We start from the raw sequence: 244,461 nt of genomic DNA, 5'->3' as shown, positions 1-244,461 counted from the left end.
GCAGGATCCTCACTGCCTCAACAACCCCCCCACCCCAACCCCGGCTCCAGCCTTTGGGAAACGTCTGCAGGGCATCGCAGGAGCTGCATCTCCCACCGCCTCTGTGAAGAGCCCCCACCCAGCATGCCCTCCCTCCCTTTGCTTGGCTGTTCCCTACATATCCTTTACGACTCTGAGCTGTCATTCCCTTGTGTAGGAGGTGTCCCTGAACGCCCCCAAATCCTGCTCCATACCCTCAGTGCACAGGCAGGGCCAAACCCCTCTCCCTGGACACAACATTGCCCAGCAGAAGCTGGCCACCCAGAGGGCCCGGTGGACCCCTGCTGGGGGAGCAAGATAGCCATTCACAGTCTGTAGAGCCCTTTCCAGCTCCCCACCCTGTCTCCCCAGTGCCAGCTCCTAGGTTTGGTCTGGACATCACCTCTGTGAGGATTCTAGACTGGAAGACCTTTGCAAGCATCTGGTCCAATCCAGGAGACCCTCAGAAAATCCCGTTACTGGCCTGAAGGGTCCTAAACCTTCACTTCGCACTCAATGACTTCTTTCTCCCTCTTAAGTTAAATCTGACCAAGATCAGCAGGTGCCTTTCACAAAAAGATAAGTTCCACATTGCAGCAACAGGAGAGGTTCCACTGCAAACTGCCACGAAAAATCTCTGTTCGACAGCGAGTCCACCTGGCTACGCGAGACAGCTCACGGGACCCACTTCAGACGAGCCACCCTGCACCCAGGAGCCTGGCCGCCCTGAGCCCCTCAGGAAGTGCATTCACTCCCGCGACAACCCCCGAGCCTGGGGTGCAGGCTGGACACTGGGGTCCAGGGAGACCACCCTCCACCCCCGTCACCCAGGAGGAGAAACAGGGTGTGGCCCAGGTCCCCAGCACATCACCATCTACCACAGCCCCCATCCGTCTTCCCAGCCAGGCACCCACACGGGACCTGCGAAGTGGCCAGAGCTCCACCAGCCCTTGAAGGGAAAGCCAGAGGGCCTGTCTCTTGCTGCCCAGACACGCGGAGAAGCACGAACATTACGGCTGAGGGGGTGGGAATCGCCAGGGTATGACGCTCTCTGAGCAGAAAAGCAAGGGGAACGGGTGGGGGAGGCAGGGGAGGGTGTAGCTCAGTGGTAGAGCGTGTGCTTAGCATGCATGAGATGCTGGGTTCAATCCCTCGTACCTCCATTAAATAAAAAAAAAGAAAGAGGAACCAGACAGACCCAGGGAGTTTGGGACTTTGGTGGCAACAGCGTGGGGAAAGCAGCCAGTGGACGTCCCACAGTGGGGCTGGGCCTGGGGTGGGTGGTCAGCAGGAGGTAAAACTCTTGGACAGCTGCAGAGGGACCAGCACAAACTTAGAGGCTCAGGTAGTAGGGATTAATACCTGATGGTTCTGGAGGTCAGACGTGCAAAACGGGCCCCACTGGGCTCAAAGCAAGACCTGGGAGGGGGCTGGTCCCTTCCTGAAGCTACAGAGGAGGCCCAGCCCTGCCCAGTCGAGTGATGGCAGCAGTCAGTCCCTCGCGATGGTGTGACAGGCCCCGAGTCCTCGCTGGCTGTCAGCGAGGGCTCGTCCCGGCTCCGGAGTCCCCACACTGCTTGGCCCGTGGTCCCTTCCCCCCTCTTCCCTCTCCTGTTCCGCCTCCTGCCTTGTTGTCACCTCTCTGAGCACAGCTGGGGGAGGGTCTCAGCTTTGAAGGACCCACAGGACTAAAGTGGGCCCAGCTCCGGGTCTGACTCCCTCCTGCTGCGAGGGGTCAGGCTCCCCGGTCCTGGGGTTAGGGTGCTGACCACTTCGGGGCCGTCATCCTCTATCACACTCACCTCACACCACACACACAGTCAACTCTAAATGAGTTCAGGATGTGAAGGCCAAAACAAAACTTTAAAACTTACAGGGGGAAAAAAATTAGGGTAGCCACCTCTCTGCCCTTGGGGTAGGAAAGGGTTTTTTTAAACAGGACACAAGTGGGACTCATAAGTGATAATTTTAACTTTTAGTTCCTTTGCTCATCAAAAGACAATAAAACGAAAAATCTAGACACATGTGCAAACACAGACACATAGATCAATGGAACAGGACAGAGTCGAGAAATAAACCCACAGACTTACGGTCGATTAATCTTTGACAAAGGAGGCAAGAATATACAATGGAGAAAACACAGTCCCTTCAGTAAGTGATGCTGGGAAAACTGGACAGCAGCATGTAAATCAGTGATGTTAGGATACTCCCTCACACCACACACAAAAATAAACTCAAAACGGCTTGAAGACTTAAACACAAGACAAGACACTGTAAACCTCCTAGAAGAAAATACAGGCAAAACATTCTCTGACATAAATTGTAGCAATGTTTTCCTAGGTCAGTCTACCCAAGCAATCGAAACAAAAGGAAAAATAAAACAAATAGGACCTAATTAAACATAGAAGCTTATGCACAGCAAATGAAACTATAAGTAAAACTAAAAACCTACGGAATGGGAGAATATATTTACAAATAGTATGACTGATAAGGGCTTAATATCCAACATACATAAACAGCTCATACAACTCGACATCAAAAACAAAACCAAAAACAAATGACTCTATTAAAAATGAGCAGAAGGCCTGAATATGCACTTCTCCAAAAAAGACATTCAGACAGCCAACAAGCACATGAAAAGATGCTCAACATTGCTAATCATCAAAGAAATGCAAATTAAAACCACCATGAGATACCACCTCGCACCTGTCAACGTTTATCATCACAAAGAACACAAATAACAAATGCTGATGAGAATGTGGAGAAGACGGAACCCTCATACACCTCACTCGACGTGGCATTTTTAACATCTCTGTTGTCTTACGAGCCCATTAGAATATTGGCCCCCCTAGGGCGGGATGGGGCCTGCACGCCAGGCACCTGGAACAGAGCCCCGGCCGCGCGGGGAGGAAACTGCAGTAGCGCGTGGCGGACACGAGGTGTCGCCGCTCTCAAGCGCATGTTGGTCCCTCCGCCGGGGCGTTACATTGGGACCAAGGGCTTCCGGGGCATCACCTCCTTGAAGCGCCCTCAATACGCGCGCGCGCACACACACACGCACGCACACACACACACACACACACACACTCCGTCCTGAGAGGCGGGTTTCATTATCATCACCCCGTTTTGCTTTCACCCAGGAGGAAACAGGCTCAGAGAGGCAAAGTCATAGCCCAAAGTTGAACAGGACTCAAACCCAAGTCAGATCCTGACAGAACCTACAGCCATTCAGTGAGAGGCTGCCTCCAGTGGTGACTTCAGCTGGGGCCGCATTTGCAAAATTCAGTGGTGATGGGAAATGCCCTTGACCAAAGATTACTGGATGAGCAGGGACCTTCCTGGGTCTAAATTAATCTCCCTGGAAAACAGTTGCAGCTATTCCCTCACTCAGCAACCTTCTGTGGTTCCCACCTTCTACAAGAATGTCTCCCAAAGCAGGCACACGGAAGGTGCCTTTAGGTGGGACACAGTCCCAAGTTAAATAACGTCAAATAAGGTGGTAAGAAATTACCCCCCTTTCCCTTTTACAGCCCTTTTGGGAAACTCAAGAGGGAAGTTTCAGTTTGGATCTAACAAAAGTCGAACCTCCTCCAGGTGCATAAGGCCCTTTAGCAAAGGGAGAGCAGGCCCAAGCCTGTGACGGGCCGTAAAAGCTGGAACTTAATAACTTCATTCTGCGTGTCCTCCTCCAGCCGACCTTCCTCTGCTCGCCAGACTGTGGGCTTCCCAGTGGCAGCTCCCAGGCAGGGTGTGGAGGTTTGTGACTCACTCGTAAGGGGACTTAGGGGTCACCGCGGGGACCAGCCTGGCACCTGTCATGTGAGTCTTCCGCAGGGGCTGCAACAAATCATCCTGAGCACAGTGGTTTAAAGCCTCACACTGGTTGCAGTGAGGGCTGGGCAGGGCTGGTCCCTACAGGAGGCTGCAGGGGAGAGTCTATTCCCGTAGGTCTGAGAAGCCAGACAGGGGAGGGGACAACTCAGATTCCCTGCACCAAAAGCCACTACTACCAGGAAGCAGAGGCCACCTGGTAGAAGCTGGAGCCCCAGGGTGATGTCCTGTAAAGCCAGGAGGAAGCAAGAGGGAGAAGCATCCCAGCTTCTATCCCAGGACCCCCAGAGCCTCCCACTGGTGGAAGCCAGGGGGCAGGGGACACTGGGAGCTGTAGTTTTCTGCAGCAGCAAGCAGGGCGGGCGGGGGGCTGAGCACAGACGGGCTGGTGACACCCCCTTAGCAAACCCATTCCCACCCTCTGACCTGTAGACCGGAACCAACTCTGAGCAACACTAAAATCCTCTGTCCTTTTGTGTGCTGTGTGGTTGCATTTGGCTGCGATAGTTGAATTCGTCCACCACCAGGCATCTATTACAGAACTGTATGACCATGGGAAACAGGCGGCACAAAGACCTCAATTCTTCACCCTCTCCTCGACCCACGCCCTTTGTCCCGTGACTTTGGAGACTTCCCTCTAAAGCAAAATATAATTCTCCACCCCGAGATTGGCTTAGACAGACAGGATGAGCTGGAAGAGAGGGGGTGCCTGTGCCCACTCATGTATTTCCTTGGCTGTGGCTGCGAAACCCCGTCCAGAAGGTGAGACTGGGCACCAGGGAGGCACTGACGCCGGCTGGGCTGCCAAGGCTGGGCCCGCTGCTCAGATGACAGGTCCTGGAGTCGAAGGTGCCGGTTCTGAAAGCAGCACCCCAGGGAGAGTGGCTGCCTGGCCCAGTTTTGTGACAGAAGCTGAGGGACCCGCCACCCTTCCTGCCTCTGGGTGGTTGGATCGTGGGCTACCTGTCACCAGGGGAGAGGACGCCACAGAGGAAGCAGAAACTAAGCCTCTCAGTCCCATGCCCTCCACCTCTGAATGTCAAAGCCCTGTCCGGTTCCTGCGGAGACGCAAGCAGTGAAGCCACATGACCAGCAAAGCATCCCCGTGCCCCTGCCCACCGCCCAGACGGAATTAGTTTCTCCCAGATGGGAGGGAAGCCATCTGGGCAGGAGTCCACGTGGGGCTTCAGGAAAGGCAGTCTGTGGGCCCAGCCCACCTACTCCTGCTCAGGGGTCATGCAGACGACCGAGGTCCAGCGAGGCTGCGGGGCCTGAGAGTGGGACAGACAGTGACCTGCTTCCAGAGGAGCCTGAGGGGGTGACGGGGGCCCCTCTATCTGCTGCATGTTTTATTAACACATAGCAGGGTCCCCCTCGGCACTGTGGACTTCTGGATTGTCCTCTGGGGAGCCGTCCCCGGCACGGTGGGGCGTGGAGCGGCATGCCTGGTCCCCCCTACTCAGTGCTGGGAGCCCCCCAGTCGTGATGACCACAGATGTCCCCCAGGCACCACCCAGTGTCCTCGGGGGCAGCACTGCCCAAGGGAGAATGACTGGTATGTAGGTGAGGGCCAGTGTGGTGCGTCCAAGTAGCAGGACAGTAGGATGAACCGCACACCATCTGCTCTCATCTAAAATAGAGAAACATCCTTCACTCGTATTTAAGAAACTTCAGCCCTGAAAAGGACACTGCTCTTGGCTTGATTTCTGTTTTTCTCTTGCAGTGGAAGAGCCCAGAAATGAGGTCTGGCTAAGGGTTTAGTCAGAAAGCTCAAACCAGTGCCCACAGACGCCCCTGCACACCAGCTAGTTATGGTTACATTTCCTGCATGTCTGGAAGGGGCCCTGAAGTCAGCAGGGAGAAAGCCAGGCCTCAACAGACAGCCTCTGGACTCTGGTTTCACGGGGGCAGCAAAGACCCAGAAAGAAAGTCTGGTTTATCAAAGTCGAAGCTGACTTCCTCCCGGCGGACATCTGGGTGTGTGCAGCCCATGCCCAGCTCAAGACAGAGTGGGGAGGAGGAGCCATGCCCTTCCTCTTGGTACCTTTCCTACTCTTCAGTGCCGCATAGCATCTCCCCTAAGTGTGGAGCTTGAAGAACGTTCACGGCAGACCGGGCCAAAGGAACAGCCCCAGGACCCCCTCGGACCCCTTCCCACCCTCCGCAGGACTGACTTCAGCAGCACGCACCAGCATTGACCTGCTCTGGACAATACACACGCGGTGAGGCGGGAAGCCCAATAAAAAGACCGGCAGGACCCCCAGGCAAGGCCACTACTCTCCTGCCAGCACCATCCGGTTCCCTGGCCCAGAGCCTCTATCTTCACCTTTTGCCTCTGAAACGGCTTAATTACTCCTAAAATTCTACTGGTTCCCTGAGCTCACTTCTGATTGGTTATTTCCTTCACTCCTGATTGGTTATTAATCCCACTTCTGATTGGTTATTTCCTTCACTCCTGATTGGTTATTAATCCCACTTCTGATTGGTTATTTCTCTCACTCCTGATTGGCCTATTTCTACAAAGCTTGTTCCTAGTTGGTCAACTTCTGTTATACTTTATTTGCATATGATGTTGCAAAGTGTAAAACTGGCAGCCTATAAAAGGCCTGTGTAAACGTAAAGACAGGGTCCAGAGCTTGGAGTGTTAACTTTTCTGGACCTGGTGGCGTAATAACCCTGAGTTCTCCAGCTCTCGGAGTGAAGCTTGGTCTCTCGCCTGGATCCAGGTTGCTGTAACACATTTTTCTGCAATAGCGGGATTTCTGTTCTTCTCAGTCTGGCTCAGAACTGTGCCTGTGAGATTCGTGCGCGTTTGTTCGCATCACCGCGGACCTACCGTGTAGGTGCCCGGCCGCTCCGCTGTGGATGGGAATTTGGGGTGTTTCCAGGGCTCGTGCTCCCGACTTCCAGAGGCCCAAAGACCCCTGCTCATATCCCTTTGATGGAACTTAAGTCACATGGCCACACCTGGCTGCAAGGGCTGCTGGGAAATGTACTCTTTTTTTGAGACAGACACTCCCACCCAGATGAAGGCCGGAGTTCTGTTTTCAGGGCATTCTAGGGGCAGCTAGAATTCTCCTCTGTCCATGCTTTCAGCAGTAAGCAACAGATTTTTCCACTTAAGCAGTGAGGCAACATGTTTGTCCTCCAAAAAGAGGCTTTGGGACTTCTCTCAGGAGGCCTCCCTACTCAGAGCCTCCTGGCTCTGCTGCTCTGGTTCTCTTGGCTCTGCCTGCCTTTGTGGTGTATTCATCCTCAGATGGGCACCAGTATGGCTGCAGCTGCTCCAGACATCTCATCATGAAGATGCAATGGCCGCAGACATAAAGGCACAATTCTCCTGAGCCTCCCTTATAGAGCAAGAAAACTTTCTACAGTCAGCAGAATAACAGCCCCCAATATATCCATATCCAAATCCCCAGAACCTGTGGCTATGTCATGTTGGACAACAAGAAGGAGTGCAGGTTGCAGGTGGAACTAAGCTCTCTAGCCTGCTGGCTTTGAGATGGGGAGAGGATCCTGGATTATCTGGTTGGGCTCAATGTAATCATAAGGCCCCTTAGAAGCTGCCCCACCAACCTCCCTCACATCTCATTCGCCAGAAGGGGATCCCATATCCACACAAGCCAATCCCCAGCAGAGGGGTGGAACACCTATGAGGATTTTTGCCAGCACCCAGGTAGGGTGGGGAGTGGACGCCCAGACAGTAGCCAGGCTTGTCCACAAGGACAGAAAAGGCTGGCAGGCACACGCCCCAGGAGCATGGGGAACTGGCAGGAGGGGAGGAATTGTCATGTGCTGGGAGCAACAGCGGGGGGCCTGCAGGGTGAGGGACAGCTTGGAGATGTCCACCGTGGACTGATTAGAACTGAGAATGAGATGTCCCTGCCTTGCTCCAACAACACCTTGGCTAACACCCAAACCACATGCCCCCAGGAATTGAGGCTCTACTTATACTGGGTTGAATTGTGTTTCTCCCAAAAAAACATGTTCAAGTCCTACCACCACCCCCCACCCCGTGATCTGAGGGGACCAAGAGGAGCTCACCGTGTGTGATCCCCAAGGCTCTATTAACTCTCACCCCACGGCCAGTACCATCCCCAAGCTTGTGGGGGGGCCATCCCCAAGCTTGTGGGGGGGCCCTCCCCTCCCCCAGCCAAGGCTGGCTTCCCCGGAGGCCCAGCCCAGGCTCCTCAGAGCTGTTGCCTGCTGACCTAGCTGCCAGCATCTGTTGCCCCGGCAACCTGCTCAGGTACCAAGGCCCCCCATTAGGGCGTCATTGGAGCAGCTGGTCATATTTGAATATGGAAAGTGGGCTAGATATGAGTATTGTATTGATGTGAAATTTCCCAATCCTGACAACTGCACTGGGTTATAGAAGAGAATTCTGGTTTCTGGAAAGTATACAGTGACATGTTTATGGGTAAAGGAGCATCCCACTTCCAGGGTAGTCTTACATGGTTCACGAAAATGCTTGTAAACATCCGTTTAAGCACGCAGATATTAGACGTAGACACACCTGTAGGTACTTAGGACACAGACTGTGACAAAGCAAGTGGGGCAAAATGCAACCAATTGGTGAATGTGGGCAGAGTCTATAGGAGTTCCTGGCACTAATCTTGAAATTTTCTGTAGTCTGAAAGTATATCAAAGTTCAGTGTTATGAAAACAGTATCTGAAGTGCAGCGTTCTGGACCCCCAAGACTTGACTGCAGATCTAGATGGGCTCAAAATGCAGTTTAACCAGGGGCTAAGGACCAGAAGGGTCGTGGTTGAATTGTGCCCCTCAAACAGACATGTTCACGTCCCAACTTGCCGCTCCTGTGAATGGGACCTTATTTAAAAACAGGGAGTTTGAAACTCAATTAAATTAAGACAAGATCACACTGGAATATGGTGATCCCTAAATCCAGGGTCTGGTGTTCTTATAAGAAGAGACAAATTGGACATAGACATGGAGGAGAAGGTCATGGAGGACACAGGTGGTGGTTGGAGCCCATTGTCTCAAGCCGAGGATCACCTAGGAAGCCAGCACCACCAGAATCCGGGTGAGAGCACAGGACAGATTCTCCCCCAGGACCCCCAAAAGGAACCAGCCCACCGCCACCTTGATTTCGGACATCTGGCCTCCAGAATGTGAGAGAGTATGCTTCTGTTGTTGAAGCCCCCGGGGTTTGGTCACTTGGTCCTGCAACCCAGGAGGCCAGTCCAGAGGGCATCTCAGGCAGGGAGGTGGTGCTGAGGGTCCCTCACCCTCTTGGGGGGCACGGGATCCAGATCCAGACACTTGCAGGAAGAGGGGCCATGGGCCTGGATGTCAGCAGCCCACAAACCCCTGGGGCACACATGGGGCACCTGCTTTGCACACACCTGGATGTGCAGAGTGTTAGGAAGGGAGGACGCCAGCAGGGATGCGAGGTGATGTGGGGGGCAGGTTAAATAAGGTGGCTCCGGGAGCCTTACTATGAAGAGGACTTTGCACAGAGACTGAAGGAGGTCAGGGGCAGTTGCGGGGTGTGGAGGGACAGCCCCGGCAGGGGCACAGTGAGGGTAGGGTATGTTGGAGTGTGGAGGACGCCTGCGATCAGGGAGGCCAGAGAGGTGGTAGGGGCGCGGAGAGGAGGGCAGAGGAGACCCACCTGCACTGGGGCTGTGACTTTGCAGGCCACCCTCCGCCTGCGTGTGGGCAGATCCGTCGCCCGGGCAGCCACCCACCCACCCGCTCCCTGGACTGGCGCCCGGAAGTCTCCCCCTCCCCCGGCAGAGGGCGTGTGCGCGAGGGTGGGCACGTGAAGGACCACGAGAGCCAGGCGGCCCCCACAGATCGGCCGCATGTGCGGTGTAATTTTAGGTTTCCTCACTCATGGCCCGCCCTCATTATCGTGCAATTAAAACACCCGAGTCAGACGATCACGCAGTAAAAAACAGCTCTTCCCGGTCAGCCAGAGAGAGCTTCCCAGTGTGAGTGTGAGCGGGGTTTGCAGCTGCCTCTGAAGGTGGGAGGGGCCTGGCGCCGCCCTGCCCTGCTGGCTTCTCCAAAAATGCAGCATCTTAGCATCTGGATGGTCACTCGCTGGGTCGTGCACTTAGCAGATACTGTGGAGCACCTGTGTGCCCAGCAGGGAGGTAGTCCTGACCCTCCTGGGGGCCTAGGGAGAAAAATAAAGGGTGGAGGGGGCATCTTGGATGGATAGCCTGGGAGGCCCTTTCTGCGGTGAGGGTCCTGTGGCAACCTGGGGAGACTGCACACCTGGCGGGGGGCACCGCCAGTGCAAAGGCCCTGAGTCGGGACTGTCTAGCGAGTGGGAGGAACCGCTGGGAAGCCCGTGTTGGTTGGGGTGGAATAAGTGATGGGGAGAGAGGGAGGAGGTGAAGGCGAGGAGGTGACGGAGTGAGCCAGGCCGTCCAGGGCTTTGGGGCGTGGGAGGGCTTGGACTCACCACCGGCGACGCGAGAGTCCTAGTGGGCGGTGGGCAGAGCTGGGACGCGCCCCATCGGTGCTCACAGGCGCCCTCTGGTGGCTTCAGGGAGAACAAGCCGTGGGCAGCGCCGGGAGACCAGGCGGGGGTTGGGGGTGAGACCGCGGTGGTGGGGAGGGAGGCAGGGGCATGGTGGAAAGGGCTGATGGGGTGGACGTGGGGGCAACGGCTGGGGAGACAATGCAGTGAGGAGGTCTGGGTGATAAGGTCGTGGGAGAGTGGGGGTGGATAGGGGACCCTGACTTGGGCAGGGGCTAGAGGGAGCAAGAAATGGACAGTTTCTGGGAAATTGTTTTTCATATGTTTTCTAATGAAATATAGCTTATGTGCGGTAAATGCACAAAGTGTAAGTGTATCAGGTTGGGTTAAGTTTTTTAAAAAGAAGTCACATAATTCTACTATTACAGAATACTAAAGTGAAAAATTCAGTGTCATTTAGTACAGTCACAATGTGCAACCATCACCTCTAATTCCAGAACATTCTCATCACCCCAAAAAGAAGCCCCATTCCCACCAACAGTCACTTCTTACCCCCCCCCCAGCCCCTGACAACCAAGAACCCACTCCCTGTGTCTGTGGACTGGCCTGTTCTGCACGTTTCACGTCCGTGGACTCACACACTGTGTGTCCTTACTGTGTCTGCTCTTCTCACTGAGTATCGTGTTCTCAGGGTCCATCCACATGGTAGCAAGTGTCAGGGCTTCTCCCTTTTTCACGGCTGAATCATATTCCTGTGTGTGGGATTACACGGTGCGTTCATCCATTCATCTGTTGATGGGCATTTGGGCTGTTTCCACCTCTTGGCTGTTGTGAATATTAATGTATAAGTTTTTGTTTGAGGAACAGTTTTCAATTCTTTTGAGCTGCAGGGAATTGTCATATGGTAGGCGTCATATGGTAATTCCATCTGTAACTTTTTGAGGAAATGCCTGTCTTTTCCACAGCAGCTGAGCTTTGAGCACTTTCCATCCTCAGAGCCACGCAGCTCTTCTCCTGCCCAAACTGTCCTGTGTCTCCTCCTCCAGGAAGCTCCCCAAGGCCAGGAATTCCAGTTACCCAACCCCAAACCAGCATGTGAAAGACAATTTCTTACAGCTGTGGTGAGGTCAGGGAGGCCAGCTGGAGACTGGAAGCCAAGCACTCACTGGCTTGGCATCTGGAGCTGTCATTGGGACCATCAGCAGGACCCCTGCTCAGGCCTCTCTGTTGGCCCAGACTTCCTCCCAGCATGGCACTGGGTCCCAAGCATGGGCGGCGTGAGAGAGCCAGCCAGGCAGACCCTGTCCCCTCCTCACGGCCTGGTCACAGAAGTCACACGGCATCTTTCCAGCCACGTTCTATTGCTCCGAGCAGACAGAAGCCCACCCAAGTTTGAGGGGAGGACACTCCCACACAGCCTCTTGCTGGAGACAGGCAGGCTCTGGCAGGGCACATGGACTGGAAGTGCCCCCCCCCCAATCCCCCATTAGGAACCATGGTCTCCCACAGCAGGAATCCTGTCTGCAAGGCTCTCTGGGGGACCCATGGCCCAGCTCCGGGCTTGGCAGGGCACAGGACCTTGGTCCCCCACACTAGGCCCTGTGCATGCCTGGTGTCACATCAGCCTCATGTTAGGAAAAATTACCCAGAACTTGGAAAGGGGAAAAGCATCCTTCCACACCCCTTCAGTATTGACCAGGTCTCCCCACCAGCACCAAGCTGACAACACTGCTGACTTTGGGACAGGTCATTCTCACAGAGGGGTCCTGGGCACTGCCCCCACCCACTTGATGCCGGGAGTCCCCCAGTCATGATAACCCCAAATGTCCCCAGATGTGACCCAGTGTCCCCTGAGAGGTGAATCACCCCGGTGAGAACCACCTGCAAGCTTCGTGCAGCCAGAATCACCTAACACCCAGTGAGGCGCCTGGTCTTTACTCCTGACTTGCCGATGCCCCAGCCTGCGGGGTGAGAGGCCAACCTGACAAGCTGTGCGGGGATGAGTCCTGCCCTCAGGGCTGCAGGTGACCTCGCCCTGGAAGGCATGAACTCGTTTCACTGAGCCTTGAACTCAGAATTTGAAGTCCCGCTGTCCCTCCGAACTTAGACCAAACTTGGACACATGCAGCTGCTGGAGGTTTGAATGAGGTGACGTTCTGAAGACTGGACCATGCCACCACCCAGCCCCAGAGAGGAGCCGGAGCTGAGCTTCTCCTCTTACACGTGGGGAAACTGAGGCTGGCGGGGGGGCCTGCCCGGTGGTCTCTGTACGGCGTAATCATTATCCAAGTTGGAGTGGGCTGCAGGGGGCTGGGCACCTCTGGACCACCCAGGCCCCAGGCACAGGGGGCCTTATCCAGGAATCTGGGGACTAGGGAGATGAGAAGGAGGGGAAGACAAGTTGCGGGGGGTGCCTTCTGCATCACCATAGCAACCCAGGCCTGAGCACCGAGGGAGGAAGGGGTCCTAGGGTAGGGTGCCCCCGGTTAGCCAAGGTGAAAAGATCAGAGGGCAGAGTCTCCACTTCTCACACCAACTGCAAGTTCAGGGTCCCCAAAACCACTCTCAGGTTTGAGAATTCTCTGGAAAGGATTCCCAGAGCTCACAGGAGGCACTGGGAGAGGAGACAGGTTCCCAAGAGATGAGCACGTGGGTGAGTCGGGAGAAATTGGCAGGCAGCCTGGCATCTCCACGGTCCACACGTGCCCCTCCCGGCCTCACAAGTCTCACACGGGGTCCCCGCAGGTGTGACACATGCGCTGCCCACCAGCTGGCCTCAGTCTCCAGGTCCACTGACTCCATCACCCAAAGCCCACCCTAAACCCCAAGGCTGGTCTTCCTGGCGTGATCCTGTCAGGATCCTGTCAGGTCACCTCCCAGAGAGCTCTGGGCAAGGCTAACTCCTCTACCAGCCCAAGGGTATAAAGCAGAGCCTCACCTGGCAGCCCTGCCCAGCCCACGGCTCTCCCAGCGCTGTGTCTGGGCCAGGTCTGCCCCTGCAGCCCCCACCAGCCGAGGCAGGAGATAGGGGACTGGGGAGGAAACGGAGTCCCAGAGAAGAGTATTCAAACGCGTGGCCCAGGTGAGGCCCGGAGGGCTCTCAGAGGGAGGCGGAAACTTTGGGCACCTGGGAAGTGGGGCGTGGTTGAGGGCTTGGGGTCTGCACCCCACACTGGTTGGAACTGTGTCCTGTGCCCTGGCAGCTGGGTGACTTTGGGCAGCCACTTTCCCTCCCTGTGCCTTGGTTTCCCCGGGAAGGCGCAGGGCCGGCTGTATGCGGAGGGTGCCAAAGTCTTCCCTTTCACCCAGTGCGGGCTTCACAAACGGGCCCGGCTCCGTGTGTGCGGATCTTACCTGACCCTGGAGGGGCTGCTTCTACCGGCCCCGCTGCACAGGGCGGTAAACGGCTGGAGAGCCGCGCCAGCCTGTGCGCAGTGGAGCCAGGACTCTGGCCTCGGGGAGGCTGCTGCGCAGAGAGGGGTGCGCATCCCAGGTCTGCTCCCGGCTCCGAGGTTCCTTTTTTATTGAAGTCATTTCTCTCCTCCCGTCAGCGGAGCCGGCTGCGAGCAGCCTCTCCTCACCCGCAGAGTTGCTGAGAAGAAAACAAAAGCTTAATTGAATCCCACAGTGGGGAAAGGCGGGGCAGGTGGGACAGGAGAGGCCCCAGGCATAGGGAGGCCGAGGGAGCCCAGGCCTCGGTGGCTGTGGTGGCAGCCTGTCATTACCATCTAATGGGATTATGTTAATACCATCGCCACCTTGCGCCTGCTGCCGGGGACCGCGCCTGGGCGCGAAGCTCTTTCCACACGTGAGCCTGGGCCTCATCGCAGCAGAAGCGTCCGCCTGGGGAGCCCGAGAACCAGACAGGCCGTGTGACAGTCCCTGGGCCACAGCGCGACGGGAAGATCGAAGTCTTGAATTCCACCGTGGAACGCGCCCTGCACATATCAGGCTTCAGATCCAGACCCCCAGAAGTGGAATGCCTGGGAGGTGGGCGTGCTGGGCCGGGGGGGGGGGGGGGGGGAGGCAGCAGTGCACAGCCGGAAACGCTGCCGCTGCCGGCTTCCAGAGTGGCGCCGTGGGGGCAGGTCTCCAATGCCAAAGTGTGGGGCCACAGGAACCATGGAGTTTCAGAGCCCAGGCAGCGGGTGAAGGCAGGGGGCAGACTGGGGTGAGGCGTGCAGTCTGGGCTGTGGTGGGGTGGGATGGAGGCCCGGGTGGGCTGGTTTCCAAAGCCCCTTCCCTCTGGCTCTGGAATGTCTCTGCTCCTTCCCTTTTTCAGAGTCTGCTCTCCTCCAAAGCCTTCCTTGATTGATGCCCTGATGGAAGCTCACTCCCTGACTCCAGGGCCACCTTCTCCAGCTCTGTGGGACATACAAATCCCAGGCCTTCCAGATTCTGCCTTCTTTCTCTACTTTCCTTTCCTGTGTCAGACTGGGGCACCCTTCTGTCAGTGCTGTTCCTCCTTCCTTGGACTGGAAATGCTGTATCAGTGTTCTTTGGTTGCAAATTCAAAAAAAGAAAAAGTCAAATTGGCTTAAGCAAAGAAGGGACTTTATTAGCCCTCTGAACTAAAATGGTGCACAGTAATGGACTTCAGGCACAGCTGGATCAAGGCGCTCACTATGTTGCCAGGCATGAGTCCTCATGTTTTGCTCTGCTGTCCCCTTTGTTGGCTCCAGCCTGAGAAAAGGGCACCGCTTTGTGATTTGTACCCAATTGTGGGCCTACTGCTAGTGGTGGCCCTGAAGGTCCACAGCCGTCTGGAGAGTAGGAAGATGCAGGATGGTGGCCAGGCTGGAAGGAGAGAATGCTGACACCTCCTTCATCTGCACCTTGGCCTGAGCACTGGGATGCTACAGGTGCAAACACCAGATCATTCTGATCAGATCAATGACAAGGCCGTGTATGACACTAGCAAGGAACGTAAAAGGGGATCTGACCTCCTTGGGGTGGGGGCTGCCCTGAGGAAGAGGCAGTGCTTCGAGACCTCAAGGCAGAGTGCAAGAACATGGGCGAGGGCGTTCCCAGTGAGGGGCCAGCATGGGGAGGGAGGGGGTCTTCTCAAGTTCCGTTGCGTCCTTTAGGGCATCCCGAGGCACAGAGCGGCCACAGCACGGACACATGCACACATGCACACACAGGTGCACAGCCACACTGGACACAGCAGCACTCACGCACACACATGGTTCCATACATGTACCCAGGTGCACACAGAGAAACACATGCACAGTCCATGTAAACATTCCAGCACACACACACACGCATGCTAACACACATGGCTACACTTTCATGCATACATGCACTCACGTGTTTAGGCTCACACGGTGCTACGTGTGCACACACGACTGCACTCTCGCACGTGACCTCACGCACAGAGTTACACACGTGCACACATACATTACGCACATATGTGTGCACTCCAGCTGCCCATCCATGAGTTGCTGGTGGGGATGAGGTAAGAAGTGCCCGGTTGCCCTGGCAACACATCCTGGAACAGACTAGGCCTCGTTATCGTTAACGCAGCTCATCTGGCAGGTTGTCAGCAGGTGGGGGCTGCTCAGCACCCCAACCCCACACAAAGGCTCCTGGTGGCTTTCCGCTGGCCCTGACAGTCTGGGCCCCGTGGTGGTAGGGGGGAGGAGAGGGAGCCAGGCCTGGGTCAAAGCAGGAGACAGGGCCCTGAACTGGAGGATCTGTGGGGACAGACACACACTGCCCTGGGGTGCATGCGGGGGAGACATCACTCAGTCCTGGGGTCTGTAGGGGATGACAGGCCTGCCTGAGAATCCCAGAGGAACCGGCTCTGGTGTAGGGGTCCGTGGGGGCTCCCTGCTCTGAGGCAGCCGTCGTAGGGGTGCCTAGCCTGAGCCTAGGCCAAGCTCCGGTCCTACCTACATGGGTTCGAAGTCAGCTCCTTGCGGGGACCGCCCTGCACCCTTGTCTCCCTGGCTATGTCGGGGATGCACACAGAGGAACGGTGAGAAAGAAACCAGTGGATAACTGTAGGCACATCCCGGGCAGCAGCTGTGCACAGTGGGGCCACATCCCCACTCTCCTGCCCGGGCTCCTGGTTTCTCCCCCTGCAACAGGGCGGGGGCTTCCTAGCCAGGCTTTTGTGAGGCTCACCAAGGGGTCTTGTTTCCAGTATACAGCAGGAGGTCAATAAATGCCTCTTGGCAGAGGGACTGTGAGCTCAGAAGTGTTTTCTCTTTCTCCCTGCAGCCACAGCAGCTCTACAAGGACGGTGCTGGCAGAGCCGGGCAGGGGCCCAGCTCTGAAGATGACAGGGTGACTGGGACGCTGGGCCTCACCCCTCCTGGAACCAGCTCACTGACTCCTGCAGGTCTCCCGGCCTGTGGCTCAGATGCCCCCTCCTCCCAACTCTGTCCCCCCTCCCCAGAAAGATGAACTGATTCTGTCCTGATTCCCCTAAGCCCCCGAGTGCTCTGTCTTGGAGACCTGGACTCCTCGTTGCCTGGGCACAGCTGAGGCTCCAGCTTTGCCTGATCCACCTCTCACCCCGAGAGCAGCACCAAGCAGGAAGCACACACGCCTGCTGGAAGAGTCAGCGAAGGCACAGCTGGTCTGACTGTGTTTCCCAGGCCTCAGTTTCCCTGCCTGTCGAATGGAGTAAACGCAGTTCCCAGCCACACTGGCTGGAGCTCCCACACTCCTGCCCTCACCACTGCATTTCTGACCCCCAGGCTTCTGGATGGGAGGCCCTGCCCCCGTGGTCCCCAGTTCAAGGACTTCCCCTCATTCCCTCACTCCCTCACCGGGACAGAAGTTCTCTGCATGTCTCGCCAAAGCAGCCCTTCCACTGAGGGAAGACACTAGAAATAGCGGGCGGCTCCACAGGGGAGAGCAAGCCCGCCACTGCCAGCTTCCCAGCTCCCCAGCTCCCCCCAGCTCCCCTGCAGCCCTGCAGGAGCCCAGAGACCAGGTCAGGCGAGGGCTTTCCATGTATTCATGCACGGGTGGAGGGCCTCCCAGGGGCCGGCACAGAGTTGCAGCTGGACTTGCCGGCCCTGGAGTTGGAGACAGACAAGCCCAGACAGCACGTGAGCTGAGGTGGGATGGGGAACACACAGCACAGAGGACTCAGAAGGCTTCCTGGAGGAGGTGCCACCTCAGCTAGAGCCTGAAAGTGGAGGAGCTAGTGGATGGGAAGCATTCCAAGCAGAGGGAACAGCCTGTGCAAAGGCACAGGTGTGAACAGCCTGGAGCCAGCTCCCCTACTGCTCCTGGCCCAGGGGAGCCCCAGATTGTGTGACAGGGGTGGGGCTGGCCTCCTTTGGGTTCCTGTCTGGGGGAGCGGGGACAGTCCATATGAGATGAAGGGCATATCAGTGGGGGCGCTCCTGCTTTGGCAGCTGATGGCATCCTGAGGGCTCCCATCAGTGACGGCCCCAAATGTCCAGTCTCTGTCCCCAAGTGGGTAGAGCCTGGAAGAGGCCACCTCTGGCATCCCTCTCCCTGGTGGCCGCACTGAGGGCAAGGGTTCAACTCTCATTAGCTAGGCTGCCTTGGGTGAGTTACTGAGCCGCTAGGTCCCCATACCTGTGAGATGCAATGCTAGTCCTGGAGGGCCAGAGCCATGCCCCACACAGACCCAGGTCCCCGGAGTGTCACCCTGCTGCATCCCTGCTTCCCTGCCTCCACCCCAAGCAGGAGAGCCCTGGAGGGTCTGAAAGGGTGGGGAGGACATCACTGATCCTGGAGGCTCCCGCCATCCACCCTGGAATTCAAGGCAAAATTCCTTTCCTGCTATTAAACAGCGAAGCAAGCAGATCTCCACCCCCGAATCTCCCGAAACACCTTTATTGCACTAAAAACAGCATTTATAAACAAACACATTTGGGGGAGGATGTCTTAAAGATGTACCCACAGTCAACTTCAAACACAAAGATACCAGTGCAGGAGCATAAAGATGGGGGCCTCCAGAGGGAAACCAGGGGCGGGAGAGTTCAGGGTCAGAGAGGAGGGAGGTATGAGCTCCAAGCATCTAACTCCATGCAGGGCCCTCTGTCTGCCTCCTCCACCCACAGACCCAGCCCAGAGTGGTGCCCCCAGGTTCCGGAGAGAAGGAGGAGGCCCTATGACCCCAAGAGCAGGGTGCGTGAGGGAGCAGGCCCAGGACAGAGGCTGGAGGGGGCACAGCAAGAGACCCCAGCGCCAAGGGCCCCCACTATCAGTCTCAGGCGTGCACTGGTATGTGCAGATGTACAGAAAGGAACACGTTCTTCCCCCCACCCACCCCCACCCCGGCTCCGGGGGGTGAAATCTGCTCTTTAACCTCTCCCCTGGTGCGCTCTGGGAGCCCAGTCAGGAGGGACAATGTCTGGGCTGAGAGGGGCACCCCAGGATCCCCAAAGACTGCCCTGGTCCACCCAGGGGAGGCCAAGGGACAGAGCTGGCCTTGCCTGGCCCCTGCTTCAAACTGTATCATTTCTGTTCTGTTGAGCTGGAAACCTCCACAAAAATCATCCAAGGACCCATGTACTGACATAACAATTAAACCCATGCAGCTGCCTTTAGCAGTATGAAAAGCCACAAGCAGAGTCTCCCCACCCCACCCCTTTGTCCTTCTGTCCGCCCCCACCCTAACCACAACCTATGTACATGCAAGGGAAAAACAGCCAAGGCCACCGGTCACTGAGTATCACTTCCTGGGGTCCGGCTGCCAAGGTCGCCGCTCAGGGAGGCAGGGGCAGCACCTCTAGCCGCAGGGGAGAGGGAGGAGCAGGGGACACAAGCTGGCACTGTGCTCTGGGCACCTTCTGAGCGACCCCTTCCAAGGAAAGGAGGCGGCAGTCACTCCCACATGGCTGCAGGGTCCGGAGCAGAGAAGGTGGTGGAGGAAAACAGCCAACAGGAGGGACAGGAGGAGCCATCGCCCCGTTTTCATATTCTGGCGCTGTCCACTGCTGCCTGTCTGCCAGGAAGTGGCTCTCCACCCTCTGATTGGCTCTTGCCTCTGGAACCTGAGAGGACCGAGGGCTGCCCAGAGCCAGCCTAACCCAGCAGGGGGTCCTCCCGCAGTCCCATGGGGTCCGCTGGTGGAACCTGGGCCTGGCACTTCTCCTGGGGGGAGGAGGACACTCCCACAGCAAGGAGCCGATTCCGCTGGGCCTCAGGACCGGTGGCCTCGGGGTCTGTGAGGTGCCTCAGCTGCTTTCCGGCCCAGGTTCCAGAACTCCTAAAGGTGGGAGGTGGAGGTGGGGGCATGGAACTTGGGGCCCAGGGGGGCGCAGGCTGCAGAGTGGGCTTTCTTTTCCCCAGAGCCCCCTTCTTCTCCCCTGGACAGATGGTCACCCCACCACAGGCTGCAGCACCAGGGCCCCGCCCAGCCTGAGGTGAAGGCCACCTACCCCGCGGCTCCCTTCCGGTCGGGGCGGCGTCTCCCCGCACGTGGGCGTGGGCGCGGCAGCCCTTCACAGGCAGGGGAGCAGAGAGGTGAGCGGCAGCTCCTCCTCCCCGAGCAGCGTGTCCCGCTTGAGGCTGCCGCCTTTGTTCACCACCTTGATCCGGAGGGCCAGCTTGCGCACGCTGGCGGGCCCCAGGCCGTCGAAGAAGAAGTCCTCATTGAAGACGGGGTGGCGGCTGCTCTTGATGATGGTGCTGCGCTGCTTCTGCAACTTGCCGGGCACCAGGCACAGGCCGACGCAGCAGTTGATGCTGCGGGCGTCGCACAGGCGGTCGTAGAGGCCCTCGGCGGCCAGCAGGCGCACGCGCAGGCGGGCCTGGGCCGCCTCGTACTCGGCCAACAGCCGCACGCTGCCCCGCAGCCCCAGGCGCACGGCGTGCTCCGCGCGGGGCGCCGGGCTGGGCTCGGGGCCGGACTCCGGGGTGGCCCGGCGGTGCAGGCGGCGCCGCGCCCCGGGGCTGGTGTCCGGCGTGCTGTCGTCGGCCGACAGGGAGCCATGGCGGCCCACCGACTGCTTGAGCTGGCTCACCTTGGCCTGGCTGTCCTGGGCGAAGCCTTTGAGCAGCGACATGGAGCGGGACAGCAGAGGGGACCCGAATGGGGAGGACTCGGCTGAGGACCCTGTGTCGCTCTCCCCACCACTGACACAGCGGCTGGGGCTCATGAGGGCCCCGCCGGCCTCCCTGGACGCCCCTTCGCCCCCGTTGGCCTTGGTGCCCCACCGACGGCGTCCGGTGCCTGGAGAGCCCACCTGGGCCAGAGCTCCGTGCTCGCTGTGGAACAGAGACTCCTTGCGCCGCGTGTGGGGGCTCTCAGCCAGCGTGGTGAAGCCGTAGGACGTCTGGGCCTTGGGCACTGAGGGCAGCGCCATGGCGCCCTGGGCCTGGGGGTCTGCGTTGGTGGCAGCCTCCTCCGGCGACCAGTCCTCGGCGCTCTCGATCTGGATCACGTGCCGGGAGGCCGCCTTCAGCAGGCTCCTGCTCTCGGCAGCCAGCTTGGCGGGCAGCCGGGGGCTCCGCGGGGCTCTGCGCGGCGCAGCGGAGGCTAGGTTCTGCTCCGAGGTGGAGGGCCCCAGCTCAGCCTGCCCCTCCGGCTCCGCCGGGCCGGCAGGCAGCTTAGGGGGAATGAAGAAGTCGGGGATCTTGTCCGGAGTGAGCACGTTGCTGTACAGGGGCCCCTTGGCAGCCTTGTCCCCACCCTCGCCCCCCGCGGCTCCATTTTCCCCCGACCCCCGAAACCGCTCCAAGAACCACATGTTGGTTTTCTTCATGGGGCCGCGGATAGGAGGCCAGAAAGGGTCCGCAGAGTCTGCAAAGAGAGGCAGGTGTCAGGAGCTGCAGGCCCCCGTGCACTGGGGCTGGAAGAGGGGCTCTCCTGCAGGGGGCCAGCAGGGTCACCCAGGCGCTGCAGCCCAGGACGGTGCGGGAAGGGGGTTCGCCCCTCTTCCCTCCCCAGAGGAATCGCGCCTAACTTCCAAGCTCTGAAGCCGAGCCGAACGAGGTGGGGGCGGCGCTCCACTCTTGGGAAGCTCCCAGGGGACAACCCCGCTCCACTCTCGCACCCCTCCCCCCTATTTTGAGGATCTCAAAGCGCTTTCTAAAGGATTCCGGGCTCAGTCCACAGAGAAGACACCCCAGGATATGAGGTGGACCCTGGGGTGTCCCAGCTCCGCCCTTCCTCAAGCTCTCACCCACCTGTAGCTTCTCCCTGGGCTGAGGGTCTAGGCATTCGGGGGAGGGGGGAGATGAGTCTGGGGGCCGACAGCTCGGCGAACTGCCCCCTCCCCTCCTTCCCTCATACCCACCACCCGCGGGACCCGGCTTGGGGTGGGGGTGGGGTCCTAGCAGCCCCCGCGGAGCGTGGCGGGGCCCTGAACTCACCGGCCCGGGGCTGGTGGCTGAGGCTGGCTGTCCTGCGGACACGCCGGGGTCTCGGCGCGGAGGCTGGCGGGGCGCGAGGGACGCGGGCGCAGCCTGGGTCGGGCGGCGGCGGCGGCGGCGGCGGCAGCAGCGCAGTCGGACTCATTCACCCGCGGCGGCGGCGGGAAACCGCCCAGCCGGCCGCCGCGCCGCCGTATTCCTCCTAGTACGGCCGCCCTCCGCCCCCGCCTCGCTCGCCCCCGGGACCGGAGCGAGCCGTCTGCCGCAGACCCTGCGGGTGGGCGGGTCGCACTGGGGAGCCTCGTCGGGACCCGGGGGACTGAGGGCGGACAGGGAGGGAAGCAAGTGGCCGCGGTTTGCTGACGGATTGGCGGCGTCGTGCACCCCAGGAAACCCCAAGCCCCAGCCTCAGTTCGTCTGTGAGCCATTTCTCTGGTGAGCAGCTTTCCCGACTTACGATGACGAGTTAAATAATAGCAATAACAACCGCAGCCGAATTTATTACTGGGCACTTTCTCAGCGCCAGGCTCTTAACGTCTGTCGTTTCCGCAACTGATTCTCACAGCGACCGGTGGGCAGGTCCTATGGCTACGTCCAGTTTGCAGAGGAGGAAGGTGAAGGTTTCCTTCCAGAAATAAGGAACTAGCAGCTGAGATGCGGTCCCCCTGTAAATGGGGATCCACTCAGTTGTAGCCACCCCAGAAGCCGGCAGGGGGCTACTCCTTTACTTCATGGCGGAAAGTGTACTGCGCACTTACTGGACTCTGGACAGTGATCTGGGCGCTGGGGACACAGCTGTGACTGGGGCGGGGTGGGGGGAGGAGGGGATGCAGCTCCCACCTTTGTGATGCATCCCAGTGGGAAGGACTCCAGTGGAGGGAGGCACACAGGTAATGATAACTGTAGGTTCAGTGGCTCCCCTGACAAAATGTAACAGGAAAATAAGAGAGGAGAGAGAGCCCCTTGCAGTGCTCATATGGAGAGACCCAGCAAGGGCAAGACCAGGAGGTCCCAGGCCTGGCAGCTCCAAGACCACGGTGTCCCTCGGGAGTGCACCCTATGCCTTGTGACCTGCCGGCCCCACCCTCCCTGCTCCTTCACTCCTTGCCCTCCCTCCCAGCCTCAGTTTCCTCTTCTGGAACCCAAGCCTGACCAGTCCCGAGTCCAGCAAGACACTGTATTGCCAGGACCAACACAGAGCAGGGGATGCCTGGACTTTACTAAATTATGATTGTTCAGGAGCCTCCTGTTTTCCAGGAATGTCCCCGACATCACCGTGGCTGGAGCTGGGATGGGGGTGGGTCTGGAGTGACTGCAGAGGGCAAGCAGGAGCTGGACAGAGGCCCCTCCAACACTTTCACTTGACCTTGGAGTGAGGTGGGGTTTAGAGTCCCACTGTCCAGGTGGGGAGATCGAGCCCTGTTTCAGCTGCTCACCCAGCAAACACTGAGCCCCGCTTTGTGCTGGGGTCAATACTGGCCTGGCCACACAGTCTGACAAAGGAGGCAGATCCTAATGCATGGATCACTTCACCGCTGCCTCCAGGAAGTCTGCCCTGCCTGCCAGCCTGGTCCGAATCAGACCCCCAGAACCCCAACTTCAGCTCTCATGAAGAATGCCCTAGAGCAATTCCTGGGTTGATGTCTGTTGCCACCGTGGGGCCTGGAGCTGCCAGAAGAAAAGGTCTCTGCAGTGTCCCCAGGTTGCCAGAGTCTCTAATGAGTATCTGCCAGACAAGTGGATCAGTAAGTGCTACATCCTGCGGGGGCCATGAGCCACCTCCCTCCAGGGCCCGGACCAGGACAGTGGGCTGAGGAAGGGGACGTGACCGACTAGCTCAGGTCTCCTGTTGACGGCCTGGGCTGAGTACTTGGGGCTACACACCCCTCATGCCCTTGCCTTGCTGTGGGCAGTGCTCCTCCTCCCAGCTGGGTTGGGGGAGGAGGCAGTGAGTTTATTCTATGCCAGTTTCTGTGCCAAGACCTCAGAACACTAATCTGGGGCCACTTGATTGAGGTTCAAATCCTGGTGCCAGCACTTCCTGCTGTGTGACTTCTGGCAAGCATCCAGATCTCTCTGTGCCTGTGTCCTCAGCAGTCCATGGGCGTAACACCTGACCCTGAATCCCAGTGTCAGAGAGAAGATTCGACAGAGTGAGGTACTATTTGCAAAGTGCTTAGAACAAGGCCTGGAACGTGTAAGTTAGCTACCACCTTTTCAAGCACAGACCTGTTACCGGTGAGAGGGACTTGGCAGGGGAAAGAGCCCCAGAATCCTGGCCCCGCTGCAGCTGAGCTCAGCCAGAAGCCCCGTCATGTTTGGGGGCTGGGGAAGCTGAGGTACAGGGGTGGGGGTGGGGGTGAAGGTACCTGGAGACAGGTCCTGAAAGGCTGCCCCATGGCCCACTGCAGGCCCCACCCACCTGCCAGCTGGTTAGCTCAGCTCTGAACCTGGCTCCGTGTCCCTTTCCATAGGATCAGCAGAACCCCTCTGCTTCCTCTGCAGATCCCCGTGGCTGACGAGTGGGGCAGGCCCCCAAGGGCGCCCCCCAACCAGCTGCAGCCTCTTTGGAATCAGAGATGCAGAGGCTGCAGGCTTCAGGCCCAAGCTGGGGAGGGGCCCCGGCTGTGTGACCAGCCTGTCAGCCGCTCTGTCCTGAGTCCTGCTACCTCGTGCTGGGTGGGTGGGTCTTCAACACCCCCACCTGAGGACACTGTATGGAGAGAGAGAAGTGGAAGGTCTGGGGGGGGGGCAGATGGGGGATGCTGTCCCCTAAGCAGACCTGGCTTGGAGGAAGCTCAGGCAGGTGGCTCCAAGGGCCTGAGCTCTGAGCTCCAACCCTGAGGGCACCGTGTACCCATGTGGCTCTGGACAAGCAGCTGGCCCTGTGAGCTCTGTCTCCTTCCCTGGAAAAGGGGAGCAGAGGCCTGCCTGTGAGCTCCCAGGAGGACCTGGTCCCAACAAGGACCAGGTTAAATGGCCTTCGGGAAGGACCATCAGCCCCAGTTTACAGATTAGGAAACTGGGGCCTGAGGGGGCATCCCAGCTCTGCAGGCACCCAGTTCGGGGAAGGGGAGCATCTGGTCCAAGCCTGCTCCGTGGAGTTTGAACCCGTGTCCCCACTGCCTCCCAACCCAAGGCTCCCTGAGGGCAAGGCTGGGGCAAGGAGTGTTTGTTGACTGAATAACTGGAGGTGGAACAGGGCAGGAGATAGGTGTACAGGACTCAGGCTCCCAGCTCCGTCACCATGAGGGCAGCCCACGCTTGGCTTTTCTGGCTCAGGGAGCAGGGTGGGGGAGGTGATGGGTTTGAACCTGGGCTCTGCCATCTCCCAGTGATGGGGCCACCACTCCCTGGCACCAAGCTTCAGTCAGCGGTGCCCCCCAGTCCACTGCACTCAGATCTCACTCCCAGACACGCTGGCCACCCTTCTGCCCCCAGAATAAGCTGTGTCCACACACCCAGGGCCTTTGCACATGCCATCCCTTCCACCAAGAACGCTGTCCTCCTCCCTCGGGGCCTCCCCTCCGGGACCCGGCCCTGTCTCATTCACACAGAAAAACCCTCCTTGATCCCCTGGGGCCTCTGAGCTCCAGGGCTCCTCCTCCTCACAGGTGTCATGATACGCTTAGCAGTGATTTGCTGACTGTTGAACTCCACCAGTGCAGGTCTGTCTGGGTCACGCTGCATCCCCATTACCCACCAGGGGTCAGGGGTCCTGGCCAGTAAGAGGAGGTCATGAAGGCACATTAAAGGATCCGAGGATAGGGGTGTGGATGGATGGACCACTGGATGGAATGGATGACAAACAGGCAGTTAGATGGATGAGAGAGCAGATGGTCAAATGTGTGATGGGTAGATGGGTGGACTGGTGATGATGGGTGGATAAATGGGTAGGGAACGGATGGACAGATGGATGGATGGGCAGATAGACAGGTGGGTGGGTGGGTAGGTAAGGTAATCAGATGGATGGATGATGGACCAGTGGCTGTCAGTCTTCAGGTCTCTGATGTAAGACATGGCACCAGAGTCCCCTTCTGGCTCTGCCTTTTGATGGCTTCACCCCTAGTTACGGGCAGACCAGAGAGGCTCTTACTCCCCACACCCTTACCAGGTCCCCCTAGGGTGCGGGGCAGGGCCTGCTGACTGCAGAGAAAGCACAGCCCCTCCCCAGAGCCAGACCCTGGGCAGGGAGGTGGCAAGACTTGGGGTGCCCCCTTGGGAGAGATGCCCCCACATTTGGAGGAGGAGGTAAAGGAGGGTCCTGGGGAGAGACAGGCGTCTCTCTGGGAAGGAGAGTCTCAAACCATGTGAGGTGAGGTCTGTGACAGAGAAGTGGGGGTGAGGGAGAAGTAGGGGCTCTCAGGCCAATGGGGGGGGTCTGTCATGGGGTCTGAGAGAACAGGTGGCATCTCAAGAAAACGGGGACGAGGCGCTGGGACACCTGAGCAGTCAGGCCATCCTTATGGATGGGTCAGGAGTGGTTTGCAGAGGCAAACAAGGAGCTTTTTGCCAGATATACTGAAGTATCTTGAAGACAGAGGTTTGTATCATTTGGGAGATACACTGGGGTGTTTCCAAAGAGAATTTGGGGGTACGTTTAACTGAGAAGTTGGTGTGTGCTTTTATCTTGGAATAAAACAGAGCTGTCTGAGAAACACTCGGGGTTCAGGGAGGGTTCGGGGAGAGACAGACTGCCTCCCACACCCTCCCCTAGGAGGGACACACCCAGGGCCTGGCTCTCTCCTCCCCACCTCCCCCAGGGAGATGGACCCTGACCCCTGACCTGAGAGGGCCTCTTAACGTGCAGGAGGGCTCAGACTCCTCAAGGTCATTCCCAGGTTTAATTACAAACAGATTCCAAATGTCCATCCAGGTTGACAGCAGGGAGGGCGGGGCCTCACAGCCACCTCCGCCAGGGGCCACTGTCCAGGATTTGCCAGGATGCCTCCCTCATCCCAGGCGAGCCACAAGGCTGCCCCTTCAACATTCCCCATCAACACATCCACACCAGCACTCGGCCTGGGCTGAGGACCCAAAGCACCTCGATTCCTCCCCAGAAAGACAACTGTGCACGGATTTTTCAGGAGGAAAGACTGAGCCCAGCCAAGCCAGGAATCCCTCTCCATGCCAGGGAGGTGAGCTGATGTCCAGCCCTGTCAGGGACCTTGGCCAGGGCTCCCAGGTACGTGGCTGCTTTTTGATATATTTTCCTTAAAGGCGAGAAAAGGTTCTGTCTTTGGTATATGCACCCTCACTCCAGGTGAAAGGTGCAGGCAGGTGGGGGCTCAGCAGGAGAAAGGGGTCTGGGGCCCCGTCTCCTGGCCCAGTTGACCCAGCTCAGGGCCACCTGGAGAAGGAAGATTCCAGAGACCCACGCAGAGGAAGGAGAGACAGCGGTGGTTCAGGCCCAACCAGGGTCCAGACAAAGGCTGAGGAGCCCCTAAGGCCACGACAGGGGCATCGGGGAGCAGGGCCAGGACCCGCGGGCTGAGAATCACCACCTGGGGGAGACAGTGAAGGAGAGGCCAGGGTCAGCAGAGACAGCATCAGAGCCCTGGGTTCAGGTGTCAGAGTCCTCAGTTACAGGGCAGCAGAGTGACCCAGCGACAAGCCTCAGACTGGGAAGGGCCAGGGCTCAAGTCCCGGCTCCTCCATGTACTTGCTGTGTGACCTAGGAAGGTCCCTTAAGCTCTCTGTGCTGCTGCTGCTTCTGCAAAGTGAGAAGCTATTAACAGTACCTGTCTCAGAGCTGCGTGGGAGTCAGCACGTAAGTATGTGGGGAGGAGCACAGTGCCTGGACATAGCAACTTCTGCATTAGCCGCTATTATTACTGCCATCAGTGTTGTTTCTCGGGTCACAGACAACTTAGGGGGTAGAGGGAAAGCAGGTCGTACCCTAGCGCCTGCACCCACAGCCCCGTGGCATCGCAGATCACTTCCGGTGTTCCCTAGGCCCGCCCCAACCCCTGAAGCCCTTTCCTGGACTGGGAATCCCTTCTCTGCCTGCAGCCGAGGCCTGGCTGAGGGCAGAGAGGAGGCCAGCCCAGTGGGGGAGGAGGCAGGAAGGAGGCTGTTGTCATGGGGACAGGAGAACAGCCCAACCTGGCCCAGAAGCCTCTGGCCTTTGGGGAAATTCCACAGCCCCTTTCCCTGCCGGAGCTGGGTCCCCAGCTCCCAGCTTTCCTCCTCCCCAGAGTTGGCTCGCCCACCCCCTTACCCCCCTGCACCCAGCTCAGCAGCAGCCTCCCTGGCCTAGAGGGCCCCCACCTCATCCCAGACCCTCCCTCTGAGCAGAGAGACCCTGGAATCACCTGGACCTTCCTGTCCTTCCCCGATTCAAAACTTTCAGGGGCTCCCAAAGTGGCAGGCGCAAGGTGCACCTTCTCCCCCATCCACCTCTCATCCCACACCGGCCCCCCTACCCCGGACTCAGCCATCCTGGGCCCTCCTCCGGCGTAGCCAAACGCCGCCTCCTCCTAGAGATTTTTACCACCAGTTCAGTTCAACCCAGAGTTACCACAACAACTCAGGGAGCGACTGCTGATGGGGACGGGGTTTCCTTGTGGAGTGATGGAATTTTCTGGAATTAGATGGGGAAGGCTGCACAGCACTGTGAAGTTACTAAAACCCTCTGCATTATGCCCTCTGAACGGATGACCTGTGTAGTATGTGCATTCGTCTCAGTCTTTAAAATGAGGAAAACCTGGCACACGGGGGCATGCTGGGAGCCCACGTGGACGTGCGCACCTGGCTCAGGGCTCCCGCTTGACCGCGCCGCGCAGGTGCAGCTCGCTCCCCGCGGCCACGATGGGCTGCCCGTGCTGCAGGTGGTAGTCGACCAGGTGGCTGATGCTTTCGAACAGTGCATCCTTGGTCCGCACCTGTGGGGCCGGGGCCTCTGCGTCAGCACCACCAGGAGCTGCGTTTCCCAAGCCCTCCCGGCGACTCTGACGCCTGCTCAAGTCTGAGAGCCTGGGTCAGAGACTTGCCTCATAATCCCAGAGCTACGTGTGCACCCAGGCTCCAAAACCACCAGCACTCCAGGGCCACGCTTCCTATAGCGGGTTGAACAGTAGCCCCGGAAAGACACATCCACATTTAACCCCTGTGAATGGGCTCTTATCTGAAAAAAGCGTCTTTGCAGATGCGGTTAAGTGGAGGGTCTGGAGATGAGGTCATCTTGGATTACTCAGATGGCTCCAATCCAACAAATGGTGTCCTCATCACAGAGACGCAGAGAGAAGCCACCAGAACACGGAGGCAGTGACTGCGGTGATGTGTCAATGAGCCAGGGAACCACAAGAGTTTGTAGCAACCACAGGAAGCAGGGGGAGAGGCCTGACCTGGACCCCACCTCAGAACCTCAGAAGGAACCAGCCGGGCCAACACCTGGGTCTCGGACTTCAAAACAGGGAGAGAACACATCTCTGTGGTGCTAAGCTGCCCAGTTTGCGGTCATTTGGGAGAACAGCCCTAAGAAATGAACACACCCTTGGAACCTTGTAGACATACCTCCGAACACCAGAATCACCAAATACAAAACCACCCTGCATCTCAGAATGGGAAAGTCTGAACATCCCGGGGTGCAGACCTGATGCAACACAGAGACCCTCTGGCCCTCTACTGCCCAACTTTCCTAGGTGGGGCCAGGCTCACAGGACACAGACCACCTGGGAGTGGGCTTCCAACGCACAGGCTGGGCCTACGGCAAACCACCTGTCTCCACGGTACTGGGGTCAGGGCCCTGGAACCTGCATGTTAACCAAGAATGCGAGGGGGTTCTGAAGCCTCTCTCCTCCTGGAGGTCTATTTAACAGAAAGGGCATCATGCCAGGCAGAGATCAAGGCTGTGAGCAGTGCGATCAGACATGGGGGAGGAGGTGGCTCCAGGAACTGAAAGAACCGGCCAGGAACCACGGCCCCACCTGGGCCAGGCCACACACCCCAGCAAAGTTTGCCCTCTGTGGGGACAAGGAGCACAGGTAGCCACCAGGGCGATGCCCAGGATTCAGGTGGACACAGTTGAAGCACATGGTAAACCCTGAGAAGCCCCTGAACACCCTAAGCACCTGTCACCTGGGAAACAACCTCTAAAGCCCGAGGCCCTTGGATACTGGCAAATGCATCAAAACCCTAGAACTCCTTGTAAATTATAAAGTGCTTTGTGGACCCGAAAATGCTTCAGGAGCTGTTGAGTGCCAAACTGCATGGACTCACAGCCACTGTAAGATGCACCCCTATTTTATCTACCACAGGAGAGGATAAAACTTCCACGTAAAATAATGGTAAAAGGTCAAAGATGCAATTTATGGTTAAAAAAAAAATCCAGACTTGAGATGTCAAAATGAGAGAAAGAAAAGTGTATTAGAGGACTGAAGCAATTTGGTAACTTGCACACCCTAAAACTCCTTTGAAAATGAAATGTGCTTTGTGAACCCTAAAATACATTATAAATGGAAACTACCATATTTATCATTCAAAGACATCACATTTGTAAGACGCACTAGTGATGACAGAACGTGGGGGGAGGGTGCATCTTACAATGGGTGAAATTTGTAAGCCCTGAAAGGCCTTGAAATTGGAAAAGCTTTTATAACCCCCCAAATGCTTTATAGACTGGGAAACCCTTTGTAAACCTAAAAGTCTTCTTAAACTGGAAAATACTTTGTAATTCTAAAGTACCTGGTAATGGGGAATAGAATCTGTAAACAAAAAGCGTTCTGTAATGCGGATAGTACTGCATCAAACCTATAGGGAGCTTGGAAGGGGGAGCCCTGGGCCTCCTGCAGAGAGGAGGAGGGGCCCTCCCCCAGCACCACCCTCCCCACACTGGCTCTGGGCCCTTCTTCACCCCTCAAACCCCTCCCCCCACCCTCAACCCCCTTCCCGCCCCTCCCTTGCACCACACCTGCCCCCCCTCCCCCGCCGCACTCCCCCCACACCTGCTCCTGGCCCTTCTTCACCCCTCAGACTCCTTCCCCCACCCTCAGCCCCCCCCCCCCCCCCCCGCGCCCTGGGCCTCCTGCGGAGAGGAGGCGGGGCCCCTCCCCCGCGCCCACCTTACCACGCCCTCAGGGTCCACCAGCAGCAGGTGCTTGGGCTGCCCCGCGTGCATGCCAGTGAGGACGTACTGTCCGGGGTTGGTGACACTGTCGCGCACGAGGAAGTCCCCGTCGGCTCGAAGCAGTTTCTCGGCCGCCCGACGGCTCATCTGGCCGTGGTACCAGGGCTCCTGCCGCAGCTGCTCCTCGGTGGGGGCGATGGGGGCTCGGCGGGTCGGGGGGCTGGGCCACTGGTCCTCCACCGGGAGGGGGGCTGCCGCAGTGCCCGCCGCAACGGAGCACTCATGCAGCCTCAGGGCGTCCTCAAAGGGTCCTGCGGGCGAGGAACGTGCGGGAGGCCAGGCGGGCAGCTGCCTCCTCGGGGAGAGAGGGGCCTGGGCTGGGGGCTCTGCTCCAGGAGTCTGCCCAGGACTCACCCTCTGAACTGGGCAGCACTGACCGAGCACCTAAGGGGCATCAGATCAGACCTTGTCATGTCACTACTGCAGTGCCAAGATATCGAGCTGTCAGATGGTGGGCAAGGGGCTTTGCACTCTTGCTGAAGGAAGAGGTTTCCAGCTGGCCTGGGAGCTCCTCGGGGACCTCCACCTAGGGAGGTGTCCTGGGGGAGGGAGATGACCCTGCCTGGGCCAGCACAGAGCCAACACACCCACGGTGCTTGTGGAAGGGGACGGAATTGGTGTTGTGGGAAAGAAGGAGCGAATTTTGTTGTTGTTTTTTCTTGAATGGAGGTACCAGGGATTGAACCTAGGACCTCATGCATACTAAGCACGCACTCTACCACTGAGCTATACCCGCCCCTCAGAAGGAGCGCATTTTGGACACAAGCCTCCTCCGCTCGGCCTCTGGCTGGGGCATCCCAGAGGGAAGGAGGAGGGGGCTCCACCCTCAGCTGGTCGCGCTTTCAAGACGCGTGTCAGGCCTCCCTCCTCAGGCGGGGGGACCCCCAGAGAGCAAATGGTCCCTCCCCCACGAGACTGCGCTTCATCGGAAGGGGCTGGGGCCTCCTCCCCAGACCATGGAGTCACATGAGCAGGGAGTTTACATTCCCTCATCAGACTGGGAAGACCTAGAGATGGGGGGGTGGGCGACCCCCACCCCTAAGACTGAGGCGTCCCACAGAGAAGAGAAGCCTGAATCGCCCCCGCTACACAGCCGCTCTTTCAAGGTATGAACTGGGCCCCTCCAGTCACACTGGGGACGCCCACAGAGAGGAAGCTGGGTTACCCCCAACCCCCGCCCCCGACTAGAGGGTCCCCCGGAGGAGGAGCCGCCAAGACTTCCCTATCCTACCGGGGAGTCCACCGGAAACAGGCTCCCCCCACCCCCACCCCGCGACCCCATAACTTCTCCCAGGGGAGAGGGCTGGGTGGGCACCGCCCCTCAGGCTGGCTGGCCCCCACGTACGCATGTCGAACAGGTCCCTCTGGGGGCTGTCCTCGGGCTGCAGCGGCTCGGGGCCGTCCAGACCCTGCGTGTTGACGTACAGGTGGTCCTCGTAGTCTCGGGGGCCCCGGGCGTCCGCCTGCACGTAGCCGTCCCCAGGCGAGGCTGGCGCTGAGGAGCGGGAGGCGCTGGGGGTCAGCCGGGGAGCCCAGGGGAGGGGCCCTGGAGGGGAGCCCCGCCCACACCCGGCTCCCCGCCCACCTCCCCGACCGAAGGAAGCCACGCCCTTTCCGCGCGGCGCCCTCAGGGGTGTAAAACCCCATGAAGGCCCAGCCGCTGGCCGTTGGGGCGCGGAGGTCCACACCAAGGGAGGGGGCAGCTGCCCCCCAGCCCTCCACCGTCCCTCTGCCAGGCAGGAAGGTGGCCCTGGGGCCAGAGCTCCCAGTTTGAAGAGAAGCCAGAAACCCGATGTTTACGTTAAATCTCCGCATTTAAAAAATAGTAACAGTAAAACTCTGTTCTCCCTGCAGTTATGTTATCAACATGACACATAGGTCATTGGTTTGCTTGTGCTCTGTTTTAGGGTTTGCTCACTCTTCTTTCTTTCTTTTAACTTTGTTTTTGAACGGATAAAGCATTTTCATGGTTCAAAGGCCAGAACTCCACTACCAGGTGCCCTTGGAGGGTCCCATTAGGATTTTGCTGGGTCAGGACCCCTGTCCAGCCCTGTTCCCAAGGCCTCACCCACGCTGTATTATCCGACTGTTGGACTTCCGCTCACCTGGTGGGTGAGAAATGGCACCCTGGGGGAACTAGATTTCCATTTCTCTTATTTGGGGGAGGGAGGGTTATTAGGTTTCTTCATTTATTTATTTGTAATGGAGGTACTGGGGATTGAACCCAGGGCCTCATGCATGCTAGGCATGCACTTTACCACTGAGATACACCCTCCCCCACCTCCATTTCTCTTATTCTGAGCAAGGTTGAGCATCTTATCCTATTTTTTCCTTAGAACTGTCCATCCATTTCTAAAGGCCTCCATTTTTACTCTTTGCAAGGGAAATAATGATTTTTTAATACACTGCATGGCCAAATCCAGCCCAAGGCCCTGGAGCTGTAATGTCTCTTCATGCCAATTGTATCATTAACCCTCACAGGCATCTGGGCTCACATGCCAACTCCACTCTCTGTGCCCGTCTCCTCCTCTACAAAATAGGGGTAGCATCTTTATAAGTAGGGGTGAAGATTAAAACCTCGGGCAACAGTTATGGTTCAACATGAATGCCAATGCTGTTCAGGCCCTGGGTGGTCAGTGGGGGCAGACGGACCTCAGCCGAGGCTTCCCAGTCTGCACAGAGGAAGCACAAATCCACCCCCCCACACACACCCACCACCCCCGCCTCTTAGAGTCAAGGTAGGGTGAGAGGGAGGAAACCGGGTTGCCTGGAGGGAACTGGAGATCGTCATTCTAAGTGAAGCCAGAAAGAGAAAGAAAAGTACCATATGATAGCACTTATATGTGGAATATAAAAGAAAAAGAATGAACTTATTCACAAAACAGAAACAGACTCACAGACCTAGAAAACAGACTTATGGTCACCAGAGGGGAAAGGAGGTGGGAAACGATAAACTGGGAGTTCAAGATTTGTAGATACTAACTACTATATAAAAAAATAGATAAACAACAAGTTTCTACTGTATAGCACAGAGAACTATATTCAATATTTTGTAGTAATCTATAATAAAAAAGAATATGAAAGGGAATATTCATATGTATATGTATGAAACATTACGCTATAAGCCAGAAATTGACACAACATTGTAAACTGACTATACTTCAGTTTTTAAAAATGGAAAAAAAGCAATCAAGCAAGAAAGAAACCTGGGTTGCAGGAGTCCAGAGAGAGAAAATTCCTGGGCATTGGAGCTGGGGCATTGATGTATCAGTAGGAGTTCTTGGTCAGAGAATTGGGAAAGGCATGACAAGAACTGATGACATCATGTGCTAAGCCTCAGGGGTAGAAAATTATAGTGAGCCCTGGGAGTCAGGGGTGAGCAGCCAGTGTCCCAGAGAAACAGTAGACTAGGGCCACATTAGAGCTGGGCACCTACTGGGTGCCCAATGCCATGAGCGTTCTTTAACCGCAGGCACTGAGAGCCAGTGAGAGTTCTGATGCTCGGCAGTGAAACACCCAGATTATTTGGGAAGACCTAAAAAAAGCTCAACACAGATTTTTGCAAGGCTGAGAGGAAACAGGCAGCCACAGCAGGGCTGGCGGCCAAACAAACCACCCAGCCACATTGGGGAGCAGTTTGGCCGCTTCCCCTACTGTGACTAAGGTGCACACTCTGCTCCACAGCTCAGTGTCCACAGGAGGGACACACAGGGGGCATCAGAGGGTGTCTACCGCCATGTATATGAGTGGAAGCCATAAAAAGGGGGCCACGTAGGAAGCAAACTCCAGGGACCGGGGAGCAGCACACAGCTGTGCAGAGGATGCGCTGATGGAGCCAGAGCCCCAGAGGGGGCCGATGGTGCCTGCAGCCTGCCTCCAGGGGCCTCACTTCTTTGCGTGCCTGTTCCTGCAAAGTCTGAAAGGAGACACAAAAGTGCCTGGAGCAGGTGGCGAACTTGGAGCTGGGGCAAAGGAGAATTTAGCCATCTCTGTCATTTTAAATATTGTAATAGAATAGGCCGAAAACCCAATCATTTTGTTAAAAGCTCAAATTAGCTGGTGGGATGTAAATTGAGAGGGTAGCTGTGTGATTTCTATGAAATGGGGCGCCAGCTGCTCTCCTGGGGATGGACTCTATTAAGACTCGTGAACACGGCTGAAGGGTGGACACCCACGGCCATTCCTCGCACCACTGCCATCACCGCAAACCCATGGAAAATACCCAGATGCCTGTGAGTAAGGGGCAGGCAAAATCAACAACGTCCTTCACATGGTGGAGTACTACACTGTGGTGAAGAAGAATGGTGGTGGCTGCTGTGCAGGGGTGTGGGGAGAATTCCAAGATGGATTGTTACCAGGGGAAAAGCAAGGTGGAAGCAAGGATACACCACCATCTAAAAAACGGAGAAAGCAGACACTACCAAAAAATAAAATTACAGGCTAATATCTTTGATGAATATAGATGCAAAAATTCTCAACAAAATATTGGCAAACCGAATCCAATAACACCTCAAAAAGATCGTACACTACAATCAAGTTGGATTCATCCCAGGGTCACAAGGATGGTTCAACATATGCAAATCAATCAATGTAATACACCACATCCACGAAAGAAAGGAAAAAAATCACATGATCATCTCCATAGATGCAAAAAAGCATTTGATAAAATTCAACACCCATTTATGATAAAAACTCTTACCAAAGTGGGTATAGAAGGGACATATCTCAACATACTAAAACCTGTTTATGACAAACCTACAGCCAACATAATACTCAACGGTGAAAATTTGAAAGCCTTCCCCTTAACATCTGGAACAAGACAAGGACGCCCACTCTCACCACTTCTAGTCAACACAGGGCTGGAAGTCCTGGCCACAGCAACCAGACAAAAGGAAGAAAGAGAAGGGGTCCAAACTGGAAGGGAAGAGGTAAAACTGTCCCTATATGCAGACGACATGATGCTATAGACAGAAAGCCCTGAAGGTGCCACGCAAAAACGACTAGAGCTAATAAAAGAATTCAGCAAGGCAGCAGGACGCAAGATTAACATAAAAAACGGGGAAAGCAGTATCTGCTTGAGTTGGCTTGAATATACATGCAAAATTCTGGAAAAGTAATGGGAACCTCAACAGTGGTCACCTGATTAGGGAGATGGATAAAGCTAATAGGGGCAGGGTGACTGCTTGTCACTGAGTATCTTTTCATACGCTGGTGTTTTGAACCACGTGATGCAGTATCAATGCCCAAAATGCAAGGAAACCAGTGTGCACAGAGAAAAAAAAAGCAGATGCTGTCAAATCTCACAAGAGCTCGGGGAGTAAACACAACTCGTCAGTGAAAGCACAGTGACACGGTGACACAAAGGGGAGAAGCATGTGAAGGGTGGTGGGGACTGGGGGGGGGGCTGGGCACCCGACAGTCCAGAGAGTGGCCCATAGGTACCTGAGGGGCCCATGTCCCACTGCAGGCCGCGGGTGTCTCTTCGAGCAGGAGATGCTGCCTGAAGAAAAGAGCAAGGGGTTCTCCTGCTGTGATTTTCAAGCACAGCCCCCCAGTCTCCCACCCAACCCTCCCCAATGGCCCGTAGCACCCCTCTTCCCAGCACAGCCCCCCAGTCTCCCACCCAACCCTCCCCAATGGCCCGTAGCACCCCTCTTCCCAGCACAGCCCCCCAGTCTCCCACCCAACCCTCCCCAATGGCCCGTAGCACCCCTCTTCCCAGCACAGCCCCCCAGTCTCCCACCCAATCCTCTTGTAAGTCAGATGTGAAGCCCAGCTCTGAACCCATCCCCCACACCCGGGTCTCAAACTGTCCTCATGGCCACCGCACAGCTCTGCTGCAGCCTCACTGGCCTTCTCCACTCAGAAGGCCTGCCCCTTGGCACAGGCTGCTCCCTGCTCCTGGATGTCTTTCTCTGCACTGCTCTCCCAGGCAACTCCTATTCACCCAGCAGAGCCCAGCCCAAAGTGTGCCCTCAGGACCATGACCATGCCCTCAGGACCTTTGACCATGGCCAAAGTCGGCCTCCTGTCGTACATTCTCCACTTTACTCGTCCATCCCCTGAGGCCCACAGAGGCTGACCTGGCCGAGGGCTCCAGGGGTCCCGAGCGGGCAGGGCTGTGTGAGGGCGAGCCTGGAGTCCACCAGACCGCCCAGGGGCGGCTCCTTCCCCGGGATGCTGTTGTAGTAGTTGTGTTCCAGCTCCTCCTCATCCCCCCAGGCCGAATCCTCCAGCCCGGTCAGCCTGCAGACAGGCAGGGGCCCCAACATGCGATGGGAGTGGGAGAAAGAGTGGGGCTCCCAAGAGGGCACCAAGGCTCCAGGCTGAACTCTGCACGGTGGAGGAGGGGGGCACAAGCCAGGTCCAGGGACCCTGAACCCGCTCCTGCCATCTGAGCCTTGGACCTGGACCTGGGTGACCTCTTCTGTCTGTCAGAGGGGGTACTGCACACGTCTGGGCTAAACTGCCACAGGTCCTCAGAGGACAGGTCCTCAGCGGGGCGAGTCCTCGCACTGTCTGCCTGTGCGGCGCTGCTCAAGTGCACAGTGGGCTTCTGACCAATCCAGGTCTTCACCACTTACACTAACACGCTCCTGTCTGCTCAGATACTCAAATAGCCAACCACAGGCCACCGCCTGGGTCTGCCCCCTCCGGAGCTGAGCAGGGCCTCCACACTTCTAAGCCTCAGAATAGTAAATGCTTAAGAAAGCACTCAGAGAACAGTTGATGACATGTCAGAGATGAAATTCAAATTTTGGTGTCTGTAAACAGCAGGCTGTTGGCACACGGCCCTCAGACATGATCACACACCCAGCTGGGCTGCTCGTGGCTGCAGCCAAGTGCCCTCTGCAGAAGTGCTGGCCGCCCAGGAGACTCGTGAAGACCCCAGGACTGCGGCCCACTGGCTCCCGAGCCCTCACCTGGCCAGGAGCGGGATGTTTTCATCCCGATTTTACAGAGGAAGAAATGGGTCCAGGGGCTGAGCCGCGAGCCACGATGGGACTCACAGTGAGGAAGGCACAAGGACCAAGCCCAGGGGGAGGGGAGGGCAGAGGTATGGGAGGATAGGGCAGGCGGGCCATACCTTTCCAGGGGCAAAACCACCTTGGGGGGGCTGTGCAGGTACTGTTTGAAGCGTAGCTCGAAGGCTTGCCCCACGGTGCTGATGACACTCTGGGCCAGGCCCTCGCAGCACTCCAGGATGTGGCAGGCTGGAGGGCCGTGATCTGGCATCAGCGGGCCGCCCCAGCCCCCGGACCCTGACCCCGAGCCCACCCCCACCCCCACCCCCACCCCGCTGCAGCCTCACCTCTCTGGTTGATGGGGTCCTTGGCCACATAGGCCACGTAATCCGCCATGTCCTGGGGAGACAGGGCAGCAGGGGAGGGTTCCCAGCACCCTCCTCCAGCACCGCAGGGCAGGGGTCTCAGGGCTGCAGGGACCAGAGGGGCCAGAGGTCCACCCCTAGTCCCTGGCCTTACCGTGTCGCCACCCGATGCGAAGGAGATGGACTGCATGTGGTGGTTGGCGATGATCTGTCCGGAGAGAGATCACCCGTCACAGGGCTGACGTTTCAAGGTCGTGGTGGGTGGGGAGTGGGGGGTCCCAGCTAGTATGAGACCAAGTCCACAGGGATGGACCAGAAGGACAGGGTTGTGGGGATGGACACGTCCCCTTGACTGGACTCCAGGATGACCAGGAGTCCAGCCGGACATGGAGCCCTGCAGCCAGGACAGGACGCAGAGACCACGTATGTGGGAGGACAAGCCCGCCCCTCCCTGGCAGACACCCTCACATGTGACACAGAAACGCACTCGTGCTAAGATCCTCACACAAACCACACTCTGGCACACATGCACAGACACACCTTGATTTGCAGATACTCAGCGTCCCACACACAGATTCCACACACCAGCGCCAGAGACACAATCACTCACACATACTCAGGCACTCTCAAGCCCACCTTCACCCCTGACACATCAGCACTGGCCCTCACACCCTCCCACACAGACACCCAGGCGTAGCACTGCCAGACACAGTCACACACTCGCCCTCAGACACACGCCCCACGCAGCCATGCAGGCATCGAGGAAACTCAAGCAAGATGCACCAGAGGCGTCTGACTCTGCCCTATCAACCCTGGCAGCGCCACCCGTATGCTCGTTTGCACGCTTATTCTCATGCTCACTTACATCCGTTCACTCATTTGCGCGCTCATTTGCATCCACTTGCTCATTTGCATGGTCATTTGCATTCATTTGCTCACTCACATGCTCATTAGCATCTATTTGCTCATTTGCATGCTTATTTACATTCATTTGCTCATTTGCATGCTCATTAGCATCCATTTGCTGCTGCCCATTGCTGTCCTGCGTGGTTGTGTCCCTCTGAGACCCAGTGAGCAGCACAGATGGCCGAGCAGGGCTGAGCCCATGCACCAGGCACCTCCCCAAGCCGGACACCTGCCCAGGAAGGGCCCCACTGGTGTCCTGGTCTGCAGACAGGCAGAGTCCATGCAGAGGTGGGGGGGGTGCATGAACGTGCTGGCAGCTCCCCTCCGCACCCACACTGCTCCCTCCCCAGGGCTGGTCCAAGCTCTCCTCCCTGGGGCCCTGGCTCCAGCTCCCCCCACCACCCCAACCTCATGCACCCACTACAGCCCACAGCCGGAGGTTATCGCTCACACCAGACTACAGTCTTCCTGCTCCAGACTTCCCAGGATCGCAGCATTCTCTGGAAGAATCCCAGTTCCTCACCATGACCCTTGCTAACCTGTCCAGCTCCACCTCCCCAGAGGGTGACCTCTGCTCAGATGTCCTCTCCACACCTCCTCACTCAGCACCAGCGTCACCAGCTCGAGAAGCCCTCCAGGACACCCAGGCTGGGTCCCAGTACCTCATGCTCACTGCCCTGGCCTGGCCTCACAATCCCACTTGGAATTTGAGGTTAGTCCCTCATTTCTGCAGTTTTATTGTGGTCATTTTTTTCCACCATAGATTCCAAGCCTCCTTGGCACTGCAGACATTGGGGCCAAGTCCTGGGCACTGTGGGGTGTGCCGTAGCCCCCCGGCCCCTGTCCACTCGATGCCAGGAGCCCCCCCCAGTGTGACACCTGTGGGCCCTGGCCCAGGGTGGGGCCCGGCACGTGTCCAGGTGAGCAGTTCACACCAACACCTGCGTATGAGTCCACAGACCTGGCCCGTGAGGGCTGGCGGAGGCTGAGGCTGGGGCGGGCGGCACTCACCTGGCGCGTGGCCGGCACCGAGAGGTTGAGGCCATCGATGGAGATGCTGACTGCAATGCTCATTCCTGCGAAGCGCAGGTTGCTCTTACCCAGGATGGAGGCCAGCGCCTTGTTGGGGGCCTGAGAATGAGGGCAGAGGGCACGGGGGAGCTGCACGGGGCAGCCTGGGCACCAGGGAGGCTCCCACCTGGGGATCTTGAGCCCCTCGCCCACCTTCTTCTTCCAGGAACCCCTGACGCCAGGCACAGCCTCATGGAGTCGGGTGATGGCTTCCCTGTGGGCGGAGGCAGGAAGGAGGCTTAGAGAGCTTGCAGGGGAGGGGCAGGAGTTCAGACAAGGGTGGGGGTCAGAGGGAGATGGGCTGAGGAAGGGGTGCAGTGGATCCCGGGATGGGGAGGGGCCGAGAGGACGCTGGGTACCTGGAGGCATGGAATGGGGGCTCCCGGGGCTCCCCGCCCCCTGCCCCACATGCACCTGGCCAGTGCCCCTGCCCTCAGCTCTGACCAGCGGATCCCCAAGCCACAGCCTGACCTGAAGTCACAGGGGTCAGATTCAGCTAACACAGCCCTCGAGCCTGAACCCCAAGTTCTGCATGGCCACAGGCTGGTCAAGATTCCCATTCGTGGCATGAGAGGATGACCTCTGCTTTGGGCCCCCAAGACAGTGGCCAGGGAACTGACCCCTCAACAGTAGGGGAGAGACCTCTGCAAAACCACTAATCTCCGAGAAGGGACTGGGACTTGAAGGTCAGATGGACGTACAACAAGCTCTCAACAATGTTGGTGTCTCGAGGAGAAACTAAGCCTTCACACTCTGCAGAGGGGAAGGTAAACGGTGCAGTAGCTCCTCAAAAAGTAATGCACAGGACCGGCACTCGGCCCAGCAACCACTCCCAGTGCACACCCTAGAGACCAGAAAACACGCTCCACCCAGAGCCTGCACACGCACATCCACAGCAGGATGACTCGCCAAAGGGTAGACACCACCCAAATGCCCATCAAGTGAGGATGGATAAACAATGTGTCCCTCCACACACTGAATGTCACTCAGCCGTGAACAGGAGAGCAGCACTGACCCTCGCTGCCACGTGGACAGACCCTGAGAGCACGACGCTCAGTGAGAGAAGCAGACACAGAAGGACACACAGTGTGTGACTCCACGGATGTGAAACGTCCAGAACAGGCCAGTCCCCAGACACAGGGAGGGGGCTCCTGGTTGTCAGGGGCTGGGGGGGGAGGGGTTATGCTAATGGGGACGGGGCTTCCTTTAGGGGAGGTCAGACTGTTCTGGAATTAGGTAGAAGTGATGTTTGCATAGCTCTGCAAAGATAGCAAAAACATCAAATTGTACGCTTTGAATGGTGAATTGTTTGATATGTGAATTTTGTCTCAGTAGAGATTTTTTTCTGTCTATAGTGAAGGGACTAAGTATTTCCGACGTGCAAGAAGATGTGGGTCCCTCCTGCCCAAGCCTGGCTGGACCACAGACTCTTGACTCGGGTCCAGGCAGCTCAGAGCATCAGGAGATCGACGTGCCTTCTCTGCAGTAGACGGGCTCCCAGCCCCTCCCAGCCCCGACCTGAGTCACCACCTGAGTCGGCCAGACCCGGCCAGTCCCACGACGAGCTGGGGTGTCTTCAGCACCCCTCGTGGGACCCACATGCTCTGGGAGGGATGGGCTGTCATCTCCACATTACGGAGAGAATACGGGGTCTGGAGAGCATGGGTGACCAGCGGTCGGTGACAGAGCTGGGACTCAGCCATGCTGGCCCTGCCCAAGACCATTCTAACCCTGCGCAGCTCTGCTCCCTGACTCGGGGAGGGAGCTGCCGCTAAGGCCGCCACCTTCGACTCCAGCACAGACTGCTACCCAGCAAAGCCATACAGCAGTTCTCTCAGCAGGCAGAGTGGAGATGCCCGGCCCCCCAACAGCCCGGTCTCAGAGGCTCACCTGGTGACCTGGGTGCGAGTGCTGAAGTCCAGGGAGCGCATGGAGCGGAGGACTTCGATGCAGCCCATGTACTGAGGGAAGAGAGGACAGGGTCAGCCCAGCAGCACCCTCCTGGGGACTGACTGTTGAACCCATGTCCTCCCTCTGGCGACATCTTCACCCTCCTCTCCAGCCATACACAGCTTGAGCCCTTGTCTCTGTCCTCATAACCCCACCCTTGTGGCCCCAGGGCCTTTGTACCTGCCATCTGCATGCGGTTCCCTTCCCCAACCTATCTGTAGACCGGTTGCCTCCCCATCTCCAGGGTCAGGGTCATCTCCCCTGGAGCCGCCCACCCTGACCCTAAGTAAGCTGCTCCACGGAGGCCAGTGGACTCCGCCAGGCTCAGTCCAGCCTGTCTGTTCATCCTCTTTCTGCTCCACTAGAACCTAAGCCCGGGAGGAGCAGATGGCGGTGGTCCTGCTCACTTCTGCATCCCCAGAGCCTGGTACAGGGCCTACAGGTGGATGGAGGCCGTCCGGCCCATGAAGCCCAAAGCATTGACTGTCTGACCCTTTACAGGACAAGTGTGCCGACTCCTGCCCAGACCACCACTCCACGGACGGTAATTCAGAGACTCCGAGAGAGGATGCGGGGCCGTGGGTGGGGGCAGAAACAGCCAGCAGAGCACCCGGGGCTCACGTGCTGCCAGGGCGAGATGAGGACTGGACAGTGGTCAGCAGTGCCCTCCCACGAGGCACCCTGCTGCAGCGGGGGGGGGGGGGCAACCTGGTGTAGCCGGTGCGGAGGGCCCTGTGGCTGTGTCTGTCATGGGAGCCAATGCATGTGAACCACCCAGAACAGGCACACCCACAGAGACAGAGAGTAGGTTCACAGTTGTCACAGGCTGGGGAGGGGGCTTCCTATTGGGGTGACGGAAGGTTCTGGAACCAGAGAGAGGTGATCGTTGCACAACCTCACGTAAGAACTAAATCCCACTAAGCTGTACACTCTGAAATGGTTAGTGGTTAATTTAGTTATGTGAAATTTTACCTCAATGTTTCAAAACCAATAAACGCACAAACGCTTTGACCCTGAAACTCCACTTTTAGGACTTTGTCCCAGATACACCAGCCAGTGGGCTATCGATGTGTGTATAAGCTGCTGTGTGCAGGGCCCACACCCCATCCTTCCCTGCAGGGCTCCACGCCCCTGGCCCCGGGGCACCTGCCACCCGCTCTGGTTCCCTATGCCCTCCCTCGGCCTGCCCGTCTCTTCCTGCTAGGACCTGCAGCACAGAAGGAATTAGCAAGAAATTGACAGCCCAAAACTCAACACATCTAGGGTTGCGAGGTCCAACACAGGATGTCAGTTAGGTTGGAATTTCCAATCAATGATGAATATTTTCTAAGTAAAATAAAGCAGGAGATGGTGCGGGGAGGTACAGCTCAGTCATAGAGCACGTGCTTAGCATGCACGAGGTCCTGGGTTCCATCCCCAGCACCTCCACTGAAAATACATACAAAAATAAATTTGAAAAGACACATGCACCTCAATGTTCACAGCAGCACTATTTACAATAGCCAAGACATGGGAACAAACCAAATGTCCATCGACAGCTGACTGGATAAAGAAGCTGTGGTATATTTATATGGAATGGAACACTACTCAGCCATAAAAAAAAAAGAATAAAACAATGCCATCTGCAGCAACATGGATGGACCTGGAGATTGTCATTCTAAATGAAGTGAGTCAGAAAGAGAAAGAAAAATACCATATGATATCACTTACATGTGGAATCAAAAAAAAAAAAAAAGGACACAAATGAACCTATTTACAAAACAGAAACAGACGCACAGAGAACAAACTTATGGTCACCAGTGGGTAAAGAGGGCGGGAAGGGGTAAATTGGGAACTCAAAAACTGCACCTCTTAAGAAGTGATGGAAGTGTTAGCTATCTTGATATTGGTGGTGGTTTCATGGGTGCGTACATCTTTCAAAATTCATCACATCGGACATCTGAAATACGTGTGGTTTACTGTACAGGAACCACACCACCATAAAGGTGTCTAAATATATATAAAACCTAATTGCCTCCCCCCCCCCCAGAAAAACCTGGACACCAAATGATGCAGGAGACATGCTTATACTGAAAATTACTTGTATTCATTGGAGCTTTAAATTTAACTGAGCAGCCTGTATTTTTGCTAAATCTAAACAAATCGTGGTACTTGGAAGAGTTTGCAGCTGTGAAAAGAAACAAATTTAATGTATTTATATGAAATTATCTCCGAAATATAGCATCAAGTGACAAGAGCAAGATGCTGACTGGAGGGCACGGTGTGTGCCTCCTGTGTGGACAAGTGGGCCAGGGAGGAGCACACGTGTGCACAACATGTGTGTACAGTGTGTGTGCACGTGCACGTGTGGGTGAGTAGCTTTAGCAGGACACAGCGGCTGCTTCTGGAGAGGGGAACCAGATGCTGTCTGCAGCCCCTAAACATGGCCACAAGTCACCCCCTCCCCCTCCAGGCCGTGGCTTGGCCATGACACATGCGAGGCCCAAAAGGCACTTGTCGCTGGAGCTGGCTCCCTTGCTGCCCTGGGGACCCGGAACCTGCTGGGCCAGCATGCGGGATGCTGAGACATGCAGCCCACCCCCACCTCCCCAGCTGACATGGAGCCACTCTCCACGTGATCTAGAAGACCATCCAGCCCCAGTCAACCCACAGAATCACAGAAATAATAGGTGTTTGTTCTTTTCATGCCCTAGGTTGTGGGATGGTTTGTTACACAGCAAAAGTTAACCAGACAGTGACTAGGGGAAGAGAGGGAGCAAGCCAAGCAAAGGTACAGGCAAAGGGAACAGCAAGTACAGGCCAGACCTGGGACCGAGCTCTAAGAGGCAGGCTCACTCCAGAATGGCTGGAGCAGAGAGGCAAGGGGTCGCCAGGGAGAAGAGGACGTGGGGCCCTGGTGCTGTGATGAGGGGTTGGGTTTCATTCTGAGCAACTTGGGGGGCCTGCTTGGAGAGTTTTAAGCAGGGGAGGGGGTGAACTGATCTGTCTCACCTTCATTGGAAGGATGATGGATGGATGGATGATGATGGATGGATGATGGTTGGATGATGGACTGATGGATGTTGGATGGATGATGGGTGGATGGATGATTGATGGATGGGTGGTGTATGGATGGATGATAGGTGGATGATGGATGGATGATGGATGGACAGATGGATGACTGATGGATGATGGATGGACAAGGGATGGGTGGACAGATGGACAGATGGATTGGCATGGATTATATGCCAGGTATGTGTTAGACGTGCGGAACCTCAAAGAGAATCAGCTGTGGTCCCTGCCCCCAAAGCAGACTCTCACACTGAGTGGACAGCTTTGGTGGGGTGCTGGCCACTCAACGAGTACCTTCCCTCTAGCCAAGCATGAGTCTAGAGGGGTGTCGGTGCTGCCAGGCCGCAGGGTGAAGGGTTCTAATCCACCCTAATTAGTGTGCAGCCCACTCTAGTGTGGCTGAAATCCTCCTTGTGCCCCCAGCCCCACTCTGGAGGAAGTGGAGGCATGACTCAACAGCACAGGACAGGAGATGCAACCGGGGCCCCCATCCTGGAGGGCAGAGCGCAGGGACTACAACGGCAGGGCAGGGAAGCAGGTGGCTGGGGCGAACACCTGGTAGTGATGACGCTAAGCCACTTGTCACAGGACAGGTTCCAAGCACGCTGCGTACACAACCTCTTTTAACCCACTCCACCCAAACCTCGTGCTACAGCGACAGTACTACCCTCAGGAAACAGAGCCCGAGGACAGCAAGCAACCTGCTGAAAGTCACAGCTGGTAGGCAGCACAGGCAGGCTCTGAACCCGCACCCTGGGCTCCGCAAGTGGTGGGGGCCTCAGCAAACTGCGCCCTCAGGGGCCAGCGGGACCCCGTGTTGCCAGAACACCCAAAATCCAGGGCTGTTTTGGGAAAGCCCCCAATTTGTAAATGATGACAAGAATTTGAATTTTTATTTTTAAATAGAAGGCAGGAAAAAAAAAAAAAGGCAGAGGTCAAATTCAGCCCAGGCCTACCCATAAGCATGACCTCTGACCTAGAATCCTGAACTCTCCAGAGGCCAGCCCAGAAGGGTCTGTCCACATCGCCACCCCCAGAACCTGTGAACAGGACCAGACACTGGAAGGGAGTCTTTGCAGACAGAATCGGGTCAAGGATGTCAAGATGAGGTCACCCTAGATTTCAGACAGATGACCTTACAGGAGGAAGGCAGACAGGGTCTGAGACACAGAGGCACAAGCAGACAGTGTGTGGAGCTACAAGCTGAGGGCTGTGGCCCCCAGAGGCTGGGAGAGAGCCTGGAACAGACCCTCCCTGGAATTTGGACTTCTAGCCTCCAGAACCAGGACAGAATACATTTCTGTAGGGTTTTTTTTTTTTTTTCTCCCAGTATTTCTCCCTTTCTTTTAAAGTATTTTTTTATGGAGGTACTGAGGATGGAACCCTGGACCTTGTGGTGATCAATCCTTAGGCACCGGAAGGTCTAGGGGCCACGTGCTCACGACCATGAAGTAGTTAATTTCTTCCATTTGGTGGTGGGTTTTAGCATCTGAAAAACTCAGGAAATCTGCATGAGACCCTGTTCTCTGGGTCCTTCAGAGAGGGGCTCCACGGAGGATCTGGGGGATGGTCTGTCCGGGGAAGGCCCCACAGGGTCCTGCTCGGTGACAGTTTTACGATATTGAATTACTTCTCAATTTTTTAAATGTGTATGAGGGAGAGAGAAAATTGCATATTGCTACCGTAAACCTCAGGTTCGATGCCTAGCAGTGTTTCCTAATAACCAATAAATAAACATACAATTATCCAACAGAAAGCGTCCATCCGGCAGGAACTGTCCGTGAACGACTGCCGGGCACCAGGCTACCTGCAGAGTCTCAAAGCCCTCCCCCAGGCCATGAAGTTCAGGGACAGGCAGAGCTGACTGTCGGGGGCTGTGGGGGGCCAGCAGGGGGGCCTGGGCAGCCTGGGGCTGGCACTTCACCGCACGATGCTGTCCCTTGGTATCAGAAGTCTCACCAAAAAAGTCCATCCCCACAGACCCATGTTAATTATAAAAGAAACAATGGGGGCCTCTACCAGGGAGAAAGGTCACCTTAACAGAGTGCATTCATCTCCTGGGGTGGTCGTAACAAAGCACCCACCCTGGGCGGATAACTGTCTCCCAGTCCTGGGGCCAGACATCCAGAATCCAGGTGTGGGCAGGGTGGTGCTCCAGCCCAAGGCCCCAGGGGAGGGTCCTTCCAGCTCTTCCGGCTCCGGGGGCGGGGGGGGGGGGGGGGGGGGAGCTGGCAGGCCTTGGCTTGCAGACACATCACTCTGGTCTCAGCCTCTGTTGTCATGGCTTCTCCCTGGGCATCTGTGTCCAAACTCCCCTCTTCCTATAAGGACACCAGTCATAGGAGGGCCCATCCTGATCTGGGGTGACCTCTTCCTAGATGACTGCACCTGCAAAGGCCCTGCTCCAAATACAGTCACATTCCAAGGTCTGATGGAACAACTGTGGGGACGCCACTCTCCTCAGGACCCCAAGTGATCAGAGTTCCAGCACCAGTGCTGGGACACAGGGCACCCCTGTCTCTGGACCAGACACCCTGAGGAAAGCAGAGCACATCTCCCCGCTCCCCACCAAAAACGCACAACCTGGACCCTATGTGTGAACACCGGCAGAGGGCCCGCTCACAAGCTGGCTGGAGTGGACTCCTGCAGACGCCAGTCCTGTCCCCAGGGACGTCAGGACACTCCGCTAGGCATTCGCATATGCAGAGCCCTTTAGGGTCACCACAACCCCAACCTAACCCCTAATTTTACACAGAACTGGAGCATTTAGGGCATTTTTGGTTTCTTTTTCTACTGTGGCAAAATATACCTAACATTAAATTTACCATCTTAACCGTTTTTAACTGCACAGCTCAGTGGCATTAAGCACATTCACGCTGTTGTGCAACCCTCCCCACCACCGTCTCCAGAGCTTCCTCATCTTCCCAAACTGAAACTGTCCCCACGAAACACTGACTCCCAGCCCCTCCCCCAGCCCCAGCCTCACCGTCCACTCTCTGTCTCTGTGGATGTGACTCCTCCAGGGACCTCCTGTGAGTGGACTCAGTGTGTGTCCTCCTGGGTCTGGTTCTCTCCCTGAGCACCACGTCCTCAATGTGGTCCACCCACGTTGGAGCAGGTGCCGGAATCTCCCCCCTTTTTAAGGCTGAGTCATAGTCCACCGTGTGGACGGACCACATTGTGTTTGTCCCTTGTGGACACTTGGGTTGTTTCCATCTTTCGGCTGTTGTGAGTGATGCTGCTGTGAACGTGGGTGTGCAAACATCTAAGTTCCTGCTCAGCTCCCATAAAAGAAAAACACTTTCTACCCTAGATGTGTGCACACACACACACACTCACCCTTGCCCAACGTTTCAATCGTACATTCTATTCCTCATTCTCTTTTGGGTGTATACAAAGGAATGGTATTTCTGGATCATATCGTAATTCTCAATACACTCAACTTTTTGGTGTGGTTTTAATATACACTGGATTTAATGAAACTATCTCGAATATTGAGAGGTGGCTTTATTTTGTGTCATTCTGACTTTACCGGGAGTTGTCCACTATTTTGGAAAATCACACTGCCTGTAGCAGCTCTAATGGTGGCACTGAAGTTGCCAGAGTAACACCCTAGATCCATGTGCAGCTGCTGTGTGAACGGCAGCCTCTGTCTGTGTCGCTGCACCTCTGAGAGAGGGAAGCCTGCACAGCTGCGCGCTGAAATATCTGCTAAGTTGCTGTGAATCGCTGTCTTTGTGTTTCTCCTTTTTATTGATGTTTTATTACATCACATTGATTTTAGGGGAAATAAATGTGCATATAGGTGTTACATATGTTTGGTGTTCATTTCAAGGTGGAGGGTTCCAAAACACTGGTTATAAATGCGTAGGGGGTTAATCCAACAGGACTGCAAACAATTGGCTTAAGCTGCCAGTTCTCAGACCTGAGTGGATGTTGGAATCACCCGGGAGGCTTGTACTACACTGGTCACTAGGCCTCCCCCCAGGGTTCCTGACTCAGCAGGCCTGAACATGTGCACTTGGGACAAGCTCCCAGATGCCTGGGCACCACACTCTGCTCATCACTGTTCAAGCCAGTTTGGTGGCCCACCTCCCCTGCCATGAATGGAGTTGTACATCTCTGGCCAGTGAGGTGTGGGGAGAATGGAAGGGAAGGTCTTCTCTTCTTCCAGTGGATGTGGTTGGATCTGCATACGACAGCTGGTGCTGCAGCCGCTATTTTGTGACCATGAGGAAAACTAAGCCAGCATGGTGAAGACAGCAGTGCAAAAAGATGGAAAGACCTGGATCTTCAGGAATAATAATTCAATAAGTCATTGAATTAATCCACCCTGGAGCCATCCTACCCCTGGCCACACCCCACCCCTCGCCTTCAAGGAATAAGCTGCATCTGCAGCTAAAAACACCTCAGCCCAGTTAACTTCCCACCATTCCCACCCCCCCAACCCCCCAGCCTTCACACCACCTCGGAGACCTGCCTTCAGGAAAGACAGGGCCCCGAGGGCAGCTCACGGGGTCTCTGTGCCTCAGTCCACATCTCCGTGGGGAGAGGACACAAGTGAGGGAACCTCGACAAATGGAAAGGGCTTGTTTAGTGGAATTTTCATACGGAAGAGCCAGGTGTGGAAGAAAACGGGATGGAGCTGTGGGCTCAGCCCAGCTCACTTGCTGGGTAACAGCCATGCGTCGCTCGGACGCCTGCCCCTTCCGACCTGGTCTGAAGACCCAGGGGACATGTCCACCTAGAGCTGATGGCCCAACAGGGGGCCACGTGCCCAGGCGGACACTTGAAATTAAAGTGAAGCAAAGTTAAAGCTGATTCCTTAGCTGCACCAGCCCCATTCAAGTGCTCGCAGCCGCACGTGTCCACCAACTGGACAGCACGCATCTAGAACATTCCACGTCACAGAGCGTCCCCCGGGCAGCACTGGTCTGGGCTGATCCCCAGGGCAGCTTAAGGAGCATCACAGGACGCAGTGGGGGAACATCCGGGAACAGCGTCCTCATTCACAAAAGATCCCGTGGGAAGAAGGCTCATTCCTGCCAGGCGAGGGGACAAGGGCACTGACGTGACACAGAAGGCTCAGCAAGGACTCCCGAAGCAGCCGTGACCACGTATCACAAACCCAGCGGCTTGAAGCAACAGAAGTCTATTCCTTCCCACTTCTGGAGGCCGGACGGATGTCTGCCACCCAGGCGTGGGCAGGGCGGGTCCTTCTGGAGGCTCCAGGGAGAAGCGGCTCCTGCCTCTTCCAGCTTCTAGAGGCGCCGCATCCCTGGCTCGCGGCCCGCCCTCCATCCTCACCGCCCGCCAGCAGCGCAGCATCTCCCAACTCTCTCTGACTCTGACCCTCACGCCTCCCTCTGATGAGGACCCTGTGATGACATAGAGCCCCTCGGGAATCCAGGGTCACCCCCATCTCAGAGGCTTTAACCCCACCTGCAGAGTCCCACTCCGCCCCATGAGGTGACAAGTTCATAGAACCTGGGACCAGGATGGGGACGTCTCTGGGATCGTTCTTCTGCCAACCACCCTGTATTTGACTGTCGGCAGAGTTTGGGTTCTGTGAGAGGGGCCTCAGCTCTGCCCCTCTCCATGCCTCGGTTTCCCCACCCCACAGAAACATGGACCGCACATCCCCTCTCGGACCCAGGATGGGGCCTTACAGGCCCTGCAGGGAATGTCTGCTCCCGCCCTGACTTCACACTTCTCTGTGAACCAGGAAAGGACTATCTGGCTCTCACAACACCTGGTGGATGTGGGTACAGGGAGGCAGAGGGTCCCAGGGGAAGGGAGCTGGGAACTGAGTCTGGTTCAGGCTCTCTGGGGCCCCGCCTCTCAACCAGCAGGAGTCAGAGCTCCTCACCCATCAGCCAGCAAGTTCCGTGGGCTCGGTCTCCAGCAGGGGCACTGTGGCCCCCTCCCCACGTTGCCTGGGCCCAGGGCTTCCCTCCTCGCTGACCATACCTAGCTTCCCCCAGGGTCTCTCCACCCCACCCCAGCCCCACTTCCACAGGGCTACAGGAAATATCCTTTCAGCATCGACTCTGCCTGGCTCCCCTGCTCAGAGCCATGCCAAGCCAAGCCTCTCGCCACAGTAAGTTCAGTGTCTGTCCTCTCTCCATCAGCTCCACCGCGAGGGTCTCCTGCTGTTCCCAGAACATGCAAGCTCACTGCTGCCAGAGGGCCTCGCACTTGCTGTGAACTCTCTCCCCAGGCGTTTCATGTCCGGGGCCTCCATGGCTTCAGATCTCAGCTTAAGTGTCATCTCCCAAGAGGCGCCTTCCCCACCAGCCCAGCTAAAGCAGCCACTGGTCTCTTGTTCTGACATCACTTGGCTTTGATTTCTGCAGAGCACCTACCAGTATCTGCCATTTCCCTGTTTGTCTCTTACTTATTTACTGTCAGTCTCTCCCTCTAGAAATCTAAGCCCCCTAAGGGCGGGTATCAGATCTTTCTCATTGCCGACCACACCGCCACTGCCTGGCAGGGATAGCCACACACTAAATCTTTGCTGCACTAATGAAAGCGTCAAGATCGTTGGAATAATCCAGCAGCCTGCACCGCGACAACGCGAGTGTCTGAACTCTGAGCACACCTAATCCCCACATCCATGGCCAATGGGTAGACATGGTTTGCCCCGGAGAGGGTGTGGTGTGAGGCCCAAGGCATCACCCACGAAACATCTTGCTACAGAATCAGTCTTGAAACCAGTGAAGCTGGGATTCAGCAAAAGAAGGGACTGAAGGTCAAGTTAGAAGGCACCAGGAGAGAAGAGATAGGTCCAGGATGCGGTGCTGTAGGCCTGGACCACACTTGTAGGAGTGAGTGTCTGGGACTCACGGAAAGTCAGGGCCACCGGGGGCCCCCATAACAAAGCACCACATACTGGGGGGGGGCGGGTCGAGGGGAGGCCCTTCCCCCTATTCCAGCCTCTAGTGGCGGTGAGCGGCCACCCTGGTGTCCCTTGGCTTGTGGCTGCACCCCTCCATTTCTCCCCTATTGTCACGTGGCCCCTCCCTGTGAGTTTGTGTGCAAACCTCCCTCTACTTACAGTGACACCAGTCACTAGGGTGGCCCTAATTCAATGTGGCCTCATCTTAATCCGATTACACCTACAAAGACTCTATTTCCAAATAAGGCCACATTCACAGGTTCAGAAAGTCGTGAATTTGGGAGGGACACTACTCAACCGAATACTGGGAGTGGGGGGAAAAAAGGTGTTGGGGCCGTTTGTAAAGGAAACAAAAATGTAACAACCAAATGCAAACACATAAACTTCCTGGATCCTGGTCCCTAGAAGCAGACTGCAGGAATGTGACAAAGACCTGTGGGTCTGTAGGGGGTCAGCCATCTGGGAGCCCGAGTGGAGATACGTCTCCGACTGGCCTCCCACGGGCCGCTTATCTCCTGATGGTTCAGCAAAAACGACACACGGGGGCAGATACACTATCCGGAACGTACAACGTTAATGGGCTGCAAGTACGGGCGATCCACTGGTCCTACTCTTCTGTAGGAAAGGTTCATTTAAGCAAAACCGGGACAAACGAAGACCCGTTTCTTTACAGCACATTCCAAGTCCCCAGAGTCTCGTATCTCGAATCCTGGGGCCTGGCGGGGCGATGGCCCTTCCCAGATACCCCTTCCCCGCGCCCCTCAAGGTCTTCGATTCTGCTGAGGGGCGCTTTCGGTGGGGGTCTAGGTCGCAGGACGCCCCCACCCGGGTCCTCACTAGCTAGACTCTCCAGCCAACCGGAATGGGGACTCTGCTTCACCTGCGCATGCGTGCCCCCCTCCCACCTGCCGCCCTCTCCCCGCTCCTCCCCACGTGACGCCGTGGGAACCTGGACCCCACCGCCCCCCTCCGGTGGGGGCTGCCAGCTGAGGGCCGGCTGGCGATGGGGGTCTGGGGCGATGGAGAGAGGAGGCGGGATGGAGAGGAGAGAGCTGGCTCTCAGGGTTCAGAGTGTCCAAGAGAAAGAAGTGGGGGATGGGAGCCCTTGTCCCCAGGCTGGGTCTCCAGCGACGATGGGATCCCAGGGGTCTCGCCGGCGCACTCACCCGCACGATGTAGGAGACCCCAGGACCCAGGACCCTGGCGTCTGGGTGTAGCCAGCCGTGCGCCGGCTTGTGGATGAAGCTGCCTTTGCGGATCCACTCGTCGGCGGCGGCGTCCGGGGGCCCGGCCGACCCCCGCGCGCCCCGCGGCCCCCGCGCCCCCCGCGCCCCAGCGGCCCGGCAGCGGCTGAGAGCAGGCAGGGGACAGGGCGCCATGCAGCGCGGCTCGCAGGCGCCCAGGACCGCGGCCGCCAGCGCAGGGACGCCGGCCGGACCAGCCGGCTCGGGCTCGGGCTCGGGCTCGGGCTCGGGCTCGGGCTCGGGCTCGAGGTCGGTGGCCCCGGCGCCCCCGGCTGCCCGCGCCGCCGCTGGGCCGCGGCCCAGGAAGCCGGAGGGGGCCGCGAACTTCCACTGCGGCATGCGCGGCAGCAGCGCGCAGAAGGTGGTGGGCGCCTCGGGCTCCGGGGGTGCGGGGGGCGCGGGGGGCGCGCGCCCGCCCGGACCCTGCGTCATGGCCGCGGCCGCCCGACCGAGCCGGACCGGGCGCTGCGCCTGGCGCGGAGGAGGCCCTCCCGCTCCCTCCCGCTCGCTCCCCGCCCCCGGCCCGGTGATGTCATCCGTCCAGCCCAGCGCGCAGCCGCGGGGGGCTGCACCCCTGGGACCCCCGTCCTTAGGCGTCCCGGCGCCCGGTAGGGAGGCTGGGGGAAACTGAGGCCCACCGGGGGCATGGGCGCCAACTCGGATCCGGCAGTCAGGGAAGCAGTGAAGTTTCGAACCCAGGACCCGGGCGGCGACCCCTTACTTCGCCCCCTACCCGTCGCCCAAGTTCCTGGAAGGACACAGGTGGGAGAGGCTTACAAATCACCTCCCTTCTTCCCTTTGTGACTCGGGAAAACTGAAGTCTGGAGAGGGGCGGAGGCGCGGTCAAGGACCTAAGGTCAGCCCCCTCCCTTCCCACTGTTCCAGCCAGGGTACTTGGAAATCACGCCGTGCTTTATTTCCTCCCAGGGAAACTGAGACTCAGAGAGGGGCGGGGGCCTGCCCGAGGGCACACAGCGCGTACTCGGACCTCTCGGTGCCAGGCTGGGCTGTCTGCGACAGCCTCTGCCGCCTTAGCCTGGGCCTCAGTTTCACCGGCTCTAAGCCGGGGCTGGGGCTGGAGGGTTACGGGCTCCTCCTGCATTTCTAGGGAGCCCTGTCCGGCATCAGTCCAACTGAACTCTTGGGCCTCAGCGTCGCAGGCCCGCCGGCTCCTCCATCAGCAGCCTCCTCGTCCCCCGCCAAGGCCTCAAGTGTTGTCGCCTCTGCACCAGGGAATGGACTGTCTCGGTCACCCCAGGACCCAGCCTCCCGGACCCGGGCTGGTCGATCCCCCTCCCCCTCCAGCCCCGCCCCAGGCAGGGCTGGCTGCTGGGAAACAAAGGGAGGGGGCCGGGCCCGGGCAGGTGGGAAAGAGGGGCGAGGCCACCCGGAGCCGGATCGATAAATCAGAGGGTGAGATCACTGCGCTGCCGCCGCCCGCAGACCCCGGGAGGAGGCGGTGATGGGGGCGGGGGGGAGGCGGGGCGCGCGCGGCCGTGATTGGCCCGCGGGCGGGGCGCGGGGCGGTGCTGCTGTCCGACGCCTCGAGCCTCAGGCCTCGGGAGCTATTGTGCCTCGGCGGTCCGGGCTGCAGAGGGCGTGGCCTTGGGGGTCAGCGGTGGGGGGTGACTTTTGTCGGGGTCTGGAGCCCCCATCTGGACTCGTGCGTGTTCTCTGTCTCTGTTGTGGGCTCCAAACATGGGGACTGTGTGTGGGTTGGGTTGTGTGTATATTGTGCGCGGATGAGACCGTGTGTGAAAGAGGAGGGAATTTCGGCTCAGCTGTGTGTGTGTGTGTGTATTTGTAGAGGTCCTGTTGTGTGTCCAGGTGTGTGTGTAGGGGGTCCCGGTGTGTGTCCAGGTGTGTGTGTAGAGGTCCTGGTGCATGTCCAGATGTGTTTGTAGGGGGTCCTGGTGTGTCCAGATGTGTGTATGTAGGGGATCCTGGTGTGTATCCACCTAGTCTGGTGAAGGGGGTGTGTCCACGTTTGGCACCCCCCAGGCTAGGGAAGAGGGCAGTAGGAGGGAGCTGACAGCCACCCAGGACCCTTCTGGGTCCCATGTGCTGTGCTGCCCCTGGGGCCATCTCCTCCAAGGAGCTGTGGCATAGTCTGTCTTTCCCAGGCTCCATGGTTAGGGCCCTTCTGGGCCTTGGGGTTTATAAGGTGTCTTCACACGAAGGGGTCCCTTATGTGACATCCTCCAGTTGTTTCCTTCCTGTCCCTGTGACAGAACAAAGGCCAGGGTTTCCATCCCAGTATCAGAAGGGCACTGGCCTTCATGGCGTGCCCTCGGACAGGCGTCCAGTCTCCCTGAGCCCTCCTTTCCCCCTCCATAGACTTGACTGCCTCTTGAGTTGCTGTGAGGCTTCGACGATCTTTATCAATATCTGGAACACAGCAGGCACCTACTGATGGCAGGCATTAGACTACATCCAATTCCTATACATCCTTCAAAGCCCAGCTTCAGTGGCCCCTCTTCCAGGAAGCCTACCTGGCAGGCTTCCCCACTCAAAGCCCTGGCTCCACCTCTGGTCTCCTCCAGCCCTGGGCCCCTTCTCTGGTCCCATCCAGATCCCTACGGACTGCAGGGTTGGGGGTCTGGATCTTGAGAGCTGCATTCAGGGTTCTCTCCTGTGACGTGAACAGACAAAGCGTGTGTGCTGTGACAGTTCTCGGTGCCGTGGAGATTTATTGGCCAGCAGCTAGAGGATGGGGCTGAGACCAGGGCTGTGCTTCCGTGAGGAGCTGGGATGAGCCCAAGTTTGGCAGAAACCCAAGCTGCGCTGAGGACCCAGGCCCTGGTGAGCGGATGCTGAGTTCTAGGACACAGGAAGCTGCATCTCCAGCCAGCAGCTGGGGAAGGCCAAAGTGTCCCTTCTTCCACCTGGCCTGGCCTGGTGTGACCCAGAGAGGAGAAACTGGGACGCTGGAAGGAGGCTCACCCTGTCGGGGCCAAGGGGTCACATCCCCCGGGGACTGGAGAAGCGGGTGGCCTAGAAGGACCTCAGACAGTTCAGAAAAGAACTGTCCCCAGTCCCCCAGCTGAAGCCAGGCCCAGGAGGGGCTGCCCACACTGCACTTCACAGCATGGAACACTGAGGCTCTCAGCCCAGAAGCAAGCCAGGCATCCTGTCCCCTGAAGGCATCAGGCTGTGGTGTCGGCGGCCATGGTGGTGGCCCGTTTGGAGTGGCGGATGCCCATGGTGAAGGCCGGGGCCCTGGCCTTGGTCACAGTGACCTGCTCGGGGCTGTGGGTGCCCGGGCCGGGCGTCTCCTCCGGGGGGCGCGGGGCTCGGGGCCGCCCCAGCATGGTGAAAGCGGGCCGGCGCTGGCGGTACATGTTGGGGTCTGGGCTGTCGTACTGGCCAGGGCCTGGCATCTCAGCAGGGTCCTGCGGGGGGCGGGCAGCGGGCATGCGGCCCACCACCGTGTAACTGGGGCTGCTGGGCTTGATGGAGATCTGGGAGCCCCAGAGGGAAGGCAGGGTGTAGGTGTTAGGGGCAGGGGTTGAGTTGTCCATGGGCTGTGGGCGGAGGCGGGAGCCCAGGGTGAAAGCTGGGGGGGTCCGCTGGCGCACAGGAGCCACCTTCTCTGGGCTGTAGGCCCCAGGGCCCGGCGTCACCTCCAGACCTGTGAGAGTCAGGCAGGAGAGTTGGCATTGGCAGAGTCCTTACCCCCTCGAAGACCTCGCACGGCTCCCATGGCCATGTGCATCGTGGAGCTCGCAGCAGCCCTGAGGTGTTTCTTCTTCCCCGACCCCTCTCTGTTCTCTTCCAAGCCTCCAGCCTTTGCCCAAGTTCAGCCCCCTGCCAGGCATGCCTCCTGTTTCCCATTCCAACCTCCCAACTTCTGCTTCTCATCCTTTAAGATGGCCCCAAAGTCCCCACCCTCTGCTGCCTTCCCCACACCCTCCTTTTGGCAGAGCCCCACAGTCCTTCCCAGGATCCCCCTGGTGTGGGTCTGTCCCCCTCTCCAGACATAGCCACACTGGGGTGGGATGGTCCCCAGTTGGGTCTAACTCCACCACTGGACTGGGGTGTCACAAAAAGCAATGACATGTCAAATCTACTTCAACTCCCAGCAGTTGGCTTGATACATGTTTGAGTGAATGGGTGAGTAGAAGGATGGGTGGTGAGTGAATGAGTAGATGATGGATTCATGAATATGTAGATGGGTTGATAGATGGATCCCGGATGGATGGATGGATGGATGGATAATGGATGGGTGGGTGGATGGATGGGTGGATGGGTGGGTGGATGGATGGATTGATGGGTGGATGGATTAATGGCTGGACTGGGTGTTGAATAGGGTAGTTTGGTAAGGGGATACATGGATGAATGGATGAATGATTGAATTGGTGGGTCCCTGGGTGATAGGTCAAAAGATGAAAGGGTGAGTGGAAATGGGAGGCTTGAATCGGGTAATTAAATCTGGTGCTTTAGGGGAATGGGCACTGCCTGGAGCCTGTGGAGGGGATTGCTGGTTTGCCACAGTCCCCAGTGCTCCCTTTGCCGAGGATGAGCCCCAGCTGCCTTCGTGGTACCATGTGTGGACAGGTCACCATCACCATGGCCCACTTCCCCCATTCAGGTACTCTCAGGGCCCTTGGCCCCTCTGCTGAGGCATTGGATTTTGTCACTCCAAAGACATGGAAGTCCTAAAGACTCGGGGATGGGAGGGGAGGAGAGGACAGAGGCACAAGAGTCGCTAAGACCCCAAAAGGGCAGATCCTGGTGGGGCAGTACAGGTCAGATACTCACCCCGAGACTTGCCCCGGCCCTGCATGGAGTAGGCAGGGGTGCAGCTTCGGCCAAAGCGGGTGACTTTCGGGTCCAGGAAGTAGACTGGCCCCGGGCTGGTCTCCTGCGGAGATACTGGGAGAGAAGCCCAGGGTCCTGAGGGCCCCACTTGGTGCCCCTGGTTAACCCTGAGGCACTTCCACCTCCCCCCCAGACACCCCCCCCCCCGCCGCCCTCTCTGGGAGGGCAGGGACTCAGCTCACTGACCTGGGGGCCCCAGGTCTCTTCTTGACTTTGTCTGGATAAGCGTTGCTCTGTCCTCACAACCCCAGCTATCCTGTGGCTCTGTCCCGCCACCCTCTCCTGTGCCAGTGGCTGGGGAACCAGCTCATGGGCCGTTAGAACTGCGCCTGGAGCTAGAGGAACCAGGCCCTGAGTAAGCGGCCAAGGAGCGCCCTTTCAGTGCTGGGGCCTGTCAGGAGTTGGGCCTCTGTGAGCCGGGTCCTTGGGCGGGCTGCATGGCATAAGCCGCCTCCTCTTCCCCACTGAAGGGGGTGGGCCAGTGGTGAACGTCATAACTGGGACCAATTACCACGACTGTCACTGCTGCTGTTTACACACACTCCAGTGCCAGTGCACACATCTGAGTCTAGGAGGTTTACGTGCTCTGTGTGTGCGTGTGCACACATGACACTGTGCACGTGCGTGAAGCAAGCTCGTGGCAAACGAGCCTACCCCAACTCATGCCACTTCCCATCTCAAGGCCTTTGTGCTGCAAGCTCTGCCTGGAGTCCCCATCTTCTCAGAGGGGCTCCACCGAACTCCTACTCATCCTACAAAGTCCAGACCTCATGACTCTACCTCCAAGAAGGCTTCACTTGGGGTTCTGCAAAGTCTACACTAACAGCCACTAACTACCCCCACCTCCCTAGGCTGTCTGTCCCTCTGTCCCAGAATAAGAAGCTAGGAACCCAGGCCAGCCTCCCCAGTGACAGTGACTGTGGTGCTGATTCCTTCATTTGTCTTCTGGGCCCCTCCCAGCTTCCCCGGTTTTCTCACAGTTTGTTTTGGGATTGTGGCTGATTCTGAAGGCGGGGAAGAGGCTGCACCTCCCAACAAGCTTCTGTCCACACAAGTCAAAGTCCTCAATAGGAAGGGCTCTTCCTGCCCCCACCCGGCCCACGGGGACCCCCGAGCACTCTGCAAAGTGGGGTGAGGAGTGCCTGGGCATCGCAGCCTGTGAGCGCCCCCCTCTTCGGCTGCATACTCCAGGCCCTCTGCTCCTGAGCCCTGACTGGAGACCAGGCACCACTAATCCTGGCTTAATGACTGTCTCTAGGCATCCACCCTGTCTTTAATTCTGACAATTTGGCAAGTATTGTGCCCTCATTGTTGACAGAAAGGGAAACTGAGACACAGCATGCCCCAGTCAAGCATCAAGCAATCTGCTAACGCACCACAAAACCACACACTGCTCTCCTTTCCCTAAGGAAACAGGGCCCAGAGAGGCACAGCCGCTTCCCTGAGGACACACAGCAGGTGTTGCCTCACATCACACATGCTCCTAGGTGGGAGAATGGAGGCTGGGAGGCCCCCTCTCCTGCCCCTCCGATCCCTCACCCACCCTGCCCCAGCCTTACCCTCGCTGGGCCTCCGGGAGAGTGAGTAGGCAGGACCTGCCACCCTGGTGCAGTCGTGGTTGACGAAGCCGATAGTGGACGGTAGGACATACAAGCCCGGCCCAGAGCCTGCGACCAAAGCCTTCAGGTCATGACCAGGGGCCACATACCCTAAGAGTTGGGGGGGATCCTGGGGCCCAGCCCCTAAGACCCCACCCAGGTACCTGGCCACCCTCTATGGCAGAAGTGGGGGAGCAGAGGCTGCCTCCCCAGAGGGGGAAAGTGAGTGGCAGGGGCATTGTGAGTCAAACTGAGTCACAGGAAGGAGCTGCTGGCCAGCAGCCTCCCCCTCCCAGGGCACATGGGGACACGATCACAGGAGGGGTCACTGAGGTTGGACACAGAGATGTGGTCATGGGGGGCGGGTACTGAGGTCTGGACACAGAGAGGCGGTCAGAGCTATGATGCTTGGTGGCCCCTGTGAGAATGTTAGTGCCACAAGGGCATAAAGCCTGCATCCAGCTGCTTTGCTGCAGACAGAGAGGTGGGCCAGAGCCCTCAGCGAGCCCCACAGTCAGTGTCGGGGGGTGCTCGGCCCCCAGGACCCCAGTCTCCCCCCTCCGCCTGCAGGCTCCCGGCGGCTCAGTGCTTTCTCTCTGAGGTCTCATCGCCACTCAGTGCTGTGAGTGGGTCTTGCCTGTCGGTCTCCCCACAGGGACCCTGCTCCTCTGTCCACTGCTGCCCCTCTGCCCTCGAGGGGCGCCTGGCCGGTGAGACCCTCAGCCCATGCTGGGTAGAGGCATCCTCAGGAGCCCATGGGAGCACCCCGGCCCTGCCCGTGCCACAGGGAGGAAGACTGAGGCTGGGGCTGGGCTCCTGCATGCAGCTGGGCTCCCCTACCTCCCCGGAGCCCAGGCCCCCTCGCCCCCCTACCGTTCTCCCAGGCGGCCAGCCTGCATGACCTCCGCAGGCCGGTGGTCTCTGGAACCTGGCACTCAGGGGCCCGCCGGCCTGCGGGTGCGGCTGTCAGCCGGGGTGTGGGGTCGCAGCTGAGGGTCCCCATGGCAGGCAGCGGCCACACCTGGTGCGGGCTCTGGGCCACAGGTCCCGGCACCGGCCCGGTCCTCATGCATCTGCCGGACTTGGCAGGGCCCTGGGCTCACCACCCCCTCCCTGGGCGTCACAGATGGCCCCTTGTCCCCCAGCCCGGCATCGTGGGGCCCTGGCCCAAGCAGGCTGGTCGGCGGTCACTGGCCTGGAAGTGGGGCCGGGATCGAGTGTCAGCCAGGTGGCTGGACGGTCTGGGAAAGAATACGGTGTCAGCAGAGCAGGTCCCTCAGGAGCCGGCCAAGCTGGGCAGTCTAGGCCAGAGTGCGCCCCAGGGAGCTGGCACTGCCAACACGGCACCCACAGCCTGGCAGCGGGAGGGACTGGGCAGGTCGCGGGCGGCGCAGCCCCATTTCCACAGCTGGGGAAACTGAGGCATAGTACAAGTCCGCCACCCAGGGAGCTGCCACTCTGGGCCAAGAAGCGTTCCTTCCTCCCCTCCTTCCTTCATCCACTAAGGACCTACTGTGTGCTAGTTTCTGTTTGGGATGGTGGGAACATGACAAGAACAGATAGAGGAGGACCTGATGTTCCAGGAGGGGAGGGAGGAAATAAACAATAAACTTCTTGATGGGCACATAGTGTCAGAAGCCCCTAAATGTCCTGCAAACACAGGGCCGGGTGGGGAGTCCAGGACAGTGGTGCAGATTCAGGTGACTGTTGGCAGGACCCCTGCAGGGGGATGGGAAGGGACCCAGGTGCAGGACAAGGGGAGGGCCTGCCAATGCAGGAGTGAGAGCGGTGCTCAGGCAGTGGGGGCCCTCCAGGAGGACCCACTGCCTCCCAGAAGCCAACAGGGATTCGCTCCATCCTCGAGGATACATGGTGGAACAGAATTCGAAGTCCTGCCTCTTCCATGTACCCTTGTTTGTTGCTGTATTATCAGGCCCCTTCCCACAGCTTTTTTTGAGTTATAATTCACACACCATACAACTCACTCCACAATGTAATTTTAATGCACGCTGTTTAAACATTTTCAATTCTTTTTTTTTTTTTTTTTGGTGGGGGAGGTAATTATTTATCTATCTATATTTGGAGGAGGGGCTGGGGATTGAACCCAGGACCTCGTGCATGCTAAGCTTGCACTCTACCACTTGAGCTATATCCTCCCCTCTATAAACTTTTAAATCAAAATGTTATCATCTGTGTAAAAGGTCATAAAACAAGTCTTAAATACTTCTATTGGAAAAGAAGAAAGATCTTAAAATCAATGACCTAAGGTTTCACCTAAAGAAACTAGAAAAACAACTAAGTGGAAAGAGTTAAAAAAAAAAAAAGTAGAATTGCATGAACTGTAAGACTGTGCAAAGAATTATCAAAGTCCCCCACCCCCAGGTGGTTCTTTAAAATGATCAACAGACTTGATAAGCCCCCAGCTGGACTGGTCAAGAAACCAGTGAGGCCAGTAAATCACAGCAGCAGCAGCGGAGGGAGGTTACCACCGCAGAGCCACATGCGCAAGGGTCGCGTGGGCCACGTGACGCCGCAGGCAGATGAAGGCCTTCTGCTGAGTATTTACTCCGCCCTGATCATTTTCTGTGCCCGCCCCGTCTTGTGTAATTGTCCCAGCGTCTCATCAGAGAGGTGCTGTCGCTAACCTGCCTCTGTGGTTACAGACAGGGAAACTGAGGACCGGGGAGGGGGGTGTTGGCACAGGATCCTCTGACTCGAGTTTTAGGTCAAAGCTGACGATCAAGGGCTTCTCCCAGGTTCCAACTCCAGCTCAGCCTTCTGAGAGTGCTGGAGCTCCTCTGTGAGTTCCCGTTACCCTAGGATAAAACCCAAGCCCTCACTGTGCCTGCCGCAAAACCCTGCCCGGCCTGGTCCCCACTTTCCCTCTGCTCTCCAATCCCCTAACCCTTGTGCATGGCACCGTGTCTTCCTACTCCTTGGGGTGGGAACCTCAGGGCCTTTACCTGCCCTCTCTCCACCTGGGATGCACTTTTCTACAGCCCAGCCCACAGCTGGCTCCATCGTCAGTCACCTGTGGGCCCTGACTCTGGACAAGCCCTTGCTTCCTTCCAGAAGGGCAGGAGGGTATAGCTCAGTGGGTGCACGAGGTCCCAGGTCACTCCCCAATGCCTCCATTAAAGTCGATAAATAACCCTAAGTACCTCCCCCCAAAACCAAAACAAAAACCAAACAAAACAGCAGAAGCAGCTCAACTCCAGATCCACGGACAGAACTGGGCACTGAGGAGCGGGTGAGAGACGGGCACCCCACCTCTGTCCTCCTGCCCGACAGCGCCTCCCAGTGACCAACGCTGCACGCAAGTGCAGGAACCTGTGACCCCAGCCTGAAGTCAACCGAGGAGGGCCCGGGGCCAGCAGAGGAAGGAGGAGGCTCAGGCCCCGACCCCTCCCCAGGCCTGAGCCCCAGCCCAGGCTGCAGCAGCCAGCCACGGAGCGAAGACAGCTGGAGACACAGGTTCCACGGCCTCATTTCCCTGTGATGTTGGAAGGAGCAGCACTAACACGGGTGGCAGTGGGCTGGAGGGACAGACTAGAGGGGCAGCCTGAGAGCTCCTCCCACCCGCCACAGCCCGCCGTTTCCTCCACTGACAGCGCAGCTTCTGCAAATCACTTTCAGGCCAGAGCTCGTCACCTCCACCCAGCGAGCGGTATGTAATGAGATGCTGATTAACTCCAAGACCATGCAAACTAGCCAAGTTTGTGATCCAGCCTGACACACTGACAGCGGAGGGCCAATGAGAGAACTAGGAAAAGGAAGCTCACTGCGGGACATGAGCAGGGGGCTTCTGGCCCAGCCACGTGAGGTCCAGCTGGAGTCCTTGCCTGGGAAGGGGCTTCGAGGCTGAGCCAATCACCCCGTCAATTCTAGCCCTTATCATAATTGTGAATTCAACCAGCATTCTGTTGTGTGCCAGGCACTACCAGGTACAGGGAAAACAAGGGTGAACAAAGCACATAAACCTCCTCCTTCACCTTCTGTTGAGAGAGACAGGCAAGTAAGTTCACAGACTTAAAGGTCAGTAGTGCCTTGGAGATTGCAGGGGAGGAAGGGGCTGGAGGTGTGGGGAGTGCATCTGGGGGACTCACTGTTCCCCTAGAGCAGACACCTGAAGGAGGTGAGGGGAGAACCCAGCCCCGGGGACAGGTGGGGAGAGGGCACACCTGGCGGGGGGCACAGCAGGGGCAAAGGCCCTGGGGCAGCACTATGCCCGGTGGGCGGGAGAAACTTCGGGGAGGCCCGTGTTGGTTGGGGTGGAATAAGTGACGGGGAAAGAGGGAGGAGGTGAGGGCGAGGAGGTGACGGTGAGTCAGGCCGTGCAGGGCCCGGGGTGCGGGAGGCCTCAGACTCACCACCAGGAACACGGAAGCCCTGGAGGGCGGTGGGCAGAGCAGGGACGAGCCCCATTGGTGCTCACAGGCGCCCTCTGGTGGCTATAGGGAGAACAGGCCTTGGGCAGCGCCGGGAGTCGGGGCAGAGGGGACTACGCGGCTCAGGGAGGGGCGAGGGGGGTGGATGGTGGCACAGGAAAGGTGGGAGGGGTGGTGGGGGGCAGATGGCAGGGAGGATGGGGACAATTGGGGGCCGAGGGGTGGTGGGGCCAGTCCAGCAGGGACGGAGGAGGGACAAGAAGCAGGTGGGTTCCGGGTGTATGTTAAAACTAGAACAGGGTTTGCAGGCAGACAACGTGGGGAGGGAGGGAACTGGAGAGTCTCCAGGATTTGGTCTGAGCCCCTGAAAGTATGGAGTTGCCCTTACCTGGGGGGAGCAGGTGCAGGAGGGGCATGCTTTAGAAGATCATGAGTTCAGTTTTGGAATCGTGGCTTTGGGGCCCCGTGGGAGATGCATGGGGACACTGCTGGTCAGCCCGCTGTAGAGGGTGGGTCATCTGTCTGCCACACAACCAACCCCCCCAAAACACGGAGGCTTAAACCACATGTGTTGATTATCGCAGTTTCCCAGGGCCCGTGCAGCTGGGGCCTCCAGCTCAGGCTGCCTCACTGGTGTTGGCCAGGGCTGGGGCTCACGGGGAGGGTCAGCTGGGGAAGGTCTGCTTCCCAGCCCCTCTCGTTGCAGGATTTACTTCCTTGTAGTTGTAGGACTGGGGGCCACTGGCTCTCAGCTCCTGGCCATGTGGCCTACCCTGGCCTAGCTCTTCACAGTCGGCTGAGGAGGACGTCAGGGTGGCAGTTATGGGGGCAGCTGTCTTCACTGAGAACCTGGCCCTTTCCCCTCTCCCGGCTTCCTCCATTTTTCCCGGATCCATCTGTTCCTTCTTCAGTTGCTGAACGGTATTACTGCTCCCAAAATTCACTGTCTCCCTTCCTGCGCTGAAGCCCATTCCGATACAACAACCAAAGAGCCTCCCAAAATCACAAGTTGCCCCCATCCTGCTCACAAAGCCCTCCCCTGGTTCCGTCTGTGCCACGAGTGAACCCACACTTCTAACTTTGCCTCTGGGTTCTGGCTACGAAGCCAGGGGCTGCACTTCTTGGGCACCTACTGTGTACCAGGCTCTGTGCTGGGGGTTGGGGACTCAGGGGCAACCAAGATGGCCCACAAGAAACAGAATGCAAGCCACGTGTGTAACTCTGAGCTTTCTGGTGGCCATGTCAAAAAAAGAAAACAAGAAAAATTAATTTTAATAATACATTTTATTTAAGCCAAAATATCCAAGATGTCATCATGTCAGCATACAAAGATTAGACACGGGGTATTTTACGTGCTTTTCTTCATGTTAAGTCTTCAAAATCAGGTTGTTCCGCATTCCCAGCACACCTCGGTCTGGACCAGCCACAGTTCAAACACTTGTGGCCGGACGTGGCCAGTGGCCGCTGTACTATACGGCGCAGATCTAGAGTGTTCTAGTCTAGAACCCATCCCCCAGTCCAGTGGTTCTCAACCTGGGCTGACTCTGCCCCCAGGGGACAATGGACAACATCCAGAGACATTTTTGGTTGCCAAGATGGGGGTGGGGAGCAGGGATGCAGTGTGGAGGAGGAATCAGCATTTCTCTTCACGGTGGGCAGAACCCCCGCAGAGCAGTTACACCCATTATGGCCATGTAGCAGCACTGAGACCCCCCCCCCAACGGCTCCCAGCCCCCAGAAGCCCCGCATACCAGCTGTCTCCTTCCCTCCACCCGTAACCACCATTCTGACTTCTAAACCAGGGCTGTTGGCCTCTCCTTTCAAACTGTGCACTGCATTCTTGAGGTCTCTTTCCCCAGCCTCGTGTGAGTCGTCCTGCTGTTGGGTGTGGTCCTAGACCCACAGTGCTGGGTGGGACATTCCATTGTGTGCAGATACCACACTTTATTTGATGAGCTTCTTCGTTTCCATTTGGGGCAACTGCAAAATAATGTTGTTGACAGCATTTTAGGTGGAGCAGGGGCAAAGGCCCTGGGGCAGGGTTGTGCCAGGTGTGTTGGAGAACAGGGAGGAGGCCTGTGTGGCTGGAGCAGAGTGAGCAGGGAGAGAGAGGTGAGGGCAGGGTCCTGTGGGCGCAGGGACACCGTGACTGTTACCCAGAGGGAGGTAGGAACCCCAGAGGGTTTGGAGCAGAGGGGAGTGGTCAGGCAAAGAGAAAGGGAGGAGTCAAGAATGGCTTTGACTTGTATCTCCTGAAGGACGGATTTGACCTCAACCCAGAAGAGGGAGCCCAGTCGTCGTGCTTGTTGGTCTGGGACACGTGCTCTAGGACACCACTGGCCTGGAGCGGCAGGTGCAGATACCCAATAAAGAAGTGGGTTGAGGGAGCTGTCGTCAACATTGCTGCACTGAGCCAAGGCCCCCCACGCTCCTCTAAATCCCCGTGGGGGCTGAAGGTGGGTCTGCACCCCCAGGAAGCTGGGTTATTGGATGGCCTGTTGTTCTCTCCCCGCACCGGGGGTCGGGGGGAGCGGCAGCAGGCCAGGTGTTCTCTGGGATGCCACCCATCCATTGTCAGCTTCCGTCTGCCCTCCCAGCCTGTGATCTGTCACTTCCCACCTCCCCAGGGCCCTCACAATTGTCCTTTGTCCGGCCGCCAGCCCCCTGATTCAGACTCACGCGCCTCCATGGCCGCCTGCCCCTTTGTCCCACGGGGACTCTAACAAGGGAGGCTTGTTCTTCCTGGAACAAGGACACAGCGAACCTGCCAGGCTCCCCTCCTGCCTCCATCCTGGAAAGAGCTGGCTCTCCACGTGGGACCAAGCCAGGCAGGGAAGGACCAGCTCTCGTGTTCTGCTGGGCACCGAGCTGCATGCCTGCCGAGGGCCATTATAATGATGAGGACACTGAGGTTCAGAGAAAGGAAGACCTCGAATTCAGAGGATTTGGGGGCTGGAGAGGGCTGTTCGGGAGCCTAGAGAGTTCTACCCGACCAGGTCCTTTTCTCCCCTCTCCCTGGCTTTATCCATCCCGCTGGTCTTGTTTCCCTGGAACACCCCAGGTAGCTCCAGCCGCAGGGCCTCTGCACCCACTGTACTTTCTACCTGGTATAGACGCTTGCTAACTCTCTCCACTTCCTCCAAGTCTCTGCTCAGACCTCCCCCTCTGAACACATCTCCCCCTGGCCACCCAACTTACTCCTACAACCTGCCCCGCTACTTCCACACTGCCAGGCTCCTTCCATCTCATTTTCTCTTCTCCCCACAGCATTTATCACCCGCAAATAGAGTATACCTTCGACCCCCTGCGCAGTGGCTGGAGCTTAAAGAGCTGACCCTTAAGTCTGCAGGAGTTTTGTAAGCTGGATGACGTCGCGTTGGCAGCTTGAAACTAGCCATGAGGGGAGTACTTACACCCCAGGAGTCAGCATGTGCTACGAAGCACAGCTTTTTGCCCTGGAGAGCCAGCACACTGCTGCCTGTTTACCTAACATTTATGCTCCCCGGTCCCCACTCTCCCCACCCCACCCCTACCCCCACGAGAATGGAAGCTCCCTGGTCTCTGCGGTCACCCGGGCACCGAGAGCAACACTTGACAACTAGTGGGCCCTCAGTAACTATTTCTTAAATTAGGGAATGACCCTCATCAGGGCTCTGGCGACTAAACGACCCTCAGCACGACCATGGCCTCTAGCACCATTACGCCGGCCCCCGGACCCAGCCTCCCACACGAGATAAAGCACTCACGGCCCGGGCACCTCGGCCCTGGGCAGACGACAGGAGCCTGGCCGCCTGGCACGCGACTCCATCCGAGCGCACGACCCCGCCCCCCGCAACTCCAGACGCGCCCGCAGCCCTCACCCAAGCCACGGTCCCCACCTCGCTCCTTCGAGCACCCAGCGGGCGCCTCCTGCGTCGACGGTCGCCGCCTCCCCGGCCTCAGGCGTCCTCGCCCGGCCCCGGCAATGCCCACGCAGCAGAACTGGACCTAAAGAGGCACGACGCCTCCGTCATTCGCCCTAAAATACGCGAAGGCAGGAGCTCCTGCCCCAGAAGCCGAGTGCGCCCCGAAGGTCGGGCGCCCTCGCCAGCGACTCGAGGGTCGGGGCTAGCGAGGCCCTGCGCCGCGCGCGGCCTTGTGGGACACGCGGCCCCGGCGGTCGCCCCGGCTCCCGCGGCATGCCGGGAGGTGCAGTCCGGCAGCGCGGTGGCCGCGGGGGATGCCAATAGTCGTGGGCGGCGGCGGCGGCGGCCTCCGAGTCGGTGTCGCTGATCGCAGCCGGAGCGGGAGCCGGAACGTCCCTGCGTTCGTGGCTGCAGCATGCGGGGCCGAACCAAGCTGGACCTCCGCGTCCTGCTGGCGAGGAAAGTCGTCACCGAGGGCGGCGGTGCGGTGAGCGCACGAGTCCCGGCCGGGCCCTGACCCTGGGTCCCCACCCCCGACCCTCAGCCCGACCCTGACCCTCTCCCTGTTGGGCACCCACAGGTTATCTGGACCAGTTGGGACTCCCAGTCTCAGCCTTGGATGCTGGACCGTGGCCCCATTCCCTACCCAGCACCCCCAAACCCAGCCTGGTCCTCCGGGAGCCCTGCTCCAGATACCTCGACACAGTCCTGCAACCCCAGTTTCCCACCTGCCCAGCAGAACTACCCCCAACTCCACCTTGACTGGGCTCTGAACTTTCGCCACCCCACCCGCCCCCATCACCCAGACCTAGCTGCCAGGCTTCCATCCTCCCCAAGCCCCCTGGTCCCATTCATGTCACAGATGCAGACCCTACCGTCAGGCCCATCCGGTTCTCCTACATCCACCCGCACAGTTTCCCTACCTCCCAGTTCTCAGCACTGCTGGCACTGGGTCCCTATGTTTCTCCGGCGGCTGTGGGGCTTTGAGCAGCACCCCGGCCCCATCCCCTCGATGCCAGGAGCCCCGAGTGTGATAACCACAGATGCCCCCGGACATTGCCCAGGGTCCCTGCCAGGTAGGAACCACTGTCCTAACCCCTTAGCAGAGCAGGGGTTCCCAGGTCTCAGCCTGGGGTCCGGCGGAGGAGTGGGTGCCATGGTGGAACATTTCTGTTCTGTACTCACCGGCACAAGCCAGTGCAAGGCCAGAGCCTCCCCACAGCTGCAATACAGTTCCAGCCGCACAGTCCGCTCCGTTCCCAGCAGCCATGCAGAAAATGCGAAAAGAAATGGGTGGTGTGAGTAACACAAATCAATTTATGAAATATGCTTTATTTAACCACATAAATCCAAAATACTACACTTTGAACCTGTAATAATAAATAGTAAGATTTTCACCTTCTTACTTCATACTAAAGTCTCGATATCCAGTGTGTATTTTACCTTTACATGTATGTTCTGCTTAATTTTCTTTTTTTAACCTTAAGATTTTTATTTTATTGTGTCTTTAGTATAGAGTTTCACAAGCTTCTGTCTTTCTAGTTAGACAAAAAGAACATTTATTGACCATCTCCTTCAACTGCTTTCCTCAGTAATAAGATGTATTTACCATGGTTGTCATTTACAGAGCACTTACTGCATGCCAGGCCCTGTGCTGTGTTCTGTTCTGCTTAATTTTCACTGGAAGTATTTAATTTCATCTGTATGTAAGATTTCCTAAAATTGTAGGTGAAAAAGTAGATTCATAAACCCAAGTTGTTCCAAACATACTTAAAAGTTTCCCAGTAACTGAGTCTTCCCACCTGCTTTTAGGCTGATACTTGAATTAAAACGTACACTGCAGGCGATGAGTGGCCACTCCTGGCTGGCACTCTGCCCGGCCTGAGTTTGTCCTATACCCCCACGTTGTCCCTTCCCCAGCCCGGCCTTCCCAGGTGGATCAGCTGGCTGGCCTACTGCATGGTTGGAATTTCACACAGCTGGCCCAGCGCTGGCTGGTGACCCACAGCAAATCCTTGGGAACTGTTTGAATTTATTGCCGGCACTTCTGCCCTGGGAAACGGCCTGCCTGCTCCTCAGAGACCCTCCAAACCTCCATCACAACACAGGGTCTGATGGAGCAGAGCTGGGCCTCCCCACTCGGCTCAGCTGGTCCCCACACCGGGGCTGCCACGGTGGGTGTGGTCAGTGCACATGAGGTTTCCAGCTGGGGGCAGATGATGCATGGAGGGATGGACAGATGGACACTGAGTGGCTGGATGAGCGGTGGATGCGTGGACGACTGGTGGCCCGGGGATGGAGGAGTTGTGATGATGGGAAGATGGACAACAGGTGGTGGACAGTGGACGAGCGGGTGGGTGTGGGCTGGACAGATCTCTGAGGTCCCTGGTCTGCACACACCTGCTAAGGTCAGTTCGGGCCTCTTCTGCCCCTGCCCTGGGGGGAGTCTGGGAGGGGTGGTGACCTCCCTGCTGTCCTGTCCCCCAGGCACAGTGCCGGGCACGAACGTGGCATCCGTGGCCTGTGTGAGGGCTGCACCCCACCCCCTCAGGGCCCTAGTGCACCTGTGCCCCATGGAGCTGAGTGAGACTGCAGCCTGGGGCCCTCTGACAAGGCACTGCCCACATCCCGACCATCCACCTTGGGGGTCAGTTGGCCCCCTGATGCCCGCTCTCTGGGCACTGGACACCATCCCCTTCAGCACCTTCCCCTCGCTCCCGGTGCTCCTGATCACCCTTTGCATCCCCCAGAACCCACGAGAGTCTCCTTGGGGTCCGTGGACCACCCCTCAGCCCTTCGGCCAGAACCCCACTGACCAGGAGCTGCCCCTGGAGGACAGCACAGCCCCGGGGCCTGAGGTCAGGAGTCACCTTTCTAGGTCCCCAGCCTTGTGGGAGTAGAGCCAGCACCCCCAAATCAGCTCTCACTCAGCAAACATGCCTGCCTGCCTGCCTGCCCTCTGGGGCAGGTGAGTGGCCCAAGGACCCTCAGAGCCCCCACCCGCACGTGTTCTGCTTTCTCCAGGTTGGCCCTGCCTGAGCCCTCCATCCAGGTCGGGGACCAGCCGCATTCTCCAGGGAGCGCACCCCCACCAGGGGCTGCTGTCCAGTCCAGTCCGTCTCATCACAGGTCGGAGCTTCCACCCTCTTGACGCTCCTGATGACTCAAACCTCAGTGCCTCAAATGGACCCAAGGGGCTCTAAAGGCCCCAAGATGGCCAGCCAGCCACCACCCAATTTGCCAAACTTGGGTTCAGCTTCAGAGAGAATCTCCAAGTGAGGCTGTCTTCACGGGCATCCCACGGTGGTTGTTTATCTGGGGACCTGGCCTCACCTTGGTGCCCTGGGTGTCAGCCCTCCATGCCCCCTCAGCCCAGCTGACCCAGGGGACTTTAGGGACCACCAGATGGACTGGAACAGCCCCATCCTGCTCTAAAATCTTCTGTGTGGCTATTTAATGAAAGACCACTCATAGCCTCCATCTCCTTCCTCCCCCACTATCCCTGAGATCCCCCCCCAAGGCAGGGGTGATCCAGAGAGGGGTGCCCAGGCTGACATCCTGGGTCTGGGATTCTCCAGGGCCAGAGCTGGGTGGGGCACCTGATGGGGGAGGGGCTCCAAACGATCCAGCCCTGCCCTCCTAACTCCAGCTCACCCCAAAGAAAAAGAGCTGTGAGGTCCCCAACTGACCAGCGGTATAGCAAGAGGAGCTGGCAGGAAGGTGTCCTTGGGGAACAGGCGTGTCCTGGGGCTGGGGCGCTGGCCTCTCTGGACACTGAGCCTCCTTGGCCCCGAGTACCCTGCAGAGCACTGATGCTGTCCTGGGAAGGTGGGCGAGGAGGCCAGGATGTGGGTCTTCGGTGGGGCTGGGACCCTTGATGGGAAGGAGGCTTCCTATGGGGACCACTGAGGGCTTCCTCCAGGCAAGGAAGATGCCGGGAAGGGGTGACCCAGAGCTAGCACTGCAGGAAGCCCAAGCTTGGAGATACAACCGTGACCTCAGCCCCCACCCAGGCTCAGTCCCCCAGGGCAAGACAGGTGGGAGATGAGGTTCAGTCCCTGCTGGAGCTGGCTCTGCCTGTCCTGGGTCCATCCAGACCCCCTCTGGGCCTTCTCCCCCCACACCTCCCTCTGTCTCTTGTCTCTCCACCCGCCTTTTCTTCTCTCCCCTCCCCGCCAGGCTCTGACTCTCCCCACCTCTGCCAGAACCTTCTTCCTGTTCAGCCCACCTGTCCCTTCCTCAGGGTGGCCTCTGCTCTCCTTAGCACTCAGCCTCTTAGAGCTGTGGGTGTCTTGAACCTGATGGTTCCTCACTGCAGCAGCAGAGTCTTAGAGCTGAGGGGCCGGCAGTTGGGGAGACCAGTCCACGCCCCGTGAGGGCGGCAGGAAGCAGGGTCAGGGGCTGGGAAGAGACCCATTCACCAGGCCCGTGGCCCCCCACCCGGGTTAAGGGCCCAGCTTCCCGAGAAGGCCCACACCTCCGGCCTGGGGAGGGCCGCACCTCAGAATGGCCTTCCTGTGCAGCCTTTCCCGGCAGGGGGTGGAGGGGGATGGGACCAAGGAAGCCAGACTTTGGGTTCCCACACCTGGGCCCTCCTCACTAGGGCCTGCTCCCCTCAAAGCCCCCCAACCACAGCTCTCCTCCTCTGCTCCAGGCCCCTCCTCGTGGGCGCCAGTTTCTGCCTCTGACAATTAAGAGGCTGAGTGAGAAGACACAAACAGCAGAGCGGGTCATGCCCAGACCCCATGGCCGGGTTGCCCCCTCTTATGAGGAGGTCGGGGAAACTGAGGCACAAGCCACACCCTGAGGTCATGGGGGCAACCGAGACCCTCCATTCTTTTCTTCCTGCATGCCTGCTGCGCATGGGGTCTGGGGTCACTGCAGGGGGCAGCAGCATTACACGGGGGATGTGACATCAGCTGCAAGACCTTGCTAAGGGCTAGGAGGAAACCGCACCAAAGGAAGTGCGGTGGGGGAGGGGCGCAGGGAGGCTGGATGGGGCGGAGAGCAGGGGAGGCACGTGCTAAGGTCCTGGGGCTCTGGCAGCCTCCAGGAGTTTGGCTTTTCCTTCTGCCACAGGCAGTCTTGGGGTGTCTACGTGCTCAGAGGGTATTTCTAAATCCACTCTGGGTGCCGGGTGGTGAACGGCCCAGAAGGAGCTGGGGACCAGGCTGAGAGGCCGGGAATGGATGGATTCAGGAGTTGGGAAGATGAGATTCTAGGACTCGCTGATGACCCCCTGGGGGCCCCTCCCAGTCTCCTGTGGACCCCAGACCCAGGCCGCTATGTGGAACAGAGCTGAGGCGGCCTCCATGCCCGGGGCTCCCAGGGTCCCATCAGGCGTGCGTCCCAGGGACCGGAGGGCCTCAGCTCCATCATCCCCCGGAGACCCCAGTGCCTCCACAAGCTCCTCATCCTTGACGGTCCCCTCTTCCAAGCGGTTCCCCCGACGAGCCACCACCCCGGAGACCCCCCCACCCACGAGCTTAGGGGAGGCTGCGCGCCGCCGCCCCCGCGCGGCCGTCGCGGGCAGTGAAGGACGAGATTTCCGCGACGGGGCGAACCTGGCGCCAACCCTGGGCCTGGCTCCGATTTCCATGCAGTTGACCTCGACAGTCACCCCTCTCCCGCCCCCATCTTCCGATCTTCCGTGTCTAAAAGTGAGACCTGGAATCGGCCCAGGCCCTCCGCCCGCCTGTTCTGACCTTGTTCTGCCCCCACCTCAACTCTGGCCCCCAGCCCCTGTCTCTCTGTCGCCTCTGGGGTCGAGGGTCAGGGTGGGAAACCCCCTCGGGAAACCCCCGGGGAGCAGCTGGGGGGAGGGGAAGCGAGGTCTCGGGGCGGCGGGAAGGAGCCCAGGGCGCCACTATTTAAGCCTCCTCCCCGCGGGCCGGGGACAGAGCAGGGGACCGAGCATGGAGCAGGGCGTCTTCCTGCCGCTTCTCCTCCTTCTGGGGCTGCTCCCGCAGGGCCGCGGTGAGTGGGGACCTGGCTCAGGAGAGAAGCGGGGCGCCGCGGAGGTTCAGGGAGGTGATGGGGGATCCTACAGCGGAGGGCCTTGGAGGAGGCACGGCTGGAGGAGGAGGAAGGGGCTGGGGCTGGGGGCGCGGGGCGGGGCTGAGAGCGCCGTCTGCCCGCAGGTGGGCCGCTGGAGGTGGAGCCCCCTGAGCCCGTGGTGGCAATGGCCGTGGGCGAGTCCCGAGAGCTCACCTGCCGCCTGGCCTGCGCAGACGGCAGGGCTGCCTCCGTGCAGTGGCGGAGCCTGGACACCAGCCTGGGCGCCGTACAGTCGGGCGCGGGCATCAGCGTCCTCTCCGTGCGCAACGCCTCGCTGTCAGCTGCGGGGACCCGCGTGTGCGTGGGCTCCTGCGGGAACCTCACCTTCCAGCAGGCCGTGCAGCTCCTGGTGTTCGGTGAGCCCCCGCCCCTCCCGTCGCCTTGGCACCCGGCAGCCCTGCTTTTCCTCTGTCCCTATGCCACCTCTTCCTTGAGGCTTCCCGGATTGCCCACCCTGCCCCAGCTCAAAGCCTGCCCTGCAGGTCCTCCTGAGCCACTCTGCAATCCACTCCCTCCTTCTCGCATTCCCCTTCCTGGCCTCTCAGACTTCACTCCCTTTCCATCCCCAAACCTCCCGCACCCAAACCTCTGCCCTTTCTGCTCTGGACACCTGTCCTGCACCTTATAATTTAGCCACACATGGTGTGGCCACTGGGTTTCCCTGTCCCTGTGCCCCAGCAGTGCCCACTCACCCCCTACCCCACCCCCACACCCCTTCCTCAGGGCCCAGCCCTGACCCTCTGGGCTCAGCCCACCCCCTCCCATCCCTCCCTCCACAGCCTTCCCGAACCAGCTGACTGTGACCCCAGAGGCCCTGGTGGCCGGGCAGGGCCGGGAGGTGGCCTGCACAGCCCACAACATCATGCCTGCTGGCCCGCCTACCAGCCCTGACACCTTCTCCATGTCCCTGCTCCTGGGGGATGGGGAACTGGAGGGGGCAGAGGCCCTGGACTGGGATGTGGAGGAGGAGCCCCAGGAGGGCGAGGACCCGCTGTTCCAAGTGACGACCCGCTGGCTGCTGCCCCCCTGGGGGGCCCCCGCCCTGCACACCCTCCACTGCCAGGCCACCCTGAGGCTGCCAGGCTTGGAGCTGAGCCACCGCCAGCCCATTCCAGGTAAGTCTGCGGGTTCCCGGCTGGGCAGCGCCTCAGTGTCCCCAGGACGCGGGTGAAGTCACAACACCCAGCTCCTAGGAGCCCTGATGGGCAGTGCCCAGCAGCTCTTCTGGAATCTTGGGAGCAACCCACTGCATCCCCATCTGGGCGGGAGCACAGTACCCACCGCAGGGGGAAAAATGCATTCAATTTTTACTCTGTCCCCTGGCGGCAGCCAGAGTGTGGCTTCTTATTCATTCGACAGCTTTCCTGAGCACCTGCCCTGTGCTGGGCCGTAACTTGCTGCCCCTCCTCTGCCCACAGCCTTCTATGGCTCCCACCTCCCTCTGGGTGGAAGCCCAAATTCTCCCTGTGCCCAGGGGCCCCTGCAGAGCTTGCCCTGCCTGTCCCACCGCCTCCCTGCCCTCTCCCCTCCTCCCTTTCCCCCTCACTCACTCTGCTGTTCCCCCAACACCCCAAGTGCGGTCCTGCCCCAGGGCCTTTGCACTGCTGTGTGTTCCACCAGCAATGCTCTTCCCCACACCCACATCTCCCCTGGCTCCCTCTCTCACCTCCCTCGGGTTACCTTCCCAGTGAGGGTTTCTCTGACCTCCCTGTCCAAGGGGTCAACCCCCGCCCCTCACACAGACACACATACGCACAACACACACTCACACACATGAGCTCCTTCTCTCCTGTTGAATGTCTGTTGAGGATCTGTTGACACCTTCTGTCAGCATCTGACATCTCATGTGCTTGCTTTGTTTTTTCCATTATCTGTAGAGACAGACCCTGTTGCCGTGGGTTTTATCCAGATAGGAACGTGTCGCTCCCATTCACAACTGTGTCTCCAGTGGCTAAAACAGTGGCCAGCACATAGTAGGTGTTCAGTACCTACATTTACAGTCTGAATGAATTAATGAATAACCGCTATCACAGTGCCTGGCGCATAGTAGGTGCTCAAGAAATGCTGAACGAACTAACAAAGACATTTAACGTGGGGTCTGGCACACAGTAGGTGCTCAGTTCATTTCATATGTTATTATTAGTTTAACCCACATGTGTCTAATCTGGGACGGGCCCTGCCCGCATCACCAGGCCCCTGGCAGGCTCTCATTAAAAAAGTACAGGTTGATTCTCTGATAGGGCACCTTGAAACTCATGTTAACACGCTGGGGTCATGGGGGCCAGGAAAGATTCTGGATCAAGAAGTAGGAAGGGGCCAGGCAGGGACACAGAGAGAGGGCCTGCAGACAGACCTCCGGGTCTGAGAGATTTCACAGCAGAGCCTACAGATCCCCTCTCGGGGCCTCAGCCTCTTGACTGCACAACAGGGCATCTCCTCATTCCATGGGGGGCACCCTCCCCTCCCGCCTCCCACCCTTTTCCCAATACCCCAAGGCCCTGTGCTCTGGGTACACGGATCGCTCTTCATGCCAGCCCCCCGGGGTAGGTGGCTGTCACCCCACCCCCATTACAGCTGAGGAAAGTGAGACTTGGGGATTTAGACGCTCACTCAGGGTGGAACGGCCACAATGGACCCCGACCCTGCTCCTATCCACCCTGAAATTCACCCAGGATGGGCTTAGAGCAGTTCTGGTCCAACCATGTGGTCCAGATGGAGAGATGCAGGCAGGAGAGGGAGCCTGGGCAGCAGTGAGAACAAATGGCTGCCATTTTCCAGTCCTGCAGGGCCTGACCTCCCCGGAGCCCCCTGCCACGCCCCCCCAAGAGCACTCTGGCACGACCCTCCCGGATCTCCATATCAGGATCCCCCCAGAGCCCCCCACTTCCCCCCGAGAGCACCCCATCACAACCCCTCTGGAGCTCCAAATCACAACCTCCCCTGAGGTCAGCCCCGAGCAGGCCTCCACCCACAGCCCAGGGAGTCCTGGCCTGGCACCTAGAAACAGCTCCACGAGGCCCTGCCACCCGGAGATCCACGAGTCGTCAGCACTGGGGGTTTTGGAGCTATTGTGTGAGGCGGCCTGCGGCCCAGGGGTGGCTGTGCGCTGGACCCAGGCCCCTGGCGGACTGGCAAGTTACGAGACGCGGGAGTCCGGGGCCCAGGCTTGGCTGAGCAGCAGGAGCGCCCTGTGGACCAAGTGCCACCCTGAGGGCTGGTTCCAGTGTCGCCTGGACCCGGGGGGCCAGGTGGCCAACCTGCACCTGGTCCCGGAAACCTGTGAGTCTGGGGTCTGGGGTGGGCACTGGGGGAGCTGGGAGGGAGGGAAATTTGTCAAGGCCTTAGACAAGGAGGCATCCTGCTGGCTTCAGTTTCCCCAGCTGTCCAGTGGGCTCCCCGGACTGCAAGATAACAGCTGCCTAAACGGTGGTGAGAACTATGTTTCCAAGACCGTGTAGATGCCACAGCACTTTGTAAACTCTAAACTACGTGGGCCACGGCAGCCTGTGGAATAGAAACAGAACTAGAACACACCTACTTGGGTAATTTCAGTTTTTCTAGTAGCCACATTCAGGAAAAAAGGAGAAATAAGTTTGATAATATATTTCATCGAACCCAATACATCTCAGGTATTATCACTTCAACATGTCATCTATGAAGAAGCATGAGTGAAATTTTTTTCTTCACATTGGTCTTCAAAATGCAATGTGTTTTACACGGACAGGGCTGTCCATTCAGAGGGGCCATATTTCACAGGCCGTCTGGCCAGTGTCCCCCTCACTGGACAGCCCAGCTCGAACTATAAGATCCTATGTACCTTTCAAAAGACTCACCTTAAAGTCTTTTGGCTATTCCAGGGATTTTTATATGACTCAAAAGATGTTTCAAACCATGAAGTCCTTTGTAAAATTTCAGAGAACTTGGTGAATTGGGGTGCCTTAGGCAGACTGCTGGGCTGCTCCCCCAAAACCTTCAGAAAGGGGTAAGTATTCCGATGTGTCTTTCTCCAGGTTCCTCGCCAACCTCTGCAGCCCTGTGGACCGGCAGCTTGGTTCTGGGGCTGCTTCTCCTGGCGTTCCTCATCTACCACCTGCAGAAACGCTGCCGGCACACCAGCTGATGGCCAAGGCCGCACTCTGGGCCCCCTGCCCTGCCTGGACCACACTGAGGGGGACTTTCCTTCCACTCAGTTGCGACTAGAGGACGTTAGCAGGGTTCTGGGCAGCAGGGGGGCTAACCGTGGGCCCTTTACCCTGATGGCCAACACATCCGGCTTCCCCAGCAGGCTGGGCTTCCCCTCAGTGGAGCCCTGGGGAGCCTCCCCCACCCCAATGGTGCATAGCTAGAGAATAAAGAGCATCTGGTCTGACCTGGGTGGTTCCTGTGATGGTATGAGGAACCTGGAACCCTCTGCTCTAGATGACTCCCCAGAGAGACAAGGAGGGACACACACCCTCACCCTCCTTGGCCAGGGTTGGGCGAGAGGCTTGCCCTCTTCCTGGTGCTTTTCCTGGATGTGGGGACACTGGAACTAAAAGAATAAGTAAAAGTCCTGAAAAGAAGCAGAGAAAAGTATTAGTTGGGAGACAGCAAGGGCAAGGACACAGAAGAGACGTGGCTTGTTAAGGGAAACTGCATCTCTTTTAGGGTAGCTGGGGACTGAGGCGGTAGGAGAGGCGAGGGCGAGGCTGGCTGTAGATTTCAGGGCCTACAGGAACTGGGGAGCTATGGGAGAGTTTACAGCTACGGAGGGTGCAGTGAAAAAGATCCTTCTATTGGTAAGGTAAGGTAACAGCCTGGGACAGGGAACTGGGGACCGTGGGTGGTCCACTCATTCCGCGAACAAGTGCAGTCGGGGGGACTAGTGGCCGCGAGGGCTCAGAGCAGACCCCCTAACCCAGCCTGGAGTGGGGGGAGCCTTTCCCAAAGAGTTGAGCTACAAACTCAGGCGGAGACTGTGTTAAGCTGAAGGCCTGGCTGAGCACAAAGGCTCCGAGGTGAAAGTCAGAAAAGGGCGGGATGGGGGGCGGCGCTTTGTCCCGGAGTATGGGTGGAGCCATCCCGCCCTCGCTCTCCAAGCTTCTTTGGTCACCAAGGATGCTGGTTGCTAGGGGACCATGCTACTAAAGGACTCGCCCACTACCAAGATGGCAACCAGTCCGGCTTCATACCAGAAACCAAGCCCTTCCTAGGGAATCCATCTTGGAGTCGGGCAAAGATTTAGGTTCCGAGCCTAAGCCAGGAAAGCGAACCGACACACGTAAAGAGGAAGCCGGAGAGAGAGTGCCAATTAGAACCAAAGGGAAATGGTGTCCTGAGCTGGTTAGTTCCCAGAGTCTTCCAGGGGGATTCAGGCGCTCTCTGCCCTTAACTAAGATGGCTGCCCCGAGGCGCCAGCGCGCTATGAAATATGGCGACACTTCCGGTCCCGCTGCCCTCAGCGAAGATGGCGACGGTGGAGAAGCGGCGGCTGGCTGTATCCCAGGCGGCCGGTTTCACAGACAGCGGCCGGCCGGGGGCGTCTCGAACGGCGGCGATGACCGAGAGTGAGGAGGACTTCCTGCGGCAGGTCGGGGTGACGGAGATGCTGCGCACGGCCCTGCTGAAAGTGCTGGAGGCGCGACCCGAGGAGCCTATCGCCTTCCTGGCGCACTACTTCGAGAACATGGGCCTGCGCTCGCCTACAAACGGCGGCGCCGGGGAGCCACCGGGCCAGCTCCTGCTGCAGCAGCAGCGACTGGGCCGCGCGCTGTGGCACCTTCGCCTGGCTCACCACTCCCAGAGGTGCGGGGCGGGGCCGGTCCTGGGCGGCTAGGGGCCGCGGCCGGACTTCAACTCCCAGCGTGCTCCGCGCGGCTCCCCCGCCCTTGGCGCCCGAGCGCGAGGCATGCTGGGAACTGTAGTCCGCTGCACATGTGGCGGGATGGGCGCAGACCTTGACGGGCTGGAGGTCCCCAGCGTGGCACCTAGCTGAGTGCTTGCGTCGATAGCTCTGGCCCACTTCGTCTTTTATGATGCCTCTTTGCAGGTGCTGAGTTCCCCCTTGCAGCCCACTCCACTTTTGAAAGTCATGGAGCCCAGAAAGGACTTAGCCCAAGGTTGCAGAGCAATTCTCTGAGCCAGGTCCCTCCTAGCAGCCTCGTTAACAGCATTGTAGCATCCCCGTCCGTTAAGCCAGAAAATGAGTATTTGTAGGTCTGGGCCGTGGAGACACAGAGAAAACCAGTCACCCAAGGCCCCTACCCTAGGAGTAGGCCCCCAGCAGGCACCGAGGAAGGGGCCTGCGCGACACACAGGGAAAGGTGTTTCAGTCACGAGGCAAGCAAGTGCACTGGCCTGGAAGCTGTAGTGCTGCCGTGAAGGACCCACTGGGGGAGGGAAGGCAGTGGATGCTTCCTGTGGCTGAAGCATGGTGGGGTGGAGGGGATGGCTTCCCCCACCCCACCCCGCCCCGCCCCGCCCATCTCTGAGCCCAGGGAAGGGGGCTGAGGAACATGCTTTGAGTGAGTGGTCCGCGTCCAGAGGATGGGAAGAAGTTGACACGCAGCATCAACCAGATAAGGTCACGGCTGGATGTGGCTGGGCTGGGTCTTAGGTTGGGGGTGGGGGTGGATTCCCAGAAGCAGGGCCTGAGGCTAGCATTCACGTGGGGGTAATTTTAAGAGGTCGCTCCCCAGAGAACCCATGGAGGAGGAGGAGGCCAAGCAAGGGAGAGTTTCAGTCTGACCCCCAGCACTCCCTGCCCACAGACCCCCCTCCCAAGAGAGTCAAGGTGCAGACCCCAAGAGAAGGGAAGCACAGAGAGGCTGGGAAGGGAGCCAGGGTGTGGAAGGGGCGTGGAGAGGAGCACCAGATCTCCACCACAAGGGGAGGGGAGAGCAGGGTGTCCAAAGTGACAGCCAGGAAAAGCTGCAGGATGGCCGGGGCCACCCCTGAGATGGGGACCTAGGGAGGGGAGTGGGCTGGTGGGTGTCCATGTGCTCAGCGCAGGCTCTGAAGGTTGAGCTGCTGGGTTTGCTGGGGCCGAGGTGGCAGGGGTTGTGCACGAACAGTCTCAGGTGGTCTGTGAGATGGGAAGTCACTGGTTTGGGGAAATTTCCAGAGTTGCTTGGGGACTATTCATTCAGGGTCTGGGTAAACCTCGCAGCAGGAAGGTGGACAGTCGGGTCTGCAACTGAGACATGTGACTGCTACAGGAGGTTTGTCACCTGGGAGGGCTAAGACCCCAGGCACTGACTTCAAGGAGCCCCAGCTCAGAAAACCCACAGAAAAGCATGAGAAGGCAGACCAGACATGAAGGAGAGAACTAGAAGAGAGTGACATTCCAGGACATCCTCCAAGGAGGAAGAAAGTCAGTGGCAGGACCACCATGTACAGTTGTTCAGGTCGCGCACTGTGCAAGCCACTCACCCCCCCCCCATAGACATCACAGACAAGAACATTTATATGAAGGCTTTTTGTAGAGCTTTTTCCCTGATTCACACAGAGACACCTTGTGGGCTGGCAGTGGCCCTGTGTCCGATGGCCCGATAGATGAGGGCTGGGAAGTGTCTGATGGATTTAGAGCCAAGGGGGCTGTTTGAGATTCCTAGAGCTGCTGTAACAAATGACCACAGACTTGGGGACTTGAAACAACAGACGTGTATCCTCCACTGTTCTGGAGGCCAGAGTCTGAAATCAAGGTGTGTCAGGGCTGTGTTCTCTCTGGAGGCTCCAGGGGAGGGTCCTTCCTGCCTCTTCCGGCCCCTGGGGGCTCCAGGTGTCCTGGGCTTGTGACTGCTTCCCTCCCATCTCTGCCTTGTCTTCCCCACGGCTTCTCCGTGTCTCTGTCCTCTCTCTTAATAGGACACTTGGCATTGGATATAGGGCCACCTCATCTCCAGATCCTGAGCTGATCACATCGGCAGAGACCCCATTTCCAAATATGGTCACACTCACAGGTGCTGGATGGACCTACATTCAGGGGATGCTGTGCACAGCACTTCAGGGGTGCTGGAGCCAGGGGCTGGTGACAGTTGGGAGAGGAGGGGCACAGAGGGTGAGTGGCAGGTGCTGGTGGCTGATGTGCCCTGGCACCTGGGCTCACCTGGTCTCCCAAGAGACAGAGCCAGTGGTGAACTCAGAAGGTGGGGTCGCAGCCAGGAGCCCCTTATCCTTGGCCGATGGGCGAGAAGCGGAAGCCAGGCCAGGTGAGTCCTGGATTTCGGAGATAGGTGGTCCCTCCGTCAGGCAGCTTTGTCCTGACGCCAAGGGGTTGGCTGGGGCGTCCTGGGGCTGTTCTTGAGAGCATCACCAGCATGAAAGATTTGGGGAGAACTCAACCAAAATGAGAGATTTGGGGAGAGCACAACCAAAATGAGGCCAGCCTCTGCTGGCATCTCAAGAAATCAAAAGCTCTGGCTGCTAGGACTGGTGATGGCAGCTTTGACATTCTACTGGCCCCCAGAGCACAAGCAGGACTGTCCCAGGACTGGCTGAGGCCACCTGGGCACTGTGGCCTGAAGGCCTCCCTCTGAGCCACTGAGTGCTCAGAGGTTCAGCAAGAGTGCGACCCCTGCAGATCCTGTGGACCCAGAAAACACGCGGAAGCACCAAAGGGTCTATGCCAGTCTCAGCTCAGAGCATCCTCTAGGGAGCATGCCGGGCACTGGGGGGTGTGGAGCCGCATCCCTGACTCCACCCACTCGATGCCAGGAGCCACCCCCAGCCGTGACAACCACAGATGTCCCCAGAGTCCCCTGGGGTCAGAATCTCCCCTGGCCAGACCCCTGGGTTAGGGATTTCACTGGCCCCAAGAGACTGCATTCATGACCCTCTGACCTCTGAGGTCCTCGGGTGCTGCACACATTTAAGTACATACCTGAGTGAGAGGGAGGCGGGGGTGACTCAGAGCTGGGAGTCACCTTGGTTTACAACGTCTGACTCAGTGGGAATTCATGCGGGTGTCTGGTGTGAGCAGGGAGAGAACCGAATTTCTTTCCAAATAGTTAACCAGGGTCTCTCCCCCTGGGCACTGCTGACATGGGGGCTGGGTCACACTCTGGGGGGGGGGGCACCCTGTGGGTGATGGGCAGCATCATCCCGGGCCTCCAGCCATCCAGTGGTGACAACCAAAACTGTCCCCAGATATCACCCAGTGTCCCCTGGGGGCGGAGTCACCCCCATTGAGAGCCCCCAGTCCACAGTGGAAAATCTCCGTGTCTGTTTCTGGACACAATCCATAAATCGGTTCCTTTTAAACAAACGCGCAGATGGTTTGCAAACTGCTGGGTGTGGGGCTGACCCGAGTGGAGCCTCAGTTGTGCCCAGGCCCCACTGCACAGACAGGGAAACTGAGGGCCAGAGCCTAGGCCGCCAGGACGGTTCAGCAGGTGGCATGGGCGCCCCCTCGTGGCTGGGAGCTGCCAGGGGGAACCCCAGGGAGGACGGATGGGAGGCGGGGCCTAGAGGTTGAGTTTGGCCTTCCTCTGGGCTGCCCGCCTGATCCTCCAGTCTCACTGGGTGTCACTGCTCCTCCATGAGTCTCCCTGCCCACGGGGCCAGAAGCCTGTGGTCACCAGCATCCAGGCAGTGGCTGAGCTGCAGCACTGGTTACAGCTAATGACAGGTACACATGGGGCCCCTCCCACATGCCAGGCACAGTCTGAAGCACTTGGCCCAAAACTTACCCTCTGCCCTCCCAAGAATCCTGAGATTCGGGGATTAGGACCCTCTTTTTCCAGATGAAGGAAGCAAAGAGCGCAGGGTCCTCAAGAGGCAGCTGATCCTTGGTGTGTCCCTCGGCCCCCAGCCGTTGCAGCCCCAGGCAGCCCGTCTGGGACTGACATGGCCATATGCCAACAAATCTTTACAGAAACAGGCAGCAGCCAGGTTTGAGCCACATCTGTGGTTCAACTCTTGGCCTGTGCGAGGAGGAAAGGTGGGCACGGTGTCTGGCCCCAGAGAGCCTGTCAGTGCAGGCATCATCAGCGGGAGGGCCGCTGGAGAGTCCGTGGGCAGGTGCCCGTTGGTTGAGTCATCAGACGATCCTCGGCCCCCTGGGCAGCGTTCTGGGCACTGGGGCTGTAACAGTGACCAACAGATAAGCCCCCTGATGTGGACTCCTGGGCAGATGTGGGAGAGAGGAAACTCCTGAGGACCCCAGACAGTGGGTCTAATGTGATGACCGCCAGGAAAAAAAGTAGAGGAAGAGGTCAGGGAGTTGGGGAGGCCCCTCTCCCCCAGAGAGGCAAAGACTGGGAGGAGCCTGGGGAGGTCTGGGGAAGCGCACTCCAGGGAGGGCATAGCTGGTGCACAGGCCCTGAGGTTGTACGGGCCTGGTGTGCTGGAGGAGGAGCTGCGGGGCAGGGGCCGAGGGTGGGGCGGGGCGGGGCGGGGCTCTGCCCGGCTGGCCCAACGTCCCGGTCCGCCCCGCAGGACAGCCTTCAACAACAACGTCGGCGTGGCCTACGAGTGCCTGAGCGCCAGCGGGCGCAAGAAGAAGCCGGGGCTGGACGGGCGCACGTACAGCGAGCTGCTGAAGCGCATCTGCCGGGACGGGGAGGCCCCTGAGGAGGTCGTGGCGCCCCTGCTGCGCAAGATCCAGTGCCGAGACCACGAGGCTGTGCCGCTGGCCGTCTTCCGCTCGGGGATGCTCACCTGCTTTGTGCTGCTGGAGTTCGTGGCGCGCGCCGGCGCCCTCTACCGGCTGCTGGAGGACCCGGGCCTGGCCACGGCCGACCGCCGCGTGGGCCAGGCGGTGCTGGACACCCTCGAGGGGGCCCTGCAGGCCAGCGACGACACCGCGCCCGCGCGCTACCTGGAGGCCGGCTCACGCCTGGGGCCCGACAGCCTGGCACTGGCCATGGACCGCGCCCTGGTGGCCCGGCGGCCCAGCGCCCCCATGACCCGGGAGGAGTTCCTGGAGAAGGCCACCGCCCTCTTCATTGCCAAGGTCAAGCCGGTGGGCTGAGCCCTTCCCTCGACTGCTGCCACCTGCGCCCAGAGCTGGGGCCCTGAAGGTCCGGCTGGCTGCTCCCGGCTGGAACATAGTCCGGGGCCAGGACTGGGATGTCCCTGCATGCCAGCGGGCTAGGGGGAGCCCCCCACCACCACCAGCTTCCTACCTGAAATGATGTCCCAGCCCCCTTCAGGCGGAGGCCAAAGCTCCCTCTCCGGACTCCCGCCAAGGCCCCTCTTATCCACAGAAATAAAGTCTGTTACCGAGGCTGACCTGGTGTGTGTGCGCGCTGCCCCAGCCCCAGCCTTGTCTCACCGCCGCCCGGAAACCCCATGGCATCCCAGGCTTTATGGGGGCTGAGGGCACTGGGCACCCAGCAGCCCAGAGACCCAGGAGGCACGGCCAGCTCCTTACGAGCGCCAAGCAGTTCCTCCCCAGCCTCTGTCCCAGAAGTCAGCTGGGCTGACAGTCACGCCCGCAATGGTGGAAACTACTGAGACACCCTAAGCCCTGCTGTGTCTGGGCTCACGCTGCCCTAGGGGGAAGGCAAACCACTGCCCACAGGTGGGGAGACCGAGGCCCAGAGGAGGGACAGTCCCAGCACCAGCAAGGGTGCCACCCAACGCAGGCCCGCACTCGGCACCCCAGACCCAACGCTGCCTCCGCCTCCACCGCTGCCGTCAGGTCCGTCAGGGGTCCAGGCGCACCTGCGAGGTTCACCAAGCACCCCACAGAGTGGCTTCCTGGAGGCAGGATGCCAAGGGAGCAGAGTCCCAGCCCAGAACAATTCCTGCTGGGTGACTTCACTCTCTTGGCCTAAGCTTCCTCCTCAGTTAAATAGGACTCAGGACAGCCCCTATTTTGATTGAGGGCGATCACATGGGGACAGAATCTAAAGCCCTTCACAAGCTGCTGAAGGCGGGACCACCTTGCCTCCCAGGTCCCAGCACCTGCCCTTGGCCTCTGGCAGGTAATCAGAGAGCCCACGGATTGCAGCTGTGTTCTCCAGTTACAGCTTTCTTTGTGTTCCCACCTGCTCTTCCAGACTCTCCCACCCCCTGCAAGGGGCTGATGAGAGGCGGGATCCGTGTCCCCCTCCTTGAACTTGATGGCTTTTGTGACAGACAGTACACAGCTTCCGCCCCGCGGGTGCTTCCAGGACATGACACCCACATTGTGAGGACGCGCAGGCCACGTGGAGGTGTTCCAACTAGCAGCTCCTGCTTTGCAGGTCTGTGAGCTGAATAAATGGTTGTTACTGTTTTCAGCCATGAAGTTTTGGGGTCATTTGTTATATAACCACAAACAGCGTACCGCTCAGTAAGCATGGTGCTCCGGAAATGCGCCTGAAGCCTCAGCCACCTGGGATGAGCATTTAGGGGCTAGACAGCCTCAGCGAACCAGAGGTGGCAAGGCCCCCGCCAAGAGCTTGCGGCCAGGCGCAGCACCTGCTTTAAGTGCAGGCCAGGAGCAGGCCACATGGCACGGTGGGCTCGCAGGCCCCAGCAGCTGCTGGTCAGTCTGTGGTCCCACTGGGGACCACTGGGGAACCTCTCCCTCCTGGCCGTCGGAAACTGGGCTGCTTAGGGTGAAGCCGGTGTCACTGGTACCACCAGACCTCCTTCCCAGCTGCCGTGGCTCACAGCTGTCCCTCCACAGAGATGGACCCCAGCCCAGGAGGCACCATCCCCCATCTCAGGCAGGAGTGGCCAATGAGTGACCACCAGCCCTAAAGCTGGTCCCCTTGCCTCAGGTGGACCTGACTCTGGGGGCAGCTCACCCTCCAGGGCCCCCAGGTCAGGCTGAGGCCAACTCCAGCAGGGGTCACCCCTTGCCCTGTCCAGTTTCCCTCACTGCCTCCCCTGAGTCGCCATCATACCTGGTCTTGGGTCCAGAAGTCCTGCTATGACCTTTGCCTGGGGAAGCTGAGCTGTCCTGCTTACCTGACCTCACAGCAGGGTGGACCCTCAGTCTCCCTGTCATCCACACCCCCGCCACTGGGGTGGTCTCTCCATAGCCCCCTGGAAGGCTGCCCCTCTTCCCCTGCTTCCCTGTGGAAGGCGCCCTCCTGCTCTCCTGGGGCCTCTCCTCTCCTCATGCTTCCTCCTCATTTGGCATCTCCTGGGCCCACGGCTTCGATTACTGCCTGGTCACCAAGGAGTCTCAAATTCACGCTTCTGGCCCCACCCTGCCCTACTGCAGCCCTGGAGAGCCAACCACCTGCTGGGTGTCTCTTCAAGGACATCCCAGGTCTGCCATGTCCAGCATGGAGCCTCTGGTCGGCCTCCCTGATCCTGGGACTCCTCTGGAGCATGTGGTCTCTGAGGAAGCCCCGGTCCTCCCAGGACAGGGGCTGGGCCTGGGTGCCTCCCCTGCCCCCTTAGCTGGCCCTTCTCTGCATCCTGTTGGTTGCACATCATAGCTTCATTCTGCCTGATCCTCCCCACACTGGTCCAGCCCACAACCTCACCCACCTGGGCAACCCCACCAGCCCCACCAGCCAGTAGGAGTGCGCCAGGCACCTTCACCTCAGTGATTGGCTCAGGAACAGCATGTGACTCCAGCTGGCCAATGAGATGCAGCCCTGGGACTTTTTCTGGGGTGGCTGAGCTCGGAGGACCTGGGCCTAGATTCTGGAGCCACCTGCTCACCACATGGCCTATAAACAAAGTGAGTTCTCAGGAAAGATGAGCCAAGACACTCCCCAGCCTCTTTTCTTGCCTCTGTCCCTCACTCTGCCCCAGGCACACTGGTCTCTAGCTGGTCCAGTGTGTCCCTACCTCAGGCCTTTACACGTGCTGGTCCTTCTCCCTCTAACACTGTTCCTCCTGACTCACTCCGTTCTGGTCTCTGCTCAAATATCACCTCCTCAGCAATGCCTCCCTGGCCTCCTAATCAAAATAACCCTCCTGCCCCCGCCCCTGTTGCTACTGCTTCACTGTGCTTCATTTTCCTCCGCAGCAATTACTGCTACCGGAAGTTGCTTACTTATTTATAGCTTGCTTAAGTCCCTTCTCCCTGCCTCTCCGAGGGCAGGAGTTTTTACTTATTTTATTCACTACTGTACCTCTGGCACCTAGATTTGTCCGTGGAAGGCCATGAACCAATTAATCAATTTTCCAGAGGAAGAACCTGACGCTCACAGAGGTGAGGGTACTCACTTCCTGTGGCTGTTGTAACAAATCACCACAAAGTCAGTGACTTAAAACAATGCAAGTTTGTGACCTTACAATTCCAGAGGTCAGAAGTCCTAAAATCCAGACATGAGAAGGGCTAGTCCCTCTGGAGGCTCCAGAGGAGATTCGGGTCCTGCCTTTTCTAGCTTCTAGAGGCACTGCATCCCCGGCTCACGGCCCCTCCCTCCACCCTCACCACCAGCAGAGCAGCATCTCCCGTCTCTCTCTGACTCTGACCCTCCCACCGCTGCGGGATTGCTCTGGGCCCACCTGGATAACCAGGACATCCCCTTCTCAAGGTTCCTTCTCTCAGGCGAGGTCGCACGTTCCCAGGCTCTGGGGTCAGGATGTGGACGTCTGCTGGGCATTATTCTCTGCCACAGTGCGTAACTGTGTCCCAGATTGCACAGCCTGAAAGAGGCAGAGCTGACCCTGAAGCCTGTTCTGTCATGTCCAGAGTACACCCACATGTAGCCTTTGTCCCCGGCTCCATGGCCCTCTCCCCCATCAGGGGCCACATTCTCTCCCAGGCACCCCTTTTCTTCACCCCTACAGCCCCTCTGTCTCCTGAGATGATGCCTGTCCTAACAGGCACAACTGCAGCAAGATGCTATTGTGCAAGTCTCCATAACATGTTCCAGCTCTATGCTAAGAGCTTTTCAAGTATTCCCTCACGTCACCCATTTTACAAATGAACAGGTCCATTTGAGGCCCACTTCCAAAGTCCTAGCAGAACCTAGATCTGAATTCAGGGCTCTCCTGTGACATGTGATGGAAGACTCAACTCAGACTGCCTTATAAGAAAAGAAGTAATTCATTAACTTGCACCATTGCAAGGGGAATCAGGCATGGCTGGATCCAGGAGCGCAAATAGGGTCATCAGCACTTTCTCACCAGTCAGCTTGGCTTTCCGGAGCCAACTTTGTTCACAGGCCTCATCGTGGTGATAAGGTGGTCCAACAGCTCCAGGCCCAGCTGAGGCACCCCAGCACTGTGTCCCCAGAAAAAGTCCCAGGCTGCAACTCATTGGATGGCTGAATCGCATGCTGTTTCTGAACTAAGCTCTGCAGCCAGGGGACTTGAAGCTCTCTAACTGGATGACCCAATTCCAACCTCAAAGACTAAGAGTGGAAGTCCCCAGGGAAAAACTGAGGTGCTATGTCCAGAGAACAGGCAAAACCCCAGATGTCCATCCCTCCAGGGTGTTTCATAGCCTGAGGTGCAGGCTTTCCTGGGGCAAGGGGGGAGGCCCCACTTGGGACCAGCTAGAGGGCCAGAAACCTGGCACCCTCCTTTACATTTCCAGGACCGCCGCCACCCACCCAATAATTCCTGCAATGTGGGGGTGTATGCAGGGAGATATCTTGGGACACCTCTGGAAGAATCATAATCAGTTCTAATTACTGTTTATCAGCGTGGCGCTGCTTGCCAACGCTACCACACCGGTGATAAGGGCAGTGTGAAGGACAGACTGGGCAAAGTGTGCTCAGCCCACTTCATACATGCAGGGCCGCACCAGGTCTCCCAGGGTGAGGGCAGAGCCCCTTGCACTGATGAGAAAGTCGTGTGAAGCTGCTGCTCGGCCGAGGGCTCTCTCCTGGACTCCTCCTATCTCCCCACCTCCCCACCTGTCTTTTCCTTCCCTAGACCCGTTTACCTGCCTGTCCTTCACTGGTACCAGCGAGGGCCAGGTACTGGCGCGCGCGGGGCAGAGAATCAGCTGAGCCTAGCCCGTGGTGTTGGTGCAGCTGTTGGCTGTCTGGGACAACTGCCAGCAAGGCCACCACAGGCCACGGTTGCCACGCCCACCCTCGTGGGGAGATGTCACCTGCGGAGGCGCAGGGATGGAAGCCAGCGCATCACATCCAACTCTCCCGACCCAGAGGTGTGTAGGAGCCCGGGCCCGGGGCGCAGCCAGGTCAGAGCTCAGGAGGGGTCCGGGTGAAGCCCAGGGTCAGGGCTCGATGGGGTCAAAGGTCAGCCTGAGATAGGGCATGGCGAGGGAGGGTCAGGGCTCTCGTGCTTCGGCCAGGACCTGAGGAGTCGGTGCTGCAGGAGTGCTGAGTGCGGAAGGGGCTGATTTCTCCCCGCTTCTCCGGGAGCGGTGGGACCCTCCCCTTCCCCCTCTCGGCTGGCCCAGGGCGGCCAGGGCCGGGGTCGCGAGTGGGGAAACTGAGGCTCAGGCCGGCCCCGCCCCGGCCCCGCCACGCGCCGGGACGTCACAAAAAGGCCCCAAAAGCGCGGCAGGCCGGGTGGGGCGGCGCAGCGCAGCCCTGGCCGCAGCCCCACGCACAGGCGTACGGGGGAGCTCTTCCGAGCTGGGGCGGCGGCGGCCTCCCAGGGGGGTCGGAAGCGCCAAGGCGCCCGCGCGCACGGACCCCGGCTCTCGGCGGCGCGCTCGGAGGCCGGGGGAGGGATAGTTTCCCGGCGTGCCCCGCGGGCGGGCGGCGCGCAGGCGCAGTCGGCGGGGGCGGGGCACGGCGGCCGAAGCCAGCGCCGGGCGGCGGCGCAGAGCGAGTGGAGCGCCCGGGGTCCCCCGGCGGCGGCGGCGGCGGCGGCGGCGGCGGCGCAGAGGAGGAAGGCGGCCCCGGTCCCGGCCCAGCCTCGCCCCCGGCCCCGGGCCCATCCGCCGCCGCCATGGCCCGGCCGCTGGTGCCCAGCTCGCAGAAGGCGCTGCTGCTGGAGCTCAAGGGGCTGCAGGAGGAGCCGGTGGAGGGCTTCCGGGTGACCCTTGTGGACGAGGGCGACCTGTACAACTGGGAGGTGGCCATCTTCGGGCCCCCCAACACCTACTACGAGGGCGGCTACTTCAAGGTGAGCCAGGGGCAGGCGGGCGCTGGCGACCCCTCCTCCGGCTCCTCGGGGCCCGTCCCCCGGCTCCCCGCCCCCTGTCCCCTGCCCTCGCCCCTCGCGGCGCCCCCTCTCTGTCTGTCCTCGCGGCGCCCCCTCCTTCTGCACGGCTGGGTCCCTCGGTCACCCCCTCTGCCACCCCCTCCTCATTGTCTGGCCCCAGGAGCCCCTCCATGGCCGCTTCTGGCCCCCAAAGGAGAGGCCCGGGACCTTCCCAGTTTCTCTAGGTGCGGGGCTCTGGTGCCCCCAGCCCCTGGTGTCCCCTCCCCTCCGCCCAACCCTGCCCTGCCCCCCACCTTCCCTGCCCGCTGCCCGCAGGAGACAAAGGGGCCTCCCCAGAACAGGCGCGCTGTTCTGGGGAGTGCCGGCCCTAGGGGAGGGAACGAGGCCGGCCGGCCTGCAGACTGGACCCTCCACTTGCTCGGGTTCCAGAAAAGGCCCGGATGGGGCCTTGGCAGCCGGAACCTGCTTGGAAAGCGGCCACCCTCACTGATAGCAGCAGGCCAGGCCCTCTGGGTTGCATCCTGAGCTTTATGTAACCTGTTCTCTCCTGCAGTCACTCCCATCCTCCACCCTGTCCCTGGGATGTGGGAGCCTCGCACAGAACAGACCCCGGCCTGGCCTCAGAATCTTGGGCTCCTCTCTGGCCCAGCTGGCCTTTCTCAGGTTCCACTGAGCGGGTGGCTGCTTGAGCCCAAACATTTGTGGGCCCTACGTGTTGGCTGGATTCTGAGCAGTTCCCACTTTTGTGGGGAGCGGGGAGATGAGTGCCTTCCCCGGGACTGGTCACATTTCTGTCTGGTGTGACGAGGACTCAGGCCAAGACTTGGGCAGCTTCCTTGACCCCCCTGATCTGAGTCTAGACGTGGCCTGGGAAGAACCTCTCCCAGACGGAAGACTGCTTTTCCAGCCTGAGAGACAAGGCAGGGGGTCTCCCTGCAAGAGAGGTGGGGCCTGAGGCCTGGGCTGGGACACCCCGTCACCGCCTGCCAGGAGCCCAACTGGCCTGCCAGGTTCTGCCTGCCTGCAGGCCTGGGGGAGGGGCGGGCTGGTGCTGGGGCAGATGTCTGTGTTTGCACATTTGGCTGACGTTTTAGCCACGCCTGCTCAGTGGCCCTGAGGAGCAGCCTGGTCTGCTGTGGGCCATGCCTGAGTTGAGGTTCCCTCACAGCTTTGGTGGGATGGGGGTATGTGTGTGGACAGCCCTGGGCTGAGTTTTGTGTCTAGAGTCCACCTTCCCCATACAGGGGAACAATTTGGGGCCGATCACCAAATGGTTTAATCAGCCCCCTCCTGCAGCCTCTTCTGTTTGCTTCTGAGAGCAGTTGGCTGTGAGGGTAAGAGCTCTGCTCACAGCTGGGAAAGCGGAGTCCCATCCTGAGGCGAGGCCGGGACTCTGAGCGAGGCTGGAAGGGTGGAGGGACGTGGGTTTCTGCCTGTTGCCGGCTGTTTGCAAGGACCCTTGTTTGGTTAGGACCCTCCAGAACGGCTCTAGTGGGGTGGTCCTGTGTTTCTGGAGAAGGATGGGCTGGGAAGGGGGCGCTGCACATCTGATCACACCTGCTGTAGGGTGTGTCCCCGAAGAGCCCGCACAGGACCCAAGGTGATCCTGCCATCTCCGATCCTCCTATCCCGACTTGGCTGGGTGAGGAGGGCCGGAGGGCCAGCGTCACTTTCCAGCCAATTCCTGCAGCCCTTCCTCCCAGCCGGCTGGCCCCCCCTTCTCCCTGTGAGCAGACAGCCCCAGGTACTCTGAGGGGTGCCACAGAGACCTTGTCAGGAGCCCCTCCAGTGCTGTGTGCCCTCAGGCAAAGTGCTCTCCTTCTCTGAGCCTCAGTTTGCATAGCGGAAAAGGCATCTCTGGAACTTCGTGGGTGCTTGGGGCGGGGCGGAGGGGCCTGTCCCCCTTGCTCCGCTGAGGAGGCCTCAGGTAGTCTTAGGCCGTCACTTAGAAACCCAGCACTGGGCTGGGGGACCACAGGGCAGGGTCTGAGGCCCAAGTTCCAGGCTGGCTCTGGGCCTCAACGTGTTCAGTCCAGGACGAAGGAACTCCCCCCAGTGCCCTCAGCGTCCCCACCCAGGAAAGCAATTCGCCAAAGACGGGCTGACGGGTCTGCAGCAGAGGTGCCCTGCACGGTCCAAGGCACTGCCAGGGTCCCAGGACTGGGCTTAAACAGGCGGAGGACAGGGCACAGCTCTCACCCGGGGGGCCCTCCCCCAGCTACCCCATGACCTCCCTGTCTGCCTTCCTGACCCCTCAGAACTGACACCTGCGGGCAGAGAGCCTGTCAGCCCAGCGCTGACTCATCCCCGCCCACGGCGCCTGCCCAGGGAGGTGTCAGGAGTGGTTGCCCAGTGAACACGGGTCTATTTTAATCCTTCCCACAGGCTGGAAACTGAGGCCGGGAGTCCAGCACAGTGCTTGGGCACCCAGCTCCCAGGACTGAGGCCCGGGCCCCTCTGCTGGCCTTTACCATGAGTACGCTCTTCTCCTTGGGGCCCAGGCTCCAATCCCTCCCACAGGCCAGGGCCGGGCAGGTGCCCATGCCCGCCAGCAGCAGACGGGGACCAGGGTCAGCTCAGATGCACCTGGCCTAGGCCTGTGAGGGGTGTGGGCAGCAGGCAGGGTCCCAGGCTGACGTCCTGCTGGTGTGTTTGTGGGCAGCCTGAGCTGGGGGCCCCTCACCCCCACCCTCTGCCCTCCCTGCCAGGCGCGCCTCAAGTTCCCCATCGACTACCCCTACTCCCCGCCGGCCTTTCGGTTCCTGACCAAGATGTGGCACCCCAACATCTACGAGGTGAGCCTGACCCTCCCGGCCCCTGTGTTGTGGAGGGGTCGCGGACAGGAGCCCCTCGGACGCTGAGCCCTCCTGCACTGCACAGACTGGGGTCTCCTGCGTTTTGGGGGAGGGGGGGTCGCGAACAGGAGCCCTGCAGATGCTGACCCTTCCTGTGCCGCACAGACTGGGGACGTGTGCATCTCCATCCTCCACCCGCCAGTTGATGACCCCCAAAGCGGGGAGCTGCCCTCGGAGCGGTGGAACCCCACACAGAACGTCAGGTGAGGCCAGTTGGGGTCCTGGCTCCCTCTCGCCGGGCTCCCTGGGGCCTGCCCAGCCCTGGGTACACTGACACAGGGAGACCCCGGTGTCATCCTCGGGGCCATGGCTCCCTACAGGGTGGCGTCTTTGGGAACCAGCTCCCTTCTGGAGTCCTACCAGCCTCTCTGCCCATTTCCCAACACTCCCTGCTCCACCCCTCTTCAGGAATGGCCTCTGGGCATCCTGTGTCCACATCTGCTTGTCCCTGGGGTCTCCCCTCCCCGTGGAACACAGCCCCCTCCATCCTCAGGGCCAGACTGCTCACCCTGAGTGGCTTGAGTGCCCTGCATTCTGGCCCATATGTCCCTGGTCCAGCCCCAGCCATAGCAGAAGTGGGTAGCAGGGGACCCACTCTCTGGGCAAGATGCTGAGGGGATGGGTCAGGCCTGCTCCGGTGGGAGGGGGAGGTCCTGGCCTCCGCTGCCCACCTGCGTCCCATCCCAGAGCCAGGCACACGGCAAAGGGTAAGAGGCGGTGGGGAGGGGGCGGGGCAGGCCCAGGGTGTGGGGCTCCCGGGCAGGCAGTACTCCAGGCAGGCTGGGCTGGGCTATGAATGCCCCCGACAACTGGCTCATGCCCCCAGGACCATCCTCCTGAGCGTCATCTCCCTCCTCAACGAACCCAACACCTTCTCTCCGGCCAACGTGGATGCCTCTGTGATGTACAGGAAGTGGAAGGAAAGCAAAGGCAAGGACCGGGAGTACACGGACATCATCCGGTGAGTGGGGCCCGGCTGGCGGGGCAGGGGGCCAGGCTCCGGCCTCAGTCCCCGTCCTGGTCCCTTCTCGTGAGTTCTGGAAAATCCAGTGCTTTTTTCTCTTGGACTCATTGTGACACCACAGTCATGCGAGTGTGTTGTCCGCTGTCTGCTGTCCTGCACAGCGGTGCCGTGCACATGGGCATCGTGGTGCGTGTGTGTGCACCTCCCACTGGGGCATCGTAGCGCAGTGTCCACCAGGTTTCAGCAGGTTTTGCCACAATTCCTTTGCTTTGCGAGTGAAAGGGCGGCAGTCCCACTGGCCTCCCTCTGCGCCCCGGTGGCCCTGTCCTGTGTGCGAGTGCTGGAGGCGGGGGTGAGCACGTGCGAGGTCTGTTTGGGGTGTGCGTGTTCCACACGCTTCTGAGACAGTGCTGCGCGTGCTCTGTCTCCCCCTCAGCGTGAGCAGCTCTTCCACTGGCGGTTGTGGGACTTGGAGTTGTTCTCCAAAGGCAGCAAATCCATCTGGCACTAGCACACGTAGGAGATCCCTTCTTTTATGGAAAATAATTTCATTTTGGTTACAAAAGCTTCAGAATTTGTCAGGTTGAAGCCCCATCTCAGTGTCATTGTCTCTGTTCTCCCATGAACGAGCAGGTGCCAGTCCCCACAGCAGGGTCTGTACAAAATCTTCTTGGGAGCATGGGCCCCGCGGGGACTGGGGTCCCCAGTAATGTCCCCAGGAGCCTGCTCTCCCCTCCCCGTTGTGTTTGTTGTGTCCTGTGAGCTGCTCTGTCACCATTGTCCTTTGTCACTTGTCCTCGTGTGGCTTGTGACTCATTTCATGGCTCTTAACCCTTCACTAAGTCTCTTCCAAATAGCTTTTCAGTTTGTCGTTTACTTCTTAGAAAAGCAAGTGAGTTAGACCTGCAGGCCCAGTGTTTCCCCAAGAAGAAAGGGCACACATCCTCACTCGGCGTCCAAGGCCCCCAGCCCCGGATCCTTCTGCCGCCTGGCTTCCTGTGCAGCCCCCCGCTGGGCTGGAGGCTCCGGTGTCAGCCAGGGGTCCCTCGGGGCTGGGACGCGGGCTGCGGGCTGTCTGCTTTCCGCTGTGACCCCGTGCCGTCCCCACGGCAAGCAGACCCAGCCCCGTGTCTCCCCAGGAAGCAGGTCCTGGGGACCAGGGTGGACGCGGAGCGGGACGGTGTGAAGGTGCCCACCACGCTGGCCGAGTACTGCGTGCAGACCAAGGCCCCAGCGCTGGACGAGGGCCCGGAGCTGCTCTACGATGACTACTACGAGGACGGCGAGGCCGAGGCCGGCAGCTGCTTTGGGGATGACGGGGACGCCGGGGATGCCTCGGGCCCTGAGGAGTCCTGACACCGCGCCCCGCCAATAAACGTACACGTTTCACCTCAGCCGCCCACCTGTGTGGCTCTGGGTGCCTCCAGGGTGCGCAGGCTCCCCCGGCCTGCCCACCGTCCACCCTGGTCCGCTCGGCTCTGGAGGGAGGGCCCCCATGTGCTGGGCGCCGCTCAGGTCCTGGGAGCGGTGGACCCCATCCTGCCCACGGCTCCCGCTGCTGGAGCCAGAGACCTGGGGTCTCGGCTCGCGAGTGGATGGGTTAACTTGGGGTCACTTCTCTCCTTTGGTTTGTTTGGAATCTAAATAAAGTGACTTTATGAGACGCCTAAGGACCCTTCTCTCCTTGGCCCCGAGGACCGTGGGGCCAGGCGGGGGCAACAGCCCGGGTGCCCATGTGCGTGTGACCTGGCTCGGGCAGGCGGCAGCTGCCCCTCCGAGCCTGCAGGGGCGGCGGGAGTCCTGAAAGCTCCTAGGCGCAGGTGCCCACGCCCCCCAGCAGGAGGCCCGTCTGGGCTCGGTGATCTGGGGAGGGGGCCACAGAGATCCAGGGTCTGGGCAGGAGGGAACCGGTTTATTAAACGAAGCCCCAGCAGCCTGGGGGTGTGGCCATAGAGGTCCTGCCCAGCCCGCAGCCCTCAGGCCTCCACACAGCTGCCTGGGGGTGCATCACACCCAGGGGTGGGAGGCAGGTGTCACCCACAGCGTGAGCTGCTCCCAGGGCTGCGTTTCCTGTTAGCCCAGAGCTGGCCAGCGGCCCCAGGGGTGTCTGCACAGGGAGACCCTGGGGTCCTCAGCTCCTAGGCCGCAGCCAGATCTGGTCACTGCCCGTCCTGTAAATAAAGCTTTATTGAAACAGCCACACCCACTTCTTCACCTACCATAGGTGGGTTTTTGAGCCGCAGCTTCAGGGCTGAGTGAGTGTGGTGCAGAGTGTTTGACCCAAAGAGCCAGAAACACTTACTGTCTGGCTGTTTACAGAAGTTTGCCAACCTCTGTCCCAGCCTGCCTGCCTCTACCCTCAGGCCTATCGGTCTGGCCCGTCTGCTCTCCCTCAGACCTGGTTCCTACACTTCTGCTGCTGTGTAACAAAGCACCCCAGACCCATCCACGCTGGGCCACCCCTGTGCACCATAAATCGAGTGCAACTTGTGCGGGTTGGAGGTCCATGGACACGGGGACTCGGCGCAGCTCCACCATCTAGGTGACTGGATCCTCGAGGCCTAGAGGTGTCTGGAGGCGTGGGGTGAGGTGTACTGAGCACCCACAGGCGCCTCCCCACGTCTCACGGGCTTCCTTGCGGCCCCAGGGCCGGGATGAGGGCCCAGGAGCCAGGCCGGTCCCCCTCAGCCTCAGGGTCACACGGCGCCACTACCACTGCGGGTCGGAACAGGAACGAGCCCCCAGACCCAAGGGGACAGGGGCTGAGGTTGGTGGCCAGCTTGTAAAACTCCACTCTGGTCCCCTGTCCCCTTCAGACTGTCCCCACACTCCACCGCAGTTACCCAAATGATACCCAAGGCCTCAGGGATCCTGGACTCCAGGCCAGTTAGGTTGCCCAGTTAGATGCAGACTGCAGGTGAACAGCAGGTGGCCCACCTGAAATCAGATACAAGCAAGCTCCCCTCACCCCACAATAGTGGAACCTACTTCCTGGGATTCTTTGGAAGATTAAACAGTGGGACACGTGGACACAATAAATACTAATTTCTCTTCAACTCGCCGCTTGCCTCCCTGGTGAAGACAGTACCGTCAAAGGGGAGGGGGTGGTAACTGGGCTCCAGGGCCCTGGTACCCGGTGAGCTCATCCACTACGGGACCCACGTTTCAGCAAAGGAGTTACTGCCAATTTTTCAGGTGTGACCATGGTAATGGGGTTTTGTCTTCGGAGAGACCATATCTTTCAGAAACACTTTCTGAAACACTTACGGGTGAGTAGAACCAGTCAGGGGCAGTGTGTGCACTGTGAGGGCAAAGCTGTGAATGTCACCTCCCCCACAGGAAGGGGAGGTGTGGGTGACGGGGCCCAGAGCCGGCACCAGGGCTGCATTCCCAGCGACATGGAGGCCCCCCTGTCCCAGCTGCTGCTGCTGGTCCTGGGAGCTCTGTGGGCAGGTGAGCATGGGGTGGGGGGGGGGGACACTGAGGCCCAGGGTCCGGGCAGGGGAAGGCAGGGCACTGGGCGTCAGAATAGAGTAATGAAACAACCCACTGTACCCAGATGGGGACCCATGGAAGAGACGTCCCCACTCCACAGAGCTGCTGTGAGTTTTTTTAAGTGAAGACCAAGGGTGAGGGTTATGGCCCTGGGGTAGAGATGAGGCCACATCAGGACAGATACTTTGAAGTCTCTGCTTTCTGACTTAATTCTGACCCGACAGAGAAGCCATGAGAACTGTGCAGATGACTCCTACCTTCTCTTCCCTAAATCCCTCAGGTGTGAGCCTTTCCCGCAGTTGCATTGTCACTGCCAGGTGTGGGTGTAAAATACAAACATGTATAGTTGTTACTATTTTTCTGAACCACTTAATGGTGACTTTTGGATGCACTTCCTTTCACCTCTCAATGCTTCAGGGTGTGTTTTCTGCAAACAAGGACATTCTTTTATGGATAGATGATGGATGGATGGATGTTGGATGGGTGATGACGGATAATGGTTGGATGATGGATGGATGGATGGATGATGGATGTTTGGATGGTGGATGGATGGATAATGGATCACCCTTGGGATTCTGAGGACGTTGTGTGCTCCTCACTCCTCACCTTCAAGCTGTATTCACAGAACATGGGGCAGATGTAGGTTGTTTGCCCCCTAGCAGCACCTAGGAGGCAGGGTGTGTTACATACATTTATATGTAACCCGAAGTTTCAGAGTGGGAAACCACAGTTCAGAGAATGAGGCAGCCCACCCAGGATAGCCCGGCTGGGAGGGATGGAGCTGAAATTTGAGCCCCAGCTGACTGCCTCCCCAAACGGTATATGCTTGGCCAGAACCGGCACCTGGGATCATGAGATGGAAGGACAGGGATGGTGGGCATCTCACTATTCTGGCCTGGATGGATGACCATTGTTCTGGGATAAATTAGGGACCCAGCAGGATGGGATCCAACCATTCATCCATCATCCTTTCTCCCTCCCTCTTTCCTTCCTGCTTTCCATCCATCCACTATCCATCCATCCATCATCTTTCTATCCATCCATCCACCCGTCCATCCATCATCCGTCTGTCCATGCATGTTTGCTGAGCACATACTGTCTTAGGCCTGTTGTAAACAAGACAGGCGCAGGGCCTGCCCTCACATCACTCACAGATTAGTGGCGATAGACAGGAAATGAGCAAGTCTGTGGGACATCAGTGTGTGACGAGTGCTCAGCAGAGAACAGAGCAGAGTAGGGGGAGCGGGGTTATACCAGGAGGCAGTCTCTGCGACTTTCGAGCTGATACCCAGTGAGAAAGCCAGACTCGGGAATGAATGCCTGGGAGAAAGGCTCTTTCCGCTGCCAGAACAGTACACCTAAATGCCCTGAGGGGGACACAAGGGCGGTGCCCTGGAGGACTAGCAGGGGCCTGAGTGCTCGAGGGGAGTGAGGGAGAGTGTGACAGAGGCGGGGTCAGCTGATGTGTGTCTTATGGGTCGTGGGGAGTTGGGACATTTAAAGCATGATGGAGAATCATAGGAAGAATTTTAGCTGATTTACACTAAAGCATTTTTTTCAATCCTTTTAAACTCATGATTGGTTTTAGAACAATTTTAATAGCTTTATTGAGATATCATTCACATACTATACAATTTACTCATTTAAAAAGAGTACAATTCAGAGAATTTTAGTACATTCAGAGCTGTGTGACCATCACCACAGTCTAGTTCCAGAACATTGCATCACCCCAAAAAGAAACCCCATCCCCATGAGCAGTCACACCCCCTCCTCCCCCCGCCCCTGGCAGCCAGGACCCCCCTCCCTGTGTCTGTGGACTGGCCTGTTCTGGACGCCTCACATCCATGGGCTCACACGCTGTGTGTCCTTCTGTGTCTGCTCCTCTCGCTGAGCGTCGTGCTCTCAGGGTCCGTCCACGGGGGAGCGGGTGTCAGGGCTGCTCTCCTGGTCACGGCTGAGCAATGTCCCTGTGTGTGGAGGGACGCGTGGTGTTCATCCATTTATCTGTCGATGGACACTTGGGCTGTCCCATTTCTGGCTGCTGTGAGTCCTGCTGCTGTGAACCCATGTGTGCACATCTCGTTTCTGTTGGAGCAAATCCCTGGATGGGGCGGTGCTTTAACCTTTGAGGAGCTGCTGGACTGTCTGCCCAGTGGCTACCTCTCTCACGTCACCACCTGGCAGGTGTGAGGGTCCAGCTTCTCCACTTTGAAAAGCTCTCTGGCTGTTAAGTAGGGGCCCGGGGGCTCAGGGAGGCTGAGAGGTCTGGAAGCAAGGGATGGGGTGCAGGTGTAGGATGGTCACTTGCTGGTGACCGGGATGTGGAGTGAGGGATGGGAGGGGTCCAGGACAGAACTGCCTATCAACCTGAACACCCCAGGTAGCAGAAGGGACTGTGTTAGGGTGATCCATCTGTTACGGGTCCAGGACCCCAGAGCTGGAGTCGCAGGGTTGTGGCTGAGGTGAGGTACCCAGCCCTAACATGACTTTTCATGTCCCCTCCTCAGGAGGCAACACATTCGAGACCCACATCATTGGGGGTCGAGAGGCTGCCCCCAACTCCCACCCATACATGGTCTCCCTGCAGAAAGCCGGCACCCACAGGTGTGGGGGGGTCCTTGTGCACCAGAAGTGGGTGTTGACCGCTGCCCACTGCCTGACCAACCGGTGAGTCACCCTGCCCTGCCCCACCCCCATCACTCTGTCTCCAAATCTATCCTGTGGTTCCTGTTCTCACCAAGAGGTGGGTCCTGAGAGATTTAAGACCCCTGTAGCATTGCAGGGGGTCCCCTTCACCGCTCCAGTGATCCTGAGGCATGCATATTGACATCGACCTCAGGCCTGTGTCTGTGACGTTAGGCTGAGAGGATTCCAGGGGACCGTTTATTTGCTACAACAAATCACCTTCCAACTGGATAGAGTTGAGACTCTTGTGACACCCAGGAATATGTCTCCCACCTGTGGCCACGGGGATAGAGCTGGCCTATGAGTGTGGCAGAGCCAACACAGAGAGGAACCTGGGTCCCTGGTGCCATTCTGAAGCCACCAAATAAACCCATCCTGGAGCTGCCCTACCTCTGGCTTGGCCAGTAATAAAGACCACAGATCAAACTGGGTGAAGTAACCAAAGGCGATCTGTTGGTTCATGTAACTGGAAATGCTAAAACGACACGGCATTCAGGCACAGCTTGATCCAGGTGCTCACTGAGGTGCTCAGAAGCCTGGGCCTGTCTCTCAACTCTGCTGTCTTGCCCCTTGGCCACATTATCAAGAAGGCGCTCCCCTGTGGTGGCAAGGATGAGCCCCCTTAAGTCCTGTAAAAAGAGTTTGTTTCTCTATAGTTTGGGCAAATGGATAAGGATAGGTACTGACAGACCCAGCCTAGGTCTTGTGCCAGCCGGCTGATGTTGAGTCATGACAGATGCCCTGGGTGAGACTGGAGCTCCTGCTGTCTGGAGCCCCTGGCTGTGGGGAGCCGGGGGGCGGTCAGCATTTTTAGACACACACAGCACATGCCTCTGGCCTGGGCTTAGCTGGAGTCAGGGGCCAGGTGGGAGCAGGGAAGGCTTCCTGAAGGACGATGGGAGAAAGCAGGTTAAACGGGAGCAGGAAGAAGCCACAGGGAGGCTGGGTGAGGGTTCCAGGACAGCAAGTGTGTGGGGTGTGTGGAGGGGTCCTGCAAGGCTGCTACTCACACCCTGACCCTGCTGCCACAGGATAGAACAGCTGAGGCTGGTGCTGGGGCTCCACGTGCTGGGAGACCCCAGCCTTACCTACCGCATCAGGAAGGTTGTCAAGCACCCTGAGTACAAGGAGGCCCCCAGTCTGCAGAATGACCTCGCGCTGCTTAAGGTGCTGTCGGTGGGAGAAATGATAGTTCCAGACCTCCCCCTACTGTCTCTCCCAGAGGGCCTCCCTCCCCCACTGCTCCTCCCTCAGTGTGCCCCCCAGGGTCCCCTCCCCCAGGGTCCCCTCCACAATTCACCTGCCACTTCCTGTCCCCATAGCTGGATGGGAAGGTGAAGCCCAGCAGGACCATCCGGCCCCTGGCCTTGCCCCAAAGGCGCCAGGCAGTGGCAGCTGGAGCACGGTGCAGTGTGGCTGGCTGGGGCCTGACCCACCAGGGTGGGCAGCTGGCCAAAGCGCTGCAGGAATTGGATGTGCACGTGCTGGATGCCAGGATGTGCAACAACAGTCGTTTCTGGAACGGGGACATCACCCCCGACATGATCTGCCTGGCAGCCAATGCTAAGAACCAGGCCCCCTGCAAGGTAAGGACACACGGTGGGGTGGGGCAGGCAGCAGCCCTGGTGGGAGGCATGGGTCAGCAGCCAGGCAACTGCACAAACCCTGACTCTCCCTGGGCCCTGGCTCTCTCCATTCGCTGGGGGTCCTAAAGGTTGGTACTAGCACAAGCCCACTTCTCACATGCAGAAACTGAGGCACAGAGAGGTTAAGCAGCTTGCCTGTGGTCACACAGGCAAGAAGCGGCAGAGCTGGGGTTTGAACTCCAGCACCGAGGAAGATCATGGCATATACAGCACACCGCAGCTTGTGCAAAGGCCCTGCGGTGGGACAGGAGCAAAGAGGGTTAAAGGGACAGGAAGGAAGGAGAGAGTGAAAGAGGTGGGGGGAGGGAGGGGCAGGGAGATAAGGGATAAGGCCTAACAGCCATAGGGCAGGGTCTCTGCCCTGGAATCAGCCTCGCGCCCCCAGGGATACTCAGGTCCCCCGGGAGCGGGCGGCGAAGGTGACCTGCGCTCCACCTCCGCAGGGGGACTCAGGTGGGCCCGTGGTATGCCGCAGAGGCCAGGTGGCTGGAATCGTGTCGTTCAGCTCCAACGTCTGCACCGACATCTTCAAGCCCTCCGTGGCCACCGCCGTGGCCCCCTATACTCCCTGGATCAAGAAGACCATCCGCCGCTAGCAGTCCCCGCTCGGGCCTGACCTCCAGAGGGTGACCCGACTCCTGCGCTCCTGCGGGATTAAGGGGGCGAGGGGGCAGGCCGACAGGGGACGCATGTCAGAAGACCAATAAACTGTAGTAAGGAAACCGTATGAGTCTATCCGGATTCCACCCCGCGTCCACCCGCGCTGGCGGTGCTCAGCCTGGGTTCCCCGCCGGTAACACAGCGGCCGCGCTTCTGAGGCTGCGCGGGGCGCTCAGCTCCGCGAGGGCGCCGGGCGACGGCAGGGGGCGGTGTTGGCCATTGCTGGGTTCCGGAGCCAGCCACTCTCTCTCTCTCTCTCTCCGTTTCTTTTTTTTTTTTTTTTTTTTTTTGGTTTCCTTTTTTACACTTTTCCTTTCTTCTTCTTTTTAATGTTTTTTAATGGGGGAGGAGAGGTAATTCAAGATTTATATATTTGTTTTATTTTTCTTTAAACAGAGGTGCTGGGGATTGAACCCAAGACCTTGCGCATGAGAAGTGTGCCCTCTACCACTGAGCTACACCCTCCCCCACCTGAAGCCAGACTCTGTCCGGCAGGGGGCGGGCCGGGCTGTGCGCCGCCGGGCGTTCGCGCAGGGTGCTGGGTGCTGGGCGGTGGCGACGTAAGGACAACCGAAGGAAGCACCCTAGAGAATCCTAGTTATTTATTTATTTATTTATTTATTTATTTATTTATTTATTTATTTATTTATTTATTTATTTAGGTACTGTGTGTATTGAGATATAATTCACATGCCACCCTTTAAAAAAATCAATTTTTTTTAATGGAGGTACTGGGGACCGAGCCCAGGACCTCCTGCATGCTAACCACGCGCTCTACCGCGGAGCTACACCCTCCCCCCAGAATTATTTTTAATAACTGTTTTTTTTGCTTTATTCTGCATTTCACATAACAGTCCCAAACCCAACACGTGGTTTTTCTTTTCTGACTTTGTTATTCTTTCAACAGACATTCTCCCAACAGCATATGCAATGTGATCTTCACCTGGTGGGTCCACGTTGACCCTCCAAGATCCTGGCTCTCCAGCAAGAGACCATGGTCCTCCCTTTCCACTGCCCCCACGTCTGTCTGTGCTCGGCTCTGCCTTGGTCCCACACCCTTGAGATGTCTTCAGGACAGGAACGCCAAACATTTTATGTGTCACCAATGAGTAAATGCGGCGGGGGGCTCCTGGGAACCTCGGGTGGAGGGTAAGAAGGTGGGCGCGTCTGGGTTCCCTCACAAAGAATGCTGCACTCGATTGGCTACTCCCACTAGATAGACTCTTCAGGAGGGGGGGTGCGGGGAGAAGGGGTCCCACGCTGGCCACGGGTGTGCACTGCATCCTTGCCTTAGGTGGTTCACCTTCGCCGGCTGCGCTGTCTCACGGGCCAGGTGGCCAAGGAGGCAGTCTGAAGGTGCGTAAGCCCCAAGCGAGAGGGAGCTTGGAGGGGCAGCCCCTGTGGGGCGCCGCAGGGGTCCACGTGCTGCAGGCCACGCTGGCATTACCTCCTTGACCTCTGGAGTTGGGCTTGTCCAAAGAGTTGGACGCCACTCAGGAGTAACAACAGCTCTCCACACACAGAAATAACCGTAATCGCTGGATAAACTTTCAAGAATGTCCAGTCCAAACTCAAGAGGTTTATCTTCCATGTGCTACCGAGAAATTAAGATAGAGGTAAAGGACGGTCTGACTTTAATCAAGTTCCAAAGTGAGGGCTCACTGCTTTGACAAGCAGCGTCCTATGGTGGTTGGGGCGGGGATGGGGGGGGGTAGCGTATTGCTTAAGTGGCAGAGCGGACGCTCAGCAGGCACAGGGTCCTGAGTTCAATCCCCAGTGCCGCCTCTAAAACTAAATAAACCTAATTACCTACCCCTCAAAAAACAAACCACTTGAAAGAAAAGAGAGAGAGAAAGGAAGAAAAGCAGCGTCTTGGAAGAAGACGCCAGGGTGTGAGTAAAAGAATGTTTCCAGAAAACACAGAAGGCACCAACATGAACCCACTGCGCCGTCAGCTCTCCTCCACGCCTCTCCACGTCCTGGGAGGGGAGGCTGCGTCGTCCAGCCGGCTCTGCGAGGCCACCGTGCCCCGTGGGCACGTCCAGGTGTCTGTTCCAGTCCTCCACTCTCTCCTTGGGGTTTTGGATGCTCTTCAAGCCCCTTTCCGTTTTGCTGGGTCTTCTCAAGGCTGCCTGAGTCGGGGCTCTCGTCTTCATTCTTTCTGCTCCTTCCTGTTCCGGGAGCTTCACCTCAGCTTTCTCCTTTTCCTTCCTCCACTTCAGCTGAGCTGTGCGATGCCTTTTAACTTTGGGGACCCTTCCGGACCTGCTCGTAGGCGCCCATTTCACAAGTCACCCTTTTAAAAAGTGAACAATTCAGTGGTTTTCAGTACATTCACAGGGCTGTGTAACCATCACCTCTGTCTAGTTCCAGAACCTCCCGTCACCCCTAAAGGAAGCCCCATCCCCATGAGAAGTCACCCCAGCCCCTGACAGCCAGGAACCCCATCTCTGTGTCTGTGCACTGGCCTGTTCTGGACGTTTCACATCCATGGACTCACACACTGCGTGTCCTTCTGTGTCCTCTTCTCTCACTGAGCATCGTGCTCTCAGGGTCCATCCACGTGGTGGCAAGTGTCAGGGCTTCTCTCCTGTTCACGGCTGAGTGATGCTCCTGTGTGTGGAGGGACACGCGTGGATCTGTCCACCTGTCAGTGGACACCTGGGTTACTTCCACTCTGGCTGCTGCAGACCTGCGTGCACAAGCGTGTGTTTTCGGTTCTCCCAAGTGTGAGAGATTGCTGGGCCAGGTGGTGACTCCATGTTTAGCAGTTTTAGGAGCTGCTGTTTTCCAGCAGAATCTCTTGATTTCATTAGGAAAATGCTCAAACGTACAGCCAAGCCGAAATCATGGCACACGGAACAGCCGGGTGCCCACTGTGCAGGCTCTGCTGTGAGCAGCTTCGTCCACATTCAGTCCATCCCTCTGTCCACTGGGCTCCGTTGCTGGTGTATTTCACAGGAGGCCGAAGCCTCCAGGCAGGTCTGCAGAGGCCGCAGTGTAGGGCCAGGGCTGGGACTGCGGCTTTATTTAGAGCCCTGTGTCTCCCACCATCTCACTCACACGGCAAAGTGCAGACATCTAACTCAGGAATGTGCTGTTGCGACAAGCAACAGATGTGTGTAATCCAAGCCCCCAGGATCCACACCAGTGACCCCTCAGCCCCACGCAGTTGGTCTTGTCTTGAACTGAGTTTTTGCATAGTGACTACTGCCCAGGGACTGTAAGTGAAAGGGACAGAAGGCCGCCCAGGGGAAGACAGTGCCCCTGATCCCGCCATCGCCCATGAAAACATTTTCCCTTAGGAGCAACTGTCACCAGTGTCTCTCGTCCTCACCCACGGCTGTTCCGAGCGGGAAAGGCTGCAGGCCCTCCACCCAGGCCTTGGACCAGCTCCTGGCCTCACCTTCACACATCTCCTCTGCGGTCCCACCCGCCACCCGGCCCGCACCCAAGGGCGTATCTGGGCTGCAGGCCCAGAAGTGGAGTTTGCCCATCAAACCCAAGTGCTTTTCCCTGTTTGGCGATGCAGCAGAATTTCTTGTCTGCCGAGCACCGACTGAGTGCCAGGCCTCCCAGGAAGCACTGGGCTGCGTTGGAAAACTCTCCCCTCAGAGCAAGAGCGAGGAGGGGGAGGCAGGGAGACTGCGCAGTCTGCCTCTCTCCTTTTCCTGTTTTTCTAATTGCTAAAGGTGCTTTATCTCTTTAAAATTTTTAACTTTTATTATTTTTTAATTGAAGCATAGTCAGGTTATAATGTTGTATCAATTTCTGCCGTACAGTGTAATGCTTCAGTCATATACGTACATATACGTACATACGTATATTCCTTTTCACTTTCTTTTATCCTTTTTTAAAATAGACTTCATTTTCTTATTTGTCTTTTTTTGCTTGTTCGTTTTTTGACAGAGATACTGGGGATTGAACCCAGGACCTCGTGCATGCTAAGCATGTGCTCTACCACTGAGCTATCCCCTCCCCTCTACCTGCAGTGGAGATTTTTCCCCAGTGTTTCTCTCATGACTGGATAACCCATCCCAAGACTGATGGGGCTGGGACGGGCAGGTGCCTTGTTAACCTTTTAACACTGTTTATTGAGGTGTCACTTGTGTACTGGACACACCCGGGCCACAGCAGCCCTGTGACGTCCCACAAAGCAAACAGGGATCTGAGTCTGTGGTTGGTCTTTGTGCTGTCCTGGCACAGAACTCCCAGACCCTCCCAGCGTCCTCAGTGCTGAGAGAGGCCAGGGATCTGCTGCTCCCCACACGCCCCCTTCAGTCACATGAGTCTGGAGTCTGTCGGTGACAGGGAGGGATGGGGCTGGAGGCCAGTGAGACCCTCTCAGGCCCACCCGCCGGCCTCTGCGAAGGGAGGGGACGGCAGACCCAGAAATTCTGGAACTAAGAGATCTGATGAGCTCAGGTCGTCCACAAGAATCCCCACGCCGGGAGGGTGGCACACCCCACCCCACGAGGACAGGGACTCCGAACCCCGCCCTACAAGTCTCTTCCTCTGTTCCTCGGTCAGGACTCCAATAAACTCACATAACTGCTTCCCTGGATTCTATGAGCTGCTCCCGAAAACTAATGGAACCCGAGGAGGAAGGCTGTGGGAGTCCCGATTTATAGCCGGTTGATCAGAAGCTCCAGTGACCCCTGGACTTGGGACCAGTGTCCGAGGTGGGAGCAGTACTGTGGGGCTGGGACCCTGCGCTGTGGGGTTGGGCCTGAGTTCACTCCTCAGGACACGGCCGGAGAGCCGCCTGTGTTGCTGGTAAACTCCCCCCTCCCAGAGCCTTGTAACCAGCGCCCAGAGGGACAGACAGAACAGGAGTGCCCCGCCCAGTGCCCTCCCCGACACGGTTCCCACCGGCGGTCCCCAGCCCCTGAGCTGGGTCCTGGGGTGCTGTGACCCTCTGCCTCTTCCCCAGCCCTTCGTGGGTGCACCGTGCAGCCGGCAGAAAGGCTGGGGGACCCTGTGGAGAACAAGTGTTCTTCCCACTGCCAGGGCCCACGGTCAGCATGGGTCTGCCCTGCCTGCGCCAGGAACTCGGGGCTGAAGGCGGTGAAGTGAGTTGTGACCCTCACCCTGTGTCACCTGCCCCTCGTCCCAGAATGAGGTCCCCCCTCTCTGTCCCCCAACGAGGACTTCACCACAACCCCCCAGGGTGCCTGGAATTCCGCTCAAATTCTGATTCCCCTGCACTTAAAAAAATCTTTTAAAAGTTGTGGCAAAATTCACTTAACACACTATTTGTCCACGTAAAGTGAGCAACTCAGTGGCATTTAGTACAATCACGATGTGCCACCATCGTCTCTAATTCCAGAACATTCCATCACCCCAAAAGGAGGGCCCGTCCCCACCAGCAGTCACCCCCAATCTTTCCCAGCCCCTGACAGCCAGGAGCCCCCTCCCCGTGTCTGGGGACTGGCCTGTTCTGGACGTCTCACATCCGTGGACTCACACACTGTGTATCCTCCTGGGTCTGCTTCTCTCACTGAGCATCGTCTTCTCGGGGTCGGTCCACGTGGGAGCGGGTGTCAGAGCTGCTCTCCTGTTCACGGATGAGTGACGTTCCCGTGTGTGGAGGGACCACGTGGTGTTCATCCACTTATCCGTCAGTGGATGTTGGGGTGTTTCCACCTTCTGCCTACCCCAGCTGGCCACTGCTCTCCTGCAGCTCAGCTCCAGTTCCACCAGCCCCGTGGCCCCTGCACTCATTCTGCCAGAAGTGGAAGTGGGTTTTTTTGTTTGTTTTTAAAAATTTTTTTTATTTTTTGGTGGGGGGAGGTAACTAGGTTTATTTATTTATTTATTCTTAGCGGAGGTACTGGGGATCTAACCAGGGACCTCATGCATGCTGAACGCACGCTCTGCAACTTGAGCTATACCCTTCCCCCCAGTTTTTATGGACCTTTGACATCCTCCAGTGAGACCCTGATTTGGGGGCCGGCCAGGGCCTGGGTGGCTCCAACTGGATGGAAATCAGTGGAGGCCCGGCTGTGGTTCCCAGGGCTGGAGCCACCCTGGGGAAGGAAGCTTATCTCTCCTCCCAGCTGTTCCTTCCCGGGGCCCCACCCTACCCACAGGGGAGCGGGAGCCTGCGCAGCTTAAAGTGACAGAGGGAGCCAGCAGCGGGAGATGCTGGGGGGCTCGGGGCACCCCAGGTAGGGTCAAAGGGCACAACCAGGTGGCGTGGCTGGGCTGGGCGGGCTGCTCTGGTCTCTGCCGGTTTCAGCAGGATGGCCATGGAGGGGGAAGGGGCTGTGCACTGAAGGAGTCTCCGGAACAGAGCCCCACAGACCTGGCCGCTCGGAACAGCTGGATCCTGTCCCAGAGTGATGGCCGCAGAAGCAGCAGGGCCGCTGAATGCCCCACAGGCCGACTGGCCCTGGGACCTAAGAAAGGCATGCCCGCAAAGGCTGAGGTCGAAGCAGCGGGAGATGTACCGGAGGGTGCAGAACCAAGGTTAATTTACAGAGACACTGGGGTGAGGCCTCAGCTGCCAGCCGTTCTGTCAGATCTTAGGGGAGAAGGTGGGTGCCCCTTCTCACTCCCAAGCAGTTCTGGGAGAAAACTGTGAGCGGGAGAGACAAGGGGAGACACAGAGACAGAGACAGAGACAGAGAGACAGAGACAGGGAGGCAGAGAGGGCGCCCACGTGGCCCACGTGCCCAGCTGGGCATCCAGGCGAAGGGGGTTACTGTCCGCACGACTTCCCTGTAGAGCCGAGGGCTTCTCAAAACAAAAGGTAGAGGAAGAAAGACCCCTCCTGTCCTTCCGCTCAGACAAGACGTCAGCAAACCGGGTGAGGGACCCTTAGCCTCCAGGAAATTGCAGGCGCTCACCACCCAAGATGTCCAGGGAGGGTTTCCGTCTGACAACCCCCCCGGGTGCTGGTGACACTGCATGTAACAGTATAGCTGCGGTGCAGGGGCAGAATCTTCCAGATTCTGCACAGTCAGCACAGCGAACCCACCCCGGACGGGGGAGAGGCTGGGCCATCCTCGTGGGACTCGGGATGGCGGGGGTGCCGGGGTGACCCTCTGCCACTTTCTGGGGAGAACACCAGTGGATTGAGGAGACGCCCGAGGAGGTGAGAGCACGGCTAGGCTGTGAACCCCGCCCTGGGCGTCTCTGCCTGTGAAGCCGGTGCCAGGTGGGCGGGTGGCTCCGGGTCCTCCCCACCCCACCTGCCTAAGCACCTCCAGCTCAAAGAACCGGCCGCCGTGTCCGCTTGTCCCACTCCAGGGCGGCTGCAGCAAAGCACCGGAAACTGGGCTCCTTACACAGAAGAACCATGTCCTTAAGGTGCTGGAGGCTACACATTAGAGACCAGAGTGTGGGCAGGGCCTTGCTCCTTCCGGAGGCTCCAGGGGAGGGTCCCCCTGCCTCTTCCAGCTTCTGGGGGCTCCAGGCATCCCTGGGCTTGTGGCTGCCTCCCTCCCACCTCTGCCTCCGTCTTCACGTGGTTTCTCCTCTGTATTTGTCTCTCCACTTCTGTCTCTTCTAAGAACTCTGTCATTGGATTCGTCTTCATGGACTACGACCACATCTCAAGGTCTGTAAAGCAGTTGCATCTGCAGAGACCTCTTCTCCACGTAAGGTCCCATTCACAGGTCTGATAGCAGCCGGAGAACCCACTGCACCATTCCGTCCCCGCCCAGGTCCACGCTCCTCGCGCCCCAGACCCACAACACACGTCAGACAATGAGGACCCTCCCTCCCTCCCTCGCTCAGATCCCTGCCAGGGCTCCCTAGTGCCCTGAGGGCAAAATCTACACTCTCACTGCCAGTCACCACCAGGGGAGCAGCTGGATTTCAAAACTCCCTCTCAGAAAAATGCACATAAAAAACTAAGCTGGAACATTTTAGCGATGGACAGATGGGTGGGACAGAGCATGAAAACTCCATGCCCTCTCCTCTCCCCTTGCCTGTGAACTTGCAAGGTTTTAGAAGAAAAAGTAGAGAGCAAACAAATCAAAACAGACACCCTGCGACGGGACAGCGGCTGGTGTCCTGAGCGCGAGGCCCCGAGACAGGACGGCTGGGGACTGTGTGGCATGGGGAAAGCACGCCAGGTGCAGCGACAGCCCAGGCAAGGGCTGGGGGCAGGGAACAAGGCCAGCGAGGCTGGAGCCAAACCCCGGGGTAGAGGGAGGGCCCGAGGCCCCAGGGGTCAGCGGGTCCAGGCCTGGGGCTGCAGGAAGAATTCGGCTTTTGCTTTGAGAGCTGCTCCTTCCCTTTCTTGTGGGGCTGCCAAGCTGGAACCATGCCTTCCCTGCCCATCAGTGTGAGGAACTCAGGGCCCCTCCCGGGAGCCTGCAGGCCTCCTCCAGTGGGGCAGGGCGGGGCGGGAAGACCCCGTGAAGCTCTTGACTCACCCACAGCCCCCAGCTGAGGGCAGATGGGAAGCAGCACCCAGCCCAGGCCCTGCTGTCTGTCTCTGCCCGCAGGCCCTGCAGACAGTGAGCCAGCAGGGAGCCTGGGATGCCCGTGAGCTCATGCAGAGTGAGTCGTTGCGGTAAGTGGAGCCGCCGAGGGTGACTGGCCCCGCTGCTCTCCGCAGCCAGGGTCAGAGGTGCCAGGCAGAGTACAGGACTGCAGGCCGGCCAGTGAGATCTGAACTTCTGAGGTACAACAGGCGATTTCAGCAGACGTATATGCCAGATACCACGTGGGACACGCTTACACTAAATCATGACTGATTTTTTAACAACGTGAAATCCGCGTGTAACTGGGTGTCCTGTGTTGTGGTCGGCTATGTCCGGCCACCCTGGAGGGGGTGATCCTGGAAGGCCTCTTCTTGACAGACGGGCACAGGACTCTCCTGCCCCGGAGTGGGGCCATGGAGTGAGCTGGGGCAGCGAAGGCTTTCCAGGGAGGGCACTGGACTACTGGTCTTCAAGGAGGCACAGCGTTGTTTAGTAAACACAGACAAAGGCTTCTTGCAGCCCTAATATTTCCCACGAGATCAGTCCCCAGCCCAGCTCTGGGAGGGCAGGGGGCGTGGAGTTCCGCCCAGGCCGGGAGGTGCTCTAAAGCCAGCTGGCCGGCTGCCTCCCTCATTCCGCACGTAGCCCTCCACCCCGCTGGGTGCAGCCTAGCAGAGCCTCGCCGCCCCAGGCTGGGGCTACGAAGTAGGCTGGGAGACTCCTAGGCCCTGCGAGCAGGTCTCCGAGGGTGGAGCCCTCCCAAAGCTCACAGCCTCCTTGTCAGTGAGTCCTGGCCCGTCTGCCACGTCTTTCCAGCCTTTGCCCACAGCGTCCCCGCAGCTGACAGGCTGCTCTCAGACTTACAGTTCACACCTTCCCTGGCTGCTACTCCCTCCTCATTCATGCGTCACCTCCAATGGCATCACATCCAAGAGGCCACCTGACCCTTGATCTACAGCAGTGCCCCCTGACCCACATCACCTCATTTTTTAAATTGAGATGATTCACTTACCGGACAACCTCCCACGGAAAGCATAAATTCAGTGGATGTTGGGACATTCACAGAGTTGAGCATTCATCACTACGATCAGTTTCAGAATGTCCTCATCACCCTGAAAAGAAGTCCGGCCCCACCAGCAGTCACCCCCACCACCTCCTCCGGCCCCTGATGACCAGGAGCCCCCTCTCTGTGTCTGTGGACTGGTCTGTTCTGGATGTTTCACATCCACGGAGTCACACGCTGTGTGTCCTTCTGTGTCTGCTTCTCTCACTGAGCACCGTGCTCTCAGGGTCCGTCCACGTGGTGGCAGGTGGCAGGGCTTCTCTCCTTTCCAAGGCTGAGTAATACTTTGGTGTGTGGACAGACACATTTTCTTTATTCTTTCAGTCATTGATGAGCATTTGGGCTGTGTCCACTTTTGGGTGTGGTGACTTGTGCTGCTGTGGACATTCCGGTGTAAGTGTCTGCGTGGATGTGAGTTCTCAGTTTTCAGACCTAGGACTGGCACTGATGAGTCAGGTAGTTGCGCAGTTTCACCTTCGCAGGAGTGGCTGCACCATTTCCCATCCTCAACAGCCCTGCACCAGGGTTTCACTTTCTCCAACTTGTGATTTTCTGCCCTTCTGATGACAGCCACCGTGGTGGGTGTGAAGCGGTGTCTTACCTTGGTTTCCGCTTGCACTCCCCTCAGTGCTTATTGTTAACTTGAATGTCTTCTGGAGGCAGGTGTATTCAGATCCTTTGTCCATTTTTCAGTTGGGTTCTTTGTCCTCTTTAAAAATTGTGCTCTACACTGGAATCTGACACAACATTGTAAAATGATTATAAATCAATAAAAAATGTTAAAAAAAATTGGGTTGTCAGAATATGAAAACGAATATATGTAAATTCAGGTATGACTGAAGCATTGTGCTATACACCAGAAATGGACACAACATTGTAAATTGACTATACTTCAAGTTAAAAAAAAATTGGGTTGTGACGGGGGAGGGATAGGTTAGCGGTAGAGTGCGTGCTTGGCATGCACAAGGTCCTGGGTTCAATCCCCAGTACTGCCATTATAAATAATTAAAAACCTAATTACCTCCCCCTACCTGCTGAAAAAGAAAATTGGGTTGTTTGTTCCTTATATATTCTAGATACAAGTCCCTTGTCAGATATGTGATTTCCCAGTATTTTCTCCTATTCTGTGCGTTGTTTTTTTTTTCACTTTCTTCTTGGTGTCCTTTGAAGCGCAAAAGTTTTTAATTCTGATGAAGTCCCGTTTATGTCTTTGTTGTTTTTGTTGCCTGCGCTTTTGCAGACACATGTGAGAAACCACTGCCTAATCCAGGGTCAAGAAGATTACGTACCCTGGTTTTGTTTGAAATTCTTTTGACATTTAAAGAAAGTATTTGTGTAAAAACACAGGGACCTCAGGGTGCGTTTTCCAGCCAAATGCAGGCCGGCCAGTTACATTCGACTTCCATTCAGATAAATGGTGAATACGTTCCTTGCACAACCGTGTCAAACCCCGCACGGGACATTTACACCAAGAACTTACTCATTCTCTACCTGAAAGTCTAACCTAACTGCCATCCAGGTATTTTTATTCGCTAAATCTGGCAGCCTCGCCCCAGGGGACACATCCCACCTGTTCACAGGGATCCCCAGGGCCTCTCTCGATGCTTTAAAAAAAATTTTTGTACGGTGGTAAAGTACACAGAAATTGAGCATTTTAACCACTTTGAGCGTTCAGTTCTGATCTCGCTTCCAACTTCGTGGAAGAAGGAAGAGAGGAGCGAGGCTCCCCGCCCGGCCTCGCAGGCCCCGCCCCCGTTTTCCCGCAACGTGGCCACGCCCCTGGGTCGAGGGCGCGGCCCGCCCCAGTGGTCACGTGGCCCCTACCAATCGGCTTCCGTAGCGCGAGCCCGCCCGGGTCCGCGCCTGCGTTCGTGCTTCCGTGCGCGTGCGCAGGCGGTGGCCGTCGCGCCGTATGTGAGCCCCGCCCCGCGACGCCGCCTGCGTGCGCGCGCCCGCCGCCTGATTCTTATATCGCCGCGGGCGGCGATCGCGCGGGGACAGCGGGACGGTGGGACGGTGGGACGGTGGGACATGGCGGCTGTGCGGCTCATGGTGCTGGGGCTCGCGCTGCTGGGCGCCCAGGGCGGCTCCGGGGAAGGTGAGGGCCCCGCGGCGTGGCCCGCTGGCGGTGGGGGCGAGGAGCCCTCTAGTGGTCCGGCCTGGCGAGGGGCGGCCCTCCGTCCGCTCCACAGGAGACCCCGGCCGTGTGGGTAGGGAGGGAGACCCCGGCTGAACGAGGGAGACTGGCCCGGGGGTCCGGGTGGGAGGCCCCGGGGCGGGAGGGAGACCGCCGGCCTGGAGCCGACCTGGTCGAGGCAGCTTAGGAGGCAACTTCCTGCTCGGTGTGCTGGGGCGGGGGGCGCAGGGGAACCCTAGGGCGCCTGGGCCCTGGCTGACATCCAGGAGGTGGGCTCTTGTCCCCAAGGGGACTCTGTCACCCAGGCATGTGACGGCTCCTGAGGCGGGCCGGAGGGATTGTCATTCTTCTCAGGATTTAGGTCCCGTGTCTTGCTCTGGCTATGCACCTGCCCTTGGGGGTCGCCCGAACGCTGAATTCCTTGTAGGAGGGCAAACGCTTCCTTTCCCTTTTGTCTGGTTTAGGGGTCTAGCAGGAGATGGCGGCTAGTCCACCCGCCTCCTTGTGTAGGGGTGGAAACTGAGGCCCCGACCGGGAGCAGAGGTATTCCAAGGTCACCGTGAGCTACCCGGTTCAGAGCAGAAAGTGCTGCGGGACGGTTTTTACGGACTCTTATTAAACAGTGTTTTCAGAGCTCTGGACGTGAGCGGCAGCCTGTTGGGTGGGCAGACGTGATTTAGAGAATGGTCACGGCAAAATGGATTAAGGTGTGTTTTTCCAGGCGAAAGCAGGATAGCCTCTTTTGCTTGAGAGTTTTTTTTTTTTTTTTTCTTGTATCGATGTAGACTTCCCCTTTGGTGCTGGGTTAACGATTTATAGTGACCTGCTTGTAGAGAACAAAGTGCAGATCAGCAGGGTCTCGGGTTCTTCCCAGGGGGGAGGTAGGAGCCAGTGAGCCCTGAGTCCCGGTGGCAGCTGTCCTGAGCCCTGATCAGGGGGCCGCTGGGGCTTGGGCAGAGCCTGGGAGGGGCCTGCTCTTGTGGAAGCTTCACCGACTTACTCCTGACCCACTTTAAGATCTGGGTCTGTCTCTTTCCTCTTCCTTATCATCAAAACAGCCATTTATGGACCACCTCTGGGCGTGGCCCGGGGCAGGCATGCTGCCCCGCTAGAAGCCCCAGCCGGCAGGGAAGGAGGGCCCTCGTCCTCATCAGAGAGCGTGGCCTGTGGGGCTGCTCTGGGGGACTCACCGTGTGGGTGGGCAGTCTTGGATTATTTATATTGTGTCAGATCCGCCTGGGGCTGTGTCTGTGCTTTGTCTTCTTCACTTTCCACCTTTCTAGGGACTCTTGAAAACATCTGAAAGTCTGGGTCACTCGTCTTTTTGGCCTGGGATGAGTGAATTACTGGCAGTGTTTGCCTCTCCTGGCCAGGTCAGTTCTCCAGAAACGCTTCCGGGGACTCTGCCTGGAGCGGGGGTCCTCGGCACCCGTGTCAGCTGCGGCCCCAGGACAACCCTCCTGCTGGGGGACTCCGGCTCTCCAGGATTGTCCAGGGTCCCAGTGTCCTGGCGGGGCTGGTGGGCCGGGCCACGGGCTTGCTAGCTGGGTCCCTCTGAGCCTCAGGTGAGGGGATTGGGAGCCCCCTCCTGGCAGGGTGCAGGGGTGAAGAGCCCTGTGCTGGCATCCTGGAAGGGGGTGTCTCCTCCCTGAGCTGCCTGCGGTGGGTGGGGAGGAGGGCGATCGTCTGCTGCCTCATCCTGGGCGCTCTGGGCTGTTTACCGCCAGGCCTGCTTGGCCCTGCGCCCCGGCCTGCCGCCGAGTGGGCATGGAGGAGGGCGGCTGTTTTTAGATGAAGGTGACTTTACTGGAGAACGTGGGTTCTGGTCACGTGGCCAGAACTGAGCTTGCGCTGTTCCGGGGTGGAGGCTTGAAGGCAGCTGCCTGTGCCCAAGGGTCCCTGTGAGTTTGGGGTGCTCCCTGTGGGGTTTGCTGTGAGTGTACTTTTCACCCTTTTTCTGTCCTCGCTCCCTGAGGAGCATTTTGAGGCATTCTTCCTAGTGGCCTGTCCCGGTGACATTAGTGTCACACATGTTATATTACTTGTGACAAGTCTCTGTGGTGGCCCTGGGAGGGCCACAGACCCCAAACTACCAAGGGGCCCTGTTGAGAATGCACGACTGGGATGTGGCAGCTCCCAAGGGGCCCCTCGGGGGATGGGCTGGCAGGTGGCCAGGTGGGGCCTGGTTCGGTCTCCTGCTGCCCACGTGGCCCCTGGGCCAGGGCAGGGGTGTCGGCCTGTGGGTCCTGGACCAGGCTGGGAACTGCACTGGCCTCTGCAGACCCCCTGTTGGGGGGCAGTTGGGGGCCCACCTTGGGCCCCTCTCTGAGAGCCCAGGCCCCGCCCTGCTCCCACCTGGAGTGGCCCATCTCCCACCACTTCTTCCCCCCCCCCAGCAGGCAGGGTGGGGCCTGGATAAGACCTGACTGGCCTTTCTCGCTGCCCTGGGTGAGGGGACAAGGGCACAGACTGAGGCTCTAGGGTGGAGACAGGCTGGCCGTGCCTGGGAGAAGGGCTGCCTCTGGCCTCACTTCCTGCCCTGACTCACCACTCCCAGCTCTGCGTGGAGCTGCCAGTTTTGCAACCTTGGAAAGTCTTGACTGGAGTGTGTGGGTTCCCAGGAGGCCATCCTTTGGGGAAAGTGGCACAAAGGTGAGCTTCCAGCTTCTCACCCTCGGGCTATAACTGCCTGGCCTGACTCAGCCTGTGGGCTGCCTGTGTAGGCCTGGCCTGGGGCCTCGAGGCCAGCAGCGGTGTGGCTCCACAGCCCGGGGCCCTGGTGCGTGAGGGCACTGCTGCAGTGTGTTCCCCGGGGCAGGCTGAGCAGCAGAGGGGCCTCCTGGCTTTCCTGCCTGACTCACCACCCTCTGGTTTGTGCTGCTTTCTCAGTCTCCTGGAGTTCTGAGACGCCGTGTCTTTTAAAGAAAGAGCCAGCAGATGGCCAGAGGTGGGGCAGTGAGGACTGGCCCCGCCTGGACTTACTCCTGTCCCTTCAAGGTGGGACAGGGTGGGGCCTGACCTCAGACACCTAAGAAGATGGTGAACTCTGCCCTTGGTCATTCCAGAAAGCAGACCAGCTGTGGCATCTGCCCATTCTAATTTACTTAGCGGTAAGAGTCCGCATGTGGATGCGGGTGTGGTCTGTGTGGAGGTCCCCCTCTCCTGCGGTTGGGACTTCTTCCCTCTGGGCTGAGGTACTGGGCATGGCACGGAGGTTTGCTGGTGTCGAGTGTCAGGTGGCCAAGATGACCATCAGACTGGCCTCACGACCTCTGATCGGGTGTTTTGTCTGTGGTGGCCCAGCTCTGCCATCACAGTCACCGTGTGATCCCAGCACGGAAGCAGGTCTGGGGGTGTCAGAGCCCACTGCCCGCCTCTCGTTTGCGTTCCTGTCGCTTCTGCTCTGGCGCTGCCTCCATACTTGGCTGAATTGTCTAGGATTCAGTCTGGTGTTCTGCTCCTTCATCTCCCCTCCCGAAGAAGGCTTCTCCCTGGGCTGGTGCACATATGCCCAAGTCCTGTGGGCATGGGCTTCTGGAAGGGCCGCCTTTGGGGTGCATAAGTGCAGGTGACGGTTCTGGGGAAACACTTTCAGATCAACTAACAATTGCGCTGACACCACTGTGCCTCGGACCTGGCTTTATAAAGTCCCCACCATCCCCATGAAGGCGGGCAGGGGATGGTGTGGGCTGGTTTGACAGGAGTTGTCCCCACAACACCTGCTCCCAGCCCTGGGATGGGGCTCTGATATGCCCAAGTGGCCTTCCTGCTCCACTGATGGTCAGCAGCTGGGGGTTCGGCCCTACCCCCAGCAGCGGGCTTCTCATTCTGGCCTGTTCTCCTGGCCCCCTGCCTGAACGCTTGGAGGTCTGGGGTCTACCACCTGGTCCCTGGAGAGAAGCTCTCCCCAGCTCAAACCCAGTCTCCCGGCTCTCCAGAACCGTCAGTGTGTTCTCAGCGTCTGACTCTCAGTGATTTCACATTTCTGTTCTTAAAGAGAACGCCCTAAGTGAATGGGGGAGGTTTGTCTGGTCGGAATTTGAGTGGAAGGTCCGCTGGCTGTTCCCAGGGCTGCTGGGAGTCCACCCCGGCATCCCGGACAGGCAGACAGAGGGTCATCTGTGTGGAGGCTCTGTGGCCTGTGTGACCTTCTGGTAAACAGGCATCTCCAGGACAGGCCGCCTGGAGCCCCCGTACCACCTCGGGTGGCCTGGCCAAGACCAACAGGAGGAGTGGTGAGGTGGGCGCTGATAGACTGTTTCTATAAGGGCATTCCGGGCCTGTGCGGGGCTGGACCCCGCTGTCTCGGTCCTTGTTCCAGGACCGGGGTGGGCGTTGCTCCTGTTCCCACACCTGAGGCCCAGCCAGTGAAGACTGTTCCCAGCAGAATCCTGCATCAGGCAGGTCCCAGCCGAGGGCCTCAGACCCTGAGGGGAGGTCTGTCCAGGAGCCCTGTGCTGTTCTTGGCTTTGTAAACCAGCCCAAGGCTTCTCTCCCACTGTGGAGCCTGTGGAGTTGGGGCCACTTGGCTGTGCCGTGGGGGCAAGTGGCAGGCCACTTGGGGTATTGGGTTCGGTCCTTTTTTCCCTGACCCTTTTCTGATGTCTTCTTTGGCTGCCCAGGGAGCAGGATCTGGACTTCCATAGACGATGTTGGCTCCAAGACACGCCTCACCTGCGCCTTGAATCAGAGCACCACTGAGATCGTGGGCCACCGCTGGGTGAAGGGGGACAAGGTGCTGAAGGAGGACACGCTGCCTGGCCTGAGGACGGAGTATGAGTGAGTGAGGCCAGAGGCCAGACCTGTCCTGGCTGCAGAGCCTCTAGTCAGCCGGAGTGAAGGCTGTATTCAGGGGGCTGGCTTTGGACAGATGGTAGAAACAGGCTCTGACAGGGGTTTGGAGGCTCAGAGGCCTGGGATCCAGGGAGGGGTCCAGTGGCTGCCAGACTTCAGCACCTCTGAGACCCTTCCGTCCTTTCTGGGGGCGGGAATCCCAGGGCGGGCTGTTCAGGCTTGGATGGTGGCCGGGTGCAGGGCTGGGGATGTGGGGTGAGCCTGCTGGCACCCCCCTCCACGTCCTGGTACCACCTTCACGGGGAGCAGGTGGTGTGCCCTCCGGCCCTGCAGGACCCGGTGGAGCCACCCCCTTCACTGCAGGGGTCTGGATGGACCTGCTTTCTGGCTCACACCTCCCCACTACGTCTGCTTGCAGGGTGGACTTGGATGACCGCTCGGGCCAGTACTCCTGCATCTTCCTCCCGGAGCACGCAGGCCGGACCAACCTAGAAGTGAAAGGTGGGGGCCACGGGGCAAGGCAGGAGGGGCGCATCCGCAGGCCCCGCCGCGGAGGAGGGCGGTGCGCGGTGGGTAGGGCAGGCTCCAATCAGCTCTTCTCCCTCTGGTAGGGCCCCCCAACGTCAAGGCTGTGAAGAAGTCGGAGCATGCCACCGAGGGGGAGACCGTGGTGCTGGGCTGCAAGTCGGACTCCTTCCCGCCCGTCACTGACTGGCTGTGGTACAAGATGAGCGACTCTGGAGACCAGGTGAGGCCTGCACCGGCGGGGGAGGATGCGGGCCCCGCCTCTGTCCCTCACAACGTCTACCTGCCCCCAGGTCATCGCCAACAGCTCCCAGAGCAAGTTCTTCGTGGTCTCCTCGGAGTCCAAGACGGAGCTGCACATCCCGAACCTGGACCTGGAGGCGGACCCCGGCAAGTACGCCTGCAACGGCACCAACACGGAGGGCACCGGCCAGGCAGTCATCATGCTGCGCGTGCGCAACCGCTTCGCCGCCCTCTGGCCCTTCCTGGGCATCGTGGCAGAGGTGCTTGTGCTGGTCACTGTCATCTTCATCTACGAGAAGCGGCGGAAGCCGGACGAGGTCCTGGATGGTGAGCCTCAGCCTCACACACCTTCTGCTCCCCTCCTGGGTGGGGGGACCCCGGGCTGGAGCCGCTTTCCAGGAGTGTGGGCCTCAGGGTCTGCTCGCCTGCACAGACTCCCTCTTCCCCAACTGGGCTGCCAGTGGGCGTCCTCCAGGGTGAGTGCCCCCTCCTGTCTCTGGCTGCTTGGGACCCAAGGCTGTGGCGCTGAGTAAGGCCCAGACCTTGGGTGGTGGGGCAGCCGGGGGCCGAGCGGGGTGCCTGCCTGCCTGCCTGCCTGCCTGCCTGCCTGCCTGCCTGCGGGCGGGTCGTGGGCACGGGCAGGGCTCCCAGGTGCCCCTCACACGGCCACCTCTGACCACTCTTTTGAGGGCGCGTGTGCCTGGAGTGTGGCGGGCTCCCCTCGGAGCCCGGCAGGACAGGGGCCGCCCTGCGGGGATCACTGCTGACAGCCCTTTCTCCTCTCTTGCATGCGGCGGTGCATCTGTTCAGATGACGACACCGGCTCTGCTCCACTGTAAGTCCCGGCCTCATCAAGGCAGGCATGCCCCTGGGCAGGGTCTTTGGGGGGTGGGTGGGCGGGCCGCTGTGCATCCTAAGGCCACAGAGCCCCTCCTGTCCGCAGGAAGAGCAGCGGGCACCACGTGAACGACAAAGGCAAGAAAGGCAAGAATGTTCGCCAGAGGAACGGCAGCTGAGGTGAGGGGGAGGAGAGAGGAGGGGAGGGGGCGGGTCCTGTTCCGCCAGCCTGCAGGTCTGAGCGCCCCCTCCCCCACAGGCTGTGAGGACCAGTCTGCACAGGCGCTGAGCCTCCGCCTGGAGGAGCCCCGAGTTTCCCGGTGTTTGCACAGCCCCTGCTCTTTCCTCTTAAGGAAAGCCACCCTGCGAAAGCAAACCAAGTTGTGCATTCAAATCACACGTTTCCTTTCCTTTTTAAAAAAATCCAAGCTGGGGTTTCTACGTGTAGAATTCTGTCCTTTAGGGGTTTGCTTTTCTGTTTTTAGACATTTCACGAGTACCCCAGGGTAGCCATGAGGTTTGTAAGGCCTCTGCTGCCCTCTCAGCCCATCCTCCGCCTCCTGCCTGTGCCCTCACTGGACCCCTGGCCTGTTCCCCCACTGCCCCCACCACCCCTCCCCTCATGTCCCCTGGGCCATTGGTCTCCTAGTCTGTCACTGGGTGGGGTGTGGAGGAAGAACAGGCTTCCCACCCCAGGTCCCTCTCCCGAGGCTGCTGGCCCATGTTGGGGCTGGAGCCAAGTCCCTGCCCTTGGTGGAAGGTCACAGGTCACGCGCAGGCCCAAGCACGCGCTGTAGGAAGCCAGCGCGTCGGTCACCGCAGGTCTGTGCTGTGGCTCTGGACGGCTCTAACGACACGGCCACCCTTGGGGGCATCTTCCTCACTGCTCCCCCTCATCCACCCACGTGGAAAGTGGGTGGTCTGGCTGACCACCTCGGAGACAGAGCTGCTGTGATGGGCCTCCTCCTCAGCTGGGCGTGAACCCCCCACCCCACCTTCCTGCTCACCAATAAATGCTGACCCCTGTCCTCTCCCGTCTCCTGTCTGCACCCGGCCTGGGTCTTACCAAGAACGCTTACGGGAGGTTCAGTGGGAGGGGCCAAGCACTGAAAGGTTCCGAGGCCCAGAGTGAGGTTGAGGTGCACAGGGGCGGGATAGACGGTGAAGGCAGGAAGTGGGCGAGCGCCTGGCAGCAGCTCTGAGAGTCAGGATGTTGAGTCACCAGCTGGTTCTCCAGGCAGTAGCACTTTTCTCTAAACCTGCTTCCAGGCTTCAGAGGACCTGGACAAAGCCAGGGCATGCTTCCCATGGGGCCCCCAGGACGGGACAGGCAGTCCCCACGCACAGCTGCCTGTCACCCACCCGTCCTGGGCAGAATGTTCCCTACGACTTGGGTGATTCAAGGGGCCTCGCTCTGATGGAGACAGGTCTGTCTGGAAGGGTTAGCTGCCACTGGGGCAGCTGTGGGGATGCCCATCTTGGGTCTCTAGCTGAGGAGGGGTGTGGCCGAGGCCCAGAGACCCCAAGAGCAGCTCCACGGTGGAGAAGGCAGCCCCTCCAGTTCCCTGGGGATGGGGGTCACCTGCTTGCCTGGCCTGCATCTCAATATATGGAGCAAAATGGGTGGGGTTTAAGGGCAGGAAGCAGGAGGTTGCAGGAGGCAGGGCCAAGCCTTGGGAGTCCTGTAGGCACCACCTAGGCCTCCCACGTGGTGCATCTGGGGAAACCAAGTTCCAGAGGGGAAAGGGCTTGTCTAGGGCCACTGTCCCCACATCTAGGGGGTGTGGTCACCCCACGTCCCCGCTCTGGACACAGGCCAGGCCTTCAGCAGGTCTGGGTGAGGGTCTCAGGCTGACTGCTGAGCAAGGTGTGGCAGGGGTCTCCAGGAGTGTTGGGCCAGCTCTTCCTAAATCTCCAGAGGAGCCAGAAATCTGGGCTTAGATGTGAAATCAGCATTTGTCAATGTTGACAAAAAAGTCCAACATACAGTGCCAGAAAAACTGAAGACACTCCTTGGCCCACCAGCCACCAGTTTCAGGCTCAGTGGGTTCTGGAATGGAACGGACAAGGCCCCTGCCCTGCAGAGCCCACAGGTCCCAGGGGTGAAACAGGCTGCTCTGTTTGCTGACCGAGTATCTGTGGGGAGAGTAGGGGGTCCTTAAAGGACCCTACTCCCTGTTTATGCTATTCCCTGAGGGGAACTGCCTGCCATTCCCAGGAAGGGGGCGCCGGTCCCAGAAACCCCAGGCCCAGGGCTGGTGGGGGTCGTGGCTGCCCGGCCCTGACCTCCAGCTACCACCAGGGGGCGCCACACGCACACTCCTTAGCGGGACCTGGGGCCCGCGAAGAGTCGGGGGAGCGTGTGTTTACCGAGGGGTGTTGGGACGGGACGCACCTGCCTGCTACTGCGTGCCCCTCGCTGGACACACCCTGGCCTTGGGCCCTTGGCCCCGGGTACCCACCACTTAAACCTCTGCTTCATCCGCATTTGCTCACTGGTCAGCGGAATGGGGCACTGACTGCCTGGGGCTGGGGATTCTGCGTGGACAGCCCAGTACGGGAGAAACCAACCCTGATGAGGTGACAAGGCTGGCCCCTCACTGGGGAGGCTGCCGGGTGCCAGGGTTCGGGTTCCACGTCGGAGGGCACGAGTGGGCGTTCTCGCTTGGGGTCTGTCACCCGCCCAGGCCGAGGCTCCGCCCATCTTGGTTCCTGCTGCGTCCCAGGCGCCCCTGCAGCGCCTGGGGCTCCAGGACAGAAGTGGTTTCCTGGCGTAGACCAGCCGACCGGCCCCTAGAAAGGGACCTTGCTCACACTTAGAGGAATCTGATTAGCAAACATGGGGCCACTTGGCAGCCGGCTCTGTTCTAAGTATTCCCGTTAGTTTTCTCAGCAAGCACTCGACGAGTGCAGGCAGTATGCGCCCTGGGCCGCTGGAGTGGTGACCCCGCTGGAGCCTGCCTCGGTTTCCCCAGGAGTGGGATGGAAAAGTCACAGCAGGGAGTCACAGGATCCAGTGAGATCATCTTTGGCAAATGCTTAGAGGGTCAGGAATGGGGGTCCGTCTTTGGGACCCAGCCCGCTGAGGCAGAGGGCAGGGCTGGAACAAGCCTGCATTCCTGGGACTGCTTGGGAAGGTCCCACCCTCTTCTCTGGGCCCTCAGGCTGGGCTGCCCCACTTCTGTGGCACACTGCCCCCTGGACTGAGAGCCCTGTGAGGGCAGGTCTGTGGTGGGGGCCTCCCTAAGCCTCAGCCTCGTCTTCCCCTACTCTGCTGCCGTGATGCTGATAGCACCTCTGCTGTATGCTGGGGGCACCCCCAAGGTCCCACAGTGGTTGACAGCAAGACAGGGATTTGGGGGGTCTCAGCAGAGGGCAGAGCTGAAAAGGAATGAGCCGGGGGGCACCAGACTCTGGTCCTCCGATGCCCTCCCTGCCCTGAACAGGGGCCCAGGGGGAGAGTGAGCCCCACAGGGAAAGGAAATTCAGGTGAATCCTGGGTCAGCAGAACTGCAGGCCCCGCCAGCGTTTTGCAGATGCCGGGGAGACTGAGGCCGGGAGGAGAGACGCTCTGCCTAAGGTCGCTCGTCAGTGGGGGCTGGACACCAGGACTCTGCCCAGCACAGTAGCATTTGTGTGGGCAGCTCAGCCCTGGACAGTGTCACCCCCATCTCTAAACCAGTGGCATCTGTGGGCCCCCAATCCTGTCACACGAGGCTGACAAGACAGTATTCTTGAGTGATTTGGTGGGTTTTCCAGGCAGCTCTCGAAGCTTAAGCTCTGGGGCCCCCTCTGGTCCGTGGCCTGCCCTGGTCTAGTTTTGTCTTCCTGGTCTTGGACTGTTTCTCACTCAGAGGGTCCCCAAACTGTGGGCTCCAGGGCTTCTGAAGTGGACCTGCCCCAGCTGAGCAGGAAGTGCGGGCTTACAGTTGAGGCTATGGAGGGGTGGATGGGGGCAGGACAGGCTCCTCAGGGCCCGACGAGCTTGGCCTGTTGGAGACTCAGTGGGCTGGAGGCCTGTGTGCCAAGTCATCCAGTGCCGGAGAGAAAGAGTGAGGGGCAAAGGGGGCAAACTGTGTGGGGAGGGACTGGGTTTCCTGCCAAAGGCACCGGGAGTCTGGCAGTCTAGGGCGACAGACCATTGTGCACTGACTTCCAGTTTCATATGTGTCTGCACAGTCTAGTCCCACCCTGCCATCTCCGCGTTCTCATCTCCAAAACCCACCCCCATGTCCTCAGTATCCCTTTTTCTCACACAAGCCAGGCACTGTCCTGCCCCAGGACCTTTGCACAGCCCATGCCGGCTGGCTGCTCTTCCCTCTCACAGATGTCCACGTAGCACAAACCCCCTGCCCAGGCCTGGATGTGGAGGATTCAGACATCACCCTTGGCAACTTCTTATCCCCCTTCCTGGCTCTGAACTGGGTAGCACTCACCACTTTCCAGCAGACAATACGATGCCCAGTAAATGTTATATCTCCTGTGCTGTTTCTTCTGCTTGCCTGTCACCATAACAGGGTTAGGGTGGCCTGTTAGGTTCACGTCTGAATCCCAGCCCCTGATCAGGTGCTCAATAAGTACTGAAAGAATGAATGAGTGAATGAATGCAAAGAAAGCTCTGGCCTGGGCCAAGTGGTGAGAGTGGGTGGAAGAGATAGGGGAGGCTGATAGCGGCCTGGTCCAGGGCAGAACCTGTGGGCTGGGGAGCAGTCTTCAGGAGAGAGGCTGGGACCCCCTAGTACTCTGTGGCTCTTCTGACTCCCCCATGGCCAGGCGTGGTGGGTCCTCAGGCCAGGCTGTGGGCCCGCCTGCTCCCCGCGCTCAGCCGAGAGTCCCAGGGCTCTGGCCATCTGCCCAGACTGACATCTCCCCAGGGCAAGCATAAAAGATTCCCCTTCAGCTGGAACACACATCTGGCTGGGGCAGGCCACAGCCTGGCACTGCCACCTCTGCTGCCCTCCCAGCCTTGGGACAGACAGCGGCCCTGCCTGTCCACCCATCTGGCTGAGTGTCGGGCAGGGTCTGGCCAAGAGCTCGGCAGAGATGGCCCCGGGGAGCTGGACCCTGCTGGTGGGGGGCCCAGAAGTCCCCAGGTCTCAGGACAACCTGGAGGGGGCTCAAGATGGTCCAGCTCAGCCCACCCCTTGTCCACATGGGCCCATTCCTCAATCACTGTTGAGTACTTACTGTCTACAGGGACATCTCTGCCCTCCTGGGCTTGACATCCTGAGACATCAGGCCTGAAAGTGCTAAGAAGGCTGGAGGGTCCCTGGGGGCCGGGGTGTTCCTCCATCCCTCCCCTGTTTCTCTAGGCCCTTCCTTATCTCTCCTCCTGTCTCTCCTTGGTGTAGGTCTCTGTCTCTCCATCACCCTAGCCTTCTCTCATGACACCTCCCCCACCCCCTGGTTGAGCTGGGGTGGAGACTGGAGGCTAAGAACAGAGGCCTAGGTCTGTGCCCCCATGTCACCTGACACCAACCTGGCTCCAGCCCCAGAGGCAGAGCTGGGGGCCTCGGGGCTGGGGGCTGGCTGGGGCCTGAGCCCAAGGGGCAAAGAAATGGGGCAGCAGGAGGGGCTCACATGGGGGCATCAGTAGGAAGGGGTGGCGGACCCTGGGTCTCCCTGTGTTCCCAGGCACTTCCCCACTTTAAAGCCCACCAGCCGTGTGGGAGATCCCAGCCCCTACTGTGCCGTAGGGCACTGTTTGAGGGTGGGGATTACAGTAGTCCTGAGTGTTTCTTCCTATTGGCCTCATCTAGCCCATTGGGCCTCAGTTCCTCATATGCAGGAGGTGGGGGCGAGGGGGCCACTGTGGGACCCGGAGACTCTTGGCCTTGACCCCACTTTGCCCCAGACCACAGGTTCCTAAGGGTCTTTGTACAGGGCCTCTAGGGACAAAGCAAGGGCTCTTGTGGCCTTTGATCATGGAAATTCTCAAACTTATAGAAAGGATAGAGGCTGGCATGGGGGCGGCCCCCCTTCTCTGAGCCCCAGCATCAGCTGTGACCGCCCTGCTGTGCCCTCTGGACAGAGGCAAACCCGAAGCGCCAGAAGAAGGCCCCTTGTCAAGGTCGCGCGCAGAGGCCCCAGCCCCGTGGCTGGGCTCTGTGACCTTGGGAACGTCCTTCTGCCCCGCGGGCCTCAGTTTCCCCTTCTGAGACTAGGCTTCATCGGGTCTCCAAGGCCTGGAGACACGTGACCTTGTGCCGTCCCCGACCCCGCCGCCTTAGTTTCCTGGGGGAAGGACCGGGGCGGGGCGCGACGCGAGTGGGCACGGGCAGAGGATGGGCTCCCGCCCCCGCCCCTCCCCCGCAGCTCCGCCCCCCACGGCTCCGCCCCGCCCTACCCCCGTCTCCCCCCCTCCCTCGGGCTCGGGCCGGCGGCGGTGGCGGCGGCTCCGCTCCGCACTGCCCGGCGCCGCCTCGCCATGGACGCGCGCGGGGGCGGCGGGCGGCCCGGGGAGAGCCCGGGCGCGACCCCAGTGCCGGGGCCGCCGCCGCCGCCGCCGCCGCCGCCGCCGCCGCCGCCGCCGCCCGCGCCCCCCCAGCAGCAGCAGCCGCCGCCGCCGCCCGCGCCCCCTCCGGGCCCCGGGCCCGCGCCCCCTCAGCAGCCGCCGCAGACCGAGGCGGCGCCCCCGGAGGCGGCGGACGAGGGCGGCCCGCGGGCCCGACTCCGCAGCCGCGACAGCTCGTGCGGCCGCCCGGGCACCCCGGGCGCGGCGAGCACGGCCAAGGGCAGCCCGAACGGCGAGTGCGGGCGCGGCGAGCCGCAGTGCAGCCCCGCGGGGCCCGAGGGCCCGGCGCGGGGGCCCAAGGTGTCGTTCTCGTGTCGCGGGGCGGCCTCAGGGCCCGCGCCGGGCCCGGGTCCCGGCCCGGGCCCGGGGCCGGCGGACGAGGCTGGCAGCGAGGAGGCTGGCCCGGCAGGGGAGCCGCGGGGGAGCCAGGCCAGCTTCATGCAGCGCCAGTTCGGCGCGCTCCTGCAGCCGGGCGTCAACAAGTTCTCGCTGCGGATGTTCGGCAGCCAGAAGGCCGTGGAGCGGGAGCAGGAGCGCGTCAAGTCGGCGGGGGCCTGGATCATCCACCCGTACAGCGACTTCAGGTACAGCCACGGGGAGCGCCGGCGGGCGGGAGCGGAGGGGCACCGCGCGCGGACGCGCGCGGGGGCCGTCCTTGGAGCGCTTGGGGAGGGCGGGGCGGCGCGCCCCGCGGATGACCTCGGGGCCCCTTGGTGACCTCCGACGCATCCGGGACCCGCCTGGGAATGACCAGGGCGCGGGAGGTTCTGCCCTTGGAAGGGCACTGGGAGGCGCACGCCGACTCCCACCGTGACCCCGGAGCGCCCCCTCCCACGCATCCTGACACTCCTTGCCCTTCGAGGTGGGCGCACGTCACGGGCCGCAGGACCAGGGTCTGAGCGCGAAGGGGCGGAGAGGACGAATAGAGGGGAACGTGGGCGCCGGGAAGGCGGCAGAGCGGAAGGAAGGAGGAAGGAAGGGCGCCCGGGAAGGACGCGCCTGAGAGAGGCTGGCAGAGAAAGGGTTAAGCTGACACGGCGGGTCCCACGGTCTCCACCTGCGCCCCACGCCACAGGGAGGCGCGTCCTGTGTCCCTGGGCCTGGGTATTGCGCGAGGAGGGGGCGCTGAGCATGCTGCGGTCCCCAGACTGTGTCTTCTCTGAGCCGCATCAGCTGAAGCTGCTGGGTGGTATGCCCAGGTGTCAGTGTTTGCGTAGATGTTGATGTGAATTAAGCCGGTTGATGAGTGGATAGGCTCCGAACAAGGCCAAGAGCAGGGTCACACCGTTTGTGTCTGCAGTTCTCTTTCTTGGGCGTGTTCTGTTGGCCTGCGAGTGTGAACGGTGCGTATCATCACTGCAGGCTGCGTCTGTGATCACAAGCATGTGACCACGAGGGGAGCAGGGGTCCTGGGGGCGTGGGCCGAGTCATCTGGGGGGTGTGTCTGCGTGGTGGATCACTGATGTGTACTGGGGAGAGATGGGCGTGTGTGTGTGCATGGTGTGTGTGTAAGGTGATGTGTCCGTGAGTGGGGTGTGTGAGCTAGGGTACAGAAAGTCTATGTGGCTCCCCAGGCCGCCTGGCTGCGGCCCTCAGGGCGGGAACTGTTTCAGCACCACGGACAGCAGTCCGGAGGCGGCCTGATCCTACGACGCCGCGGCACTCCCTTCTCCCGGCCTGAGCCCCGAAGTCGGTGGTCTCTACTTGCTCCTGGACCCCCACAGCTGAGAAAGGGGTCTTTGGAACTCTCCCTCTCCTTGGCCTTTCCTCAGCCCCTGCGCTTGACAACTGGGGAGACGGCACACAAGTCAGGGACAGGCTGGAAGAAAGTCCAGTGCTCCAACTCCTTACCCCTCAGACCTCCTGGGAGGTGCAAACAATCTTGACCAGTGGCTTGGGCTATGGGAGACGCCAGCGGTGGAGGTCCTAGGGGGGTCCAGGTGGGGTGCCTCTGGATGGTCCCTACTGCATGGGGGCTCAGCACTCCTCTGTAGATAGTTCCGGTCTGTGAACCGAATGGACTTGGCTTCTAGGGCTCCCTGGCTTGCCTGACCGGACTGTGAATGGGGAAACTAAAGCTAGCTGGCTGGAAAGGGGCATGGATGTGTGGGCAGGTGCAGGCGGCTGCAGAAATTAGCCATCCCCCATCCCCTCCAGCATGTCTGCGTGCTGCGTACCCCTGGGCTGTAGGTGCCCTGGACTTCCTCTTGGCTGCAGAAAGGGGTAGTGTGCGGCTCAGGGTGAGGGGTACTGGGAGAGGGAGCTGGGCATCCCCATCCTTGTTCCTGCTGAGCACAGTCGCCTGCAGTTCCTGCACAGGCTGAAAACTGAGGGTGAGCAGTGGGGTTGGGGGGGGAGTGACTGTGACCCATAGTTGGGATCAGATGAGCCAAAGTAAGAAACTTAAGATACCAAGCTGGGGGTGCTGCAGGGCCTCCATGACCCCCATGTTTGAAGAACCCTGCTAGACCACTCTGATTCAATGTGGAGACAAGCACAGGATCACAGCAAGGCCTTCAAGCCACCCCCCTGGGCCAGACACTGTCCCAGCACCTTAAGAATATTGATCTAGTCCTCACATCAGCTGTGGGGTGGATCCTGCTACCACAAAATTTTAGGTGGGGAAATCGGGGCACAGAGAGGTAAAGTCACTTGCCCAGAGCCACACAGCTAGTCCTGGGCAGAGCAGGGATTCATACATGGGCAGGCTGGCCCCCAAGTCCACACTTTTGACTGCCAGGCAGCCTGGCCGCTGGCCACGTCCCGTCCAGGCCAAAAAGAAGCTGGAGAGAGAAGGCCTCCTGGGGGTTATTCAGCTAAGGGGGCCTGGCCATGGGTCATCTCTGTGTTTATGTGTGTGTGTTAGTTTTAGAAAACTGTGGAGCAGCGGGGCAGGGCCTTTCTGGGTCTGCTTGTCGACACTTGCCTCCTTTGTCCTCATGACCTGATGGTACAGATATGTCCCTGGAATGAGCCCTGGACATGATTTAAAAGGAAAAGGGGGTGAGGCTCCCCCACGAGTGCCTAGGGCCTCACCCAGATCCCTGCCCAGGGCCACGGTGTCTCCACTTCCTTGAACTAAGGCTTTGTTCAAGTTGGCCCAGTACCCATCTGGCACAGAGGATGGGACAATCAGTGTTTGGTGAACTGGAACCGCCTTGGCCAGGTCTCGCTCTGCTCTGCGTGGCCCGCAAGCTTCCAGGGAGGAGGAGCATTTGCAGAGGCCTGGGGAAGGAGGCTCTGGGCCGGTGGAATCAGCCTGGGCTCGAGCTCAGGCATCCGGCCAGGCCCTGGAGGGTGCTCCAGGCGGGCCTCCTGCCAACAACCCTCAGCTTCCCCAAAGGCAAGGAGGTGGCGGCGAGAGGAAAGGGGGAGTCTGACCTTCACAGCCTGGCTGGCCTCACGTCTCACACCCTTTCTCCTCCTCATCCTTGGGGCCTTGGCACAGTCAGCCCCCACCCCGCCAGGCATGCCCTTGCCCCCATCAGTTCTTCTGACCCTTCAACTTCTGGCTCACACGCCTCCCCTGTTTGGCACATGCACCCTACCCTCCTCCACCTGTTTTGTGTCTGCATTCTGAAGTGGCGCTTTTATTCGCTACCACTTCCTGGAGGTCCGCCCCCCGCGTGGCATTCCAGGGTCTGGCACACCACGGGTGCCCAGGACAACTTTGGGACCTCACCAAGGAGCACATGTGAGGGCCAGGCAGAAGCCGGGCTGAGTGGGAGTCTTGTTTTCCGGGCCACTTTTGACGAGCCCAAACCCGTTCCGAGGGGTTTCTTCAAGGGCCCATGGGTAACACTAGAGCTGGTATGGGACACAGATGTTCCAGGAACTTCCATGGGGGGTAGGGGGTGGAGAAGCAGGATAGAGGGACGGTGGGGGGATTCAGGTTCAGGAGGGCTGATTCTCCTTCTCTGCACCCCAGGGTTCACCCTGAGTCGGAGCAAGTGTGAACAATATCACAGGGCAGAGCAGGGAGAGTGGCTGGGGGGCCGTGTGGAGGGTCACAGCCCGTGCCACTGCCTCCCTGGGGCCCTGGCAGGCTCTTCTGTTCCTTCCCACAAAATCTGTGAAAAATGAACACAGTTAATTCGGGTTCCCTTCACCTGCCCCTGCCCCTGCCCCCCGGACATGGAAACATCTGAGATGCATGAAGGAGATCTTGGAGGAGAGGGTGGTGGAGGGCAGGCATGGGGGCCCAGCTATGACTCCCATCTCCTCAACCTGGACAGACTGTTTTCTCTGCCACTTCCCTCCACTTCCTGGGATGGAGGTCACTTGGGGACCAAGGCAGCCCTGGCCGAGGAGGGGAGGCCTGTGCAGGTCTGGAGGGCAGAGGCCTCATCTCCCTGGAGAGAGAGTGTGGGCAGGTGGCTTCCTGCTGCCTTTTGGTCTATTCCAGAGTCTGTAAGTGCCTCTGAGTTCTGACTCGAGTCTCTCCTGCTGCTGAGAATTTTCAGTTCAGTGTTCCCGAATTGTCTACTGCTGGGAGGATTGGTGTGAGGGGCAAAGATAAGTGGGTCTCTTTCCTGGCCCTCAGAGCCAGGACCAGTGGATGCTGGGGTCCCCAAAGACCCAGGGTGGTGGAGGACAGACCTAAAAAGCCTGACTGGGCTGGAGGCCTTTCCCCTCCCCAGATGGCACAGTGGATCAGCGAGAGATCAGGCTGCATTAGCTCGTGAGAGTAAAGTAAACCCTGAATCATCTGGAGCTGGGGTGGGGGAGGGGTGGGGTGAGAGTTTCCCTGGTTCCGCCTCCAGCATGAAGGCACTTGGAGTGGGGGGTGGGGGACAAACCCATCTTCCATGTGGGAGGACTGAGGCCCAGGGCCCACCCGGCTGGGAGAAAAGAAGGCCCATGGTCCCTGTGTGGGGACAGGGTCCAGAGGTGGCCGAGAACACCCTCTTTTCTCCAGGAGCTTCCTGCCAGAATTTGGAATTTCTGGCCCCTGAATTCCCTGCTTGAAAAGCTTCATATCCCCAAGACCCCTGTTTCAGCATCCTGGGGCCTGGGCATGACCAAGGGGTTTAAGGGGATACTCTGGGGGTCCCTTCCTCAGCCACTCCAGCCACGCACTTGCTCAGGCCAGACCTGGCTTTATTTCCCCCATCAGCAAGCCACCCCCTCTCCTGCTGTGACGCCACACTCTGCCCCATTCCTGGCCTCCCGGCTGCCAGCAGGGGCATCTCAAGATACCCATTTGTCTTTCTTACTGGAAACCTGCCACGACCATGGCCCCCACGGCCCCGCAGAGCCTGACTCACACTCCCCTGGTCTCTTCTTACCTCTTCACGCCCCAGCTCCAGCCGCAAGAGGGGAAAGCCCATGCAGCCACAGGACCTTTGCGCTTGCTGGTCCTCTGGCTGGGATGCAGTGCCCTGCTCCCCACCTATCGGCTCCTTTTCCATCATCCACCCATATGCTGCTTCCTCTGAGAAGCCCTCCCAGCCCACCCTGGCTGAAGTAGCCCCTCTGAGGCATCCCACTCATTTATCTGTCTGTGTGGAATGCCAGGCTGGAGCCCCGAGGGAGGGGCCCCGAGGGAGGGCTGGGTCTGTGTGTCACCATGCATCCTCCAGGCCTGGCTACACAGTCAGCCAACAAATCACCCAGGAACGGGCAGCCTTCCCTTGCAGGAGTCTCCCTTTCCTGATCCCTGACACCTGCCTGGGATCTGTAACTCACATCCCAGGGCTCAGGCCCCTAATCCCCCACCCCCTGCTTGTCCTTAATCTCCGACCTCCGGCCCCTAATCCCCTTGGATTTGCCAGATATCTATAATTCCCCCACTTCCCGCCTGGGTCTTGGTTCTCAGACCCCGAAGGGAGGGAGCCGCTGCCCTCCTTCATTAAGCAGTGGCTTCAGGGCTTTGACCAAACTCCAGGGACACCCCTGCCCTTGGGTGTCGAGGCTGAGGTTCCCAGATGCTGGAGGATCTCACCCAAGTCTGGCTGCTGTCACCACGATCGTAGACCTTGGGTCCCTTCCAGCCTTTGGCTCTTGCAGACTGAGCTGCTGTGAACATCTTGTTACAAATCACTCTTTAATTTTTTTTTCTTCCTCTTGGACAATTTCCTTGGGATCAGTTCCCTGAAATGGAAGGCCTGGGTCACCCTGCAGGCGTGGTGCTATGGCCCTTACCTCGCAGCACCGCTCAGAACTGAGCCAATTCACAGTGACTCCTGAAATAGGGAGCCACTGAAGCCAAGCCAGCGCCGGGGTTTATGGCTTTCTGTTTATTTGTGCTAATTTGGGAGAGTCCCTCTAGGACACTGGGAACCTCAGTCTCTTGTTCTATCCATCCGGGAGGAGCCCGGCTTTGAGGGTCCCCCCGGCCCTGTCCTGCCCACACGTGCTGGAGCTTCTCCAAGTGGACGCGCAGGCTCTGGCCATGATGGGGAAGGCACTGGGCCTACGGGAGAGTCCTAGAAATCCTACCTTGGGGTGGCTGTCTCCCCCTGCAAAGTGACAGGCAAAAATCAAACAAATGACTCCACTCAAAATTTTAGACCCTCCTTTGTCTGAATCTGGATGGGGAGTGTGGGCTCAGACCCCTGATCTGGGGCAGCTGCTCATCACTGACACCCCCAGGCCATGAGGTTTTCTTATATACATAGGTGTGTGTGTTAACATACATAGAACATAAAATTTGGCATTTAGCCATTTAAAAGTGTACATTGTAAAAGTGTACAAATGTCGCGTGGCATTAAGTACAATTACAATGTTATCCATCTCCAGAACTTTCCCATCTTCCCAAACACATACTCCCCACCCCCTCCCCAGCCCCTGACAAACAGGAGCCCCCTCCCTGTGTCTGTGGACTGGCCTGTTCTGGACGCCTCACATCCATGGAGTCACACGCTGTGTGTCCTCCTGTGTCTGCTTCTCTCGCTGAGCGTCGTGCTCTCAGGGTCCGTCCACGTGGTAGTGAGTGTCAGTGCTTCTCTCCTTTTCGTGGCTGAGTCATGTTCCATGTGTGGGGAGGGACCACGCAATGTTTATCTGTTCATCCACCCATGGGCATTTGGGTTGTTTCCACCTCTGGCCATTGTGAATCGTGCTGCTGTGGATACAGGTATCCAAGCACCAGTTTGAGCCCCTGCTTTCAATCCTGTGGGTGTACACCTCCGAGTGGAATTGCTGGGTCACATGGTGACTACCACTTTCTCGGGAGCCAACGCATGGTTTTCCCTTGGAAGGGTTTTGATTCAAGTTTTCTCGGTTGATGCAGCTCTGGACTTTGCCGCGTCTGTCTGTCCTTCAGACGCTTTACTCAGAACTCTGTGCCTGGCCATCAGTAGATATTCCTCGAATGGATGGGCCTTTTTCTGAGAGTACTTCCCGGGTTGGGTGGGAGTTTTGAAATTGACTTTGCATCGGTCATGGGTCTATTTGGGAGAGGAAGCAACCAGTCATCACTTTTTCAAGCACACTTATCACACTGAACGTCCAGACCGTGCCCAGTCCTGTCACTCAGGTTCCTTGGCCGACCCGGCCTCCGCTCTGCTGGCCAGGCCTTGGTCTTCTTTCTCCGGGGACAGGCACCCCCCGCCTCCTCCTCAGGCGGCTTCCTGAAAGGGACACACAGCCATGCCCCCTCTTAGCCCTCCCGTGGTCCAAGGGGAAGCACAGCCAGGGTCAGGGTCCCATAGCCCTGCCCTCAAGCTGCGCATGTTTGGCTCCCAGCCTGCACCCGCAGCCCCCGAGACCACTCAGCAGGCAGACACTCCTGGCTCCCACCCCCCCCTCCTGCCCTTCCAGCTTGGGGCGGTGGGGGAGTGGAGATTGTGCCTCCGTCTCCCCACCTGGCCTGAGTGCTTTTTGGACACCAACCTTGTACCAGGCACATGGGACCTTTTGTCATGGGAAACATTTAATCAATTTTTGAGCCTCCTCTTAGGCTCTTCCCAGTCTCCTGCTTCAAGAAGAGGCTAGAGTTGGGCCAGTGGGAGGGACCTGGGCTGGGGGAGCCCAGCAGGCAGTAGGGTGTTGTCTAGGGGTTGGGAGGGCTTTTTGGAGGTGAGGTCCACACTAGCCATGACCTGGGGCCAAAGTCTCAGCTCGGGCTGAGGAGGGGAGCTCTGGGCTGGTCCGCGAAGGTGCGTGTGCGCGTGGGCATGGTGCGGAAGGTATGCTTGGTGGAGGCCCCGCTGGGGCAAAGGCTGGAGGCATGACCCACTGCGCCTCGCCCCCAGGTTCTACTGGGACTTCACCATGCTGCTCTTCATGGTGGGAAACCTGATCATCATCCCCGTGGGCATCACCTTCTTCAAGGATGAGACCACGGCCCCGTGGATTGTGTTCAATGTGGTCTCGGACACATTCTTCCTCATGGACCTGGTGCTGAACTTCCGCACGGGCATTGTGATTGAGGACAACACGGAGATCATCCTGGACCCTGAGAAGATCAAGAAGAAGTACCTGCGCACGTGGTTTGTGGTGGACTTCGTGTCCTCCATCCCTGTGGACTACATCTTCCTCATCGTGGAGAAAGGCATCGACTCTGAGGTCTACAAGACGGCGCGTGCCCTGCGCATCGTGCGCTTCACCAAGATCCTCAGCCTGCTCCGCCTGCTCCGCCTGTCGCGCCTCATCCGCTACATCCACCAGTGGGAGGAGGTGAGCGCCGCTGCGTGTGGACGCAGGGCAGGGTCTTGGGTCTGGGGCGGGGCTTAGGACGCAGAGACGAGTCGTGATGGGAGACTCTGGGCGGGGCTACCAGGGGCCAGGGGCAGGGCCACAGTGAGAAGACAAGCCTGTTACAGGCCTGGGAGTGGGGGCTGGCATTGGGTGGGGACACTGGGCAGGGGAACAGGGGCTGCATGAGGGGCCTAAGAATCTTAGGGGCAGAACCTGGGCATGTAGGGCGTGGTCACAGGGGCCTCTACCTGGTGGTGTAGTGGGGTGGAGTCAAGGAAAGCCCAGCATGGACTCTTGAGATACTCGCACCCCTTCCCTTCCTTCTGCCCTGTGAGAGGAGGACTCCATTGCCCAATGGCAGTGGGGAAACTGAAGCTCAGAGATGCAAAATCACGCCCCTCTCCCCCAAGTCGGGACTCACCTCTGGACTGAGTGTGACCTGATTCTCTCACAGCCCGTGGCCACCACGGGGGCTCAGAGTCGCCACTGTGTCTGGCAGTGTCACCCCCATATTCCAGGGCAGCGACAAGGCTCCAAGGGGGGTAGCAGGAGGGGACAGGGTTGCGGGAAGAGCAGGTGGTCCTGGGAGAGGGCGGCGGGTGGCCAACCAGACATATAGATTTGGATTTCCCGGGGAGTAGGTTGGGCGGAGGGCCATGCGATCTATTGTAGGGCGCTTCATTCTCTCCAAAGGGGACGGGCCTCCCGGGAGCGGGACCGCGGTGAGGTGGGGGCGCATCTCAGAGCTCAAGGGGCAGCGGGCAGAGGCTTCTCCCTCACGCGGTCTGCGGCGCCCGCCCTCACGTGCGCCGCGTCCCGGCCCCCAGATCTTCCACATGACCTACGACCTGGCGAGCGCGGTCATGCGCATCTGCAACCTCATCAGCATGATGCTGCTCCTGTGCCACTGGGATGGCTGCCTGCAGTTCCTGGTGCCGATGCTACAGGACTTCCCGCGCAACTGCTGGGTGTCCATCAATGGCATGGTGGTGAGCCGGCCCCGCCCCACGCTGCCTGCCGTGGCCTGCCGTGGCCCCACAGGCGCTGAGGCCCGAGAGCCAGCGTCAGGGACCAAACCCAGCACCTGTGCTCTGGGCGCATGGCGCCTGATACCCTTGTTAGCACCCCTCTGGGCTGCTGTCCGACTTGGAGCCTTCCAGACCCCAGAACCAGCGAGATCCTTGACCGTTTGAGGGCCCTGTGACAGCTTTTGTCCCCTAAGAGCGTATCATCTGCTTGTTTTCTCCATTGATTCCACTTTTTTATTCGCATGATTTTATTTAAAAGACAGTTTTATATCATACCCCTCAAGTGGAAAAGTGGTATCATGGGCCGTGAGGAATAAAAATTGGAGACTCAAGCACCTATTGCTTCCTGGCTGAAATGCTCACTGTTAAGAGTGAGTCGGGTGCTGGTAGGTGTTGGGAGTCGGCTTAGCACCACACCAAACCTCCCCCCCCGCCAGGCACGTGGGGCGCAGAGCAGGTGGGCGGGGACGGGCGGGAGCAACGGAGGGAAAACCCAGAGTGCCGGCCCGGCGCCTGGCACAGCTGCCGGGCTGAGGCAGCTCATTGTCTGGCCGGACACCCGGACATCATGCTGTCCTGTTTCCTGAACTGGGCCGACTGCCCCCTCCCTTAGCCAGGACAACTGAGGACTGGGAGGGGCGTCCTCCTGGCCCTGCCTGATGCTGCCACCCTTCCTGCCTCTCAGATTGGATTTTTTTGTGTCCCCAGCTCAGTTCCTGAGGTCCTTGGGACTTCTGCATTCTCTTGGCCTCAGAGACACTCCCATCAGAGTCTGCAAATAGTTGGGGGCTAGACTCTAGCCCCTCTGAGCCTCAGTTTCCCTAGGACTGACATGGGGAGGTGACTATATGCCTGCCCCCACTGCTGAATTGCTGTGGCACATGTGCATATCCTGAACCTGCCTGAGCCTGTTTCTCTTGGTTACCTCTGGGCACAGGGAGCTCACCACCCAGATGCCTGGGGGAGGATGGGCAGCTGGGGCCCTTGGGTCAAGGGGTGCCTTGGGGGCTGAGAGTGCCTGCCCACCCACGCCCACCCTCTGTGGCCTTGCAGAACCACTCGTGGAGCGAGCTGTACTCCTTTGCACTCTTCAAGGCTATGAGCCACATGCTCTGCATCGGGTATGGGCGGCAGGCTCCCGAGAGCATGACGGACATCTGGCTGACGATGCTGAGCATGATCGTGGGTGCCACCTGCTACGCCATGTTCATCGGCCACGCCACTGCCCTCATCCAGTCGCTGGACTCCTCACGGCGCCAGTACCAGGAAAAGGTCTGGGGGTCCACCCTGCATCTCTGCAGCTCCATGCAGTGTGCTCAGGACAGGGCCCAGAGGGGATTGTGTGTGTGTTGGGGGGCTGGGGGTCCCAGTGGGGTCTGTGGCTGTAATTAGAAGGAATGGAAGCCCCCTGGGCAGCTCCCGGAAAGACAGTGAGGAAGCTGAGGGACCTTAAGAGGAGGTCTGAAGCTTGGAGGGGGATGAGGCAGGAGAGATGGAGGGGGATATAGGCTGGGGAAGGTGACGAGAGCCGGGGTGGGGGGTCCAAACAGGATAGGGCCAGATCGTGGGGTATCAGGGAGCTCCCGGGACAGAGACTCTGGGCCATCTCAGGGGCGTCTGGGGCGGGAAGGCCGGGAGCAGGGTCCCAGAGGCCTGGGGTTGCCCAAGGACTTAGGGCAGACGTCTGGGGGAGCAAGGATGTGCTAGGACTTGGCCTCAGCGGGGCAACCTCCATGGGGCTGGTCCTAGGGCTGGGGGCTGGGAAGGACCCTTGCTGGAGGTCGGCCCCAGCCCTCACTCTGTGCCTCAGTTTCCTCTCCCTAAGCCGAAGGGTGGCCTGGTTCCCTGGACACTGCCCTGCTTACCCTGCACTGCTACCCGATGGCTGCCTTGGCTGGGCAGAGGCAACCCCCCCTCAGTGCCCAGCAGTCAGGTCGCCTGGGTCAGCTGGGCCTGGTGCCAGGCGCCCCGGCTGTCCGGAAGCCACTGGCCTCACACCCAAACATGAGCTGGTGCCGCCACCCGCCTGCCATCACGGGTTCCGCTGAGCTCAGGGCAGCTGTGGCCAGTGGGGACAGGGGGGCTGGGGCAGAAGTGGGGCAGGGGCACCCCTGGGGTGCCATCCTGGGGACAGCAAGGCCCGGCACCCCCACCTGGGGCCCACACCTGCTGCCCGGCTCAGGAGGGGCTGAGCCCGTGATTTCCAGAAAGATCCTTGGAGAGGGGAGCCAGGGCCACCGGCAGTGTCTGGCATCTCTGGGCCGGGGGCGAGTCCAGCCCTCTGTCAGGGCCTGCGGTCAAGCTGTGCACCCGTCTCTCAGGCAGGGCTGCCAGGTAACATTCAGCATGCAGGAAGAACTAGTCCCGAGTGCTGCTGGGATACCCTTACACCGAGGGATTCACACCTCACCAGGCCTCCTGTATTGTGGTTGTTGAAGCGAGGCCCCCAGGCTGAGGTGGGCCCGGAGCAGCCGCTGACTGCCACCCCCCGGCCCCGCCCCGTTACAGTACAAGCAGGTGGAGCAGTACATGTCCTTCCACAAGCTGCCCGCCGACTTCCGCCAGAAGATCCACGACTACTACGAGCACCGCTACCAGGGCAAGATGTTCGATGAGGACAGCATCCTGGGGGAGCTCAACGGGCCGCTGCGGGAGGTGAGGGGCGGGGCCGCCGGGCCCGCGGGGGCGGGGCGGGGCGGGGCGGGCTGCAGGAGGGAACTCGCCCTCCGCCAGCCTTCTCTCCTGCGTCGGCCGGCCCGGCGGCCACCGACGCCGGCTGCCCGACTGGGGTCTCGCTCAGTGGCGGCGGCAGAGAAACGGCAGATGCGCAGGCGCCCTGCCGAGCCCCAGGGCCGGGCGGGCTCCGCTGACCAGCTGCTTCCAATCCCAGCTCGGCCCCCACAGCTTGTGTGACATCAGGCCAGATCCCTGGGGCTGCCGTCATAAAGTCCCACAAGCCGGGTGGCTTTACTCTTTTTGGAGAAGTAAACAATCGTGGAGGCCAGAAGTCTGAGATCGAGGTGTCTCAGGCCCACGCTCCCTTCAGAGGCTGCAGAGGAGGGCCCGTCCTGCCCCTGCCAGCTTCTGGTGTGGCCAGGGGCCTTGGCATCCTTGGCCTGTAAATGCCCAGCTCTGATCACTGCCTCGTCTCCATGTGGCCCCTCCTTTTACGAGGACGCCTACTGTGCCATCTGGGGCGTCCTACATGATCTCCCATGACCTCATCCATCTGCAAAGACTCTTTCCCAATAAGGCCCTGTCTTCACGTACCAGGGGTCAGGACTTCAGCGTCTCTTTTGAGAAGCACAACACAATCCCCAACACTCACCAAGCAGCTATTGGGCGCCAACTGTGTGCCTTGCCCTCTGTCCTAAGGGAGGAGGGGCTGAGGGACCATGACGGTGAGTGACCAAGCTCCGGGAAGGAAGCGCATCAGGGTGGACGTTGGTGACTCCACTAGAGGCAGGGTGTGGGCACGGCTAGGAGGGAAGGAGGGACAGGACCAGGGTGGGGTGGGGAGGCTGACAAAGCCAGGGATTTCTTCTGAGGCAGGCACCTGGCTCAATCACTATATTTAATAATTTTACTCATTCATTCACTTGTAGAGATACACCTCGAAGACCACAAAATGCATAAAATTCAGGGGTTTTTAGAATATTCGCAGTTCCGCCATCATCCACACGGCCTAATCCCCAGGACACCGGGGCCCTCGCTCCCCATTTCCCTTCCCCCAGCCCCCGGCGACCTGTATTTGAGAATTTACATTTCCTCAATGTCAAATTTACAAAACCATGTATATTCAGAAACGGTCCATGTTCTGTCCAGTGCCTTACCGGTTTCCTTCTGCTCTACCCATCTGCTTTATTCTAACACAGAACAGAGGCATCCAGGTATCAGTGTTCACTGCCCGCCCTCCCTCCCCTGGCCCCCCCTCCTGACTCCCTGCGCCCCACGCTGCAGCTGGGGGCAGGGGCATGGAGGGCCAGGCCCTGTGGTTCCCTGCAGATTCTCTGAAGGCTCGCTGTCAGGGACACCTGTTCCCACTGGGAGCTGGTCCCCACTGTGCAGGTGAGAGGGGCCCCAGGGCTGCTCGCAGAGGCATTTTTCTTGTTTTGAGCAGGTTCAGGGGCCTTTCACGGCATAAGAGGCTGGTTTATTTGCGCTTCTTTTTGTGAACTGTGCATACCTGTCACTTGTTTTTCTATGGAACTTTTGGTCTTTATGCTGTTTTTTGAAGTTCTTTATAGACACACTTCAACTCCGTGATACAGGTTTCCATTCTGATGGCCATTTGTCTTTCCCTCCTCGTGGAATTTTTATGCTGTGCACAGCAGATGTACAAGCTGGCTGTACACATCCAGGTTTTCAAGGAAGCCATCCATTTTCAGCTGATCCTTGTATAGTTTCATCTTTTACATGTAGACCCTGATCCCTTTGGAATTTACCCTGGGTTACAGCATGAGGAAGGGTTCCTGGTTCATCTGCTGTGGGGCTGAAAGGTCTGGCTTGGCCCCGTGACTTTGTGAGAGGCACCTCACCTTAAACTGAAGTTCCTCCCTCTGTGCTTGGGTCTATTTCGGGGCCTTTTAGTCTGTCTCATTGGCCTGTCTACTGTGTTTGACTCAGAGGTCTAGTGTGTTTTAATGCCTTGGGCGGGGGAGGCTAGTCCCATCTCCCTGCTATTTTTGCTCGTTTGCTCCAAATGACCTTGCCTAGCTTGAGTTATGACGAAGCAGGCCGGGCGGCATTTCCACGGGGTGCGTTAAATGCAGACCCGAGCAGGGAGAATGGCTGTTGTTCATCTTTATGGAGGGTGAGCAGTGCTGTCTGAGGACATGAGGTGTTCACGGCTTCTGTGCCTTCCAGAGGTGTGTTCCCCGTTTCCTCACATAGGTCGGCACAGGCCCCGGACTTCCTGCCACGCTGTCCCCTGAGCTCTCTGTGTGGGTGGAAACGGGGTCTTCCTGCCGTTACGGCTCCTCGGGGTGGCTTTTGTCTGTATGTACAAGAGCTGTTGGTTTTCTTTTTAAGGCAAGCCTTCCTGGGTGCACTTGAGGGATGCCCCATAAGGTGAAATCCCTATGAAACCCCCAGAAGCTTCTCTGCCGAGCGTGCCTGGCGTCCTGACTTCTACCGCCATGCATTCATTCTCAGGTTCCTGGGTTTTATGTTGGTTTTTTAAACAGCTACTTGCTATTTTGACTAACTTCCCTTATTGTTACAGTTTTCCATGGACTCTTGGGTTTTCCAGGCAGTCCTATTAATAGAAACAGTAAAGAGAGTTTTATTTTTCCTTTTTCAATGTTTACGTCTCCAGTTGCTTCTGTGTCCAACTGCATTGGCCAGTACTGCCAACAGGAAGTGAGGTAATAGGGAATCGTTGGCTATCTTCTCTTGATCCTGTCTTTGGTGGCAAAACCTCCACTGTTTGCCTACTAAGATGCTGTCTTTCAGGCAAAAATGTTCAACCCCTTTCACAGAGGAAGATACCAAGGGTCTGAGAAGTGAAACGGTCCCCAAGGTAGGGTGTGATGGAAGCAAGGGCCTGATATGTGCCCTGATGTCACCGCTACAGGAGATTGTCAACTTCAACTGCCGGAAGCTGGTGGCCTCGATGCCACTGTTTGCCAACGCCGACCCCAACTTTGTCACAGCCATGCTGACCAAACTCAAGTTCGAGGTCTTCCAGCCGGGGGACTACATCATCCGCGAGGGCACCGTCGGCAAGAAGATGTACTTCATCCAGCACGGTGTGGTCAGCGTGCTCACCAAGGGCAACAAGGAGATGAAGCTGTCCGACGGCTCCTACTTCGGGGGTGAGCGGCTGCAGGGACAGGGTGCAGGGCAGGGGAGGGGATCACGGGGGAGGGAAGGCCTCGCAGCTAAGGACGCCACCCGTGGCCTCACACAGAGATCTGCCTGCTGACGCGGGGCCGGCGCACTGCGAGCGTGCGGGCGGACACCTACTGCCGCCTCTACTCGCTGAGTGTGGACAACTTCAACGAGGTGCTGGAGGAGTACCCCATGATGCGGCGGGCCTTCGAGACGGTCGCCATCGACCGCCTGGACCGCATTGGTGAGTGGGCGCAGCGGCCAATCGCGGGGTCTGGCTGAAAAGGGGGCGGGCGCAGCGGCCGAAAAGGGGGCGGCATGGCCCTGCTGATCCTCAGGGCCCCTTCCGGTCCCCAGACCAGATTCTCGGACCCACGCTCTCCCTGGGCCAAGCACACCCCACTCCCCGGGGCAGAGAGAGCGGAGGGTGTTTCCCGTTGTGCCGAATGTCTCACTCAGCAAGTACCTGAGCATCTGGTGCCAGGAGATGCAGCTGGTGGATGAGGCTGACAGGGTGGAGGGGCTTCCCTGTGATTCCAAGTGGAAACCCAGGTGAGCAGGTGTTGCCAGCAGAAAGGGAGAGGGCATCTGCTAGGAGTGGATACAGCATGTGCAAGAGCCCTCAGCTGGGAAAGAGGCCTGGAGTCCAGGGAGTCAGGGAAGCTGGGAGGAAGGGCAGAAGAGGCCGACAGGCTTTGGGGGAGGAGTCTGGACTGTACATAAGAAGCAAAAGGGAGTCATGGGTGATTCTAGCAAGGGGGGGCCTGATCAGGTTTGCCTCCCACAAGGGTGGGTAGCATACATGGGGATTCAGTAGCCTGGCCTGTGTGTGGAGGGTTCAGGGAGAGGCGAGGGGGAATCTCATAAACGGTTGTGACGCAGGCCGCAGGACTTGCTGATGACTAGATGGAGGAGTCAGGGAGATGGAGGCCCTTGGTGCCGTTTGTGAGAATAAAGACAGTGAGCAGGAAAGCAAGACTCGGGGTCGGGGGCAGAGAGGAGCGCTGTGGGAAGGAAGCCGTCCCAGAACACAGAAAGCACTCCACACGTTCGTGTACAACGGGCACTTAAGGTGTGCTGCGTATAGCAGGTACTCGGCGTGTCTGTGAGCAGCAAGTGCTCGGATGCACTTGCTGTGTGTGCGTGGCAGGCATGCAGCGTGTGGCTGTGCACAGCTCCAGGTGTGCTCTGTACCCGCGGGTGCTCAGTACCACAAGCTCACTGCGCACAGGAGGTACAGCGCGTGCTTGCTGTACAGAGTGCCTGATACCTGCGTTGTGCACCCAGGAGGCACATAACGTGTGCCGAGTGCATACAGGAAGCGTCCCATGCGTGCTGGTGGTATGCAGGCGTCTCGTGCCAGTTTTGTGTGTGAAGCAGGCACTCTACGTGCTTGTGACACAAAGGCGCTTGATTCAATTCCAGCTTCCTATTCGCCCGTCTGCCACATGCAGGAGGAGCTCTGTGCTCAGCAGGCACTCAGACACTTGCGTCCTGTAGGCAAAGGGGCTGCGCCTGTCACAAAAGCAGAAGCCTGCAGGCAGGCACCTCTGACACCCTGCCCCCTTCCCCAGGCAAGAAGAACTCGATTCTTCTGCACAAGGTGCAGCACGACCTCAACTCGGGCGTGTTCAACAACCAGGAGAACGCCATCATCCAGGAGATCGTCAAGTACGACCGTGAGATGGTGCAGCAGGCCGAGCTGGGCCAGCGCGTCGGCCTCTTCCCGCCGCCACCACCGCCGCAGGTCACCTCGGCCATCGCCACCCTGCAGCAGGCGGTGGCCATGAGCTTCTGCCCGCAGGTGGCGCGCCCGCTCGTGGGGCCTCTGGCGCTTGGCTCGCCGCGCCTCGTGCGCCGCCTGCCCTCCGGGCCCGCGCCTACCGCCAGTCCTCCGGGCGCGCCCGCCAGCCCCCGGGCGCAGCGGACCTCACCCTACGGCGCGCCGGGCTCCCCCGCTGCGCCCCCTGCCGGGCCCGCGCTGCCTGCGCGCCGCCTGAGCCGCGCCTCGCGGCCGCTGTCCGCCTCACAGCCCTCGCTGCCCCACGGTGCGCCTGGCCCCGGGCCTGCGGCCTCAGCACGCCCAGCCAGCAGCTCCACGCCGCGTCTGGGGCCCACGCCCGCTGCCCGGGCCGCAGCGCCCAGCCCGGACCGCAGGGACTCGGCCTCGCCCTCGCCGGGCGCCACCGGCGGACTCGAGCCGCTGGACTCTGCGCACTCACGCCTCTCGTCCAACTTGTGACCCTCGCGCGCCGCCCCGTGGGCCCAGGCGGGCCTGGCGGGGCTGTCATCCAGACCAAAGCCATGCCATTGCGCAGCCCAGGCCGCCCGCCCCCGAAGCCATAGAGGAGACGTAGGTAGTTGTAGTCGGACGGACGGGCGGCCTGGGCCGGCGCACAGCCCCCTCCGCCCCCTCATTGCCCTGCGCCCACCCACATCGCCCCGCCCCCTGCAGCCTGCGGGCCTGCAAGGGGGCTCCCTTCACCTCGGTGCCTCAGTTTCCCTAACTGTGAAACCGGGACCAGGGCCGGCCTGTGGCCGAGGAGATGGCTGTGGAACCCTGCCCACCTCGTCCCCGTAGGTGGCCCGCGTCCGATGAGGATTGTTTTTTAAGTGCAATACTTGGCCCGCCGGCTTCCCGCTGCCCCCGTCACGCTCACGCAATAACCAGCCCGGTCCCTGTCCACACGCGTCCGCGGTGACCTCCCTGGAGCAGCAGGCACACCTGCTCCCTCAGCACCGGAGGACCAGCAGTCCTGGCCGTGCCCGGGCGTGGGGGCGAGGCCGGGGGCCCCGCCGTCGTGATGAATGTACTGGCGAGCCGAGGCAGCAGCACCCCCACTACCCACCACGCCCCACTCACCCCCACACCCCCATTCCGCGCAATAAACAACAGCATTGGCGCCCAGCCTGCCTGCGTCTGATTGCTTGGCGCCCAGGCCCAGCAGGGCGGCAGGCCCTCCCCCGAGGCAGGCAGCAGCTCCCGAGATGGCAGATGGAGCTTTATTTACACTATGGTACAGGTGGCCTGCGAGCCGCTGGGCCCTGGGGACTGAGGTGTCCTGCGTCAGCTGAAGAAGTACGTGGAGCGCTTCACCTGCTCCAGGTCGAAGGCCCCTGCGGAGCAGAGGGTGGCCGTGGGGCGGGCCCTGAGGAAGGCCCCGCCCCCCACCCGCCTGAAGTGCCCCGCCTCCGGCCGCAGCCCTACCTGTCTTGGGCACCGACAGCAGCGTGTCCAGCAGCCGGGAGACCCAGACGCTCTTGGAGACCCTGAAGCCAAGGGCAGGGTCACAGTGAGGCTCCGGTGGGATAGGAGGGGTGGGGCCACCAAGAATGGGCTGGGGTTGGCGGAGGGGGTCATCACCTGGAGTCAGAGCAGAACCGTTTCACCAGGAACCTGGACAGGTCATGGAGGATGGGCTGGCTGTGCAGGCGGACGAACTGCTCCCTGCACACCTAGGGGGAACGGGTGTCAGAAGCCAGGAACCAGGGCCCCAGGGGCAGGGAGAGGCTGGGCTTCCCTGCTCAGGCAGGGTCATCGCCCTAATACCCGGGGTGAGCCTGGCGGCCCAGGGCCCCATGGGGTGAGGGCCACAAGACCAGGGGTGTTCACGACTATGGGGGGCAGGGCTGCACCTGGTTCATGACCGCGACATCAGCCGCGTGGGTCCAGAAGCAGTCGTGGACTGAGACGAAGGTCAGGCCCTTCCTGCAGCAGGAGGGAGGGACTCCGTGAAGATGGCCAAGCCCTGGCCCTGCTCTCACTTCAGTCCCCCTCCCCGCTCAGCTGGGGGGTGCTCACAGTCCCGGGATGCCCACCCTCCTCTTACCCCCCAACTCCTGTGGGCTCCAGCAACTGTGTGCCACATGCCCCTTCAGCAGACAGGTCAGAGGTTCGTATCTTAAGAAGCATCTCTGCTTCCTCACCCACCCCTGCCAGCTGCTGCCCAGATTCTCAGCTCCTTGTAAAGGGATGGCTCTCCCCAGGGGTCCCTGAGCCAGGAAAACTTAGTGAACCCACACCCCCCACATTAGCAACTGTTTCTAACAGAACTGTGACATCTGGCCCCGTCACCCCCTGATCCACCACCCCCAAGAGTCTCAAGAGAAACCCAGACACCTCTGCCTGCCCAGAGCAGAGCCAAACACATCAGGATGATGTTGGAGCCCCCCAGAGCAGGCCATACAGCACACCTGACCCAGTGAACGTCAGCTTCATACTCTGAGCCACGGGCCCTCCCCTACCCAGGCAGCCGCTCCCAGGCCCACCTGGCCTCCCCGGCCTGCAGCCTCTTCTGGGCACCACATCCTACAGGCCCACACGGCTGGGGTCCTCGCCTGCTGGAGGGCACTGGCCTGGCCTGCCAACCCTGTCCCTGGCTGGCAGCACCCACCTGCAGGACCCAGCCTCCCCACTGAGTGCAACCTCGGCACCTAGAACCCTACGGCTCACAGTGGGGGCTCCCCGCCTGTGGGGGCTGGGGCTGGGACTGCGGGGCGCACCTGTAGCAGTGCAGGGCCGTGAGCATCATGTGTGAGGAGTCCAGCGAGTGGATGAAGTTGGGGGGGAAGCCGTTCTTCTGCTTCAGCGTGTTGGGCTTCCTAGAGGTGGGGGCACTGAGTCAGGCATCCCAGCCCAGAGCCCTGCCCGGCCTGGCCCCTGTGCTGCCCCGCGCCGTCCTGCACTCACTGGCTGGTGTCCCCACTGCTGCTGAAGGTAAGGCTCTGGATGCCACCTTTGATCTGCAGGGTGGGGTGGGAGGAGAGGGGGACATGAGCCCTGCCCTGCCAGGGTGGGGCGGGGATGGGAGCAGGGGCTGCACATACCATGACCTTGGAGTCGCGGTGGTAGGGCTGGATGACCGGAATGCCAAGGGGAGTGACCCACTCCACAGCTGAACCCGTGTGGGAGATGAGCCGGGCACTTTCGGTCAGCCAGCGCTGAGGGAACAGGCACTGGGATCAGGGCGGGGCCGGGTCTAGGGAAGCCTGTGGGGGACCCATGTCCGCGGAGGGCACCGAGGACTGACCTGGATGGACCGGGTGCCTGAGAACATCTCCTGGAGGCTGTTGAACACCTGGCGCACCAGGTAGTGCGAGGCCTCCCACAGGAACTCCTGAGAGGGAGGGAGACTGATGGGCGGGGCCCAGGCTCCCTCCATAACCCCTGAAGGCCCTAGGCCAGTGACCTCGCAGGAATGTCCCCACACCCTTGGAGGGGGTTGGCTCGCTCCCACGGGTCCCTCTAGGGGACCCGCCGGTGTGGGGAGAAGAGCCCCTCCCTCGGAGTCGCCTGCGCCCAGAGGCCTAGCCAACTGCAGAGGTGCAGCAAGTGTGCGCCACGCACCTGGGGGAAGTCGTGGAGCTCCCGGAGGCGCTTCTCGATCTGCAGGCGGCCACCGTAGCGGGTGACCCCGTACACCACAGTCATCACCGTCTGCTTGACCACCTTGCGGCTGATGAAGCCCTCCAGCACCTGGGCCACGCGCACACCCTGCTCAGCATCCTGCCTGCGGAACACCTCCACCTGCGTGGGCGGCGGGGGTCAGTGGGCGGGGCCCCGGCCTCACCCAGTGCCCCACCCCGCCCCTCCTCTTCCTGTGGGCCTCACCATTCGCCCCTCTGACACCTCCCCTAGGAAGTCTGGTCATGACAGCTGGAGGCCACGGCTGTCAGCTCTGCAGTGCCCAGATGTTCACAAGACAGGCACCAGTAGGTTTCGGGGATAAGAATGAGTGGGGGAACCATGACACCCACCTGTGCAGCCACTCCGCTGTACACGTCCTGCGGCAGGTCCGAGGGCAGCAGGTTGACGGAGGCGGCCCCAACGCTGTCCCGGCCCAGGGCGGCGTAGTGTTGCAGGCCATTACAGGAACCATCCTGGTGGGGGACAAGGGTGGAGAGTGAGGAGTCCGGGCCAGGCCGGCGGGAGAGTCTGCAGCTCGAGCCGGAGCTCCCATGCTTCCCCAGCTCTGTTCACGGTAAGAGCTCCCTGGACCCCAATGCCAACAGGTGCGTGCGAGCCCACCACAAAGGAGAACCGAGGAGCAGAGGGCTGGGGCTGTGCTTGAACCAGCTGCGTGGCTGGATCCCAGCGGGAACTCCAGCCAGCAGAGTGGGACCTGCAGGAGCTGGACACCCACACAGTCCTGCGGGACCTTGGCCCATGTGGGCTAGGCACACTCCACACCAGGGTCCCACCAGCTCACCTGGTGAACAGGGAAGTGGGAGATGTAGGCGGCAGGGTCGGGGGCACGTGTGGCCCGAGCGATCTCCATGCAGCAGGCCAGAGCTTGCCAGGGCTCGTCCGCCTCCATCCACCACCTCCGGCCCTGTGGAGGGCAGGCGGGCTGGGTGAGGCCTGGGTATCTGGGCCTGGTGGGGTCAGAGCAGGGCATGGATGGGAGCTGGGTGGGCCCAGGGGACTTGAGGGCACAAGGAGGCCAGGATGGAGCCCCCTGGACAGCGAGGGAGGACAGGAGCTACAGACTGGGGTGGGACAGGCGGCAGCAGCCCAGGAGGAGCAGCCCCAGGCCCAGGTTGGTGGACCTGGACTGGGGGGTCCCGAGGAGCAGGAGATGGCAGAGCTGCAGACGGCCTGGGGCAGAGGGAGAGGCCAGGAAAAAGGACACCAGGGGAAGAAGTGGGGGCACAGGTGACAGATTTTGGCCTGAGAGACGCCCTGGAGGGAGTCCAAGGTGGGTGCCGAAGTGGCCAGGAGAGACAGCTGGGGAGCGGGGCGTCGGGGCCCGCCCTACCGTCATGGGCTGGTCAGCTGAGTCCAGGATGTCCTCCATCAGCTGGTCTGCAAAATCCCGGCGCGCCTGCAGCGACTCCCGCTTCTTCAGGCCGGTGAGGTTGACCAGGTGGATCTTGAGCCAGTCGAGGCCATGAGGGCCAAGAGGGCGGCCCTGGGCAAACTCCAGCAGGGCACGGGCCAGGTCGCTGCCCAGGTGGTTGAAGTGCGGTGGGCAGGGGTAGGTCCGGCCGCGGAAGTCCATGTTGTGTGGCAGCCAAAAGACACGGTGCCGCAGGTGCTGAGCCAGCGAGAGGCGGCAGAGCGCGTCAGCGCGCAGGCTCTGCATCTCCCGTGCCACCTTCAGGCGGCGGGCCAGCTCTCGCCGCATCTCCGCCTTGTCTGCCGGCGAGAGGTCGGGCAGCAGGCCACTCTTGGGGGTCTGGCGGCCCTGGGGAGGCCGGGGGGCCTCAGAGGGCGGGGCGGGAACGCCCAGGCGTGGGCAGCCCTTGTCGGTGAAGAGCTCCAGCACCAGGTCCAGCACGCGCCCGTTGACGCGCCAGGCGCAGTTGCCCAGCTGGGTCAGGGCGTCCAGGGCACCATGCAGCTGGGCAGGGGGACAGCGCTCCAGCAGGAGCTGGTGCTGCTGGGTGCCCTCCACCGAGCGCATCATCTTGGTGGGGCTCAGAAGGAAGGCGCCCGAGTGGGGCGACGTCCAGGGCAGCGGGGGGCACAGCATGGGCACCTCGGTCGACTCAAAGGTCAGCGTGCGCTCTGCCGCGGCCTCCAGCAGCTGCGTGAAGGCTGGGTGCGGCTTCAGGATCCCGATCTAGGGGCAGGGCGGGCAGAGACGGTCAGGAGGCCAGTCTCCCCCAAGGCACAAGTGGAGGAGGGCCTCAGGGTCCTGTCAGATGCCCTGACCCTAAGAGGGGCCATGGCCCACCAGGACCCCGGCAGGAGCCCGCCCCACCCCGAGCCCACAGCCGCATCCCAGGCCCCTCCACCTCGCCCACCTGGCGGAAGCTGCGGAACGAGTACACGTGGTAGAGCACCGGGATGAGTGAGCCAGGGCCCCGGGGTGCCGCCAGGCTGCCGGGCATCTGCACCGCCTGCACCAGCACCTCTGCCAGCTGCTTGCCCAGCTGCACCAGCACAGACACGGGCCAGGGCTGCTCATGCGGGGCCTCAGGCATCCCCAGCGCCTCCCACCACTGCCGTGGCAGGCAGCGTTCTGCCACCTGTGGGCAGGAGGGTGGGTCAGGGGCTGAGAGCCCAGCACAGACTGGACACCCGCCACCCCCAGGTGAGACAACTGCTCTTCCGATGTTAGATGAGGAGACTGAGGCAGAGTCTGGGGCACGCTAGGCTGCCCGAGGGAGGGGAGTGGGGACAGCAGCTCTGCTCAAGTCCTCAGGTTCTCCAGCCGAGCTCCCCAGCCACCCCCTCCCGGCCTCACCTGAGTGTCAGAGGCCAGCAGGTGCAGGTACTTGATGTAGTGCTGCTCCAGCACCTGCACCTGCTTGCTGAGCTGCTTCCTCTGCACGATGTGCCGGTTGAAGACGCGCAGACCCAGCTCATGAGCCAGGAAGAGAAGCGACTCTCCCTGCGCAGGCAGCGCCTGCAGGGTCTAGAAAGCAAGGCTGTAAGCCCCACGCACACTCTGTCCTAAGCCCCGCGCACACAGCCCCCCGTGCGCACACCTGCAGCAACAGCCCCACGAACTCCCTCTCGCTCAGCAGGCACAGGTATGGGAAGAGCGAGGGGCGGCCTTCACGGGCAGCACGGGCCTCGCTGGCCTTGGTCTCCTGTAGCTCCTGGTACAGCGCTGTCTCCCACGTGGCGCGCAGATCTGCTAAGGTCTTCCGCTGCAGGGGGTGGGGGTGGGGAGAACACACGCGGAGTCACCACAGCACCCACCCAGCCTGGCAGACAGTGAGATCCTGCCCAGGAGGTGCCCAGTTCAGCCTGGTGCGGACCACACCCCCAGCCCCTTACCGCATGCAGGACCTCCTCGGTAGGCGGCTGGGCCTTCTCCACGGATTGCACGGTGACAGTGGTGGCCAACTCCACACGGAGCTGCTGCTGGAAGAGGTCCTGCAGCTTCTTTAGGGGCAGGTGCAGCCTCGGGTAGGACACAGGGCAGCCCTGCTGGTGCCCAAGGCTCATGGTGAGGCCCATGTGTCTGACCTCTCAGCCAGGGACCCCTGGGGCAAAAGTTGTCCACACCAGAGGTCCCGAAGAGCAGCTGCCCACCCTCTGCGTCCTAGTACCACCCCCCAGCGGGCTCATCCATTTTTCCCAGTTGGGTGGTGGGGGGAGCAGGGTGCAGAACAGCATTTCAGAGACTAGGCTGGTTTAAAGGCATTTGCGTGGCCTCGCTGGGCGGGCAGGACAGCCCAGGGAGACAGTTCAGGTCCCTGGATGCTGCTGTTTTTTTTTTTTTTTTTTTTAAATTTGGAACTGTGTGTGAGACCCATCCAAAAACAGGTAAATTAAAAATAGCAAAACCCAATACACTGAGAACCGAAAGTACACATTCACACAAAGACCTGCACACAGATGTCTAGAGCAGCAGGATTCACAACGTCAAAAAACAGAAACTGAGGTGTCTGGCAACAGGTGATGGATAAACAAAGTGTCCATCCACACACGGGAGCATCGCTCAGCTGTGAACAGAAGTCCTGACGCCCGCTCCCACGTGGACATAGCCCGAGAGCACGGTGCTCAGTGAGAGGAGCAGACACAGAAGGACACACAGCGTGTGACTCCTTGGATGTGAAACGTCCAGAACAGGCCACTCCACAGGGGCAGAGAGGGGGTTCCTGGTTGTCAGGGGCTGGGGTGACTGCTGATGGGGACAAGGCTTCTTTTGGGGTGATGGAATGTTCTGAGATTACAGAGATCAATGTACTAAAAAAAGAGACTGAATTATACTTTAAATGGTGAACATAGAAGACTTATATTCCAACAAGGAACATCCGGGCGTCACTCTTCTCTGCCCTGGGAAGTGGGTGAGGGTCTCCCCAGTCCTCTGCTTCTGTCCAGTCCTAGGGCGGGGACACCAGCTCAGCCACACCCCTGAGCACTGCCTGCAGCCAAGTCTCCATGTGGAAACCCAGAACAACACAGGGCAGCCTCCCCCGTGCCTGCACCTGCCAGCCTCAAGGCCCTGCTGAGGGCCGGGCTGGCCACATCTGGCTTGCTCAGTATCTGAAGGTGGGGGGCATCCCCCCGAGGAGAGACAAGGAGAGACCTCACCACAGGCCCGGGTCTCACCTTAGCGTAGACCTCCCTAAGCAGCGGCGAGGTGTTGAGCTGGGGTGCAGGCGGCGGCGGCGGCGGCGGGGGTCTGAAGGTGGGCTCAGCCTTGCGCACGGCCCGCAAGAGCTCGGCCCGCTCCCCCTCACCCAGCGGCACGGCTGTGAAGAGCCCCTGCAGCTGCAGCCCGTCCTGGGCCATCTGCTTCAGACACCTGCGGGGACATTGGGGTGGCCCTGGGCTCAGCGCGAGGCAGCCACTGGAGCCTCCAGGGGTCCCAGCCCCACTCACCTGCGGACGGTGCTGGCATCCTGGTCCAGACGCCCCATGCACTGCAGGGCGGCCGCGTAGGACAGCAGGTCCGGGGCGAGGCCAGCATCTTTTACCATGAAGAACACATAAACCAGCTCTTTGAAGGAGCCCTGGTGGGACAGAGAGGGGTGAGGACCTGGGGGTGGCCTGGTGGGAGTGGAGGGTTGCTGGGGTGGGGGGGGGGGCTCTGCCTGCCGTCAGCCTGCTCCTCTCCTGCATTTCCTGAGGTGGGGCCGAGCCTCCCTCCTCAGCGCAGGCGTCCAGCTACCAATTTCCTTGGGTGCTGCGCTGTTTTCTCCTCCACCCACCTCCTTCCCTGGCAACCTCTCCTCTGCCCTGAGAGGTTCAGGAGTGATGCTACAGACCCCCAGAAAACCCCCGAGGTCCTCCCACACCCTCGTCTGAGAGGCACTGCCACACAGGGTCCCCAGGTGCTCGACTGCATGACCTGCGGTGGGGGGCTGCCCTGTCCAGCCGTCACCAGCCACGCACCGTCATTTAGTTAAACACTCAGTTCTTCAAGCACTCAGCAGCTCCAGGAGGCTGGTGCAGAGGAAGGACATATCCAAAGTCACAGAAAGTTCTACTGGACGCCGCTGGCCTGGAATGAGCCCAGCTACCCTATCTTTAAAACATCTGTAGTGATGTCACCACCACCACGAAGACACACATTGAACACTGTCAGGGACTCTCTGTCCCTCTCCTGAACACACACGTGGGGCTGGACACCCAAGACTCCGGGCCTCACTCCTCCGGAGCACTGAGCAGGGCTCCCACCCCCACGTCACAAATGCCGAAGCCAAGCTCAGAGGGAAGTGAGTGGTATGGCGAGGGTGAGGCAGAAGCTCAGATCCGGAGGCAGCCCAGCAACAGCCACTCAAGAAGCCAGGCAGGCCCCCCAGCTCACGTCCACCTGGGCCCTCAGAGGGTGCCCTCGTTGGGAAAGCGGGTCTTTGCAGACGTAGTTCAGACGATGCCAAGCCAGAGCAGGGCTGTGAGGCTGAGGCACGATCGGGGGCTGCGGCCACTGGAGCCCCGGGAGCTGGGGAGGCAGGAAGGCCCCTCCCCTGCAGCCTCCGAGGGAAACGGGACCCTTCCAACCCTGACCTCGGACATCTGCCCTCCGGGACTAAGAGAAAACCAACTTCTGCTGTTCTCAGCCTCCCAGGCTGTGGTCAGCAGCCCCGACCGCCCAGGAAGCTTGTCTCGTCACCTGACTGCGCACCAGGACTGCGCATCCGTTGCAGGCCTGGCTGCGGGGGAAGCTGGAGGGCCGGGCTCCTGGCAAGGGAGACTGACTCCTGGCACTGAGCACGCCTCCCGCACAACTGTCCGGCCACCTGGCTGCTCCGGGCAGCACTGCGTGTGCGAGTCAGCACAGCAGGGGCCCTGCCGCACACCCGGCCATGTGCCTCCCGTCTGTTTCACACAGCCATCGCCCCTGCTCACCTGGCACTGAGCTGCCCCTGCTGCCCCTCAGATGAGGCTGCAGCCCCTCAGCAGGCAGGGTGGGCGGGGTTTCCCTGCAGGGGCCCACGAGCAACCTCCCTGGGCAGCCCTGGTGCTCCACAGGGAACAGAGAGCCGCGTCCAGAGGGACATTCGCTGCTGAGCACAGGCATTAAAAGACTCCCACCTCTGGACCCAGATAGGATTTGCCAGACGCGACCGCGAGGCCGCAGCCCTGAGGCAGGTCTGCAGTGCCCACGTACCGGAGCCCAGACGAGCCACCAGAAGGAACTGCTCTGAAAAGCGGCACCACACCTTCCTCTGGGCCCAGTTCATGCTTTCCCATGCAACCCATGGGGGATCAGTGTGTGACGAGTCTGAAGATGTATGAAAACGGCGCAGGGCACAGCCCCCCAGCCCAGCCCCTCACCTCGCGAGCCCAGCCGCGCATGACCATGTTGTACATGGCAAGCGTGAGCAGCCGCTGCTGCCGGGACCGGCTGTGGTGGGTGACCAGCACATGGTGGGCGAGGGGCAGGTGGCCCGTCAGCAGGCAGCACTCGAAGAAGGACAGGAGCCTTTGCCGCTGGCCCTCCAGCCGCACGTCGGAGCCCCTGACCGCCGAGGCCTTGGCCGCGTCGCCGCTCAGCCTCTGCGGGGCCTCCTGCAGCAGCTGGGCCAGCTGCTCCTCCCAGGGGCTCCGGGCTGCCCCCTGCTCCCAGCGCTGCAGCTGGTTGGCCAGCCTCCCACTCAGCAGCCGGGGCTCCACACGCAGCTGCCTCTGCCAGGCCAGCGTCCGCTCACGCTTCTGCAGCCTCCCCTCCAGCCGCTGCTTCCGCTTCTGCATCAGCCGCTGCTCCTTGTCCAGCTTCTGCGCCCAGCGGCCACTGAGCTTGGGGGCAGCCCCCTCTGCCCCGGCCCGGGCCTTCCCAGGGGACTGGGCGCTGCTGGCCTCCGGGGCCAGAGCCACGTCCACCCTCTTCACAGTCACCTCGGACACGCCCTCAGCCTGCAGCTGCCGCACCCTGGCCTGGAGCACTGTGGGGAAAGGAGGGATGTCAGGGAACCTGCTGTCTGGAGAGCCGAGCCTTCAGTCCTGCGTGTCTGCCAGCACCTTTGAACATCCTGGCATGCACACATCGCCCACCCACTCGGCACCTGAGCCTCCAAACTCAATGCCCCAAACAAGCTCCTGGTGATCCCTAAAACTGCTCCTCTGTGTCTTCCTGCCACTGGCAGCTCTGTCCCTCCAGGGTTTAACCAGGAATCCTGTCTACAACTCTCTCCCCAACACCCAGCTGGTCAGCACACCCTCCAGGCTCTGCGTTCAGAATTTACCCAGGTACCCCACTGCCCAACTGTCCTCACCACTGCCCCTCCCCCTTGCGCAGTCTGCTCTAGTTGTGATGGCCTCAGGGCCTTTGCACCTGCTGTTCCGCTGCCTAGAAGGCATTCGCCGGCCAATCCACGGCCCACCCCGCTCTGTGCCCCTTCACAGTCAGCTCCCGTTAGCTGCAGCAGCTCTGTTCTATGAAGTTGCAAGACACGGAGCCGGTGAACAGTGGATCAATGATCCTGGGAAAACACTGGGCTCCTGAGAGCCTCTGGTCACATTTCCACCAACAGATCAACATACAACCTCTTTCTCTGAGTAACACCTCATTTTGTGTGTACTGTTGATTCATTCACCTCCGACTTGGGGCCAACACTGCTAGACCTCTCCCGAACAAAGCAGGGCTAACACATGTATTTTCTCCAAAGGTTGCTACAGCCTCCTTGAGCTCAGGACACTAGACAGCACACTGCACCATGCCTGGGGGCCACTTCAAACAGCAAAACCACCAACAAACATGCACAGATATGCAAAAACGTGGCACTACATATGCCCTGAGAAGGACACCCGTTTTCAGTGTCGCCCGACTGCCTCAGCTTGGAACGTGGGTGCCGGGCAGCTCCAGCTTCTGCTGCTCCACACACATCTACACACGACCGTGAAAGTGCCTCAGTAAACTTCAGCTGGGAGGAGACTACAAACACAGAATATGGGAACATGAGGGCCAAGAGTACCCATCTTCTGCCCGTGCCTCTCTCAATGAACATCCGTCCCAAGCAGAGACCAAGTGAAAAGTCAGCGTGGCCCCGGGCCCCAGGGTGCGCCCAAACTCAGAAGAGCTTTCAGAACACACACGGGGGACTGTCCGGCTGGAAAGGGCTGGGCAGGAACCGAGGCAGAAGAGGGACACGGGCACAGGTTTCCTCCCTTGGGCAGAGACACCCCAGCGACCTGGGAGGTGCCCAGGACAAGCAGGTGCAAAGCCCCTGCCAGCAGAGCCCCAGGAGGCAGGCCAAGGCCCAGAGGGGTCTGTGGCCCTCAGTGGGAGTTTAGAGTTCATTCTGCGAGAGAAGAGACAGTTGGAGGGTTTTAGGCTGGAGAATGACATGAAGTAATTCAGTTTCCAGAAACTTTCTCCAGTTGAGCAAAATGATACCAGGGCTTTGCTTTACAGTAATTAGGTGGGTAAGAAATGAAAGAAGGCTCCTCTTGAAGCTGGTGGTTCTTGTGTCTTTACTTCTGTATGCTTGGCATTTCCTGAAATCAGGTCTTTCTTTTTAAAGGTCCCCCACCCTACTCCTGGCTGCCGGACACACATGGGACGTTGGGCAGGAGGGAAGCAGGAGACAGTGGACATCTGGGAGGAAGAGGATAGTGAGGTGGTGAGAAAGAACAGATGCCCCCAGCTCCCTCTGGAGGCCGCCAGGACTTGGGCCACAATTTTGGGCCTTGACTACCTCATCTGAAAAGTGTGAGCACCTGGCGGGTTCTGGGGAGGAGGGATCCAAGAACCCACTGCGCACAGCACACGCTTCACGCCATCAGCACAGCGGGCCCTCGGACCACCAGAGAGGTGGGACCATGTTAGTTACCCCACCTCACTGGGTTTACTGTGAGGAAGTAGGGGGGGTGGCTCCCAGCAGCATGGCCGGCGGGGGGACAGTGAGGAAGGGGCTCAGGCCCCGAGCCTTGGAGGTCAGACTCACCCTCCAGCAGCTCCGCATGGCCCCAGTCCTTCCGGCGGTCCTGTTCACAAGGGCTGGCAGAGGAGCTCCTTCTATGGCCCCTGACGCCACCAAAGGCCTCTGCAGGAGAGACCAGGGAGGCTGAAGGGTAGGCTGGGCGGGGGCGGGGTGGGGGGGTTGTTGTGGGGGTCCTCATATGGACAGGAATCCGGGATCCAAAAGCAAAAGAACCCTAAAGTCAGTGGAAACTGTCAGTGGTCACGGGTCTCACGCTGGAAAGACAACAACAGGTCAAAAGTGAAAGAGACATCACACGCTAAGAAAAAAGGAAACTGGGGCTTTGGATCTAGGAAAAAGAGTTTCTCCAACTAAAGGTACAGAGAGTTCAAACGTTAAAATCCCTAAATCGTAAATAGTGGGTTGGGGGTTCCAAAAGAAACCAAGAGTCAAAGGTCAAGATGCCCTGCCGACCTCGTTAGGACAGTGGGCCAAGGGCGAGTGAAAGTAGGGTCGAGTCACTGGGTTCCCCAGAACACCCAAGGCAAAGGGCAAAGGACGGGGGTAGCTGGATCCCGGGGGCCGAAAAGCCAAAGGTCACGGCCGCAGGGGTTGGGAGGACGGGGCAGCTGTCGCGGAGTCGCATCCGGGTCTCCCCTGCGTTACCTTCCTCGGCCAGGAGGCGGGGGCGGCCGGCGGGCCACAGGGCCCGGCCGAGCCCCGCCGCGCGGCGGCCCCAACCAAGCGCCGACATGCTGCCCGCACGCGGGACCCCCGCACAGCCCCAGCACGCCTGCGCCGCCCGCGCCTGACGGGAGTTGTAGTTCTACGGCCTACGGCGGCCGCGAAGGGACAGCGCGCGTGGAGTTTATCGCCAGAACCACAACTCCCAGGGGCCAACGGGCCCCGGCGGCGCGAGAGCATGCACCGATGGAGCCCTCTGATTGGCTGTTCCCTATCGAGGAGGGGCGGGATAGGGCCGTTGCTTGGGCAACGCAGGAGGACGCTAAGCCATCTCTGGGAAGACTCGAAACCCGGATTTTGTTGTTGTTGTTGTTTGAGGAATAGTTGCCAAGTAAGTAGGCCAGCGTTCTGCAATTTAAAGACTCCAGTCAGCGATCTTCGCTGGGGAAGGAACTATTACTATCTCCATTTTATTGTGGTGAAAGCTGGGATTCAGAGAGGTCAGTCAAGTTGTCCAAAGACCCACAGCCTGGGTCCAGTATCAAAGAGACTGGAATGAAGGCACAGATCCGTCTGAGTCCAAGCCCTAAGGCCAAAGGTCAGCTAGGTCATCGTGTTCTCTGGACATTTCCCTCATCCGCTCCCTCTGGCCTCAGTTTACCCACTAGTTTCCAAGTTTCCAAGGCCAGGGGCAGAGCGGGGCAGGAAGAGCGGGCTAACCTATTAAACTGAGCTGCCGACAAGCGGAGTGAAATAACCCCTGGAGCCTGGAGTCTCCCAGGACCAGAGCTTTAGAATCAGACCTGGAAGCCACGGCCACCTTACCGTTCAGATGGTCAGGCTGAGGTCAGGGTGTTAAAACAGAGAGAGCTAGATAAGAGCAAAGAAAGGGGGACACAGGCAAAATGGAAGGAATTGGGCAGAAAGGAGAGGCACAGGCCAAATACAGGAAACCCTATACCATGTAAGCACCAGGGGTCCCTGGGCAGAGAAAGAAAAGCAGGAATCTCTGGGCCGAAAAGTGGTCACACTTTTTGGGTGATGAGCAGCCTGGAGGCTGACAAAGAAAGGTGGGGAAAGGCAGGAATCTCCCATGTCCGAATGTAAACTTTTGCTCATTATGCCCTCATTTCAATAAAATTAGCCTTGCAGATTAAAAGTACCCATCATGCACCAACACCATGACACTTTCGAACCAGACTAAATACAGATAAAAATCCCCCCTCCCTTAGGGAAGGTGGTTTTGGGGTGAAAATCAGGCAATACGACCCCAAACCCCTCCCTCCCCAATGAATATTCTGCCCATTCACTTCTCTACACTCTGTATAACCAGCTTGCCAAAAAAACTCAGGGCAGCCACTCACCTGAGCCTGCCCGCTCCCCTTGAGAGTGTAATATCCATCCTTCAATAAATCCTCACTTTACTTTCTTAACCTCCACATGTTGTCTCTGGATCCTTTCTGTGACAAGGCAAGAACAAGGACACGGGCTGCACCTACCTGCACCAGGGGGGAGCATCTACTCTGGGGTCAGCTGCACGTGAAAGGGGAGAACAAGAACATGTAACACAACTGTGCTGCAAGCAGCAGTCACAACAAGTGCAAAGGCCCTGAGGCAGGAACAGGAGTGGATACTTGGAGTGATTTCAGCAGCCTTTTTGGGAGAAGAGGCAGAGACAAAGCTGGAAGGGGGCTCAGAGGCCTTGGCTCAGACTTCAGTGTCCCCATGACCCAGGGTGGAGGCCAGACGTGTGCTCTGGAAGGGCCAGACTCCCAAGTCTGGACGCCTCCTGACAGCACATTCCAGACACAGCTGCCCACACGGGCCTGTGCACTGTGATGCCACCGGCTGAGAATGTTTTCAGCAGACGGCAGCGTCTGTCCTCCCAAACCCGCCCCAACCCACCCCAAGATGCCCTGGGGGGCCATGACCGCAGACCTGACTCATACCTAGGGTTGCCCTCCTTCATGGCCCCAAGGGTGCTGAATCAGCTGGGCCTGGGCCCCCAAGACCTAGACACAGCCCCTCGTACCCCCGCAGTCTGGCAGAGCCTGGAACCTAGGCTGGGAGCCAGGACTTCTGAATTCTTTTGCCTGACCTCATGCCTCAGTTTCCTCTTCTCTTCGATAGGACATCAGATGCCCTAAACCTGCACTTCCCCAAGCACCGGATCCTGGCTCTGAGCGGTGAGTAGGCCATTCTCCTTTGAGTTCCTGCCCAAGCAGGGAGGTCTCCCTGGTGTGTAACTCCTGCCTCAGCTCCTGGGCTGGGATTCTACTAGTCAGAGAGTTTGTCTCATGGTCTCTTCTTTTTGTATTTCTTCCTGCAGTTTACTGGCAATGTGTTAACAGATGGCACTGGTTGGTGACACTTCTGATAGTGACATCAAGTTTCCTTGTAAAACTTAAGCAAGAAAATATGAGTAACACACCTGGCAGGTGGAGACCGATGTTAACTGGAGGGACACGGCGTCAGGATGCAGGGGGTTGGCCAGCACCTTGTCTCAGAAGCTGTTCAGATATGTCAGGTTCTCACCCAGAACGTTCCATCCAAATCAAACCATGAGACACTCAGATGAGCTGAGGTTGTGGGACATGGGGTGAGATTTCAGACATGTGGAGAAAGGCAGGGATCTGTAGATGGAAGGACGTGGGACCTGATTCCTGGAGCTGCTGTAACAAGTTGCCAGAAACTTGGTGCCTCAAACAACAGCAATTGATTGTCTCACATTTCTGGGGATGAGATATCCAGAATCAGTTACCCTGGGCTGAAATCAGGGTGTGGTCGGGGCCATGCTCCCTCCGGGGGCTCCTGGAGGCTCCTTTCTGCCTCTTCAAGCTCCTGGGGGCTCCGGGTATCCCTTGGTTCATGGCCCCGTCCCTCCAGGCTCTGCTTCCATTGTCAGTGGCATCTCCTTCTGTGTCTGTGTCAAACCTCCTTCTACGTCTCTCATAAGGATACTTGTGACTGCATTTAGGGCCCCCTATGACGATCTCCTCGCCTGAAAATCTTAACTTAATTGCAGCTGTCAAGATTTGTTTTCCAAATAAGGTGAAATTCACAGGTTCCAGGGACCAGAATGTGGACCTTTGAGGGCCTTTATTCAACCAATCACAGCGACAAAGGGAGAACAGAGTGCGTTGCGTGAGCCCTACCCAGGCTTGGGATGAGAAAGATACTCAAGGACGTCATGGTGACAAAAGGGGACATTTGAGCACCGATGGAGGATTTGATTGCAGCTTGGCTGTAACAGAGCGCCTTGCCTTCAGAAGACTCGTCCGATGTGCTTAGGGGTGCAACAGTACCGTCTCGGAGCCTGACTCTCAAATATCCACTTACATAAAGACTGCACGTGTGTATTTTTTTTTTTTGAGGTATAACATGAACAATGCACACATCAAGAATACAGTTCCAGGAGGGAGGGTGTAGCTCAGTGGCAGAGTGCATGCTTAGCATGCACAGGGTCCTGAGTTCAATCTCCAGTATCTCCATTCAATAAATGAATGAATGAATAAATAAATAACCCTAATTACCCACAAACAAACGAAGAATACAGTTCCAAAAAAATACAGTTCAGGGTCTCTCTCCTGCCTCCTGAGACAGCCCTCACTCTCTCTATGGAGTGTGTGTCTACCTCTACTTTAACCAGTACCCCCGTGTACATCTATCTAAATAAACCTACTTTTACTCAAAAAACAAAAACACAGTTCAATCAATTTTCACAGACTGAACACTACAGTGTTCCAAAGAACACCTGGTCCCCAAAAGTCCCCCTTGCCCCCCATCACTGCCCCTGAGGGTGACATCCATCTGACAGTTCACACCATGGTTTGGTTTCCCAGAATGTCACCTAGACAGACCTCTGTGGTATCCGACTGCTTCTCCTCATTGTGTCTGAGACTCATCCCTTTTGTGTGTTTCAGGATTGTTCTTTCTCATGGCTGCATAGCATTCCATTGTGTGACTGCTGCAGTGTGCGTATGCCTTCTCTGGTAGGAAGAAGTCAAAAATAATATGTAGAACCGGGGGCTCCAGGGACAGGGTGTTCATTGTGCTCTCCTTACAACCTCTCTGTGGGTTTGAAGACACCGCTTCACCTCATTAGGATGGCTGTAATCAAAACGACAGACAGTCACAACTGCTGGTGAAGAGGTGGAGGAACTGGAGACCTCATGCATGGCTGCTGGGATGTAAAATGGCTCAGCTGCTGTGGGAAACGGTCTGGCAGCTCCTCAAAAACCTAACCATAGACTAACCATATGAGCCAGCAGTTCCACTCCTAGATGTACACATGAGAGAAATAAAAACACAGGTTTACACAAAAAACCGCACACGCATGTCCACAGCAGCACGACCCACAACAGCCAAAAGGTAGGAACAACCATGTGTCCATCGATGGATGATGGATAAATGCACATGTCCCTCCACACACCAGAGCATCACTCAGCCATGAACAGGAGAGAAGCCCTGATGCTCGCTACCACGTTGGACGGACCCTGAGAACACAATGCTCAGTGAGAGAAGCAGACACAGAAGGACACACAGTGTGTGATTCCATGGATGTGAAATGTCCAGAACAGATCAGTCTCCAGAGACAGAGAATGGGTTCCAGTTTGTCAGGGGCTGGGGGAGGAGGATGGGCTGTGACTACTGATGGGGACAGGGTTTCTCTGGGGTGATGGAATGTTCTGGAACTAGGGAGAGGTAAGAGTTGACAGTTCTGGATGTACTGAAAGCACTGACTGCACACTTTCATGGGTGAATTGTGTGGCATGTGAATTATATCTCAATGCAATTGTTGTTAAAAGTACCAGGCCCAGCTGGCTTCCCAGGCGTGGATCCCCTTCCGTCTCCCTCTCTTCCGTCACACAGGGCCCTGGGACTTATCCTCCTGGGGAATGGGGTAGGGATAATCTAGGAAGGGAAGAGGAAGTTTCTAGCTGGCAGGAAGTGGAGATGCTATTCTGAGTGCCCACGGAGGTCGTGGATTATCTCATTCCATTCTCCCAGCCTTCCCTCTCTCCTGGACCATTTTCCAGAAGAGAAACCAAGGCTTGGGAGGTGATGCATGCAAGTCCCCCAGGTGCCGGCCTCAGGGCTCGGAGTGTGGGAAGATAGGTTGGGCTGGGCTTGGGCTGGGCTAGGAGCCCTCTCCCAGCTCAGTCCTGGGGTCTGGGAGCTTGGGTGTCCGCCACAGCCCCTGTGTGACCCTCCTGGGAACAGGAAGAGGGATGGGGGAATCCCCAGAGCCACAGGAAGGCATCCTGGCGGTGGCATCCGGCTGGACCAGTTACGCCCCCGGCAGTCCATCAGGACAGACTTGTCACCTGGTCTTCACCCTACTATTTAAAGTTGCCGCCTGCAGCCGTGGCTGTAGGACTGAGCCGCCAGGAGCCCTGGGATCTGAGCCCTGGGATGTGTCCTGTGTGGGGCCTTAGGGAAGTCACTGCCACTCTTGGGTCTTGGTTTCCTCACCTGTTAATGAGGCCTCTTGGCTCTGAGTCTGTGGAGGCTCGCTGCCTTCACCTCCCTGGGCCCAGGGCACAAGGTGTGTCTGCAAATGATGAGCAGGTGTGGGTGTTAACAAGGTGGCCTCATTCCTACCATCTCAGACGTGCAGAGCTGGGTGCTGGGGACGGGGTGCTGGCCTTGGTCATCGTCCCTGTCCCCCTCAGCTGGCCACAGACGGGCCCACGTGTCCATCCTCCCATCAGCCACCTTTCTGCCCAATGCGCCCTATCCACCCACTTGCCCAGACACCTGTGCACACACTGTCCCCCCAACAGGTCACCTGTTCCTCCACCCACACTTTTCCCCAAGCCACCGCCCGCTGGGAAGCTCCAGTTTGAAGGGTAGACCAGTCCCCACCTGGCATGCCCAGTCCAGTGGCCTGGCTGGCCCAGACAGACACTTGGGCAAGGACTTCCAATCCCAAACCCTGACCCCCAGGCAGCTCCATTTCTCCCTGTCCCTCGGTTTGACCTCTCTCTCTCTGTCTCTCTCTGTCTCTATCTCGGCCTTGCCCGTCCTTGCCTGCGTCTCTCCATCTTTGTCTCTCCATGTCGCTTTATCTCTGTCTCTCTCAGACAGAGGTCTCAGAGTCTCCCTCTCTCTGTTTCTGTCTTTCTCTGTATCTCTTTTTCTGTCTCCATCTCTGTCTCTGTGGCCCACCTCTCTCACACTCACACCCACGCAGCCCCTGCAGCCCAATCTGATGACTCACGGAGAAGCACCGCGCTCCCCGCCCCGCCAGACAAACAAACACGCGCGGAAGCCGGAGAGTTTTTCCCGGATGGGCCCCGCTCCGCGAACTGGCCCCGCCCCGTTGCGTAGTTGCCCCGCCTCTGCGGCTCTGGCCCCACCCCCGAGGAGCCGCCTTGGCCTGTTCTGGACTCTGCATTGGTAGGCTCCCTGACCGTGGCCTCTCCCATCAACCTGGCTCGCCCCCTGTGGCGATGGCCCCGCCCCCGAGTCTCCCTATTGGCCCGCGCGGGGCAACCCCGTCGGGCGCTCCGCCCCCTGATCGCGCAATGGCAGAGTCGCGGACGCGCGCGGGGAGGCAAGAGCTGTCGGAGAGCCGAGCGCGGGGCCATGCGCGGCCGCCTGTGGCTGGGCCTGGTGTGGCTACTGCTGGCTCGGGCGCCCGGCGCCGCGGGGACCCCGAGCGGTCCGCGAAGACCACGCAGCTACCCTCACCTGGAGGGCGACGTGCGCTGGCGGCGCTTGTTCTCCTCCACCCGCTTCTTCCTGCGCGTGGACCCCAGCGGCCGAGTGCAGGGCACCCGCTGGCGCCACAGCCCTGACAGTGAGTAGCCGGGGGCGCTGCCAGGGGAGTGGGGCGAGGGTACAAGGCAGACAGGCGGACAAGAACCAGGCACCAGTAATGATAGCTATGGGCGGGGCTTCTGTCTGTCTCTCACTCGAGGGAGGGTGGGGAGGCTCCTCTGGCTGCTCGGCGTTGGCCAAGTCACTGCCCACAAGGGACCTCAGTTTCCTCAGCTGTAAAATGGGCCCAACCCACCTGGATGGAGGGTTGGACAGCTGAGGTGAAGGTCACAGAGAAAGCTCCCAGCTCTGGGCCTGGGTCAGCAGCAGAAGTGTCTTTGCGGGATAGTTGAAGCTGGGGTCACAGGGCCCATTTACAGAGGGGAAACCGGTTCCAGGAAGGGCACCTGTGGGCCCAGTACATAATGAGGTGTGGGTATAGCTGGGGTCTGAACTCTGAACTCCCCACCCAGGAAAACCAAACTCAGGACCTGCCTGAGTTGGGGACCCCTCTATTTCTTCCTAGACCTACCCGTTTGGCAGATGAGAATCTGAGGCACAGAAAGGGGCAGTAACCTACCTGGGGTGGGGTGGGTTGGATCTGGGCTCCACGGTGACCAGAACCTCACCAAGCTGGAGTTACGTCCCTGCTGCCCTGCCCAGCAAACAGCAGGCACTCAGTGAGTGTTTCTGGACTGTATGGGGCAGGAGGAGACAAAGAGGCAATGAAAGAGAGGAGGAGGCTGGGGATAAGTCAATGACCCACAGGCCTGCCTCTATGTCCCCATAGGTCTGAAGCCCGGGAGGGGACCTGGGGAGCTGGGCCCAGTGCTGGCCATGGCCTGAATCACCACCATTAGGGCAGATAATCACCCCTGCCCATCCCAGCTGCTTTCATCTGGGGCTCTCAAGGCCCTCATTAGGCTAACCAGGTGAGGGCAAGGACAAGGGGACTGGCTGGGCCGGTCGCCTGGCCGTGGGCACGGCCAGGCAGGGTGGCCTCAGGCTGGGGACGAGGCCTGGCTCTGCTGGGTGACCTGGGACTGCTGCTGCTTCTCTGTAAGACTTGGTTTCCCCATCTGGGCAGCTGTAGGGGTGATGATGCTTGATGGTTCATTGTTAATTGGCCACCTCCTGTATGCTGTGCTGGGCACGGGGGACACGCAGCGACCAAGGCAGCCCACCTTCATGGAGCTCCCAGAGCAGAGGGGAAAGGTTAACAGCGGAACAGTGAGCAAGTAATATGATCACTTCCGAGGCGGCCGTGTCAGGGCTGCGAATAAAATGAAAAACTGGGGGGCTGCTTTATCTGAGAGGTCCGGGGGCTGTTCTGAGGAGGTGGGCTTGAGTGGAGCCTCATGTAGAGAGAGGAGCTGGCCGTGCACAGGAGGAGCTGAGTGCCTGGCTGAGGAAGTAGCAGGTGCAAAGGTCCTTTGGGGCAGGGGTGAGCTCCCCATCGTCTCAGGCATCCAGGTCCAGGCTGAACACCAGAGAGCAGGGCCCGGACTCCAGAGTAGGCCCTAGTGCCTGGGTGGGGCTCAGAGTGTGTGCTGTGGCTTCTCCCTTAGCCCCGCCTCACTGGACCAGAAACATCCATTCAGATCAGGCAAGGCTTGCCCGGGGTCACCCATGAAATAGACAGGCCCCGAAACTGGCTCTGTCACTTCCCAGGCCTCATGTCCCACCCTGGGAAGTGGGCATAGTCAGTGCATCCCACCTGGGGCAGCTGTGTGCGTTTGATGGGGTCCAATGCTTGACATACAGTCAGCGCACAAGCAGTGTTAGCCTGTGTCATTGATCTAAATATAGTGTGCTAGAAACACTCTATGTCCCACCCCTAGGCTGCTGCCTGGGCTGTGCCTCCGTTTGGAGTTGTCTGCCCCAGAACTGGCCATGGCTGGGCTGGCGGAGCTGCCAGGGAGGGCTGGACGTGGAAACAGCAGTAGCAGCAGTGGGGACTGTGCTCATGCTAGGGTGTCTACGTCTCTCACTCACTACGTGTCCTTACTGATAGCTGCAGATCACCTGGCAGGCACTCACCTCTTCTGGCTTGGCTTTCTTGCCCTTGACCTACAGAGCCCACCCCTGCTCCAAAGCTTGCTGTGGCTCCCCAGTGCCTTCCAGAGAAAGGCCTGACCCCTCCCCTTATCCCCCCCCCAACACCACCCTCTATCAGGCCAAGTCTTGCCTCAGGCCTTCGCACCCTCCCCAGTGTCTCTCCTGCAGCCTCAGGGCAGATGCTGGCAGGAGTCTTGCAGTCCCTGGTGCGTCCTCACACCCAGCACAGGGTCAGACATACAGTAGGTCCTGGGGGAACGTTACCCTGATGAATGAAGGGTGAGGGCGCGAGGGCGTGGCTGGTGGGCGGGCCCTGACCAAGCCCCTCCCCGCAGGCGTACTTGAGATCCGCTCCATCCGCGTGGGCGTAGTGGCGCTCAGAGCCCTGCACACCGGCTTCTACGTGGCCATGAGCCGCCGTGGCCGCCTCTACGGCTCGGTGAGTGTGCGTGGTGGGCTGGGGTGCGGGTGTGCGCGTGTCCGGTGGGAGGTGTGTCCAGTGGCCTCACGGCCCGGCCCCGCAGCGGGTCTACACTGTGCACTGCAGGTTCCAGGAGCGCATCGAGGAGAACGGCTACAACACCTACGCTTCTGTGCGCTGGCACCACCGCGGCCGGCCCATGTTCCTGGCGCTGGACGGGCGGGGGGCCCCGAGGCGCGGTGGCCGGACACAGCGACACCAGCTGTCCACCCACTTCCTGCCTGTCCTGGTCTCCTGAGGCCTCAGGGTCGGTGAGGAACCGACGGACAGAGATTCCGAGGACGTGTCGGCTGGGTGGCCGGAGGCGGGAGGCTGGGGAAGGCCTAGGCCGCCACCTGGCATCTTTTCGGTCCCTCATTCGTTTCCCGTGCGTTGAGCGCCAGCGGTGTGCGAGCACTGGGGACGCCGCAGGGCCCCCCAGATGTGCCTGGCCCTCAGGGAGCTCCTGGCTCCAAGGAGAGGTGGACACAGCTGAGCAGGGGCCGTGCGTGTCAAACCACAAGGTTAGGGGATGAGGGGACCTCAGCAGGGCACCTGCCGGGCTAGAGACAAGGATGCAGCCACGTGGTGGCCAGATCTGGGACACAGCCTAGGCCGAGGCTCGGAGGTGGGAACCCATTGGGGTGTTCGAGGCAGCAAGGAGGTGGGGAGGCTGGGGCAGAGTGAGGGGGGGGGCTGGGGGAGAGGGGGACACCAGCACACCATGGAGTGGCAGGTCCTAGCCCCAGGACCTGCAGACCTGTCACCTCACAGGGCAGAGGGGACTCTGCAGGTGGGGTTAAGTCCCCTGGGATGCAAGTGACCCTGGACTCCCGGAGGGTTCCATGTCATCACAAGGTCCCTATCAGAGGGAGGCGGGAGGGTCAGAGTCAGAGAGAGATGGGGGGGGGGATGCTGCGCTGCTGGCGGTGAGGATGGAGGGAGGGGCCGTGAGCCAGGGATGCGGCGCCTCTAGAAGCTGGGAGAGGCACGACCCAATTCTCCCTGGAGCCTCTGGAGGGACCAGCCCCGCCCAGGCCTGGGTTTAGCCCCATAAGGCCTGATTGGAATTGTGAGCCCAGGATTGTGAGGTGATAAACGTGTGTTGTTTTAAGCCACCAAGTTTTAGTGATTTGTTGCCAAATCAGCTGCCCTTTGAGACCCACACATGGTGTCAAACTGAAGTCAGTCCTCAGAGCCCCTCAGGTCTCGTGGGGTGAGAAAGGCTAGAGATGGGATGGGGTGAGCAGACCGGTCACTCACTGCGGCCGAGAGAGCCAAGTGACTCTGCCGGTCCACCTCCGGGCTGGGGTCTGGGGGCTGCGGCCAGCTCTCTGCGCGCGCACAAGGAACACGCCAACCACCTGCTTCTCTTTCTAAGTAGGTGTATTTTTAAATAGCTTTCAAGATACACATATTTTCTCCTTTAAAAAACGTCTGTCAGAGCAGTTCTGTCCTCGTGGTGCTGGTCATCCTGGTGGTCCCGAGCCACTGCACTCAGGGTGGGGAGTGGCAGCCTGTCCATGCAGTGCCGGGACCCCAGCCGAGTGGCTCCACCCTATGTCTCCACAGATCATGCAGGGCCGCACGTGAGCTAAAACGTCCGTTTATTTCAAAGCGGTAGTAACTGCAAGTTATAAAAACCTTTCCGCCGTTGAACACCTAGAGGGTGAGGTCAGAGACAGACGGGAGGGGAGGCAGGGCGCCCGGGCGGCTGTGCCGTGTGCAGGCCCGGCCGTGGGACGTCCTTCTGGAAGGTCGAGCTTCCTCCGCAGCTGGAGGGAAGGGTCCTCCAGGCCTCTGCCCACGCGGGCAGGCCAGCAGTGCAGTCCATGGGGCACAGTGGTGTGGGGGCCGCAGCATCCAGCCTGCCCCGCCAGCCCGGCGCTCACCCTGGGACCGGCCGGGGCACTCAGGAGCTGCCTGCTGGGTTCTCGTTGCTGGGCGAGCTGGAGGAGGAGGACGAGGAGGAGGAGAAGCTCACCCCGGCCAGGCCCGGGGGGTCGGTGGCTGTGTTCTGTCCGGTGAGGCTTTTTCGGCAGACGGGGCAGCTGTCGTGCTTTGTGGGGACAGAGGGGAGAGGGTGGGCGGTTCAGAGGCGGGCAGGGCCAGGGGTGGGGGCCGGGGCCGGCCCGCCTGCTCACCTGCTCCAGCCAGGGCACGATGCAGCCGTCGTGGAAGAGGTGGTTGCAGGGCAGCTGCCGCACACGCTCACCCAGCCCGAAGTCATCCTTGCACACGGGGCACTCCAGCCCCGAGCCTGCAGAGCGGAGGGGAGCATGACCCTGGGGCCCTGGGGGAGCCCGCCGGTCCAAGGTGCAGGGAGAGTCGGGAGGGTCTGGGCGTGTGCGCGTACCTACGTGCTCCTCGGTCACGGGGACAGTGGGGAGGGCCTGGATTTTCTCTTTGTCTGCGGGTGGGGGACCTGTGTTTTCAAACTGATTGAGGAGCTGAAAGACAAGAGGCCAGAGTGCAGGAAGCTCGGTCGGTGGGCGGGCCCCTCACCCCGTGGGTCTCTGAAACACAAGGTTGGGTTACCTACAAAAGCACCGTGGCCCCGTTTGTCCTGGGCCCGGGCCCCCTCAGGGGTCAGAGGTCAGCCGCCCCCTTGAGGCCCAGCCACAGCCTTCTGCCCATGCTCCTGCTCAGTCAGTGTCCCCTCATGGCCAGGGCATGGCCAAGGGCCAAGGCTCTGCCTCACAGGGGGCCAGCCGCCAGCAACAAAATGTTCCAGTGGGTCACCACCGAGGTCATAGGAAACACCCCATCCCTGGACAGGCTCTGGAGGTCCCACAGACCCACATGGCCCAAGGCGCAGGTCTCCTGACCCACAGTACTGGGAGGAAGCCGTCTGGCTGGCTGGCACACCCCGGCTCAGGGTGGGGAGTTACAGAGGGCAAGGAGTGGCGCCCATGTCCCCCATCCTCCAGGGAGCAGGGGCCTGTCACAGTCCTCATCCCCAGTGCCAACCTGAGGGAAGCCCCATACCTGCGTGATGATGGCATCCAGGCCGTTGGCCCCCCAGGCATAGTCCATCGGGTTTGAGTGCAGGACTCCCCTGGGCAGAGAGGTCTGGGGTTCAAGTGGCAGAGGGGCTGGGCAGGGCACAGGGGGCCCCCCCACCTACTCACCAGGGGCCCAGGCCCAGGTTGGGGATGGTGGCTGGAGTGATGATGCCGTTGACCAGCTGCTGGATGATCCTGGAACAGAGCAAGGCCAGGCTGTGGTCAGTGCCCTCCCAGGGGAGGGGGCAGAGCAAATGAGTGTCCAGTGTTTAGAGGCTGGGCTGTCAACTAGTAAGAAAAAAGAACCAAACACGACAGATGCCCAGGGCAGGGTCTCCTCGAGGCCTGGATGGCGTCTGTGGACATACAACTGTGTCCAGTCCCCGTTTCACAACCTGGGGGGGGGGCGCACCACACTGCATCCCAGAGGTCCTGGGAGTCATAGGGTCAGCCCTGCTGTCCCATTCACAGCAGCCCTGTAACATGCCAGCCAAGGCCATGGTGAGCCCAGAGTATGCTGGCACCACCAGGCACAGGCTGTGTCCTATGCTGGAAAGACCTCAACTCACAGGGAGGGAAGCAGCTCTGCATGGGTTAAAACGCCGTTTCGGTGAGGCAGGAACTAGCCTGCCGACAGTCATGACAGTCATGACAGTCATGTTCTATCTACAAAGATGCACGGGAAGCTCAGGCCTGTCTCCCCTGGGGATGAGACAGGGCCTACAGAGGCTGCTGTGGGGTGCTGGCCTGCACCCTGGGACGGCACCGGGATGTGGATCAGTGCCCTGAGCAAATGAAGACACCGACACGATGAAGGCCCCTCTCGGGACCACACTTCAGCCTCCGCCACCCCCCCACCCCTGCCCTGCTCCCAGCCCGGACCCACCAAGGACCCAGAGGCGGCCCCCGTCAGCATCCAAACCTCCTCGCCCACAGAACCTCCTTCCTGGAAGGACAGATGGCTGGAAGCCTCAGAGTGACCCACCCGACCCGACAGCCACCCCAGGCCCCCTCACCCTTCCAGCGTGGGGACGCCTTCATGCCGGCCGGTGGCCCGCCGTGCAGTGAGGCGGGCGCGGGGCTGCCGGGCGCCATACCGGTGCCGGGAGTGCTGCTCTCTCTCCCGCCGGCTCTCGGGGTCCCTGCCATCATCGGCCTGAGCCCCTGGGGGGGACGTGGGGATCTCGAAGCTGTCATCAAAGATGCCGAAAGCAAAGTGCCCGGAGCCCTGTGGCAGCGTGAACAGGGGCTGGTCCACGTTCTGTGGAGAGGACGGCTGTGACCGCCATGGGCAAGGGCGCCGGATGGAGGGCAGGTGGCACCCAGAAGGCCCTGAGGCTTGGGGGAAAGAAATGCCCCACATGGAGAGGGTCTCGGGGAGGGCAGGGCTGCTCACCTCGAAAGGCTGCCTGCTCTGGTCCGTGGAGGGGGCGGAGCCGTTCTCTGTACTCCTGGGAGGGCACAGCGCCATCAGCAGCGGGGGCGTCCCGCTGGAAAAGGGCAGGACCCCGCCACCCCCACGGGCCTCCAGGTGCTCTCCGCCACCCCTGCGCACGTCCCGAGGCAGGAAGGCCAGAACCCTAACAACCTCGTGCCATCCTCAGATCACCCAGCCCCTGCCACCAAGGCCCCCCCAACACCGCCCCTGGCCCGAGGCCTCTGACCAGGGGCAGCCTTACCCGATCACTTCTGGAAACGCCTCAACAAAACCAGACTCACATCTCGGGCAGATGTAATCCTGCAGGAGGAGAGCAGGGGAGCGTGATCTTGGGGCCACAGCGGGTCCCAGGACAGGTGGCACCTCGAGGCCACCCATGTGAAACCACCAGATCCAAGGCTGGGTCCAGCGGAGGCCTGGGCAGGACTACGGGGTGACGCCCTCACCCACAGTTATAGCCTCGACTGCACCTCTCGCCACTGGGGCCTGAGCTCCCAGGTGATCTCCTTGCCTCCCACGCCCCCGAGCCCGAGCCCGAGCCTGTGTACCCCATGGTGACAGAAGTCAGAGTTTCAGGGCCTCCACCCAGCCACATCAGCTGACGAAGGCTCTGACAAGGCCTGCAGCAACAAGCCAGCTGACTTGAGTCCAGAGAACTTTCCTGACTTAGGGGACACGAGAACATTCTGTGAGTGACACCCCCGGCCCTGTGCCCACATGAAGGAGACAAACGTGGCCCCAGGCAGGCTGCAAGAAGAACCAGTGGGGCTCCAGAGCAGGTCAGCTCCCAGGAAGGGGAGCCACCGACAGTGGGAGGAACCGCCCAGGCAGAAGGACTGGCCTGTCACCCCAGACTGGAGCTGAGCTCTGTCTGCACTGGCCGTGTCCCCTCCCAGCCCTCACTTGGCCCAGGCCCGCCAGCCAGCGGGCTGAAACCGTGATGTGTGTGTTGGGGGGTGGTTACGGCAAGGCATGCGAACACCAAAACCATCCTGTGGTCCCAGAACAGGCCCAGGCCCAGGGCTCACACGTGTTCCCAAAGCCATACAGAGGCGAGACGAGCTTGAGGTGCTCCTGCCCAAGACACAGCCCGTATCCTGAGTGGGAGAGGCAGGGACGCGCACTCTGGGGGTCACAGTCTCAGGGAGCCCAGGGGGCGGCGGGACCACCACAGTGCATGCCCTGTCCCTTTACCTGCCATGCTGCCAAAAGCAGAAGGGGAGCTCAGAGGTCAAAGGACACCATCCGAGCCGAGGATGCAGAGGGACCTGTACCCAGAATTCTAGAGGAACTCTGACAACTCCGTGACAAAAAGACAAACAACCCATTAAAAAGCGGCCTAAGGAGCAGAACAGACACTTCTCCAAAAATGCATGAGAGGCAACAAGGTGAGAGAGGAGGTGGCCAGCCAGACAGCAGGGAAGCGGGCCCGGGCCCAGGACCAGCAGGGCACGCCTCACAGCCACCCGATGGCCGGGCCCACGAAGCTGGAAGTGACCAGCGTGGCAAGAAGGAGGAGACATCGGAATCCCCGACACGGCCGGCAGGAGTGTGACACAGGGCAGGGCCCCCAACAGTTACAGTCACATGAGCCCACAAGTCCACATGGAACACCCCCACGCACGTCCGCAGTGGCCAAAAGGAGGACACAAGCCAAGTGTCCATCCATGGTCACACGTGTCCCTCCACACACCGGACCATCACTCAGTCGTGAACAGGAGAGAAGCACAGACACTCGCTGCCCCAGGGGAGGGGAGGGACACAGGCAGACGTTGTTGCGCATGAGTCTGTAGTGACTGAGGTCAGGAAGCAGGGAGTCAGCAGGCCCCGAACACTCGTGCACAGACAGACCGGCGCTGCAGCCCGCCCACAACACCCGGCCGGCCCTGGGTCGGTAGGAAGGTCTGGAACCCCACTGGGTCCTGGTGGAGCCTCGTCTCTCTCTCCCCTGAGCACCCGGCCTGCCCTGGGTCCGCGCCACACAGCCAGGCCTACCCTGACCTCGCCTGCCCCGCTGGAAACCAGTGTCCCCTCATCCACTACTGAGGCTTGCTGACGTTCCCGGGTGCCCTGAGCCTGTCACCCTGCTGTCCTCAGGGGTCCCTGTGCCTCCCCAAGCCCAGCTGCTCCACATGTCACCTGGCAGCCCAAAACAACCCAACCTGGCCACTCCCACTGCCCCGTCCCCCCTGTCCCAGCAGACATCTACCTGGGTTGCCCCCTCTCAGAAGCTGGTCTGCTCAAACATCACCTCCCGGCTGCAAACCTCGGTCTCCCCACCTGCAAACGAAGGACGGCCTCAACCCCAGGCTCTGAAATCTGGCAGCCACCACTGACCTGCAGCTCAAGTGCTGGCCATGATCAGGGCCCTGCTTCTGTGTCCCCTGTCCTCACGCAAGCCCTGCGCCCTGGAGTGCACAGCAGCCCGAGCTGTGTTCGCAGGATGCCCAGGATTTCAGGCAAGGCCCCAGTCTCTGCCCGCAGATGGCGGGGAAGGGTCAGATCTGGGATCTCCCAAGGCCCTCCTCCTCCGAGGTCATGTCCCTAAGATGTCTATTCAGTTGGTGCAGTGGACGGTAGAAACCCCGAGACAGAATGTCTGCCTCCGCAGGGCTGGGCCCATCTCCCTTGACAGGCCCCGGCTTGTGGGCACCTACCCCCAGCTGCCGGCTCCTTGCTTGTCTGAGGTGGGCGGTAGGGGCCATCCCACCACCACAGCAAGAGCGGCACCAGAGCTGCAGGGACAAGACAGGCGCACGCTATGTTCACGGAGCATTCCCCTGTACGCTCAGCCTCCAGGATGTGCCCAAGTCACTTGGAGTCAGCTGGGGCGGCCCTCCGGGACGGGCACCACCCTTCACGTGCTCCTTCCCACAGGAGGCTGACCCAGGGCCTCCCGCCAGCTGAGCGAGGTGAAGTCGGGGAAACTGAGGTGGGAGCTGGAGAGACAGCAGCCTTGGCAGGCCAAGCTCCGGGTGCGGCGCAGATCCCAGGGAGGTTTGGGGCACAGAGCTGCACTAGGGGTATGAACTCAGGCCCAACACAGACGAGAACCCACGCCCCGGCAGCCCGTCAAGTGCCTAGGCCGGGCCCTCCAGCCCAAGGACACCAAGGGCACCCTCCGATGTCTCTGGGCCCAGGGAACTACCCAGACCCTGTGGGAAGCTGACTGGGCCCCATGGCTGTCCCCCATCCCACAGCACTTTCTTCTGAGTCTTAGCAGCTACTCTCCATCCCACACTCACATCCAGTCTGTCCCTGCAGGCATCCATGACCTCCATGCACACTGCTGGGCACCGGGCTGTCACCCAGGGCCCTCTGTGTGCCTGCGACGTGGCCACCACAGGGACCCCGTCTCCCACCAACGTGATACCTGTGCCCCCCATGCTGGGGGCTACACCTCACTCAGCCTCCAACAGCACCACAAGGTTCAAGGGTGCAGCCTCCACCTAGCATCCCCTATCCAGCCACCTCTCTGGGGCTCAGCACACTTCCATCCCCACCAGATTCCGCCCCTGGGTGGCACCAGCCAGCTCTGGAGCAGCCGCAGGGCACCGAGTTCTAAGGCATGGGGTCCAGGGCCCCCTGGGTGTCCCTGATGCCCCGTCTCAACTCCACGCTCTGGGCATCCAGTGCACTGCTGAAGCCAGTTCCACACCTAACCTCCCCTGGCCTTGGCAGCTGCAGATGGGGAGGGGACGTCCAATGAAGGGCCAGGACTCACACATGTGCACAGAATGGGCAGGTGGCCGGAGGGCCCAGCTCGAGGCGAGGCCATGTGGTGCCTGGGGAAGGAGCCTGGGCCTGGGTTCCATGGAGAGGATGAGGCATGGGGAGGGCAGGGGCTGGAGGCCCTCCCGGGCCTCCCCTCTTCACCCCTACAGCCCTCGGAGGCAGCTGCCAGACCCTGACTCCATCCCCACTCACCCACCCTCAGGGACACTTCTGACGACGGTGGGCTGTACCACCACCAGGAGCAAAAGGCCTAAACAAGGCCACCAGAGGAGGCCACTGAACTGCGACAGCCCCCTGGGCAGCCCCCAAGGGACCCTGGCTGGCCAGCACAGGGACGCTCCGCGTCCACGTCCCCCACAGCCCCCGCGCTTCCGCTTCCTAGGAAGCATCGAGTCTGGGCCTGTGCCCCACTGTAGAGGCCTCGAGTCAGCTGGCCTGTCTGGTTCCTGCTCCCACATGCCCGCCCTTCCCCAGCGTCCTGGGAGTCAGGCCGGGCTCCTCGACGTGCACGGTCACCTTGTCAACCCATCTGACCGGCAAGGAGACTGAGGCCCAGGCAGGCTGAGTGCCTCACTGGGGCCACAAAGCCGAGACGTGTCACAGCTGCAGCCTGAGCCCAGAGTCCAGCCCCCAGCTGCGTAGACATGCCAGCGAGCAGGCAGGGCCGGTGGCAACAGCCAGTTCCGTTCTGTCGGGAGCAGCAGCTGCATCAAAACCAGCCCAGACTCCTTAGAGCAGACTGGCCTCGCAGAGAGTCTCCCACAAACAGAAGCCTCTGTTTCTGGGCTGCAAGTGCTGGCTGGGACTTCCACTGCCCCATCCCCAGGAACACCAGGTGTGCCCCTCACTAATCACTGTCACCCTGTCTACTGGGCCTCTTCAAATCCCACCAAAAACTCACAAGCAGATCCCATCACTGCCATTACTTGCTTTTACAGAATTTACCAACATTCCCAACAAGATATTTGCCAATTGCTTGCTCAGCATTGGCTGGTTCCCTATAAACTCTGAGGGCAAAGATCACGGCTACCTTGTCACCACTGGATCCTGTGACTAGGAAGATCTTCATCCGCCCAGCGACAGTGGGAAGAGTTGAGGATCCTTCTGGTGCAAGACCACATGGCCAGAACTAGGCCCTGTGCTGGCCGTGGGAAGGGAGGCCCGAAGGGATACCTACACGGACTGCTCAGCCCCAGACTTTCTCATAGCTCTGGACAGACCACTTTGGGGTGAGCCTGAGACCCAGGGCCTGTCCTGGGGCTCACACGCAACTAATCCAGGCTTGGGGGCTGTCCCGTAGCCAGCCCCTTCCTGCCACAGTCGAGAAGCCAGACACAGAACTGGGGCACACAGGAAGCCGGAAGAGGCAGAAGCAGGACTTCCGGGAGCCTGGAGTAGGGGCAGTGGGGCAAGTCTCGACTCCCCAGGTCGGCTCATGCACCGGGTATTTCGGTTTATTTTTCCCCGCAAGCTCCTTACATCTGGAAGCCACACCACCCCTACCCTTTCTCTCCTCTTGGGCCCAGGCACCCCTCAATGCTCCAAACCCGGATTTTTCTACCTCACTTTCCTTCTCTGTGGCTGGGATAATGCCCGACCGACCCCTTCTCCTGGCTCCGCGGGAAAACCCACAGCTGGAATGGCAGGACTAAGTGTCCGGCTCCGAAAACAGCCAAGTGACCACGGAGAGCGGATGCTCAATAAAGCCTCGCCACCAGCAGCCCCTTCCCCCGGCCCCCTACACCCACACCTCCCTCTTCCCGCTCCCTGTGAGCTGGCCGAGGGGTAAACGTCAGGAGCCGGGCTGGCCTGGGCCGCCGCGCCTTCATTTTTCCACTCATAAAGCGGGGGAGGGTCGGCCGGGGCGGGGGGACACTGATCCCATCCCGGACCTCCTGATTCGGAACTTCAGGCAGAGGGGCCTGGAATCTGAGCCTTTAACAAGCAGCTCTTCCCCGGCATCCACCTGGGTCCAGGCCTCCGCCCCCGGGAGGCCCAAGAACACAGGCTCGGGCCGCTGTCAGGCCCAGGAAAGCGACGGCTCCCACGAGGAGCCCGCAGCGCCGCCGACCGCACTTGGGGCCGGCGCCCCGCCTCCTCCCGGCCCCGGCCCCTGGCCGCCGGCTCCGCTGCGCCACCAGGACAGGCCCGCTTCCGGGCCCTCGGCGGAGACCTCGGTTTCCCCGTCAGGCCGAGGCAGAGGGCCCCGCCCGCCTGGCCTGGGCCTCACCGGCAGGCGCGGCACGATCTCGAACGAGCAGCAGTGGCAGAAATACCGTCTGCAATGAGACCACGCCTCGGCCATGGCCACCACCGCCTCCTCCGCGTCCTCGGCCGTTTGCTGCTCCCTCGCCGGCCGACGCGCCCGCGCCCGCTCACGCACGGCACGCACGGCGTGAGGCTAGGCGGGGCAGCGGAAGAGGGGCTGGCGGCGCGCACGGCAGGCTATGGCCCGGGCGACGGTGGCTGCCGAGGGACAGACTACATACGGCGCCGGGCAGGGGAGGGGCCAGGCTGCGGGGGAGACCGAGGGGCGGGGCCGAGTCTCCTTGGCAACCTGGACCGTGGTGCAAGGGTGGGGCTGGGGGCGGGGCCAGGCCCGGAGGCTGCAGGGAAGTTCGGGGGCAGGGCCTGAGCGGGGCGGGGCCGAGCCCCTCATCTTATATACAAACCTGCGGAGGCTCCCGCTTCTTTTATTATTGCTTCTTCGTCAAGTCCCACGGTCCTTTCACCTATCTGTCCTCACTGCTCCTTGGACACTCCAGCGCGCTCTCACCTCCGGGCCTTTGCACTGCCTGTGCCGCTGCCTGGTGTACCGTTCCTCAGACACCCGAATGGCTTTCTTCCCCATGCCTTTCAAGTCTTTGCACTAATGTCTCATCTACTGAGACGCCCTCTTCAATAACATTTATTTCCACCTGACAAACTGTAGCGTCAGCTCCACAACAGAAGGGATTTTTGTATCCTGCTCTCAGCTGGACTCAGAGCCTGGCACGCAGGCATTCCATAAACATTCGTTGAACGCACGCAGACGGAAGACCCATTCCTGGACCAAGGAGGCCTGCCCTCCCATGCCTCAGTGTGACGCATGGGCTAAGAGAGTCTGAGGCCTGCCAGGTGTAGCCTTGTTTCTGTGATGTTCTGGGGTGAGGAGAGGGCAGATAAAGCTAAATCCCACCCACCCCCCAAAATTAATCAGCAGGCCAGGATCATTTCTGAAGTTAGTTCCAGGCCAATCATGCATTTATTTCTTTATCCACTCAACAAATATTTATTGAGCACCTGTTGTATGCTAGACCCTTTGCTGAGTGCAAGGACACAGCAGGGGAAATGACAGACACAAAGGCAATGAAAATGGTTTTCTGAAATACTCCATGGCTGGAGGAGACCAGCCCCATGAGGTTGAGTCAGTGGATAAGCCCTGAGGATGGCCCTGGCTCTGCCTGGGGAGATAGACAAGGCTTCCTAGGGGAGGGGAAATTGGAGACAGGGCTTTAAGGACTGAATAGGACTTGGTTGGATATGAAGGGAGCATTGGAGCCAGGATGCCAAGGAATTAAAAATTGGAGCCTGTGTATACAGGATCTTGAATATCAGGAGGCTAGGAACAGGGACTTGTCTGCCAATCACCATCTTGTCCCTTCAAGTCTTGAGGTAATTCCAGGCCTTTCCTGCTCTGACCACCAGAGAACACCCCAGCCCCATTTCTGGGAATCCAGGCAAGCCCAGGTCCAGGGAGGGGCTGTTTGCCTCAGGTCTCTCTTGAGCTCAGCCCCTGGCCTGTTTCACACCAGCATTCACTCATTTATTCTGCATAAGTGTATGAGGTACCGCCCAAGAGGCCTTGGAGCCAGAAGGCGCAGGTGACACTGGCTGTGTGACCCTTGGCAACTTACTTAACCTCTCTGGGTGGGTGACAGAAACTGTCTCCCAGAGTTTTGAGATTGGATTAGACGTAGGGCACCCATGGGTACCCAAAGCACCTCCTCGGTCCTCAGTGGGCCCTGCTGCCCATCCTGAGTTCATCTGCCCCTTTCCCACCCTCCCCAGGCAAGCCTCAAGCCTCAGTGGCCCCCATGGGTGGATCCCATCTCAGGGCCTTTGCCTGCCTGGTCCTACCCTGTGCTGGGAGTACCATTCCTACTGTCCTTTCTCTTTCCCTGGTTCTCAGGGGGCTGCCCTTCCTGGGGGAGCCCCCATCCCCGACTGCACCCAAATGCCCAGGGCCCTCTACCCTTCCTTCCCCCACAGCCATCCCCAGATCCACATGTTATCAGTGGGATCTCCCAATATGTGAAGCCAATACCCAGCACCTAGTAGGACCCTTTACTCCCACTGCCACCACGCTGAACCAGAGGGCTCATGGGCAGAGGGGAAGCTGTTTCTGACACCCCACACCCATCTGAGTGTCCACCTGGAGCCCACCTCAGTTTCTTGGGCTGCCACAGGGCAGGAGACAACTCTATCCTCCAAGCAGAGTGGGCAAGAGACTGAGAAGCACTGAGCAGGAAGGACACTGCCTCACTGGGCAATATTCCGACAGGTGTCAATACAGTGCCAGCTGCTTACACATTTTTTGGTTTCCTTTTTAATCTTTCATTTCAGGATTTTGACGTATGTCCTTTTTTCTTTTTATTTATATTTGTTGGTTTATGTTTTTGATTTCTAGTTTCTCATTTGCATTTTTTTGTTGTTTTTGATTTTTTATTGATACTTTTTAACTGGTGTTTTTTTCCTTTATTTTTCCCATTTTGATTCATACATTTTGGTTTTTGTTTGTTTGGTTGGTTGGTTGTTTTTTGGCAGGGGGTAATTAGGTTTATTTATTTATTTTTAGAGGAGGTACTGGGGATTGAACCCAGGACCTTGTGCATTGTAAGCATGCACTCTACCACTTGAGCTATACCCTCCCCCCGATTCATATATTTTGGTTTGTGGAATTGGTTTGGTTTTTAAACTTTGTTGTTGATGTTTGTTGGTTTGGAAGTAAAAACACACACAGTCACTCCTGAGAGTTCTGTTCAAGTGGCCTGTTCTTTTATGTTCTGGGACTCCTGAGTCACCCACACCCAGACCAAGACCCAGGACACTGCAGCCCCATAATCTCCAATGTCCCCCAAGCCATTCCCCCAGAGGGGGCAGTCACGATCCCATTAGAGCAAACTTCCTTCATTTCTACCTGCTCAAGGAATCTGTCAGGAATAAGATGTCAGGACCAGGACCCCAGAAGCCGGTAGGGGAGTCGGACACCTCCACCCTCTCTCCCCTGATTGATGCCTTTTCAGTGCTGCTAACTTCATCTTAAACAGTTTCTAAATTTCAAGAATACAAAAGGGCTCCATGTGTCCTTGACCCAGATGCACCAGTGGTTAAAGTTTTTTGCTCTCTGTGTGTGTCTGTGTGGAGTTTCTGGCAGAGTTTCTGCCCCCGCACCCCTTTATCCCAAACACACCCACGTGTATTTCCAAAGCCAGGCCACTCCCTTTCCTGAACCAGCAGCAGGTTTACCAAATCAAGTAATCAGCACGGGGGGACACAATGCCACATACCGGTCCACATTCATCTCTCATCCCCGTGGTGGCGTCTTGGTAGAGGCCCTCCACCTGGGACATGCCTCCCGGTGACCTTGACACAGGGATGGGCTGGGAGAAGGTCCGTGGATTCCTTCTGCCTCCTCTTTCCATTCACAATCCTATCCCCAGCCCTGGAGACTTGAGTAGGCACAGAAGATGTGCTGCGAAGATAAATGAACTGAGCAAAGAATGAATATGGGTCAGAACAGCCCTCGCCCACCAGCCGCAGGCCCGCCCTGTGTGTCATGGATGGGGGGGGGGGAAGAGGGGTCCGGTGGCCGCTGGTTCTCACATCCAAGGGGAGACCTGCCCTCTTGGGGCCTCGCAGTGCTGAACGGAGGCTGCCACGCGTCACCAGACACATTCACCTGCCCAGCCACCCCTGGTGGAAATGATCACGATTCTCTCCATTTCACAGACGGGGAAACTGAGGCCCAGGGAAGTGGCACAAGGTGGTGGCAGCTTTGAGGGCTTGACCAGGGCTGCACCCCCACCCCCGGGAAAAGGGGTGGGATCTCTCCACCTCTCCTCCTGGCGGGGACGGAGACCGCCAATTACTCCATCACGGGTTCTGATGCAGCATCGACTGTATGCCAGGGGCAAGGACACAGCCAGGCAGGACGCGGCCACAAATGTCTGCAAAGCCCGCCAGGCACTCGACAGCATCGAGTACTGTGATCTGCCGACTAAAGGCCCCCAAACACGTTTGATTTTGGCCCAGATCATCTGAAAGGTACGGTAATAAATGCGCTGTTCTAGCCGCTAAATTTGTGGCAGTTTGTTAGAGCAGCTAACGGCAGACCGATACACCGAGTTATCCTGGGTCACCTGCAGACAGTCCGCCTCCGCATTTGTGACTTTCCTCCAAGCCCCACCTCCTCAGAGTACCCCTCCTGTCATTGGCCGGAGCTGGATCACATGCTCATGCCTGACGTCACTTCGGCTCTGTTCCGCCAATCAGGATTCACCTCTGGACTGAGGGCGGGGCCCAGAGCCTTCCCAGAGCCTGGAGAGTTTTAGGTACGAGTCCAAGGACTGTAGGTAGTAAGTTGACACGGAGTCTGTCACAAGCATCCTTCTGGCTTGAGGAATGTGGGGTCAGGTGAGCCTGAGCATTCTGGACCGGGTCATGACCCGTATCCTGGGGGCAGTGCTTGGCATATATCACGGTGTGCATGATTCCTGCAGCCCCTGCAGCACCCCTGCTCTGGGTCCTAAAGTCTTTGCTTGAATAAAATGTAAACAGAGTTATTGTAAGCTGGTTTTGTCCACTGCAAGTGACAGAAATGCCACTTAAACCAGCTTTATCTTATTGAGAAGGAGTTCAGGCAGCACAGGGAATTGCTGCTGCCTCTCTTGGCTCAGTGTCCCACTGGGCTGGCCCCTCCCCGGCCATTGGCAGGAGCCACCTGCAGCTCCAGACTCACACCCCTCCAGCTCAAGCAGGAAGTGGATGTCCCTTTCCCAGCAAAAGTCTCAGAGCTGACTCTTCCTGGTGTGCTGAATGTCAGATGATTCTGACTGGCTGGGCCTGTGTAGGCTCCTGCTCTGGGGGACATTTGAGCTGGGAGTGCAGGAGGCAATTCCCCAAAGGAAAATTTGGTGCTGGGACCAGGAAGGGTGCTGCCAGCCACAACCTGAGGGCTCCCTCTGATTGTCCCATTCAGAGAGGGGGCATCCCTGCCCCAGGGTTCAGCACATGGGTCCTGGAATCTTGTTTACCTGGTGTGGACTCCATTCCCGACCCTGTGGGGCTTTGCGACCCTCAGAAAGCCATTTTCGTCCCCTCAGCCTCAGCTGCCCCCTCAGTAAAGTGGATGCCTGCTCACAGCATCGTGGTGTGGTGAGTGGCAAATTACCTACCCATTCCTTCATTAATAAGACTCTCTGCACCCATGTCAGGCCCCCCTGTGCACCAAGCACTGTCACTAGCATCCTGACTGGAATCGGCATGTCTGGGAACTGTGCCCATTTTACAGACGAGAGAGTGGAGGCACAGAAAGGTCACATGTGACACGGCTGAGCTGGCACCGCCTGGACTGGGCCTCCCCTAGATGCTTCCTTCTCCCTCCAGGCCTCCGAGGCCCCGCAACCTTCCTGCTCCCAGGGTCTCTGTCCTGCCACTGTCTTCATATTTGTGTTCACTCCCCTGTTTGTCTGCAGCCAGGCAGGGACCACAGCACTACGACACTGAACCCCGCGCACAGAGCCCCTTTGTACTTGCTGCTGTAACAGATCAACACCAATTTGGTGGCTTAAAACAACACACATTTTTCTCTTCCAGTTTTGGGGGTCAGGAGTCCAACGTGGGTCTCCCTGAGCTAAAATCAAGGTATTGGCGGAGCTGTGTTCCTTCCTGGAGGCTCCAGGGGAGAATCTGTTCCTGGCCTTTTCCAGCTTCGAGAGGCCGCCCACATTCCTTGGCTGGAGGCCTCTTCCTCCATCTTCAAAGCCAAAAACGGCAGGTCAAGTCCTCCTGTTACATCTCGCCGACCATAGAGGGAAAGGTTTCCACTTTCAAGGATCCTGTGATGACACTGGGCCCACCCAGGGAACCCATGATCCTTTTCCCACCCAACTGTCCTCAGCGTAATCCTAGCTGCCAAGTCCTTCTGCCTTGAACGGTAGTGACATATTCACAGGGTCCTGGGACTAGGACACAAACGTCTCAGGGGGTCTGTATTCAGGCTTTCTCTTACTTGTGGCACAAACAGCCCATTACTTCCTTTCCCATGTCCCCTCACCACACAGTTCAGTCTACGTCAATCTAAATGTCCTCTTCTGAGGGCGGAGGGTATAGCTCAGTGGCAGAGCACATGCCTAGCATGCACAAGGTCTTGGGTTCAATCCTTAGTACCTCCATTAAAAATAAATAAATAGAAACCTAATTACCTCCTCCCTTCCCCCCCCCAAATTAATAAATATATAAAATTTTTAAAAAACCAAACTTTAAAAAAAAGTCCTTTTCTGAGAAGTCTGCCTTGATCTTCCCAGGCTGGGTCAGGTCCAGCATCCTCCATCACAGCTCTGATTACTTTGGACTGTCACTGTCTATCCACCAGGGGTGGTGAACAGGGGCCACAGGGAGTCGTGGTGGGGGTCTGAGCTACAGAGGAGCCTTACAGCAGGCACCTGGGGTGGGAATCGGGTTGCAAGGCTGGGTCAGGATGAAATGGGGAAAACAAATGGGAGATATTAACAAGAAGACCCCCCAAGAGGGCCAGCGACTTGCTGAGGTCACCCAGTGCACAGCCTCTGGGTTGGGGGGACATATCAGGAAGGGGAGCAGGAGTCTGCTGGCTGCTGGCCACCGTTTCGAACCCACACCAGGCTGACAATGGCCCTTTTATTTGCACAGCCCAGGACGGGGTGGCCGAGCCATGGTGTAGTCAGGTCCTGGCCAAGGTCAAGCTGTCCAGCCCCGGCACACCCTTGGTGAGAACACAGGGTCTCATTCCTGCTTCATTTCCCAACCAGGGGAGAATCCCCTTGGACTGTCAGAGGCCAAGGCCAGGTCAAGACAGTTGGGAGCCCTTCCTCAGCGTGGCTAGGAAGTAATGTGGCCCTTGGCCACAGGACTGGGGGACACGGGCCAGGCTGGGCAGCTAAGGTAGAGGAACGGGTCTGGCCGTGGTGTCTGCCAACAGCAGAGGGTAGGCTGTGCCTTCAGCGACCCTCTGTTTCTACACTTGGGGAGGGGGCAGAGGCAGGAATGGGCAGATGATGAGGCATCAGTGGCCCTGGGAGATAACCAATTGCTCTCAATCATTTTTATTTTCCTAAAAGCATTTACCACTCTTTGAAGTTATATATTAATTTGTTTGTCTATGTATTTTGCTGTCTATGGCCTCTTCAAACCATGGGCTCAGTGAGGACAAGACTGGATCTGCCTTGGTCAATCTGATACCCCAGCAGCCCCCAACAGTCCCTGTCACCAGGAGATGGTCATTAATTATTTCTTAGAAACACAAACATGGAGGGGCTGCCCAGGAGCCATGAGTAGGTTAAGATGCTCTCACGGTTTGGGAGGCCCCCAAGATGGAAGGGATCACTCCAAAATAGGAAAAGCATCCTGCTGCACTGAGGCCCCAGTGGACTCCATGCTCCCCAGGCCCATCCCGATGTCACCATCGTAAATTGTGGGAAACCCAGGATTCCAGGGTGGCTGAGAACAGGGAGCACTGAACCTTCGAGAAGAGGAGCCAGGAGGCTCTTGTTGATGTGGCCTGGGGAGTTTGGTACAGTCTCCGGGGTGTGAGGGGCAGAGGCCAGGCACACGCTGGGCACTTTGGAAGTCTGGTGGTGTGATCACTGCCGTCTGAAATGTTGTGGGGACCACTTGCGTCTCTGGGGCTCTCTGCCACGCGCCTCCGCTGCTGTCTGCCCTGCAGCATCTCCCCCTCAACCTGTTCACACCCAGCTGTGCCCGCAGGCTCCAGAGGCCAGGTGGCCAGCTGGGTGGCCTGAGCAGGGAACAGCTGGGCCCGAGGTCCCCGAGTGTGTGGGTGTGTAGGGACGGGGAGGACGGGCCAGGAGCCCAGACCACAGTTGGGTCACACAAATGACCACATGTAAACCACGACGTGGTGTACAGGCTTGCAGACGTGCTCCCCGTGGTCACCAGTTTGCTCAGCCCTACAGCAGAAGTCCCCTCAAACGCAGGGCGACACCTCGAACTCACACCCCCAGGGCCGGCTCCGAGGTCTGACCCCCCGCCCTACACCAGCTGGCGCCCACATCGCGCGCGACACTGCCCCGGGCCCCGCCGTTCACGCGCCCCGCCCCGGCCCGCCGGCCCCGCCCCGCCCGCAGCCAGCGGGACCTTTATAGGGAGTGCCGGCCGCGCGCTGGAAGTCGGTGCCGCCGCCCTCCCTGCCGCCCGCCCGCCGCCCGTCACCCGTCACCCGCCGCCCGCAAGTCAAACGCGGGGGCCGCTGCCGCCGCCGCCGCCGCCGCCGCCGCCGCCACCGCCTCCGCGTCTGCGTTCGCCATGCGTCCCGGGGCGCCGGGGCCACTGTGGCCACTGCCCTGGGGGGCCCTGGCATGGGCCGTGGGCTTCGTGGGCTCCGTGGGCTCGGGGGACCCCGCGCCCGGTGAGTGGGGCGGCCGGAAGGGGCGGGCGGGGCGGGCCACCCACGTGGGCCTGCCTGGAATGCGGGTCCCGGGAGGCGAGGTCGAGGGGGACAGCGGCGGTGGCAGCTGGGGGCCGAGAGAGGATCCCTGGCCACTGCAGGTTCAATCAGGGAGGGCTTGGGGCTCCCCTCTCCTGGGCCCCAAAAGGCCTTAAGGAGGGTCAGCAGGAGGTTAGATGTGACTCCTTCACAATTTATTGGCAAGAATCTGGTCACAATGACTGGTGACATTTATTGAGCGCTTAGTGTCTACCTCTTCCCTCTTGGAATTTGTGCAACAGCTGGATAGTGTGGGTCCTTTTATGCCTGTTTTCCAGAGGGGAAAACTGAGGCACAGAGTCATACAGCTTGTAACCTTGTAACGAGCAAAGCTGGGATCTGAACTGGGATCATCTGGGTCCCGACGCCCCAGAGGCTGGGCGGGGCAGCTGGACTCGGGACCTCTAGCTGGGGTCTCCGATCTTCCCTGGGTCTGGCTTAGGCCGACAGGTGATTGGAATCCCATACCTGCCACTTGTTGTGGGGACGCCAGGGAAGTCACATCTCCACTCCTGGCCTCAGTTTCCCCTTTTATAAGGTGGTACCAAGGTGCTGGGTCCCCAGAACTGGTCCCTGGGAGGTACTCAGACAGCGCCTGGGAGCCCGTGAGCTCCCTAGAATGGGGGCTGTGGCAACTCCTTACCCCCACTTAACAGCGCAGAAACGGAGAGCCATCTGCCCCCCACCCGACCCTGCAGCCCCACCCCAGCCTCACACTGAGGGGAGAGCCAAGCCCCCTCCCCGAAGGCCGCATCCCCGGGGAGACGGTGAGCTCATGCAAAGGGAATGTTCCCAAGTTGGAGTGAGTAAGAGGCGGGCCAGGCGAGGGGGGGCTGCCGGTTGAGGGGGCTCCGCGTGCCCTCGGGCGCTGTCTAGACAGAGGGCAGAGGCGGGAGAGGCGGCCCCAGGGCCCACTGACCCTGACAGTCCAGCTCTGGGCATTTGACTGGTTGGGCATGATGCCAGGCCCGGGCTGGGGGCCTGGAGCCAGGGGGGAGAGCTTCCTGGGATGGGTGGGGGTTGGTGGTGGAGCAGTGTAGGGTCCGGAGTGCAGAGAGGAGGAAGGATCCCTAAAGAATCTGGACCCAGGTGGGGACACCTGTGCATTCTCTGCCCCTCCTTCCCAGGTTGGGGGCAGATCATCCACTCTGTGATGACTGAGCACCGACTGTGTGCATCCCTGCAACCCAGGAGCCTGTGGGAGGGCAAGGCCTGGGTGTGGGGAGGGGCACAGGAGGGCCCCCCTGGCCAGGTAGGAACTGCCTTCCATGTCCACAGGTGGTGTCTGCTGGCTCCAGCAGGGCCGAGAGGCCACCTGCAGCCTGGTGCTGAAAACCGACGTGAGCCGAGCTGAGTGCTGTGCCTCTGGCAACATTGACACTGCCTGGTCCAACTTCACCCACCCGGAGAACAAGATCAGCCTCCTGGGTTTCCTGGGGCTCGTCCACTGCCTGCCCTGCAAAGGTGAGACCCTGGGTGTCAGCCACAGGCCAGAGTCACTGCGGCCAAAGGCGGGACTGCTGAGAGTGAGCTCTCCGTCTTGGGGGGATGAGGAGCTAGAGACTGCCGGCCAGAGCACCATGGAGGGGATCACAGGCTCAGAGAGGGGTGGGGGCCTTCAGGTTTCCAGGCCTCAGACTCCCTCAGCTGAGGATTCAGGAAGCTCTGAGGACTCCCCAGTCTGGTTTCCTGCCTCTAGGCCCTTGCTCACAAGAAGTTCTCTGCTTGGGTGGCCTTTCCCACCTGCACTCCACCTGGGGGAAGTGCACTCACCCCTAACTCTGAGGAAGGTGGATTTTCCCCCAACTGGCCGTTTGGGTTTGTGACCCCACATGTAGTGTTCCCAAACACTTACTGCCCTTCATGCCTCAGATTCTGGGGTCCGCAAGGTAGGGCCGCAGCTGCAGTTTAGCAAACATGTGCCTTCTGTGAAATGCTGCGTCCTCCATCAGACTAGGAGCTCTCTGAAGGCAGAATGAATAAATGACTAAGTCAAGACATATTCTCCACCCCGGAGAAGGGATGGGAACTCTCCTAGCCTCCTGTGCAAGGCTGAACCTGCAAGGACCCACCGGGAACATGTGGGAATGACTTGAAGGAGGTGGGCTTTAGAGCCGGGGTGTTGGGGTACAATTAGGAGTTTGCCAGCTGGGGATAGTATGGGGGAGAGCATCAGCAGAGATCATGGCCTGGGACTGGACCCTGGTGGGTGGGGTCAGGAAAGGGGAACAGGAAGGAGGCTAGAGCTGAGGGCTTTGTGATTAATCCCAGATCAGCCTGGCTGGGTGGTCCTGAACTCAACTGCCATGTGCCTTGGCTCCCTCCAGAAGCTGTTATGGCTTCTGGGAGGACAGACTTCAGAAAATGCCTGGACTGGGCATAAGATGGCCCAGGACACCCTCCCCCCCACCTCATCTGGCCTTGGGGACAGGAACTTAGCCCTGCCACTTCCGTTCCCGCTTGCGTGAAGCCGCCCGGGGGAGCGTTTCCAGATGTGCGTGTGGGCGGGCAGCGTGGGAGGCGCCCAGGTGCGGCCCACATGCCCTGGCAGAGGGACATGAGGGGCGTGGGCTAGTCTCTTAGGAGCATCTGTCATCTTATGCTCGCCCTGTAAGGTGGGTTTCCCCCACCAGCCCCACTTTACACACCCAGAAACTGAGGCCGAAATGTGAACTCGAGCTCAGGGTAGGCCCTCCAGATCCACCAGCCACAGAACTGGGGGTGCACAGGGTCTGGACTGGAGTTCTCACGCTGAGGTGCCCTGGCTCGCTCTCCTCTACTTAGCTGTGACGAGGCCTCAGTTTCCCCCGTCTGCAAAATGACAACAAAACGGTACCACTTTGTGGGGGCAGTAGGGAGGCTGAACTGAACCTGAGAGGCGAGAAGCAGCCATTAGTGGGGCTTGAGTGGGGGCGGGGACCCCGGGGAGAGAGACTTAACCCTAGCCAGACCTGTTTCCCTACCTGAGAAATGGGACTGCGGGGGGTGGTAATCCCTGGTTCGGAAGGCTCGGGCTGTGGAAGGCCCCCTCTCCAGGAAATGAGCCTCAGACCAGGCCGATGCCGCGCCCTCCCCGACGCCTCCTCCGGGGAGGTCCTGGCAGGCACCGGGAACAGACGCTGCCCGTCCTCCCCGGACCCGCGCCTGGACGGGGTGGAGCCCCCCGGGCTGACGCAGCTGGCCCCCCACCGGCCTTCCCAGAAACGCGCGTAAATCAGGAAACAGACGTCAGCCCGAGCGGGTTGCCCAGCTGCGGAGCGAGAACCGGACCGGGGGTGGAAGCCTTTTTCTGGACCTCCAGATATCGGGCAGAGACCCTCTCCCCGCCCACACTGAGCCCCACCTCTCGACAGAGGCCCCAGCCCCAGAAGCAGTAGCGAGCCCTGGTCCACTCGGGCTATGGCTGAATCTCACCCCTAACGGATCCTGACCCTATACCACAAACCAGTCCCCTGCCCCTTGCGCCTGGGCTCCGGACCGCCCCCCTCTCCGGCCCGGCCTCTATCCCTCATAACAGGAGGCGGGGGCGCGAGGGCTTCGAGGACCTCGGGCCTCCGCCGCGCGCTGCAGCCCACGCGTGCGTCCTTGTGTCCACAGATTCGTGCGAAGGCGTGGAGTGCGGCCCCGGCAAGACCTGCCGCATGCTGGGGGGCCGTCCACGCTGCGAGTGCGCGCCCGACTGCGCGGGGCTCCCGGCGCGCCTGCAGGTCTGCGGCTCGGACGGCGCCACCTACCGCGACGAGTGCGAGCTGCGCGCCGCGCGCTGCCGCGGCCACCCGGACCTGCGCGTCATGTACCCGGGCCGCTGCCGCAGTACGTTGGAGCCGGGCCTGCGGGAGGGGTGGGGCCCCCGGGCCTGAGTGTCCTGTGAGAGGCAGCCGCTACAGCACGTCGGGGCGGGGCCCGAAGGGCGGGGCGCGAAGCAGGGCCGCCCAGACCTGCGTGTGCTCTACCGGCGATGCTGCCGCAGTGCGCGGGGGCGGGGCCTTGGCAGGAAGGGGGCGGGGTCTAAAGCCCAGGGGCCTATGATAGGTCTCGCTTATTTGGGCGGGGCTTATGGTAGGCGGGGCCTAGATGCCGAGCGCGTGGGCGGAGCCTAGCAAAGGGAGTCTGTACTTCCAAGACAGTGTCACTGGCTTAGGTCTTTTTTTTTTTAAATTGACGTATAGTCAGTTTACAATGTTGTATCAACTTCTGGTGTACAGCTGCATTAGGTCTTTTGTGGGGTCGGGAATGAGGAAGAGTTGGGTTCAGGTTTGGAAAGGGGGGTTCTGGGCCTCATGGGGCGAGAGATATAGGTGTCTCGAAGGGGCTTGTTGGTGCAGTCAGAGGGAGCGGAGGACTGATGGTGGATCTTGAAGGTGTAGGCGTGGCTCGCGCAGGGGCTCTGGTGCAACCAGGGGGGCGGGTCTGAGAGGGGGACCGGGTGTGGGCGGGGTCGCAGCGGGGGCGGTGCCTGGGGCCGAGCCTGGACCCTGACTCGCCCCGGCGCCCCCACCTCCGCAGAATCGTGCGCGCACGTGGTGTGCCTGCGGCCACAGTCATGTGTGGTAGACCAGACGGGCAGCGCACACTGCGTGGTGTGTCGCGCGGCGCCCTGCCCCGCGCCCTCCAGCCCTGGCCAGGAGCTCTGTGGCAACAACAACGTCACCTATATGTCCTCGTGCCACCTCCGCCAAGCCACCTGCTTCCTGGGCCGCTCCATTGGCGTGCGCCACCCGGGCAGCTGTGCAGGTGCGGCGCGGGGCGGGGTGCAATGGCGGAGTCCTGTCCCCAGCGCCTCTCCGCGCCCCCGTTTCACTTTTCATCCCTCCCGTTCTGCAGGCACCCCTGAGCAGTTAGATGCCGAGTCGGAGGAGGAGGAGGAGAACTTTGTGTGAGCCCGTGGGGCCGGCCTGGGCCTGGCGTTCAAGGCCTTCCCGTTTTATTTATTGCCACAGCAGAGTCTAATTTATGTCCCACGGACACTTCCCAGAGCCTGGACCGCGACCATTTCGGGAGCCCTAGTGCCCGCCCTCCCCACTTGACGACACTTGGAAGAATTGAGGGAAAGAGGCCTGGGAGCAGGGCTGGTGGGAGGGGCCTCACCCCAGGCCCCCGGATACCACGCTTCTACTCCCTTGGGGGTAACTCTGTTAATTATCACTGCCACCAAGAGGGCTGGGGATTCCCTGCCAGCAGTTAATGAAGCAGCACCCTGGCCTTCTAGAACAGGGACCAGGGGGTGAGGAGGTGATTCGCAGCCTGGGTGTGTGTAGCTGAGCATGCCCAGATACCCCAGACAGGCCAAGGAAGCAACCACTGTCCCCCACCAGCCCAAGGGTACCCAAGGGGCTTACCTTCCCCCTGCCTCCAATTCCCCCATATGTCCTGTGAAGTCCCCTGAGAGAAATCTAGCTTGATCCCAGGGCCAGGGGCACTGTCTGCCTCCTGACACAGGCCTTGGTCGTGAAGCAGCCAGCATCCGCCCAGAGCAGGGCACCATGTCCAGCGGTGCCCAGTTCTCTTGGCGTGGGACCTGGTGGGGCCTACAAGCCCCTGCTCACCCACTGGCCCAGGGTAGGGTGTAGATAACAAGATCTACCGCACACCCGGCACCCTGGAGCAGTGTGTCCAAGGGGCATCCCCAGTGCCCGCTGCCCTGTCCACAGATGAGGTCCAGACCTAGGACCCCTCAGTCCCTCGTGTTCTGCCCTGGCCCGGCCTCTAGGCCCAGTTCCCAGGACCCTCCCTGCCTGCCAGCTGGATGCTGGCCTTGGGCCGATTTACTCCATCCAGTTCGCTCCATCCGATAACCTGGGCTCTTGCTGCATCCCCTGCCTGTGCCTGTGTGTAGACTAGGTGCTCAGACAGGAGGGGGGTGCCAAGCTCCTCAAGTTTGGAGCGAGGGCAGGGGGGCAGCGGTGCTCATCCTCCCAGCTTCCAGGAAGTGCCTTACCTGTGACACCCAGAAAAGTGCCCTTGAGTAGCGGGTTCACCCGAGCCGCCCAACAAGGCAACCTCCCCTGCCCTGGGGTCCTGCCTCGCCTGCCAAAGAAATAAACACTGAAAAAGTCACTTTGGGTGTCCAGGCCTTGGTTTGCCCCTCTCTCTGAGCCTCTGTGTGCCCCACTTTGGTAGGGGGTTACCAGCCAGGGGCCTGGGGTGCCATTAGGGTGTTGCATGGGGTTTCTGGAAACATCCAGAGGAGTGACGTGGGCATATGTCCTTGGACAGCTGCTACCGGTCCCTGGGCCTCAGTGCCTGCCCTCAGGCAGTGGGCAGAGCTGGGGGAGGGGGAGACAAGTAGTGGAGAGGGTCTTCACCTCATGGGGCAGGGGAGGGAAAGGGTGGTCAAGATGACTGAGGGCAGCCCAGGAAGCCACCTGGCTTAGGGTCCAGAAACAGAGGCATGGGAGGATGGAGGGGCCCCAGGTCCTGTGACTCAAGGTCCCTCAGGGAGGGAGTGGCAGAATGGCCACATGGAGGCCAAGGAGAGGCTTGGAGGAATATGGGTGGGCCCTGGAGGAAGACCATGATGTCTGGTTAGTTAGTTAACATTTTATTTGGTTATCTTGCCCTTTTTGTTTGGAACTAATGCCCCCCAAACTCGCCCCCCCACCACCAGGCTTCTCAGGGTTTGCGGACCCCATGGACCCTCTGCCCCAGCCATGGAATTTTCCAGGCCAGAGCTATTTGCATCATTAGCCCTCTCATTTGTGTACTCAGTGCTGCTGTGGTTCAGGCCACTCCTGCAGGGAGCCAGGTGGTCCTGGGTCGGGGCTGGGCTAGCGGCCATGCGAGCCCTGTTGAACCACATCCCAGATCCAGGTCACGAAGGCCGACACTTGCGTGTACACGTCGGGGGTCTTGGGGTCACCGCACCAGAGGCCAGAGAAGGAGACAAGTCCGTGAGCCCGATTTCTGCACACCAGGGGTCCCCCAGAGTCCGCCTGGAAGAGGAGGCCAAGGTGAGGTCAGGGTCCCTCTCTAGGCTTCACTTTCCTTGAAGGAGCTGATACGTGTAAGTCTGATCAGGATCCTCCTTGCCTCAAACCCTTCCGTGACTCCCTAGTGCTCTTACAGCAAAGACTAAACTCCTCACTGCAGCCCTCAAGGCCTTGAAGATCCATCCCCTACACACCTGTCTGCCTTCCTCTCCCCCTCTCTCACTTGGTTCCAGCCGTGCCAGCCTGCCTTGCTGTACCTGCAGCAAACCAAGCTCACTCCTATCTCTAGGCTTTTGCATATCCTTGAGGCCTGTTACTGCCCCCTCCTGGACACCACTGGTATAGGTACATAAGGCTGCAGCACCCTGTGCAGTGCACGACCTGCACAGCTGTCCATGGCAGCCCTGTGACTGGTCTCTCTGCCTGGCATGCCTTCCCTCAGATCTTCTCAAGGCTCCTCCAAGTCTCAGCTCAAAGGAGCCCTCCTCAGAGAGGCCTCCCTGAATACTCACCCTGAAATCCCTGCTTTCTTCTCTCCCTTCACTTTCCCAGACCTATTTTCCTAATTGTCATCTGGAATCAGCTCTGAACCTGTGAAGTAGGTACTATTAGTGTTGCAGTTTTACAGATGGAGAAAGTGAGGTCCTGAGAAGTGAGGTGACTTTTCCTAGACCGCACATCTAGGAAGTGGCTCAGTCTGAATTTAGACCCAGGAAGCTGGGCTCCAGAATCTGAACCACTGTACTCTCTTGGCTGGAACAGAAGACCCCCCCCCCACCGCCCCCAGCTGAGTTTCTCTGTCCACACCAGGGCCAAATTTGCCATTAATACATACAAGGTCTTAGAAGCAGGAGTTTCTTCCTTGAGATCTGTTATTGCCTCCTACTGAACACTGCTTTTAAATACACAAATCGATAGCAATTTGTGCAATGCGCAACCTGCACAGCCATACATGGCAGCCTTATGAACCTGGGCAACTCCCTGGCCTTCCATGGCCTCGGGCAAGGCCCACATGGTCACAAGTGAGCTGGGACTTAGCCCCCAAGGCTCTGCCCAGCTCTGATCCTCTCTGTGGACCTCATTTTCCCCAGACAGGAGTCAGGCAGGCAGAGAGTATCTTACCGAGCAGAAGCCACGCCGCTGGCGGTCCTCACTGCGGGTGCAGAGCATGGCAGGGCTCAGCTGCCCCCTCCAGGAGCTGTTGCAGACGTCCAGGCCCAGCACGCAGACCTCGGCCTCCATCAGCCCAGGTGGTGGCTCCTCAAAGTCGGACACGGAGCCCCAGCCGGCCACCTTGCACCGTGTCCCGGCCCTGAGAGGCCTGGCACCCCTCCGCGGCAGCCTCAGCAGCCCCACTGCGGGACCCAAGACGGCGGAGCGGTTCAGCTGCAGGGAGAGGGCTGGGTTTAGGACTTCGCCCAGCCACCCACCACTCCTACCTGTTTACCTTTCTGGGACACCTGGTCTCTTCTTGGCCTCATGGAGAGAAATCAGTGGTGGCCATCACTGGGCTGTTAGAGGGCCCTGCTGCTTTTGCCACCATGGGCCCCCACCCATCAGGCCTCATCTCCCTCAGACCAGGACTCCGGCCTCCCCCAGCCTCCAGGCCTCCAGGCTCACCCCCTCAGCTGCCCAAAGGGTCTTTCTAGCAAGCATCTTCCCCGATCTAAGCCCTCCCTCCTCCAGCTCCTCGTTGCCCTCAAGGTAAAGCCTCTCGGCCCTCCCCTCCAGCCAGTAAATTGACCGCCATCCCCCTAGCCCACCGCCACACGTGCTCACACTTGCTCACAGTGCAAGACTGTAATCTCTTGGCTAGAACAGAAGACCCCTTCAGGCTGAATCTCTCGGCAGTGCCTTCCCTATTCAGCTTTCAGCTTAGACACCACCTCCTCCAGGAAGCCTTCCCAGACTGCCAGGCTAGGACAGACACCTCCTCTGGGCTCCCACGTGCCCCTGTCAAGGCTGGTTTACCCAGCTGCCACCCTGTAGGACTGGGGGTTCCCATGGGGCAGCCTGGGGGCTGTTTGTTCATGGCTGTGTCCCTGCTGCCTAGCACACAGCTGGTGCTCAGTCAACAGTTATGGAAGGATGATTCAGGCCCCTGGTGTGGGTACTCCCTGACCTTAGGCACATCCCTGATCATCCCAGCCTCGGTCTCACCTCTGCAGCACGGGATGGGTGAACCAGAGCAGGGGGCCCAGCCTTTGGGATTTCACAGATGAGTCAAATTCACATGCGAGCTTTGGCCGCCTACACTCGCTGCCCTCTTTGTATTTTGCTGCGAGAGCACCGCACCCCAGACCCTCCTGTTCCCAGGGGCCCGTGTCTGTCCTATGGATCATCTCTCCTGTTTGATTTTTCACCACATTTTGACAGCATTTTGGGGATGTTCTCTCTTTCAAGTAGAAGCCTCAGAGTGCCTGGAATTGAATTTGGGGCTCCTGGATGGGAGCTGCGGGAGGGGTGGTCCCCTGAGAAGGAGGGGCCACGTGGGGTCCAAATAGATGCACAGCTGTGGGCAGGGAGCAAAGCCACACAGAGGCCTGGGGAGGGGGAAGGGGGTGGGGTCTTTGGTGGCCCTAGAGTCCCATTTGTCAACTTTTTCAGCATGAACATTGAGCACCTGCGGTGTACCATTTCTGGCCTTAAGAGAGAGCAAAATCCCTGCCCTTGAGGCTGGGAGGAGGCAGTGAACAACAGTGATGGAGCCAGTGGTGCAGGTGCTGCTAACAGGAGTGGGCAGTGCTGACACCGGAGAGGTGGGGTTAGGTGAAGAGATGGGAGATGCGGCAGAGCAGATGGTGACAACTGAGCAAAGACTTGGAAGCCACGCAGAGTCTAGGGATGGGTGCACCAGGAGGGGCATGGCCAGTGAAAAGACCCAGGGGTGGGAGCCTATTGGGAATGCTGGTAGCTCAACGAGGAAGGTGTCTGGGGGCCGAGGGGGAAAGCGTGGGAGGCGTGGAGGGCAGAGGGATGTGACCCGACTGTTTCCAGGTGTCTTTAAAACAGGTCAGGCCATTGCAGGGTGGTAGGGACAGGCTTCCCGCCCCCAGGAAGCTCACCTGTAGCAGACAGATGTCACTGGCATGAGTCGTGGGCTGGTAGTCGGGATGTGTGACAGCAGCCGAGATGCTGAACACCTGCTGTGTGGCCTCTGATGTGTTCAGGGCGTGGGCCCCCAGCACCACCAGGCCCATGTGGGGGTCTCTGCAGGTGGGGAGGGAGCACTGTGAGCGAGACTGGGGTGAGGGCTGCCCAGCATGGGCCTTGGTGTCCCTCCATCTGTGAAACCGGATTGGGGGGAGCAGGGGGGAGCAAATCCGTTTAATCCTCCTGCCAGCCGAGATGATAAGCATTGTGTTTATTACCATTCCCACCTTGATGATGGAATTAACTCCAATCACTGCTATGCTAATTACAATGCTGATAAAAATACACTGAGAGTATCACACTCACTATATTTATATTTATTATAATCCCCACCTTAATTGTAGTCTTGCCTCCAATGATTGCAGCATTAATGTTGGTGACAGTTAGAACAGCGGACTCACGATGACCGTGCCAGTTGTAGCGCTGTGGGCACAGCGGCTGCTCCTCCTGTATTTCTCCTGCTGCCCCCCCCCACCATTGTCTGGTAAACTGGGCCCAGCTCAGAGTTCCTTCTGCACAAGCCCCTGTCCCACCCAGAGCTGGTGGGAGGAGGACCTGGGCCGGGGCTCACCGGTGGCTGAAGCAGTGGGCAGCTGAGATGACCCAGCGCGGCCGCAGCAGGAAGCCCCCACAGTGGTGCTGGCCCTCGAAGTTCACGGACGCCATGTAGGGTCGGGAATGGGGGGTCACCTCGTGGCCCCCGATGATCCGTGCCCCCCAGGAGCTCGCAGGCAGGGGTGGGCCGGGGAGAAGGGCTGATGGAGACCGCTTAGGTGCTGGCTGGGCTGGGGGAGAAAGGGGCAGAGATGGAGAGATGCAGAGCAGGGCCTGGAGTTTGCTCGGAGTGGGTCCCGACCTCACGAAACTGGGCCTGGGCCTGACCAAGACTCCAGCTGGTCCTCCTGCCCCACTCCCAGTGGAGACATTAGAGAACAGCCTTCTGGGGGATTGAGTAGCTGCATCAGGCAGGGGCCCGCATGGGTGTACCTGGGGTTTCCCGGGCTTGGGCGGGGCAACAGGGGCGCCTCACCTGGGGGCCTCATGGGCAGCACCAGGGCAGTTGTCACAGCCAGCAGCAGGCAGTCCCGGCCTCCCACCCTGGGCCCCATGGCTGTCACAGGCTGGCGTCTCCCTTGAGAGCTCCGCAGGCCACAGCCCCCACCCTCTCTAACGGCCCAGAAAGGGGGAACTGGGCTGTGGCCTGTGGTCAGAGGCCCTGGCCCCGCCAGCAACGCCCAGTTCTGAACTGGTCCTGCCTTGGGGCTGTGGGTGGTAACCACACTGCATGGAGGCCAAGAGCCAGGGCAGTGGGGGGCGGCAAGGGGGCTCTGGCTGCCTGGCCGTGTGACCCCAGAGGTCCCTCTGCTCTCCGTGCCTCAGTTTACCCAGCACGTCCCTGCTGAGAGTGTGCGGACCTTCCCACAGCACCTGGTACACAGTTGGCTGCTGCCTCTCAGGGTTGGGAGCCAGCTCTCCGGTTGAAGGAGGTAGGGTTCCAGCCCTGCCTGTCACTGCCTGCTTCCCCACGTGCAACCCCAGTCCCTGGAAAGCCTTGTGGCCACTGCTGTGTTTGTTGCATGTACTGAGTGTCTGCTGTATGCCGGCCTCCAGTAGGTGCTGGAGGTGGCTCACAGTGGTGTCAAGGCCCCCGCCCTCGCGGTGCTGACGGTTTTCAGGGTTGGGGGCACAGAGGCGGTGATCTGGGTCCAAGGCTGAAGTGGGCACTGGTGACTCGAGAACACCAGGATTGTGGGGGTCAGTCCAGGGCCTTGAAGGAGGGGCTCAGGGGCTTCTCCTGTGGGGCCTGGGAAGCTGTGGAGGCTTTGGAGCAGGGAGGGAGTGGCAAGGCCTCGGGACAGGCGGGTCGGAGGCTGCGTGCCGCTTGGGAGAGGCTTTGCTGAGGCCTTGCGCCGCCTCGCCTGTCTGTCACGAAGAAGGAGGCACAGCAGAATGTCCAGGAAGCAGGCGTCCCCGCACCACATCTGGGAGAAGGACCGGGGGCTGGGGCTCACCCTGCAGAGAGAGGGTGGCCAGGGTCACGGTTAGGGGCAGAGAGAGGGTGGGCCGGTGATGCCCACCATGGGACAGAGGCTGCAGGGCGCTGGGCTGCACACATCTTGGAGCCTCGGAATGTCTCGCATGAGGCCCCTCGCCAGGCCTGGGGGACCACAGCGGCCCCCGTCAGAGCATCACCCAGCAGCATGACCGCAGGTGCAGAGCGGGTCCCTCCTGGGCAGGGCGTGGGGTTGACAGAGAAGGAGGGTGGAGCTGGAGGTGGGGAGAGATCCAGGGACAGAGACAGAGAGAGAGACAGAGAGGCAGAGATAAAGTAAGAGAGAGAGAGGCAGAGGGAGAGACAGAGGAGTAACAGGAATTACAGTAAGGATGATCATGGCTGGAGGCCTCCCCAGCTCCAGGCTTTGTCCTGAGCCCGTTCACCAGCCTGGATCCTTCCCTTTCCTCTGAGGTGGGGTTGCCCTGCCTGGCCCAGCCAGCCAGGCCACCCCGAGGAGCTGGGGGTCTTGGGGTCTGGCTGGGCATCACAGAGCAGGCAGGGCACAGTCGCATACGTTGTGTGGAAGAAAGCCAGTGGACTCAGCGTGGGCCAGCTTGGGCCCCAGGACCACCCTGAAGGTGCTGAGGCTCCTGCTGCCAGAGGTGCAGGCATGGGCCGCTGAGGCTGGAGCCCTCCAGACCTGCAGCCCACCCCTCAGGCAGCCACTTGCCAGGCCACCTCATGGTGCTCAGCACCCCGGCAGCCGCAGGAGACGTCACACAGACGTGTTTCTCCCTGGCTGTAGGGGCACAATCCCACCTTTCAGGGTCCCTGTGGGGCAAGGTGGGTGAGCAAGGGCCTTCCACTGAACCCCCGAATATCGCCAGGCTCTCACACATGCCTGGCACTTGTGAGTGACTGTGAGTCTCCTGCTACTGCTGTAACGACCACCACAAACTTCGTGGCCTCAAACCACACAGATTGATTCTCCGATAGTCCTCGGGTCAGGAGTCCTGCTCGGGCCTCATGGGGCTCAATCCAGGCATGTGCAGGGGGTGTCTGTCCGGAGGCTCCAGGGAGAACCGGCTCCTGCCTCTTCCAGCTTCTAGAGGCGCCGCATCCCTGGCTCGCGGCCCCCCTCCATCCTCACCGCCAGCAGCACAGCATCTCCGTCTCTCTCTGACTCTGACCGCCCACCTCCCACTGATGAGGACCCTGTGATGACACCAGGTCCCCTAGGAATCCAGGGTCACCTCTGTCCCAGGGACCTTAACTTAATCCCCCCCTGCAGAGTCCCTTCTGCCGTGAGAGGGGTCCGGGGACTAGAACGGGACATCGTGGGGCAGTATTTAGCCAACCTCTGTTCCCTGTGTTTCAGGGGTGTTATCATCATCCCTGCTTTACAGACAAGGAAACTGAGGCACAGCCTTGGAAACGGCAGGGAGAGGGCGAAACCCGCTGGTCTGGGAACCAGCCCTGCTGGCCTGAAGACACCTGGGTTCTAGCCCAGCGAGGCCCACTGACCAGGCCATCGCGTGTCATTCTGAGCCACTGGGTCTGCAGCGATGGTCACAGCAGCTGCAGGAATGCAGCACGGCCTGGGGCCAGGAGGAAAACAGAAACCACGAGGGCGGAGGGAGTTGTTTCTGGGGCTCGGCTAGAGCCAGGCCCCGCGTTTCCCTCTGAAGTCAATGCCTCGGTAGTGGAGGGTTCCTTGGGAGACTTTGGTAGCTCCTGTCCACTCTGGACCCAGGCCTGGGGCTGTCCTGTCACTGCTCCCCCAACCCCAGGCCTCGGTCACTTCCCCAGCCACACCCCCCTGGGGGCAGATAGGTACGAGTATTACCTGAAGCTGCAGGTGTGTGGAATACGTTCAGTCCTACAGCAACCCAAGGCTGTCAGTATTGTTTCTGTCCCCATGTTACTGACGGGGAAACAGAGGCACAGAGACGTTAAGCTCTTGACGAGGGCTGCACAGCAAGGGAGCAGTGCGGCCAGGGTTGCAGCCTCAGGCCAGCCCCTGTTGGCTCTGCCAGGGGTCGAGCCTCCCCACAGCCTGGCCTATTTCCTTCTTGTCTGCTGAGCAGTTGTGAAACCAGCAACCGTCCTTCACGTTCCAGACAACCAAGCCCCTTGAAGCCCTGAGGAGTGGCCTGGGTGGGACTCAGTATCTCCAGTTCCTAAACAGAGGCCCAGAAAGAGGAGCCCAGCTGGTCCGTACAGGGTCTTGAACCCAGAACTCCAAGACTGTCATCCCTGAAGAGTCTTTCCATGGAGGATTTGGGTGGCTTTCCAAGTCAGAGCCGACTCAACAACAATAATGGTGACAGTGACAATGACAATAATAATAATAATAGCTCCTTTTACTGAATGCTTACACTTGTTATTGATTTGTTGGGGCTCTTTATATACTGAGGAGATTAGCTCATAGTCAGTTCCTGAGCAACTGAGTGGGGCATGCATGCAGAAGGTGCTCATCACCTAGCCCTGAGTGGGGCATGCAGCTGGTGCTCAGTAGGTGCACAGCCCCTTCCCACAGCCCAAAACAGCTGCAGAAGCATGGAGGGTGGTCAAGAACCCCTGAGAATTTGAGAAAAGCTCAAAATCGTCCCAGGAACCCCCAAGACTTGGTGTCGGAGCTCAGGGACCCCATCCCACCCCCAGCTGGCTCCTGTGTGCCTGAGTTTCCTCGTCTGTGAGTGGGGCTGGTGCTTGGAACAGGGCACAGGCCAGACGTCAGTCAGTGACACTTTTCCTTAAATCCCACACTTCACTTTTTAACCCCATTAACTCACATTCCAAGGAAATTGCTTCTTCTTTCTTGAAGTGGACGACAAGGCCTCAAGAATAAACAGCCCTCCCAACAGCCCTTCCAACTGCAGCCAGACCCACTCTGGATGGCAGCCAGGATCAGTGTGGGGTCGTGATGGACACCATTACCCCTTGCAGACCTTCTCCTGGACCTGGAGAAAGGTCGTGTAGGTGTGAGCACCTGGCACGTGGGGGCCCTGACAAGCCCATTCCATGGATGGGTGAACCAAGGCCGGCGGGCAGAGCCTCACCTCCTCTACCTTGTCTGCCCTCAGAGCCTCCAGGATTTCTGCTGGGAGGGGCAGTGGGGGAAGCGGCTTGGCTACCGTTGGGGTCCCCAAGCTGCCCCCACAGCTGTCTGAGCCTCTGTCCCCTCCTCTGGGGAATGGGTGAGCTAGGTGCCTCTCTGAGGCCGCTGGCGAGAGCTCAGCCAGGGGCTGGGTGCTCTGGACGCCCTCATCTGTGAACTGGACACCAGCGCCATCCTTCCCTCGGGAAAGTCAGAGGAGACAGTGGGAGACTGGCAGTCATTCATACCACGAGCGTTTACTGAGCGCCTGCTGTGTGCTGGCTCTACTGGCTGAGCGCCTGCTGTGTGCTGGCTCGGCTGGCATGCCGGGGACACATCTCTGCCTGGTGGAGCCAGGAAACAACAGCAAGACATCATCCACAGCAGAATTAAGTGGGAAAAGAGTGACCAGAGTGGGTGAGGAGCACAAGGAAGGGGCAGGGTTTTAGTGCCACTGGGAAGGTGGGGAGGGTGCTCATGGAGGAGGGTGCGTGTCTAGGGCGGGGGAAGGAAAGGCACCTTCAAGGGCTCAGCTGGGCCCCAGGAGCCAGGCTGCAGGGCCCTGGGGAGCTATAGAAGTGTCTGAGTGGGGCAGGTGAGGGCGAGGGGAGGAGGGGAGAGGGGCAGGGAGACCCTGGGGGCTGTGGGCTGAGCTGGGGTCAGGGCTGGGAAAGGAAGGGGTCTCTGACCCAGGAACAGGGAGGAGTGGGGTCTTGGGGCCCACACAGAGCCCAGTGTGAGACCCCCTGGAGTCCAAGGCCCAGAGGACGTTGAGGGTGGGCATGCCCATTTTGTAAATAAAGTTTTATTGGCACACAGCCACACGACATGGCCCATACGGCCTCTGGCCACTATAGCATTGCAATGGCGGAGCTGAGTCCTTGCGACAGAGACCCACTGGCCCGCAATGCCGAAAAGATTTACTGTCTGGCCCTTTACAGAAAAAGTTTGTCAACCCCTGAGTGAGCATGTGCTAGGCCCTGTTCCAAGTCCTTCGCCTATATTCACTCCGTAAACCCTCCCAGCAGTCCTAGGAGGTGGGGAAGTGAGGCTCAGAGAGGTTAAGAAGCAGACCCAAGGTTACACAGCACACTTAGAGAAAAGCTGGCCCCCAGAGCCCTGATGGTTCCCGGAGTCTTCGTGTTGGTTCCACCTTGGCTCATTTATCTCACTGTTTTCATGCTAAATGGATGCACGGTCATTGTAAACGGTGGGCAAAGGCCTGTGAGGGGGAAGGCAGCCCCCCCCGCCCCCCCCCGAGGCTGGGGCATGTCCTGCCCCATCTTTCTCCAGCACTCATCCAAGGCTGTTTCCCGTTACACCCCTGGTGACTGAGCACCTGCTGGGCAGGTTTGTAAGACAGCAAAACCTAAGAGGTTTGGAAGAATCTCTCTCTCTGCCCCCCACCCCCGCCCCACTGAGTAAGTGGGTTTGGGGCCTGAGGGCGCGTGTTCTTCTCAGAACATGTTGGTGGAAACAGGTCCTGCCTCAGTCCTGGTTGGTAGGGTCCACATGGTGACACATGTAGTGTGAAGAACTCTGTCTACCCTAGGAACCGAGGGGGTGGCAGGGGACGGAGTTGGCGGTAACCTCTGTAACCCTGGGGAGCTCCACCTCTAGCCCTGTTCAGGACTCACCCTGAACCCCAACCTAGGCATCCAGCTGCCCACCCAGCATTCCCCACTGTCACCTCCTGGGCACCGTTCACGTCCGCGTGCCCTTCCAGGGGCTCAGCTTGCAGACGGGGACCCTGATGCCTGTCATCCCACATCCTGTCCAGTGGCAATCCTGTCATCTCCTCTTCAAGATCCATCCAAGAATCCACCCGGTTCTCAACCTGGTCGAGCCTCCGCCATGTCCCTGGGGGTCCTAGGTCAGTTCAGCCTCTTCTGGACTCCAAGCCCTCCCCCTCCCCTGCCATTGGCCTCCTTCATCCGTTCCCCACCTGGCAGCCCCAGTGGCCCTCACACACATAAACTGAGGTGACTCCTCTCCTGCTCTAAACTCCGCTGTGGCTCCCCAGTGCCCTTTGTTCTCCCTACTCCCTCCATTATCCCCCTCTCACTCAGGCCTGTTGGTGCGGCAGAGCTGTGGGTCAGATGAAATTCCTTAAGCCTCGTCCACCCGGCTCGGAAGACCAGCAGCTTCTCTCATTATGATTCCTCCTCATACAGGCCTGCCTCAGTCCCACCGCCGGCCTTTGGAGCTTGCAGGGCCGGCCACCTGGCCGCTCTTTGCAGATACTCCCGCAGATGGTCTCAGGACCCTCCTCCGGCTGCCGGCTGCAGGCTGCAGAGACGTCAGCCCCTCGGAGCGGCCCCCCCGACCTCCCCCGGTCAGTTGTCCCCGTCCGCGCCCCCTTTGGCCCGGGAGCTGGGAGGGGCGGGATTGGTGGCGGCCTCGGCGGGGTCCCAGGCCGGCGCCCAGACCGCCTGGGCCTGAGAGTCGGCCCGGCACGGAGACGGAATGAATGAGTCTGGGAGGCCCTGGGACACGGCGCCGGCCGGGCCGGAGGTTCCGGCGGGACCGGCGGGCCGGCGCGCGGTGACCGCGGCGCTGCGGCGGCGGCGGCGGCGGCGGCGGCGGCGGCCGGCAGGAGGCGCAGCGCGGGAGCCGGCGGGAGGCGGGGAGCCGGCGGGAGGGGGCGAGAGCGAAGCGCGGCGGCGGCGGCGGCGGCGGCGGCGGCGGCGGCGCGCGCGCCCAGCCCACCCCCCCGCGCCCGCCGCCGCGCGGACAATAAACAGCCGCGCGCGGGGCGATGCCCGCGCCGGTGCCGCCGCCCCCGCGCCGCGCAGCCCCGGCCGCCAGGCCTTAGCCCGCCCGCCGCCGGCCCTCCCCGCGCGCCCCCGCGCGCCCCGCGCCCGCCCCCGCCCGGCCTCGCGGACCCACGGACCTCGGCGGGGAAATGGAGTGAGTAGGCGCGCTCCGGCCGGGGGCGCCCCGGAGGGAGCCTGAGACCCCCACCCCCCCACCCACGGCCCACCCCCGGGCCGTCGCGGTCCTCGCGTGGGGAGGTGGGTGGCGAGGGGCTTCCGGGACCCCTACTCGGCTGGGGAGGGACACGGGCTGCGCAGTGCCCGCTCGGAGGCCACCCCCTACCCCGCCCTGGCGGCCCACGGGCTAATGGGGACTCGGGAGGCAGCGGCTGGGGGCAGCCCGGGACGCGCGCAGGGTGGGGGTGGGTGCTGTGTCTCTGCCCGCGCCCCAGGGCGGGCCGCGGCCTTCGTCCACCTGTGGGCCCCCAAGCGGGCTCCCTGGGGCCAGGGGGCGACCCCTCCCCATGGCACCGCCGGCTTTGAGCTCACTCCCCCACCCCCAACATGAGCTCGCTGCTCCCTGCTGCCTGGACGCGGGCACCGGCCAGTCCTGCCTTGCCTGACTGCCCTCACCCTGGGCCTCAAGTGCTGTTTGGGGCCCCTGCTAAGGCCGGAGGTCCAGACACCCCAGGTGCCGAGTTCTGTGGAGCCAGGGAGCTTTTCTCCAGGCTTCGGGGTCTGGGTTGGGTGTGAGACCAGAGGTCCTGTACTTTCTGATAGGGGAGCTTGGGTCTCATCCCCTCCTAGGAAAAGTGTCCCCAAGGTGGGGCCCCAAATGGTGTAGCCAAGAGCTGGCTGGCCTGGGTGTGAGCTGGGTGGGCGGCCTGGGTCTAGGGGTCTGGTGAGGAGCTGCTGGGTGGCAGCAGATTCCTGCAGGAGCAGGTGCCCAGTGAGTGTGAGTGGTCATTTCAGACAGAAGTCCTCTGTTCCTGGCATCAGGGAGTCCTCCATGCCCCCACTCCCACAGGTGGGCGCTGGGGGGTTGTGGGGTGTGTTTTTGTACACAGGGGTGGAGAAGGGGTGTCTGGTGTCCCAGCAGCCCGCCTGCCCTGTCCCGGGGCCAGCGGCTGCCCCACTCTGGGCTAGGTCCCCACCCAGCCCGAGGCCCAGACACGGAGGTCCAGCCAGCCCACCCTGCCTGGCTGCCCTGCTCACCCCGCTGGATGTGTTGTCTGAGCCCTCAACTTTCCTCCAGGGATTCACCCGTGACCGCCACACCCGCAGCAGGGTGGGAGCTACCGCCTCCTGCCCTCGCCGGGAAGGAGACACCCATGTCCTCTGCTTCTGAAAGCCAGACAAAGGCCCAGCCCGCTTTCCCCACCCAGCCCGGGAGCCCAGCCAGGGGCTCAGGGGAGCCAGGGCCCAGACCTGTCTGCAACATTCCCCCCACTTGTTTATCTGCTCTGCTCCCCGGGCCCAAGGGGAGCCTCTGGGCCTCCTGACAGCAGGCCCTGGGCAGGGTGTGGCTGTGGGGAGGGGGGCTGCCTCCAGGGAGGAGGGGTGAAGAGGGAGGAAACACCCACCCAGAGCAGAGGAATGAGATGTTCTGGATGGGCCCCATTGTTTCCTTTCCCGCCGTCCCTTTCATTTTCAGTAGGGCTACAGAAGCCCAGAGAGGGGCCACCGCTGCCCCCAGGTCCCAAAGCACAGGGAGGGCCCACGGAGCTTGCCGCCCTATCGCAGGCCTTCTTGGCCTCGGGTCAGATACAGCGCCATGCGCCCCCCACTAGGTGGATCACTGGCTTTTCTGGGTGCAGACGTGCAGCAGGACTTGGTGTTAACCACCCGAACAGTCCTGCGAGGGAGCCGTCCCCTTGGGTTGGCGAAGGGTGGGGTGGCTCCATCTGGTGCCTCCCTGCGTGAGCACCTGCCCCTGGCTCCTCGTCCTCTTCCACGAAGGCAGAGCCAGCTCCAGGCACGGAGGCAATGGCTCCTGGAACGTAATCATTCACCTCCTTCCGTTTCCATGGATTCTGCTGTCAGAGTCACGGGAGATGGTGGCGGTTTGTGGTGGTGCTGGAAAGTTTCTTTTAAAGATAAATTGAAGAATTTGACAACATTTCATTGATTTCAGGATTAAACTAATTTTCGTGAATTTAAGAATGTAAGGAGTTAGCAAAAACTAGCCAAGAACTAAGCAGTGGGGTGGTGGGAGGTGGGTGGTGATGTAAAGCTGGGACAAGGATGGGGCAGGGCGAAGGATGAGACACTGGGCGGGGGTCCGGAGCCAGATGCACATCCGACTGAGGGGGTCGCTGTGCGGCCCCAGGTGAGGGGTGCGGTGCTGCTCCTCTGGGAGCCTCAGGCTTTGGCTAGTAAAGATACTTAAGCTGGGAGCAGCTGTTCTCAGGTGCCAAGGTCCTCATCTGGGGTGAGGGCAAGTCTCGGATGCTGGGACGGGAGCAGGGGAGCAGAGTTGGGTCAGGACCCTCCCAGATTCCTTCTCGCCCTGAGGTCTGGACCTTTTCAAGGAGAAAGTCTCCTCTGAGTGCTAACGAGGTCCCACTTGCTAATCTCCCTTTTTAATGAGGAGCAGAACCGGTTAAAAGGCGACTGTATCCAGTGATAATTGAATTTAATAAGTTTTTACTTTCATTGTGTCTTTTTTTTTTTTTTTAATGTTTTCCCTCTGATGTTTGTGGCAGTGGCTTCTGGTCTTCATAGTCTTGGTAACAATGTAACATTTCCTAGTACAAAGGAGTTTGATTCAAACAGAGTGAATCTGAAGAGCAGGGACACGCAGGGAGCGCTGGAGATGGTGGCAGGAAAACAGGAAGTTGGTTTGAGAAGTGCAAGCATCGTTGATTTCCCAGTCATTGAGTGAGCACTTGCTGTATACTAGGCTCTGTTCTGAGGGCTCTGTCCATATGACCGTGATTGTTTCTTACAGCAGCCCTGTGAGGGGGGGAAACTGAGGCACAGAGTGGTGATAGAACGTTCCTGGGGCCACGCAGCAGGAAAGTAGTGGTGCTGGGGTTTTCTCCTGGGGTATCCTTTTAGCTGCCAGGGGAGGGGAGCTTTGTACCTTCCCAGGTCCCAGGGGCTGTGAGCTGGAGGGTGCTCCTGGGTGTCCTGACATTGGCTTTTCAGCCTGGGTGGTCTGCTGGGCCACACAGCAGGTGGCCTTTGTTGCAGTCTGGGTTCCTGGGGGCACCTGCCCGTGCTTCCCCTCCCAGGGACCCCTTCTGTGACTGCTGATTTGGAAGTGGGGCATGGAGAGGGGGTGTCCTGACTCCCCTTCTCTGGGCCTCACTTTTCTTGTCTGGTGAATGGAGACAGAGCCCACCCAGCCCCCTCCTAGACAGGGTGCCACGAGGGGCAGGGCAGGTGCCTTACAATTGGACCCTGTGAGTACCACCTGCAAAGATCTGCTCCAGCCCCGTGGTGAGGCCCATCCTCAAGGGCCTCGTATTTTGATGCAGGGAAACAGGCTGATTTTCTTACAAAACATCACATCACCTTTCTGGAGTCTGCAACCCTATTCCTTCCATCCTTTCTCTATCTGGGAAGCCTGTTGTCTGTTCATTTAAGAAATACTCCCTGCTGACCATTTCGGCCCTGTGCAGGATCAGAGGGGCCTGAAGGAGCCCGTTGGAGGGGTCTTCTTTGAGATGTGAGGAAGGTTTCCTGGTCCATTCTGCCATGGACCTTTTCTGCAAAAGATATTTCAGGGTTTACTCAGGCAGGCAGAAGGGCATACCTGGTGGAGAGTCAGGCCCATGCAAAGGCCTAGAGGTGGGAAGTGTTGAGAGAGGGGTGCATTCTTTGATCTGTGCTCTGGGGATTGGGTCCTCCCGGGCCTGTGGTGCCCAGCTGGGGATTCACAGGGAGCCATGGGTGGTGTCTGAGCAAGAGGGGAGTGAGGTTCCAACTCAGGCACCAGAAAGAGGGGCAGCTGAGGGCCCAGAGTAGGGAGAAGCAAGTCAGGGCTCAGCCTGGATGGGGCAGTGGGGGTAGTTTGGGGAGAAGTGTGGGAGCTGGGAGGACCACCCCCCACCAGCTGGGGTACACACAGGACCCACCCCCACCGGACAACCACCCCCACCCCACATCTGGGTGGGTGCAGATCAGACTTCAGAACTTGGCAGTGGTTGGAGCTGCCTGCAAGGATGATGGCCTGGTCAAGGAGAGATAGCCCAGTCCCTAGATGTGCTGGGAGGCCCAGTGGCCCTGCTCCAGAAGGGTCTTGGGGCAGAATGAGATGGCTGAGTAGTGGTCTTGGTGCCTGAGCGTGCAGGCTTGGGCTGGGGTGCCTGTCTCCAAGGGTTTCAAGCAGGAACCCAGGGCAAGTCAGAGCCCATTGCTGGGACAGCCTAGGCTGGGCTAGGAATTGGGAAGGGTTGCCCAGGCCAGGCCCTGTGGTGGGCAAGACAGGTGAGGACCACCGTGAGAGCAACCTGGACAGAAGGGTCATGGTGGGACAGAGACAGGCCTGGGGGCCCAGCTGGGAGAGCAGGGTGGGAGTGGGGACAGCAGACTTGGAAGGCCCTTCCAGTTACACCTGTCAGGGAGCAGCCAGGTGATGCCCTGGTCAGTCTGTGTTCAAATCCTTCTGACCTGGAGAGTCTCAGGGCAGGGCCAGCAGGACCTTACGATGCCCCACAGGGTGGGCAGGACCCCAGCTCTGACTCCAGCATGGCCCTTGGTGAGAGAGTCAGTATTTCTGCTATATATATGTATGTATTTATTTATTCTTAACCAGCTTTTTTGAGATATTCACACACCACACAATCCTCCTGTTTAAAGTATACAATTCAGTAGTTTTCAGTACATTCACAGAGTTGTATAACCATCACTTCTATCCAGTTCAAGAACATTCCATCACCCCCTGAAAAAAACCCATCCCCATCAGCAGTCACTCCCCACTCACTTCCCCCAGCCCCTGACAACCAGGAACCCCCTCCCTGTGTCTGGGGACTGGCCTGTTCTGGACGCCTCACATCCATGGACTCACACACTGTCCTTCTGTGTCTGCTTCTCTCCCTGAGCACCATGCTCTCAGGGTTGGTCCACGTGGGAGCAGGTGTCATTGTGCCTGATGTTCCCCTTTGTGGATGGATACATTGTGTTTGTCCATCCCTCACCTGATGGGCATTCTGGTTGCTTTATGTATTTATTTATAAGTCACTTTCAGGGTGGTTGAGGCTTGTCTCTTGTCCTCTACTGGATGTGGGGAGCCCAGGTCCTGTTTTAGATAAATTTAACATTTTCTTTAAAGAGAAAAAAAAAAAAAAAAGGAAGCAATTACAGGATAAATGGTCCATGGAGGGTGGCAGGAGTGTGATAAGGATTGGGGAACCTTTGAGGGGCCCTCTTGAGAAATGGAAGGACCCTAATTGACTCGCTGGTCTATTGAACATTTATTGAGTACCTCCTGTGTACCTAGTGTCGGGGACATGGCAGGAACAAAAAGAGACCGTTACTGTCCTCAAGGGGAAATAAACAAAATAAGTAACATGATCAGGTGTTTCCTGGTGGTGAGGGCTGGCAGGGGTGGGGATGGAGGGCATGGAGGTGCTGAGGCTAATTGGGGGGGGGGTGTCAGAGGAGGCCTGAGTGAAGAGGTGATATCTGAAGACAGGCCTGAGGGAGTTAGTGAGCCCGTGGAGACCTGGAAGAGAGTGCACCAGGCAGGGAACACAGTCAGTGCAAAGGCTCCGAGGTGGCATGGCATGGTGCTGGGATGTTTGAGGTGGCTGGAGCAGAGTGAGGGGTGGGGAAGGACAGTGGGTGTCTTGGGCTGGTCTCTGCAGCTAAAGCCAGAGAAGGCCCAGGGCAGGGCCAGCTCCTCCCCTCCCCATCCCAGGTTAATGGACAACAGTTTTGCTCTCTTGGGTCTGTGGCCTGCTCTCTCGGTCTCCACCATGGGGGTGACATCTCTCAGCTTTGAACCTTCTAGAAAGTCCATGTCTCATGGGCTGCTTACCTCACCAGTAACAGTAGTAATCCTAGAGGCTCACCTGTGCTGAGTGCTGAGGGGCTTTGAGAAAGAGTAATTCCTTCCTGATGAGGAGAGGAGACCCAGGAAGGCTTCCTGGAAGAGGCAGCTGTGTTTGAGCTGAGCCTGGAGGTGGAGGAAAGAAAGGGGAAGGCAAGAAACTGATGAAGGGTGAGGGGCAAGCCCCTGGGGCTTCTGTGGTGGGCTGAGAGGTGGAGGAAGTGTCTGGAGGGGGAAGGTGCTGGTGGGTCAGGAGGGACAAAGTCCCCACAGGGAGCTGGAAAGCAGCCTCCCCTAACTCCAGCCTCCATCCAGTGAGGGAAGGGGCCCCTGGGCTCCCTCTCACCTCCCCCTCCCCGCGCCCCGTGTGACTCTGCCTCCCCCCACACACAGCCATGGCCAAGGTCGTTGTCAGCTGTTTCCTTTCAATTAGTGCAGGAATGTTCCAGCTCTGGGCTCTGCGCCTGCCTGGGCCGGGACCCCCTCATTCCGGCTGGAGCTGCCCCAGCGGGGCGTGGACTCTGGAAAGACAAGCGCGACACCCCCACCCGCCTCCCACCTCCGGCTCCGGCCCCTCCTGCCCGCTGGGTGACCTTGGGCCAGTTGCATAACCTCTCTGGGCCTTTAAAACATAAACGCCCGCAAAGCTAAGGCCTCGCTGGGTTTGGGTCTCATTAGCTCATCTCCTGGAGCCGGATTATCTCACGCGCTTGAAGCCGACGCCCTCGAGCCGCCCACAAGGCTGCTCGAGCCCAGAATTTGCTCCATGTGCCGTAAAAAATAACCGCGCAAGAACCAGACGCCTGCGCGCAGAAGGTGGGCGTCCTGGCGGAGGGCAAGTCTCTCCACCAGCAGCTGCGAGCTGTGGCCCATCGCGCAGCGGAGCCAAGGGAGGGCTCAGAGACGCAAGTGACTTGCCCGGGTCACACAGCCAGCGGGGAAAACTGACCCGCTGCTCTAACCCCTCCCCAGTGCGTTTTAGCCAAAACTCAGCTTCTCTGCCCAGCTTCTAAGATTTTTTGTAATCTGGCCCTGCTTCCCTGAGCGGAAGTGAGAGTCTCCACCATCCTGTTGACCATCCTGCACCCTCCAACCCCTGCTGCGCTCTGCCCCCCGCCAGACCTCCGGGAGACCCTGCACTCAGTGCGCTCCGGAGCCTGCCTGGGTCCAGGTCCTCGCTCCACCGTTCTGATGCTTCAGTTCATTCATTGATAAAACGGCCATAATGATCCCACGTGCCTCACAGGACCTTCAGGAGGTTGGAGGCTTAGCAAATATTTACAGGCCTCGCTCCTCCCCTGACTCAGTTTCCCCTTCTGTAAAGTGAGGGTGAGCCCCGCCCGCAGAAGATGGTGAGCTCTGGAGAGGATGTTCCTATTGTATCACTGTTTTATTAGGGCTCCATCGTCCTATTTTGTTCTATTTTTCGGATTTATGATGTTGAGCTTTATCTTGGCTTGACCTTGGCTGCCTGGCGCCAAGGGTGGGTCCAGACCCTTCCTGGATAGAAGCCCCTCCTTGGGCGCAGCCCTGAAACCAGAAAGGGGATCCCCCTCCCCCCGCAGTGGGGGGGGTGGGGTAGACCCCATTACCCAACCAAATCCCACCCTATTTAGGCAGCCCCTGAGGCCTGGGGCAGGAATCCCCTCAGCCCCTCAGCCCCCCAGCGCTGGGCCGGGGGCGGGAGATGCTCCGCGCCAGCCCCACCCCCGCGAGCCCGCTGGGCCTCGGCGTTGCCGTGGAGATGGCGCGGTTACCAGGGCAACCGCCTCCCGCGGGCCCCGCCATCCATCACCCGAGGCTGCTGCGGCCGCCCGGGGCGGGGCCGGGTGCGACGGCTTTGGCGCCCCCAGGCCTGAGCCCCTTAGGCTGTGACAGCATCACCGGTGGAAAGGGATGGATGTTCTCTTCCTGAGCCGGCCCTCACCTCTCTGTGCCCGCCTGACCTTCCTCTGCCCTGGCTTGGCCCAGCAGGGACTGGCGAGCCCCGCGAGGACACTGCCCTCCTTGTCTCCAAGCCTGCCGAGCTGACCTCACCGCCATCCCTATGTCCCCGTGTCTAGCCTGAACCGCCACCTGGCCGCCAGAATGGGGACCCAACATTAGGTGGCTTGGTCCCTCTGCCTGCCGTGGCCCTGTTTGCCTTGGGGTCTCAGCTGTTCTGCCCCCTCCCCCAACTCTGCCTCCTTCCTGGGTGGGTCCCTGGAGGCCACACTAGAGCTGGGAGAAGGGAAGCCCTATGGTGTGGCCTGGAGCTGGGCAGAAATCCCAGCTCTGCTACTTTCTAGCTGTGTGACTTAAGGCAAGTGACTCACCCTCTCTGGGCCTTGGTTTCCAGCTATGGGAAGAGCATATCAGGCCGAGGGAACAAGTGCAAAGGCCCTGAGGTAGGAGTAGGTTTGGTGCAGTTTGGGCACATCCCGGAGGTCCTGGTGGCTGGAACAGAGTGAACAAGAGGAAGAGCCGAGGGCACCAGGGCAGAGAAGTGGATGGAGGCTGGGCAACCCTGGCCTTGTGGCTTCTTTCAAGGGGTGATGGGGGCCAGGGGGGCTTGAGAGCCAGAGAGTGACTGGTTCAGATTCTTGTTTTGAGAAGCTGCCTCTGGTCGTGGGCTGTCAGGGGACAGGGTGGTGGTGAGTAATGGTAGAGGCCTAGGGTGAGGTGAGACAGGTGGGGTTTTCAAGAAGAGAGGGGGTGGGCTGATGTGGGGAACACAGGGGGTGGCCCCCTGCCCAAGTCACCCAGGGTGACTGGGCAGACCTAGAAATCCAGCAGATCTGGCCCTTTAGGAAGGGCAGCTGAGCCATCTAGCTGGATCAAGCCTTTCTTGAACTCCACCCAGCTGAACCTAGCTTCCCTGAGGAAGGAGAGGGGGAAGCTGCAGAGGGTGTGGCTGATACTGCTGGGCCCCTGGGAGGCACAGAGGGGCAGGTGCCTCCTGACAGGAAAGGAGGTGCTGGGTGGGGTCACCTCGCTGGGGCATGGGAGCCAGATGACTTCACAGGCCTCAGCGAGGCCAGGAAACTGAACCTGAGTGGGGCGGACGGATGGGGCACTGCAGCCACAGGATAGATGTCCACTGAGTAGCTGCCTGGCAGGGCAGGGGCTTGGGTTGGGGTAGACACAGTATGTGACTTTGGGCCTACTTCCCTTCTGACCCACAGCAGGAGGAGGGCATAACAGGGAGGGTTTAGATGGGGTGTGCAGGTGGGGTGTGCAGATGGGGAACCGAGGCCAAGGAGGGCAGAGGGTCTTTGGAGGCCCCGGGGTGGCTCCAGACCCTGAGACGAGGCCGAGGGGTGGGCGGGGTCTGAAGGACAGTCTGTGATTTCAGTCCCTGTGAAGATAAGGGGCTTGGGGCAGATGGGAGGGTCTAGCTCCCCCCGTGAGACTAGGCCTCCCATCAGCGCCTCCCAGAGTGGCCCTGTGATCACTGGGATTTGAGGCAGGCAATCTGGAAGCCCCCCACTTGGGCTCAAGAACCCTGCCCTCCCCCCATTTTTGCATTGTCACAGAGGCCCTGGAACCATGAGGTGACTATTAAGCCCATTGCAAAGACTGTTCCAGGCTTGATTGGCGGGAGCATTTCACTCTACACCTACTGTGTGCAGCTCCAGGGACCCACCAGCGACCAGGAAGGGAGGGCCCAGGTGGAGAGGGGGTGCAGGAGAGGGGGGAGGGGCCTAGATGACTCATCCTCCAGGTCCTGGACCCCCTGCTGGCCCCTGTGCCCCACTGGAAGGCCCCAGATCCTCACAGCATGAAGCCCTGTCCCTTTAAGCGCACCTGGCAATACTGACATTTATCCAGCTCCTACTGCATACCAGCTTAAGGCTGAACTGCCTTACATGGGCTCTCAAAAGACATTGACTGGGTGAGAAAGGGAGTTTGGGTTTGAATTTCAAGGGTTGGGAGGTGGGGCTGGCGGGTCCTTCCTCCTCCAAGTGTCCTTCCCAGGGCTGGAGAATGCTTGGTGGGAGGCTGAGGAGGGGTCTGTCTTGATCGGTCTCTCCATCTGGGCAGAAAGGTGATGCAGCTCTTCCTGAGACACTCTTCTCCAGGCTTTGATTCCTGGGGAACTCCTATGCATCCTTCAGAGCCCAGCCTCCAGTGCTCTTTCTTCCCCAAACACTTCTCGGGTCTCTAGATGGAGCCTCACCTCTCCTGTCTCTTGCCCTCTCCCGGATTTATTGGGAAGATTTATCAGGAGAATTAATGAGATTGGATGGATGGAGAGACTGGTGCTGCCTCTGAGGTGGTGGGGAAGGGTCCCACCTGACAGAAGGGAAACTGAGGAGTTCACCCAGCTCAAAGACAAGGGTGGAGATTCAAACCAGATCTGCCGAAAGCAGGGGTAGGTTGGATCCTCGGCCTGACCTTCTCTGTCCCCGCAGGGTCCTGGTGGCAGAGACAACATCCCAGCAGGAGCGGCTTCAGGCCATTGCAGTGAGTTCTCCCCAGTCCCTGAGACAGTGTGGCCAGTGCGGGGAGGCTGGGGAAACCTGGGGTCTCAGGGGCTCCCCACACCCAACCTGGGGCCCCAGGTACTCAGAACCAGGGCGTGGCGAGGGAAACTTGAGTGCCTGAAGGCCTTTCCCACAAAACGGAAATGCAGAGACCCCTTAGTCCTCAGTGTGGATGCTTAGCCCAAAAGTCCTCTTTGACCCCCAGCACAGCCCACCTGCAGTGGGGAAACTGAGGCTGGAGAGCAGGTGGGGGCCCTGGGGGTCACGTGGCTGCCACTGACAGAAAAAGCGAAGTCCTCCTGGGCACAGGCCTGGGTAGTGGAGGCGGGGCGGGGGCTCCACGGCCCACGCCGCCCTGAGCGCCCATGCCGCCCGGTCAGGAGAAGCGGAGGAGGCAAGCAGAGATTGAGAGCAGGCGCCGGCAGCTGGAGGACGACCGGCGGCAGCTGCAGCACCTGAAGGTACGGGGCAGGCGTGCCCCTCGCAAAGCCAGTCTGGGCTTGAGGGGGACAGCAGTGCCCAGGGACCCCGGGCCTCGGCTGGATACAGGGGTTTGGGGGAGCAGGAAAGCTGGGGTGACCCTGACCCCGGGCCCCAACCTTACTCTGACCCCGACTGTGCCCCTGACTTTCACCTTGACTCCTGCTGCCCCAGTCCAAGGCGCTGCGGGAACGCTGGCTGCTGGAGGGGACGCCATCCTCCGCCTCTGAGGGGGACGAGGACATGAGGAGGCAGATGCAGGAGGATGAGCAGAAGGCACGGTTCCTTGAGGGCTCCATCTCCAGGTGGGCGGGGCTGCGGGACCTGCCCCCTGCCGGGTGCTGGGGCTGGGCCGAGGTGGGAGACCCTCAGTGCTCGGGGAACGCGTGGTGGGGGCAGGCCCCCTACCCGGGCCCCAGGGGCTGTGTGCGTCCCCTCCTCCCCTCGCCACCCGGCAGAGCAGGTGTGAGAGGGATGCACAGTCCAGGCGGGTCTCCCGTCTCTCGCGTCTCTGAGGATGGGAGCTGCCTGCCTCCCTGGGGGCTTCCTGGCGCCAGCCCAGCTGGCTCTTCCTGGCTCTAATGGAGGCCATGGAGGCCACGGAGGCCCAGGCAGCTGGGCCTGCAGGAAGCCGGGGGAGGGGGCAGGCTGGGGAAAGTGACCATCCCGTCTCCCTGGGCTGGGACAAAAGGCCCAGAGCAGTTTCCAGGCACGCAGGTGGGCAGACGGGAGGCCCAGGCTCAGTCCTGGGGCCGCGGGGTCAGGCGGAGGGAAGTGACAGCCAAAATTCCAAATGTCTGCTGGGCCAGGGAGGCCCAGAGATATGTGCCAGCCCTAGGCCCCACCATAGGCACCTCCAGATCCCATCCAGATGTGTCTGGTTTGGGAAAAAGTTGGGGACTGGCAGCTGGGGTCCCCACCTTGGCCTCAGCTTCCCCATGGGTAACCTGTGCGCCTGGAAGGAGATGGGGCTGCGCTGCATCTGGGAAAGACAGCAGGGACTGACCAGGCAGAGGGGCACTGGCAGGTGGGATGGAAGGTCGGTGGGAGTGACCAGCCACCGGGGCTGGGACAAGGTGGGCTCCTGGCCATCCCACCTGCTGGGTGCCTCCCTGGGCAGGGGGAGGGTCTCCCATATGCCCTACTGCATGGCTGGCTTCTGGGGGCCTTGGCTTTCTTCCTTTTGGGGCAACCCATTCCTCAGGTGATTCCATTACCTGCATTTTGCCCGCTCAGTGTTCCGGCCTGGATGCCTCCTCCAGGAAGCCCACCAGGCTGACCCTGCTGTATCCATCTTGCTGATCTGGGCTCACTGTGTTAGGGGCGGCAGACTCACTCCCCTCAGTCTGTCCTGAGCCTCCAGAGAGAATGCCCCCCTCACCCCCAGGCTGAGTGCCTTTAACACCTGCAGCCCAAAGCCTCAGGCCGGTGACACCTCGGTGGGAGTGAATATGCCAGTTTTGTTTTCACTGGGTGTACGGGCACCGTTATCTTCCAATACTTGGAAAGTGAAGTGATCTTTCCAGTTTCCCTGGAGAGAGAAAACCTCCTGTAAAGATAAATGTATCTGAGTGGAAAAAAAGGAGAATCTCTTGGTAGCAGACAGAGGGGTGAACCCCAGCCCCAGGGAAGGGACCCATGGACCCGCCAGCCCAGGTTCAGGCCCCGCCTCTGGCCCTTGCTGGCTGCCCACATTCTCTGTCATGCCTGTTTCCCTACATGTGAGCAGGAGTGAGGCAGCCCCCGGGGCTTTTAGCGAACATCCAAGGCCAGGGGGCCTTACCTCCTGCACCCTTCCCAGGTTGGAGAAGGAGATTGAGGAGCTGGAGAACCCCGATGCGCTGCCTGCCACCAAGGAGGGCACAGCAGCCCCGAGCCCAGCCCGCGCCCCGGCCCCAGCCCCGCCCCCGGCCCAGGAGGACCAGAAGGCAGAGGTGGTGCTGAATTCTCAGCAGGTAAGAGGTGATGGTTCCAGGGGTGCCACCCTGCTGGCCCCGCCCCAAAGATGTTCCAGCGCCTCCCCGTGGCTGTGGCCGGTGGCTCGAGCAGATGTTAAAGCCTTTGAATCCCAGCCTGGCCACCTCCCTGCCGTGTGCCCTGTGCACGGTGCTTTGCCTCCCTGGGCCTGTTTCCCCGCCCTCTGGGGGGTGTCACGGAAGTAAGTCAGTCAGTAGATGGCAGCGCTTCACTGGTAGAGAGTTTTCCCCAAATACCACCTGCTTCTTGTCATCCTTATGTTCCTCGAGCACAACAGGTGTCACCTGTCTAATCCTCAGGATGGCCTGCTCAGGTGGGAGCAGTGTTCCCATTTGGTGGAAGACAAAAACTGAGGCCCAGAGAGGTTGAGAGACTGTCTTAAGGCCACACAGCTGAAGAACGGTCTTTCTTGGGCTCAGCCATGGATTCTGGGGTCTGGCGTCTGTACCAGGCTCTGTTGAAACCGGACCCTAGAACTCTAGACCCAGAGCACATGTCCGCCACAGCATGTTAACACAAATTCTGGAGGCTCCCAACCCCCTTTGTTGTCTTTGGGACTCAGAGGGCCTGGGGGACCCACTTCCTCTCCCCTCACCCATCCTCGCTGTCCCAACCCCGGAGGGGCTTCAGCCAGGAGATGCCACCCCATCTCAGGGCAGGGCCACGGAAGCCAGCGTCCCTGTTTCTGTCCTGGTCCATCACCAACTGCTGTTTGAGGGCCTCGTTCTGGAGCCTGCAGACTGGCCCTCATTTCTTGTGTCGGCTTGGTTGTGGCAGACCAGGAGGACACAGACCCGGGCCCTGGCCTTCTTGGGCTGTGGTTGTGCAGGCAGATGCAGATGTATCAGGCCACGCCAACACAGGAAGGCAGTTGGACCTATTGTGGGGGAGCACAGGGCACTGTAGAGTTCCCAGTGAGGTGTCTGATTCATGGGAGGACTGGGCGCCCTTCCCAGAGAAGGTTTTGAAGGCTGAGCAGGAGTTTTCTAGTCAGGGACTCGAGGTGAGAGGGGGTTTCCAGTGAGGGTGATTGAGCACAGACTGGCTGGCATGGTCTTTTCCTTCGTGATGCGTGCCTCCTGTGAGGAGACAGATACTGACAGGGCGAGTACCATGGTCACCTGGGGGACAGCCACGGGATGGGGGGCGGGGAGCCACCTTTTGATTGGGATTGGGTGGTCAGGGAGCTGAGCAAGGAGCTGGCCAAGCAGAAATCCAGGAAGGGCCTTCCAAGTGGAAGGACATTGCACACAAAGGCCCTGGGACAGCAAGGAGGCCAGAGAGGCCAGAGGTGGGAGGCAGAGGGAGAGGCCAGTGGGCAGGGCTCTGCTGACCCAGGGCCTGGGGGTCACCAGGAAGGGTTGGACTTTGTTTCTGGAAATACTGGGAGCCGCAGGGACTTTTCTGGCTGTCACAGGCTAGAGCAGGGTTGAGGGTAGGTCCAGGAGGAGACGGCACCTGTGATGGGGTCACCGCTGAGCCAGGCCCTCCCCAGGCTCCTGCCCCCCGTGGAGGGGACCCTGGTGAGCGGGAGGGGGCCCTCCGCCACTCCTGACCCCTCTGCCTTCTTTCTTGCAGACACCGGTGGGCACGCCCAAAGGTATGTCGTCTGGAAGGGGCGGCCGGGCCCTAGCGCCCTCTGGTGGCCAGGGAAGGGGTGGCAGGCCAGGGGGTGCCTTCAAGGTGTTACTGTTGCTGATTAAGTAAAACAGTAGCACAGTGGTTCTGGCTGTCCTTGTCCTCAGCAGCTTTGAGCCTGGCCCAGTGCCCAACATGGTCATTTAACGTAATTTTCATAACATCCCTGGGCTGGAGTTTCTGCAGCACCCGTTACAGATGAGGGCTCAGCCCCGACCTGAGGCTCTGGGTCCAGGTGGGGTGCCCCCACCCCCGCCCCAGGGAGCCACACCCACCTGCTCTGAGCTCCTGGGCAGGTGGGTGGGCCTCGGTTTTCACATCTGTAAGATGGGGCCTGTGGGGGGTGAGAAATCACAGTCCTGGCTGTCCGGGAGACCCTGCCCCATTTAAAAGGACAAAGGTCTCACACACACAGACGTGGAAGACCACCATCCAGGAAACAAAGAAAAAAGCTCAAAGTTTGAACTCTGGGATCCATTTTATGCCCCTCATAAGTTTATTGCAGGTATATAAATATACACATTTGCAAGTATTTCCCATGGATACATGACATTTAAATATATACATTTAGTCATAAGTTTATTAAATGTAATACTAAGTTATTAAGTATGTAAAATTCTACAGCATAAGCTATATATTAAAATATATACTAAACATGTCTATTTCTGTGTCTAAAGCATGGAAGGGGAGCCACCAGCCAGGATTGGAGGTGGCAGCCAGAGCGCCTTGGGCCTGATTTGTCATGTGTTAATTATTCACAAGAAGAGAGTGTCTGCTTGTCTTACTGTGGAATTAAAAATTAATAATTAAGAAAAAATCCATGCAGGCCTCTCAGGGATCTTGTGAAAACTATTTGGACCAAGAGATGTACAATGAATGGGCTGTGGGGCTGGAGTGTGTTTTCTTTTTAGGGAGGGAGTCTGTGTGTGTCTGGGGGTTCTGGGCATGCGCACCTGTGTGGAGGGTCTGGGTGTATGCATGTTTAGGGGGAGGGGCCAGGTATCTGGGCAGGTGTGTGGGAGGGTTATCTGGGTGCCTGGGAGTCATTTACACATGTCTGGGAGTGTCCAGGAGTCTGGGGGTAGGGGAGACTGTGTGATCTCTCCTCTGACCTCTGTCTTTCCATCCTTTGCCCCCGAGCAGAGAAGAGAATCTCCAACACCCCCATGAGGATGGTCGAAGGCTCCACCATGATGAAGGCAGGTGGGTTGGCCCTGGGGCTCAGACCTGTGTCCAGCCACCATCCTAGGCCGAGTGGCAGCCCTGGGGGGCCTGGCAGGCCAGGGTGAGGTCGGGTGCAGCAGCACTTGGTGAGCGCTGTGGTTATGGGGGCTGCGGCTAGACCAAGGCCACAGCTCTGAGCCTGGGCAGGGCCTGGGTGCCCCCTCAGCTTTGGCACCTCCGTCACAAGCTGGCCCAGCTTCCCCGAGAAGATGGGCCCCCTCGCATGGCGGCTCTGACCTGACACCCCTCATGGCTTCCATCCCCTTAACCTCGTCGCTCGCTCCTGGGCTCGGTGGGAGCGGCACACGCTCACACACGCCTGCACTCGCTCCCTGCAAACCCCTCCTTCACCACCCTCAGGCTGCCTTTGGGGAGGGAGGGAGTGCCCGTCCCTGGGGGTTACCAAGCAGGGAAGAGTTAGGGTTAGCACTCAGAGTTCTACAAGGTCAGGGTTCAAATCCCTGCTTGATCACATAATCTGGAGGGGTGGGATTGCAGAGCCGTCTTGCCCAGGGCCCAGCACAGACCCCAGTCTGAGTGACAAGTCACAACAAACAGCAGAGCCTTGTTGCTGCCGCCGTTCTTACTAGACTAAGTTTGGAGGCATGAAACCCGGGAGGGGAGTGAAGACCAGGATGTGACCGCATGTGGGGAGGGAGAGGAAGCCCAGGGTGAGGAAGAGGGTGCAGGGGTGTTGCCCCAAGAGGAGGGAGGTGGAGGGTAGCATTTCCCAGAGAAGGAGGGGCACCTGCAGGGCGTCAGTGCCTGTTTGAGTAGCCCTGGCCAGCACTGAGTCAGATGCCCTCACCTGTCCCTTCAGCCAGGGACCTCGTGCAGTACACAGCCTGCCTAACTGTACGTCTGACAGTGGGGTCTTAGGCTGTGTAGAGACGTGGTTTTAAATAACAGTCACTCGCTCATTCACTTAGCAGATGCTTGTTGAGCACCTGCTGTGTGCCCAGCATGAGGGGTGCAGCCTGAGCAAACCCATGTTCTGATGGGACGACAACCTGTACGGTTTCCTTATGGAGAAGAGAAGGGAGAGCACGGTGGAGGGGTGGGGAACCTAACTTAGGAGGTGACATTTGAGCAAGGACCCAAAGGAAGTGAGGGAGCAAGGCATGCAGACATCTGGGGCGAGGGCACACCAGGCGGGGGGTACCACCAGTGCCAAGGCGGAGTCGGGACTGTCTGTCAGGTGGGAGGAACCGCGGGGAAGCCCGTGTTGTTTGGGGGGGAATAAGTGATGGGGAGAGAGGAAGGCAGTGAGGACGAGGAGGTGACCGGGTGGGTCAGGCCACGCAGGGCCCGGAGGTGCGGGAGACTCGGACAGGGTCGCGGGAGCCCTGGAGGCCGGTGGGCCGAGCAAGGACGCGCCCCGTCGGTGCTCACCGGCGCCCTCTGGTGGCGATAGGGAGAACAGGCTGTGGGCAGGGCTGGGAGACCGGGTCAGAGGGGACCGCCTGTCCCGGAGGGGCCGGGTGGGGGGAAGGGATGGTGAGAAGGTGGGGAGGAATAGTGCGGGCAAGCGCTTCCCCCCACCAGCAGGGACTGCAGAGGGACGAGCGGTGAGTGGTCGGGTCTGGGTGTCGTGAAGGCAGCGCCCACAGGGTTTGCAGATGGACAGCGGAGGGGCTGGGGGTGGGGGCGGTGAGACAGGAGGGAGAACGGACACGTCTGTGAGAATGCGCCGGTCAGGGGGGCTCTTGGGCGTGGTGGTGGAGGGGGAGGGGTGGGAGCTGGGGGCCAGGGGCTCACTGCTAGGCCCCGTGTGGTGTTCGTGGTGACGATTTCTGCAGAGCGAGGGCAGATGCTGGAGGTTGATCTCTGGCCCTAGCTGATAAGGACCTCATTCAGTTCAGGAGGGAATCATCCCGTCTTCCCCGTGGAGTGGTCGACTTAGACGTGCAGCGCAGAGCGCGAGCGGGCGGGCAGGCCTGGATGCTGGGCGCACAGGCTTGAGACTCGTGTTCAAATCATGGCTGGAGTGGGCAAGGCATGCCTCTCCAACTGACTGGACTCTAAGGCTTTGCAGACCGAGTGGGGCTGCCAGGGGGCCTCGGAGGCCGAGCAGAGCGATTCAGACCCCACGCCCGCGGCACTCGGGAGCCATGGACGGGCGCTGAGCTGGGGAGGGCCGCATTGAGGGCACCCGCTGCTTGGCTCTGCGCTGCCGGCTCCCCTCCCTGGCTTGGCTGCACCCCGGTGGGGGGCACGTGGGCAGGTGGGCCGCAGCGTAACCGGTGCCTCTCGTGCCAGCCATGTACTCGGTGGAGATCACGGTGGAGAAGGACAAGGTGACCGGGGAGACGCGGGTGCTGTCCAGCGCCACCGTGCTCCCCCGGGAGCGCCTCCCTCAGGGCGTCAAGGTCTACGAGGACGAGACCAAAGGTACGCGCCCCTCTCCCGCCTGGCCAGCGCGGACCCACGCTGGTTTGATGGGGCACCGTCCAGGGCCGGGTCTCATCCCACAGCCCACGGACCTGCGGCCCAGCCTCCCTCCATCTGGGAAACTACCTAGGGGCCTGGCCAGCGCTAGCTGGGCTGCAGGGGCAAATCCTGAGCCAGAGGCACTCAGTCCTGGGAACTTCCCAGCCAGCCAGCCCTTCAATCCCAACCTCACAGATTACTCATTTAAATAATTACTGTTGTGATAAAGACTCCAAAAAAAAAAAAAAACAAAAACACCCAGAGATGCAGAGAGGGCCAAGACAGGATCCAGCAGGGCAGGGAGGGGACAGGGAAGGCTCCACAGAGGAGGTGAACAGATACACAGTGGGTGTGGGTACCAGCAAACCTGGGTGAGGACAGCACATGCAAAGGCCCTGAGGTGGGATAGAGTTTGCTGGGCTTCGGGAGGGGGTGGCGAGAAGAGCCCTTGGGGCTGATGCAGAGTGGTGGGGTGGGGACAGAGGCCTTGACAAGGGTGGCAAGGGCCTTGGTGCTGAGGTCTAATCTGGTTTTTAGAGTCCCCTCTTCCAGTGAGGAGACACATGCACAAGGAAGGTGGAGACGGGAGGAGAGGGCAGCCCTGGGGAGAAGTTCCAAAGTGCCTGCCTCTCTCCCCACTTCCTCTCTCTGTCTCTCTCAATGTAATTCACGTAAGGTAAAATCCACTTTTTTAAACTAAGGAAAACTTTCCTTTAAACCGTGCAGTCCATCAGTATTTAGATGGTCTCATAAACATTGTGGCATTTAAACTTTTGTTTATTTCTGGCATGGCCTGTAGGTTAGTATTCTGTCTATTCTGGGCAATATTCACAGTGATGCTAGAAAAAGGAATGAACCCACCTTAGTAAAGACAGTGTGTTAAGAAGACATTAAAAGGACATTTGGAATCAAGGCAAGTATTGGCCTTCTTCAAGACATGGGGTCCCCAGCACTGATCCCCTGAGTCAGGTGTAAAATTAACACAGCTCAGCTTTAGGGTCCATTAGTGAGTCCAGGAGTGCCACCCTCATGAGAAGATGGAAGACGAAGGGAGAAGATGCAGGACCCCCACCCAATTCAGTGGGTTTTGAAATATTCACCATGTTGTACACCCTCACTATCTGGTTCCAGAATATTTTTCTTCCCCAAGTAGAAACTGCATCCTTTCCCGTCCCCATCATGGTAACCTTGAACCCACACTCCATCTCTGTGGACTGGCCTGTTCTGGACGTCTCACATCACTGGACTCACACACTGTGTGCCTTGTGTGTCTGGTTCTCACTGAGCATCGGTCCTCCAGGTCCATCCACATGGTAGCCAGTGCCAGTGCTTCTCTCTTTTTCACGGCTGAGTGAAATTCCCGTGTGAGGATGGACCACATTTTGTTTATCCAGGCATCAGCTGATAGACATTTAGGATGTTTCTACTTTTCGGTTTTGTGCTATACAGGTTTTTGTGTGGGCGTATGTTTTCATTTCTCTTGGTTAATACCTAGGAGTCGAATTGCTGAGTCATGGTGACTCTATGTTTAACCATTTGAGGAACTTCTGGGGTGTTTCTGCAGCGGCTGTACCATTTTCCTTTCCCACCAGCCATGCATGAGGGTTTCGATTTCTCCACATCCTCAACAACCCTTGTTATTGAACATTTAAAAGTTATTATTATTATTATTATTGTCGTCCTGGTGGGGTTGAAGTGATACCTCGTTGTGGTTTTGATTTCCAAAGAGGTTGTTCAGGCCTCTGGGATGTCCAGAATGCTACTAGAGGGGTCCTGTCACAGCCCAGCCCTGTTGTGGTTTGGGGCTGTTGACCCAGGTGGAATCCTGGCTCCAGCTCTCACCAGCTATGTGGTTCTGGGCAAGTCCCAACTGCCCCAATGACAGCACAGGGCCAAGGGGCAGAGGATCCCTGTGCTCACAGAATGTCCTCACCTTGGCCACTGAGCCCAGCCTGGCCTAACCCCTAGGGATTCAGGACCTGACCAGACTGGCCTCTGGTTGCTTAGCAGTGGGAAAGTGATCCGTTTCCATGGCAGCCAAGGGCTCAGATTCCTACGCTGGGGCAGTGGCCAGTGGGAAATACCTAGCTTGATTCTTTGTGACCCAGGCACAACCACACCTGGGCCTCCAGTTCAAAGTCACCACAAGGCCTTGAAGCGTGGGCACCCCTCTCCAGGGATATGGAAACTGAGAGTGGAAAGCACTTTCTTTCTGGGCAGAAGCCAGAAGCCGGAGCCCTGACCCTTGGCCCGGGAGGAGATGAGTCCCTGGGGCACCTGGTGTGTCTCTCCCTCCCTCCCTCCCTCCCTAAGCAACTGGGAAGCAGTGTTTCTAGAAGGAGTTAGCCAGGCTGTGATCTGGGGCTGGCGTTGGACTGTGGCCGGGACTCCTCCCAGGTGCTGAAGTCCAGTCCTTAGAGACTGCAGTTCAGCTTAGAAAATGACAACTCAGAGAGACACAGATGACAAAAGCTGGAGAGATTTGGAAAATACTGCTTAACAAGTTTGATTGCATGTATAAAACTCTGCCCAATCGAGAATGCACATTATTTTCGTAAACACAATGAGAGCATTTTCAGAAAGTGACTATGTCCTGTTATGAAGTTTATATCTTACGTCTGTGTTCCTGGACCACAGAGCCCCACTCTCCTCAAGTTAGAAACACTCTTCTAAATAAATCTTGACTTAAAGAAGCAATCAATCAAAATATCAAAATGGAAATTATAAACTACACTTGAAAGACAATGACATACAGTAATCCATGAGCTGCAGCCAAAGCAGAATTCAGAGGAAAAGGTATAGCCTTCAGGATGCTTACTAGAAAACAAAGACTGGGTGGATGAACCAAAGTTTAACTGAAGGTTATCTACATGAACTCAATGGGGGGAGGGGGTCAGAACCCCTGCAACTCCTTGTCTACATGAACTCAATGGGGGGGGTCAGAACCCCTGCAACTCCTTGTCTATATGAACTCAATGGGGGGGGTCAGAACCCCTGCAACTCCTTGTCTATATGAACTCAATGGGGGGGGGGGGTCAGAACCCCTGCAACTCCTTGTCTACATGAACTCAATGGGGGGGGTCAGAACCCCTGCAACTCCTCACGCAGGGAAATGTGTGTAGACTGGGAGAAAGAGCAGGGCCCAGCCCAGGCCAGCTGTGTGACCTTGGGCTAGTTACTTCCCTTCTGTGAACTCCATTGTCACCATCTTTGCAACAGCAAAAAAACAGACCTACTTTGCAGGGCGATCAGGTGGGTGCCAGTTGGCTGGGGAATATGAAGACGCTTCAAGATGCAAGACAATGAAAAATGAGCTCATTTTTTCCTTCTTGGTTCCTATAAATTCTCCTCTGTGCATCAGTTTGTCTGCATCCGCAGATCCCAATAGGAGTTCTAATTGTCGATCAGTTCTAAAGGTGCAATTTAGTTTATGATTTTCCTTTTGCCGAGGGATGGCTCTCAGCCCTACCAGCCTTTCCCTTCTGTCTGGGAACCAACTCATTCTCTCTCTCTCTCTCTCTCTCTCTCTCTCTCTCTCTCTCTCTCTTCCTCTTCCCCACCCCGCCTCCCCCTGCCAGTGGTCCATGCTGTGGATGGCACTGCGGAGAATGGGATCCACCCCCTGAGCTCCTCTGAGGTGGACGAACTCATCCACAAGGCAGACGAGGTCACGCTGAGCGAAGCGGGGTCCGCGGCAGGGCCAGTGGAGCCCCGGGGACCACCGTCGGAGGAGGCCATCCGGACCACGCCCTCCAGGCGGGAGATCACGGGAGTTCAGGCCCAGCCGGGAGAGGCCATGCCGGGCATCCAGCCCGGCCAGGAGCCCCCAGTCACCATGATCTTCATGGGTTACCAGAGCGTGGAGGATGAGGCCGAGACCCAGAAGGTGCTGGGCTTGCAGGACACCGTCACCGCGGAGCTGGTGGTCATCGAAGACGCAGCCGAGCCCAAGGAGCCTGCCCCGCCCAACGGCAGTGCGGCCGAGCCCCCCGCCACTGAGGGCTCCAGAGAGGAGAACCAGGTCGGGCCTGAGGCCCCCGCCAGTGACGCCCAGGACCTCGACATGAAGAAGCAGCGCTGTAAATGCTGCTCCATCATGTGAACCGCCCGGCCCCCCAGACCCCGGCCCTGCCTCTGCACCGGACACCCACAGCCTGGCCCTCACAGCGCCCGCCCGCCCTCCACCCGCAGTCATGGGCCCAGGACGCGCTGTGTCGTCACGTGTTCCTCCTGAGTTGTCTTTCACTGGAAAGAGAGGGTCAGGGGTCCCCCGTCCCGTCACCACACCCCACACCCCTAAACCACTGAGCCGTGCACCCATGCCTGGTAGGAGAAACACGGACGTTCCCGCTTCTCCCTGCACGAGGGCGCCTCACGTGGCGGCAGCTCCACAAGGTGGCTCTAACCCACAGCGGTCCTGGCCGATGTGACCCGCGGCCTCCACACAGCCCCAGGCCAAGCTGCCACCTCTGGGCCTCCTGCCTGTGCCTTCCTGCCACCTCCAATGAGGTCCCTGAGGGGACACCCTGCCAGAGAGGGACCTGGGGAGCCAGGGGTTCCGGGGGACTGCTCTGTCCCCACTCAGCCTCTGAAAGTGGAGGCCGAGGCACTGGGTCTGGATCTTGGGCAGTCGGGGTGAGGCTGTGCCTCTCTAGGGAGACCAGGCTCGAAGTCTTAGAATGGAGCACGGGCCCCTCGGGACACCCCCAGCCTCATGTGCCCCTCCCCCCACACACTCTTTGGCGCAGCCAGCAGATGATGGAACCTGGGAAGGGGAGCCCTGGGGATACGCCTCCCATTCGGGAAGGGTGTGACCCCTGTGTCGTCTTCTGGCCAGGCCAGGCCAGGGGTCTTTGAGCTGCCTCCTGTACAAGGCAGGGCCACGTGAGCCCTTTCTTGTCCTGAGCTCCCATCCCCACTGGGCCCTCCTTCCTCCTGGTGCTAATTTGGGGACCTTGGGGGGGCTGCCCCCGGCCCCTTCTCCAGCCTGCCTGGACCAGGATCCTGGGTCTCCCCAACCATAGCCCAGAGATCAGGCCCACCGCCAGCTCTGCTGGGCTTGGCGCATTCTGGGCAGTGGAGGGGGACTTAGCCCAGGGCAGGGAGCATCCCCTGGTTTGCAGCTGGAGACCGCCATTTGCTGCCCAGCCTGATGTGCGCCTGCCCCCCTCACTGGAAGGGGTGAGGGGCAAGGGGCTCCCCTCCTGGGAGCAGCTGACACCCAGAGATGTACACACATCTCCCTGGTTGCAGCCACACTCGTCCCCAGAGGCACATTCATGCACGTGCTCACAGCCCCTCTCGTGTGGGCTGTGGACAAACAGGCCCCATCACAGCCCCTCCCCCAGGAGACTGCAGCCCGGTGCCCAGGGCACAGGCTGCTCCTGCCTCAGGAGGGTGGGTGCAGGGGCTGCCCTGGACCACAGCCTGGGTCCCCATCTCAGCTCTGCCCCTGGTGGCTGAGAGGAGAGACCCTCTCTGAGGCGACCCTGGGCAGTGGCCGTGGAATACCCCCCCTACTCGAGTCCACCCGAGTCCTCGAGCTGTGAGCCTCCGCTGAAGTGCCCTTGCCACCCCTCTGCTTTCGATGTGTGATGAGGCCCCGATGTTCTTGACTTTCCCAGAGAAGCAAATAAACAGTGTGAACAGCCCCAGGACCTGGAGTTCTTGGGTTTCACCTGGGTGGGGAGGGCGTGGCCAGGCCGGGGGTGGGGCCCTGCCAGGGCGGTCTAGCCTTAAAAGGAGGCTCACGGAACCCAGGGGAGCTGGTTTCTCTTCTGCAGCCTGTACATCCCTAAGGCTCACCCCAGGGCGGTGTGTGGGGTGTTGGCGGAGTCCCCACCTGCACCTGTGCGCATCCAAGCAGCACCTGGGCAGGTAAGGCCTGGAGGTATGGGGGCAGCTGCCTGTGGCAGGACTTCCTTTCTGTTTCTCGTGGAGCCCTTGGGTCCTGCACCTGGCCCACCCCATCCTGTGGCTGGGGCTGCCCCTTGCTGAGCTCACATTCCCCTGGGGGGAACGGAAGAGGCCCCACATACACCCTCAAGCTCTGCAGAGAAACTAGTCCCTGGGAAACAGGTGGGGACATGGGGAGGAAGCATTTCTGGGGGCTGTGTCTGTCTCACTGTGTGATCTGGGAGGAGTCGCTGCCCTCTGAATCTCAGTTTGCCCATTTGTATGGTGGGCTGTATGAACCCTGGGGGGGAAGCCACCCCAGTCTGGGAGCAGGAGATTGAATCCTCACCTCCACAGGGCCCCCAGCATGCTGGGTGACCCAGTCTCTGCCCTTTGGGGTCTCCCCGATCTCCATATGTGCAGGAAGGTGGTGAGTGGGGTGCAGGTCCAAATACCAACCCCGCTGCTGACACTCTGTCCTTTGGTGAGACTTGGAGATTTCTGTCCCTCAGTTTCCTTATCTGCAAAACAAGGATATGGGGGCCTTGGGGGTGCTGGGATGGAAAGTGCAGCAGTGTGCCCCAGGTTTTCACAGACTCGGCACATACCATACACAAGTTGGAATTCTGGATTAGGCCCTTTCTCCAAACCTGTCCTAAAATCACCCCACCTTGGGCAGCCCTGCCAGATTGGGAGCTGGGGGCCCATTTGATGGAAGAAGAGACTGAGGTTCACAGTGGCCTCAGAGTCAGCCAAGGGGCAGGTTGGGACAGAGCCCCAGCCAGAGGGACAGACTATATCCCCTTCCCCATAGACTGACTGCTATGCCTAGTGGCCCAACTCCCCCAGAGACATTGGGCTCCCAGGGGTCCGGCAGGTCCTCTGCGCTGTGACCGAGACTCAGACAGGACAGCTGAGTGCCTGGGAGGACTGACCTAGCATCTTGAGCCTCAGTGCCTCCATCTGCCATTGGGGCCTCAGCCTCACCCATCCCAGATTTTGGTGTCCTCATCTGATCCTGTATGTGGAAGTGGGCTGACGTCCCCATTTCACTGAGGAGGAAACAGAGGCTCAGAGCGGTTAAGTGAGACTTGAACCTGGGACCAGCTGAACCCCTCAGAGGCTAGGAAGCCAGGCTTGTCCCAAAAAGGGGCTCTCTGGGGAAGTGGCCCCAAAGGGTGGGCTGCGCCAGGTGGTGGTTTGGTACTTAAACCCCCTCTGAGAAACAGCCTCTGGATCGTGGACCTGCTGTGTGTGACCCTGGGCAACGGACAGCCCCTCTCTGAGCAGTGCTGAGAGGTAGCTGGAGGGCCAGACGGCAGCTGGAGGGTTTCAGTGGGGGTTGCAGCTCCAGCTGTGTGGGCTGGGGGCCTGGGGACTGAGGGGCAGTGCCCAGTGGGCGTGGTGTCCGCCCTCCGCTCTACTGGTGTCACCTTTCTCCTCCTCTGGACTTTGTTTCTCGAGCCTGGGTGGGGCCCCAAGGAGGGGGTGCACCTGCTTCCCGGTACAGGGCCCTGTCCCCTGGCAACCTGGGGCTGGGCGGGGCCAGGAGGCCCCTGTGCCAGCCACGGAGCCAGAGCCAAGCTTGGAGGCTGCTGCGGGCTGAGAGCCGGTGGGTAAGGCTGGGGGGCCTGCGGGCAGGCTGGACTCAAAGGTTGGAAGGGCAGGGGTCCTGCAGAGGGGTGGGGTTGGCTTTGGGCAGGGGGTGGTGTGCTTGTGGCACCATCTGCTCACCTGTGGGGCCTTCAGGGTACGGGGAGGGAGCCTCAGTCCCCACCCCACCCCTCTCTGGGCACAGGGGGAGCCCAGGGGCTGGTGGAGGCCCCCTCTTGCTCTGCATCCCCAGGCTGGCTCTGTGCCCAGGGCTGTGTCCTTCCCACTCTGTTCCCAACCCTGAACCTTGCCAGGGCCCCAGTTTCCACCCCAGACATCAGGTCCCCAAATCCAAGAACCCTGAGCCCAGACCCTGTAAGGAAGGGGCCTGATTGGTGCCCCCCCAGGGCCAGAGGCACAGAGGCCTCACATTGGTTTCGGGAATTCTAAAGGGTTCTGGGGAGAAATCTTTCCAGCACCAGCCAGATCCTTGCTTGGGGGACCCTTGAGCGGCATATAACCCTTCCCCCCTGCCACCATCAGGGTCTGGCTGGGGCTCACAGGAGGGGGCGTCCAGCCTCAGGAGGGCAGAGACTCAGTCCAGTGCTCAGGTGTGTCAGGGGTTGGGGGCTCTGCCCGGTCAGGGTCCCGGGAATGATAGCCCCAAGTGATGGAAGGAGACCCCCCAGGAGCCCCTCCCTGCTGTGTAACCAGCCCTGTCTGAGCCCCAGGCCCCTGTAATAGGCTTTTGCCCCGAGGGCAGGAGGTCAGTTGCAGGGATGAGGAAGTAGGTGTGCAGCACCCAAGGCCATAAACCCAGTTTCAGTTTGGTATCAACACAGTGCACAGTGGGCTGGGGAGGAGCAATCCAGGGGGCTTCCTGGAAGAGGAGGTGACTGACCAGGAGTGAGGGCTCAGGCTTCAGAAACTGTTGTCTTGTCACTCACTATGTGACCTCTCTCTGTGCCTCAGTTTCCTCTGCTGTAAACTGGGGACAAGAAAGGCTCCCTTGTCACAGGCTCTTAAGAGAAGCAAACAGGGTGCTGGTGCGAGGTGCCCGATTACGAGGAGCCACGGGAGAGTGCTGGAGGCCCTGTGACCACTATTACCACTCATTTGCACAGAGCGTCCTGGGCCTCCAAGAAGGCATCTCCCCGTGGGGTGCCTCTGTGCTCTGCGTCTTGGGCTCCTTGTTACCCGCCCCTCTCCCCAGCCCTGTGGTGAGGGCAGCAGTGTCTCATTTTACAGATGGGGAGACTGAGGCTTTGCAAAAGAGAATGCCTGCCCCAGGGTCACTCTGAGATCAGTGTGGATCCAGGGTTTAAATAATAATACGAGCCACCACTGTGAAAGCGTTTATCTAGTGCTTGCTGTATACAAGGCACAGAGCACCAAATCTAGATGGCAGCCTTTTGGGGTGGTGGCCACGTGCTCTGGACTCTACCTCCCGTCCAGATGTGGACACTGAGGCCAGAGGGGAGCTGAGACTCGCTCAGGGACACAGAGGAGTGCATCCCTGAGGACTTCAACCCCACCCTGCTGGCCTCAGTGAATCACCCGGGAGGAATGAGCTGCCCCACCCACAAGGAGACTTGACACCCTCTGGGAGTGAGGTTTTTTTCCTGGAGTTAATGTCCCATGTGTCTTATAAATCCTGCTGCACGAGCTTCCGGCCACTCATTAGGCAAACACGCATTCCTGCCACGCCTGCCCTCCTTGGGGAGCCCCAGGGCATGGGGACAGAGTGGGAGGCAGACCTGCCCAGTCCTCAGTGTCAGAGCTCGGAGCCTGATGGGAGGGGCAGCCAGATCTGTGGCTGGAATGAACCCAGGCCCTGGGCCCTGAGACCACGCCTTGCTCAGCCCGCCTTTATGGAGTGCCTGCTGTGTACCAGACCCTGGGCTGCAGGAGGAGATTCTCACCAGGGGCCCCTGGGAGGGAGAGAGGGTCCTGGCTGATGGCTTCAGGTGCGAGAAGACAGATCTTAAATGACCGTATTCTCCTTTCAAAGACACATGCACCCCCAGTGACTTTCAAGGAAAAAGTCTCCACAGGGGACTGGGGGGTCAGTGGACAGAGGCTCAGCCCACTCGGCTGGGACTAATCGCTCAAGCCTGCTTGTCTTTAAAATCATTTTCCTAATGACGGTTTCAATATTTGACGCGCTGGAAAGACCATGAGGCACTAGTGTGAGGATTGTAACGTTGTTCCCCACGATTGATTTTATGTTGCTTGATGCCACTTCTCCAGGTGAGGGAGGGTCTGCATTTTCCTTTACAAAACTACATTCAGCTTTTACAAGCAAGTTGGTGTAAAAAGGCAGCGATGTGTCCAACAGCTCTGGTGGTACCGGGGTCCAAGGGCTGCTTGAGGAGTTGAGGGTGGTCCGCCTTCCTTTCCTTGGCTGTAAAAAGGCAATGCCTAATACTGTGCTAGGCTGGGTACACAGGAGAGGGCCAGGCAACAGGCTCTAAGGGCAGGGCAATCTGGAGGCTCCCTGGAGGAGCTGTCTTATGGGCTGTAGCTAACAAGACCGTGCAGGGGCAGAAATGAGGGTCCTCCAGGCAGAAGGAAGAGGGAGAAGTTTGGGTTTGAGGTCTGGTGCCTGCAGAGTTTGAGGGTTTGGGCTGAGGCCAGATGGTAGCCTTGAGAGCCCTGGGCAGAGTTTGAGAACTGCATCCCGGAGACGCCAGGAATCAGGGAGGCATGAGAGCAGGTGTATGACCTTCACAAAGGTTCCTTGAGCTGTGCTCAGTGGGAACCCAGATGGTTGGGAGGGGGATTGGGCCAAGATGTCCCTTGGCCCAGCGAGACAAGGTCCAAGGCATTCCTTAGCTCATCCTGGCTTTATGGCACTAAGACAGGGGCTTGTCTGGGATGGGACAAGGTGTCCCACTGGGCTGGTGCAAGGGAGAGAACCAGGTTGTGGAGGTCTTTGCCAGTCATTACCTCTCTCTGGGCCCCAACTTCCCCACTTGACATCACCCAGCAAGGAGTGGTCCCACTGGGGCCATCTGCAAATGTTACATGACAAAAACCACATAAGGAACCTCAGGGTGTACATGCCCTGGGAGGGAGGCTGCCCTGGTGTGGCGCTGGGTCTAGACATGGCTAGCTGGGTGGGAGAAAGGAGGAGTGGAAGGAGAGGGGCAGAAGAGGCTGACTGCGAAAGGGTGTGCAGTGTCCAGGGGATGAGGTGGGAAAACGTTAAACACACAGGGAACAAGGTGTTGGGTCAGCACAGTGGTGCACAGGGATTCAGGTGTGTCTGGATCTAGGAGCTCAAATAATGTTTTCAGGATCCTGTGTTGGGGTTATGGATGCTCCTGAGCAAGCTCTGTCCATAGCGGACACATACGCCCCCCCCCCCCACCAGTGGTTCTCGGTCTCATCTCACCAGCCTAACAAGCCCAGCAGGAAGAGGATCCAATTCTCCACATTAACTGCAAAGTCCCAGGGTTTTATGTCATTGGCCAGGTTGGGTCACATGTCCATCCCTGAAGCAATTACAGAGGCCAGAGGGCGGAACGCCCTGATTGGCAGGGCTGGGTCACTTACTCATCCCTGAACCAACAGTAGAGGCCACTGGGACAGGACTCTGCCCTTTAAGGGACCGGGAACTGTGCCTCTCCCCAAGTGCTCTGAGCTGGTGACCATCACGCCCTTCTTTGCCCTCAGTGAGTGCAGATTGTCTCCATCCTGGGAGCCGGTTGTGGGCAGAGACCCCCAGAACATGGACCGAGTGACCAGATACCCCATCCTCAGCATCCCCCGCTCATCCCGTGTGACCAGTGTGGCCCTCGATGGGGACACCAGCTACACTATTGAGCTGGTGGGCGTGGGGTCCATGGCCAGTGGCTGGGGCCAGGATGAGCCACAGGCATGGCCCACTGACCATGAGGCCCGGCTGGAAATGGTGCAGACAGGGACGTCTCGCAGCCTGCATGCCTTCCCTGGCCAGCTGTCCCCATGGCCACCCTGCCCGGAGGACGATGAGGATGAGGAGGTGAAGGCCTACCACCTGGAGACCAGGGGCACCCAGCCCAGGCGGCCACAGGACCTGGAGCGAGAGCGCCGGGTGGTCATCCAGGGCCAGGCGGTCAGAAAGAGTGGCATGGTGGCCACACTCCATGGCACCCCTGACCACGGGGAACCCAGGACCCCCGGCCGACTGCAGGCCACGCCCCCAGAGGAGAACATGATCGACAGAGAGCAGATCGACTTCCTGGCAGCGAGGCAGCAGTTTCTGAGCCTGGAGCAGGCAAACCCCCCTGCCAGGCCAGCCTATGCGAATGCGGGGGCCCCTCGGAACCGCCCATCCGGGCCCAGCCAGGCCTCCAAGTCCCTGAACGGGCCACCCCTGCCCAATGGGTGTGTCACCCCAGTCAAGTCCCAGGTGAAGGAGGTGGTCGTGGAGGAGAAGAGGGTCCCTGGTTCGTCTGCCAGGTCTGGTGTCCCAGCCATGGACGACCCTGCTTCCCAGTCCCGCGCAGAGTCACCAGAGCCCCCCAAGGAGACGCCCATTGAGCGGGAGATCCGGCTGGCACAGGAGCGGGAGGCAGACCTCCGAGAGCGGAGGGGGCTGCAGCGGGTGTTCAGCCAGCAGGAGCTGGTGGAGATCCCCGCCAGGCCGCTGCTGACCAGGGTGAGCCTGGCTGCAGCCCCACAGCGGGGCAGGGGGCGCCCGTCTCTCTACGTGCAGCGGGACCTTGCGCAGGAGACGCAGCGCGAGGAGGACCACCGGCGGGAGGGCCTGCAGGTGGGCCGGTCGGCCACGCCTGACTGCTTCTCTGAGGGCCCGCCACCTGGACTCAGGAGAGCCCACAGCTCAGACTCCATCCTGGGCCCAGCCCCCGACGCCAGGGCGGCCAGCCCTGCTCCCGAGGTGAGGAAGGTGAACCGCATCCCACTTGATGCCTACCAGCCGTACCTGAGCCCCAGAACGCCCCCAGTAGAGTTCCCAGCCTTCCGTGCGAATCTCAAGCCCAGCAGCCTCCCTGCAGATAAGGCCAGGGCCGGGAGCGCTCCACAGGCCGCAGTGGCGCAGAGCCTTCTCTCGGAATCCTCTGGAGAACCCTCGGGCACAAGGCAGGTGCCCCCCAGGGGCCCCCTGCACCCCAGAGGGCTTGTGCGCCATGAGTACTTCCTCCTGCGCCCCCTGAGGTTTGCGGTCCCGGGTGTGCCTGAGAAAGCTGAGGCCCCCCGAGTTTGGGGCTGGGAGGTGGCCGGGGCCCCGGCACTGAAGCTGCAGAGGTCCCAGTCATCTGAGCTGCTGGAGAGGGAGGTGGAGAGTGTCCTGCGGCGGGAGCGGGAGGTGGCTGAAGAGCGGCGGAGTGCTCTGTTCCCGGAGGTCTTCTCCCCACCCCTGCCGGATGAGTGCTACGACCAAGACTCCAGGAACTCCTCCCAGGCATCTGGTAAGGAGGGATCCCAGGCGTGGCGGGTTTGCTCGGGGCCTCAGATGCGGAAGTGGAGGGGTGGGGGGATGTCAGGAGAGGCTTTGGCTGGGGGGACATTCGCGGGGGGGCAGTTGTCCCCTACCCCAGTTGGCTGGTCTGTCTGCCTGTCTGTCTGCTTCAGCAGTAGATTTTGGAGAAAGTAGTTGACTTGCCTTGGGGTTTTTCATTTTATGGGTTTTGACACTTTGTTATTAGGCGCATAAAGGTTTACACGTGTTCTATCCTCTTGGTCAATTTTCGTCAAGACGAAATACCCCCCATGCCACTTTCAATGTTTTTCTCCTTGTATGATCAGCCCATCTATCTGTCCAAGCTGTTAGTTTTCCCAACCAGCTGTCTGCTCCGTCTGTCTGTCTGTCTGTCCACTTACCCATCTCGTTAACTGGCCCAGCCTCTCCTCCGCCAGAGACTCTATGCCTCTCCGGCTGGAGTCTGGCTCTGGGGCCCCCCCCGATGTTCCTTCCTTCCCCTCACCCCCAGGCATCACGGGCAGCTGCGCAGTGTCTGAGTCACACTTCTTCACCCCAATTCACCTGCACTCGGGCCTGGCGTGGACAGTGGTAGAGGCCCCGGCTGAGGCTGCCCCTCCACAGAGAAAGAAGAGGGAGCAGTGGGTGAGTCTCAAGCCCTGCCGTCCCCCTGCATGCCTGGCCAAGATCGGACACCCCTCATTAGGGCAAGGGAGGCTCCAGTGTGAGCTGGGTTTGAGTCCTGCCTTCTTCATGGCCCACCCCCAAGTGACTGCGCCTCCGTGTCCCCCACACGTGAGGAGCAGAAGGGGTAAACGGGGCATCCCTTCCCATCTGGACCATGTACATACGCAGGGTCCCCACGGTGAGCCGAAGGCTGAGGTGAGCTCTGCTTGGAGGAGGAGTCAGAGCAATCTATCAAATCATCCTCATTATTTCAATGTGTTTATTACCAACATCATTTGGGGGGGCAGGGAAGGTAATTAGGTTTATTTATTGTGTGTTTGTTTGTTTATTGGAGGCACCGGGGACTGAACCCAGGACATCGTGCATGCTGAGCACGCGCTCCACCACTGAGCTACACTCTCCTCTCCTTGTTATTTTTGATTATTACCTGCACCTCACGTGGGACGTGCTCAGGGGTCTGCACGTGCTGTGGCTTTAACACCCTGGAGAGATGTTTTGTCCCCTGTTTTTTTAGAGAAAGCCAAAGTCACGCACGCGCAGGGTCACATGGCCAGGTCCCCAAGCCAGGACTTGAGCCCAGGCCTGGCTCTGAACCCCACATTTGCAGCCACGAGGCTGCCTCCTCCCTGGGTGGGTATTGTTGGCACCAGGGAGAAAAACACTGCCCCCAGGCTCGCCCACCTGGCGGTCACAGCCTGGCCTGGTGGTTTGGGGCAGAGTGGAGCCCAGGGACCTGGGTTCAAGTCCCAGCCCTGCCACTGGCTGGCTGTATGATGTTGGGCCCCTCTCTGATCCTCAGTCTCCTCCTCTGCAAAATGAGCATGGTAATGAGAACAGACTCCTTCAAACCTTCGAGGGCCTGGTGGCAGCAAGAGCTCCATAAATGTCAATTGTCTTTATTACAAGGAAGTTTACAAAGAGAAAACAGTTGCAAATGATGGCCCAAGGCATCCCCAAGGGGACTAGTGTGAGGGAACAGCCTGGTGGATGGCTCTGAGTTTGGGGTGACCAAGTGGCACTGGGGGGACCACTGTGGCCCGGGATCGCTTCCCTTCTGCCCTAAGTAGTGACTGAGTGGGCTCTGGGGTGGGACAGGGTGGAAGACCCCAGGGGATGACGTCTGTTCCTCCCTGCAGTATGCTGGCATCAGCCCCTTGGACCACATTAACTCGGAGGTGAGTGTGCTCCCAGGGGCAAGGACCCCTCTGCCCAGGAGCGAGGAGGGCTGTATGGCTGGAGCGGTTCCCTCCCGCATCTGTGCTCCCTGCTCAGGTGCACTGGGGCCACCAGAAGCTTTTCTTCTGGATGGTGGGGGTCGGGGGGCTTCCCTGGATGGCTTCTCGATGTAGTGTCTGCCTGCGGTGCATTTTGCTGTGATCCACTTTTGATGAAAGGCAGACCATGGGCTGCCTGTTTACCAGATGGTTTGGGGGCAGACGTGGCACAGGACAAGGGCATTTCCTTTGAGAGACGGGCTCTCCTGGGAGTGTAGGAGGCCAGGCACCTCCGTGGATTTGTGGGATCCGGCGTGGCCCTCTTTGACTCGGGCATGTCCCCTGCTGTGGAGCTGGGCAGGAGTGAGCACAGTCCTGGGTGCTATTACGAGGAGCAGAGGGTCTGACAAGAGGAGGGGATGGTCCTGCTTTACCCTGTTCTAGGCCTCTCCTGTGAGTCAGCTGTTGGGGGAGATGTCTTGGGAGGTTAGGACCTGATGGGGACCCCGTGCCTCCTCTGGCAGGTCCTGGAAGCCACGCGGGTGACCCGCCACAAGAACGCCATGGCTGAGCGCTGGGAAGCCCGCGTCTACACCAGTGAAGACGAGGGCTGAGCCTGGGGCCGGACCCACGCCCGCCCTTGCCTTGTGGGAGCGGCCAGCACCCGGCCTTGGGACACGGGTTCCTGTTCAAACCCACAGATCCCCTGCCCACAGCCCCGAGGGCAGATACACTTGGGGCTGGGGAGTTCTCTTTTCCATTTTTCTTTTCCTGGAGAAATTGTTGTGCTTTCTGGGTCTCGAGTTGGGGATGACACTCTGCTTCTACGATTTTGCCAAATGCTTCTGGGGCCAAGAAGGAAGGAGACCAGCCGCCTCACGTCCAGATGTAATAGTTTCTGCTAGTCTGAGAGGGGAGATGCTCAGCCCCTCCCCTGGGGAGCCTCTAGTCTGAGGGCAGAGGCCTGAGCGCCCCACCTGAGGGTCTCTGTGCTGCTTTCAAGCCCCCTCCGAGGCACAGCATGGCTCTGACATTACAGGATCCTGTGGGGAAGACCCCTCCCTCCCTGGCTGAGGAAAGGGCTGGATTTGGGGGCTGAGGCAGGTCCTTCCGCTCCACCTTGAAATAAAGCAAGTTTCTGGCTCCTGGACCCCACCTGGAGTGGGTGGCTGTGCTGAGCCTCCCCTCCGTCTGTGTCATTTCTCTTGGTGACGCTCACTGCTTCCAGGCGGCTGTGTCCTGTCCCCGCCCCACCACAGGCTGTCCCAGTCACCTCCCAGCGTGTGGCCTGCAGAAGGTGCTCAATCCGCACTTGTCCAGCGAGCGAGTGAATGTCTTCGGTAACACCAGGCCCGTTCTTCTCCCTGTGGCTGAGTCTGTGTCCCGCCCGGCTTCAGGGGAGGTTGGAGGGGTCGTTAGTTGGCCCTGCCTGGCAGACAAGATGGTTCTGGGCAAGGCTGTGGTGTTGGACCTAAACCCGGCCCTGCTGTCACCCGCGGTGTGGCCGTGGGGGTCCTCCCACCACCCTGCCTTGGTTTCCCTGCCACACGCAAGGATGGGGTTGGGACCAGCCCCTGGGCAACCTGGACCTCAGGTTGACCCCGACAGCAGCCCCACACCACTGCCCCGATGTCCTCAAGCAGCTGGTGACAACCCACCCTGGCAGGGCCCATCCCCTCCTGCTGCCCCTGGCCCCGCAGCCTCCTTCCTGTGCCTTCCTCTGCAGCCCCCCTGGGGAAAACCACTTACAGCTATTTTAAGAGCTCCAGCTTGAAAACAGTCCGCACTGGGCTCAGGAGGCAGCTTGGCTTGCAATAGGTGAGGTGGGGCAGGGCTCTGCGAGCCCCAGGGCACCCAGGGCAAGGGGGTAGGTGAGGTCGAGGGGGGGCTGCAACAGACAGAAGAGAGAGAGCCTCAGGGAGGGGGCGGAGTCTCTGTCCGGGGGACCCCAGTCTGAGGGAGGGGCATCTGCTGTCAGGGAGACCCCAGTCTGGGAAGGAGGCAGGGTCTGTGTCCGGGGAGAGCTTGCAGCATGCCCCTCGGTGGCCAAGATCAGCCTCTTCTCTGGGGTTCGGGCAGTTCTTCCCCACCCGCCCTTCAGGAAGGCAATTTTGAAGCCCCAAATACAACCTGTCAGAGTCTCACCAGGTCCTCCACAATCTCCTACCACGTCCTCTCCCTGGTGCCGATGGGCCTGTCCCCTGGTCACACTGCTCTGAGGATGTGCGTCTCCTGGGGCGGATGGAACAAGTCACCACAAGCAGGTGCAGGCAGATTTGCTCTCTGACGGTCCTGGAGGTCCGGAGTCCGACTCGGGTCTCACAGGGCTAAACCCAGGCCTGGGCGGGGCTGGCCCCTCCGGAGGCTCCAGGGAGAATCGGCTCCTGCCTCTTCCAGCTTCTAGAGGCGCTGCATCCCTGGCTCGCGGCCCCTCCCTCCATCCTCACCGCCAGCAGCGCAGCATCTCCCGTCTCCTTCTGATGAGGACCCTGTGATGGCACGGGGTCCCTCAGGATCCAGGGTCACCCCCATCCCGGGGAACTTAACTTAACCCCACCTGCAGAGTCCCCTCTGCTGTGCGAGATGACACGTCCTCAGTTCCCAGGTGCAGGACAGGGACATCTTTGGAGCTGTTATTCTGCTGACCAGACAAAGGAAGACAAATACTGTCTGAGTCCCCTCACAGGAGGTCTCTGGAGGAGTCAGATCCACGGAGACAGGAAGTAGAGGGTGGGGCCGGAGCTGGGGGAGGGGAGGGGGACTGTTTCATGAAAACTGAATGTTTTCAGTTTGGGAAGATGAGAAAGTTCTGGAGATAATGGTGGGGAGGGTCACACGACAATGTGTTTGTGCTTAATGCCACCAAGATGTGCACTTTTATGTGTGTAATTTACCATAATTAAAAAGAGAGAGAGAGGAAAGGGTTCTCCCTCCTGAAGCCTCAGAAGGGTCTTGGGAAGGATCCAGGGACTCTACCGTTTAATGCCTTAAGGACATGAGGGATGTCCCAAAAATCGCGTCCTTGACGTTCTTCATTCATCCTGGCCCGCAAGCTGGATGCGGCCGGTGGAAATGTCTTGTTCTGAGGACTCACTTTTCACCGAATTCTTCTCCTGGGCAGCGCCCTTAGAGGACACAGAGAGGATTCTATCCACCTGCCGGGCTGGCGTCCCAGGAGGTTCTCCGAGAGGTTGCGATGAATTCTTAGCAGATTCCCAGAGGAGGGCAGGTCCTTCTGGCCAGCGGTGGGCACTTCTGAGCCGGCTCCGGAACGGAATGGGGACAGAGCTGCGCGTTCTTTCCTGGTCTCCTCCCAGCTAGCTGTGCTAGGATCCGGGGACGGGGGGCACTCTCCCCAAGGCCGTCAGAAAGGCTGAAATATAAACCAAGTTTCTAACTGAAAAGCCAGAGCCCTTCCTTGCTCTCAGCACTTTCCCATCTCCTGTCTCCTCGGCGCTGCTCTTACTTGATGAACTCCGGCAAGACTGCCGCAGGCGGGGGTCAGGGTCCAGGAGCAGGCTCCAAGCTCGCCCCACCGCCCCCGCCCCGTGCAAGCCCGCCAGCTTCCCCGTGGGACCCCGTCCCAGCCCTTAGTGCTCCCTCCGCAGCCGCTGTGACCTCAGGACTCTGCGGTGGCCTGTGGGGGTGCTGCCTGGCCTAGCGATCCCCCTCCCACATCTGGAGTCAGGCTGTTTCCCGATGAGGTTCACACGTGTCAGCACAGCAGGGAGCCTGGATGGGGGGGCTCTTTGGCCATAGCCGGGAAGTTAATTTTCAACTACTAGGATGTGTTAGTGGGTGGCTTAAGGACTGGGCATTGATTACTTCAGAAAAGGACCTTTTGGCAGATTGGCGGTATCAGCTGCAAAACAAACGAGCCCACTCAGCGGCTTTAAAGCACCCATTTGTTTTCCAACAGCTTCTGAGGGTCAGAAGCCCAGCGCAGTGCGGTTGGGTCCTCTGCTCAGGGTCGCACTCAGGGGTCGTCGGCTGGGCTGCGTTCTCGTGTGCAGGCATTCACTTCCAGGTGCCTTCGGCTGTAGGACGGAATTGTCTTCTTACATTGGGATTAAGGTCCCAGTGTTCCTGCTGGCCGCCCCCGGCCCTGGCCGCAGCCTGTGTGCTGCTCCCCGCCCTCGCCCAATTAGGTCAGGCCCACCCAGAGTAATCTCTCTTTCAATTGACTCAAAGTCCACTGATTTGGGGACATTAACTGCATCTGGAAAAACATTTCGCCTTTACCCGATGGCGTTCCCACACACACACTCAAGGGGGTTACACAGGGTGTGTACTTGGGGGTCAGATTCTTGGGGCCAAATTAGAATTCTGGCCATTTTGGGGGGACCTAGGGCAGAGTTTAGGGTTCTGATGGGAGAGGTTGGGGCCAAACCATGAGTTAACCTGCCTCCGGTTCCCTTCCAGGAAAGGCGAGGTAACAGGTAAAGTCCAGCAACAGGACTCGGGGCTGATAAAACGAGGGGTCTGACAATTCTTCACCCTCAAAGTCTCAAACTGGTGGCAGGGGACTGAGTTCAGAACACAGTCTTCTCTTGGCCGTCAATGTTGAAAATTTTGTTTTCTCTTTTAAAGAGTTTGCCAACATTTAAAAATCAGGAAATTTGTACAAAAATCTGAATTTCTGGCTTCTCTTGAGCATGCTGGGCTGGGTTGTGGATGGCAGCCGCAGGCACATCCTTCAGGGAGAACCCCTCCCACCGCGTTTCGCCGCATTCCCTTTCCACAAGAAAAGTGAGGAAACTACAATTGGATGAAAATTAGTGACGGTCTTGCCAAGAGAAGTTTTTGTAAAAATAAATCCTCCTTTACATCTTTTTAATATCCTCGTTCCTACCACTCCCGCTCCGTGCATCTGCCTCTCAGTCTGCATGGGGCCTTGCCTGGACCTGGCCACAAATTTCCAGGCAGCGCCTTCCAGAGGGACCAAATTTCCGGGTGAAAACAGGGCCTGAGCTCTGAGGGTTTGCAGGGCTCCTGTCCCCCACGATCAGAGGCGGCTACTGTTCTGGGTTAAATAACGCCCCTCCCCCAACACTCACATCTACCCGGAAGCTCAGAATGTGACCTCACCTGTAAGTCGAGTCTCCGCAGGTGCAATTCGTTATGCCAGACTCAGTCATTCCGAGTGCGCAGCTGCGGCGGGTTCCATGGCTCCAGGCTCACCTGTGACAGGGTGAACCCGCGGGGGCTCGTCTGGCAGGAAGCGTGAGCCCCGTGGAAGAGTTTGTCAACGTTCATAAAATGATCTAAGCGACAAGAAAGCATTGCATCTCAAGAGCTTAAAATGTCGGTGGTCTTATAATTGAGACTATCTTGGCTGTGGTGAAGTTCATGGGGCCACGAGATATCAGAGCGGTTCAATAACCTCACAGGGTCAATGCCGGTCAGCGGGGGGCTGGGGTTAGGACTGAATATGGACTTGGCAGTGGCCAAGAGTCTTTGGATTGCGAGAGGAAAAGGCCAAAGCAACTCAGCTCAACTCAAGTTGGCTTTGGCAAAACTGGGAGGTTCTGGTTTGCGTGACTGAACAAAGGAGGACAGCTTCAGGCTCAGCTGGTGCCAGCCCCTAAACAGGGCATTCGGGTCCCTCTTCACTGTGGAGAGCCCTGGGTTCAAGCCCCAGCTCTGCCAGCTTCAGTTTCCTCGTCTGTAAGGGAAGTGATCTCATTGACCCCTCCCAAGGTGGGTGGTTATGAGGGTGACCAGAATCCAGCAGACAATCAGTGCCACCTAAATGCTGCTTCTTGTTGCTGTTGACTAAGTAAACAAACAAATCCTCACCAGGCAGTCAGGGACTCAGATGCAACTTCCTGGTTCCAAGCCGAGGGGAGCAAACACACGCTGCCACCAGAGGGCGGAGAGACACCAGCAACACAGCTCCAGCTCTCGGCAGCCAGGAGAAACCCACCTGCCCCCTACCCTAACTGGCTGGCGTTTTCCCAGAGCCCTCAGAGGACCCAGACCCGGGTCAACCCAGCCCCCGCCCCACAAAACGCGCGCGCCTAGGCTGATGGAGGCCATGATGAGGGAGGTGCTGTGGACAGAGTTATTAGAGAAAAACACTTGCCTCCTATAACGTGTTTTTCCGTATTTCAAAATACTCTCGTGGGTTTTCCCCCTAGAACGCTGAAGTAGCTGAAAACAACTGAAAACGTGAAAAGTAGGTATGGTAATACGCAGCGTTACTTTAGGTTTCAATATGGTATATTTTATTTATACCACAAACAGGATTTATACTTTTGCCCGCAGTCCAGGGCCCTGCAAACTGCTTCTCCTGCCTTGATTTCCTGCTTTGGGACCTGCTGACCGTCTGGAGAGGAAGCACGTCTGGCGAGGAGCCTCTGGCACCTCCAGACAGTTCCTGAGGCGGCCAGGTAACATGGGGGGTCAGAGCAGGGCTCGTTGGACAGGGCACCACGGTGGGATTCCGAGGGAGGCAGAGGGGGCGGGGCCGGGGAGTTTCTGAGAGAGACCCGTGCGCGCCTCTCTCCCTCCACAACCTTCTGGGGCTCCTCACGGCGGGAGGCCAAA

The 244,461-nt window shown here is 59.4% G+C and overlaps 16 protein-coding genes, 3 long non-coding RNA genes and 1 other non-coding gene across 43 annotated transcripts; 10 read left to right on the top strand and 10 right to left on the bottom strand.

The window, feature by feature from the left end:
- Positions 1–18,015: 18,015 nt before the first annotated feature.
- Positions 18,016–21,038, bottom strand: C2CD4C (C2 calcium dependent domain containing 4C). The gene has a single exon (XM_074350038.1). It carries the CDS (start codon positions 21,005–21,007, stop codon positions 19,745–19,747), a length of 1,263 nt encoding a protein of 420 aa, XP_074206139.1. The 5' UTR covers positions 21,008–21,038; the 3' UTR covers positions 18,016–19,744.
- A 5,404-nt stretch (positions 21,039–26,442) lies between these two features.
- Positions 26,443–53,692, bottom strand: SHC2 (SHC adaptor protein 2). 5 transcript variants are annotated; one of them, XM_074351409.1, is made up of 14 exons: positions 53,117–53,691; positions 41,942–42,012; positions 40,205–40,265; positions 39,992–40,111; positions 38,229–38,282; positions 38,057–38,108; positions 37,832–37,958; positions 36,828–36,990; positions 36,187–36,244; positions 32,090–32,239; positions 31,099–31,128; positions 30,680–30,995; positions 28,368–28,501; positions 26,443–27,121 (listed from the first exon to the last, which is right to left on the bottom strand). In XM_074351409.1, the coding sequence occupies exons 1-14, from the start codon at positions 53,624–53,626 to the stop codon at positions 26,958–26,960; spliced, it is 2,010 nt and encodes a 669-aa protein (XP_074207510.1). In that variant the 5' UTR covers positions 53,627–53,691; the 3' UTR covers positions 26,443–26,957. The 5 variants fall into 5 exon arrangements, with proteins under 5 accessions (XP_074207510.1, XP_074207512.1, XP_074207511.1 ...); XM_074351411.1 differs by having other exon boundaries at positions 30,752–30,995; XM_074351412.1 differs by having other exon boundaries at positions 26,985–27,121; positions 30,685–30,995; positions 53,117–53,692.
- A 2,572-nt stretch (positions 53,693–56,264) lies between these two features.
- CIMAP1D (CIMAP1 family member D) lies at positions 56,265–61,043 on the bottom strand. Of its 2 annotated transcripts, XM_074350036.1 has the most exons (4): positions 60,487–61,043; positions 59,575–59,682; positions 57,956–58,069; positions 56,265–56,825 (listed from the first exon to the last, which is right to left on the bottom strand). In XM_074350036.1, the coding sequence occupies exons 1-4, from the start codon at positions 60,680–60,682 to the stop codon at positions 56,341–56,343; spliced, it is 903 nt and encodes a 300-aa protein (XP_074206137.1). In that variant the 5' UTR covers positions 60,683–61,043; the 3' UTR covers positions 56,265–56,340. The 2 variants fall into 2 exon arrangements, with proteins under 2 accessions (XP_074206137.1, XP_074206138.1); XM_074350037.1 differs by lacking the exon at positions 59,575–59,682.
- Positions 61,044–65,266: 4,223 nt separating this feature from the next.
- LOC123611790 (uncharacterized) lies at positions 65,267–73,591 on the bottom strand. 3 transcript variants are annotated; one of them, XR_012501724.1, is made up of 5 exons: positions 72,135–73,591; positions 69,092–71,726; positions 67,880–68,354; positions 66,681–66,877; positions 65,267–65,981 (listed from the first exon to the last, which is right to left on the bottom strand). It is a non-coding gene; the product is annotated as an uncharacterized LOC123611790 (long non-coding RNA). The 3 variants fall into 3 exon arrangements; XR_012501725.1 differs by lacking the exon at positions 72,135–73,591 and having other exon boundaries at positions 67,880–68,357; positions 69,092–72,064; XR_012501723.1 differs by lacking the exon at positions 72,135–73,591 and having other exon boundaries at positions 69,092–72,063.
- A 136-nt stretch (positions 73,592–73,727) lies between these two features.
- Positions 73,728–78,332, top strand: MADCAM1 (mucosal vascular addressin cell adhesion molecule 1). Of its 2 annotated transcripts, none has more exons than XM_074351407.1 (5): positions 73,728–73,882; positions 74,047–74,319; positions 74,743–75,078; positions 76,742–77,242; positions 77,974–78,332. In XM_074351407.1, exons 1-5 carry the CDS (start codon positions 73,822–73,824, stop codon positions 78,081–78,083), a joined length of 1,281 nt encoding a protein of 426 aa, XP_074207508.1. In that variant the 5' UTR covers positions 73,728–73,821; the 3' UTR covers positions 78,084–78,332. The 2 variants fall into 2 exon arrangements, with proteins under 2 accessions (XP_074207508.1, XP_074207509.1); XM_074351408.1 differs by having other exon boundaries at positions 73,735–73,882; positions 74,137–74,319.
- Positions 78,333–79,384: 1,052 nt separating this feature from the next.
- On the top strand, positions 79,385–85,169 carry TPGS1 (tubulin polyglutamylase complex subunit 1). Its single transcript, XM_010966603.3, has 2 exons — positions 79,385–79,747; positions 84,380–85,169. Exons 1-2 carry the CDS (start codon positions 79,410–79,412, stop codon positions 84,912–84,914), a joined length of 873 nt encoding a protein of 290 aa, XP_010964905.2. The 5' UTR covers positions 79,385–79,409; the 3' UTR covers positions 84,915–85,169.
- A 5,408-nt stretch (positions 85,170–90,577) lies between these two features.
- On the top strand, positions 90,578–96,413 carry CDC34 (cell division cycle 34, ubiquitin conjugating enzyme). Its single transcript, XM_074351406.1, has 5 exons — positions 90,578–90,892; positions 93,640–93,726; positions 93,892–93,989; positions 94,613–94,747; positions 95,890–96,413. The coding sequence occupies exons 1-5, from the start codon at positions 90,716–90,718 to the stop codon at positions 96,104–96,106; spliced, it is 714 nt and encodes a 237-aa protein (XP_074207507.1). The 5' UTR covers positions 90,578–90,715; the 3' UTR covers positions 96,107–96,413.
- Positions 96,414–98,072: 1,659 nt separating this feature from the next.
- Positions 98,073–103,303, top strand: GZMM (granzyme M). The gene is made up of 5 exons (XM_010966605.3): positions 98,073–98,203; positions 100,753–100,912; positions 101,962–102,097; positions 102,253–102,516; positions 103,020–103,303. The coding sequence occupies exons 1-5, from the start codon at positions 98,149–98,151 to the stop codon at positions 103,170–103,172; spliced, it is 768 nt and encodes a 255-aa protein (XP_010964907.1). The 5' UTR covers positions 98,073–98,148; the 3' UTR covers positions 103,173–103,303.
- Positions 103,304–114,676: 11,373 nt separating this feature from the next.
- BSG (basigin (Ok blood group)) lies at positions 114,677–122,301 on the top strand. Of its 3 annotated transcripts, none has more exons than XM_074351402.1 (9): positions 114,686–114,835; positions 117,940–117,984; positions 119,497–119,653; positions 120,087–120,169; positions 120,280–120,416; positions 120,487–120,763; positions 121,247–121,271; positions 121,380–121,453; positions 121,533–122,301. In XM_074351402.1, exons 1-8 carry the CDS (start codon positions 114,769–114,771, stop codon positions 121,450–121,452), a joined length of 864 nt encoding a protein of 287 aa, XP_074207503.1. In that variant the 5' UTR covers positions 114,686–114,768; the 3' UTR covers position 121,453; positions 121,533–122,301. The 3 variants fall into 3 exon arrangements, with proteins under 3 accessions (XP_074207505.1, XP_074207503.1, XP_074207506.1); XM_074351405.1 differs by lacking the exon at positions 114,686–114,835 and adding an exon at positions 117,797–117,821; XM_074351404.1 differs by lacking the exon at positions 117,940–117,984 and having other exon boundaries at positions 114,677–114,835.
- A 5,399-nt stretch (positions 122,302–127,700) lies between these two features.
- Positions 127,701–146,159, top strand: HCN2 (hyperpolarization activated cyclic nucleotide gated potassium and sodium channel 2). Its single transcript, XM_074351401.1, has 8 exons — positions 127,701–128,371; positions 135,986–136,409; positions 137,258–137,419; positions 138,512–138,730; positions 139,967–140,113; positions 143,034–143,274; positions 143,370–143,534; positions 144,865–146,159. Exons 1-8 carry the CDS (start codon positions 127,701–127,703, stop codon positions 145,530–145,532), a joined length of 2,697 nt encoding a protein of 898 aa, XP_074207502.1. The 3' UTR covers positions 145,533–146,159.
- LOC141574693 (uncharacterized) lies at positions 142,332–144,875 on the bottom strand. Its single transcript, XR_012501722.1, has 2 exons — positions 143,757–144,875; positions 142,332–143,282 (listed from the first exon to the last, which is right to left on the bottom strand). It is a non-coding gene; the product is annotated as an uncharacterized LOC141574693 (long non-coding RNA).
- Positions 146,160–146,279: 120 nt separating the features above from the next.
- POLRMT (RNA polymerase mitochondrial) lies at positions 146,280–158,874 on the bottom strand. 2 transcript variants are annotated; one of them, XM_074351399.1, is made up of 21 exons: positions 158,726–158,874; positions 158,084–158,182; positions 155,475–156,082; positions 153,576–153,706; positions 153,303–153,498; positions 152,022–152,174; positions 151,727–151,891; positions 151,483–151,653; positions 151,040–151,264; positions 150,049–150,855; positions 149,500–149,622; positions 149,048–149,170; positions 148,638–148,817; positions 148,321–148,407; positions 148,118–148,231; positions 147,981–148,033; positions 147,794–147,892; positions 146,927–146,999; positions 146,655–146,746; positions 146,499–146,560; positions 146,280–146,407 (listed from the first exon to the last, which is right to left on the bottom strand). In XM_074351399.1, exons 1-21 carry the CDS (start codon positions 158,811–158,813, stop codon positions 146,358–146,360), a joined length of 3,699 nt encoding a protein of 1,232 aa, XP_074207500.1. In that variant the 5' UTR covers positions 158,814–158,874; the 3' UTR covers positions 146,280–146,357. The 2 variants fall into 2 exon arrangements, with proteins under 2 accessions (XP_074207500.1, XP_074207501.1); XM_074351400.1 differs by having other exon boundaries at positions 152,022–152,171.
- Positions 158,875–161,825: 2,951 nt separating this feature from the next.
- On the bottom strand, positions 161,826–165,065 carry LOC123611774 (uncharacterized). The gene is made up of 3 exons (XR_006718867.2): positions 164,967–165,065; positions 164,219–164,297; positions 161,826–162,853 (listed from the first exon to the last, which is right to left on the bottom strand). It is a non-coding gene; the product is annotated as an uncharacterized LOC123611774 (long non-coding RNA).
- A 51-nt stretch (positions 165,066–165,116) lies between these two features.
- FGF22 (fibroblast growth factor 22) lies at positions 165,117–169,398 on the top strand. Of its 2 annotated transcripts, none has more exons than XM_074351398.1 (3): positions 165,117–165,548; positions 167,902–168,005; positions 168,114–169,398. In XM_074351398.1, the coding sequence occupies exons 1-3, from the start codon at positions 165,335–165,337 to the stop codon at positions 168,300–168,302; spliced, it is 507 nt and encodes a 168-aa protein (XP_074207499.1). In that variant the 5' UTR covers positions 165,117–165,334; the 3' UTR covers positions 168,303–169,398. The 2 variants fall into 2 exon arrangements, with proteins under 2 accessions (XP_074207499.1, XP_074207498.1); XM_074351397.1 differs by having other exon boundaries at positions 165,122–165,548; positions 168,091–169,398.
- A 218-nt stretch (positions 169,399–169,616) lies between these two features.
- On the bottom strand, positions 169,617–178,613 carry RNF126 (ring finger protein 126). Of its 3 annotated transcripts, none has more exons than XM_074351390.1 (9): positions 178,435–178,613; positions 172,711–172,769; positions 172,428–172,482; positions 172,048–172,307; positions 171,158–171,226; positions 171,015–171,084; positions 170,383–170,476; positions 170,171–170,286; positions 169,617–170,085 (listed from the first exon to the last, which is right to left on the bottom strand). In XM_074351390.1, exons 1-9 carry the CDS (start codon positions 178,507–178,509, stop codon positions 169,939–169,941), a joined length of 945 nt encoding a protein of 314 aa, XP_074207491.1. In that variant the 5' UTR covers positions 178,510–178,613; the 3' UTR covers positions 169,617–169,938. The 3 variants fall into 3 exon arrangements, with proteins under 3 accessions (XP_074207491.1, XP_074207493.1, XP_074207492.1); XM_074351392.1 differs by having other exon boundaries at positions 172,048–172,259; positions 178,435–178,611; XM_074351391.1 differs by having other exon boundaries at positions 172,048–172,292; positions 178,435–178,610.
- A 2,428-nt stretch (positions 178,614–181,041) lies between these two features.
- Positions 181,042–181,115, bottom strand: TRNAC-ACA (transfer RNA cysteine (anticodon ACA)). Its single transcript has one exon. It is a non-coding gene; the product is annotated as a tRNA-Cys (tRNA).
- Positions 181,116–186,608: 5,493 nt separating this feature from the next.
- Positions 186,609–193,005, top strand: FSTL3 (follistatin like 3). 2 transcript variants are annotated; one of them, XM_074351396.1, is made up of 5 exons: positions 186,609–186,870; positions 188,227–188,412; positions 190,546–190,761; positions 191,455–191,682; positions 191,773–193,005. In XM_074351396.1, the coding sequence occupies exons 1-5, from the start codon at positions 186,768–186,770 to the stop codon at positions 191,826–191,828; spliced, it is 789 nt and encodes a 262-aa protein (XP_074207497.1). In that variant the 5' UTR covers positions 186,609–186,767; the 3' UTR covers positions 191,829–193,005. The 2 variants fall into 2 exon arrangements, with proteins under 2 accessions (XP_074207497.1, XP_074207495.1); XM_074351394.1 differs by lacking the exon at positions 186,609–186,870 and adding an exon at positions 187,127–187,715.
- Positions 193,006–193,664: 659 nt separating this feature from the next.
- PRSS57 (serine protease 57) lies at positions 193,665–198,443 on the bottom strand. The gene is made up of 5 exons (XM_074351393.1): positions 198,061–198,443; positions 197,602–197,815; positions 196,943–197,087; positions 195,000–195,263; positions 193,665–193,880 (listed from the first exon to the last, which is right to left on the bottom strand). The coding sequence occupies exons 1-5, from the start codon at positions 198,137–198,139 to the stop codon at positions 193,716–193,718; spliced, it is 867 nt and encodes a 288-aa protein (XP_074207494.1). The 5' UTR covers positions 198,140–198,443; the 3' UTR covers positions 193,665–193,715.
- A 5,920-nt stretch (positions 198,444–204,363) lies between these two features.
- PALM (paralemmin) lies at positions 204,364–228,746 on the top strand. 4 transcript variants are annotated; one of them, XM_045504227.2, is made up of 9 exons: positions 204,364–204,461; positions 215,275–215,326; positions 215,727–215,807; positions 216,001–216,131; positions 217,628–217,781; positions 219,382–219,403; positions 220,585–220,644; positions 222,925–223,056; positions 226,674–228,746. In XM_045504227.2, the coding sequence occupies exons 1-9, from the start codon at positions 204,379–204,381 to the stop codon at positions 227,195–227,197; spliced, it is 1,239 nt and encodes a 412-aa protein (XP_045360183.2). In that variant the 5' UTR covers positions 204,364–204,378; the 3' UTR covers positions 227,198–228,746. The 4 variants fall into 4 exon arrangements, with proteins under 4 accessions (XP_045360183.2, XP_074207490.1, XP_074207489.1 ...); XM_074351388.1 differs by lacking the exon at positions 204,364–204,461 and adding an exon at positions 204,914–205,036; XM_010966613.3 differs by lacking the exon at positions 204,364–204,461 and adding an exon at positions 214,108–214,754.
- Positions 228,747–228,825: 79 nt separating this feature from the next.
- On the top strand, positions 228,826–239,062 carry MISP (mitotic spindle positioning). 6 transcript variants are annotated; one of them, XR_012501719.1, is made up of 5 exons: positions 228,826–228,972; positions 234,262–236,000; positions 236,523–236,656; positions 237,033–237,873; positions 238,437–238,505. XR_012501719.1 is itself a non-coding variant. In XM_074351385.1 (5 exons), exons 2-5 carry the CDS (start codon positions 234,317–234,319, stop codon positions 238,456–238,458), a joined length of 1,920 nt encoding a protein of 639 aa, XP_074207486.1. In that variant the 5' UTR covers positions 228,826–228,972; positions 234,262–234,316; the 3' UTR covers positions 238,459–239,062. The 6 variants fall into 6 exon arrangements, 3 of the variants coding, with proteins under 3 accessions (XP_074207486.1, XP_074207485.1, XP_074207487.1); XM_074351385.1 differs by having other exon boundaries at positions 237,794–237,873; positions 238,437–239,062; XM_074351384.1 differs by having other exon boundaries at positions 228,827–228,972; positions 237,835–237,873; positions 238,437–239,062.
- Positions 239,063–244,461: the final 5,399 nt, after the last annotated feature.

This window comes from Camelus bactrianus, chromosome 22, assembly GCF_048773025.1.
Source record: "Camelus bactrianus isolate YW-2024 breed Bactrian camel chromosome 22, ASM4877302v1, whole genome shotgun sequence".
NCBI classification, from domain to species: domain Eukaryota; kingdom Metazoa; phylum Chordata; class Mammalia; order Artiodactyla; family Camelidae; genus Camelus; species Camelus bactrianus.
Note: the sequence above shows the minus strand (reverse complement) of the source record. Positions and strands in the feature narration are given on the sequence as shown.

Coding starts and splice junctions, on each gene's coding strand:
- C2CD4C (XM_074350038.1), bottom strand. CDS start 21,007: ATGAAGAAAACCAACATGTGGTTCTTGGAGCGGTTTCGGGGGTCGGGG.
- SHC2 (XM_074351409.1), bottom strand. CDS start 53,626: ATGACGCAGGGTCCGGGCGGGCGCGCGCCCCCCGCGCCCCCCGCACCC. Junction 40,112..40,204: donor GGGGTTCCTGGAAGAAGAAG/GTGGGCGAGGGG, acceptor CCTCATTCTCAG/GCCCCCAACAAGGCGCTGGC. Junction 37,959..38,056: donor GGACCCCATCAACCAGAGAG/GTGAGGCTGCAG, acceptor ACGGCCCTCCAG/CCTGCCACATCCTGGAGTGC.
- CIMAP1D (XM_074350036.1), bottom strand. CDS start 60,682: ATGAGGACCGGGCCGGTGCCGGGACCTGTGGCCCAGAGCCCGCACCAG. Junction 59,683..60,486: donor GCTGGCCGCCTGGGAGAACG/GTAGGGGGGCGA, acceptor CTTTGGTCGCAG/GCTCTGGGCCGGGCTTGTAT. Junction 58,070..59,574: donor CTCCCGGAGGCCCAGCGAGG/GTAAGGCTGGGG, acceptor CTTCTCTCCCAG/TATCTCCGCAGGAGACCAGC.
- MADCAM1 (XM_074351407.1), top strand. CDS start 73,822: ATGGAGCAGGGCGTCTTCCTGCCGCTTCTCCTCCTTCTGGGGCTGCTC. Junction 74,320..74,742: donor CGTGCAGCTCCTGGTGTTCG/GTGAGCCCCCGC, acceptor CTCCCTCCACAG/CCTTCCCGAACCAGCTGACT. Junction 75,079..76,741: donor CCACCGCCAGCCCATTCCAG/GTAAGTCTGCGG, acceptor GCCATTTTCCAG/TCCTGCAGGGCCTGACCTCC.
- TPGS1 (XM_010966603.3), top strand. CDS start 79,410: ATGGCGACGGTGGAGAAGCGGCGGCTGGCTGTATCCCAGGCGGCCGGT. Junction 79,748..84,379: donor CTGGCTCACCACTCCCAGAG/GTGCGGGGCGGG, acceptor TCCGCCCCGCAG/GACAGCCTTCAACAACAACG.
- CDC34 (XM_074351406.1), top strand. CDS start 90,716: ATGGCCCGGCCGCTGGTGCCCAGCTCGCAGAAGGCGCTGCTGCTGGAG. Junction 93,727..93,891: donor GGCACCCCAACATCTACGAG/GTGAGCCTGACC, acceptor TGTGCCGCACAG/ACTGGGGACGTGTGCATCTC. Junction 94,748..95,889: donor GAGTACACGGACATCATCCG/GTGAGTGGGGCC, acceptor GTGTCTCCCCAG/GAAGCAGGTCCTGGGGACCA.
- GZMM (XM_010966605.3), top strand. CDS start 98,149: ATGGAGGCCCCCCTGTCCCAGCTGCTGCTGCTGGTCCTGGGAGCTCTG. Junction 100,913..101,961: donor GCCCACTGCCTGACCAACCG/GTGAGTCACCCT, acceptor CTGCTGCCACAG/GATAGAACAGCTGAGGCTGG. Junction 102,098..102,252: donor ATGACCTCGCGCTGCTTAAG/GTGCTGTCGGTG, acceptor CTGTCCCCATAG/CTGGATGGGAAGGTGAAGCC.
- BSG (XM_074351402.1), top strand. CDS start 114,769: ATGGCGGCTGTGCGGCTCATGGTGCTGGGGCTCGCGCTGCTGGGCGCC. Junction 119,654..120,086: donor GGCCTGAGGACGGAGTATGA/GTGAGTGAGGCC, acceptor GTCTGCTTGCAG/GGTGGACTTGGATGACCGCT. Junction 120,764..121,246: donor GCCGGACGAGGTCCTGGATG/GTGAGCCTCAGC, acceptor GCATCTGTTCAG/ATGACGACACCGGCTCTGCT.
- HCN2 (XM_074351401.1), top strand. CDS start 127,701: ATGGACGCGCGCGGGGGCGGCGGGCGGCCCGGGGAGAGCCCGGGCGCG. Junction 136,410..137,257: donor ACATCCACCAGTGGGAGGAG/GTGAGCGCCGCT, acceptor CCCGGCCCCCAG/ATCTTCCACATGACCTACGA. Junction 143,275..143,369: donor CGACGGCTCCTACTTCGGGG/GTGAGCGGCTGC, acceptor GGCCTCACACAG/AGATCTGCCTGCTGACGCGG.
- POLRMT (XM_074351399.1), bottom strand. CDS start 158,813: ATGTCGGCGCTTGGTTGGGGCCGCCGCGCGGCGGGGCTCGGCCGGGCC. Junction 153,499..153,575: donor GATGCCAGCACCGTCCGCAG/GTGAGTGGGGCT, acceptor ATGTCCCCGCAG/GTGTCTGAAGCAGATGGCCC. Junction 147,893..147,980: donor AGCAGTGGGGACACCAGCCA/GTGAGTGCAGGA, acceptor CCCCACCTCTAG/GAAGCCCAACACGCTGAAGC.
- FGF22 (XM_074351397.1), top strand. CDS start 165,335: ATGCGCGGCCGCCTGTGGCTGGGCCTGGTGTGGCTACTGCTGGCTCGG. Junction 165,549..167,901: donor CTGGCGCCACAGCCCTGACA/GTGAGTAGCCGG, acceptor CCCTCCCCGCAG/GCGTACTTGAGATCCGCTCC. Junction 168,006..168,090: donor GTGGCCGCCTCTACGGCTCG/GTGAGTGTGCGT, acceptor CCGGCCCCGCAG/CGGGTCTACACTGTGCACTG.
- RNF126 (XM_074351390.1), bottom strand. CDS start 178,509: ATGGCCGAGGCGTGGTCTCATTGCAGACGGTATTTCTGCCACTGCTGC. Junction 172,308..172,427: donor AGAGCAGGCAGCCTTTCGAG/GTGAGCAGCCCT, acceptor TGGCGGTCACAG/CCGTCCTCTCCACAGAACGT. Junction 171,085..171,157: donor AACCTGGGCCTGGGCCCCTG/GTGAGTAGGTGG, acceptor CTCTCTGCCCAG/GGGAGTCCTGCACTCAAACC.
- FSTL3 (XM_074351394.1), top strand. CDS start 187,568: ATGGGGGCTGTGGCAACTCCTTACCCCCACTTAACAGCGCAGAAACGG. Junction 187,716..188,226: donor GCCGCATCCCCGGGGAGACG/GTGAGCTCATGC, acceptor CCATGTCCACAG/GTGGTGTCTGCTGGCTCCAG. Junction 190,762..191,454: donor GTACCCGGGCCGCTGCCGCA/GTACGTTGGAGC, acceptor CCACCTCCGCAG/AATCGTGCGCGCACGTGGTG.
- PRSS57 (XM_074351393.1), bottom strand. CDS start 198,139: ATGGGGCCCAGGGTGGGAGGCCGGGACTGCCTGCTGCTGGCTGTGACA. Junction 195,264..196,942: donor GTGACATCTGTCTGCTACAG/GTGAGCTTCCTG, acceptor CTCTCCCTGCAG/CTGAACCGCTCCGCCGTCTT. Junction 193,881..194,999: donor AGCGGCGTGGCTTCTGCTCG/GTAAGATACTCT, acceptor CTCCTCTTCCAG/GCGGACTCTGGGGGACCCCT.
- PALM (XM_045504227.2), top strand. CDS start 204,379: ATGGTCTCAGGACCCTCCTCCGGCTGCCGGCTGCAGGCTGCAGAGACG. Junction 215,327..215,726: donor AGCGGCTTCAGGCCATTGCA/GTGAGTTCTCCC, acceptor CCGCCCGGTCAG/GAGAAGCGGAGGAGGCAAGC. Junction 219,404..220,584: donor ACCGGTGGGCACGCCCAAAG/GTATGTCGTCTG, acceptor GCCCCCGAGCAG/AGAAGAGAATCTCCAACACC.
- MISP (XM_074351384.1), top strand. CDS start 234,317: ATGGACCGAGTGACCAGATACCCCATCCTCAGCATCCCCCGCTCATCC. Junction 236,657..237,834: donor GAAAGAAGAGGGAGCAGTGG/GTGAGTCTCAAG, acceptor TCCTCCCTGCAG/TATGCTGGCATCAGCCCCTT. Junction 237,874..238,436: donor TGGACCACATTAACTCGGAG/GTGAGTGTGCTC, acceptor CTCCTCTGGCAG/GTCCTGGAAGCCACGCGGGT.